A 241,229-nucleotide genomic window follows, 5' to 3' on the forward strand; every position below is an offset into this window, starting at 1 on the left:
GTTTGCCTTGGATTTGGACCTCTGGATATTAATGTTGCCATTAGAGATGGACATCTGTCTGTGCTTTTATGTACGTTGAGGGCTACTGCTCACATTGAGCGATGCTTGAAATAATTCACTTTCTTGGGTCATTGCATACTGCAATTGTATTCCTGTTTGTATCAAGAAGGCAGCACTTTTTCTTATAGCAGTGCTTGTTTCAATATAATGTGGTACCTGTTATCAATTTCTATAAAGGAGAAAGCATTTATTAAACTGCTGTGGGCCACTGAATAGTAACAACGCCCCCCTGCCCGTAATGTGCATTAATATTCCTCTTCATGCAAGTAATAATGCTGTTTTTCATAGCTAAGGGACTCTCTAGGGACACAGCTTATCAACAGGTTGTAAACAGCAGCATATGGGAATATTTAAGAGTTAGATTTTGGCAGAAGCAGCCATCAAATCACTAACCAAATACCAGGTTTACTGGGCTACAAGACACGTGTGTGTGTGTGTGGTCAAACCTACAATAACATCTGCTTTATGTTTCTTAGCTTTGTTGTATATCTCTTTACAGCAGGTGCGGGGAAGCTGTGGGCCTATAGAGATTTGACTACATCACCTCTGATCATTTACTATGCTGACTGGGGTTGATGGAAAAGAAATCAGCCTACATAGGAGCAAACTCCTAGGGACTGAGGTCCCTTTGCCCCCCCCAAATATATTTGAGGGGGCCAGCCACCCCCCCCAGTTAATGGGCATTGCCATGCAAATGGTATCCGCCACGTCTTGTGATCAATTATGTGGGGCAAGGCTTACCTGCCCCATCCCCAGTATTTTATTCAAGTTGGCACCCGTGTCAGCCTATAACATTCTTCCATGCCAGTCCATGTGTTGGTTGGGTTTGCCAGAGTAGCATATTGGTTCAGCGTGTGACTTATGAACTGGAATGTTCCTGTTTTTCCACTTCCACTGCACCACACATTTGGTTGAGCTACTTCAGCATCTGTCGTCGTGGGAAACCAAGGACTTACTTTGTAGCCTTTCCTTAATGATTACTGGCCTAATTTAGATGAAACTCGCTTCGGAATAAAGGCAGGAGGAGAGCATCACATTAGTGGCACAGCTCTTAGGCAAAGGAGGCACATAGATCAGATTGGCTGCCCATCTCTTGCAAGTGAGTAGAAAGAATGAAGGGGGGTTCCTGAATTTAACTCTATTTCACTAAGAGAGTTGCTTGGGGCTGTAAAAACTTAGGTGTGCTGCAGCAGGAAAAAAATAATGCCCTAATCAGTTTTTATTGAGAATCTTGGACATTTTCCCCTCAATGAAAGAGCTTCCGTAAAGTTCATGGGAACAATAGGGGAAGGGCCTTAGCGTAGTGACAGAGCATCTGTTTTGTATGCAAAAGGCCCCATGTTCAATTCCTGGCATCCCCTGGTAGCACTTGGGAATGTCTTGGAGCTAACGCCCCCCCCCCATTGATCTTCCCTTCTACTACACCACTAATGGTGGTGCTGTGGGTTAAAACCACAGAGCCTAGGACTTACCGATCAGAAGGTCAGCGGTTCAAATCCCCATGACGGGGTGAACTCCCATTGCTCGGTCCCTGCTCCTGCCAACATAGCAGTTTGAAAGCACGTCAAAGTGCAAGTAGATAAATAGGTACCGCTCCAGCGGGAAGTTAAACGGCGTTTCCATGTGCTGCTCTGGTTCGCCAGAAGCGGCTTAGTCATGCTGGCCACATGACCCGGAAGCCGGCTCCCTTGGCCAATAAAGTGAGATGAGTGCCACAACCCCAGAGTCGGTCATGACTGGACCTAATGGTTAGGGGGCCCTTTACCTTTACTTTTTACACCACTAATGGAGCGAAGGACGAAAAGGACAGGGGAATTCTGGTCATATCTACTTCTGAGTGAATATGCTTAGGAAGAGGCACTATGTGGTTGCTTTTTGTTGTTGCAATTTCTTTGGTGTGTTTGCCTGCCGGCTTAAAATTGAGCTGTGGCTCATTTCAACTTCTTTTCGCTTGTTCTTTATTATTATTATTATGTAAGGATAGAAATAACATCACCTCTGTGAATTAGCTTGACCACTGAGTTGCTCCATGGTCCTCAGCTGCCAACACTGGCTGGTATGTTTAAGGTAAGCCAAATGATTCAACTGCTGCCAAAACTTTTTTTGCGGTTCTTTCTTCAAGCTAGCAGAACTGTCAGTAGAAATATCTTTCTTTGAACTGTAGAATTTGGAGAACCACCCCCACTATACATATATATATATATATTCAAGCTGTTTGCAAAGTCCTTTTTCTGGGAACTGGTTTATTTTAGGGCCTTAATATTGATTGGCATTGTGTGGCAGCCAGTGTATTTGGCCATAATTCTGTGAAAAGTACATACACAAGAACATATGTTGATCAGGTCTATTTGGCAGTGGTGATGATTTGGATTTTGTTGCAGGCAACATTACAGCACTAAGGCTATAATTTTGTTTTACTCTCTGACGTTACAGTGCTCAAAATCTATACCCATCTTTAAAACAGAAGGCCTATATTTAAGCAGCATTACCCAACACGGATGAAGTAGAGGTGGATGGGATCTGCCACCTTGAGAATTCGAAAACATTCAACTGATGAGTTGGAATCTGCATGCTCTTCTGAATAATTTTTCAGACCAGTGCTTTTTTCCTTAAAAAAAATACGTTTGGGGGGGATTCTAATTTTCCTACTCATATTGAAATACTGCCCCTCAATGAAGCCAAACCTAGATTCACAAAATGTTTAGGGATATGCATACCCCTGCCTCCCCCCAGAAAAAAAGCACTGGTTCAGACTGGTGAGTTTCCACCTTGGAGCCAGTTGCCAACCTCCCCCTCTTGAGCCAGGCTCTTAAGCAGGTAGTTGTGGACCAGATCCAGGCGCTCTTGGAGGAAACTTGCTTTCTAGAGCCACTGCAACTGGGGTTTAGGCTCACTTTTCCCACAGAAACTGCTTTGATTGCCCTGTATGTTGACCTCTGTCGGGGGGGGGATGTGACCTTGTTAATTCTCCTCAGCGTTTCTTGATACCATCAACAACGGTATCCTTCTAGAGTGGCTGTCTGAGTTAAGGGTGGGTGGCATCACTTTCCAGTGCTTCCATTCTTATGCGGATGGTCATTTCCAGAGGGTGGGGCAAGATGGTTTGAGCATATAATCCACTGCGCCACATATTCGGTCGAGCTACTTCAGTATGCCACTTCAAAGTGCTGGTTTTGACTTATAAAGCCTTAAAGGTTCAGGACCACAATACCTCAAGGACCACCTCACCCCATATGAACCAACCAGGGTCCTGCAATCATCATCGGAGGTCCTTCTTTGTGTGCCTCCTCCGCATGAGAAGGGGCCTTTTCTGTGGTGGCTCCCTGCTTGAGGAATGCTATCCCCAGGGAGCCTTCATTACGTATCTTTTTTGTGCCAGGCAAAAACATTCCTCTTCTCCCAGGCATTTGGCTAATTAAACAATTGATGGCCTTTTAAATTGTGTACGGGGGAACAGGGTCTATGTTAGGTATTTGTGTGTTTTTATATTGTAAATCCATGGATGAAGCATGGTATAGAAAATTAATTAATAATGATGATTTGCAGGACCTATGCTAGGCAACGTGTCGCGTGTACAGACATCAAAGCTGCCTTCTGCAGAGATCAGCTGCCCTACTGAACTGCTCACAGAGAATTCTGATGTACAGCTGGTCCAGCAGAGTGGAACTTGCCACTCATCAGCTGATGGGCAGTGATTTCAAAGCGGCTTTCTGGACAATTTGGCTGCTGATGGGGTTTGGCCAGCTCAGCAAAGTGCAAAGCACAGGGCTGGCAAAGCTGCTTTCTGCCAGGATCAACTGTGCAATTGAATTCAGCTGATGGCCAGTGACTTCAATCCTGCTTTTATGCAAGGATTAGTTGGATGATCTAGTTGCCCGTGGGAAACCTGGTCACACAGCTGATCCAGAAGTGTCTCTGCCTGTCCAACACCTGACACCTGGGGCTGGTTGGCCCTGGTTGAGGAAAATGGCCTTGTCCGCCCGTGCCCCTCCCACCTTATCCTTTAAAACAATTGCCGCAGGCTAACATGTTCAGAAATTGAAATTACTTCCCCTGGCCCTCTGACTTTGGCATTTGTGCTCAGTTAATCTGGCTCAATGAGCAACAGAATTGCTCAGAATTAAGTAGATGGCTCAAGCGGATTCAAATGCCTGGTGTGCATGTCCTCATTTCATCAGGGCTAATTTTTGCATTAGCTGCATCTTAAAGAAGCAAATTATCTGCATTATTATAACCATCTTCCTGAGCCCCAATGAATCACTGTCAGGGTTTGAATTGGGTTTTTTAAAAAGTCAGATGCTGTGCCAGCATGGAATCAACAGGATCAGCCGAAAGTCTGAAGGGAAAAGGGAAAAAGGGAAAAGGAACTCGGTTCATGGCTGCATCCAGGAGAGGCTGAAGGGCCTCCCATTGCAAGTGTTGTTCCAGACTCAGAAGACTTACACCTTCATCACCTCTGACTGGAACCAACACCAGGAAGGTACACCCCGGAACATTTTGGGCTGCCTTTTTGGAAAAGATTCATCTCTTTCAGGCAGGACCTGAAACATCTCATCACTTCCACAGATTTTCATTCTTTACTTCGTGTAAATCATGCCCATCTAAGTGCAGGTAAACAACAAGAAAAGCAGAAGTACTCTGAAAAGTGCAAAAGGGAAACACACACACACGAGCTTTAAGATAAATCCTTTTGAAAACGAAAAACAATAAACCCTAACTCTTTCAACAATAATTGAGGTGGGTATGATTGTAAGGTCATTTTCAGAATGGCATATGCAGTGTCTCCCTCTGCTCCTCTCGGAAAACCACAGCTCTGAATGATTATATGTGATTGAGAGAAGCTGTTCGTGCTGCGTCGTCAGATGAAAATGGCCAATTTGCTTTGGGCCACGTGGGGGGAGGTTTAAATTTTTGCCTTGCTATTACGTGTTCCAAGAGCAGGGTAACCTGAAGTCTGACAAATTTCTTTTATTTTGTTGCCTGAAAATGTACATCAGCTCATGGTCAGAGTAGGGGGGGGGGGAGATAGCATGTATTTTTCAGATGATGATGATGAAATTCACCTCTCTTCTTTCTTTCACTTCTAATTAATTTAGCAATAGCAAAATCAGGTTTTCAACCAGTCCAGAATTCAGTTTGGGTGCATCTTCCGTAGCAAATAATTAAAGATTATTTTAAACTGACACCCCACTTGGGACTCAGTAAAGCTTCTACCCCTCCTAAAGACTTTATTTATTTAAAACACACACACACCTGTGAGGCTAGAATGGGAGGAATACTTTTCCTCCAGTATTTTCTCTTTGCAACTTGCTTCTTTTCACCATTTTATGTCCAGGCTTAACAAACCCAGCTTCTTCAACCTTTCCTCACAGGTCTTGCTTTCCAGGCCCCTCCAAACCCTTTTCACCCTTCTCTTGGCATATTCCACTTTGCCAGTGAGTTGATTTTATTGTAACCCGGCAGCACCAAGTGCCAGTTCAGGAGGACCCTCAATGCCACCCCCACGCCGCTGAACACAATGAGATGCCCTTTGGAGTAAGGTATTTATTGGTGCTTCCAATCTCAGATTCCCCCCCCCCCCAGTGCTGGATCTACGATTTTTTTTGCCAAAGGAGGCAAAAGTCTGCACTGATGCCTCCCTCTCCTGCAAGTTCATATCTGCCCTGCCGCTACCCGCAGAAGAAGCAGGCAAAAGTTTCCTTCTCAGGGGCCAGCAGGGGACAAACAAAAGTTTTTCTCCGCTCCCAGTTTCCTTCTGATGGATAATGAAGGGAAGAAAATCACCACAGAGAGATGCAGGTTCGTGTCCCGTCACCATCACACACCGAGAGGAAGATGCCTTAAGGCAAATCCTCAAATGATTAACTTCCTTATATCTGAATTATAAGCCTTGCCATTACACCGTTCTGTGGCAGCCTCCTAAACCTGCTGCCCAGCAGACGTTTGGGACTATAACTCCCATCAGCCACACTAAGCTGAAGCTGTTGGGAGTTTTAGTCCTTCTTTGGGACACCTGGTTGGAGAAGGCTGTTCCACCCAGGGCAGTTTGGGGGGGGGGGACACACGCTGTGGAGTACCCTGCCTAAAGTAATGCATTGGGCTTGTTTTTCATTATAGACAAGGACCCTCTCTGTGGCAGCAGTGTGCCTGTGGAATGCCTTCCCTCTGAGAGGCAGCTGGGTGGCGCTTGGGTAACAGCTGCTGGGAATTGCAAGTGGAAAGAGCCTTGTTGTGCCCAGGTCCTGCTTGGGGGAGTTCCGTAGGTATCTGCATTGTGAGAACAGGGTGCTGGATTAGATAGGATTTTGGCCAGATCCAGCTGGACTCTTCTGTGCTTACATAGCTGACGCTGACCTTATTGACTTTTTGATACCAGATTAAAACACATCTCTTTTCCCAGGTTTATGTTTGGGCTTTGATGTAACACTGCCTTTTGCTGACTGAGGATCCGCCTGTACTAAAATTAAGACAAGTGCTTTTTGTCTGTGTGAGAATATTCATCACCTCTTTTTCTGCTGCCCATGTCAGCCATTTTCTACTGTCACCAATGGCACTTTTATCAAATAATGAGTACCGGCACCTCATTTTTTACCAGAAGAAAAAGAAAAGCACTGACTTAAAATGTTGATATCATGGTTTTCATTTTTTAAAAATTGATTTTGGCACATTTGATTGTTTTATTCCTGTTATGATGGAACTCACCCTGGTATTGATGATTGATTGAAGGACATGCTAGGAATCAGCCGAATGAATTTCTCCACACACTCACACATAGCTCGTTCCATTTTCCTGCAATTTTATCTTGTCACAGGGAGCCTTTCTTTTAAAAGGATGCTAAAATGCCACACTGTGAGATGGAATCCTTTGGAACACACCCTATGAATGTTAGCTGGAGACACGAATGCCTGGTGTCTGCCTAACAATGCCACAAACATTATATTCCCTCTCCAACTTTTCCTGCTTCTCTCTCTTTCTCACCATCTCATTTCATTTTGTTCTCTTGTTCTTTACCTCTTCTATCTATTCCCTTTTTCAATTATCCCAGTGATATAATGTGATATTGGTGTGTGTGTGTGTGTGTGTGTGTGTGTGTGTGCGCGCGCTCGCGCTCAATGCAGCACACCACTTTGGTTGAAATACAATACAGTCCTTGCACATCGTGGAGAGATCTGCTGGCTTCTGAGGCAGGTGAGACAGAGCACATTTTCACAGCCCAGCTATCCACAAAGTCTTTTTTCTATCAGCACTTGGAACAGCCTGGCTGGAAATAGTTCTAAGTCACTCCTGTTATTCCTCCTTTCCCGTCCCCTGCTTTGTCTCTTTCAAAAGTTTGTGCCGGCTGTGATTTTGGAAGGGTTGCTCTGAGGCTGGAAGACCAGGCTCTCTTTTCTCAGCAGCATTGCACACAGTGGGTAGTTTGAAGAAGATTATGCCATAAAGAGTAGAATAAAACGCTGCACTTAAAAGAGTTCAGGAGATGAACCACCTTGTACTCGCTTCAGGTGCTAAGCGTGCTTTGCTTTGATACCAGCATTTCAGCTGAATTTTCTTTCAGTGAGACTCACAACCAGAGGATTTACACTAGGCAATTCTTAAGACTACAGTTCCCACCCAGTAATGTGAAAAAGCAGCACAATGGGACCTGACTGGTACCCACAAATAATCTACTAAAGGGAAGACCTAGATGAGAAAATGTTGTGGTCTATAACTTCTGACTAAAGCCACTCAGATGTATCATTCACAATCTATGGGAGGGCTAGAGAACTGATACCCTTCCATGTGTCATTGGACTACAGCTTTCATCATCGCTGACCATTGGTCACACTGACGGAGTTGAAGTCCAACAGCAATTGGAAGGAATTTCTGATCTACAGCTCATATTGGACAATGACACTTGCCTCTCACAGGCCTTGAGTGGTAGGCCTCTTGGTGCTTACAGACAGTCCCCAAACTTAAAGCAGTCACTCAACCAGCAACAACAGGGCAGATAACAAAGACATAAACGCAGGGACCAGGCCCTGCAACAAACCCATGTGTCAACTTTCCCCATGTCTACTCAGGCTTATCTGTTGCAACCTAAACAATAGGCCTCTTCAGCTGTTCCTCTGACCTAGGAATACAATATCTGAGAGAAAGGAAGCAGGGATGAGTGTGCTAGCTCTGACCTCATCCCCACCACCTTTGGTGAGCAGAAGGATGACTGTGTAATATGAGGGATATACATGGAAAATTAGAGTTATGCATTGTGCACAGAGTCTAGATGAGTACATGCAATCTCTCTACTTCAGACAATCTGCCTTCAAGTCTTGGAAGAGTAACAGTAATGAAGGTGGGCAGAATTTGCACACCTGATGAGTGGAACATCTCATAATGTGATGGAAGTGCTCTCCAGGTGGTGGTATGCACTGAACACACCTGCTGGGCATGGTGTTCTGCAGTGCAGAAGCAGCATCTCTTGTGGATAAGGTAACACACAGGCAGCAGTCCCTTGGTTTCTTGTATCTCTTTCCACGCTACTCACCAAGAGACTATAAACATAGGCACACTGTCTCTATAATTCACTGTCTGAGAATTACAATCCTATGAGTACAAGAGGCTGAACAATCTGCCTTTCATTCTACACATGTATGCACATAGAGATCTGGCATCATCACTGTAAAGCCAATGGAAGATTTCCCAGGGAGTCTTCTAGTTATTGGAGTCTCCCAATAAGTTGATTCTGCCAGAGTAGCATATAATTGAAATTGCTAGAATTGTGCCAGTGGAAGCTTCTCATTCAAGGGCTGCTGAGATGGAGGATGTGAGCACTAGTTTCCGTTTAATGCTCTCCTAGTCCCTCTGCTCCCCAGACTCCCGCTATGGTACATGTCAAATTATTATCTACATATAAATGGACATATATCCATTAACACTAATTCTCTTCCCGCCCTATTTTTCCATATATTTATTTGGCTGTACTCTCAGTAAATAAACCACAGAACATTAAAACGTATTATTTCCTTCTAATCCTGGTCTGGTCCCAGATCTTGTTGGATCTCAAAAGATGGAAATGTGAAGGAAGACTCTAGTGGAACCGAGGGTGGCAAGGGAACCCCAATCAGAACAGAAGGTACGAGATTATTGGTCTAAGTGGTTGCTATAGTTCTTGAATGAAATAAGGACATCACACATAGTTAAGGTGCAGTTATATTTGGACTAGCTAAGACCGTCCTAACCCTGGGTCTCCAGATGTTGTTGGACTACAACTACCATCAGCCTCATGGCCAATGATCAAGAATGATGAGAATTATGGCTCACCAACAAATGGATGTCATACTATTTCCCTATGGTCTTTTCCCAGGTGGAAAAGGCATGGACCACCATTTTGTTTGGTTTCTGCTTAGCAATAACAGCTGATCACACTCCACATTTCCAGTTCAGCAGGTGCCCTTAACACCAACATATAGGGTAAACAGAGAGAGAGAGAGAGAGCTGTGCATTTCATCAGCATTTTGCAGACCAGATGTTTATAGCCAACCAGAAGAAAAGTCTAAATGAAATATGCACCACATAAACAACACACGTTACATGCTACGCACATTACTCATAATGCAAAGCCCAGTAAATGAAAAAATTAAGGTGCAGGAATCATGTAATGTCAGTGTTCTAAACATGAAATAAAGCACAGAGGCCACAAACGAAATTGAATTTGGAACACACTGAAAATGATTCCCTCTGTCTTACGACATTATTACTTTAGCACTGTCAATGTGCTGTTTGTGGTTTGAACCAAAAGGTATTTTTAGCAAAATATAGATATATCTGTCTTTTGCTATGTCCCCCCCTACTGCCCCCGCCAAAGTTTCCCTTCACAAATGAATCAATTCTTCCACTGTAGCAGAACAGAGAAAACCTTTGAGATGGCTCTGGAAAAAAATGCACTCGTTGGCAAGAGGATGCAGAAGCAAACAAAATGACCTGGGGGGGGGGGGGAAATCTGAGTAACTCATTATGCCAGCAATCCATTTTTCCAACCAAAGCCTCCTATTGGCTTTAATAAGGCTGCCCTGCGATGATTGTCACTTTCAGAAAGCTGAAATTCACAACCCAAACATCCAAATCGACCATTTCCCACATCTTGATGAAAATAAGTCTAGCACAAGCTTCACAATTTTCCATTTGAACTGTAAGCACATTATTTGGATTCTGCAAGTCTAATGAACTTACTTCCATACAAATGTGCAAACAGAAGTTTATATTGGTCCATATACCGTATTTTTCGCTCTATAAGATGCACTTTTCCCCTCCTAAAAAGTAAGGGGAAATGTGTGTGTGTCTTATGGAGCGAATGAAGGTGGGAGACTCTGCTCAGTGCTCTCTTTAAAGAGCCGTGTGGAGCCCTTCTCCTTCCTCGGGGAAAAGCCCTCAAGAGCCGCACACACGCTCCACATGCTCTTTAAAGGGAGCGCGGCTCTTGGGGGAGCCTTAGCCACACGCAGCCTCTCCCGGGCAACAGGAGCCTTCATCCCGCTGCCAGGGAGATGCTGCACAGGGCTATCCCAGAAGCCAGGGAGCTGAGCTGTGATCCCGCTTGCTGTCCTGGCTTCTGGGATTCAGAATATTTTTTTCCTTGTTTTTCTCCTCCAAAAACTAGGTGCGTCTTATGGTCTGGTGCGTCTTATGGAGCGAAAAATACGGGTAAACCTGTAGGGAAAGGTTGCACCATTTGGGATGTTTTAGTTTAGAGAAAAAGTTTAAATTTTAAAGTAAGTCCATTATGTAGCATATCATATTAAAGCCCATGAAGTTCTGAAGAGATTGGTGTTTTAAGTTTTGACGTATCTCAATGCTGGCCTGAGCCTTTAAGGTTTTTCTGTAGCCTGACAAAGCCAAAATGGTTGTGTGGTTTTTTGGGGGAAATTTCAAACCCTCAAAGCCAAAAATGTGATGAGATGAAAAACTAAAATTTTAGATTTAAACTTCTATTGGAAGGCAATTAACATAATTATTGACATAAATTATAAAACTTACATAATTTCACCACAATGGGTAGTGAGACAAATAATGTAGTTTTTGATGGCAGATGACCTGCAGCAGAACAGAACCAACACAACATCTGACAAATACAGAGTAGAAGAGAAAATGATGCCTTCACAGTAAGAGTCAAAGACCCACTTTTCAATATAGTAAGATTATATCTCCCCTGTGGGTGAAATCTAAATTACATCTTGTCCTCAAGGCAATCACCGTTTTTTTGTTATGTAAGTTTGTTAGTAGCCCACGATGGGTGCAGAGCTATTGCAATTAGATAAATAAGCTAATACAACTCATGAGTCATGAATTCTGACACTTAGAATTTCTAGGTTAAGGGATTACTGATAATTTGGCCAGGAATTTTTAATTGCACCAGCAGGTCCTCTGGTTGCCATAATTAAAAGCGTTCTCTCCCTGCTTTAGCCAAATAATTGCTGCAAGAACCACAGGTTGTGGTAATGTGCACTGCCCAGCTGATTCCTGGACGTGCTATCGTAGGACCAACATGAAGAACGGAACGGCTCCTGCCATTATTATATGCACACATGACTTTTTGGAGCAACTGTGTTTCACAGCAACTGCTTGAGAGATGAGGTCACGGAGTTGAAAGTAATGAATCGTGCAAAACAAATGCAGATGGCTGCAGTCATGGTTGCAACTTAATTTGAAGTGTTCACCAGTTGGGGAGCCTTTCGTTATTTGAAAAAGGTTTAACTGCAAATGATAAGACTGATAAATCTATGGAGATTGCGGGGGGAGGGGGGAATGTCTCAGTGCTAAGGGATGACTGGTTGAGTGAACAAAATGGAAGGCGATGAGTTTGTACATAGAGAGAAAACATTATCTAGAGCAGCCTTTCCCAACCTTGGCTTCCCAGGTGTGGTTGGATTATGATTCACTTCATTCCAGCCCCATGGCCATGCTGTTTGTACTTCAACCACATATGGGGACCTAAGGTTGGGAAAGGTTGATGTGGAACAAGAATAGGCCCCTTTGAGCCTGAGGGTCACATTTACCCTTGGGCACCCTTTGGAGATGGGCACATGATAGCAATGGGTGTGGCTAAAAGTGGGTGTGGCTACCCCTTATTCTCACCCTCAGAGGCACACAAGCCCTACCCTCCTCCTGAGTTGCACCCCCTGGATTGCTTTGGAGACAGACCCGGGGCAGGGGGCGTTGTTCTCAGGTTGGTACAAGCAGGACACATGGCCTGATCTGGGGCCCAGTGGCCACAAATAGAGGCCACGGGGTGGAATAATCCTGCTAATATTACTATACCAAACTGCCTCTCATTCCGATTTTTCTATACCTGGATCTCTCTAGTACTGTTAGTACATATCATGAAATTGTTTATGTATTGTTACTTTTTTCAGCCGCATATTATCTTCTCTTATCAATCTTTTATTGTATAGAAACCAAGTTGGGATTATTATGATAAAAGCAGTACATAAGAGAATCTAATAAGGAAACAATACACACTGTGTCCATTTTTTATTTTTTCCCCACTACTGCCAAAATTGGTGGGGTCCTGGGGCCTCCAAAAGCTCTGTTGGAGGGTCCAGATCAGGCCAGAGTTTAGCTACCTCTGCACAGATGATAAAAAGGTAAGGCATGATTCTGAACTCATCTATATTTTATATTCAAAGCAGTATCACACCACTTTAAACAGCCATGGCGTCATGAACTGGCAGGACACTGAGGAAGGTGAAGAGGATCTTAGCGAGGGGTGTAGTCAGGATTGGTACCCACTGGGACAAGCTGAAGATGGGGAAGGGGAGGCAGGGGGCTTAGGAGGTACTCAGTGGACATCAGAGAATGTCAATGGGGCAGTAGACGCATCACCAGAAGTGGAGGTGCAGGTGCTCCCTTCTCTGCCAACATGATAGGCTCTGAGGCATTGTGAACAGCGGGAAGTGCACTTTAAGAGACTGAGGCAAGCAGGAGAGCCCAGCCCAGCTTACTATCAGGTGAAGATCATGGGACTCGTTAGGTTCAGGAAGAGGCTTGTGGTCACTCAGCTGGATTGAGCTCAGGGCAGGTGAGGATCACATGCTTCGTTAAGGCGAGAGGCACAGCATCTCAGCTGGAGCAAGCTCAGGTGCCTCAAACAAGATTGGGAGGGAGAGGGGAAGCAAAGCAAGGCAAAGATTCTTTGTCTGCTCAACTTCTACACTTGATGGACTACGACTTCACTGTTTCGGGAGCTCCACCAGACTGTGACCCTGAGATTCCAACACTGGATCTTCTTCAGAGACAGGAACCCGGCCTTAAGGTTTGACTTTGAATCTTCCTCATTGCATTGCACCTGAATCTGTGTTTGACCATTGGACTGTATGACTCGTTGTTTTTTATTTTCCCTCCTCCCTGCTCTTTAATGAATTATTGTTTTTATCTGTAAGCTGCCTTGGGTCCCATCGGGGAAATATATATAAACTAAAACTAAAACTGACTTCAGGAGCTGTCATGTTGACGGTTTGGTTGCCAGATGGCTTTTGTGGCCTGTGAAAAGTACTAAGCTCTGTTCAAACTGTTATAGCACTCTTCCATTGGAGTGTTTGACATTTTGAGACAGCTTGGCAGAAAGATATTAACACTTATTGAGAAAGCTGTGAAGGTGGCAAGGAAAGGTTTTGCTTTGTGAATTTGTGGTGTTAGATCACACTCCTTGTGTGGCATAAAAAAGGCAGAGGCAGATAACATGGACAAATGATGTGTGTGTATGTGTATAAACACACACACACACACACACACACACACACACACACACACCTTTCAGCCTCCAATCCATGTTTCAGAAATGAAAGTGCTGGGAGGGAGGGAGGAGCAAAATGACTTGATCTGAGGACTTATCCGTAATTCCTCATGTCCTGCTGCTTCCCCCCACTCCCACCCTGAGGAATAGCACTCTTTAGCATTCAATCAGTTCAACCAGCAATTTGAGTTTTCTCCGGATTGATGTTTGTTCTGCTATAGCACTAAAGAGCAGGTTTGCCTAGGGAAAGGAATGGGGCAAGAAGGAAACTGCTAGGATCTGTGTTTTCTAGCCGCGGGACAAACGGATGTGTAGGAGAGCTGTGACTTGCACTTCTGTCTTCCTGGATCATGTGCCGGTCAGGATGCATTTGTGTGGCTCTAAACTGCCCGTTAGAGTTCTGTGAGGAGGTCTGAGGGCTGTAGCTTTCCTCCTAGCCACTAAGGGCGCTCAGAAAATGCAGCTGGAGCCATGCCACCCTCAGGGCTGAACATTCTCCTTCAATCTGGAAGTGGCAGGATGTGGTGGCACCCTCCATCTCTCTCAGATACTTAGTATAGACAAGAACATGGCTGCTCCTGTGATTCAGAAGATGGTTGGCTCTCCAACCACCCCCCCGATGCCCCCACTACTCCAAGTGTGTGCTTGTGGTGTTGCTCACCTGGCTTCTTAATGCTGTACATTGCTGCTGGTTCCCAAAAGGGGCAAGGGCAAAACAGCGGGGAGCGGCAGTGGCAGACCCAATTGGACTCTTCCAAGGCTGGATCCTGCACTGAACAATGAGTGGAAATAGATGACTACTGAAATCCCTTCCATTCTAAAATTCTATGAGGCTGCTCGCGGGAGGAGGGGACTGGGGTGAGAAAGAAGCGAAACAGCTCTTGTATTCTGGGCTTGTGTTTGTTCTTCTCACAACTCAGGTATTTATAGGAACCACTGCCCAGAAAGGAGAGCTGAAGGGAGAGAGCCAAAGGGTTCTTGACTGTGGCTCTCAGCCGTGGATCAGCCATCAGATGAGCAATCCTTCTTGTCCCTAAAGTTTAAAGAGCTCTGGTTCTGGTTGGGTGTGGCTGTTTTGGGTGTGGCCCTTCCAATTATAGAGTTGGGAAGGACCATGAGGACTGTCTAGTCCAGGGTTTCCCAACCTTGGGTCTCCAGCTGTTTTTGGACTACAACTCCCACCATCCCTGACCACTGGTCCTGCTAGCTAGGGATGATGGGAGTTGTAGTTCAACCACCTGCAATGCAGGAATCTTTTGCCCAATGTGGGGCTCAAACCCACAACCCTGAGATTAAGAGTCTCATGATCTACTGATTGAGCTCTTACGTGAATTCTGCATTTTAAACTGTTGACTTTGATTGTATATTTGTTTTTGGTTGTAGTGTATGCCCTTCAGGATTGAATTCTTATTTTGATTGTGCACAGTGCTGTGTTCACTGATGGTCCTACGTAAATAAATACTAATAGCAATAATAACAAATCAGTTGCTTGGTTTACATAAAATAAGTATGTGTCCCTTTCCCTTCAGCACATGTTGGAAGATTGTCTTGGCATCTAAATTTATAGAGGACATCATCTCGAACCACACATTAATGAATATCTATGAAAAAAGAATAAAGAGTGGTCTCTTATCCAATAATTCTCCATTCCTGTGAGGGTAGGAATCAATAGAAAAATAATGGAATATATATTGGATGCAGGGGATGTGTGGAGCTGCTCAGCATATTCTCAGAGGCGTAAGTGTCCGTGGCCTGGCTTTATCTACTGCCATGATAAGGTCCAGTGTTTGTATTCTGCTATCAATAAAGGGAAGGAACAGATGGGGAAGTCAGTAGTGGCACCAGGCTTTGCTTGCCATACACATATGTTTCAGGCAGAAGGAAAAGCTTGAAAGAGCAAAGTGGAGCCTTGTACAGCACCAGAGATAATGCTGGGCCAATGCCGTTGTGTCTGCCTAGTGCTCCAACAGGGAGGAGATGCACTGTGCCGAACTCTCAGACCTCAGAGCTATTGTGTTTGCCAGTGCTCAGTGTAGCAGCAGGGAGAATCCACCCCTACCCAGTGTGGTTTGACTTCCAATTTTAGCACAATTCCCAATTTGCATCTGCAGCCTGCATCAGATTAGACGACTTTGGCAATCAAACTTTGCAGGCAGCTACCAGGAGAAGCAGTAACAAAACCGGTCCCAGCTTTGACCCTTGTTTATTCATTGAAAACATTTGCGTCACTCAAGACATTTTGAGTCTTGCCTTTCGACCCAAAGGTCTCCAAAGTGATTTCCAAAATAAAACATGAAATAGAAACTGCAGTCAGGCGGCACAAGTCATTCACGATGGAACCATGCAATACGATGAAAAGAGGAGCCTGCTGGTTCAGACCAAAGGTCGATGGAGTCCAGGATCCTATTCTCACTGTGGTCATTTGGATGAATGCCTGTGGGAAGCAGAACTAGAGCGCAAGATCACTCTCCTCACCTGCGATTCCCAGTGACTGTTATCTGAAGGCGCACTGCCTGCAACCATGTAGGTAGAAGATGGCAATTAGCCATTGAAGAAGAGAAGAAGAAGAAGAGTTTGGATTTGATCTCCCGCTTTATCACTACCTGAAGGAGTCTCAAAGCAGCTAACATTCTCCTTTCCCTTCCTCCCCCACAACAAACACTCTGTGAGGTGAGTGGGGCTGAGAGACTTCAGAGAAGTGTGACTAGCCCAAGGTCACCCAGCAGCTGCGTGTGGAGGAGTGGGGAAGCGAACCCGGTTCACCAGATTACGAGGCTACCGCTCTTAACCACTACACCACACTGGCTCTCCTTTGACTGACATCCTCCATGCCATTAAATGACTGAATGGGCTGCATTGGTGTGAGCTTCCTTACCTGAGAGACCAGTATTTCAGTGTGGCTACTCTGAGCATGACAGAGCGCTATTTTAAAGGAAAGTGTTGTTCATAAATATTTAAATAATAAAAACAAGGATTTGTATATCCATATGTTCAGCTCCTACTCCAAGTTTCCCATGATTTATACCAGGGATGGGGAATCTGGGGCCTCTATATGTTGTGAGTCTCCAGTGATCAGCAATGGGAGCTTGTAGTCCGACAGTGTTTGAAAGGACACAAACTTTTAAGTTGTGTCTAAGAAACTCTTCGGGTGTCCTACAGACTGTAAGAATTTTGCAGGATGGATTCAAACCCATATTGCTGTAGGTTTGTGTAGTTAAAATGAATTAAAGGGTTCTGTCACCTTCATGCAACAAATCCACTTTAAGAAAGAATAGGACTTTCTGTGATTCTTTTGGAAAGTGACACAGGAAAATGTATTGAAAAGTATGTGGGTGATTAATGATTAACAGGAAGGCAAATCAGGATGAAGGCTCAGTATCATCTAAATGCCTGGCAAACAAATCAGAACAAATGGTCAATACAGACTGGATGTAACCTAGGCTTCCTCAACCTCGGCCCTCCAGATGTTTTGAGACTACAATTCCCAGTATCCCTGACCACTGGTCCTGCTAGCTAGGGATCATGGGAGTTGTAGGCCAAAAACATCTGGAGGGCTGAGGTTGAGGAAGCCTGAATAACCTAACATCCACGTAAGCTTTGTGTGAGCAGAGCAAGATGAATATTCAATAAATAAGTTTTCTGCAGGACCCTCAATAGCATATAATTTTACTCCCCAAGTTTTTCCTTATTTGTTCTGAGGAAGGGACTGAATAAATGGTGGGTGTTTGATTTCTCAGTGAGAGGACCTGCCATACCATTACCCTGAGCTGGAATTCCTACATGCCCCCATCCCATGGCTGCTTTTTCTGAAGAAAGAGTGGTCAGTTTCAAGCATGCTTTGAAAGAGAATATGTGTAAAGTAGTTTTTATAATGTGGGAGTGTGGGACACAATTTAAATAGCTCAATTTAAAAGTTTCTGGTTGGACACTTCTTCTGATTAGCCACTATGATACAGATGCAAAAAGAAAGAAACTTCTGAGCTAGATGATGCCCATTCCATCTTCTTCACTTCACTGGATTTCAGTCTGGAAAGTATTTAATATAGCTTGTGCAACCAGACAAAATCAGCTTTTTCAATCCACAAGGAAATTCTTTACCTTCCTCCCACAAAAGTGTCAATTTATGGCACAAAGGTTTTAGAACTTGATTGTGCTGTTACAAATTCCCTGACTTCTGAGTTTCAAATTAGATTCACCGTAAAAATAATTCACCGTAAGAGGTGGTCAACATTGTTGTTGATACAACATCCATATTTAGTACATTTGTTTCCTTTGTGAGCGGTCCTTACATTTCTAACATTATTATATTTAGGAGCACAATCCAGTTTGGCTATACATTATTCTATTTTTAGTTTTGCTGATGAAAAGCAAGGCAACTTTATGTCAGTTTCTGAATAGCATTTGAATAAGCAGCTGTTTAGGAAGCAGAAATGAAAATCAGCAAGGAGCACTTGTTTCCTTTTTTAGATATTAGGACTAGAATACTGAAGGCATGAAATCGATACCTTCCTTTTCTTACTTGATACCACAGGACAGGGTTGGAGAACCTCTGGGTCCTAATTTGGCCAACCAGGCTGTTTTCCCCAAACCACACCCACCTGACACCATATGTTGCCACTCTGCCCCTGTTGGGAAGGCAGTTCTGCCGTTCTGCCCTACTACATGGGTGCAACAGTTTGGTGGTATCAACTCCTAGAGCATCCATCATGTATCATAAGGTGGTTGGGGAGGTTGTAGGTCTGATTTTTATACCACATAATGGCTTGAATGACAGCTGTCAGCCAGGGTGGGGGTGGGGTCCACAGGTTCTGCATCACTGGTTCATGCAACAGGAAGTTTATGTTTAAAATGTATATATTTTTTCTTGTTCTGCCATTGGAAGCTACTTTACCAACAAAGCAGCCCCTCAATTTTTTTTGAATAAGTAAATATATATATATATATATATATATATGAGGCAGAACAATTGACAAAACTTCAATATTTGGTAGTTGGCATTCTGACTTTAAAAGTTGCAGAAGTATTCTCTTGATCAAAACCAACTGAGATTTGCTTCATCCCCTCTGAGCAGTTAAGTAAGTTAAAAGTTCTTGGTCCCTTCAAAATGCCGTGCAAAAATGAAATTAGTAATGATTTGTCTGTTATTGCCATTCCAACCTTGAGAAATTTATTTATTTAGGGAACGAATATTTGCTAGAGTATGCAGTTCTGCAATATTGCTTGCTTCTTTCCGGCTGATTATTACACAGAATTTCTCGCACAAACAATAGGCGGTATATGTTGCTTCTACTTCTCATTTCACTTAATAGATTTTGACGGTAAAAAGGTGGATGCATTTTAACATTGTGAAGCTTCATAAAAATTTCTGTGTGCTCTGAATTCAGCTCTTGTGGGGCAACTCAGAAAGGCAGGTTGCTTGCTGTATTTTGGTGAGACAGCCACCAATGTGTCGGCCGGAGTCAGGTGCAGGATTGATACTGGACTAGGAAGGCTGTCCATATTCTTCTCCACTACACCGTTTAAGACCTTGACCTGAGTCCAGGCCAAGTGCAAAGATGCAGATGCTGTTGACACAGGATGCTGGTAACACCATCCATTTCTGTTTGGTGCCCTAGCCTAGGAGAAGACTACTGAGACTGTAATGACATTGCCAGAGAGCCCAGTCTCCAGAGATGGAGTGCACTAGGACAGATGACTCCAGGCCACTTACAGCAATATTGAAATCATTATTGTTTCAGCACAGAGAATAAACTTTTTGGGTCATCTGCTGGAGGATTAGATATTGGACCTGGACCAGAGGATGAGCTGTGTTTTGCAATTTTAGAAGCTATGTGACTTGGCTGCTCAGCTTTTTTGCTTTTTTCCACATGGTCTGTGGTATTTTGTGTAGTGACTTTGCAGTTGTTTTTATTGATTAGTTTAGTGATGATCTATTGTAATTGCTGGGAGTGATTTTCTGTTAAATTCTGATCTGTTGATAGTTTGAGAATTAATTTTGTCATTTAATATTCTATTTGAATTGGATTACTGAATATTACTTTAATTGGCTTAAGTTGTTTATGTTGATTGTCACATTTTCCATTATGACTTGTTTTGTGTTGGATCAGATTGTTATAGGATGTGTGTTCTTTTGTTGTATATTTTGCCATTTCTGTGGCTTGTAGACAGCCTTCTGTTTACAATGCAAAAAGGCGGTATACAAATTATAAATGCAGATGAAAAGAAACATACTACAAAGGCGCAACGCAACTATTTCTATACCTTGTTCTGAGGTGTGGTTTTTTTTAACCATGGCTCTATTTTTCTCTACTATGTACCCGCAATCATTCTAAAAGCTATTCAAATAGATGCAGATTCAACAGCCTACAAAGCTTGTTATCAGTTATGTTTGTTTTGGTATTGCAAGCAGGTATATTTTGATGGAATCCCAGCAACCTGGTTTGTTGAGACATATCAAAAACATGTCAGCCTCCTCAAGATGGTGGGGTTAGAAGTGAGGATGAGTATGCTAGTTCCACCCCCTTGTTGCCATTCTGTTTACCCTCCCTGAGTTGGAGGCCAACCTTGCAAGGTGGGGATCTTGCTGTGCTTTGAGAGGCTCCCTGACCATTTAAAACCCTTGGTTCCAATAGGAGAAGATGGTGTGTTCACAGCTAGCAGAGGGCAGTAGTCCTCCTCTTTAAAGTGTTGGCTGTTTCTCCTGAAATGCATGTGTGTGTGTGTGTGTGTGTGTTTGTGTGTGTGTGTCGGTGGCATAAAACAAGATGGTTGTAACAGCGGGCTTCTTATAGCACAAAATGGAGGAGCAGCATGGTTGACTTTGTGACCTCATGACTTCATGATTATCAGAAGCACCTGACTAGTCAGAGTAGGGACTAGATGGAGCCTTGGCCTTATCTCTCTACAGGGCTTTTCTTACAGGACACTTCGTTTTGTTAGTGGGCTAGTGATGGAGGTTCTCTAGCCATCCAAGACATTTTGCTGAAAAACAAGATGGTGCCCTTCAAACTGGATGTCAGCACTGGTGATAGGAAGGAGTCCTTCACAACACTTGAAGGCTCGCTTAGGAGATGTAGGGCAGGCAGTGTGGCACAAAACTCTTCCTTCAAAATCTTGTTGCTACTCTCAGCTCTGGCACCTGTCACCTGAGGCACCTGCCTTAGTATGTCTGATGGATTAGTTCAATTACATAATTTGAATACACTGCTAATGCAATGGAGTAGCAAATTTAACTGTCAGCAATTAACATTTCCCATTGTACAAAGCCACCAACATTTTGACAGGATAAAAGTAGAGCAGTTAATTAATAAGAATTAAAAAACACCTGGTTGATATAAACAAAAGGAACATTATTATAATTAATTTTAACAGACTGAATGTCAGCTTATCAAGCTCAGTAACCTTGGAAATTTATTGTTTTATGCAGTGCAGATGTATTTTACCAGCAATACTACTCAATACTAAGGTTATAAAATCCTTTGCTCTTGCAATATTGACATGATGTACAACTAACTCGGAGTCCAGAGACACCCAATTAACATCTATATCCATTTTGTGTGAATACATATTTCATTATGCTCTTGGTTTATGAATGACTGTAGAATATGCCCAATGTATCTTTTTTGCTTAACAGATGATCATTGCAGAAATGTTATACAGGGACTCAAAAAATGAAAGAAAAAAGGAATGCATTTTTTATTCTGTTTATTTGTCTCACCAACAATGCCCACCCTTTCCATTGCATTTTATGCATTAGACAACTTTGTATTTGGTAGCTATTTAAAAAAAAATACAATAAAAAGCCTGAAAAAGATGATTTTATAAACTTCTACCATGCCACCTCTTCCTCACCTTTTCTCAAAAATAGAAGTTCCAAATGTTGCAACCTTTCCTCACAGAAGAGTTGCAGTATAGGATACAGCTGTTCTTTCGATTTTCAGTCCCCATATTTCAGGCTCTTTGCCACACGATTGGCCAATAAAAGGAGGAACGAATATGGGAGATAGAATGTATTTATGGGATTCCCCTTTTCAGCAATATCCCCACATTGTACACAATGGCTTGGACTCTAAGATAAATAAACTTAAGGAAACATATGGAAGGAGTTGACCCCCATTTCCCCACACCTGCAAAAGTCTCACAACAGAATCAGGGGACATTCTTCCTGAACAACATAGGATGGGGTGGGGACAGGAAACTCTTCTATTGTGAACTTCGTCTTGGATCCTAAGTCTGATTTAAGGCAAATCTTCCATCCCACTGTTAGGGCTCCGAATAGTGTGTTGTTGAGGTAGGGGGATAAGGGAGACACCCAGCAGAGGGCACCAGTAATTTATAAGGTTGGGTGCTGCCCACAAGGCAGGAGTTGGAGAAGAGTCGGGGCAGTCTGAGAAGGAGGAAGGTGCACAGGATGTGGTGGAAGAAGCAGCTGTTCTGGTGACAGAAGGGTCAAGAGATTCCCCACCTTCCTCCACCATACAGGCAACTTCCATGCAGGAGATGTCTCAGGTTGTGAGTGTGCAACCCATTAGTACAGGCTTCCTCAGACTTGGCCCTCCAGATGTTTTTGGCCTACAAGCTCCCAGACCAGTGGACAGGGATGGTGGAAATTGTAGTCTCAAAACATCCCGAGGGCCGAGTTTGAGGAAGCCTGGATTATTATATAAGCAGGCAGAGGGGTGAGCTCTCTGTTGCTGCAATTGCTTTGCAGGGCACAGAAATGAGGGACAACTGCCTAGTGGCTGTAGTGTGTGTGTGTGTGTGTGTGTGTGTGTGCGCGCGCACACACACACACACACAAGGAATTGTTGTAAGTGCTTTTGTCAATAAAGACTTAACAATCAGGCAAATGCCTTTCTTAGCTGGGGTGTGCTAGGGCACCCACACATTGTCCAGAAGGGACTCTGATATGTGTGTATTTGTGTTTGCAGGTGACTGCAAAGAAAGGAAGGGACGAAATACTTTCATTTTCTAAACTTCCTTATGTTTGCTAATCTTACAATATAAGCCATTGTGTACTATGGTGCAAAGCTTAGTTCGACAGCATTTAAATGAGCACTCCAGTTATACAAGAGTTCAGATCCTACTGGTGTCCATGACTGAACTATTGAGATTTGGTGTTCCAACAGTGCAAACCTGACCAACCTCTTGGGTGTAGGTCTATTGTCCTTCCCAACTGAGTTTATTTTGCACATTCTCAGTGTTATTACCATTAACTTTATGACCTAGGGTCCCAGGGCACCCTAATGCAATATGATACATTGATAATGAAGAACATATTATGTAAGCATGAGGTATTTCATCTTACTGTATAGTCTACAAGACTGCCCCCAGCATTAAAGGTTTATAAGATGAAGAGTTTTGGCGATGGTAACCTTCAGAAGTAGCTTTTGATATAGAACAGATCTATTGTACAAAAAATAATAATAATCTTCAGAAGTATCTTTCGTAATATGAACGAAGTTCAATGAGTAGAATGAGCTGATGAATCACAAAGCTGAACATTGTTCCATACAAAAACATGGCAATATAATAAATTCTCAATGATATAATACACTGTGTGAATAATTCCGTACAGATAAGTATGTTACAGGTTTCAGGACTTTTATGCGTTATGTACATTTCTGTTTCAATAGCCCATTTTTTTGCACTAAGAAAAGTTATATAACTACTGTACCGATATGCTAAATCTCAGTAAGGATAAAAGGGATCAGAAGTATAACATTCCCAGTAAAGGTGATCTGATTTTTAAAACTGTTTCTCGGTTTTGTTCACTACATCCTAGCAAAGTTAGGAATAAAGTTTAAGAAGATGATCTTGTTGGTAAAAAAACAAAACAAAAAAACACTTCCTATTATTTGATGCAGCTCAAGCAAATCTGGTCCCATTCTGTGATGTATGATGTAATTATGCATTTAATGAATCTGACAGGCTATATTTTCTTCACCAAGCCAGCCACTAAATTGAATTTCAACCTCAGTGACTTGAATCTTTGTAGATCTGATGTATTCTGGTCACCAGTATCTCAATCTAACAATTCTAGTGCCAAGGCAAGAATGAATTTTAAAAATGCAAGCATATAGTTTATTATATACTTTGCATGTACGATTGGTTGATAATTTACTGAAGAGAAACTATGACATCAGATGGAACATACTTTATGGCCACAATCCAACCAAAGTTACACATTTTAAAATCTCACTGATTTCTATGGAAGGAGACTTAGACTGCAATCCTATACACATTTACCTAGGGGTAAGTCCCATTGAACATAGAGGAGTTGACATTACCAATCATATATAGATTGCATTGTTATGGATATACCTAAACGACTTCTGTTAAAATAAATGGGATATCAATAACATTGGTTGGATTATCTGGTTTCTTTTACCTCAAAACCTCTGCACAATCTCCCTTTTCTACTCTCTTCAAAGAAAAGGTGTAGTCTAACAAATTGCACACTTTCAGCTGTTCAGGACAGTCTGCATAGGGTCGTGACTACAAATTTACAATATGCAGAAATGTTTCTGTGAATTTTTGTTCAAGTCGGTTCATCATGGCCTGGTATTGTTCTGTTCACTGCAGTTCTATTCACTGCAGATCATAGAAATGAGACAACTTATAATACCCTCCTATCACTTGATTAACATTTGGCAATCTAATGCCTACCAGTACACTTTGTACTGCACACGTTAAATGAGATTATGTGGGAGGGCTGTGCAAAATGTTCCACATGGGCTGGAGGAGCATCAACTCCCATCCTGTGTGTAGAAGCTTATGGCCAATGGTCAGGGGTGATGGGAGTTGTAGTCCAAAACATCTAGAGGGCCTCAGGTTGTAGAGTCATAGAATTGTAGAGTTGGAAGGACTCCTAAGGGTCTTCTAGTCCAACCTCCTGCAGTGCAGAAGGAGAGGCTGACTTAGAGCCACCAAACAGTTTTAGAACCCTCAAAACACTTCCTTGTGAATAGAATTTACCTTTAAAGTTGCCTGAGAGATTTGGGCCATTTGCCGAATACTGAAAAATAATCAGTAATACTCTCTCATCAAACACTCGGGAGCAATACAACTACCTCGCGTTCTCTTTAGGACAATGAGTGTAACGTTAGGCTTAAGTAGATCAAACAATGCTAAAACGCCAAGGCTAATGGATGGGATTAGCCAGCCTTTCTAGCTGGTCCCTGGGACCCTTCCCAGAACATGCCTCTTCTCCAGGCCGGATCCCTGTTTTTTGCTCTCCTCATAAGAGAGTTGCTTCAAATTGTGAGGGGAAAGAGACTCTGATGTTGGCCATCATGGGGAACACATGTTCCCACCTACCTTGCCCAACCCTCCAAAGTCTGCATAATGGAATTGCTTCCTGAAGAACTCTGAGGGGGAGTTTTCTTGCTATTGGGTTTGAGTAATTTAATACAGTCATACCTCGGGTTGAATATGCTTCAGGTTGAGCACTTTCGGGTTGCGCTCCGCGGCGACCCGGAAGTAATGAAACGCGTTACTTCTGGGTTTTGCCACTTGCACATGCGCAGATGCTCAAAATGACGTCATGGGCGGAAGTGGTGAATCGTGACCCACGCATGCACAGACGCGCAGTCACGGATCCCGTTCGCATCCTGAAGTACCACTGTAATGTGTTTGGGGAGGGGAGCTGTTACTAGGTACTAAGGTCATCAGCTTCGGGACTACTTTTAGATGTGAAGGTGGGTATTCTTATCTGACCTTGATAATCACTTAAATGTTGGTATATGCTAAATCAAGTGTTAATATAATAATGATATTATTTATTTATGGATCCAGTTATCTCAATAATTCAGATTTTGGTTTTTTATGGGAAGTGCTTTGAACATGAATGTATGACTAAATTTACTGGGACTGAAATGCTTTTGACTGGCCTGAATGGGTCCTTTAACTGTAATAATGCCTCTTGCTTGTCTGATGCTGGAGGGAGAGATGGGGTGTGTGTGTAGAAACCTCTGACTTTTGCATGTGTTAGTCCACAGGAAAAGAAATGCAGAATTGGGCAACCCACTAAATTCTTCCCCCTCCAATATGGTTCTTTCATTTGAATGTGTGTGTGTGTTTAGAAGCCACATTGAACTGGCATGTGCAATGAGGTATGAATGGGGTCCAAAAGTTTAAGTACCTAGTGGACAACCCCCTCTATGTATTCCTTATCCTTAAGAGTTATGACTTCATTAGCAAAATAAATGATGAATATTTAGAAGCAACTGTAAAATTGTAAGTATTTAGAAGATCACAAGTATCAATTTTAAAAAGGAAAAAAAAACTAATTTTGAAGTACATTTCACAGTTTATTTGTAGAGAAAAATTGTTCCCTATATCTGCTGGACTGAAAAATATGGCTGACAATTTCCCAATAAATGATTAATATCAAGCAACCAGTATATGGAATGCTGAACAAAGTCTTTTGGGTCCGCTCATTTTACTCTGACAGAACCGTCTGTTTCTTAGGCAATCTAGTCTTTTTGAATGCTTGTGGCACAATAAATATTTTACCTTCATTTCTGACTGTGCTTGATGTCAGAATAATACTGCATGAAATCCTCTTGAGACAGTGAGGATTTAAATATAATGGAATGATTCCTATTGTTTTGCTCTAAATGCAAAAAATCTTTAAGATTTTTTTACTTAAATTCAAAGAACAAACTCTTTCCAGGATGCTGAGAAATAGTTCATGTTTATGGTTCCAAGGTTGAGTGTAAAAAGAAAGTATCTAATGTAATAGCTGTTAACCATCTCCTATACGGTTTTAGCTCAGCTTGGAGAACAAAGATCCATGTATAGAAACAATGGCATCTCCCAGGTTGTCATGGGACAGCTAATGGATGGTTGTTGTTTTTATGAGTGCATCCCTCATTTCATATGGTCAAGTTCTGAAACTAGTGAAATTCCATGCTTCTCACTGGCTAGCTCTAGCCTTGGACCTATTGGCCTTTAAGAGTACTGGAGCCATCTGCCACATCTGTTTCTTTCAGACTCGAGCTGTTGCCATCTGTTGCTTGTATGTATGCACCTGACTGTGCACACTTTTGCAGTCGCCTTGAAGTCTCCTCCTCCTTGTGCAAATAGGAAGTCCTTCATTCGTAAGCTAAGCAGACGTCTCTCCAGATTTTAATGCAACAAGTTCAGAGTCTTCTATATACTTTCCATTAAACTGTTCACTGTTGGAGTCGTGGTGGTATGGATAAATTGGAACCTCCGTGATGGAAGTGGCTGTGTAGGAGGTAGATCGCGTAGAACAATGTTCTCGCCGTCTTTGACCCCACTGGGTCTTATACTGCATCCATTGCCTCTTCAAAGCTCCTTGGACCTGCAGATATAAGACAATAGAGTTTAGGCTAGTGCAATAGAAGATAAGGGGATAATCTGAATTGATTCTAACACAGTGGCTGATAAATCTTGCCTTCCCTCTAAAAAACCAGCTGGCATGGTGGCTACTTTCTTTTTTTTTTTTTATGCATAATTTTTATTAGTTTCCAAAAATCAAAACACAAAATAAGCTATTTCAATATTCATATCAATTCACCAAAAGAAAGATAAAAGACTTCCTTCAGTCATTCCACGAATCGTCCAAAATAACAGTAAACAGTATATCCGCGTTTCCATATTTGTAATGCCTTAAGTCATTCTCATTCTTCCATTTTTTTGGCATTACCCTTTACCTCTTACAGAGCACCTCTGAAACCTACTAGTGTTGTCTGTTCATCAATTAGGCTTTCCAGATATTTCGTAAAACTTTCCCAATTTTTAACAAATCTCTGATCTTTTGTATATCTGATTTTACCTGTCATCCTGTCCATCTCCACATAATCTAATAGTTTGGATCTCCATTCCTCCGTTGTCGGTACACTCTCTTGTTTCCAGTTTTTAGCTATTAAGACCCTTGCTGCAGTTGTTGCGTATTGGAACAATTTGTAATCTTTCTTCTTTATCTCCTTTCCTACCAAACCTAGTAGAAACGCCTCGGGTCTTTTAGCAAAGGTGTATCTTAACATTTTCTTCAGTTCATTATATATGCTCTCCCAAAACTCTGTGACCTTTCGGCATTCCCAGGCATGGTGGCTACTTTCATTGGGTGTATAACTGCAAAAGGTGATGGTGAAATTAGGTGAGATCCAAAGAACTGGCATGCCAGTGCAGTCCTAACGCTCCTGTTAGTCCAGGGACCCTCCAGAATGCTGTGGGAAGGGGTACTGGGAACGGCAGAAGTTGACAACCCACTTTATGTGTGAGCAGAAATGCCTCCCATTCATGCATGGGGCTTTCTGGATCCAGTCCATTGTATATATTCTACGGTATTCCATATACTCACAGTGCATGCTTTAAAAAAAGGATTAAATGAGCGTGCTTAGCTTTTCATAAATGGGGATCTTGCTGCTGAAGATCAGGTCTGGCATCAGCTTTTGGCTTTCATGGGCAGAGGCCCTGCACTCTTGAGTTCTTTGGGTGTGCACTGAGGCTGCTACAGGTAGACTTGAGTGCTATGTTTTTATGGTCATCACCCCCCCCCCTTACAATGTACTGGCTGTTGGTCCAGTCAATTGTGGAGAACATAAAATGGCATTGACAAGAATGTGGTCTCATAAGAGGTTTGCTATTCCTTAGTTAAATAGGTTTTGACAGTATGAACCTTTTCTGAAGTTCCTTTTGCTCCCTCAAAAAAAGAATTTAATATTAATTTTCATGATGCAACCATGAAGCTAGAATCTTTCTTTTTCTTAAAAAGAAAACAATTTATTTTAAAATGAGATCCAGCAAAAGGTTTGAAGGCTGCAGTCCTATGCAGACCTGCCTGGATGTAAGCCCCACCAAACACAATGGGGCTTACTTCTGAGCAAAGAATTGCAATGTAAATAATGTGGATGCAGAGCAAATGGTTTTCCCAGATTAAGCTGCGAAAGTCCAGAAAAGAACAACAGGTAGCCAACCATGTTGCTGGTTATCAACAAAGGCCACAATGCAAAAGGAGACATATGCATAAGGATTGTTTTGGTCCAGTCAGGAAGTAAAAAAGTAAAAAGAAAGTTATGTTTTGAAAATTAAACTGAATAGAAATTTTAAAGCATTGAATCTAAAACTAGTAATGCAGCAAATCTGAAAGGCATTTGTTCAGCTGTTTATTCTTCATTTCTTGATCCTTAAAGACTGTGGATACAACAAGCATTACCAGCGCCACTTTGTTAGCATTGTTAATAGATTCCCCCCCTGCAATATTTGATAATATATTCTGAGTCTAACCATTTGCTATTCAAATACAAAATGAAGTATTTGAAGAATGTTAAAAGAGCAGAGACTGAGCAATATGAAAGAGATCCTAATTTCCATCTGTTCAAAGTGGTTCATATGTAGATTTCAAGACGGAGTTGCTGAATAATGGCTGCTTCCCCAAACACCTCACATTTTGTTTAAGATTCACAAATCATCTCTCTATTCATTCTGTCTCATTAATGCACAATTCTTGATTATGGAAGACATTAGCTTTCCCCCCCCCAAACAGACCATGAATACTGGAAAGCCAGTGTGGTGTATTCAGGACTTGGGAGACCCAAGGTTCATGCCTAAAGGTAAAGGGACCCCTGCCCATTAGGTCCAGTCGTGGCTGACTCTGGGGTTGTGGTGCTCATCTCGCTTTATTGGCCGAGGGAGCCGGCGTACACCTTCCAGGTCATGTGGCCAGCATGACTAAGCCGCTTCTGGCGAACCAGAGCAGTGCACGGAAACGCCATTTACCTTCCCGCCGGAGCGGTACCTATTTATCTACTTGCACTTTGACGTGCTTTCAAACTGCTAGGTTGGCAGGAGCAGGGACCGAGCCACGGGAGCTCACCCCGTCGCGGGGATTCGAACCGCCGACCTTCTGATCGGCAAGTCCTAGGCTCTGTGGTTTAACCCACAGCACCGCTTGGCTGCAAAACTCATTGGGCTAGTCTCTCAGCCTAACCTCCCTCACATGAGGATAAAATGAGGAATGGAAGAGACCACCTTGAGTTCCTTGGAGGAAAAGTGAGAGAGGAAAAATGTAAATGTACAGTGGTGCCTCGCAAGACGAAAAGAATTTGTTCCGCGAGTCTTTTCGTCTTGCGATGTTTTTCGTCTTGCGAAGCACGGTCCGTCGCAACTGCGCCTCTTCAAGCCGCTTTAAAAGAAAAGCGCAAGGCGTTTTCATCTTGCGAAGCAAGCCCATAGGGAAATTTGTCTAGCGAAGCAACGCAAAAACGGAAAACCCTTTCGTCTAGCGAGTTTTTCGTCTTGTGAGGCATTTGTCTTGCGGGGCACCACTGTAATGTAATTTGTTGGCCAGACTTTTCATGGTGGAAATTAATGCCAAAAAACATGAGTGATAGGCAAATGAGCAGTGCAGTGCATAAGGTTACCTACCCACCAGCGTTACTATTAGAAAGCCCTACCTAACACAACTGGAATCTGACTGCATGTTACTATAAACACTTTTAAAAAGTAAGCTTAGGCAACTGTATTTTGAAGAAAAAGTAGCTTCAGAATGTCCTCCTGATGGGGGATCACAGCCTCCCATTAGTTTCACCCTCCTCACCCCAGGAAGGCATTGTTTATAGTATACATCTGTTCTGAATGAACTGGCAGAGGGATAACAATATGATGCAATCCTACTCATGTCTATTGAAAAGTAAATGCCATAGAAGGGACTTATGTCCAGGTATATATGTATATAGGACTGTAGCTGTCAGGTTTTATCTGACATTAGTCCTACTCAGAGGAGACCCACTGAAATTGATTAACTTGACTAACCTATTAATTTCAGTGAATCTACTCTACATAGACACAACCCTACTGTTTATAATACTTCTGAATATTCAAAATGTTTCACACACATTATCTCTGGATTTCTTACAGTACACATGGAAAGAGAGTGTCATAATCCCTTGATTGTAGGGGAAGAGGTGAAGCAAAGGAATGGAGAATTTGCCTATGCGCCTAGGGGGCTTCTTATATCATGGCTTACTCTCTCAGCTACGACGCACTGCACCAGTTATTTATAAATATGCTGGCCTAATTGAATCTCCCTAAGGGACTGCGGTCTAATTGGGAAAGCTTTGTGCTAAAAGATCAGACTTAATATTAATAAACAAGAGTTTTTAAAACCCTGTGCATATAAGCCAGAGTTGGCTAGGAGATTAATATTTGCAACAGACCTGCAAAGATTTCTGGCTCACAACAGTAATAGCAAAAAGCCTCCAGCCTGCTCCAAAGTAGGGTGCTGAAAAGCTTGGGCGGACAACCAGGAAGACATCCAAATTTATATCTGAAGGGATTAGGATGTTGTAAAAATGAAATGCTTGTTTGAGCCATCTTGTTTCTTATTTCTAGATATGTTAATTTGTTAGAACCCAATCCACTATTTCGTACCACACTCCAGTTGGTGGAGCTTGAGGTTCTAGTAAAAAAATTCCAGTAAACTACTGAAATAAAATTTCAGTAATTTATTATCTCCTCCTCACAGTCTCTGTAAACACATATTATCTATGCAAAGCAGGCAGGCTGCATGAACACCATCAACATGGTAGCAGCAGGTGTACAGGCACCATTTTTGTATTATAAATGTCATTTTGCGTTCATTCACTTTTGCCTGGTCCTCTCAAACTGATCTCACAAAGAGGAGACGGCCAGCCAATAGACATTCCCCTTTCAGTAATGGTGAGACTGATGCTCTTAGAGGGCTGTGTGGATAGCGCCACCATACAGTTTAGACACTAGGTGGCACTGGACTTAGTTAGTTGGGTAGAATCATGAGTTTCCAGTTACTGTTCTGTTCTTGTTTAAGAGAGGCAATACAGTGCTCGCCTAGCTTCCTAACTGCTATGTCCTCAGACCTTCCAATGCAAGGGCTGAACACAAATGACATTATGTTTTCCCATTGATTAAAGCTCCAATCCTCATGTCACTTACCTGGGAGTAAGCCCTATTGAATTAAATCGGACTTACATCTGACACGGCTAGGCTTATAAGACATGAAATCAAGCTATTCTTTCAGTGTTCTAGACAAAGCTTTTCTGGTACTGAACATTTGTGAATAAATAAGGCTGAATCACTTGTTCCAAACGCAGATATGGAACATTGTTTTTGAAACCATTTATTTTGGATCAGTTTCACCTGATTCTGCCTTCATGCAAACCAGTCCAGTAATAAGCAATAAATCACTGAGAAACTGAGCTCCTCTTGCACTATTATTAATTCCTTTCCTGAGCCATACCAGAAAACAAAACTTTGATCTCTATGCACCTGGCAAGGGCTAGCTGGACAATTTCACTGGAAGGAATGGAGAGCTGCGGCTCCCAAGCTTTAAGCTAACTGGTTGCACTGAATCTAAGGCACAGCATGGAAATTTTGGTAGAGGAAACCAGAATTCTTCTAGGTTCTCTGAAAGTGTGCTGAAAAATCAACTGTGTTATCCTGCAACACAGAAACTATATTATCACTCAACCAGGGTTGGCCTTAGACTTTTCTTATGTGATGCTTCCCCAGGGACCTACAGACTAGTGGTAGAATCATATGACATCTTCCAGTTCAGGGGTCTGCAACCTGCGGCTCCGGAGCCGCATGTGGCTCTTTTACACCTTTGCTGCGGCTCCGGGGCGGATACTAGCGAGGGGAGGAGGCGCACTGTGCGCCCTGACACTCCCCACTGTGGCAGGCACTGTACTGGCTGTGATGTCGCATGGGGGTGGTGCGTGCGTTAGTCACGCACCGTCCCAACGTCACCTTCCCGCCTGCTGTCAGATCAGAGGGCAGCAGCGCGCATGCTTTAAATGTCACAATGGTTTTGCGGCTCCCAGGGTTTTTTTCCCTTCGGAAACGGGTCCAAGTGGCTCTTTTTGTCTTAAAGGTTGCAGACCCCTGCTCCAGTTCATGTGAGGGCAGCAGCCTAGCTGAGGAAGCAGAGGGCAGGAAGCACAATGAGGTGGCAGGTGGTCAGGAGTTCAGGTACGAAGGCAGTGTGGTGCAAATGCATGGGCAAAACGAATCCAGCACTCTTGCCAGTGTTTGCACCGTGCCAGCCTCCCCGCTGCCTCACCTCTTTCCCTCTCAGTAGGCAACAATCACCCACGTGCTGGAAAGTGAGGGTAGCAGCTCTGCCCCACTGCGTGAATTGCTTTGGGGGGAAAGTGACTAAGCTAAATAGCCGGTTCATGCTAGCAACAAGCAAGCACTACTGGCACTAAGATGTCAGCTCACGGGGACAAGAATAGCTGGCGGGAATTAACTTATGGAGTTTTCTGCTGCTACAAGATGTGGGGATTGCCACTAGCTTAGGTAGACTAAAGAGAATTCATGCAGGTCTATCAAATGACTAATAGCTGTGGTAGCAAAATAGGACTTCCATGTCACTGAAAACCAGTTGTTGGGATGGGGGGCAACATCAGGCAATTGCCTTTAATGCCCTGTTTGGGAGTTTTTTAGTGGCATCTAATTGGATACAGGATAAGATGAACTTTATGCCTGATCCATCAGGGCTCTTATATTCTTATTGGGGAAGGACCATAGCTCTGTGGTACAGCCTATACTCTGCATACAGAAGGTCCCAGGTCTAATCCTGAGCATCTCCTGGTAGAGCTGACAGTGACCCCATTCTGAAGACAGAGAGAGCTTCTGCCAATCAGTGTAGACAATACTGAGCTAGATGGGTCAGTGGGGTGACACTATGTAAAACAACTTCTTGTGTAACTAAAAAATGGGGAAGGTGGGGAAGTTGACATATCTCTTTCTGGTTTATACTTTTTGCTCTCAAACTCAGTTTGCTTTAGGCCAATTTGATAGCTGAAAGCTCCCTGGAAAAAATACGGGATAGTTCTATTTGCTTAGGAAGTAGTAGCATGAAGCACAGTTTTCAGCAAAATTAGCAGTGCCTGTACCACTGGAGCCTATGTAGACAGGGCTTCCAAATGCCACACAGTGAGTTCTTAGTAAAACTGGGATGTGAAGTCTGTGGTTCCTGGATCCTGGCCTTGACCTCAGGTCATAAGACATGCAACATCTCAACTCTCAGCACTTCCAATAAGAGAAACCACAGATTATTATGAAACTATAGTGTAATGTTAAGTTCAGTACCTAGACTCAGAAAAATATCAGTAGGTTGATGCCACTGTTACGTCTGCACCACTGTTATGTGGCGCATTTGTAGCAGCACACCAGACACCTTTATTTGCCCCAGCTGCAACAAAACATGTCTCTCCCGCATCAGTCTCTACAGCCGCAGCAGGTGCTGCAACCTTGCAACAGCTTGACTTCATTGTCTCCTGAGACAGACAGATGCCTGCCAATATGTCTGCATATTGGGAAAACGTAATGTACATCTAAAGATGGCCTTAAGTGATGAAGTAATCAGTAGAAGAGACACATTTCAAGTAAGCAATTTGCTCAATAAGAACACACACATCACTTTTGTGCTTAAAACTGATCGGATCCAAATTTGGGGTGGGAGATAAAACCATGTGATTTCTAAGTCAGCAGGAAAAAGATTGCACATTGTTTTCCTCTTCCCTTAGAGGTGAGAAATTATGGGCAGACTTCATTGGGGTCAAATTTCTTTTTGGGTCAGAGAATATATTGGGTTTTTAGATTGGTCAGAGAATATATTGGGTTTTATAGAGATATATTGGCTTTTTTAATAATAATATAGGTGTTTTGTTTTTTTCCAGAGAACTGTATAATTAGAAGAGAACTTGTGCAGGTGTCGGATAAAACAATTCAGATTCAGATTATTCTGTTTTCCCAATTCCAGAGCCTCTGGAAATCCCTCATTCCAGAAGAGACAACCAGAGGGGCCAATTTATTTTCCTTCAACAACCAGGATCAGTTTTGCCCCGCCAAAATGAAGGAACATAAGGAGCTGGTTTATAGCAAGACAGACTCATTTATCCCTCTAGCTAAGTCCTGCAGTGGTTGAAGCAATGGCAGTACTTACCTGACCTCCCATCAGCAGCATTGCTGCAATTTGGCAGGAGGGAGAGGGGCTAGGCAGCAGTGCAGTGCCAACGCACTGGCCTGACTGCCAAATTGTCTCCGCTGATTCACTGGTTTTGCCACTGTCTTCTCCTCCCATCCTGTTTATGTTATAAACTGTAATCCTACCACATCTGGAGAGCACAGGTTTTCCCCTCTCCTTTTATACGAATTAATATTTTAGAAAAGAAGAAAAACCTATATATGCTAACACCTATGCCAAAAAATCGGTAAAGCTGGGATATCTGAGTTTAAAATAATTTACAGCCTAACCGGAAACACATTTGCTTAGATGTTAATTGCCTTAAAATTCCACTGCCTTTCCGACTGAAGGATTTCAGCCCAATTCTTGGAAGTCAGCTTAATATTAAAGCTTTAGTTTTAGGCTCTAAACAATAAATCAATAAAACACAGTTTTTAATATTCAGACTGAGGCCTGCGATCCCTCAAAAACTTTCCTGGGAATAAAGCCCAGTGAGCTCCATGGGCCTTACTTCTCAGCACACATGCACAGGTTTGCATTATAAACACCTGTATGGATTCCAACCAGTCAAAGGAAACACACAGATTGCAAACCCAAATGCTTTAGGCCTTGGGAAACACATTTTTGTATGGATATTTAATATTTTAAACCTGTCTATGGGAGATAATGTATTCATGCACAGCTCTGATCTGAAAACTAGGCCTTTGGGTTTCTGCGTAAGAACAGATAATGAAAAAGTTGACAGCTCCAACAGGAATTCCTATCTCGCAACTTGTATATCCTAATTAATACATTGGCAAAGCTTCAGAACGATGGCATACTGTATTTCCCCCTTCACTAAGAATGTGTCATTGGCTGCTTCTTCATTGTAGCTAGAAAACAACAACAAGCAATTTTAGGATTTCCTCCTTTCCTCTTAGCTTTCATTTCATTAAGCCGTCCTGTATAAATAAAAGATAAAATGCATCTCTTTATGTCAGGCAGCTGTTTGTGAGGATGTTGCGGCAGTTCTGCCTGGGTGGGTCCAAGGCACATAGCAGCCTGTAAAATGGCCGCAGGGCTTCCTCATGTCGCTACAGTGCTAGTGCAACAAAATGGAATGGTGGCTGTTGGCACTGGTGTGTTAGCAAAACCCCAATGTGGCAGTTTTGAGCAGCCTAATTATGCAGAAAATGATGCCAAGTTTGGGAGAGGGAGACCATGGCAGCTGGAGGAACCTTTGGTGATGCCTCACTTCCATGTTGGAGTCATTCTGTGAGAGCTGTCACACAAAGACAACAGGGGCAACTTGATGTTCAAAGGGACCCCCAGTTTATGCATGCCCTTCTTGAGACAAGAAAAAGAAGAAGAGGAGTTTGGATTTGATATCCCACTTTATCACTACCCGAAGGAGTCTCAAAGCGGCTAACATTCTCCTTTCCCTTCCTCCCCCACAACAAACACTCTGTGAGGTGAGTGAGGCTGAGAGACTTCAGAGAAGTGTGACTAGCCCAAGGTCACCCAGCAGCTGCATGTGGAGGAGCGGGGAATCGAACCCGGTTCACCAGATTATGAGTCCACCGCTCTTAACCACTACACCACACTGGCTCTCACAACAGCCACTGTGGCTTTGCTTGGATACTGATCTCCTCTGAGCCAGGAGTGGAGGACCTCTTTTAGTCCAAGGACCTTCCTGGGGCCACAGGCAAAAGCAGGTGGAGCGAAAGTGTAAATTTTACCTTGGTACAGCAAACTAGTTTCTACACCCCCCCCCCCCTGTCTTCCATCCAGACGAGCAAAGAGGCAGTTGCACAGTTCAACACATTCCAGTCAGGCAAAAACACTTGCGTGGCAAAATAGGGCCAGTGATATGAGCTTGGAGAGAGTAGGGAAGAGTTCCCAGGGCCTGATAAAGAGATCTGGAGGGCCACATTCCACCCCAGGCCTGAGTGAGGTTCCTCACTCCTGTCATGAGCCACCAACATCTATTCTTATAGTTCAGCTTGCAGACTTTAGGATTATAAAAGGGCTGATGAGAGTTTAATGGGCAGTGCCAGAGTTCCCAACCACTCATACAGACTCTATGTCTGTTGTCACATTCTGCCCAGGGTCTGGGGTTAAAGGTAGTGGTTGCAATTTTGCTCTTCTCGAGATACTGAATGAACACATCGATAAGGGGAGTGTGAGTTTTTGCTTTCCAGCAGGCAGCATCATTAAGTTTCTTTCTCCCCTTTTCTTACATGGCCTTTCAAGAATTACTTCTAATAGATATCGAAGAGATGTTTGACATTCTTCCCCCAATGTTTTTTTAATCATTATAGTAGAGGAGGAATCTAAACATAATGTCATATAAAATATTGATGCAACAAGATGAGAGTGTGAGAGAACACTGGTTCAATGATTTTTGGGGCGGCGGCGGGTGTGTGTGTGTGCTTTCCATGGACTTCTGGAAGGCCAGTGCTAGATATTAATGTGTGAACGAAAGGCTGGACAACATGAATGCTATGTAGCCAGCCTTTCAATGCTTCTCAAAATATTTAGCACAAGGAATTCGTATGTACGGGTTTCATCATACAAATGGACGTTTGCAGTCAATACTAAGACACATTAATGACATATACATACACTTTCTGTGTCACCATTTTATGATATTATATTTTACAGCCAGGATTCAAGCAGTCATGCAACTATTTCCAGATGTGGTAAGGGATGTTGGGCTTGTGTTTCTCAAAGTGTGTCTTTACAGTGCCTGCCACAAATCAAGTTTTTTTAAAAAAAGAGCTTTCAAAAATGTCATGATTTATTCAAAAAACGAAGAGTCTATGACATTGGATCCTAAGATAAATCAGCTTAAGACAGTGCAAGGGATGAAGTCCCTCCCCTCACAACCATCCCCTGAGCCCTGTTGGAAAGGTGGGGAGGAAGAATAACCATTGGACTTGGCTCCTAAGATACGTTAACAAAGTTTATGGGAGAAAAGTTCCCCCTATATCTGCAGCACTCCATTCTGCATTGACACACCAAAATGGCTTTTTCCCCTTTAAAGAGCACATACCTGGCTGGGCAGCAGTAATGGTGTTTTTCCAGCCCCAAGAAGGAAGAAAGGAGAGAGATCTCTCCCTTCTCTTGACCAGTGTGCTGCCAGGAAGAAATGCCCCAGTGACCCTTGGGAAATGTAGTTTTCCCAGCAGCAATTTCTTAACATGCACTTCCATGGAACAGAAACCGTGTTTTTTCTGTTATTTTCAAAGAAGCAGCTTGGATGATTTTCCAAGCCAAACTGACATGAGCTGGGAGAAAGTCACCCATGTCTCCTTATTATACTAAGAGTGAACAACAGTCTTGTAAATTGCCATAACATAAAGTCCCACTGTTTCATATGCTTACCTCTCCATTGAAGAAACAGAAAATAGTTGCCACAAGTAAACCCTAAGAAGAAGAAAAGAGAGAAAATTATTCAGACTCTTTCTTTATCTATGCCTTGGCTGCTTAGGGTGCAAAGTAATGATACAAAATTTAATGCCGCCTTCATTTCATGCTGTATAGTTGGACTCTAATGTAGCTAAAGAAAACTGTCCTACAATTATAGCTTCTCATTGTTGAAAGACAAAACAGTGATATCTGCTAGGTTATCTCCCCCTCACCCCCATATCAAAGCCAGCAATGGCATATCCTCAACTAAGAGAATCAAGAAAGTGGGCGTCTTTGTGTGAGAAACATACCCACTAAATGAGAGATGGAAATCCGTGGTACACTGGTTTTAAAAGCTGCTATGCATTCTCAAAAAGAAAAGAAAAAAGGACCAGAAGCACATCACGTATGTTCTTCTATGTGATTATCCAAGAACCCCTCCCCAAAAAGAACCATCGCATAACTGACCTAAGTGGGACGATTAAAAACTGTGTGGAAATGAATTATCAACCAAAAGTTTGGCGTATGGAGATCCGGAAAAGAATAAGGGCTTTTGGAATGGTGCAGCAATAAAAAGGGAGTCGCCATGTTGGCGGGTTCTGTCGAAAGACTGATGACTGAGGAGGAGGAAGCTATGGATTTGTTTTTATATGGGATTTCTGGCAGAACCTCCTCAGAAGACTGAGAAAGGGAGTGACAGACCTGTGAAGATTAACGAGTAGACGGCAAGAGTGTGTTTATTTATGGAAGTGATGAAAAGCAGCAGCCGTCTGAATATGACCCTTGGATGAATGGAAAAACCCACACAGGACTACAATTGGTTTCAATTCGCTTGTGGAGACTATCAGAGGTCACAAAGAAAAAGGAAAAATATATGAAAACATCAAGAGATGTGGAAAACAACAAGGAAGGATTGGATAGAATTGTGAACATCATTTGGGCAGATTTGTGGACATCAAAGCAGCAGCAACAAGATGATTGGATCCCTTTCGGAACTTGAAATATGGGCACCCCCAACAAAAATTTAAAATTTGGCTTTGTAATTTGGAATTAATGTGATTTGATTGGTCTGTTAATAAAAATTATTTTTTTTAAAAAAAGAAATACATCATGTATGACCCCTAAAAGACAAGCAGATCTATTGTGGCGTAAGCTTCCGTTTGTGCCAGTAGCAGCTTCACTCCTGATTTGGAGAGTATTTTTGTCATGAACACATTTGCATGAGGAATGGGTTAACCTCTCTCCCCAACCATCCTTAAGGACAGTAGGGTAGGGGCTGTAGTTCAGTGGTAGAGCACCTGCTTTGCATGCAGAAGGTCTCGGGTCCAATCCCGAGCAGCCCTGTGAGAAATCTTGGAGAGCTGCTGCCAAGCCAGTGTAGACAGTACTGAGCTAGATGGACCAGTAGTCTGACTCAGTATCAGGCAGCTTCCTATGTGTTCCTATGATCCTCATCCCCCTTGAAGCTCATATTTGAAAAGGACACCTCACAAGGCACACACAATAGTAAACTATGTTGTACTACCAAAATGTGTAGTACAAGGCAATTCAATCCATGTGGCCTTGGGAAGTAAATCTTATTGTGTTCAATTGAGTATTTACAGGTGTTCATCAGACTGCAGACAGATATACTTTTCCAACACCAAAACGCAGGTTTTTCTCATTTGTGCCCCTATCCTCTCTAACGAAAGACACTTTGGGTCACACAATTTCTTCCTTTCCTGCTCTTATCCCTCTAAATTCTCTTCTCATTTGCAGTTATATAGCCATATTGTCTTTCACAAGAGGATAACGGGGATCATGGCTTAAAGACAACGAGTTTGCTCAGATGGCCTTGAAATTAGATTTTAGTTAACAGTTCTGTAGAGGAGTTTGTCTGAGGTGAGAAAAGGAGCCTGATGTGGAGGGCAAAATGTGTCCAAAAGTGATGTTATTTCTACAAGACAGAAGGGAACAGCAGTAAATGGGTTATAAATATGCATGCACAGTAAAGAACCTTGCCATTGTACATTGTACAAAAAGGTGAAGAGAGGCCTCTGTTTATGAATTGTTTAAAAAGGGTGAAATGGCATGGAATTTAGATCTGTAAATGCTTGACAGTTTGACCTTGACACTACTGTCCTCCTTGCTTAATTGGTAATTATATTGCAGATATTTGGTGGCTATATTATATTAAGATATTAAGAAAGATGGTGCAAAAATGCCAGACCACCCACAGAGAGAAATACAGGGTGAGTCCTTTAAAAGAGGCCCCGTGGATATGGACTACACATGTTTAACGGGGCCTCTTTTAAAAGACTCACCCTGTGGCTAAACAGTTCCCATGATCTGACCGCTGAACACATTTCAACTTCATTTACCCCACGACAAAGCAGTGCTTTTCAACAGTAAGTTGTTGTCAGACTCCCACATTATGTTACAGCTATGTTGCAGTAAATCTGCAGTCGGGACTCACACATATCTAGGGAATGACTTGTCACCATTTTCATTAGCGAAAAACCACATTCAGATGCTAATATGCCCCTAGGGGGCAGCGGTAGAGGAAGCCTCTCAGGCACCTGGGGCAAACTGCCCATAGGGGCGGGGCAAGCGGCACCCATAGAGAAGGGCCATCTCTATGGGCGCCGCGCCACATTGTGCCCCCGTCCCGTCCACGCTCTCCACCCACTGCCTCCCCCCCAGCTGTAGGGCAGCTGAGGCCCTGGGGCGCACCATGCCCTTACGGAGGGACGAGGCGCAGCGCAGGGCCTCAGCTGCTCTACAGCTGGGGGGAGGCAGTGGGCAGCCAGCACAGAGCCTGCGGGTGCCTGAGATGCGTGGCTCAGGCGCACTGCAGGCCCTGCGGTGAGTACTGCCCGCCATTTTGTCACTCCCATCAAGGTGACACCCGGGGTGAGCCACCCCCCCGCACCCTTCCTACGCCCCTGCCTAGGGCAGAATTGGGATTGTGAGCACCCAACTTCCATGCATGCACTAACATCCACATTATAATGGAATTATTGCAGCACATGCAATCCCTTTTCCGCCAAGGTTTGTTGCTCATTCAGTGATAAACTATGGTGTGTCATTACATTTGGCTTGGACTAAAATATATGAAATGTTCTGAATGTTCTAAACCACCATATAAAGACTGTGCCTTATTACTTAGTTTAAGTTGCCCAGCTTGTATTGCATTTCACTTATTTAAGTCAATAAATTGCTAATAAATCCTAATTAACAAGGATTTAATTCATTAATATATAAATTTGTTTGGGAATGGGCCATGGCTCAGTAGTAGTGTACATGCTTTGCAGGTGGAAAGTTCCAGGATCAATCCCTGGCATCTCAGGTAGCAAGCAGAAGCGGCTTGCCAGCCAGGCAGATCTTTCTCATCTCCTCCTCTCAGAGGTAGCTTGCCAGGTGAGACCAAGCTGCTTATGTTGGCTTCGCAGCAGGTAGATCACTGTTGCTCATCTGAAGGGGGAGGAATGAGCTGGTGTAGAGTTTGCAGCAGTACAAACACCTGCATAGCCAATCTGGCACTCCTGCTGGTGCGTTTGCACCATGCTGACTTCCCTGTTGCCCCTCCCAATAACCAGTAGTGACCCACCTGCTGTGAAGCTAGCATAAGCAGCTCGGTCTCACCTGATGAGCTGCTTCTGACAGTAGCTGAGGAGAAAGATGTCTAATTAAGCAATAGTAGGCTAGACGGACAAATAGTCTGGCCTGTTACAAAGGCAGCTTCCTGTGCCTTAATTAATATATACTATTATTTATCTGTAATGTAATCTAAATGAAGAAACAGGGTTGGGCGAATCTGTTAATTTTGATTTCTCTCAAGTGTCCTGTTTTTCCAAACTTGAGTTCAGTCTCCCACATTTCTATATCTGTATCTAATTAAATACCTGTCTCTGAATAATGTAGCACTTCACTTACTTTGTTTTTGCTTATTCTTGTTAAGTACCACCTGTGTAACTGCAAATAGATGGAGCAATCTATTTCCAACCCACACCAATTTCACATGTTTGTTCATTTGTATGTTCTATTCAGTTTCTACAGTAATCATGTTTTTTAAAAAAAAATATCCTGCACAAATAAATTCTATTTTATCACAAAATACTAATGAAGTGCATATTTTATCTCAATAGATGTGTTTCTAAATGTGTTTTATCTTAAAATATGCATTTTTCAAAAACCACATTATGGGGACCATTTTTCAAGGAAGAATTTTGTATCACAAAATACAGAGAAGGGCAGAATCCGAAGGAGAATTATGTTCCCATCTGCACACACATCAGGGAGGTAGAGATCTGGTCAGTTTGCATCAAGATTAACAAAAACAGAACTCCTCAAGCCTCCTAATGCGGAGCTATAGGATTTGAACTGGGTAAAGAGAGGTGGATCTCAGACCACTTTGTTTTTACCACTTATTTTTAAGCTGCCCACTTTCTTCATATGGCAATTTTGCCCCATTTGTTGCAACAAAACTAGTTCATGCTACTAAAGCATTTATGAGCTTACTGAACAGTGAGACAGGATCCTCATCAAATGCTCTGACTGAAACTGCTATGTGATAAGGACAATCTCATAAAGAGGGCAAATGATGTAAAGAGCTAGAGATGAATTGACTCTCATAGTTCAGAGCCACTTCTAGTATGGGAAACCTGGTAGGGGATACTTCATGGTGTTATTTTCCAGATGAGGATGTTATTCTGCAGAGCAAACGCTATTACATTTCTAAATGGCAACAGGCAGTCTCTATTTCAGCCCCTTGTAGCTTCTTTGTTAACTCGGGAGACCATCAGGATAGCAAGTTACAAGCGATTCCCTTTAATTCAATGGGTTGTTTTTTTTGGGGGGGGTATGTTGTTTTCATTAAGATAGGTATTTTTGCGTGCGCTTTGACTTAATACTTGGTGTGCATTGCTTGGTTGATGAACTGCACCACAAAATTCAGAGAAGTACACATTGAAAAGGGATGCTTATGATTCAGTTCACATGACGGTTCAAGCAAATGCAAATTGGGTAGATATCCGAACAAATTTCTCCCCCATTTTTACATACCTAACTAAAAAAATAACAACCACAACATAAAAACCATAGTGTTACCAGACCCATACCTGGTAATGCATTAATATATGCATGATGTAATCATATACTTCGCCCGCAAGCTTGTTTTCTGGCCTCCATGGAATAATGACAAACTGAATTCCTAATAAGGGCACCAGGATTAAAGTGGCTCTGACAGCTTTCATGTACATGTTGGACTCGGCACGATGAGTGTCTCTTAGCTTGGTTACTAGAACTCGCACAATGTTAAGCAAAAAGAAAAAATTGACCTGTAAGAACAAATGCTTTATTAATCAACCATCATTTTAGATTTATTTTATGTACAAAAAACCAGAACTTGTAAAACATTAAAATATCACGCACACACATATTTTGTTTCCACAGACATTTTGGAACGAGATCAATTGAAATTGCATTACATGAAAACGGTGCATAACTCATATCACTGATATGTAAAATTAAATGGATTCAAACATGAAGATGACCCTCTGGAACTTTGTAAAAATAAATAGTATGACTAGAGCTGGGAGCAAGGGAAAATAACATGGACCAATGGTCCAGTTTCCTAGGTCACATATTTTAGGACTCGGCAAATTGTATTCTCAGGACCAGACTGAGTTTATGGCCTGTAAGATATTATCTGCATCCCTAAACTGGATGCTCCCTAATCCCTGTCGACTGATCCCTGGGGAATAGCCAACAGGAGCAGTAGAACATCTGGTTCAGTATGAATCCTCCTTGGTTGGATGAAGGTGGAAAACTTTGCCGACTGTCCAAATGCAGGTAATGTAGAAATAACGACTGAGTGTATTTAGCAGGGGATAGTCCCCAGTCAAAGAGGCCAAAGGCCTTCTGGTGCCTTCCAGAAGACGGACTACAAATCCCATAACACCTGTCCACTGGCTATGGTGGCTGGGTTGACTGAAATTGTAGTTCTAGGTATCTGGGGAGCACAAGGCTGAGGAAGGCTGCAGTAGAGACATCTGGAGAAGAAAACCATGTAGAGGCAGGTGCTTTGCCACCCGCTGTCTGTTCCTCTATTACACCATCTCCAATATTCAGGAGGAATAAATTGTTCTCGTTTTTCCTGTATTTTTTTTTTAAAATAACACTGTTTAAAAATGTTCCTTTCCCTGCTCCACACCATGTTATCTGAAGTGTCTTTCTGAAGCTTAGCTTTCTGCTAAAAGTGCCACACTTAATCACAGCTACATTAGAAACTAAAACACATATATAGAAACCAGAGAACAAATGTACACCTTTTCCCCTTTCAGCATTGAAACAATGCTTAGGCATGTGCGCGCGCTGTGGGGGTGATTATAATTTTATAGTCTTTAAGTTGCTGAGGAATGCTCGTAATTGGTGCTCATTCAAAAAAACCTGCCACCTTAGGGCCAAACTACTTCTGACTCTAGAAATGTCATTTGCAGTTGAGTAACTTCATTTTCTAACATTAATTAGCGGGGTGTGTGGTGCAATTGGGGGGAATCAGGACAACAGTTCATGGGAAAGAAGGCGCAAGCTTTCTGGTGTAATTGTTCCAACTAAAATTACTCTCTGCTATTTGACATGGGATGGTTGCTCCCCCAGCACCAAAAATTCCTTTTCAAACAGCTACACATTTAGTCCCTAAGCGCCTTACAGGGGAAGGGCTATAGCTCAGTGACAGAGGACCTGTTTTGCATGCAGAAGGCCCAGGTTCAATCCTCAGCATCGGCTGGGAGAGACTCCCTGTTTGAAATCCTGGAAAAACCCACTGTTGGTTAACGTAGATCAGGCATCTTCAGTTTTTTTCAGGACTCACTCATAATCCAAATATGTACTTGAGGACTCATTTCTTAATCTTTTACCATATACTGGTGGTAGTGCTCCTGCTGTGACCCACCTTGGATCAGGCTGTGATCCACTGGGTCCAACCCATCAGCTGAAGACCAGTGGTGTGGAGAGAACTGAGCAAGAAGGACAAAAAGGTCTGTGCCCCTATATAAAGGCAGAATTATTGGTTTGCTTTTGTTTTAAAAACAGGTGCTTAAACTGTCTATTTTGATGACAAAGCACGTGAGCTTTGTCATCAAGGTAATGGTAAAGGACCCCTGGACGGTGAAGTCCAGTCAAAGGCAGCTATGGGGTTGTGGTGCTCATCTCGCTTTCAGGCCGAGGGAGCCGGCGTTTGTCCACAGACAGCTTTCCGGGTCATGTGGCCAGCATGACTAAACGGCTACTGGCGCAACAGAACACCGTGACAGAAGCCAGAGCATATGGAAACACCATTTACCTTCCCGCCAGAGCAGTACCTATTTATCTACTGGTAGGCTTTCAAACTGCTAGGTTGGCAGAAGCTGGGACAGAGCAACAGGAGCTCACTTCATCACAGAGATTCGAACCGCCGACCTTCCGATCAGCAAGCCCAAGAGGCTCAGTGGTTTAGACCACAGATCCACCCTGACCCAGAATGCACTCCTTTTCTGGACAGGGGCTCTGTACTGGTTTCCTGCTTAAAATCCCCTTGCCCCATTTGTTCCAAGTATGCAGTTTTACAGCAAATGGTTCATACAGGGGGCAAACAGCAGATACCCATTGGGATCACAACCTGAATCAGGGCCCTGTACTGGTTTTGTGAGCTCAGTTCCTCAGATTGCTTAAGCCGAAATCATATGATTCTGGAAGCAACACAGACACTGCACCAATTAAGAAAAGACATGTCTGCTTTGAGCCCAAGTACCATTATCTCTCCTTCAGTGGCTTCTGAGCTCATAGCCAATGTATTTTTGGAAAGGCAGCGCTGTAATGAGCAAGCCAGATAGTAAAGGAGAGGATTTGAAGCCAGCAATCATCACACCTGTTTTTTTCCTTTCTTTCGTTTCTTTTCTGAGAGTGATTAGAGATCCTTTTAAAAAAGATGATGGGCTTTACTTTGCAGAGTAACCAAAGCATAAAGCTTGGGCGTAGTGGTGGTGGAGTTCAGAAATAGGAAAAGGTTTGCACATCATCAGCCAACCTTGGCCTTTAGGATCCCAGAGCGGAGGGGGAAAAAACCAGACTGCTGCAATAAATCTTGAGCTGGTTGTGGTTCTCGAGAGGCCAGAGGGCATGCAAAGTATTCCCATCCAGATGATAAAATTTAGTATGGCATTAAGCACAGCAGCCCTCTTTCACAGACCGTTACACAGAAAACGATCATGTGTCGTTTCCATTCTGGGTAAATGAATTGAGTCATTGAAGCCTGACTACCATAAGCAACCTACTATTTCTCCAAATATTTTTTGTTTTTGTTTTATTGTTTTAAAAGGGCATCAAAACTCTGTCGGAAAACTGAAAACTAAATTAACTTTGTGAAGACAGACTGAGGCTACTTCCATTGCCATTTCCGCCTTACTCATCGCCAGAGTATTTCTGCTTATGATGCACATGTCTGCAGGCAAAAGCTAAATACCAGGTCATCCCGTTTTGAACCTTCTGGGGTGTCAACATGCTGATTTTACACAGGTTATGTATATAAAGCTGTGGGGAAGGTGCTTTGCATGTAGAAGGTCCCAGGTTCAATCCTCAGCAGGAGAGATTCCCTGCCTGAAAATCTGGAGAGCTCTTGCCAGTTTGTGTAGACTGTGCTAAGAGAGATGGTCTGACTTGGCCAGTCTTGCCAGTTGCAATCCTATTAGAAACAGCTATCAAAATCTAGGCAGGAAACAATACACAGGCATGGAACAGCTTCAGGATTCGTGGTAGCCCGTTCAAGAGCTTTGCTTGGCGGTAGCAGCTACGATCCATATTAAGGCCGGCCATTCCTGCCTTATGCTTGGGTGGTGAGCTTTCGTGGAAGGTCCTATGGGAATAGTGCACCCCCCCAATTTTGTATACCACCATTTTATTTCTGTGTTGGACGCCATTCTTTCTCTTTTTCAGTTGAATTAGCTGTTGAATTAGGTTACCTTTTTTGTATTGTTTTTAGATAATACGGTATAGATTTCTTTTCTCCATTGACTTTGGGCAGTATTCAACTTACTAATGCTTTGCATTAGTGCACATCTTAGCACTAGTGCAAGGGGATTTCCTCCCTCTCCTCGCTCCTGTGTGCCCCACACCACCCCCAAATCCTCTTCGGAACAGATTTAGTGGGTGTGTTGGGGGAGGAGATGGGGGAGAAGATTGTGTTGCTCAAGGAGAAATCTTTTCAATGATGGAACCTCAGTCTTAGCGGCACACTGAGTACAACTCAGTCTGGTTATTTTTAGGGAGTATGTTTTCTGAATGGGTGGCACTGTGGGTTAAACCACAGAGCTTAGGACTTGCTGATCAGAAGGTCTGCGGTTCGAATCCCTGCAACGGGGTGAGCTCCCATTGCTCAGTCCCTGCTCCTGCCAACCTAGCAGTTCGAAAGCACGTCAAAGTGCAAGTAGATAAATAGGTACCGCTCCAGTGGGAAGGTAAACGGCGTTTCTGTGTGCTGCTCATGACCCGGAAGCTGTACGCTGGCTCCCTCGGCCAATAAAACGAGATGAGCGCCGCAACCCCAGAGTTGGCCACGACTGGACCTAATGGTCAGGGGTCCCTTTACCTTTATGTTTTCTGAACTCTTATATTTATTATTGTTCATTTGGTTGTGAGACACTTTGGGCACATTTTTTTTTAATATTAAATTTATTTTCTATCACTTTTGGAGACTTGGGTTAGATGGTTTTGAACCTTGAGTCTGTCTTGTATTATAGTGCTGGTTTTATGTCTGTGTTCTGTTATTGACATCATACTATTACTTCTATTTTGTTATGTGATTTTTAATTATGTGGTTTATTTATTCTTATGTTAAATTTCTTTAAGATTATTTTGAAGTGATGAAAAATGGCATATAAACACATTAAATAGAGTTGTTCACACAGGGCCTAATTCCCCAAATTTCAAAAGGAAAGCTTCTGGGTTCCTGAGGGCAGCCAATATGCTACTTGAAGCAGCAACAAAGCTTTCTCCCTCTGCTAGTTAGGGGGTGGGGAAGGGTGGGGGAGGAAATAACAATTTCATTTTTAAACGTAAGAGACCCACTCCCAGCTGGAAGTTCCTTAGTTCCTTCCCTGTCTCCTGAATATTAATCCAGTCTCTGAGATGACTTTTGCATCATTTGAAAGGACCAAAAACCACTGGGGTTAAAATATGTTGGCCTAATGTTATAGCTATATAACCACATAATCAATACAATCATGTTCCTGAAACCATGTCTGGCATATTGAGAAGCTCCCTGCTGCCATCCGTGCTTTCCAGGTATCTGGAGTCAACCAGGAACTAAAAATATCCCAAAATAATGAGTCAGCTCCTTCAAAAGATCACATGGGGCCAATTAAGAAGAAGACAAAGACGTATCAAACTGCAAGGATAATAAAAGGAGCTGAAGGAAGAACACATAAGAAAAAGCTGAGAAAGGCATGTAAATTCAGCCAAGGAGGAAGGAGGAAGGTGGTGGGGTGAAGAGGAGACAAAGCATGATTATACAGAAAGGAAGGAAAGGAAACACTTGCTCATATTATGCTCAAGACAACGTGCAGAGAGTTGAGGCCTGCCACAAAAACTGTTTCTTTACACAGTTCCATTTCCATCTTTGCATGGATTGCGTTAGGAACACAGGAAGTGGCCTTATATTAGAAAACCTAGCTCAAATCTAGCTGTACATCAGGGGCAGCCAAGGTGTTGTTGCACTACAACTCCCATCAGCCCCTGCCAGCAGAGGCAACAGCCAGGAATGATGGGAGCTGTAGTCCAATACAGTCATACCTCAGGTTACAGACGCTTCAGGTTGTGTGATTTCGGGTTGCGCACCGCACCGAACCCGGAAGTACCAGAACAGGTTACTTCTGGGTTTCGGCACTCACGCATGTGCAGAAGCGCCAAATTGCAACCCGTGCGTGCTGCAGGTTGCGAACATGCCTCCCACACGGATCACGTTTGCAACCCAAGCATCCACTGTATCTGGAGCACACCATGTTGGCTATCTCTGCTTTAAAATGACTAGCTGTGGCTCTCCAGGACTTCAGACAGGTGTCCTACCTGGCCCTACCCAGACATTTAACTAAGTGAGCAGTGGTGGGAACAAGTTTGCACATGCCTGACCTCTACATGTTTTTTTGAAGGTCTTAAAAGACATCCCCCACATGAAAACAGCTGCACGTACATAGGGTAGCCCCCACTGTTTTCAATGGGGGCTTACACTCAGCTAAGTGTGCGCAGGCTTATAGTCTCAGAATGCAACCCTATGCACTTACTTCCAAGTAAGCATCCATAGGGTTGCAATGCATCTTCTGATTCTAACCAGGTTTGCTCAGAAATAGTTTTACATTACTGTGTTACTTTAAAATTTAAATAATCTTAAATTATTGCTATTAGCGGTGTTGGGTGCCATGCAGAAAAGGGGGATAAAAATACTAAGTCATAACTGTAATCATTAATAAGATCATTAATAAAATAAAAATAAGAAAAAAATAACAGGTTGTATTCAATGTTAGTCTGATTCAGAGCAGACCAACTGAAATTAATGGCCATGGCTAATTTAGGCCTATTAATTTCAGTGGGTCCACTCTGAGTACCATTTACTTGGATTTAGATACTGTATTGGCCCGAATATAAGCCACACTTTTTCCCAATTTCCAATCATGAAAAGTTAAAGTGTGGCTTATATTTGTGACCTTACGCTGCCGGCAAAGCAGCCCCACCCCCCAGGAAGCAGCCTGGAAGTGTGGGGCCGAAGGGGCCACCAAATTTTAAAGATGCAACTTATTTGTGGGTGCAGCTTATATCCGGGCCAATATGGTAATAATAATAATAATAATAATAATAATAATAATAATAATACAGTGCTCTTAATGCAATAGGAAATGATTTTCTCACCAATAAAGCTGCCATCACAGGCCCATGAACAACATACAACAAGTGAGTGTCCACACTAATCCAGCAACTGGAAGGAGAGAGAAATTTTTTTACTAAAAGAGCAAAATTGCTTTGTTTTTATAAAGAAATGCTAAGTAAACTATAAAGAACAAACATGATACTTACTTATCGTTGAAGTATTTGGTTCTTGCCACAGCATGAATTGATGCCGGCACTAAAGGAAACCCTAGAATAGATAATTATATGCATCACATTTCAGTTTTTGTAATGCAATCTATGTTAGGCTGAAAAAACCGTATGAAAATCATAAAGAAATGTGAATTAGAGAGTAACAAGCCTATCTCTGTCCGTAAAGTGCAGAAAGAATGTTCCCACAAGACAGTTACTACATATGAAGGCCTTAAAGCGTGAGGAACCTGCAGCTTTCCAGATCTTGTTGGTTCTTACTAAAGGGAGAGAAGCACAGCAAGAGACTTCCCCCAAAGAATCCTGGGAAATATGGTTTACCCCACCACATGCTACAATTCCCAGCACATTATAGTTCCCAGCATTGTTTGTGCTTTAAATGTATGTTGCGCATGCAGTCAGGGTAACTTGACCACTGACTGTAAATACAGTGGTGCCCTGCAAGACGAATGCCTCGCAAGACGAAAAACCCGCTAGACGAAAGGGCTTTCCATTTTTCGATGCGCTTCACAAGACGAATTTCCCTATGGGCTTGCTTCGCAAAACGAAAAAGTCTTGCGAGTCTTGCGATTTTTTCCGCTCCCCCCCTTTTCTAAGCTGCTAAGATGCTAATAGCCTTTTAGCTGCTAAGCCACTAAGCCTTTAATAGCCGCTAAACCGCTAATAGCGCTAATCCGCTAATAGGGTTGCTTCGCAAGACGAAAAAACCGCTAGACGAAGAGACTCGCGGAACGGATTAATTTCGTCTTGCAAGGCACCACTGTATATTCCTTACTCTGGCTGTACAAAAGAACCTTTACAAGCGAGTCTTGTAATGAATATGCCTTGTCAGTGCAAGAGATGTTAGCGCTGCTGGCTGAGGCAAGCCATGGAGTTAAGGCTGACAAGCACATACATACAGTTATTTTTCCAAAGCATTTTCTTTTAACACTGCCCTGACAAGCTTGCCCCTGTCAAATTAAGTACAGGCTCAGGGTGTCTGAAGGAGTGAAAAGTTTTTGCACTCAAACCATTGCTCTGGTTGAGGTAAGCCTCCAAAAATGCTGAAATAACTAAAAATAAATAAATGTCAGGGAATTCAGTTGGAGGGCCTGCTTACAGATATTGATTATGCTAACATTCGGGGGGTGAGGTGTAGTGGAGCATGGAATACTTTCTTTGGTTATTGATTTCCTTCTGTTTTTTTAAAAAAATAAAACACTGCCATTTTAAAGCAAACTGCTGTCACTCATTTTAAGAGCTATTCTTTTCTATAATAATGTTCAGAGCCATATGCCTCTAAATACCGTATTGGCCTGAATATAAGCCTCACATTCCCCCCCTCCAAATTCTGACCATGAAAAGTTAAAGTGTGGCTTATATTCGCGACCTTATGATATGCAGCCAGGAGCATGGGGAAAACAGCGCCAGGAGTGCAGCAAAGCGGCGCCTGTCCTCTCCCCCAAGGCCAGGAAGGGAGAGAGCGAGGAAGGGGAAACACAGCGCAGCTCCCCCTCCCCATGCCCAGTGTGCAGCCAGGAGCAGCAAGGAATGGAGTGGCTTAAATTCAGGTATTTTCTCTCCCCCCCCCATCAATTTTAAAGGTGTGGCTTATATTCAGGTGTGGCTTACCGGTATATTCAGGCCAATACGGTAGATTGGCAAAGTCTTCTACACTTTGAAAGCATGCTCCCTGCCTCAAATGGTTTCCAAGGCAAAAGGCTAGTGCTGCAAGTATACATGTGCTTCATAGGACTTTAGTCCTTTGAAGAAAGTGTTGCTGTTTAGGTTTTCTGACATTCAACATAGAGCACAAAGCCGACTATGGAATTCGCTACTGCAAGACGTAGTGATGATGACCACCAACTGAGATGCCTTTAAAAGGAGATTTGACAAATTAGGAAGGACAGGGCTACCAGTAGCTACTAATTATGATGGCTTCAGTTCTGAGGGTGGTTTACCTCTGTAAAGCAGCCACTGGGGCGTAGGAGAGAGGAGATTGCTGTTGGACTAATAGTTCGACCTTTGGTTTGATTCAACAGGGTTCTTTTGCTTTTATTTACATGAATACAGTTGACTTGGTCCCGCTTTGTTTTAACTAACAAGTCAGAACAAACCACCGTCCCTGGGTTTGCATGACTCGAGAAACTGGTTCCTTCGAAATCGAAGGCCAAAGCTTCTAATCACCTCCTGTCATTTGTAAAGGAGGAGGAGCTGGAAGCGTGTGAATCCAAGGCTGCTGTGTGCTTGTCTCCATAACGCTAAACCATGGTTTGGCATAACTTCTCAGCCGAATCTATGCCTTCTCGTATTCTTCAGGTTTAAGCAATAAGCACTGCTCTATTTTTGCTGTAACTGAAAATAAATTCATCGGTATTGGCAACAGTAACTGGGCTGATTGGAGGATAAAGACAGAAAATGATTCTGAGAGTGCAATTTTATACACGTCTACTCTGAGATGAGTTGGACTTACTCCTAGGTAAGCATATAAAGGACTGGAGTCTAATTTCACATTTCAAAAAACCACGGGCGGAGTAACTTTTTTACACTTCGTTTTTGTTAGCATATAAACATTTCAAAACTAGAATGTGCTTTCGATAAAAAACCAATACGTAGTTGAGTTATGTGGATTTTGGGTGAAGGCTTGCAAATGATTTCAAAACTTATCCAAACATCAGCATTCTGGTGTGTTAATGTCTGTGATATGTCATTACTGCTGATGATGTTGGAGCGACTTTTGAAAGTTTTATGGAAACAATCTGTATTCAGATTGCTTGAATAAAAACAAGATCATTCTTCTTGCAAGCAGTTCTAATTTCAGCCTCAGATAACACTGATAACTCTTGCTTTCTTGCTCCACCTGAGTGGTTTTACATCTACTGAAGTGAAATTGTAATGTGCAAAGCTGTCAGTATGACAAAGGCAAAACAGGCAATGGTTTGTCTTCCATGGAAGTATGGCAGGAATCAGTTTTGCATTTTTTAACAGCTCTCCTTAATAAAATTCAGATAGTTCATTTAGTCATCTCCCGATTAGCATTCTCATGGATATTGATTCATGTTAAAATACATGCAGGGTTGGCATATTACCACAATGCACCAAATATAAGATTAAGCCAGCTACTGTCTCAAGGTTTTTAGTCAAATATATCTGACCCAATGTCAAAATAAATATTTTGGGCATACTATGCAATTTGGCCCACTTACTGAGATGCACAATCCATTTGCTCTAACATTTTTGCTAAGCTGATTCCAGTTGGTTCACATGGGGCATAACATGCTATGGGAGGGAGTTACTATAGCTGGAAGCTGTGGTAGCCTCTAGGAGATAATTCTTCTGACAATCTGTCTAACAAGCAATTCATCTAATGCAAAGGCTTTCCTTGAACACCACTGTTCCCACCTCAAGCCATCCTAGGCACCATTTCTGGGAATAGCATGCAGGGGTCATTTAAAAAGGCCAAGGGAATCATTGCTCCTCATGCTTCAAAACCAGGCGTGATTATTTCTCAGGGGCCCCTATATTTCTGGCCAGCTCACTGGTTCTGCACACTGAGTGATCACGGTTATAAAGTATGCAGATTGCAAGAAGAAAACCCTTCTGGAGTAAGGAAAAGAAGATAAGTTAGCAACTGCTTTATTGAGAAATGGGATTTATTTGTTGGTGCAATAAAACGCAATGTATTGTTGAACTATAATCACCGCTAGGAACACTGCGATTAACAAAACACAAGACCTGGCTTTAGCATTTCCCTTCCTTTTTCTATGTGTTTATCTGTAGGTGTGTGTATTTGTAAATATATTGTAAAATATTATTATTATTATATAAATAAATTAATGATTTTATGCAAGCACAAATTTTCAAACTGTGGTGTGTGTAAAGGTCCTGCTTAAAGGACACATACTTTTAAGCCCAGGTGCCTTAACTTCCAATTTCTGTGGGAGGCTTTTGTACCAGTAAATTTGGAAGTGTCTTATGTCTTCTCTTAAATCAAATATTTTTCAAAGTAGAATATCAGTACTATGTTTTGTGATTCATCAGGAGCACTGCCTAAGACTTAACAGAAAAAACCCAAAACCTTGCTCCCTCTGCAAGGCCGTCACCAGCTGGCCTAGGGGCCCTCACACTTCCAGCCACTAGAAACCAGAAGAAAGAAGAACAGAAGAAAGTAAAGAACAGGAAGGGGAGGAAATGCCACATACCCCAACCCAAGAGGTAATACCAGTGCAGACGCTGCTCTTCAGCAAATACTGCCACCACAATGAGAGTATGAAGATAAATGCCTTCACAAAGCATCCAGAAGTAGTTACAGCCCATCATGTATTGGTGGAAAAACTGAAGCACTTTGCAGCTTACCTGTCAGACAAACAGAAAAGCATTAAACTGTAGACAGACAACCATATGAATGCCATAGGTAAGCAAGCAAACAAAATTATCGGTGCTAAGATCCAAAAGGATTTTCCATGCCTGGTGTTTGTTGGAATCTTTCAACAACTGCCACGGACTGTGAGCTACAAATAAATCAGATATATTGAGTACATGGACCTCCTAAATCATCAGGCACAACGAGCCAAAATTCCAAAAGCTACTACCAACAACTCACACTTTAGAATTTTTTCCCTTCACTCTGAAGTTCTGCAGAGCTAACAAATAAGTAGACCTTGAGGCCAGCTAAAGTGCTGGAGAGATGCTAGCTGGATCCTTCAAAGGTCACGTTGACCTGCCTTTCCTGACCCTTCCTCTTGTAATTATAAACATTAAGTGGTGCTCTGCTTCTAAAAGCTAGAATTGATTTCCAAAGTTAGGTATGACTGTTTTGGAGAAATGGACTAGTTATCAAAAGGAAACTCTCACGAGACCTCAGGATCCTGTTTAAAATATGAAGTAGGGGAAACTGAGTATGGGGAAAAGTGCATCAATAATCAGGCTCTATACATTTTGGAATAAGGCTGGATGGGCATTCTCAGCCTGAAACTTCCAAGCTGATATGAGCCATGAAAACCTACTTTTCACAAATGAAGCACTGAGACAAAAGAATTGCATGTAAGAAGAAAGCAAATATCTGCATGTTCCTTATGTACCAGCCAAAATGTAAGGTCCCTAAATCTTCCACAGACTGTTTTCCTAAAGCATTGGTCAATATGTTCTATGACTTGTCCTTTGTATACTGAATGTGTCTCTCAGCTGGTGTTCAAGACACCCTCTTCATGTTCTTATTGATCATAGCCTGTTGAGCACTGCGGTGACTGACAGACACACAGAGCTCTGTACATACTGCTCTTCAGTCATGATGGGACTTTATCAAACCAAAACATATCTGTCTCTAAAAACTGCCAATAAACAGCTTCTGTGAATTCGACAGTGCCTTTCAGTAGATAACTTTAGTTTCTTCTATTTGACTGACAGCCAGCTGCTCCAAAAATCATTACAAGAGAAAAGTTGGATCTAAGGAGACATGCATTATCTAAAAATGTGTTTGTTCGTTCCATGGACCTATTTAGGGTGGCCACTTATACATCATCAAAAGGGAGGGGGGAGCAAAAGAGGGCACAGATTTGTATACAATTTACATATGTTGGTTTATATATATATAGAAGCAAGTTTATAAAGAATGACTATCATTTAAACACAAATGCACATTACCATGATGAGGAAGACCAGGTAACCTATGTGCCTTCTCAGAATGTTCACCACGGTGATATCGATTGTCAGTTTCAATGCCCCTGTTCTCTCTTCTTTATATTTTAACCAGACGGCTCTTCAACTAGAAGACATCTTCAAATAGAGGACTGTTCTTAGACAGCCCTCCATATAGAGGAATGTCCTCTGTAAAGAAGGACACATGGCCACCATACACAGATGCGAAGAACCACCTGTCAAATGATTTAGGCCCCATCTCTCTCTTAATCTCTCTTTGCGATGTAAGGCATGGGATATAGCAACATCACCTAGTGCTACTACGAAACTTCTGGTTCTGAAAACTGTACCATGGGACAGGCCAAATGGATGCCAGCTGAGATATGGCAAGTGGTCAAAAAGAAACAACGTAAAGTGTATATACCATATGAAGTACCCCATGCAGGTGATCTGATCTTATCAAAATGTCTGCATCTTTCTTTCTTAAAGGTAATGCTTTTAGAGACACACACATCCATCCGGACACTGCATATGTAGTAAATAGAGCACTTTCATCCAAAAAGTGGCATTGAGACTCAGCAATCAACAACAGGTCGGTTCTCAAATTATGGGACTCTGGGCCCTTGACTTCCTCAGGTTTTATCCAAAACCATGCCACTTGGTATCCTTCTAAGAACAGTAGCTAAGAGGACCACTGCAAAAGGTACTGAGAGCAGGTGCCCCCAGTAATTCAAGAACTGCAAAAGGCCACTTCTGATATACGCCTTTGACGCCTTTGTCAACTTGTCCTTTGCTCTTGATAAAACAAGATTGCAAAAGAAAGCTAGCTACTGAAGCCCCAGTGTTACTTTTTCCGCATGGATAAAGCCTTTTGCAGCAATAGTTGAATGCAGCCATGAGAGCAGAGTTGAATGAAGCAGGGGAAATAGAGAAAGAGGGAGTTATCTGGAGGAGTCCATTTTGTCTGAGAGGTACACCATGTGAGTTACTGTTATTTGTATTTCGTCTCATTCTTCTGCCAATGGGCACAGAGTGGCATTGGTGGGCTACTGCCCTTTGCCCTCACAATTACCTGGTGAGGTGGGCTGCACCGAGGCAGACTGACTAAACCAGTAATGCAGTGAGACTGAATCTGAACCCAGATCTCTATATTCCCAGTCTGATTAACTACTGTACAACACTGGCTTTCTCTGTGGAGTTGGGTTGTATTGCTTATTCAAAAGCATTTCCTCTGCATCTCCTGAAGCGGGTCGTCAGAACAATGCGGTGAAGTGGATTGGGCTGAGGTATATTAAGCCGTCATGCAGTGAGGCCAAATGGGGATTTGAACCCAGATCTCTACTAGATTTCTAGCCGAACACCTTAACCACTATACCAGACTGGGTCTTTCTGTAGAGTTGGGTCACATATGACTATCCTAAAGTGTCTCTTAAAGGAGATCCTATTAAATTTCTGCCAACTGGCCTGCAGCTCCATTATAATCTGAGCCAAATCAGTAAAAAAAAAAATGGGTGGAAAAAGAAGAAAATTTTCCTAAAATCTGAATGATTTCTAATCCTGGGGTTCTTTGCTTGTGGCTTAATTTACTGTTTTATGTCATTCAGAAGGACTTAATCCGAATGTCCTTTAGGAAGATAAGCTCTCTGCTTGTGATACAGAGTTGTTTAGATTCCATGGTGTGATTTGTTGGAGGCTGATGTATTTATTGCTGATCAGAGCTCAATGTGACGGCCTTTTCCAGTCATACGGTTCAGTGTGTGTCCAGACACTGTGAGCTTTTAGGACACTTAATTTCATTATGTTGCCCCATGTTCCTACATGTCTTCTGTATTTCCATACTCTCGGTCACATGCAGCGATTGCAGTTTGTTTTCTGTTTTAAATTCTGCATCCATCTTCTGAGTTATTTATGGCTTTCTGAGAAGCTTAGTCTCTTGATGTGTAATAGGTTTGGGAAAGCTATTAGACAGGGCATGAGGGATGCATCTGGCTAGCGCTTAGAGTCGCGTCTCATCAATTTGAAAATATATTAGAAAATATTAGAATGAAGAGTTCAGACCTAGCAATACATCAAGATGAACTGTGTTGAAAGAAATCGTGTTGAGGACATGGTAAACATCAGTCTTCACTTGCAAATATTTACGGAATTTTTCATTCATGCTGAAGTGGTTTAAAAGGAATTTCATTTTAATTAATTAGCCTCTCTCAGTCAGCCACTATATACTAATAAGCTTCCAAGTGACTGTAGAGGCAGCCCTCCAGATCAGGCTTCCTCAACCTCGGCCCTCCAGATGTTTTGAGACTACAATTTCCATCATCCCTGACCACTGGTCCTGCTAGCTAGGTATCATGGGAGTTGTAGGCCAAAAACATCTGGAGGGCCGAGTTTGAGGAAGATCAATAGCTAAAGGAACCCATTTCCAGTCTTCTCAGTGTCAGAGCCTGCTGCTGCTATGACTCACTCATTCACCCACTGACCCACCTATATTTCAGCAGAAGATGTCTTCTTCTAACAGCCCAGAGGAACAAGAAAGTTGCAATGAAGATATGCTGCAATTATACAGGGTGAGTCTTTTAAAAGAGGCCCCGTGGAACATGTGTACTCTGTATCCACGGGGCCTCTTTTAAAGGACTCACCCTGTACATCCTATATAAACCCTGTGAGTTGTTGAATTACATATAAGCATTTAGGGTGAGATGTAGTAGCTGCTGCATCATTGCTATTCAGCAAAAGGGAGTAATGTGAGCAGAGCCAGGACTTCATGGTGGGCTAGGCAATATAGCTTAGTGGTGCTCCTAGATCAGGGGTGGCCCACCCATGAAGCAAGGTGGGGCAGCAGCCTCAGGAGGCAGGAGCCACAGGGGCAGCAAATCCCAAGGTAGATATTTATTCCTCCCTTGTTACTGATGTAGATCTTCACTTACCCTTCTTCCCTAGCAGGAAGGGAGGTACCATTTTGTGGCTCGCCACAAGTGCCAAAATGTCTTGGGCCAGCCCTGTCCTAGATGCCTTCTGACCACCACCACTGGATGCAGTATAATGTTATTATGCGGCTCTAGGTATGTGTCTAGGTAGTTAATTTATTGGAATTAAGAGTAGGAAAAGCAGTATCCTGAATGAATTTTGCTTGGCACAGAGCCAATCCAGCACTACTTATGTATCTAGTTTGCTGAAAAACAACATGACAAGATGCACTGGTTCACTGCAAATCCACTTAAGTCTATAAACATTGTAAGGATCTTCTGTGTTCCAATGGGACTTGTCTGCACATGCAGCAAAGTGAGGTAGAAATGCAGTGGAAAAATTTTAAGGTGGTATAATGGACTGTATTTATTTCAATTTATGGATGGAGAATCACTTTTTAAAAAAGGGGAAAAAAGAATGCTCCATTACTCTAACAAGACACTCTACAATCAGAAAACTAATGCAGCAGGAAATGAGCTGGGACAGAACCTTTTCCCTTGTCATGCTAGTTCTTAACTGGATGAAGCTTGTTATATGGGAGAGCAATAACAAACAAAGAAAGGCAATCCCCCACAGACAGACTGTTCTACTATGCCAGAAATCTCACTTCGTTCTACTGCATATGTAGGCCAGGCTAGAAATCACAGGTTAGCTGCAAAGAGCTGTCACATGAGACATCTGTTTAAGCCCTCAACAGTCACATGCCCCTGGTGACCTGTCTCAAAAATCAACTGTGCTGAAGTTCTAGTAAATTATAGAATCATAGAGCTGTGGAGTTGGAAGGGGCCAGGAGGGTCATCTTAGTCCAACACCCTGCAATGTAGGAATATTTTGCCCAATGTGGGGCTCAAACCCACAACCCTGAGATTAAGAGCCCCATGCTCTAGCAACTGAGCTATGTTGATGGACAACTGCTGAAAAATTTGCTCCGCTGTCTGTTAGTATTGAAAATGGCTCATCATTTTATTACATTTGTCATTTGATTTCAGATCATAAGACATCAGGAGATTTTCCGCAGACAATATAACTCAGTCTTAAATGAGTTTGTGTTGGGTTTGGATCGCTAAGCCCCCTCTGCTTATTAGATCAGCGCTCTATGACAGCATGCTTAAATTCCAAGTGTCCATAGATTCTAATAAATAAGCAACAGACCTTTTCCAAAATAACAAGGCTCAACAGTGCAGCTTTAAATCAGTTTTCTGTCAGAACGTATTATACCCGTTCATATGTCATTACCTGTTTTCAGATGTTGAGATGTTCACTAAAACCTATTTCAGTTAGCAAAGTGAAAGTTGAGGACTCCTCCCAAGAGTGATGATTTCATTTACTTTTTATCCATGTTAAACACCTCCCACCCCCGCAGTGGTCGCATCCACACCATACATTTAAAGCATATGGTTTCACCCAAAGAATCCTGGGATCTGTAGTTTACCCACCACAGAGCTGTAATTTCCAGCAGCACCAACAAACTACAGTTCCCAGGATTCTTGGAGGCAAGTCATATGCTTTAAATATATGGTATGGTAGTGGCGCCCTCCCTGTGGAACGCCCTCCCACCAGATGTCAAAGAGAACAACAACTACCAGACTTTTAGAAGACATCTGAAGGCAGCCCTGTTTAGGGAAGCTTTTAATGTTTGATGTATCACAGTATTTTAATATTCTTTTGGAAGCCGCCCAGAGTGGCTGGGGAAACCCAGCCAGATGGGCGGGGTATAAATAATAAATTATTATTATTGTTATTATTATTATTATGGTATGGATGTGACCAGTGTGTCACGGATCTTTACAGCCATTCGCAACATTATCCAAAACGCTACAGGCCGAATTAGAATAGTACATGCCTATGCAATCTACATCATAAGAACACGAAGAGCCCTGTCATGGAAAGATTCCTCTCATCCCTACTTAAAAGTTCTGCACCTCCTACATAGTCAGGGTTCTGTAATGCCTGAAGAGGGCAAAATAATTTGTCTATAAAAGGGCATTTTGAATGATGATTCCTGAGACCAAAGAGGTTTTCCTCTATGTTTGGGTACAAATGGACACCATTTTGAATCAAGAGGGCAGGCTAAACCTTTCAAAACTGCTTGATCTTTAACCATTTATTTTAAAAATGTGCTGATTTTTTGGTTTCTTAGAATTCCCAAGCAACATTGTGTGCGGGGCTACTAGTTTTTAACATTATCAACTGGATCCTCTTGCTATAGATGACCAATACTTCTTATTCTAACAACAAGAAGCAGAAATCATATCCAACAGTTATCAGCACCTGAGGCTGATGAAAAGCACAGTTAAGTATGTCAACACAGTATAGAAAAGGTGGATCAGTGTCAAAATCTATTTTAACAGTTACTACACTCCAAACAACACCTCTTTTCTTCCAAGAGACTCAGTCTCCACAAAACATTAATGGTAATCACTATATTTTTTGGTGACTGTTCAAAACTGGATGAGATTCCAGAAGGCTACTTTGAACTATGTTCCCTTAGCATACAAGCCTAATGGAAGGGGGAAATTAAGTCCGACGCAAATGGAAAGCCTAATGATGATAAATTGGAAGAAAATACCGTCTCCATCAAGATGCCAGAAGAAACACAATGGCAAACACTACAGAAGCCAGGTCAGTCTGCCCTTGCCTTATTAAGCGTGCTGATCTTTAAAACACTGATCGCATATTGTGTTTACTGATAGAGCTTAAATGTAGATTTACAGATTCAAGAAATCCACTTAAGCTTCTAGGTTTCTGCCTGCCAGATTGTTTCCTAAATTCTATGACTCATCTAGTGACAGCAGATGAACATCAAAGATCTTATCGCCATGCAGAGCTGCTGGTAATATGGAGGAAATAAGAGAGATTCCTATAACAGAAGGAGGACAGGCCCGTGGCAAGGTGAGTTACTCAATCGGTTTTCTGCTGGTCATTGTCTTCTCTACTACCATGGCTACTAGCCATTACAACTATGTTCTGCCTCCATGGTTGGAGACAGCTTGGTTGGAGATGCTTCTGAACACCAGCTGCTGGAAGCCACTGAAAGGACCAGTGGTCTTGTGCTCAGGTTCTGCTTGGGCATTACCCACAGACTTCTGGTTGGCCACTGTTAGAAAAAGGATGCTGGACTACATGGGCCATTGGCCTGATCCAGCAAGTTCTTCTTATTTTCTCACAATAACCCTCCTCAAGTAAAGATATGGGGTTCTGTATCTTTCTTCCTGGAGGGTAGTAGTGGAAGGAAACAGCTTGGGTGATTCTGAGGGTGGGGGAAGAGTTGGCAGGCAAAAGTAAGTAATGTTCTTTTCAGACACCCATCCTGTGCTCCTGACTGCAATCTCCACTAGCTGCTTTTCATTTAAAAAGCAGAGGAAATCTATATGGCAGGGCATGTAAGGTGTAATTTGACCTTTGAGTTTCACCACTGTGTTGTAGTAGGTAGACTCCCGGCGGTAACTTAATGGTAAGTCGCTTTCTCCAGTTTACCCCACAGAGTTATTGTGAGGTTAGAATGGGATAACTTCACGCGTGCCACCCTGAGCGACTTGAATGAATGGGATAAATTTTTATAAATCGATGCTGCTATTATTCATTCATTCATTAGTTACACAAAAAACACCTAATACAGCCCAGTAACAAACAGTTAAATGTGTGTATGTGTGTGTGTGAAAGAGAGACTCAGCCAAACCTCTAAAAATAATTATCACGAGTATCAGAACCACTCCCCACTCCAAGCAGCGTAAACACAATCACCACTAAAACTGATCAGCCTACTTCTACCTGTGGGTGAACTTGGAGGAAGGCCTCTGAAGATGACATTGGAACCATACAGGCTCATACAGGAAGAGAGGTATTGGGGTCTTGAGCCATGTAAGGCCTATCAGTTAAAACCAGCACTTTGACTTGGGCCCAGAAACTGATCAGAAGCCAATGCAGGTGGATGCTCAGACTCTCTCACCCCTCTTAGCCTTCTGACCACAGTATTCTGCCACAGCTGCAGTTGCTGAACCGTTCTAAAGGCAGTTCCATGTAAAATGCATTGTAACAATTTGTGGGTTTACTGGAACACAAGACCACCAAAGACTTGTTATCCACACCCAAGTAGAGGCATAGCCAGGTGCCAACCTAAGCTGGAGCAATGAATCTAAGAGCTCCTCACTACCACAAGCTATGGCAATATGAAGATTGAACCAAGAGGAAGAGAAAACAAAGTGAAGAGGAATGAGGGGAAAGTAGGAGTAGAAAATCTAACAACTGTTTGCAGTTTTGTCAGTCTGATTCTTTGCCCAGTGGAGAAGTTAAGTCCCCAACCGCTGGATTCCTTTATGGCCAGGCAGATGTCATCCACAAGAGGTGAGGGTTGCAACCAGCTATTCACTGGCAGAAACCTTATGGCAATTTTCTATACTTTAACTTCTATGTGAACACTAAATCTTAAAAGTTTTGCATTCAAATACAAGTGGATTGTATGAAGGCTAATGAATGCTAACTGGGATATAAAAGGGACTATCTTTTAAACTTTGCCTTGCAAAGGATTCACTAAAACAGATCAAAAGTAACTGTAACTGGAGAACATCAAATTCCTGCTGAGTCATGCCTCATTACCAACCTGGTTTCAAATATTTTATATATATATATATATATATCCTATATGGATTCAAATAATGGCCTGTCGTGCTAAAAGACTCAGTGTGGCACTTTTCAAAAGAATATAAAAATATTACACTTTTTCTAATTTCACTCTGAGGGATTGTTTAATATTTCCTTTTTAATGCCACTCAGGAGATTTGCTTATTATTATTACCATCATTGTTCATTATATCACACTTTTTAGTTGCTTTTCTTTGCAAACTGTAACCCAAAACAACCCTACTATATGCTTAACCCTTGCATTGAAAAAAAAGGGCAAATAGATCAATGAGAAAAAGCGAACTGAAATTTATTTCAATTTCAGCAGTCTTCTAGACAGTTTTAGGTTGGTTCTAGTATAGCTCAAGTTATTCTGAGCTAGGGTGTAGTGTGTATTAAATCTGCAAGTAATATCAAAAAGAGCTGGAAGTTGAACCAGCAACATAGTTTCCAAGACTGGGGTAATATTATTAGCAATGTTCTAAAAAGCCTAGTAAAGTCTCATATGGACAGCATTGCAGTAGAACAGGGGTGGAGAACCTATGGCTTTTCATTTGTTACAGGACTACAACTCCTATCATCCCTGACCACTGGCCATGGCGGCTGGAACTAGCACCCAACAACATTTGGAAGGCTACAGGGTCACCCACCCATGCCAAAGACTCAGAATAGAACTGCCAAGGTGACAAACGTTTTAGAAGATATATTTTTTTTATGTGATAGAAGTCTAAAGTGATCTGGTATGTTTTATCTAATTAAAAAAATATGGAAGGGGCAACTTTTTTATATTTAGCAGAAATATTACAACAAGGATGGAAGAGTGTTCATTCTGTCCACCGGCAAACTCAGAATTACAAAATAAAAAGGATGGCGTGTCAGATTAGATAAAGAAGTTGAAAAACTTCCCTCCAGTTAAGAGCGATAAGAGCAGTTAATTAATGCAATTCCCTTTGTAGAGAGGATGTGACAACAGAGAAGGGTATGTATAATTAGCAGAAAGTCTTGTGGGAATCCCCCCCCCAATTCCTGCTCTCTGGCTGAACCTAAATTCTCAGCTGGAGTCACTTTACTGCAAATGGGGACGGATCAAAATAGCTCACAGAAGCAGTGGGAGAGTGATAAGGGTCTGCTCAGCTTATCTGACCTGCCGCAGAGACAAGAGAATGCTTTTGCTGAGAAGAGCATGGCTGGAGATCTTTTCTGACTTGGGGGACTTTGAAGAGCAGGATGGAAACATATCTGTATGAAGCTCATCAAACAAATGAATGTGAGCAGAAGGAAAAATAATAGTACGGAAAAGGCTCTGATCCAGGCAACGTCAATTGTGTCCAATGGAAAACAACGTTCCTTAAACTAGTCAGGACTAACTTTATTTTCTTATGGCATTTCTTACCCATCCTTCACCCTAAGGCTGCTGGGCAGGTTACATAAACTAAGATCCCATAAAAAAAGAATAGTCAACAAACCATTCAACTATTTTAATAAAGGAACTAAAAACACCATTTGCAAGGTGGACAACTAAAAATGTGTTATGAATTTGGGGGTGCAAGACCGTCTAACTTTCAGATCACGCTAGTGCCTGTGATAGTTAGATTCATGCATGTAATTAAGTGTCAAAAGTCAATTAAGTCAAGACTAGCCTCCTGCATGAGGTGTTTAATTACGCTTGCTTTAAAATCTACGTGTCAGACTACCTAGAGGTTAGAATCGAAGGAACCGTAGTATTCTAGGCATAGTGCATTTTACATTGTAGTCCTAGCCAAATTAACAAGCGTTAATGAAGTCAGGCAAACTTCAAAGCCCCTATTTTTGAGAGCAGGAGAGCAGGTACTGTCTTAGAGCTCTCCACACCTAGTCGCTTAAAAGAGATGCATGGATCCAGGCGCTCTAAGAGGAAACTGGTTTTCTAGATCCATTTCAATCGGAGTTTAGGTCCACTTTTGGCACAGAAACTGCTGGCACAGAAACACCCAGTACGACAGCCTCAGTTGGGAGAGAGTTGGGGGGGGGGGGAGAATGTGTCCCTGTTAATACTCCTCAACCTCTCAGTGGCTTTCAATACCATTGGCTATGGGCCCGTCTGGAGTGACTGTCTGAGTTGGGGGCAGGTGGCACTGTTTTGTGGTGGCTCCGGTCCCACTTGGAGGGTGGTGCTTGGGGAGTGCTCTTCAGCCCCATGGAGCCTTCAATGTGTGGTTCCTCTGTGTTCTATTTTATCCCCTATGCTGTTTAACATCTACATGAAGCCGGTAAGTGGGTTTATCCAGAGTTTTGGAGTATGTGGTCAGCAATATGCTGGTGACACACAGACCTACTTCTCCTTTTCATCTACAGGTGAGGCAGTGGATGTGCTGGACCCTTGTCTTGTTTCGGTAATGAACTAGACAAGAGTCAACAAACTGAAGCTCAATTCAGATAAGACTCAGGCCCTGTTAGTGGGTGGTTCCCTACACCAGATAGATGGGAGGTGGTCTCCTTTTGATGGAGTTACCCACACCCCCTAAAGGAGTGAGTATGAAACTTGAGGGCATTCCTGGATCCTCTGCTGTTGCTTGGCTCAGGTTACCAAGTGCTTTCCATCAGCTTTGGCTGGTGGCCCAGTTGCACCCCTCTCTGGACAGAGATAGCCACATGCACCTCTATGGGGAAGGAGTTCACTGCTTTGGGACTGCCACAGAGAGAAAGCTTTTTTACTGCCTCCCCTGCAGATGAGGGCTGCAGCACTCCCCACAGATCTCTGAGGGCTGCGGCACTACCAATAAGACCTCTTCCGCTGATCAGGATATCCAAACTGGTACCTATTCGTTCCACTGGTCATGGTAGGACTTAGCTGTGGCTAGCTTGGTCTGAAAACCTTCAACAAATGCTATCAATTTCAATTACCTTTAACTTCTTTTTATCTTCCTCTGAGGAAAATCTAGGTACACCATGATCTATTATAGATGCCTGTCTATTTCTCAAGATAGAGTAAGGTCACATCTCAGCCCTGTCTGCTGAAGGTTTCTGCCAATAGACTGCAGGTCAGCACTATGTCAGAAATTCACACCTGAATTATTCAGGTATTTGAGGTGGCCCTGGCTGCCCTTTAGGAATTGCAACAAGCTCCTGGCAAGATGTTTGGCTTCAGCTACATCCAGTGTTGGGTCGGTGGTGGGGAGGGAGAACACCACAGTGTTTTTAAATCACTGAAGTAAAAACGAAGTTCAGACTGAGATCGCCAGTTTATTTTCAAAGGCCTAGAATTCAGCCTTGCTATGAGGAAAGGGTTTTTTTAAAAAAAACAACACCGTTCTCGAAGGCATTGTGAGGCAGTGTAACAAATGTTTCCTGCTGAATTTCAATTGGAAAAAGTGAACATTTACCTAGTAAAAACAAACAAAAACGGAAGTACATATTTCTGTCTGTACAGCACTGTCTTTTCCCTTTCTCGTCTGTGTACTCATTTCAGCTGCACCCTCAGGTAATAGAGAAAAATCAATTTTTGTCTTTTGTTCCATAAATTACACAGGAATTTCTCTTTGCACTTTAACAGAACAAACTGCAGACAGAGAAACTCTGTCCTCTCATTTTCACCTCTTTGTACAAAAAACTCCATTAGAATTGAGCTACAGTGACATACTAATTGTAATGATTAGCTCATTTGTTATCAATGTCTACCTGCCATTCCTATCGTTGTTTTATTTAATTTCTTACATTTCCATTTCTTTCCTCTAAGGAGCTCAAAGTGACGTACATGGTTCTCCCGCTACCTATTTTATCCTCACGACAACCCTGTGAGGCAGGTTGGGCTGAAAGACTGTCCAAAGCTCACTCAAGGTAATGTATATCAATTGACCAATGTATTACTGCTCTTCTTTGGCAGGGGTGGGAACAGAGAAATGACGCAATCCATCATATTTGCCTGAAATTTATAACACGCTCTGAGCTATGTCTTAAAATTTAAATTGATGATTAAATTTTATTTGGAGGGCATGATTTAAAATTTGGATGGCCTATGGTATGGAAAGGCAATTATATATATATATACCGTATTTTTCGCCCTATAGGACACACCGGCCCATAGGACGCACCTAGTTTTCAGGGGGGGGGAATCAAGGGGGGGGGGAATGATCCCCCCCCCGCAGCTCTGGGAGCAGTGGACAGGCTGCACGCAGCCTGTGCGCTACTCCAAGACCTTCTCCCTGCTTTTGCGGGAGGTGGCAGAATTCCCCCACCTCCCGCAAAAGCCCACAGGAGACCCGCGTGACTCCTGCGGGCTTTTCGACCAGGAGGGAGAAGGGACTGAAACGGCCAGTCAGTCCCTTCTCCCTCCTCGGGGAAAAGCACCTAAGAGCGGATCGCTCTTTAAAGGGTGCGCGGCTCCTGCGGGCCCCCTTTCTCACCGGACTCATAAGACGGGGATCTCTCTCCATAGCAGAAGAGCCTAGGCTTCCTCGATGGGGGCGGGGGTCCTGGAGGGCTGTGTTGGGTTTCGGAATGCCGGCTCCCCAGCCAAGCCCGCCAGCACCGAGGCCACCTCCTAGAAAAGCCCGCAGAAGCCGCGGAGCCCCTTTAAAGAGCGCACGGCTTTTGCCTGCCTTTGCGGGAGGTGGGGGAATTCCCCCATCTCCCGCAAAAGCCCGCAGGAGGGAGAAGGGACTGACTCTGCCAGTCAGTCCCTTCTCCCTCCTTGGGGAAAAGCCCCCAAGAGCCGCTCACTCTTTAAAGGGTGTGCGGCTCCTGCGGGCTTTTCTAGGAGGTGGGGGAATCCCCCCCCCTCGTAGAAAAGCCAGCAGAAGCCGCGGAGCCCCTTTAAAGAGCGCACGGCTTTTGCCTGCTTTTGTGGGAGGTGGGTGAATTCCCCCATCTCCCGCAAAAGCCCAAAGGAGGGTTGGAGAGTAGCAGGAAGGCGTCACGCGCCTTCCGGCTACCCCCCATCCTCTGGGGCTGGCGATGGGGGAAGCGCTGCTTTCCCCACCGCCAGCCTCAAACCCGGGTTGGAGAGTAGCGGCAAGGCGTCACGCGCCTTCTCGCTGCCCCCCATCCTCTGGGGCTGGCGATAGGGGAAGCGCTGCTTTCCCCCACCGCCAGTCTCAAAGAGCAGACTCTCCTGGCTTCAGCGAAAGCAACGCGAAGCCTCCAGAGCGCAGGCTTTGGAGGCTTCGCATTGCTATCGCTGAAGCCAAGGAGTCTGCATTCGCCCCATAAGACGCACACACATTTCCCCTTCATTTTTGGAGGGGAAAAGGTGCGTCTTATAGGGCGAAAAATACGGTGTGTGTGTGTGTGTGTGTGTGTGTGTGTGTATGTGTGTGTGTGTGTATATATATATATATATATATATATATATATAAGCTTCTCAACCCCTTCATGGATCGCCTTGCCGTGGCGAAGGGGCTTGAATAACTCAGAGAAGCTATGAACTATGCCGAGCAGGGCACCCAAGATGAACAGGTCATAGTGGAGAGTTTTGACCAAATGTGATCCACCTGGAGGAAGAACCGGCAAGCCACTCCAGTATCCCTGCCAAGAAAACTCCATGGACAAAGACAACCAGGCTGATCGCCAAAGAATTGATGCTTTTGAATTATGGTGCTGGAGGAGACTCTTGAGAGTCCCATGGACTGCAAGAAGATCAAACGTATCCATTCTTAAGGAAATCAGCCCTGAGTGCTCACTGGAAGGAGAGATCGTGAAGCTGAGGCTCCAATACTTTGGCCACCTCATGAGAAGAGAAAACTCCCTGGACAAGACCCTGATGTTGGGAAAGATGGAGGGCACAAGGAGAAGGGGACGACAGAGGACGAGATTGTTGGATAGCATTCTCGAAGCTACCAGCATGAGTTTGACCAAATTGCGGGAGGCAGTGGAAGACAGAAGTGCCTGGCGTGCTCTGGTCCATGGGGTCACGAAGAGTCAGACATGACTAAACGACTAACAACAACAACAAGCTTCTCAGACCATATACCGTATTTTTCGCCCCATAGGACGCACCGGCCCATAGGACGCATCAAGTTTTTTTGGGGGGAAATAAAGAAAGAAAAAAAATATCCCCCCCCAGGCGCCTTGAGATCAGGTCCGGGGACAGCGGGGAGACGCGCTGCGTCTCCCTGCTGTCCCCGGTGCTTGTGGGGCAGGCAGCGGGGAGAAGCGCTCTTCTCCCCGCCGCCCGCCTTGAGATCAGGTCCGGGGATAGTGGGGAGACGCAGCGCGTCTCCCCGCTGTCCCCGGAGCTTGTGGCCTCCAAACCACTTCGGGAGACAGTGGGATGGCGGCGTTCCGCCTCCCTCTGTCCCCCAACCTTGTGGGGCTGGCGCTGGGGCTCTCCTGAAGCCTGGAGAGTGAGAGGGGTCGGTGCGCACCGACCCCTCTCGCTCTCCAGGCTTCAGTGAAAGCCTGCATCCACCCCATAGGACGCACATACATTTCCCCTTCATTTTTGGAGGGGAAAAAGTGCGTCCTATAGGGCGAAAAATACGGTAATCAGAAAAAACCTCCGTACCTTTTGGGGGAAAATAGAAAAACCTATTAGAAAGAAAAACACTGCTGTGGTTATCACTGACAGAAGTCCTCTCAAGGAAAAAAACTAACACAGAAACAAACTGGAGTACATATAGAGATCTTCTGAATCTCATTGGGGAGGAATACAAACTGAAAGAATATGAAGAGATAAAAGACCAAATGACAGATTGGTTAAGTTATTAGCAGTTAAGGGCAACATCTAATTTAGACAAAATATACAGTTTTGCTGGAAAGACCTCGCAGTTTGAAGATATTAAGACCCAAGGCCTAAATATTATCAAAAATGTATAATTTATTACTTGAGTGGGAGACTATGGAGGAAATAGTAAAATCTACAATGATAAGTTGGGCTAGGGACGTTGGACACAATATAGATTTTATACTATGGGAGCAACTGTGGAAAGTAAATATAAGATTTACAGCATGCTATACGTTAAGAGAAAAGTTTATGAAGATGCAGCATAGGTGGTATCTGACACCCAACAGATTAGCAGTGTAAAAGTGTAAAACAATAGAAGGCAGCTTCTACCACATGTAGTGGTCATGTAGCATAATTTAAAATTATTGGGAAATGATTTATACTGAACTTAAAATATGTTTTAAAAAATCTTTTGTTAAAAACCCAGTAGCACTGCTGTTGGGGTTAATAACTACAGAAGTTTCCAAAAGAGAAAGAAATTTGTTTCTATATGCTACAACGGCCGGCTACGTATTATTAGCACAAAAATGCAAAACAGATAAAGTGCCAAGAAAAGAAGACTGGCATATTAAACTGTTAGAATGTGCAGAGTTAGCAGGGATGACCACTAGAATAAGAAATCAAAATGATGTAAGATATAAAGAAGACTGGATACCATTTACACAATATATGGAAAAGTACTATAAGCAAACAATTTAACTAGCAGGATGGTAACTTTTTCAGCAGTGTAAGACATAAAGTATATAAAAGTGGTCGCTACAGACAGACGAGGTGAACTAAGAAAACATGAGGAAAAGAGGGGCTAAAAGGAACCATAGAAGGAGAGGAGAAGAAGTCAATGAATGTTTTCTGATTTTTTTGTCGATTATTTAAAATCTTTGGAAGGAAAGATTTCTCTTTGTTGTATCTTTTTTGTAGATGCTTTGTTGATGTGGAATGTTATCAGAAAATCAAATAAATAAAATATGGAAAAAGAACAACCCAGGAAGCTACATGATATACCTAGTCAGACTCCATCTAGCCCAGTATTGTCTACTCTGACTGCAGTTGCTCTCTAGGGCAGTGGTGAAGAACCTCTAGCATGTGGGTCTCAGGAGGCCTGCTAGGCCTCCATCTACCCTACGTGATATCAAATGTGGGATCATAAAGGGTCTGGAAACCCAGCCTTATGAGGAATGCTTGAGGGAATTGGGTATGTTTAGCCTAGTAAAGGGGAGACTTCGACGAGACACGATAGCCATCTTCAAATATCTAGAGGGCTGTCACATGGAGGATGGAGCAAGCTTGTTTTCGCCTGCTCCAGAGGGCAGAACCCAAACCAATGGATTCAAGTTACAAGAAAGCAGATTCTGACTAAACATCAATAACTTTCTGACAATAAGAGCTGTCTGACAGTGGAATTGACTCCCAAAAGAGGTGGTGGACTTTCCTTCCTTGACAGTTTTTAAGCAGAGGTTGGATGACCACCTGTCATGGATGCTTTAGTAGAGACTGATGAATTGCAAGGGGTTGCAGGAGACCTTGGGGTCCCTTCCAACTCTACAATTGTATGATTCTATGAGGTGCTGATTGGCGGCAGCTGCAAAGCCCTGTGCCAGGTCCTTTGTACAGCACTTTGCAAGCCTCAACAACCATGTCATAATGGCATCAGCTAATTGGCAGGAGGATGGCCTCACCAACCTGTCAAACTTCACTCACAAGAGGGTGGGAGAGTTAAAGATCTGGCCCACTGGCTGGCTCTCAGGGCAAAGTGATCCACTTCACCGCACTACCTGATCTTTTTAACTGGAGATGCCAGGGATTGATAGGAAGATGTATAAACACCTCAAAAGTAACTGAAGGTGAATGCTCAATAAATACTGGAAGCATTTGCTGTGTAAATACTGGAAGCAAACTGCTGTGTAAACTCTATGCAAGTAAATCAGGATGAATGCTAATAAATAGGTCATCTGGAGAAGGTCTTTTAGATTTCTTTTTTTTACATATATCCAGAAATAATTGCCTTCCTAAAGTGCCATTTACTGCCAGAAGCCTGACATTATTCTCTTTATTTAGAATATTTACACCCCACCTTGCAGCCCCAATAGGCTCCTCAAGCAATTTACAAAAGGTTCTCACAATGAAACCAACAATTCACCTTGAATATCTTCAATTTTACCTTGCATATTTATCTTCAGATATCAAAAGTACTTTGATCCAACTATTTGCATAAAAGTGGAAACATGGTACTAGGAACAAATGCAAGCTACTTTTAGAGAATTCTCAATGGAGGAAAATGTCTCCCAAAACATAACATTTTCTGTAGCTTAATACACGCAGAGATACAAATGGACCTCTAGTAAATGTAATATGAATCACTGGCCTGTGCATTAACAAAGATGTACAAACATTTGTTGGCTTAAACTAAAGGCTTAGGAAAAATGAGACACCTAACAGCTTTATCCTATAAGGGAATGTGTCAAGAGGCAAAGGGAACTGACTGCGTAGAGCACTAAGTAGCAAACTGCCATATGTGGCATAGATAGCGGTACCACATATCTACTCAGAAGTCCAATGGACAGAGGATTGTAGCCTAAGGATGCAATCCTACGCACAGTTACCTAGAAGTAAGCTGCGTTGAACTGAGTGGGACTTAAGTGGAAGTAGATAGGCATTGGAGCGGGTTGTATTGAAGGTGTTCTTTCTCCTTTCTGAACCACTAAAATTCCTGCAGATGATCATGACCTTATGTGGCTCTTTTTGCCAGACAATTAAGAATATGGGCCAGCACCACAGCAATCAGTCTCTCACCCATGTCCTATACATTTCACCACCAATCAACAACATGGGGCACATCCTAAGGAAAATGTACTCCATAAGGGGTGTTACAGTGACATTAGGGGTCTGTGAGGAGTTATGGAATTGGATAAATTTGATACAAGGCTGTTTTGTGGATCAGTCCAACGTTCTTTGCAACATGAAATTTCCCCCTGAACAATAAACTAGGATCTTACTTTAAAGGAAGATTTTGTGATGGCAAGACATTTGTCCTCTTAGCTTTCAGACCCAAGAGTTCAAAACCCTCCTGTTTGTAACAGATTCTCCACCTAGCAATGTAAAGGAAAGAATACTTACTGGGTCCTTTTTTACCAGGTTTCGATCAGACACTACTGCAATGAGGTGGGCGAGTGTAAACACAGAGTTAAGAACGTAAGAAAGAAACAAATTCTTGTGCAGTGTTATCCTTTGACAGCTGAGGCTCCTGAAAGATACGCACCACAAATTGTAAATTAGTGTTTTGATTCTTATGTCACTTTTTAACAAGCACATGCTGGCAAGTTTTTTTTTCTCTGAAGAATGCAATCTGGCAACAGGCAGTTGGAAACCCATGGCTGGCAATGAACCCATGGGAGCCAAACATTTTGCTTAAAGATGCATGCTTTCCAAATCACACTTAAAAGGACCTCTCAAACCTGCTTTCTGTCTGAGCCCTATAGGCTCAAACTGTACACTACAGGCAGAAAGGTGCCCTGATACCAAGTGACATTTTTGTGTACATACAAATCGCAAACAGCAAATGAGGTATTCTATAAGGAGATGTTCTTCAGAACACTTAGATGGCAATTACATAATGCCGTAGGAATGGGTAATCAACTAAGCAAGGAATTTTAACCTGGAATTTCCCTGGATGTCAGGGAGATTTGTATTCATATTCTGCATGGTTTTTATTCCTTCTTGGATCCCACAAGAATGAGAGACTTATTTCCTGCTTGATTGTGGCCAACATAATCAAGGAAGTGACCTATTTTTCAAGATTTCCACACTCCAAAGCCAAAATTTTACTTGAACTAATCACAAATTATTGTGTCATTAAATCACTAGACTCATTGACACAGAGAACAGCAGTGCTATTGTATGTTTGAACTGGCCATCAGTAGTTGGGATAGTAGAACAACCCAAAAAATGCTCCTACATGTAGACTAGAACGTGGACAAAGTGATAGAATTGCTTACATTGAATTTCATCTGCTATTTTGTTGCCCATTCATCCCAGCATGAAGAGTTCCTTCTGAAGTTCTTTACAACCTGCATTGGAAGTTGCTAGCCTAAATAATTTAGGGTACCCACCCTGTCCCACCCAACTTGGCAACTCACTGCTCAATCCTGATTGCAGATCCTTCAGTACACTAAATGGAAGCTGCTGACTTCCTTCCATTATGACCATTTAATTCTATCCCCTGCTTCCTATTTCTGTAAATAGACTATTGGGGCAGATACCCATGTCCTTTCTTATTCATGCTCAGGCCATTCATTTCTGTTTCTGTAATGACTGCAGAAAGCATGAACAGGAATATACCAGAAGTGGCTCACTGGGTGGGAGGAAATGTAACACTAGCTTCTGAGCAAGTGAACTGCAGTTGCTTACCAGAAGGTGGAGGGACAGAGGCAAGTCTGGAACGTACAAATATCCAGACTATTATTCTCACAAACTATGAAGCAATTTTCATCAGAGGAGCAAACTCAGCAGACAAGCAGTGAACCACCTTTTAGCCCAATGATCAAAATAAGTCCCATGTTTAGGACTGCATGCTGTTTGTGGAGGCAGTAAAAGAATGTTGTTGTTGTTGTTGAAGAAGAAAACATTAAGAAGAAAACACCATGCCTGCAACCATGGGTGAGTAGCCCCTGAACACTGCAGTGAATTTTTCCCTCCTCAAATCACTGAAATGCTCCACGCAAATTAGATGGCTGCAAATAGGCTAGTGAATTTGGAGGAGACATTTTTATTTAGTCCTCATTTGGAGCAGGAGAGAATTATTTAAGAATAATAAACTGAAGCACTATAACTGCATTCCATGTTGTGCATGAATGGAATGGCCAGTTGCATCTGTACGTCACACAAAACCATGGTTTAGTGAAACAGAACTGAGACTTTTGGGCTCATGTACTCTCCCCCTCTTTTGCAGCTGGGAGGAGGATTTTGGCAGCGTTTAATTTCAGTTTCCTTGAATCTTGGCTTGTTGTGTCTGTTGGAACAAGGAATCGCAATTCATTCCAAACCAGTAAGCTTCATAACAAATTATTTCAGAATGGATTATTTTGAAACTAATCATTGTTAGGAATAAAACACGATTCCTCATCTAGGCAGCATGGCAAGCTGAGATTCAGAGAAACTGAAAAGAAACACTGTCAAAGTCCTCCTACCAGACTTGCAGGAGAAGGAGGTGTGGGGAGAGGGGAGAATGCAAGTTCTAGGTTCACTGTGTCTCCATTCTGCTTGTGCAATTTACAACAGGTAAGATAATTTATTTGAGCTAGACATATGTAACCTGGAAGGAAGTCCTACAGCGTACAGTGGGATTTACTTCCAAGTAAACATGCACAGGGTGGCGCTGTAGATCTACTTTGGTAAGGAAAGCAGTAGGCAATCTTCAGTTACACAGAATAGCACATCAGAATTTGTTTTGATTTTTTTGGCATAATTTCAGGTAGGCATGGTGCTGTACCTTCAGTGAGATGGAACAAAATGGAATTTGAATAAGGTTATTTCTAGTCACTGTAGGCTGATGAGCGAATTGTTGCATTGCATGGAACTGAGGATGACTGGTTGCTGTCATTGAAGAAAAGAAAGAAAAGAATACTTACTTGAAATGGAAGAATATTCCCAAGGAAATCAACAGGGAGGTTATAGACAAAGCGTGTCCTACTATAGTCATATAGTAAAGGATGAATACCATCTGAAATTTAAAGAGAAGCAACAAATGGCAATATTTTTGTTTGCTTAGACATCCTTTTGAGACATAGATATTAGATATATATATTCTCATTTGAAAAATGCTAAAGTTGACATCCCTCCATGTGTTGAAGATTTAAATGTACATAGATTTAGTTAAAGAGCTATAAGACCATATGTAGTCATGGGTCAGGAAGAACACGCCCCTTCATAATCATTTCTGAGCCTTATCCCATCATGAATTGTTATAGAATTCTATAACATTTTGGAAGGAAATGGGTCAAAACATACAAACTTTATATTACTAAAATAAACCCCTATAGTATGGTACTGATAGCTATAAGCACGGTACACTTTTGAAGGATTATGTGGCTCATCATGAAGCCAAGTGAACCGAGGAAAATACTTCCTGCTTCACTCAAGGTACTTGGGGGGCGGGGGAGGGGGAAGAGATGCCTGACAACTGCTAGGACTCTAGTCATTCTTCATATAACCACGTTGAAGCTGGAAGAATTTGTTTCAGCCACTCTCATTGAAACAAAATAATCAATCAATATCTTTATTCGACCGATAGTCAGAATTAAAACATTACACAATAATTATAAACTATAACATCATGGGAGGTACATAAGTAAGGTAGGGCCACAGTACTAGACCTCTCACAGATAACCCACATCAAGGCATTCAGTTATACGTTTCCGACACTTGAGTGCCAGGAAAAGAAATTTAGCCACTGACAAGGTTGTTTTCCCAGAAGACTTATTTAGCAGATATGCTGTCTGCTTTCCTCTTTGTTGGGAACTGAGCTGGGTTAAGTATGGAGTTATAAGATACTGTCTTAAATCGTTGTAGAAGGGACAGCTCAATAAAATGTGCTCTGTGGATTCTACCTCACCCAATGCACAGTGGCATAATCTCTGGTCATATGGGACTCCTCCATATCTTCCCTTCAGGACCGCCGAGTCAAGAACATTCAGCCTAGCCGCAGTAAATAGTCTGCGGTATTCCACGTAGTGGATATCCGCCAGGTAGCGAGCTGGAGCAGCCCGATACAACTGCTCCCCCAGAAACAACCCAGGTTTCACATGGGCTATGTCCTCCTGTCTGGCAATATCCCTTAATCTTTGCGCGATCACCGCCTTTGCGTGGCTGTACGTCATGGACTCTATATAAAGGGAGGACAACCCGCACTTCTGCACTTCCTCCACTATCTCCCCTTCCCATGGAGATTTAAAGTTATCCCTCAGAATCAAGGGGGCCAAACCCACCGGTCTGAAACAGAGCTTGAGCCATAGCCATAGCTTCGCTTTCAGGGCCACATACCTAAAGGCTTGGCAACCGGTTTCCAATCTCATGATCGCGCCTGCCACCGAGGGGGGGATCCTGAGTATGGCCCTGAGGAATTGGGTTTGGATAGATTCCAATTTTTCAAAATCCCTACGTGAGCCCAAGGCAATGCCCACCAGCAGAAGAGGGAGGACTTTCATTTTAAAGAGACGTAAGGCAGCATTGACAGTTTGTGCCTGTTTCTTGGAGTACAGGGTTCTAATCATCAGGGCTGCTTTGGATGCGTTCGAGGCTATGTATTAAAATTAAATAATTAAATAATTAAAAACCACAGCGGAAACAGAAATTCTTTTTCTACAAAGGGATCGCTCTCTTTCTTTCTCTCCCCCCCCCCCCGATAAATTGCAGTTGGTTTCAGATGCCTGGACTATTTTGATGCTCTACTGCACATCATTTCTATTTTATTTGTCTCTGCATTTAGGATAAATGATTGCCAGGGTTCTCGCCGAGAATAGAATATCATTACTTCTTACAAAGGGAAACAGATTTCATTAGAATATTAAAAGCCATATTTATCAATCTAATTAGACTTTTCCACAGAATTATGTGCTGAGTATTAGGCCACAGCTGGGTCTAAATGTCACAAACAAAATGGAAAAGTCTTCTAACCAACAGCAGCCTACAAGTTTACAGAATGGGAAAAAGGGGGCGTGGGAAGGATTATTCCCTATCCAGTGATGGGCAACAAACTTCAACTGCTGAGTGCCATTCTGGAGGCTGGCACTAGGTGGTGGCAGAGATCCTGGAGCTGCTACCCTAACACACAGTGCCATGTAGATACATGGCTACTGAGCAGGTAGACTTGTCTAGCACATGCTGATTGCCTTAGTGCTTCCTCCCACATGAAGTGGTGCTCAATGGTAGAAGTTTGTAGTCCTTTGGCAAAATTCTGCTCTATCTACTGCCATTGTCAACTTTTTCATACCTTATAATAACTACAATGATGTTATCAGCAGGGTTGGATTAATCAGCAGGTGATCCAGGGAGCTGCCAATGGCAAGAGGCACAGTGGGCCCCTGTTATGGGTTACCTGCTCAACTGGTCTACTCAGCCGCTGAAATACACCAGATGAGCAATTTGATCTTCAGTTGCAAAATGGCAGCATGGACCTGTATGGCCATGTTGCAGGAAAATTTGCAGGAAAATGTGCGGCATCAGTGCCAATGTGACAAGAGATTATTTTGATCAGGTGTGTAAATTTACCATCTCTTATCGTATGGATGGCAAAGTTGAGAAATGGGCTACATTACAAAACAACCCCCTTCCCCACACCCGGGATATTCCAAAGCTGAGAAAAATAGTGGGCTTGCTCAAGACTCTCTTTGCCTAGATGCTACAGGGATTTGCCATTGGCATCCACAATTAAGTACCCACTTTAATTTTAAACAATAGTTACCTAGTGCGTAGAATGCGTCCCTGAGGCCTATGTCATCTGAAACATAGGGAAGGGGCTCGCACTATTTTATATTGCATCCTAAATTGTAGGCAGCAAATGTGTAGGAGTCAAATTTGGATAGTGGCAGCCGTTGCACCAAACTTTAGAAGCCTACCTTACGCTTTTCATTTGTGAAAGAATTGCACCGTGTGTAGTTGGACCAGGTACGATTACTTTCAGGATGCCGGAACCAGGTTCCAGTCTTGTCACAGTATTTTGTTGCTGTTTCTGTGAATTAAAAAGGCAAGAGTTTGTAATTCATACCAGAACCCTACGCCCAGATACCAAACCATGCTAGATCTGGCATGAAATCTCTTAGTTTCTCAGATAAAGCAATTGTCCATACGTTCTGTTTCCATCTTGTGATATATAGGCGATCAAATCCTTTCTAAAGGTAATTGTGTAGCTACCAAAAGAAAAACGACAAGTTCCTTGTCTAATAATTTGGGAATCTTTGAAGATTGTTAATAAACCTAGGCATAGATTACATCTTGGTTCCTGATTTTGCTTATTTCTGTAAAGAACCTCTCCCAAAATGGTTGCACTAATTCACATGTCCATCACATATGAAAAGTTGTGCCAATTACCTTGCACCCTATCTAGCATGCCGAAGAGGATACTTTATCTATATAACTGAGTCTTGCCAGTGCTAAATGCCATCTATATATTAATTTAAAAGAATTAAGAGGAGGTGGGTGAGGAAATATGGCGCTGGAAGGGGGTGGAATTATTCTCACAATACCAGCTGTTGAAAGCTATTGAAGCAGTTAAGGGCTGTTTCTGCATAAAGGACCTAGTATAATATAACCTTAGAAATAAGTATTTAATAACCGTAGTAACAAGCACCGTATGAAATTGTAAGGTAGATGGGTCCTGATTTCCCTCAGAAATCATAATATGCAATTGACATTTGAGTTTAATACATATAATGAATGCATCCTGAATACTAAGCCACTCCATTTGATTCCCCAGGACTATTTATTAAAATAGTTGGAACTATTTATTAAAATACTCCCAGAACATAAATTCATCTGCAGAACAGGAATATAAATTCGTCTAGTATTTTTTTGTTCCGCAGGCACACAGAACAAGGCCTAGAGCTCTGGTGGGCTAGTGTTCTTGGAAAAGTTTTTGGTATTTAATATTTAATATTTTTAAATTTGCTTTTTTGGTTGATAATCTGCGTTAACTGCTGGCGGTTTTATAGCGCCGAGATCTGTGTTATGACTATGTGTCCTGTCTTGTATACCTAACCAGGCAGAAAATATAAGACGTATGGATTAACGATTCTAGTGCTAGACTAGAATTGGGAAGACCTAGGTTCAAGCTGCCACTGGCACATGAAGCTTACTCAGTGACCATGAGCCAGCCAGTCTCTCTTAGCTTAACCAATCTTAATAGGAAAGGAAAACCATCAACACCACTTGGAGCTCCTTGGAGTTGAGGGAGGACACAAGCATAATAAACGAATAAATAAAATAAATAAATGAAACACATTGGGTTATTTTCTAGGAAATTTATGAGTGCGGGTGGAGTGGGAGTGTGTAACTTTAATAGCTTTTTTAAAAATGCCTTTGGGTTCTTTACACTCTCATAATTTCATGAGTCTAAGTATTTACGTAGCTTTGCTCATCTTTACAGATCACATCGATTTCAACGGGAATTGTTAGAGCCGCACATTGCCGCACACCACACATAACACTATCCAGCAGTCACACCAACTAACTAACCTATTATTTATTTTATTTACCAACCAACCTATTAAGAGCAGTTCAAGTTTTGGCAGAATTGTTTGATTCTATCATTCCCCCCCCCCCCTTTGACTATATCCATCTAAAAATCGGGTTGGTTTCATTTCATTTTCATGACGGTATCCTCCGCTTTTAACGAAAGAAGCGAGCCAAAAACTGAGGGAGACGTGTTCTCTTCCTATGACCAGGAACACAACTTTATATAGAAACACTTGGAATAAGCACACTCCAAGCAGTCCAAAGGAAAAGTCTTTTGGATTAACTACAGCTTCAGCACAACAGCTCCGCGGATCCAGTGTTCAAATGCGAATACGTGCCCAAGCAAAACACAAGAAATGAAAAGAACATTGTCTTTCGGCTGCCTATCAATTTAACTTGCAGATCATCCTAGACTTGCTTTCCTCCTATCTCCTCCATCGCATCTGTTGCCAGATACTATCTAGGGCTGGAAAGCATCTGAAGTCTTAAACAGAGATTAAAGGTGACTATGTGATAGAACAGAATGTACCAACATTTCACCTAAATGTCCTTGCGCTGTTATCCAAGGGATCATTACATTAACAACATATATTTTTTCTCTTCCAATGGCTGGAGAGGTATATTGCTCCAGCCACTTTGAAAATGCCTGTGACTCCAGGGGGTGGGTGGAGGAGGGAGGGAGAAAATCTTTGGTCTAGTAATTATGAAGCCTAAGCAGTATATCTCTTTTCCCCAGGCCCTATTCAACAAGCCTGTCTCACTGGCAATGAGCAAGGATAATCAATCAGACGAAATTTTTCCTGACAACCTTCTGCTCTGTAGCACTATAATAAGGAGCTATATGATAACTTTAACTGCCTCAGTATGGAAGATTTGTCCCAATACACTGTGTAGAAAGGAAGTCTGGTGGGGGCAGTATGTGCATTTGTATTAAACTGTCTACTTCTAATATTGTTGTTGTTTCTTCTTTGGGAAAGGAGGTCGTGGGTCTATACCAGGACTAGGCAATAAAGGGCATGATGTTGCAGCCTTGAACTATGACTGCTTTGGGTCCTGTTGTGGCCGACTCTGGGGTTGCGGCACTCGTCTCGCTTTACTGGCCGAGGGAGCCGGCGTGCAGCTTACAGGTCATGTGGCCAGCATGACTAAGCCGCTTCTGGTGAACCAGAGCAGCGCACAGAAATGCCGTGTACCTTCCCGTCGGAGCGGTGCCTATTTATCTACTTGCACTTCGATGTGCTTTTGAACTGCTAGGTTGGCAGGAGCAGGGACCGAGCAACGGGAGATCACGCCGTCGTGGGGATTCGAACCGCCAACCTTCTGATCGGCAAGTCCTAGGCTCTGTGGTTTAACCCACAGCGCCACCCGCGTCACTGAAAATGCCCAGATCTCACTAATTTAACACATAGCACATCCAAGCTATGATGGAGAATGCCCTGAAAAGTTTTTAGTTATGAAAAGCAGGAAACCATAGAAACACACGTCCTGAAATCTATGACTTTTTTTCCAGAGCACAAATTGGAGTTGAAGACCTGTGCATCCGTACCTAACACATTTCTTTGTTACAGTGAAACCTGCACCATCAAGCGATGACCACCTCCATCAGCAAGGACTGGCTTGCTGTCAACTTCAAGTTTCCCCAATTCACCCACTTTTGATTAAATCTTCCAGTGAAGATCAGCCACCTGTGAAGTCCATTTCTAGCCATACGCTAACTTGCCCAACAACTGTGATCTGTGCCTGTGAAACCTGATAAACTGACCTGCAGAGAAGCCTCTCCATTTGAAACAAAAGTTAATGAGCAGGCCAGGGAGGGAAGGGAAGAGTGTCAAATGGAGAAAATGCAGGGGAACAGAGAACACATGTGTGCACATGGGCATGGAAAAGTGTAAGGCGTTGAAAAATGCTTTGTAATTGATAAATGCATAATACATGTAGACCCCAGAATCTAAACAAGTGTTACTAAACTAAAAAGAAGGACAATGCTGACAATTATCTAAAACAAATATCTATCTATCTATCTATCTATCTATCTATCTATCTATCTATCTATCATCTATCGTGTATCTATCATCTATTCATCCACAAGTGTGTATGGGGAGTTAGGGATGGGAATCTTATGTTCAATTCTCTACATTTCTACACGTTTCCTTTTTTTAAGTCCTGATGAAAACTTATCAATATTTTAGTGCTAATTTCTTCTAATATATACATTTTTATATGCAGTTTTGCCTAATATTCTTATATTTGCAAAACCATTTCCCCATACATAATACATTATTGAATGTTATTTTCACTAATATACACATTCCTGTATGCATACCTTACCACAGTACATGCATTTTTGTATACAGTGGACCCTCAGGTTACGTTACTTTCAGGGAACGAAACTTTCGGGTTGCGAATGCAGCAAACCCGGAAGTATATTCTTCCGGGTTTCGCCGCGCGTGTATGAGCAGAAGCGCTCTATCGCACCACACATGTGGACAGAAGCAGCGCCTCTGCTTACGGATTTTTCAGGGTGCATACAGACCCCTGGAATGAATTACATTCGTATCCAGACGGTCCACTGTACTTTTACGCCCCTGTAAGATTTGGATGAGTGAGAATTTCAAAGAATAGCTGTGTTTTGGTTTGCTCAATGTTTTGTTTTTTTAAAAAAATGCAAATTTGGTAAGTTCAGCTTGAAATGCAAAACTGAACAAATTTCTCATCCATCTCTCTCTCTCTCCTCCTCCCCCCCTCTCTCTCACAAACACACGAGAAAATTTTGGTTGGATCTGCAATGCTTGTCTTTTGGGGGGGGTTGGGGGTTGGTTCAGTTTCTGAATAACAAGTTGAAACTGTTACAAATTCCCTACTTTAGGGGTAGCCACTGTGGTGCCGTCCAGATGTTTTAGGACTCCAACTCCCATCAACCCCAGCCAACATAGCCAATTGTCTAGAGGGCACCATATTTGCTGTCCAGCTCTACAGAACTGCTAATAATCAAAATCCTTGATTTCATGTGTTTTTTGGTCATAGTATTCCTGCTCTCCCCCAGCTTGCGTTTCAGGCTACGTCAGTGGAGGTATAGACGTTCCCACGCAAGTATGCTGGTGTATCACCCACTGAATGTGAGGCCCCAGACAGAACAACCCAGTAGCAACAGTGAAAAACCATACAGACTTTTCCCTTAAAATGCTACTTTCAGATTGGCACATCTGGCTGACCACTATGTATTTATTTATTACTTTTGTAGTCCATCTTTTGTTCAAGGAGCGCAGGGTGGCATACATGTTTCTCTTCCCATTTTATCCCCAGAACAACCCAGTGAGGTAGGTTAGGGCTAAGAGACTGTGACTAGCCCAAAGTTGCCCAGTTAATCTGATGGCTCAGCAGGGATTTTAACCCTGGTCTCCCAGGTCCTAGCCTAACACTCTAACCACTACTCCATACTCTCACTCTTTCTTTCCTTTTTACACATCTATCTGTCCACACCCACATGTTTGTCAAAGGCTCCAGAATCTATGTAATTGGTTATATGTATCTCAATGAATGACTCATGCAGCAATATGGGGAAATAGGCATCAGTGACTTAATAAAGTGGTTTTCTTTTTCTTTTTTGCTTCTGTTCTTCCAAGAACTTTTTGAAAATCTGTCTTGGACTGTAAAATATAGGAGAGAGACCCTGGGAATAACGACATGCATTTTACCAAAATGAACCAGCTCTTTAGCAGCTGCTGTTCAGATCACTACACCTAAAAATGGAATGATTATAAAAAGCAGACCAGCATATAAAAACAAACAGTGCCACTTCCATTATGCTGGTTTCAAGGGAAGGCATGGATAAGTCAGACAATATACTATAAAGCAAAGGAATTTGCCCAGGCACTGCGTTGGTAGGCAGGAAAGCTATGAATATATGTTAATTACAGTCATACCTTGGAAGTCGAACGGAAGCCATTCCGGAAGTCCATTTGATTTCCAAAACATTCAAAAACTGAAGCGTGCATTCTGATTGGCTGCAGGAAGCTCCTGCAGCCAACCGGAAGCCGCAAAAGCCCCGCCAGACATTCAGCTTTCAAAAGAACGTTCGGAAACCGGAACACTCACTTCCAGGTTTGCAATGTTTGGGAGCCGATTGGTTCGGGAGCCAAGGCATTCGAGATCCAAGGTAAGACTGTATTATAGTCCATTTTTAAAAGTTACAACACCACCGTTATTTTGGATAGCATTCACCTTTCACTTTCAAACACTAAACACATTCTGCATTCAATGAAGATAAAAGTAAACACTCTACCAGTTGGATCAAAGTCTGGGAAATAATCAGGGCAATTTTGATCAGCAAATTCTCCAGCAGGTGTGTCATCCCAGCAAAGCCATCCATCCCATGTCCGGTTGCAGAATAGTCCTAGAAATTCAGAAAGAATCAAGCTGTATTATTTAAAGGTGGTGGTGGTGGGGAAACCACTGGCCTTCTCTTTTTTCTTTCTTTTGTTAAATGTTTGTAAGACTCACAGAAACATCTTGTGCTGCTAGTGTTTTTAAACTTAGAAGCACCATATTACTCAATGGTACTTCTCACGTTGTATCCTGCCTTTTCTCCAAAAAGGTTAGGATAGCACCCGTGGGGATTACCTGTTTTTTTATCCTCTTTACAACCCTGTGAGGTAGTTAGACTGCAAAAATATGACTTGGGCACACCTAATTCCATCCTTAGAACAATCTCACGAGGTGGTTAGGCTGAAAGACAAGTTCACACTGGAACCTTTGGGGCTGAGTCCACTTCATCAGATGCATGAAAGCTTAGAGGTGTAGATACACAAGTTGTATCTATGCCTGTAACTTCAAAGGTGTTGGGATTAAAGCTGCAACACTTGCAATAAGTTACATGACCCAGTTGGGGGTGACAGAGAGAAAGGCAATCTATTCTTCCCTCTCGGATTCCTCCTTAGTAATGGCTTATTCAGAGGCATAGGAAGGTCAAGTGGTACCCGGTGCGGAAAATTTCTTGTCACCCCCCCACTGATTTTTTTTTTTTGCCTGCAAAAATGGTTTTACGTTATTTCATATTTTCTTACAAAGGAATAATAATAATAAACAACTTTTATTTATGTCCCGCCCTCCCCAGCCGAAGTCGGGCTCAGGGCAGCTAACATCAGATACATAACATTGGTATAAAATCAAACTAGAATTAAATTACCTCCTAAAAACATGTCAAAATCAAATTAAAGTCTCATTAGATGGCTTTCAGCAGGGTTAGGGTTGGGAACAGTAAGTGCTCCACTGAATTGAAATTTCAGCCTTCACAACATAGGAAAACGGCCAAGTAAACAGCTATTTTTGTGGAGGGTCAAGATATTAACTGATATGTATGAAATTTCATATATAGCTATATAATCCCTAGTGTAGTAAGATAAGACCTTTGGAGCAGGCATTTTTTTATAAAAAAGTTTTTTTTTATGAACTGCCCTAGTAGGGCAGTAATTGTTCCTTGATAATTTGTCACCCCCCCTCCATGATGGAACCTGGGGTAGACCACCCCCCGCCCCCCTTCCTACGCCCCTGGGCTCATTGACATTTAAATTGCTTTTGGGGGGCTTTCCTTCTTTCTGCTCCACGTTGAGATAGTTCATAGCATGTGTTAGTGGTAACCTCTGGACTCCATGCTGGCTTCATGTGAGCTTACTATGATTAATATGCCTTAGGTTTCTTTATCTTTTCAACTAGCTGCCTTATCAGACTACCGTATTTACACAAAGGTAATGCACACCTTTTTTGGACAAATTATGTCACAAAAATTAGGGTGCGCATTAGATTTGATGGCACATTTACATTCACCAGCAAATCCTTTTTTGGTTCCAAGGTTTTGAAAATCGAGGTGTGCATTAGATTCGATGGCACATTAGATTCACATAGATAGGGTATTTATTTCTGCATTCTGCTGTGATATATACAAACTCCAACAAAATGGAGACTAACATGAAACCAAATTCATCAAGAAGCTCAGTGCTATCACCTGTGGCTTGAACTGTGACAAAGGTTTTTTTTTAATTATTACATTATATGTGTCAAGAAGCTTACCAATGTCAGGATTGCCATGTTATCATCAGCATCTGCTTTTGTGAATGACCACTGTGAATAATGTAAATAATGTGGTCTTTCAATGAAGGGTGGTATATAAATAAATTAAATAAAATCAATGCCACTGCCTGTATTTTCTGCATATAATTTCCTTCACACAGTTTTACAAACAGCTTCTCCAAACCATGTTACATAATTATTCTGTAACTTGGGGTAATACTTCATGCATCTGATGAAGTTGACCCTACTTCTTTAAAGCTTATTCCATAATAAAATCTATTAGTTTCCAAGGTGCCACAAAGCTCTTTGTTGTTTTTATTGCCGCAAACTCAGCCTCCTCTCTGAAAGTTCATAAAGAAACATAACAGTCAGAATAACGGCTGCTTGTAGATTTTAGGCGATGACAAAAGGTACAGAAACTTGGCAATGATTACGGAAGAAAATTGAACTTCTCTGCTTGTAGACAAGCAAACATTCCGAGGCAGATACTGTTGTACTTGAAAACAACAATATTTTTTTAAAAAACTTTGTAGCTGTGTTAAGTTTTCCCTTTTCCAAGTGCATTTTTCTCATTATGTGTAATCATATGATTTCCCCTTAGAAATACAGAGGTTCTAAAATACTTGTTCAGATTATTAATAAATCCTAACAGCATTTCAATAACAGCACTGTGGTTTCGAATCTAACAACACCCTTCCCCAGAAAATAATCTTTCTTTCCAACAAATACTCAGTTTTCACTCCACTTTGGGATGTGTTTTCTATGAGATGAAATCAGTGGGAAAGATCAGCAGGAGAACCCACGTGCAATGAAAACACGGCAGGGTGGGAGATACATTAGAGGTCTTGTTTTTAATTTTGCAAACATTTGCCATTCTGTAAAATGAGAAACAGTTGCATTTTTCAATACACTATACCAAGTTTCTCACCCAGGGGAAATAAGTATTTGTCCCTCCCCTCCCCTGGATATTATTCTTGTTTTATGAAAAAGAGTAAACCAAGGTTGATTTCCGTATAATGTTATTTGGGGAAGGAATTACCTTCTTATTTGTTATCCCCAGTTATTTGTCTCATTAAAATAATCACTGTTTTTCTGACGCTTTCCCCCCTATCCGGCAAAGTCTCTTCAGTTTAGTTTTATGCAATGCAGTCTTGACTGTGGCATTTGAAATTGACAGCGATGTAATAAAACTAAATGGTCACTTCTAGTTACACAGAATTCATTCTCTGGCTCAAAATGCACTGAGCATTTAAAACAGTATCAAACCCAGCCAGATGGGTGGGGTATAAATAATAAATTATTATTATTATAAATTATTATAAAGGCCTTCTCCCAAAACACCCAAGGGCCTGTAGTTTGTCGAGGATGCTGAGAGTTTTTGAGGGACCCCTATTCCCCTCCCATAGCTAAAATTCTCAGAGTTGCTTTGAAAGAGGGATTGGTTGTTCAACAATAGTGCGAACTCTAGCTCTGTGAGGGGAATGTGAAGTTAGTATCTCTATTCTACACACACCAAATGGAAACAAGTCCCTTATATTCAGTGGTATTTACTTCTAAGAAACTGACTTGCTGTCAAGCCCTTAGTGTGAGAGCAGGGATATGACTGACACGGTCAAGCTCAAAGGCCTTCTTTTGGCATATGTGCACAATTAAACTGCCTAAAGACAGCACACTTTTTGTGGTTCCTTTTTTTCACATGCCTCAGAATAATCAGAAATGCAGTTTTCCCTGAGGCAGTCTGATGTTGCCTGAAGCAGTTCGGCTGCATCCTTTAAAGATGCCAGACATTTTATTTTATTGCTGCAATCTGCTGAGCGGGGTTAAAACTTGCTAAGAGGAAGCTTTTAATTAAAGGCACAGTAGTCCTTTCATTCCTGCCCACATTCAACAAACTTTGCATGTCCACCCTCAGCAAGGTAAGCGCTGCAGTTGCATTTTCTTTCTTTTTTTGAAAAAAGACCCTGCCACAACTCAGGTCTGAGGGGGGAAACCCACAGAAAACACAGGAATGTAATGATCTGGCAAGTTTGCCACCCACGTTCTCTGTAAAGCATGGTGAACTAATGACGTCAACTCCTTAAAAGGCTAGTGGAGAAGCAAGAGCCAGCAGATAACATGGTTTTGTCAACAAGCCTGTTTTGAAGACATCTTGCTTCACTGGATGTATCCAGCTCAGTTCCAAAATTAAGTTCTCGGAGGTGTTGTAGGAAAGCTATTGCAAATCTCCCCCCCCCCCCATTTTGGAAGCTGATATATCCATTTGCTTTTGTGGGTATTCACACAGGTTATTTTTCTGTTTTTTCATAGTAGTATTTCAGAAATGCATTAAAGTAATTTTAAAGCACCTGTCTTTTCCTTACCTTTTTTCTTGTAAGGAGGCTGCCTGTTCATCCTCTCATAGCATTTGAACTGGGAATCTACTATCTTCTGGCGTATTGCTGAATGTTCAGTTTCTATAGGCTCTAATGTGGGATCAGTATAACTTACAGTAGAAGAGAGACTTGGAGCCATTCTCTGTGCAAAGAGGAAAAACTGTTAATGGATGCGAGTAAAACCAGGAGAGCAACATCAAAAACACGAGGTGCCCATCATTCTTACTTTTATCTCATTGTATACTTAAATGTTGCTATGGAGATTTTGATGTTTTGCTTGCAAAAACATGTTGTACCTTCTCTCCAGGACATACAAAACACAGGATTAAATATGGCTGTGCAAAGGACTGCTTGCTTTGATTATGAGAGTTTTTATTGCTTCTCCCTATGGGGAAGCCATCTGCGTGGCAACTGCAGCTGAATGGAATGGAGGCTGAACAGTGGTAAGGCATAGTGAATTTCACACACACAATTCCATACTGCGAATACATTTCGGGGGGAAACGGAAGCCCACTGTGACTCTCCAAATCTTCCCATTGGCAAAAATTGAGTTCACACATTTAAATGTTGTCATTAGGTATTTCCCTAACACCAATGACTGAACTATCTAAATTACCAGTTTTCATATTCTCCAAGACAGTGCTCGTCAACCTTGGGTCCCCAACCTTGGGTCCCCAGCTACAGCCAGGCTAGTCAGTGGTTAGGGATGATGGGAGCAGCAGTCTAGCAACATTTGGGGACCCAAGGCTAAAGAACACAGCTCCAAGACATACAGCATGCTACACACTGAAGGGGTTACTACTCTGAGGTTTTGTGAGAGGACAACCTCCTGTGAGTAATTCAGCTTTCACTTTCTGTCCATACAATGAATTTGCATCATGTGTGTTACATTTAATGAAAACTGCTGTGATTTAAAGCTCACTTGTACACATTTAAATTGTTGGCAAGCACACTATTGGATTCGACAACTTAAGGGACCCTAGCCTTCGTGGAATGAGTAATCTGCTGTTCAGAAGCGGCTGGAAGTGAAATAGCAGGGACCATTCCGTATGTGACTTAAGGGATTAATTCTGTTATTGGGCAAGGCAGACTCGGATTGACTGGAGGTTCTAGACAATTGGGAGTTAGCTGTCAGCGAGGATGGCAGTTGAGATTTGACAGCTGGAGGAGTTGGAGGGAAGAGTGGTTCTGAAGGTATTTCCCCCCTGTGTAAGCCTGAATTCCTGCCTTTTTTCCTCTGCCTTATATCTCCTCATATTAAGTACAGTACTGTTTTGTTCAGTTTACCTCCGTAAAGTTTATTATCACTTTCTTTTCTCTCTGGACTCCATCACCTTTATACCAACCATTCTGCTAACACCCCAAACCTAAGCCCTCCCTCTTTTCTTCTGATACAGTGGTACCTCGGGTTAAGTACTTAATTCGTTCCGGAGCTCTGTTCTTAACCTGAAACTGTTCTTAACCTGAAGCACCACTTTAGCTAATGGGGCCTCCTGCAGCTGCCGTGCCGCCGGAGCACGATTTCTGTTCTCATTCTGAAGCAAAGCTCTTAACCTGAAGCACTATTTCTGGGTTAGTGGAGTCTGTAACCTGAAGCGTGTGTAACCTGAGGTACCACTGTACTGTGTAGGCTCAAATGTACCGCTAACAAACACTGAGAACAGAGAAAGGGGAGCAGATAGAGAAGAGGCAAAGACTCTTGCCATTTGATTGCAAGAGGACCTGATATGGTTCATCAGTTTACAATGATAAAGAGCTCAAACAGAAATGACTGCAAGCCTTTATGAGTTTCCACAAAGTGTACCGTAATTAGCTAAATGCTGGCATAAAGTAGGAGGTTTTTTCTCTCCACTCCGTTGGCTGTGCTTAATATAATTTGTGCTGGGCAGTAATAGAATGGTAAATTGAAATTACACGAGGCAGACCTGACCATAGATCTCCAGATGTTGTTGGACTCCAACTCCCATCAGCCCCAGCCAGCATGCCCCATGAACAGGGTGATGGTAGTTGCAGCCCAGCAACATCTGAAAGGCCACAGGTTCCCTGTTCCTGAATAAGGAGGATACTTTCAGACCTGCAGGCAGTCATATTTCAGCCACACTGGCCACCCATTGCCTTGGTTTTCAAGGCCGATGATCAAGGGAAAATGAGAGAGGTTGGCAGCGGTACTAGCTAAAGAGGGCTTGACTGGAAATGGTCTTCCGCTGTCAGGACCAAGAAAGTATAGCAAGCACCATGACCTACAACCAGTGAAGAGTTAGGCACCAGGAATTGATAAGTATATATTTTCATAATGTTCCATTTCAATTCACAGATCCCATTAAATTCAGTGGAAGAAGTAGATTCATGTGTGCAACACTCTGCACATGAGAATTATCTTACTCTCCTGAAATACACAGGACTCATTTGTTTTAAATGAAATATTTTTACTGAATGCATCAGGGTATTTCATGCTCTCAGGCTGCAATACTAGGCGAACTTACCAGAGAAGGAGTCCCATTCAAATCAGCGGGACTTACTTCCAACCGAGTAAACATACCTAGGATTGGTCTGTTGAAGTGCCAAGTTATTCCTGTTATTCCCTTTCTTTCCCTCATATTAGGACATCTTGTCCACACAAGAGTTTTGCGTGCACATCTGAGCACATCTTAACTCAGTGGACATAATCATTCACCGCTGACTTGTCTGTTTCAGCCATCTTCTTCTGTTTTGAGCAAAGCATGTTTAGGGTTTAAAAATATTGTCAAATTTATGTGCTTTCCTCAGTGGCAGTGGTTCAAGGACTGAATGGCAAATGCACATTGAAAACAACCTATGAAAGATCAGGTGATTTTAATGTTTACTTTTATATTTTGGGCACTTGCCTTTTTTGAAACAAAAGTGAGCAGGTGAATCTACCGCCAGTGTTAAAATATTTCTCTTTGATTATATTAGTCTTGGCTTAAACTAGAGTAGAGCTCTCCTATGAGGAGTCTTGGAAATATGGTTATCTGTCTCTTTCATAAGCCATTCACTTCACCTCTGCGGTTTTATAAAATTTAATGATTTAAACAGAGGTTTGCAGTTGTGCAAGGAGGAAGCATTAACACTTATAGAATTAAATACCAGCTTTTTTCAAAAAGAAGAAGCATTCTATGTCATCATCCTACTTGCTAACTCTGTATTCAGTTTGACTAAATACTTTTAGATGACCACAAAAATATCCTGGGGATTGAAACATGATATGGAATCGCATTAACTGTTGTATTTCCAGTCTTACATTCAGCACTCATAATATTTATTCAAAGCCTAGAGAAACCTATGTAGGTAATGAGTGTTTCAGCTTTCTTTTATTAAGGATTTTGAATAAATGTTATTCATTCATTTGGCAAATCAGTCAACAGTTAAACACCACCATAAATCATAAAACACCACAACACTTTATGAAAATGCAAGCATAAAACAGACTCGCCAGTGCAGAGTAAAACCTAGGCAAATTCAACATCAAAAAGGCCAGGATAAATAATGTTTTTACCTGTCACTAAAACATATCAAAGTTATGCCAGGCAGACTTTGCTTTTCAAAGTTGGGGGAGCCAAAACAGAATAGACCCTGTCACTGGTCACCATCCATCTAACTTTTGAGTGACTAGGGACCAAAAAACCAGTATCTGAGATTGGTTTTAATAGAGTGTATTGATGGAATAAGTTGAAGTATATGGCATTCTTGTTTTCCCACTCTAAGTTCATAATTTGAGATGGCATACATGCAGTAGGAGGAACATTCCTTGCATTACTTTGGGTTTTGAGAAGAAAGTAGTGTTACAGTCTCTTGCCCAAAGTAAAGTGCATAGCTTCAACATACATATTCACACCTTCTGTATCTTGTAGTGTTCCCCGCCCCCCCCCCCCATCCCAAGAAAACTATACCCATTTTAAGGTCAGGTTGGATAAAATACTGTATCATCACTGAGATCCAAAGAGCTGCCTGAAGCATAGAATGCCCAGTTGATTTTGTTTCTTTGTTTACATTTTCTCTGAGTAGCAGATACCCATGCCATAGCATAAATTACCCTTGAGTATTTCTTCAGTTTCGAGTGCTAGTATTTGAGAAAGACAAATACCACTTCGGGTGTACAGTTCTTTGAATGCCAGTCACTGCATATAATATCGAACAAGAACAGATTAATTACTCCCTGAAATAATGACCACCCAGGGCAATATTTTCAATAGAGGAATGAATGGTGTTACCGCATATAAGAAAGTGGAAGAATACCTTGAGCATATAGACAATTATTATTTATTAAAAATAAATGATTCACAGCTTCATAACTGTAATGGGTTTTTTTAATGTGATGAAAAGGGTCAGCAATAATCTTCCTGAAGAGAACAGATTAAATGATGTCCCATGTGGCAGTTTAGCAGCCGTACATATGATGTCACTCCTAAAAGTACAAGTAAATGACGTCATACATACGACCACCAAGCCACCACGCATTAAATGATTGTTATAAAAGGTGCATTACTATGGAGTAAAAAAAACAACAGATTTCTTTGAATGCTGGCAACCACTTTATACCTAAAAGATGATAGTCGTGTCTTTTAGATTGAAGCAACTGCCCCCACCGCGAATTAATATTAAGACTTGCTATATTGTATGCTCTCAGAATAATTCATAACTAACAATCAACAGCAAAAGGTAGAATTGGAAGGGACCATGAGGGTCAGCCAGTCCAAACCCCTACAGTGCAGGAATCTTTTGCCCAACATGGGGGCATGGTCTTTATGACCAATTCTTTGGATGATGAAAATATCACACACAAATCCTGGGAAAAGAAAATCCTCCCCCCCAAATACTTCAGACGATGGGCAAGCATCCGAAAAGGCGCCTCCATCAATAATGCAAGCATAATATGGAATATCATTTTTTTGTGACCTTTAAAGCAGATGCCACATATCAGGTGAGTTTTCCTTCCAACCCTTTTAAAAAAACAGAGCAAGGCAGAAAATCTCTTAATGTCAAACAGAAGGCAAATCTCAAATACAAATTGTAGCTTGGTACGTTTTGTGCATCTTGTCACTACTCCCTCTTCCTCCCCATAATATTTAGCAGGAATGAATAGTCAATGAATCCTGAATGTCAAGTCAAGAGTTTCTGTGCCACAGGCGTGGGGAATTTCACTCCACAATGCCTGGGATTCAGGCAGTGAGAGCAGCACATCTGGAAGTATATAGAAAACTCCACAAGGAGCCCAGTCCCCGCCTAAAAGCAAAGTGGAGTCCAGCTCTGACTGGGGCAGAGGAAGGGGGGTCACCACTGAGGGGGTGACAAAATGCCGGGCGGCACTCACCGCAGGGCCTGCAGCGCGCCTGAGCCACTCGTCTGTCCTAGGAGTGACCCAATGGCTTGGGCGCTCGCAGGCTCTGCACTGCCCCAAACAGTCTGTCCGCCGCTGTCCCCCAAGCTGTAGGGCAGCTGAGAGGGCGGAGGTAGGCAGAGTCTGGAGGCCCCGCGGATCATCCTGCCCCAGCTGGCCCTGCCCCTGGACACAGGGCATGCACGCCACCCCAGGTGCCGGATCAGCTTGCTCCGCTGCTGGCTCTGACAAACTGGTTACAAGCTAACCTTCCGTTCTTCTATGTGTCTCCATAAAAAGTAAAGGTAAAGGACCCTTGACAGTTAAGTCTAGCTGCGGACAACTCTGGGGTTGCGGCGGTCATCGCGCTTTACAGGCCAAGGGAGCCAGCGTTTGTCCACAGACAGATTTTCCGGATCATGTGGCCAGCATGATTAAGCTGCTTCTGGCACAATGGGACACTGAAACCAGAGAAGTGCATGGAAATGCTGTTTACCTTCCCACCGGAGCGGTACCTATTTATCTACTTGCACTTGTGTCTCCATACAGTTTAATAAATAAAAATAAGTATTTTCTCCACACAAAAGAAACTTATTTCAGCTGAAAGGTACTGAACATGTGTGAATATATTAAGTGTATGGCAGTCATATTAGAGAAGCCTACACCTCACTGTCAATTTTTAAAAGAAGGATAAAGATATTAAAACTACTCAACAGACATATTAAAATGAAACACTATTAAAAATCCTGTACCACAGGGAATCCTCACATTTACTAGGAAGTAAGCCTCACTGAGCTCAATGGAGCTTGTTACCATTCGGCAGAGATTGGGGCTGGTGCACAAACTTCGTAACAATACTATCATTCTTTTAAAAAAATCAAGATTACTTAGTTTTAACACTGTGCAGCTGATTTTTGATTTTTTTAAAAAATACAGTTTAGGTAATTTTACTGCAGTGAAAACAGATCACATGTGGGTCCAACAAGCGCTACCTGACAAATGTGAATTATATTTTGCAAGTAATTCTAACCAATTATTGCTAGCTATAATTTAAAATTACACTGCACATTATCTAGTTCTCTACCACCAGCCTCAAGCATAATTATATTACTTTATCTTGTAATTTGTCCATGGAAAAAAACAGGCTAAGAATGAACGAGGCTGTTGCACTACTGAATAACTGCGTTTAATCAGGTCTGCTAAAACCAACCAACCAACTACCCTTTCAGACTCATTTTATGTCCTGTCATTCATATGATTAAGCAACTGAGTCTAAATTTTAGCTAGGGGTTCTTTTCCTGCCCTATCTGAAAATATAAGGGATTGGACCCAAGACTTTCCACAAGTAATGTACGCTCTTGCCTTTCCTTAACGAAGAGGGGTTCGTGAACTTAAGGTTGTAATCCTAACCTCACTTACTTGGGAGTAAAACCCACTGAATTTCAACAGCACTTACCTCTGAGTAGACATGGTTAGGCTTACACAATCACTCAGCCGTCACTCATGCCACCATTGCTGTATTCAAACACAGATATGGGGGGCTAACTCATGGGGGCCGAGCCTTTTTGGGCCCCCCATGTCCCCAAAATAAGGGGGTGGATGAGGTTGAGTGCAGAGCCAAGCACGGTGTGGCTTCAGTGGCTGACTCCTCCTGCCACGGAGAAGAAGCAGGGAAGCAGCCCTTAGCTGGTGGCAGGAGGACAAGAACCTGCTGGCCACTGAGTGCTGCTGCCACATTCAGCTCTGACACCGACTCCTCCAACATCCTGACAACATGTGCACATCTTAGAGACATCGGGACTTCAGGACCCAACACCACTCCCTGCATTTCTCCTTTGGAAGCTGGTGCCTCTGCATCGATAACTGGCTGAACCTGGGACCTTTTGCTTGCAAGGCAGAAGCTCTGCACTGAGCCACGGTTATTCCCCAAGTGAACCAGACCATTGCCTTACAAGTATTTCCCAAGAAAGGTAAAAAACAACAACCCAGGAGACCCCCGATCACTTCTGTTCATAGTCATTTGAATTGGTGAGCCTGATTTTAGAACAAAGTGAACTAGCACAATGCAAACAGTATCAATCCATTTCACAACAATACACATGCAGTTCTAAAAGCCTTCTGTTAGTTTTTAGTATGCAACTAGAAGTAATTTTGTTACGCAGTTTGCTTTTACTTACATTTAGTAGAATAATCAGTAAGAAGCAACCCTTGCTGTTTTTATCCATTGCAGATCCTTTCTGGAGCAATGTATCTCCCAGGCCCTACTGGGAATTAGAAAAACAACAACCGCTATCATCAGATTTTATTTATCAACACAATATCCTCATTAAAATGCATACAAGTTTCTTTCTTAAACACAGTGTGCATATTCAGGTGTTACCAGGAATGGCTAACACTTTTCATCCCTTCCAGTAGCACCTTAAAGACCAACTAAGTTAGTTCTTGAACTAACTTAGTTGGTATTTAAGGTGCTACTGGAAGGAATTTTTTTATTTTGACTATGGCAGACCAACACGGCTACCTATCTGTAACTTTTCATCCCAACTGCCACATTGAGGATTAGGCAACATGATGACCATATACATACATAATAGACAATCTTTATAGAATTCCTTCAAACAATAACAAGTTCGAAATGAAATCTTAGACTCAGAGTCTCTGAAAGTCTTTGAATGAAGCGAGGTGCCAAACTTTGCAACACTGGCGTTTGTTTGGATACACTGAGGATTAGCCAGCATGCAACACACTCACAAAACATAACCCACACATGCATATACAAACAAGGAGGCCATAGCTGTCCTTCCAGCCCAGCACTGCAATAGGGAGCAAAGTCTCAGCTTTTGCTTTTTTTTTGCAAAATTTTTATTAGTTTTTACAATATCAATGACAAACAAAAACATAAAACAAACAAAACATAACAAACATAAATCATAACCTTATTGAAAATAACAGTTATTTACTTTGTAAAATGACTTCCTCGTTTGCCCTTAGTTGAATTTCATTGCATATCCTTATTACGGTTTCCCAAATCCCAATTTTAATACCCTTTGAATTAAACATTAACATCTTTAAAGCTTCTTCTTGTATTAAACATATTATTTTATCAGTTAACATAGATACAATCCTAAGCCCTTTAAGTATCTGGACGCTATTTCCAGTTATTTTAGCTTAACAAATTTAACTAAATAATAATTAAATTTCTTCCATTCTTCGTGATGTTCCTCCTCCTTCTGGTCGCGGACTCTTCCGGTTAGATCGGCTAGCTCCATACAATCCATCATCTTCATCTGCCATTCTTCTACTGTTGGTAATTCTTGAGTTTTACACTTTTTAGCTAACAAAATACGAGCCGCAGTTGTGGCATACAAAAATAGATTAACATCTTTCTTGGGCAATTCTGAACCTGTTATTCCAAGAAAAAAGGCCTCTGGTTTCTTTATAAATGTATATTTCAACTTTTTTTTCAATTCATTATAAATCTTTTCCCAGAAGTCTTTCACCTTGGAGCAGGTCCACCACATATGAAAGAATGTTCCTTCCTTTTCTTTACATTTCCAACATGTATTATCACAATTATGATACATCTTTGCTAATTTTACAGGTGTCAAGTACCATCTATACATCATTTTCATAATATTTTCCTTTAACAAAGTACATGCGGTGAACTTCACCCCTTTCTTCCACAATCTTTCCCAGTCCTCAAACATTATGTTATGTCCTAAATCTCTTGCCCAATCTATCATCACCGATTTAACTTGTTCATCTTTCATATGCCAGTCCAGCAAAAGCTCGTACAATAAGTTTTTACCTTCAGTATCTAACAACTCCATCTCCAACTTAGATTTTTCCAAGGCAAAACCATTTTTCTTATCCAGTTTATACAATTCGTTAATCTGGTGGTAATGTGGCCAATTTAGCTTATCTGTAATTTGCTCAAATGGTCTTAATTTATAGCCTTCCTCTTCCTCTATTAATAAGTCACAATATCTCAACCATTTGGTATCCATATTTAATTTTTTCTGGGCCTTTGCCTCCATTGGTGAAAGCCATCTGGGCAACTTTCTTTCTAAAAGGTCTTTGTATTTTATCCAAACATTATACAACGATTTCCTAATTATATGATTTTTAAATGCTTTATGGGCTTTTACTTTATCACACCACAAATATGCATGCCAACCAAACACATTATCAAATCCCTCCAAATCTAGTAAATCTGTATCTTCTAATTTCATCCATTCTTTAATCCAACAAAGTGCGGCAGCTTCAAAATAGAGAGAATCCCCCTCTTTCTTTAGAATCCGTAAGTAATTTGTATTTAATTCTGGGTTTCCTCCCCTGCCAGATAAATCTATAAAGAGCTTTTTGCCATTCTTTAAAACATTTCACATTGTCTATAATTGGGAGGGCTCGAAACAAAAAAAGCATCTTTGGCAGCATATTCATCTTAATCACAGAAATCCGGCCCATTAATGACAATTTTAAGTTAGACCACACCTCTAAATCTCTTTTAATTTCATTCCATATTTTCTCATACTTATCCTTATACAAGGAGGGAAGTCTCAGCTTACGCTCAAAGTTGCCTCTTTTACTTCCAGTGCGGCATCACAGCTAGGAGGTATTAGTGCTGAGGAAGTAGGAAACCTACAGATTCACCAGAGGGAGAAGAGGTATCTGTGCAAGCCCAGGGCATGAGGAGGACGCATCCAGTTTTGGGTGTTCTGTTGCAAGTGGCATGCCCATGAGTCATGGCTTTTCTACCCCTGCACTAAACTATAACTGAGTGTGATGAAAATGTGCTGAAGAAAACTTCAGACCTGCAGGCTCCCTCCTGTTGTCCTCCTTCACCACAGCTGTGAGTGGGAGAACAGAAGCCTTTGCTTCTGCCTAATATTGCATGCTAAACAGTGGTTAATTTGAACTCTAAAGTGTGCTAATAATGGCTTGTTTAAATATGCCGACTTCATAACCTACGGTCTGAAGTTGATTAATTTCAAAGAAACCTTAGTGATTAACCACAGTTTGTTGTTGCTTTCAGGTGACACAACCATCCACCATTAATCTAAACTGGAAGCAATAGATTCTAAACTCCCCTCACAGCAGCGCCAGAAGTACTGTCACACTAAACTATGGTTTAGCATAATGTCAACAGGTAGCCTGAACGTGTGTGCACATTTTAAAAAATGACAATTGTCCCAATATGGCACCTTAAAAGTTTTCTCATTAATTTTTCTTCATAATATGTAATTTGCTAAATATGTCAGTGAAGCACAGAATGTGAAATGCCATTTAAGCTAGCGTTGAGCTGAATTATCATGGCTTTCTATTTTCAGCATGAGATTTGCATGTTCAATGAGGGAGAGCCTTTAGTCAAGCGACTAAGCAAATTGCACACTAATAATAAAAATCCTCTTTATCCTAGTTCTAAACATCATAGTGCAGGCACAGCAATGAAAATGCTCCGAAAGGGGATCCTTAAAACTGAACTATTGGCCCACAGGGCTGATTCCAAAACAGGGAAAGCCACAGTACCCAGGGAACTTATCTGACTCCACCATACCAAAGTTTTGGTATGCCTTTTTATATACTCTCTGTGAACCCGCCTCAACCACCAAAGTGACCAGAAACAGTCCCAATCCCAACTGCTTTCTGCAGACTTACGGCTATAGGAGAGGAAGGGCTTAGAGAGAGTATAAAAAAGGTCTGTACAACTTTTGCTTAAGGATTTTTCCAAGTTTAATCAGAGAAGCTCAAAGACTGCATAGCTCCCAAAGACATGAATATTCTGCGGGTTGCACCCTATGGGATAACTTGGGTACCATACAGTTCCCAGTAGCCACGAAACCCAGTATTAGTGGAGGTATTATGCAGATCTCTCTGCTGCCCTAATATACAATTCTGAGTTTGTATTGTACATTGCTTTGTTGTTGTTTAGTCGTTTAGTCGTGTCTGACTCTTCGTGACCCCATGGACCAGAGCACGCCAGGCACTCCTGTCTTCCACTGCCTCCCGCAGTTTGGTCAGACTCATGTTTGTAGCTTCGAGAACACCATCCAACCATCTCGTCCTCTGTTGTCCCCTTCTCCTTGTGCCCTCCATCTTTCCCAACATCAGGGTCTTTTCCAGGGAGTCTTCTCTTCTCATGAGGTGGCCAAAGTATTGGAGCCTCAGCTTCAAGTATTGGAGCCTCAGCTTCACAATTGCTTTAAGTGTGGCTTTTAATTTATTGTACCACCAAACACCTGACTTCAAAGTGAGAGGAAAATATGCAAGTTACAATGTTATCCTAAATGCGTAACTTGCAACTACATTTGGGGATTTCAAAAAATAATAATGTAACACCAGGTGTGCGAGAGGCAGGGTTAGTATTCATCATGGCATGCGGAGAGGGGCATTTAACCCTTCACACCCCAACTGCAATCATCATAAAATCCATCCCACCACAAGCCTAGGGAGCTGGGGACCCACTGGGCTGGTTTTTGTCACAACAGTGACTAGAGCGTTGATGTAGTTTGTAGGTGTGCATGACGGCATAGTCCCATCCATTTCTTTGGCTGGATGCACTGCAGACCACTCCTTAGTAACTGTGGTTAGGATTGAAACCTGAATAATCTTGAAACCAAATAATACGTTTTTATTGGCTCACAAGTAAGGTAAGCTGCTCCTCACCCCCACCCCCGCTTTGTTCTTAAAAATAAATAAGTAAATTTGTGCTACATGCTCTTTAAGATCACTGGTGCAATAAAATAGTCTAGTAATGTACGTTTTTATGTCTTTAAAGCAGTATGTTCCACATACTTAATTTTTATAACAGTTAATGTTCAGTTATTAAGCCTTTAAGGATACTATTAAATTAAATCACAGTAATATTTCATAACACTTTTTATAACCTGTTCTGGGGGAATGGTCCAGCCAAAGTGAAGCACTTCTAAGCCGCCATGATTTGTGAGACAGCTTAAAGCACATGCATAACACATCCAGAGAAATCAATGGGGTTTTTCTTTTTTTTAAGTGCTTAACTTTGAACAGATGTGTCCCTAGCTACTACTTGTCAAATACTTATATATATATTTGCAGCAGTGAGGCAGGTGTATTCAGTCAAGTGTATTCAGCGATGTGCACATGGAGTTCCTGCATGTTTTGGATCTCTTGTTTACTTCAGAAGAAGATGTAGAGCAGGCATAGGCAAACTATGGCCCCCCAGATGTTTGGAACTACAATTCCCATCATCCCTAGCTAACAGGACCAGTGGTCAGGGATGATGGGAATGGGAATTGTAGTCCCAAACATCTGGAGGGCCAGAGTTTGCCTATGCCTGATGTAGAGCAAGGAGGGGGAACCTGTTACTCTCCAGATGTTGTTGGACTTCAGTTCCCATCAGCCCCAGCCAGCATGGTCCATGATCAGGGATGATGGGAGTTGGAGTCTACCAACATCTGGAAGGCTGCAGATTCCCCATCCCTGAAGTTGAGAGAAGCATGCAAAGACAGCTGATGACATGGAATGCTGAGAAATAAATATCACCCACCCCACCTCTGAGCAGGAACTGAGGTCTATGGGACCTGGTGCTTTTTAGTGGGAGACATGATGAAGCAGTTGCAGAAGCATGAAAGCTCATGGGTCATGAGATACATGGCTGCTGACTGGCCAGCAGCACTTCGCGCATCAGATCACCCTACTATTCCTCCAGCCACCAGTACTTTCTCCATGGAAGTGAACAGGGCAGGGGCAGGAATGAAACATTTGTATTCACATCGGGCTATCCAAACAGGGATTGATACTAGCATCACAGTCCTAAAATCACTCTTCACCAAACTGGCCTTTAGCTGCTTCAGACTACAATAGTAATCAGCCTTAGGCAGCAGGTCATGGTGGCTGAGGATAATGGGAGTTGTAGTTCAAGACTTCCGGAGGGCACCATGTTGGCAAAGATTCTGGCAATTTACAAATCCTAAAAGAAAGTTGGAAGAAGTGGCATGGGGGTGCCATAGGTGACTGAAAGGGGCAAAATTTGGGCTAAATCTACAATGAAAATAATCTCAGGGTAGTCAAAAGAAGGCACGCTCAAAATAGTAATTCAGTGTCATTACCCCTGTAAGATTAGCTCCTATATTAAAAATTTTGCTACAGATTTGGGGTAAGGGCACCCATAACTGAGTTAATGAATGTTAGAAACTGATAAACGGTATAATTTAAATAATATTTGGGAATTGAAGGGAAAAATACACGCTGCAGCAGTTCTCTTGAACTGTGCCAAACATGGAAATTTCTAGGTTTAGCCTATGCAAACTAGCCTGGCAGGGCTGGTTGAATGCAAGCCATGAAACAATGGCTAGTTATCGACTTTTCAAAGAATAAGGATCCTTGGGTCTGTGCAAAACAAAGTTGCCGTGGTTATTTTGGGTGGCTAAAAGTTTAGGATTTAAAACCTGGGGGGGGGGGGGGAGAGGCTGTGCCCACAGGAACAAAAGTGTCCTTTTACAGAGGCTTTGAGCAAGGTGTTCTGGGAACAAGGAGGAGGAAATAGGCAGAGTTGATGCGAGGCAGAGACCATGCATGGCAGAAACACCTTGGCGGGCTGGGACAGAGGCACGGGAATGCTGTGCTGCTGTAGGGAACGAAGCCCTCTCGAGAAGTAATGCTGTGAACTCTCTTCTTCTCTCTAGACCCAGGAGTATACAGTGGTACCTCAGGTTACAAACGCTCCAGGTTACAGGCTCCACTAACCCAGAAATAGTACCTCGGGTTAAGAACTTTGCTTCAGGATGAGAACAGAAATCGTGCGGTGGCAGCGGGAGGCCCCATTAGCTAAAGTGGTACCTCAGGTTAAGAACAATTTCAGGTTAAGAACGGACCTCCAGAACGAATTAAGTTCTTAACCAGAGGTACCACGGTATAGGTGTAAAATAAACCATATACCTTAAAACACTACAGTCTCTACTGTGCCTGAATTCCCAACAGAAACATAACCCTGATTATGCACCTATAACCCCCTAGAATTCTGCTACCGCTTGGGGGTGTCCAGAGTTTTGGTGGTTTCGCAGAAGTTGTCCAGTTAAGTGGGGATATTTAGGGGACCAAAAAAAAAAAAGGATGGACATGATGTCAAGAAGCTTGTTTCAAAGGTCAATACAAAATAAAGATGACAATCTCAAATTTAGTAATAGCATCCTTCCAGTATATTTTGAAATATAATTGCATTCATTTAGAGCACTTCCTGACATTTAATTTACAACAAATTAGCAAAAGTCAATCTATGCTTGGAAGGTTCTATATAAATGTTTGTTTGTTTTTGTTTTTAAATTAAATGGTGAATTTTATCCTCAGTGCGGCATATATTTTTCTGCGTGTACAATTTAAAAATTAATAGAGCGATCCATGTCAGGAGCTGTAAAAAATGTTTAATGGGCTGTTTAGCAAAGTGATGATTTTGTCCTAATTGAAACTGGGAATTGTTTCTGTCATGTTAGATCAAAGCTCTGAGAATAAGCAGGTCTTAATTCCTAGTGGCTGGGCCTGCATGGGCGGAAATAACTAGATCTGTGATGTGTTGCTCCAATTAGAGTTCTTGCTTTCATCTCTGCTAAATGATAGGGATATAAGGTTGAGTGTTTTGCCAGATATCAAAAGATTTCCTTAACTCAGCTAAATTTCCCAGGAGCAGAATGGGAAAGCTAATTTTAAATTATATAGAGAAGTGGCAATATTAAAGCCATGTCTTTTTCTGGCTTGGTCTTTTTTTTTTAATCTATACGAGTTGGGGAAGGACATAGATTGGCTTTTACTTTCATTTAAAAATGACTGATTAAGTGAGTAAAGTCTGCTTATGTACCCTACACAATCAGAGTTCTACCACCTGCCTGAGAGCTACCTGTTACCTGTTACCTGTATGGTTCTCATCTGCCTGATTCCTGCTATCTGCCTGTTGGCCCTAAGGTCTATCTTCCTGCCTCTTGGGCCTGAGCACCTGACAACTAAGCTGTTTGAAACCAAGGTATGAATGTATTTCATTTTGTTGTTATGTATGCCTAATGAACTGAACAATACCATCAGCAGCTATGTGGACTGCTGAGACCATTTATGTTGGCCTTTTGGTAAATAATTTTTTTGCTCACTTTTAAGGTTTTCCCCGGGCCTTTCATAATCCGTGGACTCAGAAATTAGCACCATACATCTTACAAAATATATAAAGGCAGACTAATATTATCCATTCTGGTTGTTTTGCTTTGCTTTGGTTCTTACGTGATTGGTAGCTTTGAAATACATGCTAAAGAAAACCATTAACTTTTCCAGCAATGCTGTATCAAAATGGAGAGCAAAACAGTGGTTTGTTCTCGAATGTTTTGGTTCCCGGATGCCGCAAACCCGTAAGTGGCTGTTCCGGTTTGCAAACTATTTTTGGAAGCTGAACATCTGACGGGGCTTCCGTGGCTTCCGATTGGCTGCAGGAGCTTCCTGCAGCCAATCAAAAGCTGTGCTTTGGTTTCTGAATGTTTTGGAAGTTGAATGGACTTCCGGAACGGATTCCCTTCAACTTCCAAGGTACGATTGTAAAAGACAAAACATAACCCATCATGAGAAAATGATAAACAGCTAAAAATCATTTTTAAAAACCACAGACAAAATGTAACCCCTTTAACAATCCTGGGTAAAATAAAAGGAAAGATTTAACCTGGCACTGAAAGATTGTAAAGTTGAAGGCCACCAAGTCTCTCTCTAGGGAGTGTATTGCAATATACAGAAACAGACCCTCACCTTCATGCATCAATGATGTCATCATGTGATTAACAGTTGGATGGCCATGCTCACCTATCAAATTTGGCCCATGATGCTGATCCTGATCAGGACTGGGCCTGAGAAGCCATTTCTGTAATACCAGCCCCCTGCCTACTGAAGCAGCAGCAGCAAGCACACAAGAAATGCACTTCACAAGGAATTTACCTTGCTCAGAAACCCAACTAGCTAAAGATGCTGAGCTACAATTAAAGGTAAAGGTAAAGGTAAAGGGACTCCTGACCATTAGGTCCAGTCGTGACCGACTCTGGGGTTGCGGCGCTCATCTCGCTTTACTGGCCGAGGGAGCCGGCGTTTGTCTGCAGACAGCCTCCGGGTCATGTGGCCAGCGTGACTAAGCCACTTCTGGTGAACCAGAGCAGCACACGGAAACGCCGTTTACCTTCCCACCGGAGCGGTACCTATTTATCTACTTGCACTTTGATGTGCTTTCAAACTGCTAGGTTGGCAGGAGCAGGGACTGAGCAACGGGAGCTCACCCCATTGTGGGGATTTGAACCGCCGACCTTCTGATGACAAGTCCTAGGCTCTGTGGTTTAACCCACAGCGCCACCCGCGTCCCTTACTGAGCTATAATTACTGGGCATCCATAAGGTGCTGTGCAATAGCTGATCAGCTGCAGAAACTCTTGGGATCTAGATAAGCTTCTCCAGTAGTGTAAGAGCTCTGGCCAAGTCCATGAATGGCTTGCCTGCCATTTCAGAAACGTGCAATGCCCAGGTTGCCAAAATAGGCCTGGGCACATTGAACAAGTGTGCCAACAAGCCAAAGTGAAATTGGCCTTCCTCAGAAGTAGCACAGTGGAAAGGAAAGCAGATCAAGGGCACAAAGCAGCAGTACATGCACTGCACAGATGTCTTCTACATCTGGCAACACAGAGGAGGCAATTAACTATATCCAGCCAGGAGGACAAAGACATTGCAGTGGATCAACATTACCAGAACCCCCCTATCCTAGCACTGCTTTACCAAAGGGAAAGACTAGGTGGAGGAGCATGTTTGATCTTCTTAACAATTACATGTGCTTCATGGAGAAACAAGGCTGCTTTTGACAATAAAAAGAAACAAACAAAAACAGAGCGAGGAGGGAAGGGGTTGACTGCCGTTCACTATGCCAGGAGCTTTTTCTCACATGCTGGGAAAATGTACCAAAGGATAATTTATCAGTCCCTTTGGCTTTTTGCTGCTCCTGCCTGCAGATCTAATTCACATTCTCTCACTTACCTTGGCTTCATCCTATCATGCCGCAGCCATTCATACATGATAAATATAGAAGTGGCTAATCTAAGATCTGCTTTGCCCAGCCCATACATTAAGTCCTAGCATGCTGTTTGCCCTTTTATAAATGTTCAAATGTCGTAATAGTAGTAATCAAGGTTGTCCCACTCCTAGGGATTTCAAAAGACAACAATTTGTATTTCCATATGGTAATTTGTATGCAGCAATTTGCCACCGGCAGTCTGATGTTCGGCAAAGGCAGTAATCAGGCTAATCAGCATCGCACACACCTGTCAAGCAATACCTAACCTTGAAAGGTGGCAGGGGCCAGCCCCAGATGGCTTGCTGCCTGAGGCAGTTTTCTCACTTTGCCTAATGGTAGGGCAGGTTTCAAAGGATGGCAACCAAAGGTATGCCAAGGCAGGCAGGCAAACAGGAGGAATAGGTACAGGAAAAATATGTCTTCAGCTGGCTGCTGAACAGAAAAGTCAGCAAGGTGAAATGTCTTTGACATATGGAGCTCCATCTCTGAAGATGCACATAGTGCCACCCCTTGCCTTTCCTTCAAATTCCTACCTTTCCTGGACAGCTTTTGCCTTAGCCTCACCTGGGAATGAGGACTGAGAGGGTGTGTGTGTGTGTGTGTGTGTGTGTGTGTGTGTTGTTTTTCTGTTGTCCTTAAGTGTCAAACAGTTCCAAAAAAAAAACAAAAAACAATGCAGAGGAGTACACCGTTAAACTATACAAACTGTACAATTTAAAGGGCAAATAATGATAACTATAAATGGCTGCTGTTACTATTATTTACTTAGCTAAACAGGGATTCTAGCTTTTTGCTAATCTCTTTTCCATATCCTCAAAACATTTAAGTTTTGCATTGGCTCTCCCATGACAGAGTGTGGCGTGGCTTCTGGCATCAGGATTATTAGAGCCCCCTTCCATGTAGTATCTGTCTGAACAGAAGGGGAATTTCAAATTAATTTGGCATTTGAAACAAAGAAAGGCCTCAAGTAATAAATCATTAGCATGTCTTTATATAACGCTTTTAGCACAATACATAGGTTGATGTTGCATTTATTATTTCCACTGCTTTGCACCATACCACATTTGGCAAGGCTCGATCTTCAAATTTTATTTTTAAAGACAGCAGCTGAAGGAGACACACACTTCAGTGCATTTAAGGATCTTCATAAATTATTTCAGATTTCAGGAACCAGAAATGTGAAAATGAGGCTCATATCCTACTAACACTTGGACATATGTCTCAGTGTAATCAGTGTGACCTTCTTCTGACTAAACACAGTTCAGTCTGGGGAACTCCAGATATTAGTGACTTTATATTGTTATCTTAAAAAACACATCCATATGAAATGTATCAAAGCTGTGAATGAAACTAATTGCAGACATGGTCTCTGATTGCAAGCCAGCAGGACAGTAATCAAAAAAGTTCTTTTCAACTGGTAATGTTCAGTTAGACTATAATTTTCTGCAACAGCCATAAGGGAACTCCCCCACCCCTTCTATTTCTGCCGCTCACAAAAGAAGATGGATCGTAAAATAAAATTAAAGGTAAAATCAAATAAAGGCTTTGGCTGCAATCATGCTAAACCAGGCATAGGCAAACTCAGTCCGCCAGATGTTTTGAGACTACAGTTCCCATCATCCCTGACCACTGGTCCTGTTAGCTAGGGATGATGGGAGTTGTAGTCCCAAAACATCTGGAGGGCCGAGTTTGCCTAGGCCTGCGCTAAACCATAGTTTAGTGCAGCATGCAAGAGCAGATGAACCACAGAGAGCCTCAGGCAAGCACACTCCTCCACCCAGATGCTGCTGAACTACAACTCCCAGCAGCCCCAGCCACAATGGCCAATGGTTAGGGATGATGGGAGTTGTTGCCCAACAACACCTGGAGGGCACCATTTTGACTACCCCTATTTTATGAAATATTGTAGGGTGGAGCTTTCTGCCACAAAGCTTCTTCCTTTCCTTCATCAGGGCCCCTGTTTTTTCCTGAGGTTCATAATCCTGTAGAGAGAGCTATTGTAATACAGACATTCAACTAAATGCATGCAAGGAGAGGCTAGTTCTGCCAGACCCAGACACACAGCTTCACTCCCCCTAGTTATGCTATGAAAATTTGGCTGCCCTCTTTTCTGTTTATTGCTGGGTTAAAACTGAGCACCATTTCATGCTCTAGCCTTCCTTAGCCATTTGTCTGGGCCATAGGGTGAACCTCTGCTGTTGCGACTAGGAATCTCTGATCCCTTGAATTTGGGGCACTAAAAGGGCATTCAGAATCAATTCTACTTTGTAGTTCAGAAGAGGTATTCAATACCTGATATTCCATACACAATACAGAAGGGCAGGAAAAGCAAGAACAATGGACTATGTCTGCACATTTGAAAAGGCCTGGAGTTTATGCCTTGCCTGATAAAACACTATTTTGTAGATACTGTGGTCTGCTGTGAATTAGCACCACAGTGTTTGAGTGCTAATTTTTAAGCAGTGGGAAAGTAATGTCTTGACTGTGCAGAATTAGAAAATGCACACGCTCCATCAAAGCACATGGCGGCCTTTTGCTGAGTATTTTAAGTTGGCATCTGGTTTTATTAACCTGTTTGTTTTATTTTAAATTTGCTCTGTTGTTTCTGTTATTATGTTGCTTTTTAATTTATTGTGATAACCCCTCTTGTGAGGACTCCACCCTGAAAGACAGATTAAAATGTTTTGACTAAACTAGAACATAACTAAAACACAGGAAACTAGAGTTATACATTGTTACAGTGGAACCTTGGGTTGCAAACGTGATCTGTGCGGGAGGCACGTTCGCAACCCACAGCGTTCGCAACCCACAGCGCTGCGTCTGCGCATGCGCAGGTTGCAATTTGGCACTTCTGCGCATGCACCGAAACCCGTTCTGGTACTTCTGGGTTCGGTGCAGTGCGCAACCCAAAAATGCATAACCTGAAGAGTCTGTAACTCGAGGTACCACTGTACTTGCATAGCACATTACTACAACAAACACTCTCTGGTTTGGGAAAGGAAGGAACAAAATGAAAGTCTTACTCACACATTACACAGAACGCAGGTACAAGTTGCCTCTGCACATGTGTGTGTTTTTGTGAAAGACTGTTGATCAGCTCAACTACTGTGTACACAGTACACAAGCTGTACACTCTTTGAACATTGCAAGTGAATGACTGTACGGTTGTTCAGTTCAATTATTCATCTCACAGGTACAGAGATGACCTGTCTTGAATGCACCATGGGGAACATCCCCAAAGAGCTCTGCCATGAAGAAATATATGCATGCCAACTGTGATGACTACCATGACTACACGGCCTCTGTGCGGCCACAACCTTGAGTCTGATTTTGTCACTCTTTTCCGTGGCTGGCACAAATGCCTAGACGTGTCCCCAATGGACAAGAAAGAGCGGGTGGTAGACAGCCTCATGGGAAGCGACACCAGGAAGCGAGTTTTCTACACACCCTTTCTGTGCATTTTCCTCTCCCAGGCCTCCTTTGCTAGCATCCCTGGGCAAATCAAGATGGCTTGTTTCTTGAACATTCATCCTGATTTGCTAGCAAAAAGCTTAAGGAGATGCTATTTGAAGTCCTCTCTTAACTGCGAATCCACAGTGATTTATTTGTTGGGACGTTGTGGAATGCTCAACATTCATGGGCATTTGCTTGTGCTGAGGTTATATACCTTTCCATCAAACAGTCATTTATTATTATTTCCTTGTCACTTTCCTATCTGCAATAACACACACACACACACACACACACACACACACACACACACAATTTTTGTGCCACAGCACTTTAATTGTACAAATCTAAATTTTCGTTATGCATTTGACTCCTGCCTGAAAAATACTGACCATCTAGAGGCAACCTGTGTCCATATACCCCTGTTCCCGGTTTGTGTCTTTCTCCCTGTGCCCCTCTGTGTTCATATTACCGCAGAGAAAATGTGGGCAATTTCCTCAATAGACAAAAGGGGGAAAAAAGGTTCTGCTTCAGAAGCACTCCTACTTCTGCAGCTGCTAGCTTGCAAGGCCCCAGAGAGTTGAGAACTGTACTCATTTTGAGAGGCCTCCTCATCAAAATACAACACGGAGCTCTGCTCACTCCAGAGGATTTTAAATCAATCAACAGTACACGCCTGATGACTATACGTCACTTCAAATGCAGGAACGGCTTATGTCTACACCAATGCTCACACTATCGCTTCCTTGAAATGTGATTCCAGGAGGCAATCTCTGACATAGTTACCAGGCTGCTTTCCAGGGTTTGGTATTGGAGATAACAATATTCTTCTTCCTGAGAAGGTGAGATGAACTATGAGAACCCAATAACAGCACACCAGATATGACTCCCAGCTGCAGGGCAGAGTGCGAGATAAACAGCTGCTTTCTGATCTGCATGTAAATTTGTAACTCCCTTCATTTTGGTATCTCAGAGGGGTAGAGAGCTTAAATCCTTTTGAAATGCAGGCATTAGTTGAGAGCCACTGTAGTATGTCGGACTAGGCCCTTGGAGACAAGGCCTTGGATCCCCACTTGGCCCTGAAGCTCACTGGGTGACCTTGGGCCAGTCACTCACTCTCAGATTAATCTACCTCACAAAGTTATTGTGGGGATTAAATGAGGAAGGGGAGAATCTCCATGGAGCAAAAGGTGCACACTTTGTCCAGATACAGTGGTGCCTCGCAAGACGAAATTAATTCGTTCCGCAAGTTTTTTCTTCTTGCGAGTTTTTCGTCTTGCGAAGCACGGTTTCCCATAGGAATGCATTGAAAATCAATTAATGCGTTCCTAGGGAAACCGCCTTCAGACCAGGTCCGGGGATAGTCTGTCCCCCAACCTCTTCTGAAGGCTGGGGGGGGAACAAGGGCTTTTCTTCCCACCCCCAGCCTTCAGAAAGCTGTTCTGAAGGCTGGGGGTGGGAAGAAAGGCCCTTCTTCCCACCTCCCGCCCCACAAGCTCCGGGGACAGGAGGGCTTTGCTGCCGACCGCCAGCATTTTAAAAGCCCCTGCTGTCCCGGGGCGATTTTAAAATGCTGGCGGGCGGGAGCGAAGTCTCTGCTGTCCCGGGGAGATTTTAAAATGCTGGCGGGCGGGAGCGAACACTTCGCTCCCGCCCGTCAGCATTTTAAGATCGCCCGGGGCAGCGGAGACTTCTCTGCTGTCCCGGGGAGATTTTAAAATGCTGGGGGTCGGCAGCGAACGCTTCGCTCCCGCCCGCCAGCATTTTAAGATTGCCCAGGGCAGTGGAGAAGTCTCCGCTGTCCCGGGAAGGCAGGCGGGGGGGAGCAAAGACTTTTGCCCCCCGCCGGCCTTCAGAAGAGGTCCAGGACCTCTTCTGAAGGCCGGCTGTGGGCAAAAGTCTTTGCTCCCGACCGCCAGCAATTTAAAACAGGTCCCCGGAGATTTCCCTATGGGCTTTCGTCTTGCGAAGCAAGCCCATAGGGAAATTCGTCTTGTGAAGCGCCTCCAAAACAGAAAACCCTTTCGTCTTGCGGGTTTTCCGTCTTGCGAGGCATTCGTCTTGCGGGGCACCACTGTATATGCATTTTTGAACATGTCATTCAATGAGATAACTTCAGAGAAGACTGAATTTTGAAGGAAGATTGTGTTTTGGTTTACACACTGCTCCAAGAATGTAAATTAAGTAGTTTCTCATTAAAATTCAAATAAAATCAGATTTCCCATCCATTCCCAACCCTCACTATTTGATTCCTCATAATTTCCCAGAACTTTTTCTCCTTCTTTTCCTTCCTACCACATGCAGTAAAAATCCTCGCCTTTTTACTGGCATTCTAACGTAGCTGGATAGTTTTTATTTTATTACCGCTGGGGTAATTGTGCCATCTGCACATTATTGTACAGCAAATCAAATATGTACCGCCATATTCAAAGAGAATCTAAGCGCACTATTCCAAAGCTTTCCCCATGCATTCATTGGGGTGCTTTTGCCTACATCTTGAGCCCATTTAATCATGGAGTCATTTGCCTGTTCTCATTCCACACTGTACTTCCAATAATTTAAAGTTCTTCTGCAGTTTGAAATTTCTATAGCATATTGCCTACGTTATTTTCAAAGAAAATATTATGCATGTAAAACACTTTCTTACACCGTCATTCTGGCAGATCCATAATAGTCAGATGTTTTACTATTATGACATATCTATGAAGTGGGCAAAAGATCGGCAATACACAACGGAGCGCAGTAAGAATCCCGTTTAATTTCTAGACTCCACTCAGCAGGTGCTGTTAAGAATTTATGGCTGAGTTCCAGTTTTACTATGGATTTAAATCCCATTTATACTAGGCTCATGTCCATTTATATGCTAATATTTATGATATAATCATTTCTTTATGGATGCTGAAACTACCCTTTATAAACTATGCCTGGTGTAGGGGAGTGGGGGGGGGGCAACAGGGCACGGCAAAGGGAGTAAGAAGGCAGTACAAATTAAGGGAAATGTTGCCAACTGGAGCAGCCTGTCAGTATATAATTAAAAGCAAATGCAAATTAGCACCGAAAGTTAGACATTAATGCTTCACTGCAGAAACCATTAGTATTGTATTTAGTCCTGTGAGACGGCTGAATGATAGAATGGAAGCAACAGATTTAATAGCCTTTCCTTTTTAAAATGATTTTGGGCCTGATTTTGTCAAAGTTAAGTGCTTGCAAGTCCTGCTGGTTTTACTGGAAGTTAAGAACTCTCAGCTATTATAAGATTGCAGTCCTCTATCCATCTACCTGGAAGCAAGCGCCATCAATGGGTTTTATCCAATGCTCATCAAACTCAAAGGAGACCTCTTGAAATTAATGAGCATTGCTAAATTAGGTCCATTAATTGCATGAGTAAACATGAATGGGACAGACACCAATTCCAAAAGGCATCCAACTGCAGACAAAAAATGTAAGGGAAACCATTATTTTATGGTATTGATTATGGTGCCTATGTTTTACTGACCACTGTTTGGGGAATTGAAAAATATAAATGATATGGGGAAAGTAGTGTTAACATTCCCATTGCCATGCTGTGGTCCCAGATTTGTTTAGCTCCCCATGGTTGCTTTCTGTAAAAGACAGACAGCAGGCAGTTGTAACCATGCACACACTTTCAAGTGCATGTTTAATATAGCATGCAGTATAACCCAAATGCAGAAACAAATGACAGGTAGGTCAACTGCTGCTTCCACTGGTATTCAGATTTAAAAGAGATGGATATGCAGTATGCATATCACTACAGTTTTAGCAAGCAAATAACATTTTTTTTTAATTAAAAAAAGGAAAAGGAAATCATCAAACTTTTATGGATGCCACATGAAATATACCCAATTTACACTCACTTAATCTGCTAAGAGTTTTCTTTTCTTTTCTTGCAAGCACACACAATTAATTAGCAATTCATCTTTAGGCTTTTTTAGTTCTGTGGTCTGTCTGTGATCCAGCTAAACTATTCCCTGTATTACACAGCAAAAGGAAAGCAGCATGCTTCCTTATTCTGCCTTCCAACGCTTCAGATGGTCAGCATGGGCAATGGGCAGCGTCAAGTCATCATGTGCCTTACATGAGAGAGAGAAAAATTACACAAGTTGTGTTCAACTAAGTCCTAACTCAGGACCTAGTTGAACTGACCCATTGAAATAAGGAACCTAAGTTAGTCATGTCTGCTCTGAGTAGAGCTACTGTTGAACACTACCCTAATTTTAAGCTGCATTTGCTGCAGATCAAAGTGGTCAAGGAACATACTATGCAAGTAACACTTCATTATGGATGGATGCTTGCAGCTTTCAGGTGTGACATTTCATCTCATGTTTAATGAATTGGAAACGAAGGGCTTAATCTGGTCTTTCAAGCACACCTGTCAAGGGCACGCCTGTCTTTCCAGGTATCTGAACTTTGTAATACCCATTTTAAGCACTTCAACCTACTTTCTGCTTGCTTTTGTTACTGCTGGGAGAAAAGTATGGAAACAGTGGCTGTATTTGCATGTAATGCAAGTCAGTATCATTATTTATTGAAGTAGTTATTTACCATATCTTGCACAGGGCAGCCCAGGATGACTAGCAATCAAACAACCAACCAACCCCTCCTGTAATAGATACATTAAAACCAAGAGGAAAATCAATACATTAAAAAACATCCCAACCACTTCTAAAAGGCCACAAATAGGTAAAGGGCAAAGGCCTGGTTATAGAGACTAAAGATATATAATGCCCAGAGCCTAAAGATATATAGTGATTGTGCCAGCTGATCCTCCCTAGGAAGACCACTTCACAAACAGTGAGCCACTGCAGAAAAGGTCCACTTTCATGTTGCCACCCTCCCAACCGCTTGTGAAGGAGGCCTCTGATGATGACCACAGGTCTGGGTCGGTTCATATGTGGAGAGGTGGTCCTTGAGGTTTATTACAATGCGAAGAGCTGCAGCAAGCTCAGCTTGGAGCCTGCACTCTTCCCCTTTCCCCTGTGTGCACTGGAGGAAGACTTCCGCAGAGATCTGTTTCAGTTTCAAATAATGCTTACCCGTTGTGTCCTGTGAAATAGGACTCCTGAATTAAAACAGACTCGGTTAGTTAAACTACCCAGCTTCATAACCCATGGTGTGAAGTTGGCTTGTTATGAAACTGACCAGATTTTCTAGCAAGGCAGGGATCCTGGCCCCTGTAACAGGAAAAGCTGACATTCTTTGAGATGGAAGCTAATTTCCAAGGAAGTCTGCACGTAAGCAGAATATGGACAGAGGAGCAATTTCCCCATAATTTTATGTTTTAAAATGCACTGTTTTACACAAAGTCACTGACTATGCATCCATAAATGTGTGGAAATTTGTTTCTGGTGTTCAGTAACATATTGTGCAAGAAGAAGGTCTCTAATCAAGTTCCTTCCCTGATTTTGCATTTATAGGCAGCTCAATCATACAGTTGAAAAAGGCTTGGTAGAGACCTAATCTAGCTCCTGTTCTGATGGATAAGTACAGTGGTACCTCGGTTTAAGAACAGCCCTGTTTACAAACTATTCGGTTTACGAACTCTGCAAAACCGAAAGTAGCGTCCCAGTTTGTGAACTTTACCTTGGTATAATAACGGAATCTGAACGGTGGAAGGGCGGCGGCGGCAGCAGGCCTCATTAGGGAAAGCACACCTTGGTTTAAGAACGGTTTCGGTTTAAGAACAGACTTCCGGAACGGATTAAGTTCGTAAACCGAGGTACCACTGTACTAGGAATTGCCAGTCTCTTCAAGCAAAGCAAATGAAGCCAAATCAGGACCCTGGATAGCTCCCACTGGGGCCTACTGGCTGAACTTTGGAAGATCTTGTCTTCGCAAAGAACTAGAGTCATCTGAAGGTTTAAGTAGGCATTCAAAGCCTTGCCTTCCAATGACTCAGCCCCCTTGGATCTGCAATCCTTAAAGGGTCTGTAACCCATTCTGCAGTCACATAGTCCTGCATGGTTGTGCAGTAGGAGAAGTTGCAGGGGAGTCAACCTCAAAATCTGAGGATTATGGAAGAACCACATCTTCAGGCTGGGATAGCATAGAAGTGGGTGTTGATGGCTCCCTCCTAAGTGGAGCGACTTGAATCTGAGTCCTCGTCAGGGCAACCCTGGGACCCGGATGCAGGGTCATGACATCATTTATGTCCTGATGCAGGAAGCCCACTAATACAGCACCCCAAATAGGCAGCCACCCTAAAAGAAGAAGACCCCACCATTTTGTGAGGCAGTCGGTTCCTACTTTCAGACAACTCACACCATCAGGAAGTTCTTCCTAAAGTTTAGCCTGAATTCTTTTTCTGGCAATTTAAACCCACTGGATCTGGCCTTAGCCTCTGAAGCCCTTCAGATACTTGAAGATGGCTGGAAAATATCTATGTCTTGAGATCAGAGTTCATGGGAATGTGCTAGATCAGGGGTCTGCAACCTTTAAGACAAAAAGAGCCCCTTGGACCCGTTTCCGAAGAAAAAAAAACCTGGGAGCCGCAAAACCATTGCGACATTTAAAACAAATTAAAAAATGTGCTATGCCCAATAATCAATGCCCCAAAATGCCATAGAAAATTAATCAGGGCCCCAGTGTACCATAAATCATAATCAGTGCCTGATGTAAATACAGTGGTGCCCCGCAAGACGAATGCCTCGCAAGACGGAAAACCCGCTAGACGAAAGGGTTTTCCGTTTTTGAGCTGCTTCGCAAGACGAATTTCCCTATGGGCTTGCTTTGCAAGACGAAAACGTCTTGCGAGTGTTCCGATTTTTTTCCGCTCCCCCCCCTTTTTCTAAGCCGCTAAGCCGCTAATAGCCTTTTAGCCGCTAATCCGCTAAGCCTTTAATAGCCGCTAAGCTGCTAATAGCGCTAATCGGGTTGCTTCGCAAGACGAAAAAACCGCTAGACGAAGAGACTCGTGGAACGGATTAATTTCGTCTTGCGAGGCACCACTGTAATAATTAATAATGAGGGCCCAATGTCATCCTCGTCATTATAAAAGTAACTTTTTTGTCACTTTTTTATTATTTCTTTGCCTGACCCCTCAGAATTACTCCTCCTCATAGAAATAAACGTTAAATTAACAAGTTACCTTTTTGTGTGTTCTTCACTCCCCTTCAAAACAGTGACCAGCTTACATGCCCCCTTACAATGTAGTGACCAGCATACATGCCCCTTACAATGTAGCAGGCGGGCGGGAAGGTGACGTCGGGACGGTGCGTGACTAACGCACGCACCGCCCCCATGCGACGTCACAGCCAATACAGTGCCCACCACAGTGGGGAGTGTCGGGGTGCACGATGCGCCTCCTCCCCTCGCTAGTATCCGCCCCGGAGCCGCGGCAAAGGTGTAAAAGAGCCACATGTGGCTCCGGAGCCGCGGGTTGCCGACCCCTGTGCTAGATGTTCCAATGCCCTGACTTGGTATCATGTACCGTATTTTTCGCCCCATAAGACGCACTTTTTCCCCTCCAAAAATGAAGGGGAAATCGGGGTGCGTCTTATGGGGCGAATGCCTGCAAGCCTCGCGCGCCCGGCAGGAGGTCCCACCGGGTGCGCGAGGCTTGGGGCGGCAGCCTGTCGCCCGAAGCACGGGGAGCCCTCTGGAGGGCTCCCCCTGCTTCGGGCGAGTGTCTGCAAGCCTCGCGCACCCAGCAGGAGGTCCCACCGGGTGCGCGAGGCTTGGGGCGGCAGCGGACTGCTTGCGTGCACCTAGAAGCTTGGGGCCAGCTGAGCTCAGCCCGCCCCAAGCTTCTAGGTGCGCGCAAGCAGTCCGCTGCCGCCCCAAGCCTTGCGCACCCGGCGGGACCTCCTGCCGGGTGCGCGAGGCTTGGGGCGGCAGCGGACTGCTTGCCGGCATGCAGAAGCTTGGGGCATGCTGAGCTCAGCACGCCCCAAGCTTCTAGGTGCGCGCAAGCAGTCCGCTGCCGCCCCAAGCCTTGCGCACCCAGCGGGACCTCCTGCCGGGTGCGGGAGGCTTGGGGCGGCAGCGGACTGCTTGCCGGCACGCAGAAGCTTGGGGCGCGCTGACCTCAGCTTGCCCCAAGCTTCTGGATTAGCGCAGCGCACCTGGGGGGGAAATAAATTTTTTTTCCTTTATTTCCCCCCCTAAAATCTAGGTGCGTCTTATGGGCCGGTGCGTCTTATGGGGCGAAAAATACGGTATCTCTAAAAGCTTGCCATTCTTTATACTACTATGAACTAGTAGCTCCTGGCGACATGTATGTCAAATATATCTCATCAAAGAAGAGAAGATTCTTCAAACCTTCCATCATTATTACATCTCAAGGCTGTTAATGCCATTGAATAACTTGTGCTTTTTGTAAAGCTTCTGTGCTCTTGCCTTCCCAAGGAAGCATGGATTTTCCCCTCCCCCACCCTCCCCCCATTTTCAAAAAATTACAGCTATGGTATACAGACAAAATATGACTCAAGAAAACAATTTTAATTCCCTAGCAAAAATCAAATTTAGAAAAGGAATTTCTATTCTTCTCAGAGACTGTCCTTTTTGATTGCTATATTATGAGTAAAATAGCTTTCCTGTGTCTGGCAGATTTCACAATGTGGGTTTTTATTTATTTTGATACACAATAAACCAGCTAAGATTTTTAAATAACACAGCTTGATGAAAGCTTATCTTACCCATACAATACATCTATTTTCCATTTTTTGCTACCTTGTCCTGCTTCTGTATTGTCAAACTCTGTTTTCCAATGATTCCAATGACTAAATCTGATCATATAATACTGAGGGAGACAATATCAAAAGAAAAAAGGAAGTTGCTTTATCACGTTTGCCTACGCTATGCAAAAGGTATGTGTCCGATGCTGACTTACTGTTTACCTTTCTAGCAAGAGAAGTGCTAAAGAGCCAAATCTCTTCCCAGCATCAGGGCATTCTTAGAGTATTACATATAAACCAACCTCTTAGCTATCATAACAGCTTCTTGAAAGTGTGTGGCAATGTATAATTGACCTCAGAAGCATTCTTAGAATTTCCATGCCAAATTTTCAAGATACAGATTTTGGCTAAACACCAGGAGAAAAATTCTAATGGTAAGAGCTGTTCAACAGTGGAACAGACTTGCTGCAGGAGGTTGTGAGCTTTCCTTCACTGGATGTGTTGAAGCTGAGGCTGGGTGGTCATCTGTTAGGCACGCTGTAGCTGTAAGACTGAGCAGCTAAATTTCGCACCCACTGAAATTTATGAATATGAATAAGTTAGCTCTATTAATTTCATTGGGTCTTTTACCCTTAGATGCTTACAAATGTTTACAGGGAGAAAGAGAACCACACAAAAACACACACAACAACAATATCTGCTTCATCCTTATAGACCAGGGGTCAGCAAACTTTTTCAGCAGGGGGCCGGGTCCACTGTCCCTCAGACCTTGTGGGGCGCCAGACTATATTTTGAGGGGGGGGGGAGAATGAATTCCTATGCCCCATAAATAACTCAGAGATGCATTTTAAATAAAAGGACACATTCTACTCGTGTAAAAACACGCTGATTCCCGGACCGTCCGCAGGCTGGATTTAGAAAGCGATTGGGCCGGATCCGGCCCCCGGGCCTTGGTTTGCCTACCCGTGTTATAGAAAATTTCTACGATCCAACTTTGCTTTCTAGTGGTATTAAAGTCAGCAGCCCAGGGGATGCTGGGTTGTTTCTGCAGCTTAGAAATCATAAACCTGTGGAAGAAGAAGAAAATCCAAGCCAAATAAAAATGTTCCTGTGTCAGATCATGTGTAGAAGGTCTTTTCTAAGCATGGCAGAATGGATGTCTGAAATGAACAGAAAAATGAAAGAAAACAAAATACCTTTCAGGCCATGATCAGCTATATCAGTGCACCCATATTAAAGCTATCTCCTGTCCTGTCAAGGAGACGCAATACAAAGCAGCCCAAGTGGTTTCTGTAGTGTTAAGTTTTGCTTCAAGCATCTGTATGAACTCCAGTTTCTAATGTAATGAACATTCTCCTTTAAAAAAAAAAGTAGTTCAATGCTTGGAAGTATTTTGAGGTACTCAAAGCTGCTGGGTTGCTAAGACCCATGTGCAACAGTTTTGCTGTCCTCTCCATTACTGAGTCGAGTAAAGAAGCGATCAATACACTAGGCTAAATGTGGCAAAAGTTTACACCCACTTATGTGTGAAAAACACTCCACCAAAGAACATTGACTTGCAGCATCAAACGCACTCAGTTCACGAACCCATTGGTCACACTTAAAGGATCCAGTCACACAACTACATAAAATGCAGGACAGACTTGTCTATCAAATGGGAATTGCTGGTTTTTCCTCAACTATTCTTCTCCTGTGATGCACAATTCTGATTTTCTTGCGACCTCTTTAAAGAATGCAATCGTTACACTCATATGCTCCCTTATTACAATTTAATGTTACTTCTGTAGCAGGGTAAGGGACACGGGTGGCGCTGTCGGTTAAACCACAGAGTCTAGGACTTGCCGATCAGAAGGTCGGCAGTTTGAATTCCCGCGATGGGGTGAGCTCCCGTTGATCAGTCCCTGCTCCTGCCAACCTAGCAGTTCGAAAGCACATCAAAGTGCAAGTAGATAAATAGGTACCGCTCTGGCGGGAAGGTAAACGGCGTTTCCGTGCGCTGCTCTGGTTCACCAGAAGCGGCTTAGTCATGCTGGCCACAAAACCTGGAAGCTGTATGCCGGCTCCCTCGGCCAATAAAGCGAGATGAGCGCCACAACCCCAGAGCCGGTCACGACTGGACCTAATGGTCAGGGGTCCCTTTACCTTTACCTGTAGCAGGGTGCAGGTAGCACAGATAATCTGTCTTATTTAATAGTGCTTGAACAGCCCGAACTTATACTTTTGCTGTGCTGATAAGCATACAGGTAGGGATTCTGTGGTTTGACCAGCAGTAACGTCATGATCTGAAGCTGGGACCTACCCTATCTACTCATCATTCCCTCTAACAGTCTATCCAGTCTTCAAATGATAGATTTGGAAACAACTGTTAACTGGTAATACAGGAAATCCACTGAAACCTTCTTTGAACACAGCCTGTAAAGGCACTCTATCATTAATAATAATAATAATAATAATAATAATAATAATAATAATAATATAATTCAACTTATACACCACCCTATGCCCAGAGGTCTCAGGGTGGTTCACAAGAATACCACAACATATAAAATCAAACCAAAAGCAGTAACCCAATACCCGCCCCCAAAAGCCACATTCTAAAATTCAGCACCATGTTTATGTCTTGTCCTACTCAAGGGAAGGGGGAATGTCATGCTCATCATAACTAATAGTGAGTAACTAGACAGGTGAGAAATGTTGGCTTGACAATTTCTCCCCAACCCAAGCTGTTTATTCTAGAATTTCCTTCCAGAACTTTCCCCCTACATTTTAGAAAAAAAACAAAAACCTTTCTTTTCCAATAATATTTTCTGGATGCAAATATCAGTCCTGCAATGTATAAAATGGCCAGGGGACAATCACTCCATTTCTCCTACAAGCCTGAGCAAAAACAGATATGTAGCCAAGTGTATTTTTTCACCACAGAAAGAGAACAATCTCTGGGTGTCTCGAGTGATTGTATGAAGTTGGATAAAAAATGATGCTTAGCTTGATAGCAGAAGCACAGTTAAGAGAGACGTTTACTGATGGATGATGGCCGGTGGCAAACAAACTGCCTCTTGCAAAATGTGAATTACAATGCCTTTGTAATAGTGAAGCAAATTTATCAGATATGAAATAGACATATCAAGAGGGGGAGTGTGAGGGAGAATGGGGAGCATCCCATTTTCTTTCCAAGCTGCAGCAGCTAAAAATAGAATAGCTGATCTTTTGCAACTATCTGCAATTGATCCAAAGCATCTCGTATAATCCGTGAATGTACACCCTCCATTTTAGACATGCATTCCCTGGAAATCAACAACATATTTGGCTGTCACTTTTGGATTTCTTTAGTTGAAACATTTACAGCCCACCCTGTCACTGCACTTGCAGCTCTCAAGGCGGCTGCTAAAATATCGAAAAACAATAAAATCCAGAAAAAATTAATCAAATATGAACAGAGGGAGGGGGCATTCTTTGTCTCTCACACACCAAAATCAGACACAAAAGAATTCTCAACCAAGCCTACTGGAACAGAAAAATCATGCCCAGACAGCTAAAAGGGAATGGAAGGGCAGAGGAAGGAGAAAGGGACCACCTAACAGTGAGGTGGGGCGTTTAGTCAGAGTCACAGACAAATCCATCAGAGGCAGTTTTAGACTAGCATGACTGGTTTGGCCGCACTTGGTGCTATCACCACTGGAGGCACCACAACAATAATAGAACACAAGGAGGGAAGGAGGCGCCAAATTTTAGCATCATACAGGGTGCCACTGATATTTGGGAGCCAAAGTCCACCACTAAATCCATCTTCTGCATCCAAATCAGCTATGTCTTGGCCACATATACAAAGAAGAGAGAGAGAGGTTCGCCATGAGTTCTTGGGGAGTGGGCAGGCTGGTTATCAGAGAAATCTCCTGCAACCAAGTCATTTAGGTAATCACTGACACACTGAATTGTGTCCAGAAATGAATTGACAACCCATGGAGCTGCTGTAAAATAAATGTAATCTAATACGTTCTGGGGTGTGTGGGTAAACCACTAGCACCCATACTGTCACATTCTGAATGAACTGAAGTCTTCAAAGCCTCTTCAAAAGGTAGCTCCATGTAGAGTCCATTGAAATAATCCAATCTGGGTTACTGTCAGAATCGTAATTGAAAACATTTTCTTCTACAATAAAGAGGTTGGGGGGGGGAGAGAGAAGTTGATTTTATATATATATATATATATATATATATATATATGCAGGTTTTGGTGTCCTCGGGTGTCTTCCCGTGTAAAAGTTGGGGTGTCTAGGCGACGTTTCGACGAGGTCTCACTCGTCATCTTCAGGCTGGTGCTTTCGGCTTCTTGTTACTGGAACAGAGCGGGATCTCAGTGTTTGAGTTCCTATAAATACTGTAGAGGGGTGTGGTGTATTGCCTCAAAAGTTCTGGGCAGAGGGGAAGTTCCCAGGCTAGTGTTCTTTTCTTCTTTTGTTCCTTAATTACTTGAGGGATATCTTGAGTGATTTCTTGAGTGATATTCTGAGTACCACTTAGGTGGGTCATTAGGTGTGGATTAGTTGCTAAAGCCTTCGTGTCTTGACCTCTTGAATTTGTGAAGAGTTTTTCTGGGAAGATGGCTGTACTGCACTTAGTTGTGCTTTGGCTTGGCTTCGTGTATAGGGGCGAGCTGTGGTTTTGTGCCCTGTGCCAGCCAGATCTGTGTAGGGATTGCAGGGGGGTGCAGCATCCGGAGTTGCCACCATGGTTTGGTTACTGGATGGTGTCTGTAATTTATCTGTGGAGAGGGTCTGGGTTTGGGTCTGGTGTGGTTGATTGGTGGTGGCGTTCTGTGTGCCTCTGGATCTGGTGTCGGTTTTTGTGGGGAGGGCTAATTTCCAGATGTCTGGCAGGCGGGACGTGTCGTCACGCTTGTTCATGTTGTGAGGGTGTTTCTCTATCTCGATGGCTTCCATGATTATTCTCTTGTGGTGATGTTCCATGTTAAAGAGCAATTTGGAATCTGCAAAATTAATTTCGTGTCCTGTTTCTTTCATGTGTTGGAAAAGAGAGGAAGATTTTTCTTCTTTTTTGACGGCATTCTTGTGTTCTGCGATACGTGCATTTATTCGTCTGTTTGTTTGTCCAATGTACGTGGCTGGGCAGACTTTGCAGGGTATTTCATAGACCCCTTGGTTTTCCAACTGGATTTTATCTTTGGGGTTTCTGAGGATATTGGCTATTTTTTGGTTGGTGCAAAAGGCTGTTTTGATATTGTGTTTATGGAGGATTTTGCTAATTTTATCTGTAGTGCCCTTGATATAAGGAAGGAGGGCCATGCCATTGTTTTCTTCCGTGTCTTGGTTTTTGGGGGGTGTTTCTTTTTGGATTAGCTTCTTAACCCTGTTTTGCTGGTATCCATTGGCGATTAACACATTTGAGAGATTCTGTAACTCAGTTGTCAAGTGGTCTTTGTCAGCCAGGCGTTTGGTTCTGGAGATGAGGGTCTTGGCTACGGAGTTTATTTGTGCAGGGTGGTGGTGTGATTGAGCATGTAAGTAGCGGTTGGTGTGTGTTTTTTTCCGGTAGATAGTGTGTCCTAGGGAGCCATCAGGTTTTTTGTAGATTAGGACGTCAAGGAAGGGAAGCTGAAAAGGACGTCAAGATTAGGACGTCAAGGAAGGGAAAAAAACACACACCAACCGCTACTTACATGCTCAATCACACCACCACCCTGCACAAATAAACTCCGTAGCCAAGACCCTCATCTCCAGAACCAAACGCCTGGCTGACAAAGACCACTTGACAACTGAGTTACAGAATCTCTCAAATGTGTTAATCGCCAATGGATACCAGCAAAACAGGGTTAAGAAGCTAATCCAAAAAGAAACACCCCCCAAAAACCAAGACACGGAAGAAAACAATGGCATGGCCCTCCTTCCTTATATCAAGGGCACTACAGATAAAATTAGCAAAATCCTCCATAAACACAATATCAAAACAGCCTTTTGCACCAACCAAAAAATAGCCAATATCCTCAGAAACCCCAAAGATAAAATCCAGTTGGAAAACCAAGGGGTCTATGAAATACCCTGCAAAGTCTGCCCAGCCACGTACATTGGACAAACAAACAGACGAATAAATGCACGTATCGCAGAACACAAGAATGCCGTCAAAAAAGAAGAAAAATCTTCCTCTCTTTTCCAACACATGAAAGAAACAGGACACGAAATTAATTTTGCAGATTCCAAATTGCTCTTTAACATGGAACATCACCACAAGAGAATAATCATGGAAGCCATCGAGATAGAGAAACACCCTCACAACATGAACAAGCGTGACGACACGTCCCGCCTGCCAGACATCTGGAAATTAGCCCTCCCCACAAAAACCGACACCAGATCCAGAGGCACACAGAACGCCACCACCAATCAACCACACCAGACCCAAACCCAGACCCTCTCCACAGATAAATTACAGACACCATCCAGTAACCAAACCATGGTGGCAACTCCGGATGCTGCACCCCCCTGCAATCCCTACACAGATCTGGCTGGCACAGGGCACAAAACCACAGCTCGCCCCTATACACGAAGCCAAGCCAAAGCACAACTAAGTGCAGTACAGCCATCTTCCCAGAAAAACTCTTCACAAATTCAAGAGGTCAAGACACGAAGGCTTTAGCAACTAATCCACACCTAATGACCCACCTAAGTGGTACTCAGAATATCACTCAAGAAATCACTCAAGATATCCCTCAAGTAATTAAGGAACAAAAGAAGAAAAGAACACTAGCCTGGGAACTTCCCCTCTGCCCAGAACTTTTGAGGCAATACACCACACCCCTCTACAGTATTTATAGGAACTCAAACACTGAGATCCCGCTCTGTTCCAGTAACAAGAAGCCGAAAGCACCAGCCTGAAGATGACGAGTGAGACCTCGTCGAAACGTCGCCTAGACACCCCAACTTTTACACGGGAAGACACCCGAGGACACCAAAACCTGCATTCCTGTACCCGTGAAAATCTACGAAAACATATATATATATATATATATATATATATATATATATATATATATATATTACAGACTGACTACATCTAAGTTGCTGACAAGCTAAATCCAAGCACACAGCTTCCTATTGGAACTTGATCTCCCATAAATAACACCTGTACCCAGCAGTTTCAATAAACTTCACTGGGAAATAATACTTGAACGCAGCATAAAACATTTACTAATTTTACACTTGGTACATCAGCTTCAACTTGTTTATTCTAATTCACCGCTATTAGAAATGTTTTGCATTCCTTCACTTCATTTTAAGACCTACAGCTGCTAAGTCCCGTGTGTGTTTGGTAAAGTATTTTTGAATTTTCTCCTCCATAGAGGCATTTGATGTTTCTCCCATGATACAAATATATGTCTTTTGTCACCACAGTTCTTATTAAAAACTGACTTAAGTGGTTTGGTGGTTATGACTCTATGAGATTATAAAGCTGAAAGGGACACATTGTTCAGCCTGAGGGAACAAACCTCTCTTGTAAAAAGTGTGATAGCAGATAAACACAAAAATAATCTGGCTTATCTGTGTGAGAACCTAGAAATGGGCCTTCTCCAGAAGCTTCCACGCTTTAAATAGGAATTTCCGCTCTGCATGACATATCATCGCTGGCCCAAAACACAACTCAGAACGGGAGAATAGTTTGTTCAAGTGATATAACATCCTCCAGCCTAAACACTGGAAATCATCCTAGCAGCATTCTTGAAGTGCTCAAGCAGCCTGTAACAGCTGGACACATAGTTGTTACTGGCCAAACATTACAGTGTGCCCAGCACTGCCCACATGCCTGGAATTGTGTTTTTGTGAAGAAAGGAGTATCCAACTGATAGTAATGCCTAAAACCCAGAGCTGTCAATGAGGGCTCCAGAAAAACCCATAGCAGTGAGTCTTCTGACTAGGCATTCTGCACAGGCACACATGGCAGATTCTGTATTTTGAAGAGAGGAAGTGACCCTGTAAATCAGAAGAGATGGCCACCCTAGCAAATAGGGGTAGCATAGGGGCAGAGAAGTAACTTACAGGTTAAGGCAAAGCAACATTGCTAGTTTCCTAGCAGGTGGGTCACTGTTTTCCAGGAGGAAGAAGAGTGCTGGGCAACAAGGAGATCAGTGTGGTGCAAACACAGTGGAACGAGTGCTGGATTGGTTCTGCTGGTGCATATGCACTGCGCTATCCTCCTGATAAGCAACAGTGACCAACTTGTGGGTAAGCTCGCATAGCAGCTCTGCCCCACCTGATAAGTTGCTTCTGCACAAAGCAAGGCTTTCTCTTTTAGCCATTATTAGGCCCTAAACTTACACAAACAGGAAACTGCTAGTACAAAGATTCCGTGAGTTTGTAATTTGTTAACTTCTCTGGGCCATTAAGTCAGTGTGAGGTTATTTCCCAGAAAATTCTATTTAAAAAAACTCTTTGAAAGAATATTGTTCCTGCTAGGTAGCAAAATCCACAGGTAGTTCGTGTTTTGCCTGTTATGAATAGAGTTGCACTAATGGCTACCCCTTAAGTGCATTTTACTGGCATAGGTTGGCTCATAGCTGCATTCCTGGGAGACCTTGTCTCTGTCATACATACCTGAGAAACTCCAGATTAGGAAAGTGCAATATGCACTATATGGAATAAGACACTCCGAAACTTCAACTATTAAAAATCTAAATCACTAACAGGCATAAATAATAAAAACCGTATTAATTCATGGTTGAGAGAACTTCGCCCTTTGTCAATTAGTTTCTGGGTAAGATTCAAACTGTTGGTGCTACTCACTGTGATGAATCAGGAAGGAAAAGTAAAATTCAGATTTTGCTAAGTGGCATCTTGAGACAATATGTAAAATGGGCTTCCGATCCATCAAAGAGTGATTAAAAATATCTCTATAAAAAGTTAGCAGAAGAATAAACGGAAGAAAGCCAACATTTATTTTTAAACCACTTTTCCTCCCGAATTCCCCCCACCAAGCCATGGAGAAAAATGGAGGGGGGGGGAATGCAAGATGCAATCAATTATGTTAAAGAAGAGGAGAAAATACAAACACTTCAAGGAGAACAGGTAATGGATAAATAGGAACGGGTGCAGAGAGTTTATCTGAGAGATAAGAAACCTGTAGGTGGCATTCAATCCTAGTCCTGCTCAGAGCATAATTGCAGTTTTTGGCAAAGGGGGGAGTGAAGGGGCAAGCAAAAGGCTTGATCATATCTGGGCTTAATAAACTAAAATGAAGTTGTCTGAACATACCGTAGTCTGTAAAGCACTAGATACCATGTGGTACAATCAGGGCCAGTAGCAGATTCCAGGGGGCCATTGGAATGAGGCTTTCATCCATTCCAACATCTACAATTGTGCAGAATTTTTTATTTTTTTTACAGCTGCCACCACTGCAACAACATAACTCATCGCCTTTTCCCTTGGATGCCTTCCATGTGCCATTTCAGTGCTGGGTGGGTGGCAGAGCCACTTTTAAATGGGTGCCAAGCTCGACTCCCACTTGTGGTGGCTGCTCACCAGTTTAATTTTCCTAAAATACAATGCCCTGGTCTATAGTTCCATGAAATGTTTATAGATCTATAGACTGGGTTATCTGGAGAGGGCAGTGAGTGAGGACACAGGCAGTGAGGAACCTTTCTGAGCTTTCCGCCACTGCCTCACTGGGTCAACTGGTGTGACTAGCCCTGGGTGCAATAATATGACTCACGAAACAGGCTTACACTACTGGGTCGCTATTGGGCCAGTGTTAATAAAGAACTGTGTTTAGCATTGCTTTCATCTTACTCTGCCAGATGGGGTGGATATTACAAAATAAAATTTAAGCTTCTGGATAACTGCATGCTACTTACAAGTGAAAGCTATGTTTAGTCATTTGATTTTCTTTCAGCGTCCCTGCTGTAGTAATGGAATTATGATCCATTTGTCATTTCAATATTCCATTGTTTGCATTTGTCATAGATAAATTGGGGTGAGTGACTGTCACAACTGTGTGGGCTTTGCCATGTGGCTCTCCATGAGATGTTTTGCAGACAGATGGGCGGGGTAGAAATAATAACAATGACAACAATTTATCATCATCATCATCAATGCATGATATCAAACTACACTCCCTTGGGTTTATGGGGTGGGGTGGGTCTTGCAGCAATAGCACCTTTAGATTATATTTGATCAATCCCTGCAGCATTTCCTAAAGTACTCTGACATAAGTTCTTTTAATGAGTAAAGGGGAAGGCTAAACCGCTGGCCGGAAGTGATTTGCACTTCAGCTATAATGACAGATCTCTAGTGGGGACCAATTAAGCTGGTATTTTGGGAATGAATGCAGTAGGAACAGGTGGAAGATTGCTCATTTCATTCCTGTAGACCTACTGATCAACGTTTTATGGCTTAAATTAAATCATTTGTGGAAATTAACCGTGGTAAAGAATACCATATAACCCCCCAAAACTATGAACTTTTAGTAAAAGGTCACAATGTGAAATTCAAACATCTGGAGGTCTATGGTGAAATTAAATATTATCCTCACTGCAACTAATATGTTTAGGCAGCTGGTGGAAGACATTTAATCTCTTCCCTCCTTCCCCACTGCCTGGAGTATACATGGACTGCAAAAATACTGTATTTTTAAAAAGATTACCTTTATATAACAGCGTTCAAACAGAAATAGAATGAAGACACAACACTTCTTGTTTTGTATGCACCATGCATCCGCTGAACCAACATTTTCCAGCAGAAAGGTCATTGTACAAGCAAACAGCTATATGGGGAAAAGAGATGAGCATGTAACTGTGCAGCTAGAGTGCAGTGTTGCAAATCATAATGTAATATTGAAATTGCAAGAGGATGTACGAGAATAGAGTCTGAAAGCTGGGGAGGCATGCAAGCTGGGCTAATGGGCAGAGTGCAAACAAGACATCCTTCTGTTGCTGGATGGGTTAGTTTGGATGGCCACGAATCTTATTGGGCACATCTTGGTCATTGGGGAGAATTTGATGTCGCAATTTATGAGGGGCTATTTATTCCCTGCGCACAGTGTTGAGCTGCCTCTTTTCACTACACGCATCGGATCACCCACCCACCCTCCCTATATTTAGGGCTGTTTGCGTTGACCTTGCTATGCCTGTCATGGGGTCGTCTGCTTTGGGGCAGGGGCCTGGTAGGAATTTTTCCATTTGGCTGATTGGCCAGTGCCATTTGGTTTTTTGCCTACTGCGTAGCAAAATCGTCACAACTTGTAAGGCTGTGGTTAGGCATTGGTTAAATTTGGTTGGTGGAGGGGTAAGGATTGGCTGTGCCTGCCCCTTCAATGCTGCTGCTGCTGCAAGGGTATTCCATTAAAGGAATCCAGGGACTCGCCATGCTCTTGTCCAAACCCCTGTCAAGGGGCTAGGGCCACGCAAGAGCCCCTGGGAGCATCTGCTCCCAAGGTTAGGACCCAAACCAATGGATTCGAGTTATAAGAAAAGAGACTCCAACTCAACATCTGTAATAACTTCCTGACAATAAGAGCTGCTCAACAGTTGAAAGAGCTCCCTCAAAGAGTGGTAGACTCTCCTTCTTTTAAGCAGTGGTTAGATGGCTATCTGTCATGGATGCTTTAGTTGAGATTCCTGCACCGGACTAGATGATTACTGGATGGGTCCCTTCCAATTCTATGATCCTACTTCTCCTTTTAATTTATATTTTAATGTATTATATTTATATACTGTACTATCCATATAACTAAGTCCTCTGGGTGATTTACAAACTCAGAAAACCGTCTATTCAGCTCAATACGACTTACTCCCAGGTAAGTGGGCTTGTGCCTGAGTCTCTTTCATACCATTTGTGTAATGTGTGAACGTTGTTAAAGGGGGGGGAGGAAATATTTTATGCATTCTCTTTTTTTTAATATGATATTTATTAAAGTTTCAAAGAAAAGATTACATGAATAAAAAGAGAAAAAGAGAAAAGAAAGAAAGAAAAATAATAAAAATACAAAATACAGAAAAAAGATAATAAACATTTTAAAAAAACAACACATCAATCTATCCGTACCTTACATTTCAATTTCTTACTTCCCTGACCTCCTCACACCTCCCTTTTTTGTATTCCAGTTCTATTAATTAATTCAGCAATTCCTTTCCCTCTTTGTTTTTATCTTAATCCTTTAACTTAATAAATTATAACTTTAAATTTTCATCCGTTAACAATCCATTTTTACATACACCTTAATAACATTGCTGCTAAAACCACTTAACTTCATTCAGACATCATTCTAACATTCAATATTTTATGCATTCTCACCCAGTGTAGATTCACACTACAGAAGGAGGACTGAACTAAGACTTGCTTAGGCCATCACCTATATGAAGTTTAAGATGCTCCACAGCCTGAACCAGACCTCACCTGCCACCAGTGCTGTTTGGTAGCATATAGATACCTGGCTTAATGAATTTTTTAAATATAAATTACAGTTATTTCTACAAAGAATGATCAGTACAAAATGGCCAATAATTGTGTGGCCTCTAAGTATATTTTTTATCACATCAGAATGATGTCTTTTTTAACCTGTTTAGATTTTTTACCCAATTCTGTAAAAGCTGAAATTAAGGGACATTCATTCATTCATTCATTCATTCAGGGGCTCCTAATAATCTGAGACCCTAAACCAGGCATCCCCAAACTCGGCCCTCCAGATGTTTTGGGACTACAACTCCCATCATGCCTGACCACTGGTCCTATTAGCTAGGGATGGTGGGATCTGTAGTCCCAAAACATCTGGAGGGCCGAGTTTGGGGATGCCTGCCCTAAACTGTAGCTCACTTAGTTTGTGTGTCAATATACATGCAAAAAATGTCCACACACCTGGTTAATATTTTCTATTTTTAAAACAACAACAACAACAACACAACAACAACAGCATTACTATGGTGAGCTTAATTGCCTTTTAAATAATCCTGCAGCCTGTTTACACTGAAGGGTGCTCAAGATAAATCTCCTTCTAATGATGCTATTAAAAATAGCTTTCCCTGGATGCTTCAGTTGGCGCTTGCTCCAAGGGTAAGACACAGCTCACTGACAATACATTGCAATATTTCCAGCTATGCTGCTGTGCAAAGGCCTGTCAGATATGTAAGTACGATATATGGAAGAATATAAACTGAAGATGTATTGGCTGAATTTCAGGTCCTGCTGCCTCAGCAGATGTTTGCTGGTGCTTTCTGGTCAATGGTGGAAGGGAAAGAAATCTCCTTCGAGCATTTGCAAAAGGTCAGTCAGAGGGAGAAACAATCCAAAGAGCTCTTTTTTTCCTCCTCTCCTTTTTAAACTAGAAGACTAAGGTTGCTTCGGCTGAAAGTTTGACATGATTCATGGCTCAAAGGGTCTAGCAAGATAAATAATGTGCTTAAAAGACTGCAGGAGGTTGCAAGAAGAACCAGAAAGTAACAGAGTGTTCATGCACAAACCACTATTTCATCATACGCAATAATGAATACAAGCTGAGCATTGCTACACAACCAGTTGAAAATCAGCTCCGTATGCCCAAAATGGTGCTCTATGGTGAGTCATTACAGATCATTACCTCTAAGAGGCACTCTACGGGTTGAATTAACAGAGCCAAGTGTTTCTGCATGATGGTTTTTTGCCTCTTTACTTTGCAATTCTATGCATGTTTACTCAAAATTAAGTCCCACTAAGTTCAGTATGGCAAGCCTGGCCTATCTAGTTATTTTAAAGGATGAGTCCAGTCTATCTGGCTATTATTATCTTGGTGTCTCGGTATTTTAGCTCTGTTTGTGTTAGGTTAACAGAAATAGAAATATTTAGAAAATTTAAGAAAATTTTAAATTGTAAACAATGTGTGTATACACACACACATGGTCAAATAGACAACAATAGGCTCAAGAACCTCAGGCTTTTGTTGTTGTATGTCTGACTCACCTCTTGGCCTGGGTGCTTAACAATGGATGACAAAGAGGGAACCCATTTTTTTCCCAAATTGTCTGTGGGTCCTGTCATATTTTTGAGGTCAGCCCCTGAATGGAACAGGTAAGTGAGTATAGGATTGCAGCCTCAGTCAATGAACTGTCTAGCACCAGGTCGCATGTGGCTCTTCCTCAACCTATGAAGCTTCCTTGCAACTTAGGGTCTAGAGTTTTCCAGCGCTATATCCTGAAACCCTGGCCTACCTGGCAGCAAGTCAGTATGCCAGGTCCAAAGTTCAAAGTCCGAAGGTCAATCCACACAAGCAAAGTCCAGAAGTCAGGAAATGCAATCTACGGTCAATCCAAGTGACCCTTGATGACTTGGAATGTTTGTGCGTCTGATATTTTATATAATATTTATCCTGTGCATCAATTGGTATTGATAACACACAGCTGGTCACTTTGGGCTTGTGTGAAGGGAACTTATAGCATTTATGACAAATTCCTAGAACTTCACACCATTGGGTAGTGGTCCTCTTTGGAAATCTTTGCCATTGGCAATTTTTTTACAACCTGTCATGGCTTTATAGAGTAGGGAGACACTAGATCAAGGGTGTGGAAACTGTCGCCTGCAGATGTTGTTGGACTATGTGCCCTAAAAGCATGGTCAATGGGCAGGAAAGATGAGAGTTGAAGTTCAACCTCATCATCAGGAGGGTGGCATAAAGATTGCTCATCCCTGAGAAAGATCCTGAGAAAGATAAGGGAAGGATGAACCCACATGCACCAGTCACTAGGGTGGCCCAGTCCACAGAACAGAGCTGGGCAACCTCAGGCCCAAGGTCCAAATGTGGTCCTTAAAGCCTTACTATCTGACCCCTCTCCACTACTGCCCTCTATTCCCAAGCCACAACCCTCACAGCCCTTGTTTCACACCTTCCTTGAATATTTTTGCCTGGCTGGAAATGTGTCCGTGGTTATGACTCCTGCTTGCCTGAATGGAGAACAGAGGTAGGTGTGTGTGTGTGTGTGTGTGTGTGTGTGTGTGTGTGTGGAAACTAACCTGCTGCATAAAGGTAAAATTTACATTCTTTGCTCCACCCACTTCTGCCCCTGGCCCTGCCCACCACTGGCATGTGGGGGACAGGGAGAAAGAAGCTTGCCCCCAAACCAAATTATATCCAGTTCTGACTATAGCTGGAGCAAGTTCAGCCTTGGTGTTATCTGGAGTCTTGCAGCTCACGAACAGCAAACTTGCAACGCCTGCCGGCCAGCCCACACCATCTGTGAAATCACATATGGCTACCTGGCTGCTCCTGCAAGAACTTTAAACTCCCTCTCCCATTGAATCATAATTGAATACCACCCTTCTCCCCATCATAGGTTCACCAGAAAGCTAGAAGGCTTGGCTGTAATTTTCAAAATGGTCAAATAAGGCTCAGACATCATTCCTAAATAAAACAAGAATATTTTTAAAAAACAATTTAACTCCCATAGAATTAGGGGGCGAGGGAGCTACAGCCACCCCTTTTGGTTTTACGGGAAAGCTTGTCATCATTATTATTTTGTTAGAGAAATCCATTTTATCAATTAATGAATGCATGATGCATACAGGAACAGAGAGTATGGGGGAGGAATTTTTGATTTTTCTGGAATACTAATGTGATATCAGATTTATTAATATTGCCGAGACTTAATTGTGAAGAAACATCTTTCCTTTGAGAAGCTTTAAAATGCCATTAGAAATTTGATTGGACTGATTTGATGAAAGGTCAGAAAGTTATTTTGGCTGCTCTGTGATAAGTATTTTACTGGGGTAAAGGGAAAAAATTAGAAGTCTCCAGATTTATTCTTAGCCAAATGTGACATTTATTAGGGACAGCAGTATAAAAAAAAATACAGTAGTTAATCAGAATCGTGCTTATCTTTTGCTTATTACTTGGGTGGCTGTGCTGTGCTGTGCCTCCCTTCCCTTTCAACATACTTCCACACCACTAGTCCTTGAAACCAGAAGTCCAAAACTAGTGCAGTGAAGTGGCTTTAAAAAATGGCAGACCAATCGAGCGTTACTTTAAGGGACACAAAAAAGGTCATAGGATGAGGTGAGGGGTTTCGCCCTACTCTGCTCTTTGCATAAGCCTTAATTCTACATGAGGGGGTCTCCTTGAAACAAAATATTAAATACAGTTATAATATTCTCTGTGAAAACAAGAGCCAATTTATTTATTTTTTTGCTTCTTTTTTGGAGAAAGGAAATGTCTCCGAATTTTTGAAGTATTCGCCACAACGGCTATGTTTACCCTCCACTTCAGAGGCTCTGTGTGGGAAATGGCAGCCCATGAAAAATTTATCTCTGTGGCAGCCCTTAAATTGTGGAGCTCCCTCCCCACAAAGTGAGTCTAGCACTTTGATTGTATAGCTTTTGCCAAATGGGTTTTGTTAAATAATTATAACAATTTATCTGTTTTGCTGAATTGATGTTGCTCTGCCCATTGTGAAAGGCGGGTAATAAATGTTATAGATTAATAATAGTAATAATAAGCAGGAAGCCCCTCCCAAAATTTTTCCTCTCCCTCCTCCGTTACTTTTTCAAGCAGGTTTCATTTTGCACCAAAACAATGGTAAAAAAGAATAAATGTTTAAAGTTTTCAACAGAATTCTAGTAAATCAAGGAAGAATATTCATAGCTTCCAGCTGTTAGAAATACCCAAAAGGGAAACGGTTGCTTCTTCAGCATTCTTTGTTTAACAGCTTTCTCTATAAAAATGTTCTGCATAACTTATTTTCTAAGTAAGCCATAGGGACTAACACATCATCACAGACATCTTGATAAAGGTTGTAAGTATCTCTTGAAACTGAGGTCAACTTGATTGTTAAGTACTATGATGTCTTGATTACTGGGGTTATTCACCCATTTTCTATAAGGGTTTTTTTTAACAAGCAACAACAACAACAACACCCTTTTTCCATCTTCTTCAGTAAGCTTTACATTAAGCACCTGTACAACAATAAACCTTTATGCCAGAAACTTCTTATTGGTTTCTGCAGATAACCAATGTTTGAAGATGCTTCATATGCCGTGTTGGGTAAATGTTCCATCTGGACCCAGGTGTGGGGAACCTCTGGTCCTCCAGATGTTGCTGAATGACAACTCCCATCAGCTCCAGCCATCATGGCCAATGACTATGAACGATGGGAGTTGTAGTTCAACAACATCAAGAGGGCCAAAGGTTCCCCACTCTGGATCTAGCCCAATGCTGCCGAGTCTGACTAGCAGTTGCTCTTCAAGGACTCAAGGAGCAGAAGTCCTTCCTAATCCTGCCTCCCAAGACCCTTTAACCTGTAAAACAAATCTGTCCTTACCTTACTACAGTGGTACCCTGGGTTACTAACACCTCGGGTTACAAACACTCTGTGTTACAGACTCCGCTAACCTGGAAGTAGTACCTCGGGTTGAGGTACTACTTTACCTCAGGATGAGAACAGAAATCGTGCGCCGGCGGTGCAGCAGCAGCGGGAGATCCCCATTAGCTAAAGTGGTACCTCAGGTTAAGAATGGTTTCAGGTTAAGAACAGACCTCCAGAACAAATTAAGTTCTTAACCAGAGGTACCACTGTATCTCTTACAGATCAACACATCTCTCATAATAAAGGTAGGTGGAATATCCAGGTACCACCATTGAACATCTAACTTTGTCTTCTCTTCCAATACCTTACTTTAATAGTAGGCAAGTATTAACTGAGCCAGTTACGATTATATGAATGTAGTGGGACATTTTGGGTTAGTGACTGGCAGGTGTGTCACACTGCCGTGGATGCCCGGGGCAGCGTGCATGGCCCTGGCACCGAAATTTGTGGGTGCACAGTCCCTTCATGGGGAATTTTGTGGGTGCTTGGGCACCCGGGGCCCCAGGGAGTTGGCACCTATGGACCAACTAGCCATAGCAGCATGCAGAGTACGAGTGTCCAGCTACATAACAGGCAACAGCTTTAGAAAAGGGTTCAAGCATTAGACTTAAACTTCTGTCTGTTTACATAAGTCTAATTCAAGCTCCTAAAAATTGCACATTTTATAATAATGTTTGCATGTTGATTCTTGCTGTCATTTAGATGCTGATATTCTTCTACATTGTTGCCAATCAGAAGGTCAGCGGTTTGAATCCCCGCAACGGGGTGAGCTCCCATTGCTCGGTCCCAGCTCCTACCAACCTAGCAGTTAGAAAGCACGTCAAAGTACAAGTAGATAAATAGGTACCGCTCTGGCGGGAAGGTGAACTGTGTTTCCGTGTGCTGCTCTGGTTCGCCAGAAGTGGCTTAGTCATGCTGGCCACATGACTGTACACCGGCTCCCTCGGCCAATAAAGCGAGATGAGCACCGCAACCCCAGAGTCGGCCATGAATGGACTTAATGGTCAGGGGTCCCTTTAGCTATTCATCTACATAATTTTCAGAAAATAGAATTTGACTTGTATAAACAAACAAGCAGACAAAATCTGAATTAGTCTTACCTGTATACAGGTAATTATCAAGTTCTCTAAAACAAGTACCTGCCATTCAGATATGTATATCTTATATCCATATCCATATCTTCAAGGTTCTCATTGCTGGCTATGCAACATGTGTTTCTCAGCCGTTGCCAACAGTGGGGGAATCTTGCTTTGCACAAACAGGGCAGAATTACAGGAGCACAACCAAGAGAAAGTTAATTTTCTAACAAATCAATAGTCCTTATTCTGTATAATAAGTTACCACTCTATGTACATCCAATTTATTCAATAGTTTTTAAATAAATCTATTCCCAATGCTTAAACTGTCTAATCAGTCAGTTGAGAGACTTGTTTTGCAGACTCAGTTGCAGCCTGAAATTTCATATTGAATTGCCTCAATGCTCAGACTTTTTGAATGTAATCCTGTAAGATTACTGTGGGGAAACACAATTCTACTAGCATGTCACAGAAGCCTGAATCAAAACCGTCCTAACACCCTTATATTCTAAACTGCTCCTTAAAAAAAAGAATTAGAAATGTTAATTAAGGAGATACTTTCTGGGCTGTCATTTTGCATATTTCAGCAAAGTTTTGTGTGAATAAATTATGTGTACTGTTCTAGGGTGAATATCACACTCCCAGTTTAATAGTCAATGCAAGTCCCCATAGAAAATAATTCATTTTCTCATTTCCATAATAAAAGTAACTATATTCCCATACCACAGTGCATTCAATTCAGAAAGTTATCCACATTTATTCATCATTTAACATATAAGGTTAGTTTGAAGGAAAAAGTATTATACTGAGAAGGTGGAGCCAAATCCTTATCTGGCATGCATCGTTGCGGCTTTGTACAAAGCCCTGGCACTAAAGAAATTTGCATCAACAATGCAAAATAGCAATTAGGAAAACAACTTTTACATGATTTAAACGGCGAGCGCCTTATGCAGTATTCAAAAGTACCTATACTGGTACATTAAGCGTCAAGAATCCCGTCTTAGGATCCATGGAAAGCATATGCTAAGACCCAAAGAACTAATTTAGGTGGGATTTTAATGTCTTCGCTTCTGAAACTTTAAACAGCAGAAACCTCACGGGACCAACACAAACTAATTCTGAAAGCGGTTTGTCAAAAACCATCTTGTGCCTGGGCACAGGGAGGCTGCTCTCTTAAGAAAAACAAATCAATGTCCCTGCAGCATACATAGCCAAATGGGTCCCGGCTAAAAACAACAAAACTCAACACAGTCATCTTATATTCAGGGTAATAATGTCGCTTATATAACTAGTCAAGATATGACATTATAAACTTTTAATTCATTTATTCAATACTGGCAGCCAGTGCCGGATTGACGTATAAGCTGAACAAGCTATAGCTTAGGGCCCCACTCTTTTGGGGGGCGGCCAAAAAAATTTAAAGGAAAAAAACGTGGATGTACACTTCCAAAATATATGATAAAAACAAATAAAATAAAACCTACATACAGCAACGGTTTATATACATATCCCTCCCTTGTTTTAGTGGCCCATAAATAATATTTATTCCATCAATTTTTGCCATCCATAATTTAGCTTAACAAAGTAACCCTAGGATTTGGGGACTGCAGTGATGTATGCTATTAATTCTATTTTAATTACCTTCATGATTAGATAGCTAATGATTTATAATTAGATTGTGGGAGATATGAACTGAATCAGAGTTTGTGGCACATCTCTGATGAATTCATTAAAATTGATTTATTGAGTAGCATTCCCGGAGGCTTGATGCGGCAGACTTTATTTGAGCAAAGTTCTCACTAAGGTCAATGGGAGGCCCGCCCTCCTCCAGATAAGCAGTCCTAGTAAGGAGAATTGCTAGCACTAAATTGTACCAACGGATCTCTGGTGTAGGGACGAGAATTGGCAGCCATTTAACAAACAGGATCCTAGAATATGCTTGGCTACAAAGCCCAGTTGGATTTCTGAACCATTTATATGCTTAACTGCCCAACCATTTTGGGAGAGCTAGCGTAATAAATTTAAGAACAACAAAGAAGACTAGGAAGGAGGTTGAAAGCAGATTCACAGAGCCAGATTTTAAACCACTGGGCAGATCAATTGTATGCATGGGCTTGTTTACTGGGGATATTAACAGCTGTCCACAGTGATAGTTGCCAGGGATGTACATTAGATTCGGACAAATCCCATAGAAAAGCAGAGAGCATTGGAAGGATCTGGGGATTGTCAAAGGTGAAGTGGTATGATATGGGAACTGTTTTCATGAAAAAGGTTATTGAATAACGAATTGATTGAAGCATATAGCTGTGTATTTAGTCTCTGGCATTCTGCTCTATAAGAGCCTCCTATTTTAAATAGTTAATGGGGCTGATCTCTTCTTTTAAAAAAATTATTTAATTTTATTAACATATAAAACACAATACACATATACAACACATTACCTTATTTTCATAACATAAAACATACCTACATTACTCTACCTACCTATACTATACATATCAACATACCTACACACCTACCCCACACGGACACCCACCAAGTGACTTGACCTCCAGCCGTTCTTGTTACACTACTTTATTTTTCCAACTAGCTTAAACACATTTCATTATTTCTTCAATCTCTTCTTCTATCTTGACTTTACTCTCCTTTCACTCTAATCATTTTCTGGATTCTCTCAATATCTGTCAGAAATTCTACTTTTTCCACATAAATTTTGATGTATTCCTTAAAGATAGCCCACTCCTTATTCACTTTTTGGACCATATCTCCTTTTATCCCCCCCTGTTAGTTTGGCAATATGGAAGTATGCCATCATTTTGGATGACCAGTCTGTTTTAGTTGGGACGCTGCTGCTTTTCCAGTTTTTGGCTTGCCGCCATAGTTGTTTACATAAATATTGGTCTGACCATTCTTTTTATTTCCTCTGACATGATACCTAGAAGAGAGGATTCTGGTTTTTCCCCCAAATGAAAATCTAAACATCTTTTTCAATTCATTATAGATATTTCCCCAGAATCCCACTTTAATGGGGCTGATCTCATCCAACAGTTAACTGGTTTAAGGCAGAAATTGTGCACAGCAGAGGTTGCCTGATGCTGAATTAGAACACCAGTCCATCTAGCTCAGTGCTGAGTGGCAGTGACTCCCCAAAGTTTTAGACTGGTGCCTCTCTCAGTCCTTTTTGGAGATGCTTAGAATTGAACCTGGGACCTTCTGCATGCAAAACATATGTCTCTGAACACCAGCTGCTGGAAATCAGAGGTGGTGTGTATGCCATTGTGCTTAGGGTCTGCTTGTGGGCTCCCCATGGACATATGTGGCTGGCCATGGTGAAAATGGCATAATAGACTACTAGATGGGCCTTTTGCATGATTCATCAAAAGGCTGAATCATATGGTTCTTACAATCTTAAAATGGGTCCTCTACCACTGACCTAATGCCCTTCTCCTATAGCTTAAGCCTTAAGGGGCAAGGACCAGACCACTTGGTGTTATGTACTGAAGTTCTCAACCTGGGCCAGCAGGCGGATACTGTAGATAGTTAGGCAAATAAGGGATCAAAAGTGATGTTCAGTGATTGGATAGTTTTAGAAAATTGTTACAGTTACATTGTACTGGAGCTCTATATAAGCAGGCTGACTGAAACCTTCAGTTCAGTTCTGTCCTGGCCTGTGAATAAACAAGAGCTGTTTGAAGAATCGCTGTGTCGTCTGATATGTTCACCCACAACCTAACACTTGGCACACACAGCTCTGCCCTCCAATGACTCACAGCTACTCCCACCAGCATCTACCGCCTGAAGCAACTACTTCATCCTAGTAATAGTAGAGCTGGCCCTGCCATCACGGAAGGCAAGGTGCTGTTTCAACTTGCAACATTACTGGTGCCAATGCTGAGGATGTTTGTATTCTCCCTGTCAAGGGCGAAAGGATCAGTTTCTGAAAGAACAGTCTATGGAAATCTGTGCATCACACCATCACTCTACATATTGAGGTGCACTTTATGCGACCACCGAGTTATTTCCCATCTGGCAGAAAGCTAGTTTCAGCAAGCAGTAGCCTTTTTTTATTGAAGAAATATTCTCTATCCATGGAGATCGAGTGTGCAAAGCTGCAGAATCACTTGACAACTTTGCAGAACGCTGTTACATTCCTGTCTCAGTAATTTACACCTATTTAAATAATCACAGCTTTGGCTAGCTAGAGAGGAGAAATGTTACACTTCGGGAAAATTCTTGAGCATGTTTTGTTCTGGCAAAAGGAACTCTACATTCACTAAAACATGTCATAATTAAGATATCCTGTTACCTGTTCCCATGGGGAAAATTATTGTTAAACCCTACCTTTTCCATTTTTGTGCAGGAATGAGGCTTGGCTTCAGACCCCAATTGAAGCTCCCCCAATTGAAAAGCTGACAGACCAACAATCTGTTGGGCAGGCAGGTGCTTGTGGATGCTCACAGTAACACTACATATATGCATTTCTGTATCCAGGATCCTTCCCTACTACCCAATATGGAATCAATTGAAAACTGCAATATGTAAATTGCACGGAGCTAGCTATTCTGGTTTTAAGAGCTTGATCTTTTCCATTTGTATTCCTTTCTCATTCTTATCCCAGGGGCTTTGAGCGGCTCACACATTGTACAATTACAATTTCCATTTGGAGGAGAGAAAAAAGAATGCAAAGCAGAGAAGCTGCCAGCTGGGATGGATCTCTTGCTATCATGGAAGGATAGACTCTCTAACAGCCACTGGTCATCTGGTTAGTGGGTGACATTTAGTAACACCCATTAGCTTTTTAATTAATATTCAGCGTTGATGACAAATAACACAAATGGGTTAAAAACAAATGGCGCCTTTTTAGAAACATTTTTAATAAACATTTTGAAATAAAAGGTCAAATTTGGGGAGAATTTTTGGTAGGCAGGCATCTAATAAAATTAGGGGTTTTAATTCAGGGGGGCTGCAAGCAAGAGAAAAGGTGTTATTTCTGCCTGTACTATATAAAGCTTCTGCCAGATTCTTGTGCTCTTCTCTCTTCCTTCCCATAATGCACCCTCTCCAACCGTAATACAGTGGGGAGAGCACATGCTTGGCATGCAGAAGGTCTCGGGTTCAGCTGCTAGTCCTTCCAGGTAGGAAGGATCAGGTGAAAGGTGATGGGAAAGACTTTTGCCTAAAATACTGGAGATCCCCTGATAGATAACTGCCAAAGTTGTTGAGCTTTCTTAAGGATGAGAGCCGTGTCAGATTGAAAGGGACAACAAGAGATTCTTATTGCAAGGTATTGGTGAAGGAAATACGAAAGGAGAAAAGGCCAACAGACCTGTGGGGGCTATAAGAAAAAGCAAAAGCGGACTTGGATTCCTGGGCAAGGGAAGGCAAAGCGACTTCTGGAAGAGTGGGTGGGGTCAACAAATCTATTCTGTCCAGGAGTGACAGACACCATAAATACACGTCAAAGATTTGTTGAGTATTTTCTTCTGCTTTAAAGGCAAACCACTGTTCGGTTTAAATTGGGGTTTACCTCTGGCTATCTGACCTGCTGTACCCCCCAAAAATTAAGCGAATGTAAAGTTGCCTTATTCTGTGTCAGAGCATAGGCCTCTCAAACTCAGCATTCTCTACACTGACTGGCAGCAGTCTCCAAAGTTTCAGACCAGTGCCTTTCCCTGTCCTGCCTGGGATCATCTGCACACAAAGCAGATACTCTCCCACAGAGGTACAGTCTTTACCCGGGGTGCAATGGGTGTGGGGCATCCGGGTGCTGAATTATGGGGGGCGCCCGGCGCCTGCCACTGAAGCCACCTAAGCTCTTTGTTGTGGGGGAGGAAGGGAAAGGAGAGTATTAGCCGCTTTGAGACTCCTGAAGGGGAGTGAAAGGCAGGATATCAAATCCAAACTACTACTACTACTACTACTACTACTCCTCTTCTTCTTCTTCTTCTTCTTCTTCTTCTTCTTCTTCTTCTTCTTCTTCTTCTTCTCCTCCTCCTCCTCCTCCTCCTCCTCCTCCTCCTCCTCCTCCTCCTCCTCCTCCTCCTCTTAACTATCTACCTGTTATGAAATAATAAACACTTTTTGATCAAGCTGACATTCCAAGCCGTCTGCTGCTGCCGTCTCCACCCTGGCTGCTTTCTCCTCCCCAGAGTCCCACCTTGCATGGAGAAGCATTGCTCTCTCTCTCTCTCTCGCCCGCCGTTGGCACGGCTACTGCGTCCCTCTTCTACTCCTTCCTCTTCCTGGGGATATTTTAAAAGCACCTGGATGTGAAGCTATGTGCCTTTGTGGAGCTCGGGTGCTCAGTTCTTGAGGGGTGACGGCAGCGAGTCTCAGAAGAGCAGGTCACTGCCATCGCCATGGCCTCACCTGCAACCGCGGAGAAGTATATCCTGGCTATAGACGTGGGCAGCACTAAATTTGGGGGCGCTGGGCGGGTCCTTGCACACCGGCGGTGCATATGTTAAAGATGGCCCTGGCTACAGTCTTTCCTATTGAAGCTCTAGGCTTAAAGGATCAACTGCAAGAGCAGCAGTAGGCATGGCCAGTCACTCATGTGCACAGCCTTCCCTGTAATATGAAGCTGGGAACCAAGGAGAGCAATCTTTTTTCCCCCCCTCAATGTACTGTATACTACTTATCTCAGGTCGCACTTGTTATTCAGTAGTCACAGAGCATGTCGAATCCGTAGGCCAACGTTGATAACATTTCATTTAGCCTTGCACTTATTCAGATAACGACACCGTAGTTGATAACATTTCATTTAGCTTCACACTTATTCAGATAACGACACCATATACTAAAGGGTTAAACATTATGGGCTTTATTCACAGTTGGGCTCAGCTATACAAGCTGAGGAAATGGCTTTGCTTTTCTGAGTGAAACTGAAATGATATTGCACGCCACTCACATATATTCAGAGCTGCTGTAAGATCCAAATGCCCCGAAAATTGTATTTCTCAGGGTCCCTGGCACTCAGTCAAGGTTGAAGCAGCATAGCAAGTATCAGCTCGATAATGGAGGAACTCTTCTCTGGCTGCAGTCACTATGTGCTCCTGACTTCTGAATGGTGAGACATTCCAGGGGCAACAGGTCCTGATTTCCTTACGAGGAGATAAGATCTGGAGACTTATGGCTTGCTTGCACTCTTTGATTTAGTCAAAGGTGAGCACAGGTGGAGGACAGCAACAGGGCACTTCTATCAGCAGATCCTCTACCCTACATCAGATTTCCAGAGGGGACACCCAGGATGCTTCCAGACTTCAGCAACTCCCTGCTTCTCTCTGCGTATTTATGTGTCCCTTCCTCAGCATGGTTTCCTTCCTCCCACCTCCTTCACTGACACAAGCAAAAACACAATAATATTAACAATAATAATGCAAAATCACAGCGGCACACTTAAAAAACATTTTAAGAGCCTGGGATCCCTTCCCGCACCAGCCTCCTTCTTATCAAGGTACATCACAATAATACAATACTTTCCACAGTTTCCCACTTACTGATCGCATTCCCCTGGAACATCTCCATCAGTCGCTGGCATAAGAAAGGGAACACTATGGGAGGTGATGATATATTTTTAGCTGCATCACAACTGAGCAGCTGGAAGTAAGGAGGAGATTTTGCTCCATGGGAACACCAACATGTTAAGTTTGGGAAACTCTAGTCCTGATTTCACAGAGGCTTCCTAAGCCAAACATGCTCCAGAGGAGCTATCAGCATCTGCAGACATTTATTGTTCCTGCACATTCCTCATATTTCAGGTCCTAACACTTGTGAGCATATTCTTCTCTCTCTCTCTCTCTCTCTCTCTCTCTCTCTCTCTCAGCTGTCAGGAGGCAAGTGCTCCCAAATGAGGCATTAATTTGTGTGTACCCAAACAGACAGTATAGTCAGTGGAAATAAAATGAATCATTGCAGCGCAGAACCACAAAAGAACATTTTGTCGGCTGCTCTTGTTTTGCTTTACCTTATCAAGTTTTTATAAAGAACGGGGGGGGGGGGGACAACTCTCATCTTTCCTAAGCCGAGCATCTTTGTTGTTGTTGTTGTTGTTGTTGTTGTTGTTAAGATAGCAAGAAAATAGGCTATCGGGACTTCCTTTTTGTTACGTTGTGGGTGAACATATCAGACGACACAGCGATTCTTCAAACAGCTCTTGTTTATTCACAGGCCAGAACAGAACTGAGCTGAAGGGTTCAGCCAGCCTGCTTATATAGAGCTCCACTAGAACGCAACAGTAACCACTTTCTATAACTATCCAATCACTGAACATCACTTTCAATCCCTTATTTGCCTATGTGGACCTGAGTGAAAACTATCTACCGTATCCCCCTGCTGGCCCAGGGTGAGAACTTCAGTACATAACACTTTTCTAACCATTCTCCACCCACCCATAAAGCAACAGCTATAGGCTAACAGGGTTCATATTCCAGATATTTTCCTCAAAGCCCCACAAATGTTGCAATTGTGATTTTGGGAGACCTGTGCATTGTGCCTTTTCCTCCCAGTGGGGCAGCTGGATGCTGTGCTTTTATTGGTGGCTGTGCACTATCAGGTCAGTCTGGGTGGGGAGGTGGACCGGAAGAGGAAGAGGAGGAACAAGCAATGGATGGCAATTGCACACGAGTAATAATCATCATGCCCTCAAGAGTTGATGTTTCATGCCTTTGTTGGTCAAATTCTGAGGTGTAGGGGTGTGTGTGTGTGTGTGTGTGTGTGTGTGTGTGTACCTCTCCACTGGCCACCTGCAGAAGGAGCAATTTGTGCTTCTACTTGTTACAGACCAGCAGTCGCTAGCAAATCTCACCCCCTTGCAGCAGGCAAGGCAACAGCAGACTGAGCTAAGTGTGACTGAACCTGCATCCCAGAAACCCAGTGAGTTTGATGAAACACCCTCACATACCTAGAACAAGCAGTGGATCAAAGAGGTGAGGTGAGCTGCACAACTGATTTGCATGTCTCCTCTAAGTATAGTGGGATAAGTAAAAAACGTCAACAAAACCAAACATTTAACTCGTGGAGCTCTTTGATTTCGGAAAGAAAGCAGGAAGGGGGTGAGGTGAGAGAAGTCCTTTTTGACCCCCAATAAGCACGGCTTGCTTAGGCATCCGTTTGGAATTCCTCCTATAGCAGCAGTTATAAATTAAACCCACCCTGCTATAAATTCACCCTGCAGAATGAGAGGCCACAGACAAAATACACTGTAAAAACCTCTGAAATACAATAAATCAATTTTTACAAGGGTGCAGCCACATCAGAAAACTAATTTTAATGTGGAATATCCAAGTCAGGCCAGACAACACAGCTTGCCAATGAATAACATGCTCTCCAGTTTGTCCCATTTATTTACAGGCAACTTCATTGTGTATCATCCTTGAGAAACACATTCAGCTGTGGTCTGAATTATGTATGGTCTAAGTCCTTTGGGTACTTGATGTGACAGTGTCATGCTGCGGCACATAAATGAAAACCCCTGGACTTTACCTTAAGGCCCTATTTTTTTAGGTAAGCCTCAGTATAAAAACTGCAGTGCTGGTGGCACACCAAGAAACATTTTCCAGAATCTTTCTGTTCCAATATGTGTTCACAGCTGGAAATTCACCAGCACCTGTGGCCATCAGTCACATTCTGTTCCTTGTTGACATCTGCACCACAGAAGGCTGAAGGCCAATGAACTGAACCCTTATAAGGAATAGATAGCCTGACTTTTAAATAGGGTTTCTTGACCATGTACTTTTGAATACCCCTCCTTGAATATTTGTGAGCAGGATTGGGGTAAGCCATTATCTGACAGGAAAAGGTGATCCAGAGAATTAGTCAAAATAAAAAAATTCCTTCCAGTAGCACCTTAAAGACCAACTAAGTTAGTTCTTGGTATGAGCTTTCGTGTGCATGCACACTTCTTCAGATACGTATCTGAAGAAGTGTGCATGCACACGAAAGCTCATACCAAGAACTACCTTAGTTGGTCTTTAAGGTGCTACTGGAAGGAATTTTTTTTATTTTGACTATGGCAGACCAACACGGCTACCTATCTGTAACCAGAGAATTAGGTAAGTGCCCATTGTCTTTGGCGTCCCGTCCCCCCCCCCCCGCACCTGGGTTAAGTTTCTTTGTCTTGGAGGGAGCAGAAGACACTTCTGAAGGGTCCCTTTGAGGCTTGGTAAGCATTTGCTTGGAAGACATGCAAAGCACTGACTCATTTAGGTGTGAACAGGAGGACAATTGCCCATCCCAACTACAAAGCACCATATGCAAAAAGTAAATTTAAAAACTGCAGTAACAATATGCTGTTCATCCCTTTCACATAAACCAAGAGAGAGGTTAGAGACAAATGCATTTTCGTGGAAAAGTTGGCATTGATATTTCTTGCCATGAATGCCTTAGGATTTGAAATGAATAATATGCACTTCCCTCTTTCCCCAGAGTAAACTGGTTTGAGATGGATGCACCAACGAAGGGCTCATTCAAATACAACAGTAAACTATTTAAAAAGCCTTAAACTCTCTTCCCTCTCCCATGTTCCAGTTCTCTTGATCCTGCTGTTAAATTACACTGAAAGAAAACAGGCTATTAACTGGGTAACATGAAGTCCATAGCAGCTGCATGGCAGTCAGAAACACTTCATTTTTTAACCCGAATGCTATTAAATTAAGAGTTATTCAAATTTCTGCAAAACGTTCCACAAAGCAGTAGTTAGGGAATATAATAGTGCTGAATGGATTTCCATAGAAACCGACTCTTTTACCTTACGCCTAGTGGAAACCCTACATCAGTTTTATTGAAATCCAGTAAAGATCAAAACAGAGAAGCTGTGGCAGGCAGTTGCTTTTGAAGGGCTTGAAGGGTTAGGGTTCCACACTAGGCTTTCTTGCATGGCAAGAAGGTCACTCCAAATTAAATGCTCAGCACAGATACATTTCCCAAAGAAAAGGAGTGGTTTTCAAAGGCCACCATGCAGCGGTTGCCATGCAGAGTTGCTTTGCAAGGAATCGGAAATAATACACAACTAAGGGTGTGATAAAAATAATCTCTGATTTATTCCTATGGACGACTTTTCTAAACAACAGGCTGTCACATCCTGTGCAACAACTGAACAGAAAGCAGTGTTGTAACCCTGTGCTTCTCAAAAGGTAAGAAAGCCAGTAATAATAATAATAACAATTTTATTATTTATACCCCGCCCACCTGGCTGGGTTTCCCCAGGCACTCTGGGCTGCTTACGGTACATATAAAAATGCCAAACATTAAAAACTTCCCAATACAGGGCTGCTTTCAGATGCCTTCTAAACGTTGTGTACCAATTAGCACATCAATAGCAATTACCACATCAGCAGTGGGCACAATCAGCATCACCGCAATGTTTGTGACAGAGCCATTCATTGATCCAAACCTGTACTTCAGAGTCAGAAGCTAGCTACCGTAGTCTGTGCTAGAGGTGGGAAGGATAATTCTAGAAGGAAGTACGGGAGTCTTTTTGTGGGCTATATATGAGGGAGGAATCGAAACAATAAACTCTATTAAGCATATTCTGCACCCAGGTTCTAATTTCTAAAAATCCCAGGCCCTCTGGCCATAACAAATGCACCTCAAATTTCTCCTCTGAATACCCCCTTGAAACAGATAGGTGTCCCAGAGGGATATAAGAGATTAACTGTCTTGCACTAGCTCCCTTCAATCCAAATGGGATTTCCTAGTTGCTAGGTCCTAGTGGACTGTTGCAGCAGTTGGAACTTGAGCCAAGTTACATAAACATTCAGTCCTCAAAACCTTCTGTCCATGCAGCAACACAGCTCTCCGGAGATTAGCCCAACCTGATGTTATCTACAGCCCACCTGCCTGCTTCCAAGCACTTTGGGGGTCAACAGATATCAGCAAGTTCCAGGAGAGCAGCAAGTGTTGATCTGTAGCATCAAAAAAGATGAGCAGCGACATAACACCTTCAGCAGCCAACTTGCACCTAAAGGCCTTTCCGGATAATAGGTTTTTCAATTTTGAAAAACAAAAGTCTTTTCTCCAGGCAGCATTTTTTGATAACAGGGAAAACAGCATATTCCCAACACTTGAACTGCAATGTTTTGCCAATGGGAAAATGTGATTTGCTCCTATCCATTCTAGAGCATCTGTTATAATTGTGACTGTATGGGATGCGGCTTGCCTGAATCTCATGGGCCCATGGTGGTTATGATATCACTGGTGCCCCACCTGCCCATTTTGAGCCACTGAAGAGTAATTGGGGGGGGGGGTATATTTACAGGCTTAGTGCTCATCTATCCCTCTAAAATGACACTTATGGAAGATAATGCTACCAATTGCTACTCGCTGTGATGGCTATGTACAATCAGCAGGCAAAACCAGTATGCCTCTAAATACCACTTGCTGGGCAGCACAAGTAGGGAGGGTGTTGTTGTGGACTTTGGGCTTTCAAATTCCAGCAGTGCCCTGTGCGATGCCAAAATTCAGCAGACCACGATCACCTCTCAACTTCCATTGTTTGTCATTGTAATGGTGTACCTCGCAGTGTCCTCTTGACTCAGTGCCCAGTGAGAACTGGTTGCGCTCCCCTAAATCTCCCTCCAGTGTCCTGCTTGCCTGCTTTCGCACAGGGATCTGGCTGGCCACTGTGAGAACAGGATCCTGGACTGTGGTGGGCCTTTGGTCTGTTCCAGGAGGCCTTGTCGTATGTCCTTATGTTCACTCCATAAAGCAGCTTTCCACAACACGGTAGCCTAACAAGCTCAGTGTAGCACTTTAAACTCTGCAATAGTTAAAACATCTTACCTTGGGATAGGTCATATCGCCATAGGAACAAAGCACAAGTCCTTCACTTGATCCTCTAACACTTAGCCCTTGCTTGCCTTTCAAGCTTTTGTTCCATTTTGCATTGAAGTACAACTTTAGAAATTAGCACACTTGGCCCCTTGCTTCCCCAGGTTCGTTCTGGAGTTCAACCTTGAACCAATTTATATTTGCTTAGAACCTTTTCTCTCTGTCCTCCCAAGACTTTGTTCTGTTTTTCATATGAAGACAGCATAAAAGGATGCTTACTTGCATAGTGGCACGGCTAGAAAATATATACACGCAGCTAAGAGACAATACTTTCAGTTTTCAGTCAGGATCAATTATCTTACATTCATGTTTCACCCTCCCTTCTTCATATATTTATGTCAGCCTGTCAGTCAGATTTTTATTGTTTGTAGTCAATGTATATATTTATACTGTCATCAGAAGGAATGAAGTTTCAGTATTACAGTGGCCTCATGTTTTAAAGAATCATCCTTATGAGAACTCATTATTTATATTATGTATAAATGTGCATACCACTCATATCAATAAAATGGTAGGAATGATGGGAGAGTAGTTTAAAAAACATATGGAGGACCCCATGTGTGCTACCCCTGCTGGAGGGTCTGTAGTTCCACACATGGTGCAACCACTGACTCGATTTGTATGCCCACAGATCACTTGAGTCTATTATGATTTTCTCCTCACAAAACAGAGGCAACAAAATGGTATTGAAAATATTGATGGCTTGTATATTATCATATCCTAAGCATGCCTTTTCACAAATAAATATTTACTGCTATATATTCAAGTATCTTGCCTCATATGTCTTTATCTTCATATCTATATCTTCACTGGAGAGCCAGTGTGGTGTGGAGAGCCAGTGTGGTGTAGTGGTTAAGAGCGATAGACTCGCAATCTGGGGAACTGGGTTCGCGTCTCCACTCCTCCACATGCAGTTGCTGGGTGACCTTGGGCCAGTCACACTTCTTTAAAGTCTCTCAGCCCCACTCACCTCACAGAGTGTTTGTTGTTGTGGGGGAGGAAGGGAAAGGAGAATGTTAGCCACTTTGAGACTCCTTCGGGTAGTGATAAAGCTGGATATCAAATCCAAACTCTCTCTCTTCATTACCTTCCTTGTGGTCAATCCACTTGCCTTGGGCATCCATGGGGAAAGGGCAGTCTGCCCTCGGCCAATGAACCATAATACTCAAGATTTCCAGTTTTCATTTAAAATGTTGAACTTTGATATAAGAAAGTCTGATTACTCCTTTCACCCCCCATATCTGCTTCTCTTTCCAATTTCATGTTGTTAGGGAAGGAAAAACTTGAATCTGCAATTTTCTAGCTTGTGCTGCAGCATATTCACAGTCAATTAATCCATTCCCCATATTATATACTCCTAATACTTTGGGATAGATCTGAATTTCACTTGTGAGTAGTCCAGTGGAGTTATTAACTGAAAAGACAGCAGGCTACCTGACCTTACCACTTGCGCTGAGCATTTCATTTTTTCACGAAGAAGAATAAGCAAAGTCTCAGAACTTTAAGCAAGGGTTTTAACATTTTTCAATACTATTTTGAGACTTTACTTCTTTTGCTTCCTATCAGTTCCCCCTGCCAAGTGCACCAGCAGCATTAAACACCTGGCTAGACAGTCAATAAGACTCCCAAACAATCTGATACATCACTTTTGCAAGGTTGAGAATAATTCAGATGCAGCAGAGAATGTCTAGAGAGGCAGCATCCATGCTCATTGTTATCAATGTCAAGCCACAGTGGAAACGAAGTCACAAATATGTCAGAAGTGATTTAGGGGATTAGCAAAAGAATACCGAGCTAGGTGACTGATACATATTGGGTTTAGTCACCCAATTTTAATTTCCACATATTTGACAATACTTCCCAAAGAACTTGATAGTTATATTTTATATGTAAAAGAAATGCCATAAATTTACTATGTGGCATCTGAAAATATGCAGTATCCAAAGTCTAGTCCAAACAAATTTGAAGTGAAATAAAGAACACAGTATGAATGCCAGTCCTTTTTTGTCCAGTCCTTTATAGCCCACTTCAAAAACCAGAACATGGAATTTTAAAGTCAATTATAGTTTACTTAGACTAAATCTACTTAAATCCAAGTACAGTGGTACCTTGGTTCTCAAACTTAATGTGTTCCAAGAGCCCGTTCGACTCCCAAAACCGTTTGAAAACCAAGGCACGGATTCCGATTGGCTGCAGGAGCTTCCTGCATTCAAGCGGAAGCCACATTGGACGTTCGGCTTCTGAAAAATGTTCGCAAACCGGAACACTTACTTCCGGGTTTGCGGTGTTCAGGAGCCGATTTGTTCAGCAACTAAGCTGTTCAGGAACCAAGGTACCGCTGTACAAGCACTAGTTTCAAGCTGCGAGTTAAATTGCTCTAAAACACTTTGGTAATAAAGTTTATTTTTAAAAATCTGATACAAAATAATCAACATCCTTTTGCATCAATAAGCCTAATTTTTTTAAGTCTGATCCTGAATATTCTTCAACCAAAGTTCTGAAATAATACAAAAAACACAGTGTGTTAATATATTGCCACCTGCTGGATATTTTCATCCCCCTCCTATAAGAGGTTAGGAATAAACTTGAGAGGGTTGGAGGGTTTTTTAAATAAGTCTGGCAGAGAAACGCATTGCATTTATATATATATTTTCTAAGGAAGCTCTCAGTATTCCTTGGAGTCTGGAGTTAGCTATTATTTTCACAGCAGCTTTTCTCACACATATCTCTTTTCTCAATCTTGCAGTAGTTATTTATGGGAACGTATTCATGGTTGAATTTATTCATTTAACATCTTCCTTCCTGTTCTGTGAGGAGGGTTTTGACTTAGTTAAAATGAAGGGGGAGAAATGAAGGGAGAGAAACTTTTCCAGGGTTCAGCATGTGGGTAAATGAGAAGTCAAAATGTTGTGGAGGGAGCATAAATAAAGGCATCACAAACAAAACACTGATAGGTCTGCCAAAATAGATAAATGCATAAGCGCTTTGCCAAAGGCCCAGGACTGAAACTTAGATTCAAATTCCTTCTCAGCCTGGTACTTTCTTGTTGGCCGACCTTGGCGAAATTGCTGTTCACCTCAGTGTCCCCATCTGCTAAGCTGAAATAATGAGCCATTGGAGTGAATTCTTGGGAGAATAAAAAGAAGAAAAAAGAATGTTGGTTGTCCTCCTGAACCTCTAAGGCAGGGATACTTTCAAAAATTTTACTCCAAAACAGTAACTGCTTTCTATCTATCATTCATTCATATATATATATACAGTGGTGCCTCGCAGGACGAAATTAATTCATTCCGCGAGTTTTTTCGTCTTGCGAAGCACGGTGTCGGAAAAGTTTTGGAAAAGCTTCAAAAATCACCAAAGTCTTCAAAAACCTCAAAAAAGCTACCACACCGCGTGCTATGAGTTGCTCCTCGAAGTCAAGTCGCAACTGTATTAACGGTTTTAAGAAAAAGGAAACAAACTTGCAAGACGTTTCCGTCTTGCGAAGCAAGCCCATAGGGAAAATCGTCTTGCGAAGCAACTCAAAAAACCAAAAACCCTTTCGTTTTGCGAGTTTTCCATCTTGCGAGGCATTCGTCTTGCGAGGTACCACTGTTTGTGTGTGTGTGTGTGTGTGTGTGTGTGTGTGTGTATGTATGTGTGTGTGTGTGTGTGTGTATGTATGTGTATATATATATATATATATATATATATATATATATATATAATAGAATTTTATATAGGACCTAACCAATATAAAATTCAACAAGGGAAGTAACAGAGGAAGAAGTGAGGGCGGCGGCGGGGGGGGGGGAGTAAACAAGGAAGCAATATGGCAAGAATTCAAGGACACCTTCCAGCCAGGTAAAAACACTAGAGGGCCAAAAGGCTGTGGCTTGGGAAGAGCTCAGAGGGCCAGACAGAAAGGCCGTATTTGACCCCCAGGTCTGAGGCTCCTCACCCCTGTAATATATGGTTGCTTCATGTGCACATGCTTAGGATGAGTTATAGGGAGGTGTGGGAAGGAAGGGGCTGCACCAAAGGCTTCATGGGAAAAGGCGGGATGTGGGGAGGGGTGGGGCTTCCTCCCAACAAGGATAGTATTGCTTAAGAGTCAACCTAAGCAGAATAAGAGGGTTCTTTTGAGGGCAATATGGAGCTTGATGTAACCTTGACTCTGTTGAAATTCAGTTTGTGGATCAATGTAGATAGTTATAATTAATATCCAGTTCCAAAGCCCCGTTTCTTTCCTTTTAAAAATTCCTTTGATGCAAATATTAAAACCACACAGAAGTTTTTTTAAAAAATACACTAAATACAAAAATCAACTTTGTGTATAAGATAAACCACACTCACAGTAGGCAGAATGTTATCCTCTATCAAAAATACACACACACACCTGGGCTTGGTATTTCATTGACAAGTTTGAATGCGTCCATCCCATCTCCTGTAGAACACAGTCACATACAGGATGGTAGCAGCCCTGATGCATCCAAACCAAGACTAGACTGAGCTTAGCTGGAATCAGGGCTGGCTCTGTCATACAGCAGGGTGAAGAGACCTGCTTCAGACAGCATTATGCAGAGAGATAGAGGAAGGGATTTGGACTTGAATGGCGCAGCAAGACTTTTAAAAGGAAATCCGCTCTACTCTATATGGGAGGGCGGCGTTGCACACAGGCAGCCGAGCCTCAAAGTCTTCTTCCGTGGGGGGGGGTATGCTACCTCACCCCTACGTCATCGCCAGCTGCGTTAGCGGCGTTTTGAGGCAGCCCCAGCCTATCAGCCGGCAGAGTGAGTATGGCAGCGGGCCATTTAAACTCGGCCCGGCCAGCTGGCTCTCTCCTCCTTGCCTCTTCATCAGATCACCCAACCCACCCACCCTCTTTTTCATGCTTTGCTCTGATACATAGCTGTCAACGTTTTCCGTTTTTTAAGGGAAATTCCCTTATTCCGAATAGGATTCCTAGCAAGAAAAGGGAAAAGTTGACAGCTATGCTCTGATATGACCTTTCTATGGCAGTTGTCGGTCACCATGTTGTTGCAGCCGGGTAGGAATTTTTCCTACTTGGCAAACTGGCAATGGCCATTTGGGTTTTCGCCTACCTAGTAGAAATTTTTGTGAGGTTAGGCATTGGTTAAGCCTTCGTTTGGTTGGAGGGGGGTTGTTGCCTCACCTGCCCCTCCTCAGTCCAGGGATCCAGGGAGTGAATCCTGACCCATGGCCTGGGTGTGGGCTGGGGCCATGTCACAGCCCCTAAGGGGACCCCTCGGGGCGTCACTATCTGACATAAGTTATAGGGCACCCCCATTGGTGGTTTACCCTTACGTGGACTCCCTACAGATGGGCAGGATTCAAGATATAGCCTGGCTTCACCACAGTGCCTAAGCCAAACCACTCACATCTGTAACCAATCAAGTTGTGGCCTATTTGAACCCATAAACCAAATATTCTGTGTCAGTGTGATTTATTGTTCTCCTGGGAACTTTGGGGCTCAGGTGCCTTGGGGCACAATGGCCCTGATTGCAGTAAAGGGGGGAGCAGCACCTCAGCTCCATGCAAGTCCCCCCCCAAAAAAATCTGGAACTTACTGGAATTCAGTTCTGGCACCTTTCAGCTGCTGGGCTCCTTTGCCACAATAAAAGAACAAGGTAGGTGTTTGTTGTGAGTTCTGGCACCCCTTTTCCAAGAAAAATAGCACTGTGGCTACAGATGTATTACCAACATATTTTATGGGTGGCGAAGGGACCAGGGCCCCATCGAGTTGGCACTACTTTCCTGAGACTTTGGGATACAGACATACGCCCACCCTCCCACTGACCCTAGAGCAACACATTTGAATACTTTCTCGTATCAAGAAACCTCATGAACTTCAAAGCCCTTCAGAGGTAGAGTCACATTTCATGACAACTTTTTTTTTTTTTTTTTTGAGATTTTAACCTGAATAAGGTCAAACACGATCCTGCATGTGAATTATCAAGGGGTACAGTCAGGGACATCTTGAGTGTATATTACTAGTTTCCACAGCAACAAAAAATCAAGATAACGTCTTCCATAAATCCATACACTGAGGTTTAGACTCCAAACAGAAAGCACTGAAGTACATTGAGTGATGTACTGATCGCAGCATGCTCAGAATACTACATAATATTTATAAACCTAACTCAGAATGTGTGTGTGAGATTTTTTTTTATTTGCAATAATAAGCATCACAGTTCTTATTTCTAGTGGAAAAATAATGTTTTTGTGATAAATGGACTCTTTTCCATGCCCCCCAAACTGTTAAAGAGCAGGTTGCCCACAAGTTTAATCTCACCTGTGCTCTCCCAACAACTGCCTCCTGTGAGGGAGCCTATGCTGTTCACCTTGAGTTATATTGCTTTTCGCCAGTGCCACAGGATCACAACAGGCAACCATCAGATATTTTTTAAAAATTTGCTTTTTTATTGATTTTTTAAGTTCAAAAAATATAAATCCATTTGCATAGACTTACAGATTTGGCTGCGTATGAGCATATAAATTATAACAAATAAAATGAAACTGCCAAAATAATATCATTTTTAACTTGTAGACAGGAGTTACGAGAGAGAATGAATGCCAGAGTAATTACAATTACATTATGATGTACAATAACATATGATGTTTAAGACTGGTGAACACGGGCAAATAATAGCTTACATTCAAAATTACTATCAGACCTTTTTCCTACACCAGAAGATAAACTCATGATCTGGCTCCTAGAGCCTGACTGTTGCTTATCCCAGAACTCTTTCATTATATGAAGCTAAGTAACAAGCTTCCACACACTCACTAGGCTGCTGGGAAATGAACAGTGTGTGTTATTTTTTGTGTGCCACCAGCAACCATAGTAACTTAGACAACATCTAGGATAAGGCTTGGGAATCAAGCCAGCATAGAATAGCCAACACAATATTAATTCCAATGAAAAGGCCACCTCTGCAACCCTTTCCTGCTATGCTGTATGAAACTAAGCATCTAATTCCAAACCAGTATATGATGTGATATATTATCAGGAGATGTGAAATTAGGATGATCTTGCAGCAGACAAATAGAGCTGGTTAAACAGGCTGGACTGAAGCTTTGACATCCATACCTTTTCTATTCTCACCCCTCCCTGAATGGACAAGAAAGTCACTATAAGTAGGCCTATATTTTGTTCTGTAAGCAGCTTAAAAATTGTGCCGCTGTGAACTTCCAAGGATCAAGGCAAATCAATAAAACTAAACCAATGAAACAGTACATTATTCACAAACCCACATTCTTTCATTCATGAGAACATTACAGTACTAGACTTCTACCCAGTTTAAACCAAGGGTGCCTATGCATTGCAAGGGGGTAGATTGAATGTCCCTTTCAACACTCAATTCTAAGATTCTATTCTTATAAACATAGAACTTTATGTTTTAGTTATACGTGTGATAATTTGGCAGAAACTAGAAAAAAGGGGGAGATTGGGATTCTGAGAGGTTGGCAGACGAATCGTAAAATTTGGCTAAGTTGACAGTCACTATACCAGGATGTTAGTGAAGCATAGTTACAATCCTAAATACAGCAAGAAATAAAATAGAAAGCACAAGACCAGTTATGTCATCTCTCACTTCTTAAAGCAACTCTCTGACAGTATCCCAGGCAACTTGGCTGCTACCCGTCAATCAAAACAGTGCACACCGATGTCACCACCTGCATGGAAGGCACCCATCAACACACAACAATGGCTCAAATGCCTCAATAAAACCTCCCTATACAGACTGTAAGGGACGCGGGTGGCGCTGTGGGTAAAACCTCAGTGCCTAGGACTTGCCGATCATATGGTCGGCGGTTTGAATCCCCTCGACGGGATGAGCTCCCGTTGCTTGGTCCCAGCTCCTGCCCACCTAGCAGTTCGAAAGCACCCCTAAGTGCAAGTAGATAAATAGGTACCACTTTATAGCGGGAAGGTAAACGGCGTTTCTGTGCGCTGCGCTGGTGCTGGCTCGCCAGAGCAGCTTCGTCACGCTGGCCACGTGACCCGGAAGTGCCTTCGGACAGCGCTGGCTCCCAGCCTCTTAAGTGAGATGGGCGCACAACCCTAGAGTCGGACACAACTGGCCCGTACGGGCAGGGGTACCTTTACCTTTACCTTTACCCAGACTGTAGTTCCATCCACAAATCAGGCATATAGCCAGAATTAGACCACACAATCCGTAAGACTCCACAGCCTAGTAGTGAAGAGGACAGCAATGGATGTTTGCAGTCACAAGCTCTCATGGCTTTCCCTCAAACAGGGGCTTAAATCCCAAACACCATCAGCAGCAAGACAATGGGAGAGGACAAAAGCACCCCTTTTACCAAGGAAAGAGTCAGGATCAGACAAAGGAAGGATAGTCATCCAGTTGCAACCATCAGCCAAACTCCATAGCCCAGCGGATGAAAACAGAAGCCATAGAAGTCTTACGGTGGAATTTACGATCCCATACAGACAATAGCTTAGATCTCAGGCTCTTGCTCCAACTTGATTTCATGGAAGGGATCCTTTTGTGAGGGGAAGGACCTCTTCCATGAATGCCACTCTCTTTCTGTGAATGGAGCAAAAGGTAATTTAACTGGGGTATGACAGGGATAATTCACACAGAGATTTATTTTTAAATGTTTGTTAGGAAATGAACATCACATAAAATGGAGGTGCTCCTCTCACCTGTCCTACTCTTATGAGACATTAAACATTCATTTATGGTGATCAAAAGAAGAGAAGAGGAACACTTCTCTGTTCAGCTGCGTTTATTAATTGAGAAAATGAGAATGAAACGTGCATCTCTTATGACGGACTAAATGTTTCATGGAGAAACAAGCTATTCAAGGACTCTCCCCCTTAGACATATGAAAAACAATAGGACACAGTATTAGATTTAGGGCTTTTAACCATTCTCTATTATTTGACCCACTTTAATGTATCTTCAGAATACTGCTACCCATCCCAGCTGTAGACGCCACCTGTAATTTCTATTTGCTTAAGTGCAGCTTTTATAGCTTTCTGTATCTACTGCATCCATTTTCTAATTGCCATCAATTTGAGCAGCAAGGGACATTCTTTAAAAACCTCAAAGCCAACTAAATCAGAAGTTCTCTCTTTCTATAATGTCAGGATCCATGTTGTCATACACACCTTTTACAGCAGCTGAATGCCTAGTTCCAAATGGCACTGCTTGGAAGCAAAGCAATATACCAAGCACTGTATTGTTTTCTATGGGGCCAGCCTATTTTCTTTCTTTAAGCTGTAACAATTGGCAGGAAAGCAGCTGACCAACTAAGGTCAACTAAATTAGAAGCATTTAAGATTCTGCTTATTTGTGGCATCGTAGCACTTAAGGGCTCTGCGTCATTATGAATTTACCAATAGAACTCCACTGCAGCCTTAAATGCTTTTGATGCAGCTGGCCAAGTTGCCTTCAATTAACCAGTGGAGCTGGGCCAACAGCATCTGCCCTAAGAAAAATAATAATCTTGGAATTATTCTAGGTACCACTGAATATTGCAGTTTAAAACAGATCAAATTGCATTGCTCTGGAGCAAACGATAAGGACCAAGTGGTCAGGTCTCATTTTTCTTTTTCTTTTTTTCAATCAAAGCAGCTTTGACTGAAGCAGCAGTATACAGGAAGGTGATGTATTTAACACTCCCCTACAATACCATTTCCTTGTGCAAAATAATCCCTCCCCTCCAAAAAAAAAAAAAGTGGTATTTTCCCTGGAGGAGAAAAAGAAAAGCACAACGTAGGCGAATAAGCAAATTGTCTACCAGTGGGATGAAATAAGGCAATTACTCTGGCAAAGCCTTGGCCCAGCTTTAGTAACAGATTTAAAAAGAAGTGGGGAACTGGTGTGCCCTTCAGTAGATGCCAGGCTATAATTTCAATAATCCCTGATCATTGGCCACGCTGGCTGTTGCTGATGGGAGTTGTGGTGCCAAGACACCTGGAAGGCCACAAGTTTCACTTCCCTGCTGTAAAGAATAAAAAGAAGTACAATACAGGTCAGCCAATACTATACAAGTTGGAAGTTGGAAGATGCAGCGCAGCAGGCATCTACTGTGCCTAAGAACGCCATTTAATGTAAAGGTTACCTAAGTTGTTTATCTTATGGTGCCTAGACTCAGTTAACCACTGGTTATTGTTGTTAATAATGCAGTCAGACCTTGGATCCTGAACGCCTTGCGAGTTGAATGTTTTGGCTCCCGAACGCTGCAAACCCAGAAGTGAGTGTTCCGCTTTGCAAACTGTTTTTGGAATCCAAACGTCCAATGGGGCTTCCGCAGCTTCCAATTGGCTGCAAGAAGCTCCTGCAGCCAATTGGAAGACGCACCTTGGCTTCTGAACATTTTGGAATTCAAATGGACTTCCGGAACGGATTCTGTTCGACTTCAAAGTACCACTATAACGTTGTTGCTGTTTATTAGATTTCTCACCCTCTCTTCACCATAAGATCTCAGGGCTGGTTATAGCAATGTGAAAAATACAATACAGTGGTACCTTGGGTTAAGTACTTAATTCATTCCGGAGGTCCGTTCTTAACCTGAAACTGTTCTTAACCTGAAGCACCACTTTAGCTAATGGGGCCTCCTGCTGCCGCCGTGCCGCTGGAGCACGATTTCTGTTCTCATCCTGAAGCAAAGTTCTTAACCTGAAGCACTATTTCTGGGTTAGAGGAGTCTGTAATCTGAAGCGTATATAACCTGAAGTGTATGTAACCTGAGGTACCACTGTACGGAAGTCGAAAGAATAGAGTGGGTCCTAAAAACACACATTTCGGGTGTTCGTGACCAGGTTAAAGAGGTGAGTCTTCAGCATATGAGGAAAACCACAGAATGAACGTGCCAGTGAGGAAGGAATTAAGTCCTTCACAAGACTTAAACTTCAAGAAAAGAGAGCCCCAGCATTAAACTGCAGGACAGAATGTTCTGTTCAACTCAGAAAATGCCATACAATTATTATAGCTTGACTGCCCAGAGGGGAAGATATGTGGGATATAGGCATCACAATTCTAGCCCACCTATTAATGAAGGGTATTTTTTAAACTTTCCTGACACTCTTTTAAAAGCCTATATGTAAAGCTAACGCTGTCAAGACAGAACCTGAAATGCGGATATGACTCCAAAAGAAAAGGTGGGGCCAATCTTTCCTTCTGCAACAAGTGCCGTATGTGTGATGATTATCCGTCTGGTGGACAGAGATTACTGGTCCACACACTCAATGCAAAGAGCTTCTGCTGACTCTTAAAGATCAAAAGTTATTGGAGAGCAGCACTGACAAGACAGAGAAGCTCAAGAGGAACATAGGAAGTTGTTTTTTACCAGGTCACCTATTTGTCCATTTGTCTTGTCTACTAGGGATTTCTAATAGTACAGGTATCATCTTCAATTCTGTCCTGTATTTGCCAAACGGAGCCCTGTTTTCATTCTACTGCAGTTTTTCTCACTGTCTGCTAGAGCAAAATTATGTGGCTTGTATAATTAATCGTGTAAACTATGGTTACCATTATGTTATTCCACCCCATTCATTTCAGTGCAAAGCCAAGCCAATGAGCTGGGTATAATTAATTACATATCATTTGCAAATTAAAAGCAACCATAGCAGCAAATGTCAATTGTATCCCTGGATTGATTTCCATTGCAGACATAGAAAGAATAAGCAAACATTGTCGATTTCTGCTTCTGTTTCTATTTTCGTAGGAATTCTCTCAAAACCTTATTGTCTATTCTGACTGGTAGTAGCTCTCAGCAGCTCTCTCAGGCAGAAGTCTTTCTCACCACTTGCTATCTAATCCTTCTAACAGGAGATATCATAAATGGAATATGGAGCTTTCTGGAGGAAAAGCATGTCCTCTGTCACTGAACTATGGCCCCTCTGCATGTTATAACTGTTGTTGAGTCCGCTCCATCCTAAACTTTGTGGGCAAATTTTAGGATAAGGCTAGAAGAGTTCTAATTATGCACTCTGTGTTTTATCCATTTTTAAATTAAAAGCAAGTAGGCAGGCAGATTCCACCTCAGTTTCTTTCTCTTCTCAACCCCACCTTACTTAATCATTTTCTCCCATTTATCCAAATACAGTGGTACCTCAGGTTAAGAACTTAATTCGTTCTGGAGGTCCGTTCTTAACCTGAAACTGTTCTTAACCTGAAGCACCACTTTAGCTAATGGGGCCTCCCGCTGCCACTGCGCCACAGCTGCACGATTTCTGTTCTCATTCTGAAGCAAAGTTCTTAACCCGAGATACTATTTCTGGGTTAGCAGAGTCTGTAACCTGAAGGGTCTGTAACCCGAGGTACCACTGTACAACATTTACTTCAGCTCAAGGCATTGCCTAACAAAAAGGAAACACAAGTATCGCACTAGAAACTACAAATGAATCAAGTACAATGCACCAAGCACTGCTCACTCTCTATAGCTTTCAAGACAGCTTGTGCTGAAGGACACTTCAGAAAAGAGCACTTTGCATAAATAAATAGAAGTAGGAAAGCAGAAATATTGAAATCCAGCCCGTTTGTTAAATTATTGTTAGAACATGTTTCCTGCGCTCAAGATGATGGTCAGTAAGTATAATGCATGCCACAAATACATATTCAATCACTGTTTAAATGATACGTTAGAAAAGCATAAGCCACCAGAACCAACAAACAAACATGAACACAACAAATTCTAGAGTCAGTAGCCACATGCCTTCTGAAACAGATACCTTTTACAACTTTTATGGAAGTCCATGGGGAAGGAGCAACCTCACATCTCTTTGGGGAGAATGCTCCAGGACTTTGAGGCAACTATGATCAAGATCCTGGTCCTCACGGAAGACAATGTTGTTACCTCCAAACCTGAAATTACTTGGTCCAAAAAACCCCCACCACAACCCAGAATAGCTACCAAGGGGGCTCATGCATGCAAAAGCAGTCTCAACTATTTTAACAATGGCTTCAATTTGCTTTTACATGTTTTTACGTTGTTACACGGTGCCCTGGCGTTTTGCGAGAGAATGGTATAGAGGTACTTTTATAATCAAACTATAAATAGACCCAGGCTGTGAAAGGAAGCATGAGTCCTCTGAATTCATCCTGGAATGCTTGCTGCAAAAGTATGCTTGCTGCAAAGTAATAATAATAATAATAATAATAATAATAATAATAATAATAATAATAATAATGCTTTTGCCCTCAGTACCCAGATTCATATTGAACCAACTGTAGATCCAAGTTGTCTTTATGAGCAGGAGCCCTACATGGGGCACCCAACAGCAGTCAATCTTAGAAGTTATGAAAGGATATGTTCACATGGTGAGACCCCTCCTTTGCAAGAATTATGCTTGCTTATGGTACTTATTGTTGCTTGAAAAGAATGTCAGTTATAGAAGCCTGTAGACAACTCATCACTCATTATGTTCCAGCCATCACTACATACTTCTTTTGGCCCAGCATGCCATTTTGTATTTTGAAATATGCCAGATTTATATTTATCCTTATCATAATCACCATCTGCTATGGAATGCTTACCAAAACAATGCATGCCACTCAATCCTTGAAGGGAGAAATATCTTGTCACCAGACAAGACTTGCTTTAATGTAAATTGTGGGCCACCTTCTTTTAATCTAACAGTTAGGAGACTCTAAGAGAGCTGCATGACTAAACATGATATGGCAAACAATTTAATGCACATGGCCTCCCTCCAAAGAGTCCAGGGAACTGTAGCTTGATACGGGTACTGATATTTGTAGCTTTGTAAGGGGTACAGTTTCCAGGATTTGGGGGGGGGAGCCATATGTCATGGTCCGGTTCACAGGCGATCGAAGTCCCGGCTGGGGACGTCAGGACCGGGGGCAAGATGGTGGGGTGGGAGCAGGAATGGGGGTCCAGAAGCCAGGAGTCAGGAAGCCAAGAGTCGGAGGGTCAGAGAGCCGGGAGTCAAGAAGCCAAGGGTCCGAGGGTCAGGAAGCAAGGAGTCTCGAAGTCAGGGGTCCAAGGATCAAGAAGCTAGAAGTCAAGAAGCCAAGGTTCAACGATCAGGAAGCAAGAAGCCAAACGCAGCAAGGCAGGAAGCGTGTTGCTGTGGCAAAGAGCCGAAGGGAAATGCTGCCCTTATATCCCTTCCCAGCTCTTGCCACCAAGTGCTGTGAGTTACCAATCGGCCTCACCTGTGAGGCTGTGCCTTGCCTCTTCAGAACAAACTTAGGAAGGCCCCAGTCCTGCAAAGTCCTATTGGTCACAGGGCCTGGCTCCTGCACGCACACCTGATACCATATGCTTTCAAAGTGACCAAAGATGCTCTGAAATGTTTGTGGTAGTAACTGTATCAGGTTTAATATGAGAAGATAAGAAGAGTCTGCTGGATCAGGTCAACAACCCATCTGGACCAGCATCTTGTTCTCACAGTGGCCTCCCAGATCCCTTTGGGAAACTCCCAAACACGTCCTGAGCACAAGAGCACTCTCCCCTCTTCTGGTTGCCAGCAACTTGTATTCAGAACAGAGGCAAAGCGTATAGTATTCATGTTTATATTCTCAAAGGCCCCCGCAGCGCACTGCCCACTTCATTCCAGCATGCCTCTGCTAAACCATCTTCAACAGCTGCAACCACCATACCTATCGCCTGTGTCAACTTCAAGGTTCCTGCTCTTCTAATCCTCTTTTTTAATGCTCTCCTTCATCTCTGACAGCATCTCTTCACTCCTATCTTCACAAACGCCTTCCTTCTCTTAAACCTCAAGCTTACCCTTTGTTGCTCTTGCTCACTTTTGTGTCTTTGCCTTTCTCTGTCGCCAGTTCTTCCTCTAGAATCCTGTTGAAGACCCAGCACAACCTTCTCAACACAGTGCTCCTTAATTCGCTGCCACCTTGATGATAGCCTTCTAGCAAAGGTCTGTGTGACTTCTGCCTTACACAGCACTGAGAAATCAGCTGTTGTTGTTTAGTCGTGTCTGACTCTTCGTGACTCCATGGACCAGAGCACGCCAGGCACTCCTGTCTTCCACTGCCTCCCGCAGTTTGGTCAAACTCATGTTAGTAGCTTCGAGAACACTGTCCAACCATCTCGTCCTCTCTCGTCCCCTTCTCCTTGTGCCCTCAATCTTTCCAAACATCAGGGTCTTTTCCGGGGAGTCTTCTCTTCTCATGAGGTGGCCAAAGTACTGGAGCCTCAGCTTCACGATCTGTCCTTCCAGTGAGCACTCAGGACTGATTTCCTGAAGAATGGATAGGTTTGATCTTCTTGCAGTCCATGGGACTCTCAAGAGTCTCCTCCAGCACCATAATTCAAAAGCATCAATTCTTCAGCGATCAGCCTTCTTTATGGTCCAGCTCTCACTTCCATACATCACTACTGGGAAAACCACTGAGAAATCAGCTAGATCTAAATAAACACCTAATAGTCGCATGTTCTCAGTATTGCTACACTATTGAGGTGTTTCAGGTGGGGAGGCAAAAATCTCAGCCTACTCTCTTAACATCTGTTTTATTTATCATTTGAAATAAACCAAAAACTCCAATAAACTCCCTGAAACATAATTAAACATATTCAGCATCAGTGACTAACCAAGCGATGCAGAGAATTACCCAGGTATTCAGCCCCATCTTTTCACCTGTAAAAGTGAAGTCTGCTGTGTTCTCAGCTCTTATTGTAGATGATTAGCTGGGGAGCTAGATTCAGCAGTACTATATTCATTATGGATGGCTGGAAGATACAGAGAATCTAACCTTCCTTTATTCCCAATAAAATTTACTTGGATGGGAACTGTTGCTAATGTAGATGTTCTTGCTAGTATTATCCCTACAATGGGATGCAGGTGGCGCTGTGGTCTAAACCACCAAGCCTCTTATCGGGAGGTTGGCGGTTCGAATCCCTGCAACGGGGTGAGCTCCTGTTGCTCAGTCCCAGCTCCTGCCAACCTAGCAGTTCGAAAGCACACCAATGCAAGTAGGTAAATAGGGACCGCTCCGGTGGGAAGGTAAACGGCATTTCCGTGCACTCTGGCTTCTGTCACGGTGTTTTGTTGTGCCAGAAGTCATGCTGGCCACATGACCCGGAAAGCTGTCTGTGGACAAAGGCTGGCTGAAAGTGAGATGAGCGCCACAACCCCATAGTCGCCTTTGACTGGACTTAACTGTCCAGGGGTCCTTTACCTTTTACCTTTATCCCTACAATATTGTTAACCTTTAAATTATGTCCTTAGTGACATCTGGCTGTGATCACATGCATTTTTTTTACTGGAAATCATATTCCATGAAAATCTACAGTACTTATGTTTAAGAAAGTCCGTTTTAATCTGGAGTGCATAATTCAGTTTCTTAAACCATCATAAATAAAAGGTTGTTTCTGACAAGGAAGCACTCATCTTTGTCCTGACTACTACCCACACCCAAAAGAAACAATTCATCCATGAACTATGGGTTCACTTACCCTATGATGAAAGATAATAAAGTTAATATTATCAATTCAGCATCTCATTCTTGCTTTGAAAATACGGAGGTTTAAGTAAGTTCAGAGGTAATTATCCCAGGATAGCCAGCTGTGCAAACTGGCTGAATGAAAGGTTGGTAATCAGGGTATTTAATATAGAGTATCGTTAACCATTATTGAGTTGTTTTATCACTTTCAGAGGCATGAAACTGGGTGATTGGCTAACCTCTATAAAGCTGTTGCCATATGTTCTTGTTCATGCCAACCACTGCCTTTTATGACTGCGGATACTGTGTTGGAGAAAGATCAAGGAGACAATTTCAAATCTCTGCTTAGCTATGAAACTCAACCATGTGTCAGTTACTTTCCCTCACTTTAGCATATCTTACATGGTTGTTTTGAGGATAACTTTTTTTTTTTGCCAGGCGCAGGAATTTCCCTGAACTACTTATAGAATGGAAGAATAGGAGCATAAATATAACCAACGTTATAACCTCTGTGGCATGGCAGTGAGTAGAAAATATAATTCATAAGTGGCCAAATGTGTCTTAAGGCTGCAATCCTGTATCTACTTTCATGAGAAGAAGTTCCATTGAACTCAATGGGCGATCTTTTGAGTAGTGTTGATTAGGGTGGTGCTGCAAAACCTAATTTCTTTGCAATACCTGGTAGAATCTGACTCATGTCACCCTCACAAACAAATGAGATCAAATATCACCGAAGAATTGCTCTGAAAACCCTGCTTGAAAAAGGGAACATGTTTCATTTTTTTTCCACAGTGACAACCAGCAAGGTTAGGACTGGTAATTGTAGTTTACTGCTCTAGAAAACTTAACATCCTCCATTACTATAATTTTAATAACTACTGAATAGCCGCTACTATAATTTCAATAGCTACTGAATAGAGGGTGATAGACCAGTCTAAGCATCAGCTCTGCCTAGCCCTCACCCATCACTGTGCCACAGCCCTGGAAATAAATTTTTTGCTCAGCCTCCTCCCCACAGCTGATCTTAACAGATGAAAAAGACACCTGGATACCTGATCATGGCTTTCCCACTAATTAGGCCCTATAATTCAGCATGATTCTTCCACAAGTGTTTTTCCATATTTAACCTGAAATTCCTGCAAGCTACACAACGGTGTAGCTTTAATATGGCACAATGTGGCTCTTAATTTTGTGGGTCAGCCCTTTGGCTCTGCTGCTGTTTATGGAGAGTGGAGGTAGAGTCTAATTTCTTGTATCTAAAAAAAGGAAGAATTTGCAGTGATGAACAGAGTCGGGCAGTTCACAGGCCACACAGCCAAAATTTCAAGCATCACAGAGAGATAGCTGTTATCACCAAAATGCACTTCTCTTCATTTCCTCCATGGGCCTCAAAGATATAGGAAAAAACCCCAAGGCTCATCCAAGAGAATTAATACATATGTGTATTTTATACGTGTGTGTGTCATTATTATTAATCTAAAACAGGGGGTGCTAGACCCCAGCCCAGGGGTTTGATGCACCCTTCCAAGAATTTTTTATCTGGAACGCCAAGACCCTACCAATTTTGGCAGCAGTGGTAAAAAGAAAAATGAATAAAGTAAACACAGCACTGGGAGGCCCAGAGAAGTTAACACACCCACCCCACCTAATATTGGGTAGCCTCATTTCTGCTGATAAGGTTGATCATTTGATTATTCGAAGATAGGGCAGTGGGTGGGGGTCCTGTGGAGGGGAATGCCTGCAAGTGTGTTGGGTGGCAACACCCAATGCTAGACCCTGGAAAGTTGACTCATAGTTTTTGGCTTGAGGGCCACATTCAGCCTTAGTCACTTCTACTTTAAATGGCACCACTTTCTCTACCACTGGTATCTCCTAGTGAGAAAAGCTACAGTGTTTCACTTCTAGATAATATAAAGGTGTTTTTGTTTTTTTGTTTTTAAAAAGGCGTAAGATTCCTACAAGGAAACCAAAATGGCAGCCCTACTTGCTCTGTTCACAAACTGTTGCTATTTGAGCAGAGCCAGCTCACCCATGAGGTAAAGTGAGGCAACTCCCCCCCCCCACCCATGGCCTTTGATTCAAAGGTTGATTTGATTCTCTCTCCTTGTTCCCTGGCAGGTGGCAGGAGAGGAGCCATTTTCTGGTTCGCCTCAGGTACCGAAATGTCTTTAGGCTGGCCCTGTAATTGAGGAATACTGGAGGCTAAATCCACAGAGAACAGAAGCTTTAAAGCAGCACCCCTCTGAGTTAATGGTATTGTTCTTTCTCTCCTGCCTTCCTCCTGCCAGGTCTTTTTGGCGGGAAAATTTATCTTTGAATGTTCAGGAGTAAATCATTTCCTTAGAAATACCCTCTCCTCCAAATTAGTCCATATTGTTTAATTGTACCTACTGCTATTGGCAAATTAAGTCTATTATTTAACTGTCCCAATAGCTATAGGCAAACAAGAGCATTTAAATCAAAGAATGTGCCATTCTACATATTTTTAAATGTTCTTTTTATGATCTTGCTGCACGTGCTTCCAAATGATTGCTTGGGGCTGCTAATGGGGCCCAAGCAGTTATTGGGTAGAATGTGTGGCAAGATTATAAAAAGAACCTTTTTGAACACAAAAAACCAGAATGGTCTTTGCTTTAAATATACTTGGAACGTGCTTCTAAGTAATTGCTTGGGCCCATTAGCAGCCCTGTTATGAGGCAACAGGAGATGGCTGCCTGACAGCCAAACTACACATTACGTTAAATGAGTCTTTGCACTTGCATCTCTGTGTTGTTACCTTTTTAAAGCAGTCACTGGAGGTGGTGGCCGCAGTGCTGTGGTTGGGACTGTGATGCAAGTGGGAGATCCATACTCCAACTTTTCTCTGGTGAAAATAGGGACGTCCTAAGGGAAAGCGGGACATCCCAGGATCAAATCAGAAACCGGGATGGCATTTGTAAATCTGGGACTGTCCCTGGAAAATAGGGACACTTGAAAGGTCTGGGAGGATGGGGACAAAAGTAAACTCTGTTGGCTTCACCTGACTCTTCCTACCCTGCCTTTCACACCATAAAACTGCATACATTCTCAAATGCGGAATATCAAGATGCTTCTAAAGAAAGCCACAAAGATCTGGGCTTTCTTGGATGGGAGAGGAAGTGTGTAACCTCAAAATTTCAGGGGGAATCCCAAGAGTGTGGGGAACACCAGAAGGTGTTGCAGCAGGCAAGGTTTTCCTATAGTCAGTGTCAGTGTGGTATCTGTGGATCTGGGAAGCGTACTCACTGTGTGAGGAAGCCTTGCAGTGAGCCTTCCCCAATACCAGAAAGCAGCAGGAGCCAGGAAGCAGTCAGTAGCCAGGAGGCAGTCAAGTAGCTGTATTTATTAGTAAACTACAGATCAGCTACTCAGCACAGCAGCTAGGAATTGCTACACAGGCAAGACTAAGACTCCAGCCCATTTCCACTCAGCTTTAGAAGGAACTATACCTAGGAAGGGGAGTTTCTACTACAGACTAGGCATGTCTCTTAAGGAGAGAGGCCACAATCAAGCGGCAGATATGAAACAAAGGCACATCTTATTCCCATAGTATATTCTTCTGAACATAGCTGTCTACCTCTTTTTCCCCTCCAGATATGAAAACTTCTTCTCAGTCTGGGCTCTTCCTGCAGCACCAACACTCACACACAAACAAAGTTTGAAGTCTGAATAAAAGTCCCAAAGCCAATCAATATCCAGTCACAGAGCAAAAGGTCTCCATTTGAAGAAGGCTGGTTTTCTATCCTGAGTTTAGACATTTTACTTTGAAATTATCCCAGGCAGCCTCACCAAGAGACCTCATGATTAGCATCTTAGTGCAAAGCAAATCACTTCAGAGATCCCTGTCCCTTTATGCTGTCACATTTTATTCTTAACACTGTTTTGTTATGAGGTTCTTTTTTTAAAAAGACACAAATTATGTCTGTTGCCTTGAGTTCCTTTTAATAGAAATGCAATTAGCAAATTTAAGAAACAAATAGCATTCTAGACCAGAGACACATCTTGACATAGACAAATGGAACACACTGTGCTCATTAGCCTGCATCACATTTACAGTACTTAAATTTGTAGAAAATTTGAAGGCTCAATTCGGATAAGCTCAGTTTGGATAAGTGTTAGTCTTGTAACACCTTAAAGACTAACAAATGAATGATGTCATAAGCTTTCATGGACATGAGTCCACTTCAGCAGATATAGAAAGTGTAGAATCTGTATCCTGAGATACAGATTTATGGGAACATGGCTGGAGTAAGGTTGTAAACAGTGAGATCAGAAGGAAAGGAAATGCAGAAAGCACAATCATTAACAGTGATAATTGAATCATAAACAGTGATCATAGTCAACAATAGTTTTGTGAATAACAAAGGCATCCTAGCATTGGAAAGCTAGTTAACAGAGACTGTGATAAAACAAAAACAAAGCACCTTTGTCCCAGTTCAAGCCACAGGTAACAGCGCTGAACCTCTTGATGGATTATAATTCAATACTGTGATTTAGAGATGTCAGGTTGCAGTGAGTGTTTAGTCCCCTAGATGAAATGCCACTCCAAGCCCCATGTAACTTTATAAAGAGAGACTGGTATTCTCAAGAAGAGGTTTCTCATCTAGGTGTTTTTTCTTGAGTACGTATCCTGTCTGTCTGCTTCTCTGTCCCATCTAGTTAATCTAATAAATTCTTGCAGGCAGGGATAATCTCTTTCCCACTATTTTTTCAGAAAGATAGTAACAAACGGTCATCCCACAGCTGGATCTCCCAGAAATACAATTACGGTTGTAGCAAGTAGCATAATTTCTGAGGATCAACCTTTGCTGTTTCTGCAGCTAGTGTAAATTTCAGAACTTATTTTCTTAGCAACAAGAAGAAACCAAAGTGGGGAAAAAATTATTGAGCGGGACTCTTAAAAAAAGAAGAAGAAATTGTAGAACTTTATGAATAAGTTTGTATACCATCTACTGACATTATAGTAGTTTTGGAATAGAAATAAGTATTAAGTGCCTTTTCGCAGAGGAGAGATAACTTTATTAAAATAGCTATGTTATTTAAGAATTAATTCTGGACATAAAATACTGGGTTTATTCAGTGTCACCATCTAGAAAACTATTTTTTCCCAGTAAGTGGAAAAACCAAGACAATGCAAGAAAGATCAGCTATGCTGAAGTTATCAACAGCCGCATAAAAACATCAAATGCAGAGAGCTCCAGAAGAATGGATTTCTACAAATGAGTCAGTTTTTGACAGATTGGAACAGTCCTCCACACCATATCCTAGCCACAGGAAAAGAAGACTCTGTGCCATTTCTGCAGGTGTTAGGGAGGAATAAGTATGGTTAAATTCAATTGTTAAACCCACTCTGTCCTCATTTCACTCAAGTCATTTTGCAAACAACTACAAAGAGAACAAATATTTTTGGTAACAGTAGCAGGGACTCTACTAATGTTAATTGACATGAATGCCAACAAGCATATTCAGAGTGTAAACACAAAGAGCAGTAATCAGACCCAGAAAAATGTGATAAGCTGACTACTGAGCACTGACATAAGGAGTCTATGCAATGGAGCAAGTCCTTCATATGTTATTTTCACGGTAAGCAGCCAAGTGGGTCTGGTCCAGATGGAAAGGCAGAAAACAAATCAAGTAACTAAAAATCTGGTGGTCTGTGGTTGAACCAGGTTTTTGTATCCGATATAAGAGCAAAACTCACAACTGCTTGCACAATTCTTGCTCCTTCTAAAGCAATACTGTATATATACAGACACCCTTGCTTAGAAATCTGCTCAAATGCCATTTAGGAAGAAGGTGGGAATGGAGAAGCCTAACAACAGGAAGCCAGGATCACAAAAGGGGCTTTCCTTGTAATTTGAACACGCAACAAAACACACATGTGGAATCTATTTGCCATTCAGAGAAATACCCAGATGCTAAACGCAGAATGAGCCGAACAATAAAATGATACTATTTTTAAAAGGTAACATACTGACGCTTGCTAAGTGGCTGGAATAAATGTACGGTAATAATACAATAATAATCTGAGATGTGAAATATCAAGTCATTGTGCATTAACCTGGTGCCACTTAAATGTCCTATGATTGGAGATTGCTTCCACCTGTAGTTTGCTCTGCATCTGTGTCAGAAAAGCAAGATTAAAACTGCAAGGTTCAACTGGGTCTCCCCGTCACCTAAGTTAGGATGTCCTTCCTGCAACCTGCCAATGCAGCCACTGCTTTCCTTGCTACTGCCTCTGAAGTCTTCGTCACTGAGCAGTTCTAACTCCTTTTCATGAGCTACATTTAATACAACTCCAACCATACCAAGCAGTTGCTTGCTAATATTTCCATCTACATTCTACAAACAGTGCGACATTGGTGACTGCCTCGCAAGACTGTGGCTGCCATCCCTTGATTAAGCATTGCAGAAAGATCAAGCTGTTTTCAACATGATTGGCACATGCCTCCACAGATCATCTCCCCAGATGGATCAGAGTTAACATCAACACTGGGAAATCCTCACCCAAGTTAGACTCAAGGGAGCGGCACCAAAGATCAGCATCAAGGTCTGGGCATCAAGGCATAAGTTTCCTCAACAAAATCCACCCACCCCACTTCCAGGAGGAAAAGGTCAGCCGGGATCTGCAACAGAAGACTGCCTATGGATCTGCAACTGTGGCTAACCAAGAACTCCCCCCTCTAGGAACTGACCTTAGAAGAGTCCCCCCCCCAAATTGGTGCCCTCCAGATGTTTAGGACTACAACTCCCATCAGCCTTGACCACTGACCATGCTGATGGGAACTGTACTCCCAAATCGTCAGGCTGGGAAAGGCTGGCTTAGAGAATCCACCAGGCATCTTGATATCGTCCACATCTCCTTTATAGCTGCAGATCCAGCTTCCTAAAAGGGAAACACGCTCCCTACTAAAGAGCCCTCGTGCGACCAGGTAAGCTGAGGCAGAACGGTCTTCAGCTTTGGGGATACCTGAAGACTACCATTTGCTCCACTGCCTCTTTCCTGCGCGACCGCTTGCGGCTCCCATCGCCGGCGTTTCCCAACATTAGTTCCGCCCCAAATAAACGAAAACTTGCGAGGACTCACCGCTCTCATGGATCCGCCAGGAGGGAGTCGGTGTTCTCCGGTTCCCCGCCGAAGCAGCTGGTTGCAATCCCGCCTAGGAAGCCGAGAGTCGAGTGGTCGTGGCGCGAGTTGGTTCCTTAAATCCCATACAAAGAGAGCGCACGGGGGAAATCGCCGCTGCCAGCAGTAGCAGCAGCAGCAGCTTTCCAGCAACCCTTGCTCCGGAACCTCCAGCCCCAAAGACCGACCAGGGGCAGAGATCAAGCCCAGCGGGTCTTCCTGCAGACTGGGCAGCCCCTTGCAGGCTCAGCACGCCCAGCCACCAAGCGGCCAGCGCGCAGCCAAGGAGGAGCAGCGCCTCCTCGCCCCGGCCCCAGCCAAAGAAGCCAGGCGCCGCTTGCGCTTTAAAGGAGCCGCACGCTCGGCGACGGGAGAGCGCCGCTGAATGGCGCAGGAGCTCGGCGAGCGGCCGTCACGGGGGCGAGAGGGGCGGGGGCTCCCTCGGGAAGAGGAGGGGGCCGAGAGCCGGAGCGCGGTTATTCCCAGCAATGAGGGACCCCCCCTTTCCAAAAGTCCAAAACCAAAGGAGAAAGACAAAAGGAGAGCCTCTGAGCGCGTGTGAAGCGCCTCCCCACCCCCTCTCCCCGAGTCAGAAACCACCTTGGCTCTCTGCAGAGCTTCCTTTCCAACCCGATCAGAATGAAAGGATCTTGATCACCCTGGAGGAAGAAACCAGCCATCTTTCATGGGGAGATGGAGCCAATGGCACCCCCCGCCCGTACCCGCCCCAGAAAACAAAAAAACATTGAGCCCAAACTTACCTAGCAGATCCTTCACAAAGACAAATGGAGGGTGCATTTGCAACCCTCTTGTTGCAGCCTTGTTGCAAGCCCTTTCTGCTCTTGCCTTGACACCTATCAATCAGTTGTTCCTCTTGGCAGGAATATGGTGCCTGATGCCACCTGAATGTTTTGTATGAGTGTAGCCACATTCTTAAGGAAATCTCCATTCTGAAGGAAATCAGCCCTGAGTGCTCACTGGAAGGACAGATCGTGAAGCTGAGGCTCCAATACTTTGGCCACCTCATGAGAAGAGAAGACTCCCTGGAAAAGACCCTGATGTTGGGAAAGATGGAGGGCACAAGGAGAAGGGAACGACAGAGGACGAGATGGTTGGATGGTGTTCTCGAAGCTACAAACATGAGTTTGACCAAACTGTGGGAAACAGTGGAAGACAGGAGTGCCTGGTGTGCTCTGGTCCATGGGGTCACGAAGAGTCCTAAATGACTACACAACAACAAGCTACAATTCCTTTCACACACACACAAAAGACTACCCAAGGCAAGGTTTGTGGAAGGGCAAAACCATCATCATCATCATCATATGAGAAAATCATCACCGCAACACCACAGAGCGCCTCTAAATAAGCAGGCAGACCTGTGTGAGGAGAAACAGCAGCATGCTGGGGCCTTGGAATACAGTGAAGTAATTTTATACCCTGGACTTGAACAGTCTGAGGGTGTCCCTCAATGCCACGCCTTTAAATGACCATGCTATTATCATCCTTAACGATTTATTAATTGCCTTCTAAACAACCGTATCAGGACAATGTACACTGGGTGGTCATTTGGTCAGCAGCAGTGGGGGAACCCCAGACTGGGAGTCCTGCATTTCAGCCCCAAGAAGCTGCACTGCTGTTGGAGCCTTGCATCTGCCTTGGTAGAGAGTGCAGGGGTGCCTTTTTGTGAACTGGGAGAGATGCTGGAAACTTGCACACCTCCACAAAATTACAAGAAGATGACAGGTTCAGAAAATTCTGTTCTTGCCCTAGAAAATATTTGCTATTATGCATAGAGAACACCCCCCCCAAAGAGTTCTGCAACTGTGCAGTGAAATCATTTGCAAGTTTACTTAGAACTAAATCCACTGTGTTCAACAGAGCTTACTCCCTAGTAAGTGTGTGTAGGTTGCAGTCCTCAGAAAAAGAGGTGGAATCTGCACACATATAAAAAAACGCTGTGAAAATGCTTTTAAAAAAACGTTTTGAAAAATACATTGAATTTCGCATAGCTCGCTGTCACCATCTAGTGCCACATTTGTATATTGCACTTTAGAACACATTTAAAACGTTTTGTGAAACAAGACTGCCTGTTTTTAGAACTAGCTGCCCAAACAGCAATTGTAAGATGTCGCAAAGCTTTGATATTGCTGGAGGTGGGTGGGTGGGGTAGAATTGCCTCTTTTCATGCCTCTCTGCTCAGCTACTATATTTGTAAATTACAAAATACTACAAAAACACAAGTCTCCAGCCTTTTCTCTTTAAAACAAACAAACAAACAAACAAACCAGAAACCCATGCCCCACAAAAAGCCACTGTGAAACTTCCTAACACTTGAGGAAATTGAGTGCATAAAATAATAATTATGAGCGACAGATTTAAAAACAAACAAACAAACAAAAAACAACTTGCAGCATCTCAAGGATCACCTACTTGCTTCCTTAGGAACGAGGACATCCTCGGGAAGGGATAGAGCGGTGATACAGAAATGACCCTTTAAAAAATATAAATGTGCTTGGCTCATACATATTCATGTTCACTGTATTTGCTGGCACAGAATCCAGAGGACTCAAGCTGTTCCAATGTAATTTATATTAAGATGCACTGAACGAAAAATACTATGGTAAGCATTATGTAATTCAGAAATGTACACCTTATTTCAAAATTTGGGGATGTCACAAACAGACAATTAGGTGTTGGACTGAATGGAGGATAGGAATAATGAGTATCTTTTTTAAAAAAAAAAGTGGTGAGAATTTCCCAAGAGATCTATTTCTGATTGCCTCAGCATCAGCAGGTATTTTCCAGCTGTGCTTAACCCGAGGTACTATTTCCGGGTTAGCGGAGCCTCTTAAATCAAAGTGTTTGTAACCTGAGGTGTTTGTAACCCGAGGTACCGCTGTATTCCAATATTAACAGAAGGACTGGTGGCTATGATTCCAAACATATTTCATCATTTGACTTATTGGTTATTGTATTTTACATGGCTGGAACTCACCCTCAGTTCATACACCCTCAGATGGACAGGATATAAATTCTGTAAAGAAGGGAAAAAGGAAACCAAAGTGATTTTTGCATTGTGTCAGAATTACATTAAAGAAGGTGCCTGGTGGACTTCTCTGGAGAGGGCAGCTGAGGGGCCGCTGCTAAAAATAGACCCTCTCAAGTGGGACTGTGCACCAAACCTCATTTGGTGGGCATACTTGTTGAGGGACTGTGATGCTTATTTCAAGGCAGGGGTAGCTAGGTGATGCAGGAATATGCAGCTGTCCCATACAAGGATTGAACCTGCAAGCTTGGTGTTATCAGCACCATGCTCTAACCAGTTGAGCTAGCCAGGCTGGTCCCAAGGTCCAAAAGCATGAATAATAATATTAATTAATTAATTAATTGTACCCCGCCCATCTGGCTGGGTTTCCCCAGCCACTCTGGGTGGCTTCCATAGAAACCAAAAATACAGTAAAATATCACAGATTAAAAACTTCCCTGAACAGGGCTGCCTTAAGATGTCTTCTAAATGTCAGGTAGTTATTTATCACTTTGACATCTGATGGGAGGGCGTTCCACAGGGAGGGCGCCACTACCGAAAAGGCCCTCTGCCTGGTTCCCTGTAGCTTTGCTTCTCGCAATGAGGGAACCGCCAGAAGGCTCTTGGCACTGGACATCAGTGTCCGGGCAGAACGATGGGGGTGGAGACGCTCCTTCAGGTATACTGGGCTTTCAAAAGCCAAAGTCTCATTTGGAATTGAGATTGTGAATATGATAAAGAACTGGCACACTCTGACCTCCACCAGCCAGGAGACCTGAGGCCATGGAAAGACTAGACCTTCTGCCTCTCAGCAAAGAAGGTTATGGCAAGGGAGAGACCACCTTGGTCCTGGCCCACTGGCCAGTGAAGGAGCAGCTGCTGTTGTACTTGCTTTCCTCCTTCCTGTGCAGTGCTTAGAAAGTATTTGTCACTTCATTAGGGAAAGCACCGGGCCCGGATGGGTTTACCTCAAGTTATTACAAAGAACTGAGAGACACGTTGATGGCCCCGCTGATCAAAGTAATGAACAACATCTTAAAAGAAAAGGACATCCCAGGAACATGGAAAGAGGCATTTATTACAATAATACCAAAACAGGATTCGGACTTGACCCAAATTAAGAACTATAGACCCATATCGCTATTAAACACAGACTACAAAATTTTCACAGGAATTCTAGCAAAGAGATTAAAAAAAATATTAGTAAAAATCATACATAGAGATCAAGAAGGTTTCCTACCGGGCAGGCAACTAAGAAATAATATAAGAAATATAGTTAATGTTATAGAATACCTGTCCGATAGGTGTGACAAACCAGCAAGTTTAATATTCGTTGATGCGGAGAAAGCCTTCGATAATGTGATCTGGGAATTTATGTTGAGAAATTTGGAGGCTATGGAGGTGGGTCAAGAATTTTATAATGGCATTGAGGCAATATATACGGAACAGAAGGCAAGGTTGATTATAAATAACATCATCACGGAAGATATAAAAATATCTAAAGGAACAAGGCAGGGTTGCCCGCTTTCGCCATTACTATTCATAGTGGTCTTGGAAGTTCTATTAAATGCAATAAGACAAAATAAGCAAATTAAAGGGGTGACATTAGGTGTTAATGAATATAAGGTAAAGGCCTTTGCGGATGATGTGGTTGTAACTGTGGAAGAACCGATAGAAAGTACAAAAGAAATATTGGAAGAGATGGAACAATTTGGGAAACTATCAGGATTTAGATTGAATAAGAGGAAGACTAAAATGATAGTGAAAAATTTGGACCAAGACAAAATTGAAGTTTTAAAACAACAAACGGAAATCGAGGTAGTCAAGAAGATCAAATACTTGGGAATTTGGCTTTCGGATAAGAATATAGATTTATACCAATACAATTACATCCCTACGTGGAAAGATATAAAGAAGGATTTGGAGGTCTGGAATAGACTGAAACTATCACTATGGGGAAGAATATCAATGGTAAAAATGATGGTGCTCCCTAAGTTGTTATTTTTATTCCAAGCTTTACCCATACTAAAAGGCACAAAAATCTTTGGGGAATGGCAAAAGATAATATCAAGATATGTCTGGGAAGGAAAGAAACCCAGAATTAGATTCAAGTTATTGACAGAAGCAAAGGAGAGAGGAGGCTTCGGCCTCCCAGACATGAGATTGTACTATGAGGCAGCGTGCCTGTGTTGGGTGAAAGACTGGGTGAAATTGGAAGACAAAGAACTATTGGATTTGGAAGGGTTTAATAATAAATTTGGGTGGCACGCATACTTATGGTGTGATAAAAAGAGGTTACACAAGGGATTTGGAAATCATATTTTTAAGGGAGCATTAATAGAGGTTTGGGACAGATACAAGAACATATTAGAACCCAAAGTCCCACATTGGATATCGCCGTTAGAAATAATGTCTGTTAAGAAAATTAATATGAGAGGAAAGTGGGGAACATATGGAGAAATGGTCACCAACGAAGGAGGGAAGTGGAAAATGAAATCATATGACCAAGTTAAAGCATTAACATATGACTGGTTACACTACTTCCAAGTAAACGAAATGTTTAAAAAAGAGTTGAAGGAAAGGGGATATGTAGAAAAGGAATCAATTTTTCAGAAAGAGATAATAAATAGTGAATCTAAAAACCTATCAAAAATGTATAAAATAATGTTAGAGTGGTACACGAAGGATGAGGAGGTGAAGTCAGTGATGGTGCAATGGGCAAAGGATCTGGGATACAATATTCAACTGGAGGACTGGGAAAGGTTGTGGAAAGAGAATATAAAATTTACAGCTTGTATGACATTGAAGGAAAACATGATGAAAATGTTTTACAGATGGTACCTGTCACCTGTGAGACTGGCAAAGATGTACAAAATAGATAACAAATGCTGGAAATGTAAACTCAAAGAAGGTACATTCTTCCACCAGTGGTGGGAGTGTAAGAAAGTTAAAAGCTTCTGGGAAGAGATTTATAATGAGATGAAAAAGATATTGAGGTATACTTTTGTGAAAAGGCCAGAGGCTTTTTTATTAGGTATTGTAAGAAAGGACATCAGAAGGGAAGACCGTAAATTTTTCCAGTATGCCGTAACAGCTGCCAGAATAGTACTGGCTCAGAGGTGGAAGCAGGAGGATATTCCAAGGGTAGAAGAATGGAGAGCAAAGTTAATAGAATATGCAGAATTGGACAAATTAACAGGGAAGATCAGATATACAAAAGATCAAAAATTTATAAAAGACTGGGAGAAATTTGTGTGTTATCTGGAAAATAATTATGGTGTAAATACAACGCTGGTGGGGTTTAAAGAGGCTTTGTAAAGAACTAATGAATATTGTTTAATAGAAATATAGGAGGAAAGGAGGTGTAAATGGCAATATGGAAGAATGGAATGTGTACTAAAATAATAGCTATGAAAGAATGTCAGCGACGTTGAAGGAAGTCGAAAATGCATATGATTTGTTGTAAAATGGTTAATGTATAATGAGTTGGATTTAATAAAAGCATTTAAAAAAAACAAAAAAAAAAAAAACAAAAAAAAGAAAGTGAAGGCTCTCTGGACCCATCTAAGCTCATGGTAGAAGGTGGTATATGAAAGCCTGGCAAAAATCATTCATTGAAAGGCAGGGAAAGCATTCTACAAAAGAATACAACTCAGGAGCCAGAGGTAGGGTTGCCATATTTCAAACAGTATTTCAAAATCCAGACAGAAATGTTGTTGGCAAAGTTGTTGACTTTTGCTGTTTTTGAGCTATTTTTAAAAATGGGAAATCAACAAAAATGGCACTGCCAACATGGGCTGCCATATGTCCGGATTTTCCCAGCCATTTCTCTGATTTTTGTCCAGACACTGGTGCCAACAGCAGGATTCCAGATATGTCCGGAAAATTCCGGTCGTATGGCAACCCCGCCAGAGATTTAGTTGAAGGTGACATACAATTAGCAAACTATGACATATTTTAAACACTACTTATTGGGATACTTTTTAGTTTGGAAGCACTAAACACAGAAAATAGATGAGCACATCTCAAATCAATTAAAAGCACAAGGCAATATAACCCCCCCCCTTTTTTTCTAAAGTTGAAAGCAGGGAGCCAAGGCCTCTGCCAACATGCTTTCTGAACTGGTTGTGTATATATATCCATAATGTGCCGGGGGTTGGGGGGTTGGGGCATCTTGTGGATACAGTGGTACCTCTGGTTATGAACTTAATTCGTTCCGGAGGTCCGTTCTTAACCTGAAACCATTCTTAACCTGAGGTACCACTTTAGCTAATGGGGCCTCCTGCTGCCGCCGCTGTGCAATTTCTGTTCCCATCCTGAGGTAAAGTTCTTAACCCGAGGTACTATTTCCGGGTTAGCGGAGCCTCTTAAATCAAAGTGTTTGTAACCTGAGGTGTTTGTAACCCGAGGTACCGCTGTATTCCAATATTAACAGAAGGACTGGTGGCTATGATTCCAAACATATTTCATCATTTGACTTATTGGTTATTGTATTTTACATGGCTGGAACTCACCCTCAGTTCATACACCCTCAGATGGACAGGATATAAATTCTGTAAAGAAGGGAAAAAGGAAACCAAAGTGATTTTTGCATTGTGTCAGAATTACATTAAAGAAGGTGCCTGGTGGACTTCTCTGGAGAGGGCAGCTGAGGGGCCGCTGCTAAAAATAGACCCTCTCAAGTGGGACTGTGCACCAAACCTCATTTGGTGGGCATACTTGTTGAGGGACTGTGATGCTTATTTCAAGGCAGGGGTAGCTAGGTGATGCAGGAATATGCAGCTGTCCCATACAAGGATTGAACCTGCAAGCTTGGTGTTATCAGCACCATGCTCTAACCAGTTGAGCTAGCCAGGCTGGTCCCAAGGTCCAAAAGCATGAATAATAATATTAATTAATTAATTAATTGTACCCCGCCCATCTGGCTGGGTTTCCCCAGCCACTCTGGGTGGCTTCCATAGAAACCAAAAATACAGTAAAATATCACAGATTAAAAACTTCCCTGAACAGGGCTGCCTTAAGATGTCTTCTAAATGTCAGGTAGTTATTTATCGCTTTGACATCTGATGGGAGGGCGTTCCACAGGGAGGGCGCCACTACCGAAAAGGCCCTCTGCCTGGTTCCCTGTAGCTTTGCTTCTCGCAATGAGGGAACCGCCAGAAGGCCCTTGGCACTGGACATCAGTGTCCGGGCAGAACGATGGGGGTGGAGACGCTCCTTCAGGTATACTGGGCTTTCAAAAGCCAAAGTCTCATTTGGAATTGAGATTGTGAATATGATAAAGAACTGGCACACTCTGACCTCCACCAGCCAGGAGACCTGAGGCCATGGAAAGACTAGACCTTCTGCCTCTCAGCAAAGAAGGTTATGGCAAGGGAGAGACCACCTTGGTCCTGGCCCACTGGCCAGTGAAGGAGCAGCTGCTGTTGTACTTGCTTTCCTCCTTCCTGTGCAGTGCTTAGAAAGTATTTGTCACTTCATTAGGGCAGCTGCTGGAACAAATGCATTGTAGTGGGGGATGCCTTGTTCACTGGAACATATTGTTGATGAGAAAACAGTCTATATGATGAGGAGTCACGTGATAACGAAGGACTTTTACATGTTGCAGCAGAATGGTAGAAAACCGTAATCAAAGGCAGAAGAAAATTAATGTCAGAGAATAACTTAAACCCTGTGAAAAATGAAAATTAAATTAGGGCCTCTGAGCATCTGCAGAGAGCTTTCACCACAGCAGTGGTTACTCGGGTTACAGACGCTTCAGGTTACAGACGCTTCAGGTTACAGACTCTGCTAACCCAGAAATAGTACCTCGGGTTAAGAACTTTGCTTCAGGATGAGAACAGAAATCGTGCAGCGGTGGCGCGGTGGCAGCGGGAGGCCCCATTAGCTAAAGTGATGCTTCAGGTTAAGAACAGTTTCAGGTTAAGAACGGACCTCCGGAACGAATTAAGTTCTTAACCCGAGGTACCACTGTACTAGGTTAGGAACAGGTAGCCACTACAATCTTGAGCTTTAGCGCTTCTTTTTTTCAGAAAATGAACAATGAATGCCATGATCAAGGCCAGCCCCACCAGTAGGTAGAAAAAGGAAATGTTGGGGGCAGCGGGGGCAGCTTCCCAGCTGTTCCTCCTGAGCCACCAGTCATTTTCTTCCGTTGAAGGACAGAGCTGTGTGTGACATACTGCAGTTCCTGCAGCTCCTAAACCAGTCTGGTTTTTCTCAGATGTGGCAGTGGCTTTATCACCAGGAAGATTCAGCTGCCACTCCAATTAGCTTCTGTACATGGAGAACTTTGCCTCAGGTGACAAAATGTCTTGGGCTTACTAAGAGGTGATATGAATAAGATTGTGAGCCAGAAACTGCTCGTTCACATCTGGCAAGTCATGAAATTCACTAGGTGATTCTGCCTTACCAAGGGTGGGGAGGAAAGCTTAGTAAAATATTTTTTTTAAAACTACAACTATCTTAATGCTAATGCTAATCGAGAGTCCCATCCTGTTGGAGAATTTCTGTTACCCAAAGGGAAATTTGGTGAAATGTTACCCCCCCCCCCGACACTCAATTTATCTGCTTACAAATAGAGTGGATAATTTTGAGAGGCCATCTGCATGCGTACTTCTAGTTTAAAGCTCTACTTGCTCAGAGATGTCAATAAGAAGAGTGGAAGTCAGCCTGTGTCTAGACTGGAGGTTTTCAGAGTTATGTAGCATCTGTTATGTAAGTTTTTGAAGGTTTCTCATAAATTTTGTTGGAACTTTTCTTTCTTGGTTAGTTGATGGATGCAACACGTTTGCTGAACGGCCTGACCTCTTCCCGTCGTGCTCAAGTGTTGTAGGTCCTTTCTGTTCCAAACATGTGAAAATATATCGATGCTCCTGGTTTTAATCATATCGTACAGAATTGTCAGCACTTTCTCCCACGGACATTTCTTCCTCCCAAAAAGCAAGCTGTTGGCAAAGAGGAAATGGAATTATAGTTCTGAGAAATGAAGTCTCTTTATTTTAAGTACAAGCAGCATTTGAAGCAGTGAGAAGGCTGGAAGCTTCCACACATCGCTCTGCCAATGCACTTCAGTCCCAGGCTAAAATATCTTTTCTATTCAAGAGCTGGGCCTTCTTGGAGAAGACGGTGCCAAGTATGTTAAATTCTTCCAGATACCATTTGATTAACTTGACATTTATACTCACTGTCAGAAAAAAAAACCCCTCATCTTGTGTAGAATACAATTTCGAAATGAGTAAATAACAAAAGCAGCAGAATAATAATTAGACCACAATCTTCTTATGGCTAGATGATGTTGCTCCATTGGTGAAGAGTGAGGTCTGTGGGCAGGATGCTGCTGCCAGAGGCCTCTCCTGTGGTATACCTGCTGAAAGCTCTGCTGGTGTCAATGGGAGGCTGGAAGAGCATTCCAGTGACATGTCAAGGGCACCTATAGTCACCAGAATGCAAAGCCCACTTGTTTCCCTGGGACCAGTGGCGTAGCGTGGGGGGTGCAGGGGAGGCCGGCCGCACCGGGCGCAACATCTGGGGGTTAGGGTTAGGGGGCGCAAATCCACGGGTTAGGGGGTGCAAATCCATGGGTTAGGGGGCACAAATTACTTGCCTTGCCCCGGGTGTTGACAACCCACGCTACGCCACTGCCTGGGACACCCAACAAACTGACCCAAACCTATGCCAGCCCTGGATCGAGGATTATTCCCCTTCCATTGGAGTCAACACAAGGGAGGGGGGAATATGTGCCTCTCCATTTCCATCCCAGGCTGTGGTGGATGTAGTGGGCAATCCATCATGGAATCTCATTCACAAACCATAGACAGGATTACTCCACCACAGCAACCTCAGCTTTCCAAGTTCTGGCCCTTATGTATTCAAAATGGCAGCACCCCGGCACAAAAGGAGGGGCTTGGGGAAACCCCAAGATTTTACAAAAACATATTTAGGTGGGAGAAAAACACAAACAGCAGGGAGAGGCAGGCCAGTGAGGACTGAGTGGGCTTAGTGGCTAAAGAATGCTGACTGACTGTTGGGGGTGACCAAAATTAGAGGGTAGTGGAACGGAATGGAATGGAACAGACTATCCAGGAAGAGTTGGCTGGCTGATGAGTTGGAAATGTTGTACTCCGGCATTTTGTTGCAGATTCCACTAATAATAGTAGTAGTAGTTATAGCAGAAGTGATAATAGGAATAATAATAGTTTTTATGTTAAAAATAGTAGTTAAGGTTTATTTTAAAAGCTGAAAATAAAACTTCTCTCTGCCTGTTGCTGAGAACTGCCATTCTACACTTTTTAGACATTGATAGACATCAGAGTGTGTTTTACCTGTAAATGTCTTGACCCTCCCCGGCCAAGGAAGGCACTCTTCTGATAGTTAACATCTTTATTGACCGCGGGTGGCACTGTGGGTTAAACCACTGAGCCTAGGGCTTGCCGATCAGAAGGTCGGCGGTTCAAATCCCCGTGACGGGGTGCGCTCCCATTGCTCGGTCCCTGCTCCTGCCAACCTAGCAGTTCGAAAGCACGTCAAAGTGCAAGTAAATCAATAGGTACCGCTCTGGCGGAAAGGTAAACGGTGTTTCCATGTGCTGCTTTGGTTTGCCGGAAGTGGCTTAGTCATGCTGGCCACATGACCCGGAAGCTGTACGCCGGCTCCCTCGGCCAAAAAAGCCAGATGAGCACCGCAACCCTGGAGTCGGTCACGAGTGGACCTAATGGTCAGGGGTCCCTTTACTCTTTACCTTTAAAGCCCTTACAGCAGCTTCCACAGTGCTCCAGATACACACGCATGCACACTTCTAGATTTTTGGCAGCTGTCCATAGGTCTAGGCCCTGCAGAGCAGTTGCCCCCTGCCACCTTACATACCCTCCTCTGACGGGTTGTGCTTCTGCAACCTGACACTTCTCCTGTACAGTAGTTGCCACTGCTCTTCCCACTTCAGGCCCCTCCTGGTTCTAGGAGACAGCAGAGCAGGGGAAGGTGGGGAGCCTACTGCCCCATCTGTCGGCTGAACAGCCTCTTCTTCTTCCACCACATCTGGCACACCTTCCTCCATCTCAGAGTGTCCTAACTCGCCTGCTCCACTGGCTCCTGCTTTGTGGGCAGTGTCAAACCCCATGAATCATTGGTCCCCTCTTCTGGGTCACTTTCCTGGTCCCCTGGCTCCACCCCACACTCTTCAGAGTCCTCCAGCTCCTGACACTAAATAATTGCTAGGTCAGACCCTTGGTTCATCCAGCCCAAAGTGACATGTTCTCACTGACAACAGCTCTCCAGGTTCTTCACAGGGGACCATTGGCGGCTTCCAAATCTGGAGACTGAGGCAGCAGGCCAGATAAGGGCCTCCAGGAGAAGTTGTGTGACAGCAAAGGGGAATGGCTGGGAGAAGGGGATAGGGGTGGGTTTCAGGAACAAATGCCAAGGTCTGCTGCTGCCCTCACCATCTCCTGCCTGAGGCAGTTGCTTTATGCTGCCTAGTAAAAGGGTAAACTCTGCTGTTATGTATTCAGTGGTCTGTGTTTGCCTGAGCTTGAGTCTGGACTAAGGATTCTGAACCCCTGTGTTCTGATTCAATACATTATATCCACAGTACATTTCAAGATTTGGGCCTCTGCCATTGGCCCTTAAACTCTGAGTTATGATTCGGAGCTTGGACGTTTAGACCAGTGTTTCCCAAACGTTTTTGGGCAACGGCACACCTGTTAGCCGGAAAAAAATCTCGCGGCACACCACCATTAAAGCCCCGCCCCGTGACGTCAGCGCGCAGCGTCACGCCGGGAGGGACGCACAAAAGCGAAAGTTTTTTCCCTCCCCCTTGCCGGGGTGGGAGGAGGCAGCAGAGCGAGGGCAGCTGAGGCGGCGGCGGCGATAGCGGGCGGAGGAGGGGGCGGCGGCGGGAGTTGCTGCTGCTGTTGTTGCTGCTGCTGCCCGGACATGCCGGCCTCCTCCTCCTCCGCTGTCTCGCGCTCCTCCCTTTTGCGCGCGCTGCCCCGCCGCTCGGCACCACCACCGCGGAGCCGCCCCCGGCTCGACGCGGATCCTCGCCGCCGCCGCCGCCGCCTCTCACCGCCCGACTCGCCCGCCTTCCTCCCACGGCACACCAGCCGGTGTCTCACGGCACACTAGTGTGCCGCGGAACACCGGTTGGGAAACACTGGTTTAGACAGCCAATCACGTTGGGAGTGGGAGTGGCCCAGGCCTTCAGAAATGTATATAAGCATTTGCTTTGCCCCTGCTGTCGAGTTCTGCTAATTCAATAATGGTTCTTGCTGTTATCACTGTGTCTTGCCTCATGGGAACCCACCTACACTTCATCTGCGCTCCTTGTGAATCAAGGATACAGGCCAAGTTAGAATCAGATTGTGGTTAAATGTCTGTGCAAAGAAATGGAGCCTCGTCTTTAGCACATCCTCCCTATTCATTTCCTTAGCAGGGGAAGCCCCACACATAAACATAAGGAGGTCCCCCGTCTCTTGGCAGGAGTGACTGTGAAAACCTTTCCCCACGGGGGACCTTTCCAATATATTTCACACATCCCTGATGGAGAGTTCTTAACATTAATTGTATTCTAAAAACATATTCTAAAATGTGCAGCTCCAGCTGATTTCTTGCCCCCTTTCAGATTCTCCGAAACGTGAGATTTTAAAAAAGGAACCGTTTGGGAGCCTAGATAAATGGACGCAATGTGCTTTATCTGATTTATCTGTTGCTTTTGTAGTGGCGGTGATCAAGCTGTGTGAGCCTAATAGCATACTCGGCCCTGGAGGGATAGCTGTGCATGGAGAAGTGACTGAATCTTATAATCCTATTGTAGGGAAAGCATTCAATTTCCAAAGATGCTCGGAGAACCACCAGCATATTCACAGTTCTAAATCTCTGTGGGGTTGTTTCACCTCACTCAGCACTGATCATCCTAGGAAAATGCAGAGTACAGCAGACCATGCTCAAGAAAGCGAATGCATTTGATGGTGTTTGAATAATTATCCTAGCTTTATCAAATTGTCAGATAATCACAACAACAATCTGCTTTTATAATGCTGTTTCGTTGTTTTTATGTCGTATATTTGCATACCGCTTAGGAATTTAATTTTTTTTTCCAGTGGTTTAGAAATGTGTTGAAATAAATAATATTAATATGGAGAAAATAAGTATTAATTTCCAAAACACAAAAAATCAGTGAAGATATATTTCTGATGATCCTTTGGAGAATTTCAGGACCTCATAAACAATAGCTATGGGTAAGGGCATCTAACCAAAGTTCCAAAAAAAGTATGAGCAAGACCAAAGCCCTCTCAACATTATAGAAGAGCAAGCACTTGGAACATCAGGTGTGGCAGCCAGGTGAGCAGAACAGGTGAGCTATTGGCTTCATCTTGGACCCTGTTCTAGGTTATTTCCATGCAGACCTGCTCTTACCTGTAGCCTGACTTGTACAGGAGCGAGCTTTGACTAAAGCCTTCTTTCTTATACCTAACAGCCTTTGTTGCAGTGTTTGGGACGGGAGCCCTGATAGTATTAGATTCTTGAGGTGAGCATCCCTACATATTACAGAGGAGATGAGGAGAACTCAGCTTGAACTCAGTTGGAAGAGGTTAGTGATTAAGATGAATAAAAATTTGCTGGGTTACCCCCCCCCCCAAAAAAACCCCTCACTGTAGTCAACTGAAGGCAACCAACCATGCCCTGGGCCTCCCAACCTCTCTCAATGCCAATGAAAATTAATTAATGAAAAGAAAGAGAACCCACCCACGTGATGCTGACACAAAAACCTTGCATGTACACTATGTAAAAGAATACATAGCGTATTCTTCTCCATAGAGGCATGCCAGTAATTGATCGTGTTTGTATTAGGAGATGCTCTGAATTAGAGGACCTTATACATTATATCTTGCGCTGCCCCTTATATACTGAAGCATGAGAACGGTTTTTGACACCTATAATAATAAGATCCCCAGGCCAGAATCCTTCTGACATGATTCTATATCTCCTTGCTGACATAGATAAGTATGTGACCTGGCTTGTAGCACTTTTTGCATCTGCCGCCAAGAAAATTAGAAAACATTATATAGCCGAGATCGCTATCAACTGTAAAGGAGATGAATTTATTTGACCCCATCTACACCAAGTTGTATCTTTCTCACTAAAATTTGCGCGTAATTGTCTATTGTATTATTTAATATTACTTTTAATATATTAGTGGCCCTGCAGTGATTTTAGCTAATAAATGTTTATTGTCTAATGTTTCAATTTGTATATTAAGGAGTTTCTATAGCTTTGTGCAGATTAGGTCATGTTTTGACAATGTAAATGTTTCAAGCTTTTGTATCAAACTAGTATAGATTTTATTGAATGACATTGTATGCATTGCAGCAGCCTTTGGCTATAAGCAATAAACTTGACTGACTATATTCTTCTCTCCCTTCTTCCTCCCCCAGCCTTATACTGTATACAACATTAAAGTCTCACATCGAATATAACTGATCTGTAACAAGGACTTTATGAACTGAAAATAGAGACAATATATGTACTTTTATGTGACCCACGAAAATCTTTAATAATTTTTTAATATATATATATATGTTGGGTCATACAAAAATGAATCTTTTAAACTAAATAAATGTTTTTTTTAAAAAAATTAATATCATTCTGAAAATAACTGGGTATACTACACACAGAATCTATTTGACCCTGTAAAGAAGTCTGGTACTCATTGCCAAATACAGATCACACACACACATTATAATGAAGTTATAATAGGAACAGGAGGCCAGCCAGCATGACACTAGTTTCGATCTAATAGCTGGAAAAGAAGGGGCACAGGGGGGCATTATCATCTGTTTCATGGCTGCGCAGAGCAGCAAACTTTTGAAGTCACATCTGCAAGGACATTCCTTCTAAATATGTACAAGGCAGAGAATTCAGGAAAGAGTGAATTCCCAAGATCCTAGGGAAAATAAATGAAAACGTGTTCATTCGAGGTTGAAGGCCGGGAAGCTCAACCAACAGATTAAATATCAGTGATAATGGAACAAACAGCTCACAAATTAGTAAACCTGGAGCTGGGAGACACAAGGTCAGGAGAAGCATGTGGTGTGCACAGTTTTAAACTGCAGGTGGAAGAAGATATGTTGCAATGCTACTCCATTAAAAATAAAATCAAACACATTAAAACAAAACCTAGCAGGTCAGAAAAGGTGGGTTCTTGCCTAGTTGTCCATGTATTTTTCATACACGATTCCACCACCACCCTCTCCCTACAAGCTAAAACTGGCTGCTGCTGCTGCTGCTGCTGCTGCTGCTGCTGCTTCTTCTTCTTCTTCTTCTTCTTCTTCTTCTTCTCCTCCTCCTCCTCCTCCTCCTCCTCCTCCTCCTCCTCCTCCTCTGCTGCTGAATCATGGACCTTACATGGGAACTAGCTCAAAACCAGCAAGCTCCGAATTCCCATATCCTAGAAATCCCTGTAACCCTGTCTACAGGCCAAATTAGACAAAATGCTGGAGAGCCACCACCTTGTGATGTCTCCTCCTCCTCCTCCTTCAAGGGATGTACTTTAAAAGGGATTATGGTTTTTGGGTTGAGGGTTTCCTCTGCCATTTTGCAAAAAAAACACTGCCCCCCCCACTTCCGCCAAAGAATCCCAAAAATTGTAATTTGTTAAGGATGCTGAGGCCTGTAGCTCTGTGAAGGGTCTCCTAACCACTCTAGTCACAGCCATTGCTTTCAGTGGGTCTACTCTCAGTATGCCTCACATCCAGTCCAGCAGCCCAGAGTACTGGAGAAAAGACCATTACTTTCAATGTGATTTGCTATGGCTGAGCAAGGGGCTTTTCAGTGCAATTCAGTGGGGGGGACGGACTCGGCAGGCCCACGCTCAAGTACCTGTCCTCCATAGGACTGAATGAGGAAACTCACATACACACGAGCTTATTTATATATTTATTGCATTTATATCCTACTTATTGCATTTATATCCTACATAGTTCTCTCCCCCCCCCCCATTTAATCCCTACAACAAACCTGTGAAGTGGGTTAGGGATTGGCCCAAGGTCACCAGTGAGCTTCATGGCCAAGTGTGGATTTGAACCCAGGTCTCCTGGGTCCTAGCCTGACACTTTAACCACTACGCCACACTGGCTGTCATGCGTAGCTCTGGATTTGGGGTAGGTGAATCTTATCCACACAATTCATATTCCATGTCTAGGAATAGGAAAATGATTTCCTCCACCTTAGGGACTTACATCAGATCATCTGGTGTTCAAGATACGCCTCTAGGAAAAGAAAACACCTTGGTAGCAGCAAAAGGAAATCTCCCCGAAACATCACAGCCATGTCGTCCCCTCCCTGTCACTTTTTAAAAAGGTGCTCTTAGCACATTGCTAACGATTAGATTATTGTACAGCAAATTGAAGAAGAAAAGCAAAAGCAGTCCTAGCTGTCAGCATAATTTAGAAAAATGGATGGCTCTCAAGCCCTTCAGCATAAGGAGAGGATTGCTACTGTTAACAACCCCACAGTGACTCAGCTGCAGCTTGCATGAGTGTAAGTCATTTTGCCACTTAAAGTTGTTTATTGAATTTGAAACCCTCCCAGCTCTTCTGGTAGTAATAGGTACTGTTTAAAAACTCAGGTGTGAAAGAAGGGATCTCTTTTGAAAGGAAAGAAGAATAATTAAAGAAGTTCAAGCTAAGTGTGAAAAGAGGCTGTGTCAGGTTAGGATTACTATTTTTAACCAGCCAACCTTATTTTGAACTTTTATTCTAGCTTTCTTTAAATGAATAGGTCTGCACATTGATGGTTCCTGTTCCTGAGAATTTCTGTGTAACACAAGAGGGCCAGCTCTACCATTAGGCAAGGTGAAGCATCCACCTGAGGCAGCTAATTTTTGTGTGTTAGGACAGGGCAACAAATGATTGGCTGCCATAGAAGGGGACAGGCATCCCCCCCTTTTTTAACCTCACATGCCAAAATAACATGACTGGTCCTCCTGCATCCTGTGCACCTTGACTTGGGTGGGGCAGACAATTGCGGCTCTACATCAAAATGTTTTGGGCTGGTACTGGAAGCCCAGAAGAAGACATTATAATATTCTTTTTAACATTAATACAAACTGACTATCTGAAGTAATAGGCTGATATGAGACTAAAGTCACATGAACATTCTAGAGTTGCTAAACATAATTTGCAGAAGCCCTTACGACGAGTATTTTGGGATTGCCTAACATCAAATTAGGTTGTCAGATCTGTCAGACCAGGTGTTAGTTGAATGCATTTTTTCCCCAGAAGGGGAAGAGGTAGTGAAATAGATTTGAGTAGGGATTGATGTTGGGATTTAAAATAACATTCATGCCCTCCTGAGGCCCCTGCATTAAGGACTCAACAGAGTAGGAGAAAAGTATCCCACATTATTAAAGGTCTGGAAGAAATGTTGATATGAACAAGCTGTATTTCCTTATGCTGCTAATTTTCTTCATCAAAATAGACCCAGGATCAAAATCAAAGAGGGGTCTTCACAGTTTGGTAGAGTGTGGCATTGGTGAGATTTTTGAGGGAATTGTGGGAGCACCCTTTGCAAGGCATAGTTCCTTTGCTCTACTGTAACTCAGTCTATTCTGTGGCGCTGTGGTCTAAACCACTGAGCCTTGAGCTTGCCAATCAGAAGATCGGCGGTTTGAATCCCCGCGACGGGATGAGCTCCCGTTGCTCAGTCCCTGCTCCTGCCAACCTAGCAGTTCAAAAGCACATCAAAGTGCAAGTAGATAAATAGGTACCACTCCTGCGGAAAGGTAAACGGCGTTTCCGTGCACTGTTATGGTTTGCCAGAAGCAGCTTAGTCATGCTGCCCACATGACCTGGAAGTTGTCTGCGGACAAACGCCAGCTCCCTTGGCCTATAGAGCGAGATGAGTGCCGCAACCCCAGAGTCGTCCACAACTGGACCTAACGGTCAGGGGTACCTTTACCTTTACCTTTAACTCAGTCTATAGTTGGTTGTGACTAGAAGGGCACAAGGCAGGGAAACCAGCATTTGGGAAAATGATGTTTTGATTTGTACATTGCATATAAGTTTGTACTAGTACAGTGGTACCTCTGGTTACGTACTTAATTCGTTCCGGAGGTCTGTACTTAACCTGAAACTGTTCTTAACCTGAAGCACCACTTTGGCTAATGGGGCCTCCCGCTGCCGCTGCGCTGCCGCTGCGTGATTTCTGTTCTCATCCTGAAGCAAAGTTATTAACCCAAGGTACTATTTCTGGGTTAGCGGAGTCTGTAACCTGAAGCGTATGTAACCTGAAGTGTATGTAACCCGAGGTACCACTGTATGTTCTTTAGCATGGGATTGTGATTATTAACCTCATACCCACTGTACTATGTGGGGAATTGGGGAGAGATTTATGCAAGAATGATTTTAAATATGCAGCCTCCCTCTTTCTGGCATGAGCCCCCCAAGAAACCATTCAAAGACCAGCGACTTTGCTGAAGCAGCACCCGCCCCCATGAAGTTTAAGAGGCTGAGCCCACCTCTGTGTGGGAAAACTGCCCCCTTTTGCATTCCTTTTCCCTTGAGTTTCCATACACTCAAGGAGAGGGTTAATCCAACCCAAGATGTCATTGTAATTCTGCCCGGCATGAAAGTTGTTTTATTTTTTTAAGCAACTTTCAAAATTATTTATCAGGAAAGTCTTTTAACTGATTCTGCAATATAATTACTTGCATTCATCTAAGTTGTCTTCCAGTACACCAATTATCTAATTTTATCCTGGGCTTCTTTGGCGTCCTACCCAAACCCCTTGAGTAACCTTCACTAAAGTTGTTTCATCATCCATCAGCAGTTGCTGTAACCTTGAAGTTTTACTGCAGCTTGACCCTTTGCTCTTTCATATTTTGAACACGGATCGGCCTTTTATTCAAGCATACATTCTAGAAGGACGGCTTCCCAGTTTCCTTTCCAGGGCTTATGGTTTCCTTTAACAGTGCTTTTGTTAGCAAACTCACTTAAATAATGCAAATGCAGAGAGCGAAGTCCTGATAAGACTTTACTGGGCACGTGGAACAGTGTATACAGTAATTTGAGAAGAAATAAACAGAACTCTCTTTGTTCAGGCCTTGTACATAGCAGGAAGACATTCTACCAAACATACAGAGGACAACTCCCTCAGAACTACACAGCTTATCAGAGCATGTGCTACCTCAGTGAAGCTCATTCCACTCTGCTTGGTCAACAAGCAACACCTCCACCCACCCCTCTTGGCTGTTTGACTTTAACACTAACAGAAGTTATCCTTAAGTTACAAACTGAATGATCTTTTCTGCTACACTTCCAATAGATATACTGTTAATTGGGACAGACCATCACTAGCACATAACTCTGTTGCATTGTGCAACAGTTGCTACACAGTTAAAAGGACTGTTGTGTTGATTTTTCCTGGAACCACTTCCCTCTGTGCATCCACTTACAGAATGCTTCCCTGTCTGTGGTGCTTAGTTTCTTCCCAGCTATCTGCTCCAGAGCCACACAGGTATATCACTCTTCTATAATTTGATCTGGGTGACCATAACCTTGTCCATGGGGCTTCCTTTAGATGAAGATTAATCTTATCATCGGACTTTTTATGGGAAACAATGTAACAGAAGTATACAGAAGCCACTTTATCAGTCAAATTTACTACATTAGGGTCAGGCGGGGAGAAATCTTTCATGTATATTATTAACTTCAGTGTTCCCAATTTGCTTAACTCTGAAGAGATCATAAATCAAGTTCCAGGCGGCTGCCAGGTATATCTAGCCTACAGACTAGCTTTTAGTCTATACATAAATATGTGTCGTGTGTGTGTACATAGAATTTTAGGGCAAAATTAACGGTATTAATCCCAATATTTTCTCCACAACAATTATGATTAATCAATTGTTCCTTTATTTCCCGTGGCTGTTCTTAAAGAAGCATGTTCAAGAGACTCCTTCAGTTTTCAAAACAGCACTTCCTATAAAGACACACAAGAGATATTGGTTGCATGGAGGGTTATGGTTGGACCATTTGTGCTCCTTCTGTCTCCCTCCTCTACCTTTCTGGCACCTGGCAGCTGCAGTGCAGAGATCCTGCAGTGCGTTAAAGCCAAAGTTCTCTGCTGTGTCCAAACTGGTGAACTCTGCCTTAATGTTCCTTAAGAACCCAGGGCAATAAGTCAGGATCAGGTGTTATGGTGAACTCTGGCTTGATGCAAACCAGGATCCTGCACTGGTGTGCAATGGGAGGAAGGAAGTGGGCCAGGGCATCACATGTTGTCTCGGGGGTTTGTTCACATTCACAGACTATGGTTTATGAAGCTGTGGATGAATCTCTGAATATGACCTGTGTCAGAAGAGACCCACAGCTTGCTTAGGTCCACTTGATTTGCTTAGCTGCAATTGCTAGGCAATGTAATTAATAATGTGGCTGAATGTGTCCAATTACTATTGGTGTCACAGTTGACTACAGCCCACTGTAGAGAAGAAAGTTAGTTCCTAGGCACTACTTACATTTTGTTCAAGCTTTGCAAACAAATGACTCAGACCATATCTCTTGCAGTTCAGGTAAACTATTTTTATGATTTACGACTTAATTCTTTATACCCGCTGTAACTCCCCGCCTGCTCCCCTCTTCTTCCTCCCCCACTCTCTCTGATATAGATATATATCTGCCAGCTCAGGATAACACATTCAATTGCAATAAGCTCTAATTCACCAATGTTCATGCCACAATCATTGTGTTCTGCATTTACTTTCCAGGCTCTGTTTCTGAAGGAGCTATTTGACCAGTATGCAAAACATAAAGGGGAAACTGCCATTTGGAAAGCTCCATACTTGAGCAGAACAGCAAGAGGCTTAGTATTCTCAGGACCACTTGCGCCTCTTTGTACAGACTCTAGGATAATACATTATCCCAGACTGCATAACTACCATCACTTCAAGAAGGTATTTGTCATTTGGAGGTGGTCAGTTACAGGCAGTTTGTACTGCTCCTATCTTTTAGAGCATATGGACATCTGAACAGCAGAGAAGATATCTATTGACACTATCAAGATGTAAAAACACATTTAAAGAATTCGGGTTCTTTTGGTTTATGAGAGAGAAAAACTGTTACTGTACTAAAGGACATTGCAGTGCAAGTCATGTAATACATTATTTCCTTTTATAGTTTCATTGGTCTGTACACACATGAATGTTCACTGAATGACTGTTAACTTGCTCTCTAGTGTTGTGTTTATCATTTCCCATTGAGTTTATTGCTGCAGCAATTTTCAAACACACTGAGGTGGAGCCATTATTTTGCTGCAAGAACTGAGCTGACGGTGGCCTTCTGGGCTGCCCCGGGGGTCATGCTGATGTTTGTGTCTGCTACCAGGGTTGACGGGTTGTTTGTTGGAGTCGCTGGGACACATCCTCATTATCTCTCCGCTTGTGATCTGCTTGGTGAAATTGCATTCCTCTCCAGCAGGTGTCACTGCAGCCAATTGGAATGGAAGGTGTATAGTGTAGATAAATGAAGTGATGTTAAATCTTGCTCACTTAATAAGAAAAAAATAATAGCAAGCACTTTTTCATTGATGAGAAGGGAATCCTGGTTACATTTGTTGGCAGGCAATTTTGTTTAGGGATTGAGCCACGATGAGCCACACCCTTGTTCTTTGTTTTCCAAAAGCAGGATTATTCAGTATATTTCAAAAGTCTCTAGTAAACAGTTCCCTTTCCTCACAGTTCACCTGGTGGGTCCCTAGTTCCTGAAGGAGCTCAGAACCTAGTTCACCAGCTGACTTCTTCTGCCAGCAGGCTTCTTTACATTTACAGACACTTCTCTGTCTCACTAACGGAGCATATTGTTCAGACTCCTGCCTTGCCAAGCAACTTCTATTTCCTTCCATCCTCCTTCCACTCTCCAGAAAGAGTCTTCTAGTCTGATTCTCCTAGTTCCTCCATAACCATGCATTATTGGCAACCCCAACACACCTTGTGTCTAAGTTTGCTCTCTCTCCCTCACATAACCTCAATCTCCTCTTCACACAAGGCTCTCAATTTCCCTATTCCTCTCATGTTTGCTTGATCTGTTCTTGACGCATCACTCTAGCATTCCAAGCTAACCCACATCTTGAGACTCCTGCTAGCTTTAAGTCTCAGGTGTTGTGTTGCTTCTCCTTCCCAGCCCAGAGGAAACACAAGGAGGATACCACAATAGTTGTCACACTTGTTCCCCCACATCTACCCAGTAACAAGGTGGACATGGGGGACTGCAACTCCAGGGCTTCCCTGACACCTCTCCAGCTAAGCCCTTCTCCTCATATATGTTAAATTCAGTTTCTTAGATCTTGGCTTCTGGCTGGATATTCTAGACATAACACACTTGTACCCTTTTTCATCATCCTTGCAGCAGTTAAGTTCACAGAATACATGATGCGCAATTAACTTTCAGTAACTTAAGCATAATCTTTGGCACAGCAAGAACTCAACTGAAAATGAATGGAATTTCTGTACTAAAGCATTGCCCTCCAGAAGTTGTATAGTACAGTTTTCACCATACCTGTCCATTAGCCACGCTAGTTGGGCCTGATGTAAGCTGTAGTCCACAACATCTGGCAAGAACCATATTGGATACCCCTGTTCTGTGCAATTGCGTGCAGACATTTAACTGGGGGCAGACATCTATTCAGTTCCTTACTTAGGAAGCGGACATTGAATAAAATCCTGTTTTCTGTCTGGCGAACAGCTAAGAAAACTAACTTCACTTAAATGTAATCAAAACACTTATATCCAGGCAAATTCATCCTTTAGCTGCATTGCACTGCTTGCTTTAAGTTCAAGTAATTGATTACGATGTGGTATATTAAATGTGGGCTCTCCAGCATGAAGTAATTTTCTCCTTACAGTATCTGCAGAATAAATAATAACCTCTGCAACCAATTGATGCCCATGGCTTGAGATTTCTTTGTGTAGGTAGAGATGGATTGCCCTGCGTGATGGTGTGCCTCCGAGAAGCAACATACATTTCAATCAGTTATTTAACTCCTTGCACTGTAAGGATGGCTCACAGCAATGATTCATCGAGTTGCATCGGGATATGTTATGATTTCTCCTGTTCCTATCCTGTAGGGGTGTATGGAGTGTTAGGGGAGGGGCAGTGCCCTGGGCTGCTGCTGCTGCTAATGTAGCGGTTTCACTTCATTCCTGGAGGTGCACTCCATTTTCTCTAGAGATGGATGAATGCCAACAATGATACTGTAGGATCCCATTGAAGATCCACTGGCTGAGTTTAGAACAGGGGTTGTCAACCTGGTCCCTACTGCCCACTAGTGGGCATTTCAGGAGTCTAGGTGGGCGGTAGGGGGTTCTACGGCACAAGCTGAATCCTCCTTCCATTGAGCGCTGGTGGGCGGTAAGGAAATTTTACCATCAAGAAAGATGCATTAGTGGGCGGTAGGTGTAGAAAGGTTGACCAGCCCTGGTTTTATGGGATGTGAGTGGTGCTGTGGTCTAAACCACTGAGCCTAGGGCTTGCCAATCAGAAGGTCGGCGGTTCGAATCCCCGCGACAGGGTGCGCTCCAATTGCTCAGTTCCAGCTCTTGCCCACCTAGCAGTTCGAAAGCACGTCAAAGTACAAGTAGATAAATAGGTACCCCTCTGGCGGGAAGGTAAACGGCATTTCCGTGTGCTGCTCTGGTTCGCCAGAAGCGGCTTAGTCATGCTGGCCACATGACCCGGAAGCTGTACGCCGGCTCCCTCGGCCAATAAAGCGAGATGAGCGCCGCAACCCCAGAGTCGTCCACGACTGGACCTAATGGGCAGGGGTCCCTTTACTTTTACCTTTTGCCCCTGGTTTAGAAGAATGTTTCATTCAGGTCTTACCAATTTCCCATAAGCATCCCACTGGCTACTGCAAGAACAGAATGCTGGGCTATATGGGCCATTGCCATGATCCATGATCTTATGCTCCTAATGCAAAGTTTGCCTCTCTACCAGGAAAACCTTTTGATCAATAAAACAAACCAACCAGGTTTTTATGGGGCAGAGCCCCATAAATTGAATGGGACTTACTCCCATGAAAGTGTATATAGGATTCCATGCCCACTCTGTGATTCTTAAAGATACCAAAAGAATCTCTTTTGTTTTGTTTTTGTCTTTGCTGCAGCTACCCTTCTGGTATGAATATTTCTGGTAACATTATTTTTCATAACGTTTATAATTATGTTGGTTCTTGACTTTTGCCTCCCCAGCTATATTTGTATCTGTGTCTTTAAACAAGATAAGCTGCATTCTGGTTCTATTGCTTTGACAAGTCCTTTGTGATATATGATACGTATATATATTTTCTGTTTGTTTAAAGTACATTTTAAATAACACGTCATGATTTATACAGCTCCACCAGGATCCCTAGTCTAGGGTCTTTACTAGATAGGAAAAAATGTATATTATTTATAGCTGCCCGACAAACGTGGCTCCGGTAGCAATTAGAGCATATCTGAGGAATTTGCAGTATGTTTCTCATGGCTATCCCAAAGACTTATGCTTGCGATGAGACATTTTCCTTCCTGTGTTGGCCCTTTTGCATACATGGTAGATCTGAGGACAGGGTTTTTAAGTTACTCCCCCTACGTTATTGCTAATGTAACGGTGTGTTTTTTCAGGATCAAAATGTATCTGCTTTGTTTTGTCCGGGGCCATGTCAGAGATCACATCTTCCTGATACTGGTCCTTATGTCAACTTTAGTAACCTCAGCAGGCTCTGTGTCATTTTTCGAACTCCACATGAACAGAGCAAGCTGCCTGGCTATTTGTCCAGGCTATTTGTCCATCTATCTGATCATGGTCAACTCAGACTGCCAGCAGCTCTCTTGGGCCTCAAGGAGAGGTCCTCTTTTTAAAAATATTTTTTATTGAAGATTTTCCTAGTTTACAAAAGTACATGCATTGTCTCTTTTTTCAGGTTGTGTTTTCTACAGATTAGTTTCAGCTCAGTTGTTGTGAGACATCAGTGTTGTATACAGTATAAGTATAAGAGGTCTTTGTGATCATCAAGAAAGGGGGGGATGGACACTAGTCTCGGAGTATCACAAGGCCATACTTTTATTTATTTACAGTCATGATTGACTCAACAGAACATGCGGTGGTGGGCAGAAGGTATCATTCTCATCACTCATGTTCACGTAAGGAACTAAGTCAGAAAAATGGCAACATAGCCATAAAATATAGGAGCAGTTGTTGTTTTTTCTAAAAATTGACAAATTTGGAGGGGGGCATAACACTCTGTCTCTGGATGTAGCCTGCCACCAACACATGAGCCACCGCTGCAGTAAAGTAAGAGACAACCCTCCTACAAAGCAAAATTGGAGCAGAAAAATGGCTACTGTTTTCCCTGGGTGAGAATATTTTGGGGGAATTGGGGAAGATCTTAGCCCAGTCTTAGAAGCACAGCCTTTCCGTCAATTTCTCCAAAACTATGGACAAGCAAATTCTTCATTCCCCCTCCTTACTGGTTTTTAGAAGACCTAAAACGGTCATACCTTTTCCATCTTGCCTTTGGTCTTGGTGAATTTTGCAGAGCAAAACATCTGGGGTTCCCTGAATGAGACTGATGCTGCAATCCAATGCTCATCCACCTGGGGAAAGGCCTCAACTGAACATGTGGGCCATACTTCCAAGTAAACACGTAGAAGATCTGGGTTGTAAATGATCAGTCCAATCTTAGTAGTTTCAGACTTTTAAATCATGAGCTGTAACAAGGAATTACTTTGTGGTCTTTTAAAATGTTAAAACCAAATCGCTGCCATGCACTCATACCCTGCATGGGAGAGATTTACTGATTTCAAGGAGATCACTTGAGCAATTTGCAAGCTGGGCCAGCAGCGTGAATAGATATAAGTCTATCTCTGAGCTAATTAGTAATCCAGGAGATGCAAATAGGAGTTGAATAATTGTTTTGGTGCCTCACATTCATCTGCTAGAAGCTGATCAGGAGAGTGATTGCCATTCAGCTCAATGAGGCTGCTTCAGCAGCCTGAATAATTGATATTCAAGAAGCAAAATTATGACATTTCTGCTTATTGTGCTATTCATGCATTGCCATCACGGTAAAAACATGGTGCCCGTCTTGATGTAACATTCTGCACCATAGGAGTGTTGGCCTGGACTCTGCTGACATCTGCAGACTGTTACTTTTGCCATCACCATCTGAATAATTAATTCCTAATCACTCCCATGCCTGAAGAGAGGTTCTAGCTAACATAAAAATCAGAACTGGGATACACAAGCTATGCTTGGAGGCCTGTGAATAGTAATGGGCAGATCCAACCAAATCTATTTCATAATTCATCTAGAGTACTGAGGTTAAATTCCTGGATGTCTGCTAGATGCCCTCACAATTAACCTGAATTCAGGATCCAGTTGATTGAAATGCTATGTCCTGTTGGGACATTCCTTGGAGTTCTCCCCTCCCCCATCCTTAATTCACCAAAAGTAAATGACCACATTCAGGGGCGACATCAGAGGATCCCTCTTCAGGCATTCAAGCAGTTATGGGTCCATTTCTGATGGGGCTGGACTCAATAAATAAAGAAGTTGTTCTACCTCCAGTAGAATGTACAGTAATATATTAGCTGGAAATCTTTCCACATTGCTTGGATTGACAGGAATAGAATATTACTGGAGGTCTAAGGTCCAGAATTAAATATTAATATGAGCAAAAAATAATGAGGGAAAGGATGTGGAAAAGTAGTACAAAAGGTCCCTCTTAAATTAAAAATTGTAAGTCCTCACCTGGTCGCTCTCTAAATTTGTATCTCACCTTTCTTCCCAAAGGACATCAGGGCAGCAAAAACATCTATCTATATATTTTCTGCAGCAGATTCAGATGAATCCGGAACTGAAGCAGGACATTTTGCAGGGTATTCTGGGTTTGTCCAAGGTCATTTTAAAAGGGAATTGAAATTATTGGGCATGTCTATCTTTGGCCCATTAATTTCAATATAACTTAGTTGGTTACAAGCCATTAAAACATCATAACATTCAGAAATATTTATAAGATTTTATATTTTCATTTTATTGATGTATTGCATCTTTTTTTTATTGGAATCAAAAAGCACAACCAGCCAAAAGACCTACCCCCACTCTGAAATGAATGGGGTTTTGCAAGAAGATAGAACCATTCATTGTTGGTTGCATCCCTGGACTTTGTTAAGCTCTGAAGGATTTCTTACCATCTGTGCTGATTTCATCTAATTTCATCAGGATTGCCAGCTGTCTTGCCTGGACCCTGTTCCAGAATGTAGGATTAATGTTAGCATACAAAATTATAGAGGACGATGGTCCAGTTTTGCAGTTTCATGCCAGCAACCGAACTCACAAGCCACTGTATTTCAACTTTAACTCCCCTCCTTCTATCTATAAAATCAGCTGCAAACCAAGGTTTAGTCCAAGCTTGTTTCATCAGCTACTGTTGAAATAACTTTTGCTGCTGGTCCTGTGCAACACTTAACCACAGGAACAATGAAAGGTAGGGTTGCCATATTTTGAAGAGCAATAAAGAGGACACATTTGCCAACTTCCACTTTTAACTATGGATCTTTATGGCGACTCTCATTTTACAGACCCATGAAAAAGAGGACATGTCCTGGAAAAAGAGGACATATGGCAGCCCTAACACAACACCCTGAACTCATCAACAGCTTTTGATCATCTTTACCATTTCCAGGCCAGCAAAAAAATTGGCTTATATTGTTACCTGTGTATGTGCTACAGTGTATGTGCAAAGGCCATACTCTTAAGTAGAAGTGGATTTAGGGCAGCGCGACTGGTTCTGCCGCAAGGTGTGCCATGCCTTGGGGTGCCACAGGGCACAGCAACTATAATGTAGTGAACTGAGTGGAAGGCTAGAAGCAGGCGGGTGATTAGACATGTACATGTGATCAGAATTCCTATACCATATAAGTAAGCCTTGTATTGGGAAGTTTTTTAACGTTTGACGTTTTATTATGATTTTATATATGCTGGAAGCCACCTGGAGTGGCTGGGGGATCCCAACCAGATGGGTGGGGTATTTATTATTACATGTATTATTATTATTATTAACCAACATCAATGGTTTGGGAACAGGTAAAGGTAAAAGACCCCTGGACAGTTAAGTCCAGCAAAGGCAACTATGGGGTGTGGCGCTCATCTTGAATACACCACCAAACAATATCATAGCTCTTGATGTGGCAGCTACATATGCAAACCTGCCTTATTTTTGCAGAGGTAATACTTGGTGCTATTTTTCTAGAAAAAGAAGTGCGAGAACTCCCCATGAACACCTCCCTCGTTCTCTTAGGATGGCAATGGCGCCCACCTGAGAGGTGCTGATCTTAGTTCCCGTGAGTTCCTGCTGAAAAAAAACCTGGTGCAGTGGTACCCCGGGTTACATACACTTCAGGTCACAGACTCCGCTAACCCAGAAATAGTACCTCGGGTTAAGAACTTTGCTTCAGGATGGGAACAGAAATCGTGCTCCGGTGGTGCGGTGGAAGCGGGAGGCCCCATTAACTAAAGTGGTGCTTCAGGTTAAGAATGGTTTCAGGTTAAGAACGGACCTCTGGAACGAATTAAGTACAGTGGTGCCTCGCAAGACGAAATTAATTTGTTCCGCAAGTTTTTTCTTCTTGCGAGATTTTCGTCTTGCGATGCATGGTTTCCCATAGGAATGCATTGAAAATCAATTAATGTGTTCCTAGGGAAACCGCCTTCAGACCAGGTCCGGGGACAGTCTGTCCCCGGACCTCTTCTGAAGGCTGGGGGGGGGGACAAGGGCTTTTCTTCCCACCCCCAGCATTTTAAAAAACCCCGGGATCGCCCCGGGACAGCGGAGGACTTCTCCGCTGTCCAGGGCGATTTAAAAGCCCCTGGGAAGGCAGGCAGGGGGGACAAAGACTTTCGCCCCCCGCCCGCCTTCAGAAGGTGTTCCCGCCCCCCCGCCCCGCTTCGGAGCAGCGTTCCGAAGCCGGGCGGTGGGGGCAGGTGTTCCCTCCCCCCCGCCCGGCTTCGGAGCACCGGGAGAAGCGATCTCCCCGCAGCCCCTTGCTTCAAAAGAGGTCCGGGGGCAGCGGGAAGCGCTTCCCGCTGTCCCCGGACCTGGGGCTGCGGGGAGAAGATCGCTTCTCCCCGCCGCCCCTTGCTTCAAAAGAGAAGACCCGCTGTCCCCGGGGCAAGCTTCGTTTTGCGAAGCAAGCCCATAGGGCAATTCGTCTTGCGAGGCAACTCGAAAACGGAAAAACCTTTCGTTTTGCGAGTTTTTCGTCTCGCGAGGCGTTCGTCTTGCGGGGTACCACTGTACTTAATCCGAGGCACTACTGTAATACTGATGGGGAAAGACAAGGATGGCTAACATGTCAAGAGGGCACCATTTAGAACTGCAATAAATTTCAATTTCTAAAATGGCAAACTTGCATTGGGCGAGTTTGTGGAATACCTAAATCGATCAGATAAGATCTGCAATAAATTTTAACTACGGAAAAGTTTTCATTTCCTAACGAATGCAGCCGCTGCATGCAACTTCCCTCATGGACGTTCTTAACCCCACGTGCCCCCTCTGTCAAAAGCAATATTACAAATGTTAAAAAACCACTTGTAATATGTTTTAATGAAGCTGTCCTTCTTGGTGAAAGTTGACATTTTTTTATATTAATTGGTGTCGCACCCACTTTGCTGAAGAACAAACATACGTTACAAAATGGTTTATACAAATATGTCTCATTAGATGGCTTATTTCTTCCAGAACCCACCACATAATAGAGAATGACATGGATCGAGTTTTTCATTGTTTCATTTTCTTTCATAGGGCAATGGCTCCCCCCCTTCAATGCAACAGTTTGAAGCCTTACAACAGGCTGCATCAACAACTGCTAGCATCCTCAGGATAACTGTGGGGCACACTTACTTATTGCTAAGCTTGTACAGGATTGCAACCTAAAATATATAGTGTAGTGGAGCTGGACCCTCAAAGTACTTTCTGACTCCAGTTCTGATAGGACTAGGAATGGAGAAGACATTTGAATCATTTTGTACTTAGAATCATAGACTCATAGAAGTGTAAAGTTGGAAGGGACCCCGAGGGTCATCTAGTCCAACCCCCTGAGCTCTTGGGCCACAGGCTTCTAAAAGTGAACCTACCTAAGCTCACACTTTCCAAAAACAAACCAACCAACCATTGAAATTAGACCTTCTCTTAATTTTGTAATGCAGTTCTTCAGTCAACTAAGCCAGGTAATGTGCACCAAAGTACACATACTAGGATAAATTATGCATACAAATGCATATATTAGTGAAACCGACATACAAAAATGCATTATAGTATGGGAAATTGCTTTGCAAAGCTATATTAGGCAAGACTGCATATGGATATGTGCCTGTTAAGAGAAATTTGTGCTAAAATGCTGCTGAATTTTCACGATGACTTTTAAAAAGAAAATTGACGTGGGAGTGTGGAGAACTTAAGATTGGGAAAAAGAGAAAAGGAGAGAAACTGAAAACGACAGGTTTGCCCACTGCCAGCCATGACCTAACTTAGTTTTACATCTGGTACAGCCCTATGCATATTTATTCAGAAGTAATTCCCACACCGCTTGAAACTGTTGAATCCATCTAGCTATAACTAAGTTGAGTGTTACCTACTGACTAAAGTTTAACATATGGTGCTATCCACACAAGGACCATGTCATTTGGAAAAAATGGTGAGAGAGAAATTATAGTCACTTCGCATTGTTGCAAGTGGATTGATTCTTTGGGTACCAAAGGGGTTCAAGTTATTCTGGTAAACTTCCCTAATTCTGGAGCAGTAAGAGCTGTTTGGCAGTGGAGCAGACTTCCACGAGAGATGGTAGACCCTCCTTCTTTGGAGGTTTTTAAGCAGAGGTTGGACGGCTATCTGCCATGGATGCTTTAGCTGAGATTCCTGCATTACAGGGGCTGGACCTTAGATGACCCTTTGGGTCCCTTTCAACTCTGATTCCCTAATTATGTCTAGCAATGCAATTGGATCCCCAGTAGTAGCTTTTACACACAATTAATGTTTGGGGAATTGAGAAAGCAATTAACATGATATGAAGACACATATATTATTTTGCAGATTAATTACACAAAGCGAGAAGCAGCATAAATTATCCAAAGCCCTTTTCTTATTGCACAATTATACATTAGTGTATGTACTGTTTTATAGCTGTTCATTTAGCAGCCACAGCCAATTAATCTACTAACAAGCCTTGATGATGACAAAGGAATGCACCTTCCAATAGTTAAGGTAAGCAACTGATTTTGCATCATTGCTATGATGGAAATACCTCTTCCCTTTTTTATTATGAATAAATCTGTGTGTGTATTCTACCACTGAGAATGGGTGACGGTGGAATCTCGCAGATTCAGAGGCATTCAAAAATAATGGCCAATTTTGGTTAAAGTCCATTTGGAAGCACAGCTTCATCCAGATGTGAAGTGTCTCAACCCATCTTCCCCCCCAGAAGTATATAAAATTAACTTTTAAAGAAATTTCATTTAGGCTCATGGACCTGAACTCTTTGGAGTTAGAGCTCTCTGGAGACTGCAGTTCTGAGGAGGAGATAGATCTAGGTCCACCCCATGTTGGACTGCAGGCACCGAGGCCCACTCTCCTATTACCCTGAAGATACACCTCTGTTGACAAGCTCTGAGGGCTGGTCGACAGGCTTCTTAGGAGGATCAAGAGAGTCCTGAAGAGAGAGCTTCATAGCTGGAAACCCCTTTACTACAAAGAACCAAGATGAAGGTGCTGGCTCTTTAACTGACCAGGAGGTAGCACTCAATGGGCGTGGCTTCCAGTCAATGACCACCTAGCTCTGGTATAAAACTCAGCCAGTTGTTCCTTCTGAGACAACCTGGATGTTTGGTTCTGATCTCTGCACCACAATTGCCCACCAGGCACCTTGACTTGCTACCTGAGGAATCAGGACCTACTGACCTGCCCTTCCTTAAGCCCACCTCCACCTCTCTCCCTTTCCTACACTGTCTATCCTATGTCAAATTTTAGACTGTCAGAACAGGGACCTAGTTCTCTTATACTTCACGAAGCACCGTGTACACTGAAGGTGTAATAATAATAACAACCAACATTCTGCCCCTCCTTCTCTGTAAGTGAAAACCAGCTATTCTGATGCATTCTCTCTCTCCTTGTATATGTATCATCCTGTTGTATCATACAGTTTCTGGAAGCACTCCTCTCCCAGCAGCTCAATTATAATAATTTAGGGAACCCTCTGTCCTTCGCAGTCTCCCACAGTACCAGGACATCTCATGCCTGCCTTGTTTCATGTTATTAACTTTTAAAAAAACATGTTGTGCCCTGTGAAATCTGGATGTATAAAACTCATACTGTGATGGCGACAGATGTTCTGGAAACAATTAGTTCATACATTCCTTCTCATCAAATACCTCGTCGTGCTCAGTTTAACAAGGCAAATTATAGCTTTAATATACTCCATCCTACACTCTTATTTGCGATAAAGAATAAGAGCACTCTGTGCACATAATGATGAACTTTACAAAGAAGGGAGGGAGGGAAAGGTGGCAAGAGATGGGAAGCCACTCTATGGAAGGCACAGAGGGCACTGTCAGAACATCTGCCTTACATGCCAAAGGTCCCAGGTTCAATCCCCAGTACAGTGGTACCTTGGGTTACATATGCTTCAGGTTACATACGCTTCAGGTTACACACTCAGCTAACCCAGAAATAGTGCTTCAGGTTAAGAACTTTGCTTCAGGATAAGAACAGAAATCGGGCTCCGGTGGCACAGTGGCAGCAGAAGGCCCCATTAGCTAAAGTGGTGCTTCAGGTTAAGAACAGTTTCATGTTAAGAACGGACCTCCGGAACGAATTAAGTACTTAACCCGAGGTACCACTGTATTTGGGAATGCCCCGTGCCTGAATTTCTAGGGAGCCACTGCCAGTTCGTGTTAGTGCTGTGCTAGGTAGACCATTATAAGGCAGCTTCCTGCATTCCTTCTCTATCACAGCTGAGGTTTCTATGTCAGCACCCAACTGCTCAGAGACCCGTTTAGCATCTATAACCATGTAGTCCGACATCCATACTGTGCCACCCATACCTAGTCATTTCATAATGAATTGACCTCCAAGGGGCTTTGTATTAAGATTCAGGGCAGGAAATATTGCCACTCAGTTCCCTGTACCCCTGACTGTGTTGTTTAGTGGTTAGAGTGTCAGACTAGGGCCAGGACCCAGATCTCTACTTTGCCACGAAGCTGATGGGTGTTTTGGGCCTATCCTCTTAGCCTATCCTATGTCACAAGGTTTCTGTGAGGATAAAATGAGGAGAACCATGTGCTCCACCTTGAGCTCCGTGGAAGAAAGGTGGGCTATTAATATAGCCATCAATAAAATAATCATGAACTAATAAATATCCATTTTATATTTTTTTATTTGGTCACAGCCTACAGCCTGAGGGCTGCATGTGGTCTTCAGTCTAATTTCAATCGGCCTTCCGCAAAAAAATACATGAGTAGTGAAGTGGGAAAAATGGGGGAAAGGTGGTGGCAGACAGAAAGCATGAGAAAAGAGGGTGATGGAGTGAAAAGCAGGTAGCAGAGAGATGGGGGAACATCTGCACTATATATTTAAAGCAGTATCATACCACTTTACACAGCCATGGCTTCCCCCAAAGAATTATGGGAAGTGTAGTTTGTTAAAAGGTAAAGGACCCCTGACAGTCCAGTCGCAGATGACTCTGGGGTTGCGGCACTCATCTCGCTTTACAGGCTGAGGGAGCCAACATTTGTCTGCAGACAGTTTTTCTGGGTCATGTGGCCAGCATGACTAAGCCGCTTCTGGCAAAACCAGAGCAGGACATGGAAACGTCGTTTACCTTCCCGCTGGAGCGGTACCTATTTATCTACTTTCACTTTTTTTATTATTGTTTAATTAATTTTCTTTTCTCTCATTACAAATATACTTATACCATACAACTTACCTAATATCTCTCCCTCCCCCCTTTTGGACTTTCCTCAACTTCCATTTCTGATTTATTAACCTCATTAGTATATTCTGCTATTTTTTACAAATATCATCATCTTTTTATTACATTATTTGTTCCTTATCCATAAAGCTGTGAATGTTTATTTAAATCCTACTGCCAGGGAATTGGAGGCAGAGAAGGGGGAGAGAATGGGGACTTACAGAGATCAGGCACCGTTAATTAGCAGCTGTTCTTCCTCGGACGAGGAAGGTGAGGAAGGGCTGTCAGGAGGCAATGAATCTGAGAGGGGGGAGCCACTTCTGGGGCCCAGCCACTCTCATAACAGAGGAAGGAAGGGGGTTGGGCTCAGGAAATGGATATGCTAGGGGAAACGGGAAGCCCCTTCAGTCGAGGCAACTGACTCACCATGATGGAGACGGGCTTTTGAGCTCTTGTACCTAGCGAGAAGAAACCAATAAATCTTTGTAATTCCCGGACTCTTATCTCTACTAGCACCCACCAATCATTCCTGACACTACCATCAGGTCAATATTCTTTGTTTCTGCAAATATAATATAAAAGGTTCCCACTCTTTTTCAAAATCCCTATTGTCCTCTACTTGCACCTTTTGGGGCATGCTTTTGGAATGCTAAGTTGGCAGGAGCTGGGACCAAGCAACAGTAGCTCACCCTGTCGCAGGGATTCGAACCACCAACCTTCTGATTGGTAAGCCCAAGAGGCTTAGTGGTTTAGACCACAGCGCCACTCGTGAAGAGCTGTTAGGAGACCCCTATTACCCTCAAAGAGCAACAATTCCCACCGTAGTTTAACAGTCCATCTTTCTTCCTGGGATAATGGATATACTAGTGGGGGGGAATGTTTTGGGAGGGATGGGAAACACTCTTTTACCCAATGTGCCCCCACCCAAAAATCCCCTTCTGAGAGTTGGGTGGGGTGTTAAAAAAGCCAAGAAGCCTTGACCACAATCACTCAGCATCTTCTGATCAAAGCCTGTGCTGGAGAACAACGCCAACATTCTTCTCCTTCATAATTAAGGTTTTCAACATAATGCACTTAATTTTAAAATGACTGCAGTGATATTAAAGATGGTATCTTGGTATGAAATTATTGCCTCGCTTCAGGTCCATCTAATTCATATGCTGGGATTTGTCCTTCTGTTCTCAGTTGGAATTATGGAACATGTCATCTTCCACAGGTCCATTATTTGGTTACTGCCAGCGCTGCCAGTATAATTTCTTTTGAGAGCCAAAACTTTACCCTGTACACTCTGAGGGGAGCACCCACCCCGCAGAAGTAATTAGACATTAGGCACCCTTAGGAGTATGACAGATGTTAATGTGCAACATCTATTCTACACTTTATGTGAAATGCATTATCTATTTTGTACTATACCTTTAAAAATATTGTTTAACGTAAATAGTTAACTGCCTTCGTGTTTATATCTTTATTCTTCAGTATACTAGAATAAAACATATTTCAGCTATTTAATGGACTGAAGCTAAACTTTGATGGCTCATTGACTGCCAATTTGTCGCTACCAGGGCTTCTAATGGCCATATCGCCATATTGTCTGCTGTCAGCAATTTGTGGGGGCCCTTTCCCCCATATGCTGCATGAAAACTTCATCTGCTCTGCTTTATGAAATTGGGATAGCTCTGCTACACACAGACATCCTAATATAGAGTGCTGCTTGCAACCAATGTGTTTCCATTGCGTGCACTTTGAAAGTGTGTAAAGAGCTGCGAAATGTTCACTTAATTTAAAATAATGGTGCAGACCTCATATTATTCAATATATTTTTGTCTCTCTGGTGCAGAGTGAATCAGGGTTTAGCAATACCCCTCTACAGGTGAGGAATCATGCAGGTGTTGAAAACTGTAGCAAACAGACAGAAGTTGCAAACAGACACACCTTTGAATGTCTGAAAGCGGCAACTGAGAACACCGACAAGAATAGGGCACTTATGGAAAAAAAGCTTTATTTTTAAAAATGTTCTTTTTAAAGCATTTAATAATGTGAGCTTACTAGATAACATAGGGATGCGGGTGGCACTGTGGGTTAAACCACAGAGCCTAGGACTTGTCGATCAGAAGGTCGGCAGTTTGAATCCCCGCGACGGGGTGAGCTCCCGTTGCTTGGTCCCTGCTCCTGCCAACCTAGCAGTTCAAAAGCACGTCAAAGTGCAAGTAGATAAATAGGTACAGCTCTGGCGGGAAGGTAAATGGAGTTTCCGTGCGCTGCTCTGGTGAACCAAAAGCGGCTTAGTCATGCTGGCCACATGACCCGGAAGCTGTACGCCGGCTCCCTCGGCCAGTAAAGCGAGATGAGCATCGCAACCCCAGAGTCGGCTACGACTGGACCTAATGGTCAGGGGTCCCTTTACCTTTTTACTAGATAACATAAGAACCCTCCTGGCTCAGGTCAAAGGCCCATCTAGACCACTGTTCTTGCAGTGGCCAACAAGATGCTCATGGGAAGACCAGATGCTCAGTTAGAGTGCAACACTGCTCTGTCCACCTGTGATTCCCAGAAACTGTCTCCAGCAGTAGAGGGAGAACATAGCAGTCATGACTAGTAGCCACTGATAGCATTATCCTCCACGAATTGCAAAATGTACACACTTCTGTTTACTCTGGTTTGGGAAGCGGTCTACAACGTGTCAACCACAAACCATATCTATCAGGTATCTATCCTGTCATATCTTATGAAATGCTGCATTCCCCCCAGAACCAACTTCAATCCAAACTGGGGGTGGGGGGGGGTGGGGAAGAGAGAATGACCTAGCTGCATTTTAAATTGGTAATGTGTACAAAGTCTTTGTCTAATCTTCTCTTAAGCCACTCAAGCTGGCGGCCATGACTGTCCTCTTGACTGCCTTATAGTACCTCCCCAGCCTCTCCTTGCCAGTCTACTCTAACTTCACTATCCCCAAAATATTTACAAGCAAACCACTAGGTTCCCTGGCTGAATCTGCTATAGTTCTTTAAAGTTTCAAAGTATTAAAAAATTGTAATATGCACAAGTAAACCTTTTCTCTTTGCACGTATCTTTATAAAGCTCACAGAGAAATTAGAATAAAGTCCAGTTTCCTGCTTCCTCTACTCATTGTTGAAAGCTAGATCCTCTCTCAAACTCTTTCATCTGTAGCATTTATTACTAACCTGACCTCTTTAGCTTTCCTGACCTAAAATAAATTAGCCACATCTTGCAGACTGCCCAGGTGTGGGAGATCTAGCTCCTGTGATTGAGGTACTGGTCATGTGTACATGTGTGTCTACTCAGAAGTAAGCCTCATTGAGGATTACTGAATTACTGAGGATTACTGAAGCTTCCATTTTTTCTTTCTTTTTTAGCATTGCTTACATGGATATTTTTCAAAGTTTCTAGCTAATGTCTGTTCTAAAAGCATTCAATGTGGGTATCAGTCCAAGACATGTTGCCACCTGAAGTGGAACCCAAATCCTCCCATTGCCAGATGCAAAAAGGCCCCTGCACTTTTAATATTTGTGTAGGTGAGGGGATTTCAGCTAAAATCCCCTCTTTTGCACTGTTAAAGGTGCAGGAAAGGCTGTGTCCCTTTCTCACACTGAGCTACCCTGACTGAAAGCCAATCAAATGGAAGCTTTGAAATTACCTTTTGCTGGGTTGTTACCACGGCCTTTACGTCTTGGACTCTCTGGTTCATTCACAGCAGGCTATTAAAGTGCTGAAAGAAACATGAAGCAATGAATTCTATGCATGAAACAGGCATGAAACCACATCCAAACCTTGCATATCACCCAACTGAAAATGAAGTGTTTTTCCCCCAATGGAGGCAATTTCACAGCTGTTGAATAACTGACTGATGCTACAGAGTGGTGTACACTCTAGAGAATTACATGTGAATCAGCCCTTGGAAATGAAAAGTGGCTTCTGGAGCCCTGTGTTAGTGCCTCTCTGGTCTTTCCTGTGCATTCCCTAGTCTCTTAGTGGAGGGGGCAATGCAAACAATGCAAAACAAACACATTTTGTAATCCCTGCAAAGAATACTAAACTATGTAAATGCACGTATCTTTGTCTTAATTTGCATGCATTATCCTAACAGCAGCATTTACAGTTTGCAACAAGAACACCCCACTGGAGGAAACTGGACATAAACACACCTCATTTTCACAAACAGCATTTCCAATAATGTCATCTGGTCTGGAGCTGAGAACTTTAAAACTCTGCCCACGTAAACCTTGATCCATAACCATCTCTGTATGACAGGCGATGTCAACGGGCTGTTGGGAAACAATGCTTGAGGATTTCTCAGCTTTCAGAAATGCTCTCTCTGCCAGAGGCGAATGATTGGATGTATGTAATGTCAGAGATTCATAGCAGGGGAAGAGGTTTTTCATCAGTGTATTGGCATTTGGCACAACGTTGTCAGTGTTTAAGTGAGTTCCTTGACCTGATTGCTGGAAAGCAGGGAAGTGTTTTCCCGTGAAGGACAAAAGCCACACTGGACCAGCTATTCACGAGAATTCCTACTAAAGTGCTAAAACACACTTTTTTTTCATCAGTGCAGTTGTCAAGTAGAATCCAGGCTCAATAGCAAAAAGTATGATGATGTCAGGAGGAGCGGCTGGTGCAGCAGCTCCCATCCATGTTGTCAGCCTGATGGCCAGATGTAGAGGTTGAGTCAAATAGACCAGAAAATGCTGGGGGGGGGGTGTTTCTGTAGAAGGAGAGATGCTCAACCAGCTGGAGGATAAAGGCATGGCAGGCAGCACATTTAGAGCAGGTTACAAGCAGGGATGGAGCAAGGATTCAGAATAAGTAACAGCAAAAGAGGAAAGAGATAAACTATGGGCTAGCTTTACCACAGCAACTTAGGAAAGAAGGGGAAAGAGAGCGTTTCTGGGGCTAGCTAGCACCGTGGTGAGTTGAGGAGGGAAAGGGTTCGCTGAAGGAAAAAAGGGGCTCCCTGCACACCTGATGACAGAGGGGTGAGTGGAGAAGCAAGGCTGCTCAAATGAATACATTTCAGAAGAGTTCTGAGGATGAGAAGGGCTCTAAACCATCGGAGTGACGATCTCGACTGCTCTTTTCTAATAGGCAATCTGGGAATCTTATCCCAAGGATCCCTTGGGATCCTTAACGACTTAGAGGTAAAGCACAATCAAGCAGTATCTAAATGTTGTTAAATAAAAATAGTAGAAAAGTGGAAGTTCATCATCATTATTATCAGCCACTAAAATGAATGGAAGATGTATAGGAGGATATGTGAATTGTTGCTCATACGTCTACACCTCAAAATATGCAAGACAGTGGGATGTGTCAAACTTAAATTATACTCAGAGTAAGAGCATAAGAAGAGGCTGCGGGATCAGGAAAATGCCCCATCTAGTCCAGCATTCTGTTATCATAGTGGCCACCAGTTGCCTGTGGGAAACCCACATGGAGGACCTGAGCGCAAGAGCATTATGCCCTCTTGTGGTTTCCAACAAGTGGAGCAGTATTGCCTCCCATACTGTGCAGCCATTGAAATGATTAAGTCATGTCCATTAATTTCACTTGCCTCCCCCTATTTATTTCTATTATTGAAGCATTTCTGTCCAAGGCCACATCACCTCCTCCCTACAGAGGGCTTGCTGCCAGTCCCAGGCACTGCCATCATGGATTTGGCCAGGCATGGTCCGGTCTATGTCACCTTCTTCCTTGATCTGAGTGACTCATAGAAGCTCTCAATGGACCCAGATTCTCTCAAAGCACCTCATAATTCAAGCAGGCACACTGACCTTAGCCAAGGTTAGCACTCCTAAAGGCTGCAGAAATAAATAGGACACACGTGCAAGTCATGTGCTGGAAAAGCCTTTTTGTTCCAGGCCTGTGAAGACTCTCTCATTAAAGATGAGCAAATGCACCCCTTCAGTAAGTAACTTGGTATACTGGCATACTATTTATAACTTTATATGGAATGTAGATCCATTTCTGAATTAAAAGCGCCGAGTGTCTTGTAAATCGTCATTCTACAGCCAGCTCCTCATTCTAGCAAACGCTCGAGTTAAAATGCTTGAGTGCTAAAACATACACCATCAGTCTTCCAAAAGTTAGTTTCCCTTTTCTTTTGTCTAAAATGATTCAAATCATTGCATACGGAATGAGATGGAATGGCCTCCGTGCTGATGGCATATCAGTTTTGTTTACCTGATTCCAAACCCATTTGGAGCTCATCAAGGCAACATCAAAGAGTGTTGTTCTAGCCAGTGTCGGGAAATTGCATTGATGGAAGTGGCGGGAGGGAGGAAGGGGAGAGAACTCTTTTAGGAACAGATCCAGTGCCCCCCCCCTTCATCTTCATGTTTGAAGGGATTACTGTATTAAGAAGCAAATTGGGGAAGCCTTTTTTGTTAGCATTAAACAAATGGAGCGCCTTCAAGGGAAAGAGGCATCTTCCAAGACTTCAAATGAATTTTTTTGTTCTTTCCAAACAAATAATTGATAGATACACACTTGCTGTCAGTAATGCTATTCTGCAAGGACTCATTAAAATGATGCCTCATTTAGCTGTCAAGCCAGTAGGACGAGCAGTTCCTGGAATACAACCACAAGCATGGTGAATTTCAGGGTATTTTTGGAACTGAACAAATCACTTGTTACAATAAATGTGATAATTCAATCTTTTGCCCTTAAAAGTAATAGAAACTGCAGCTAAGTAATTTGTATGTTGTATTCCGGCCCCAAAGCCTAAGCTATTGCAGTGATAGGGTGATAGCCAACTAAGTTATACTCAGAGTAGACCCAAGGAAATTTATATACATTCCCTTACTTGGGACACTACTAGTCAATCTTTCCTTAAAAGTTGATAACTTGCGTGGACATGTCCTAAGATTGATGGAACAGTGGAAGGTCTGAAATTTCTATATAAACGGCTGATTGTCTCTACAACCTGTGACCATCCAGAGGTGAATTTTGGACCTCAAGTCCCATCTGCCTCAGTCAGCATGGCCAATGGTTGAGGATAATGGGAGCCTTGGTTCACCAACAGCTTGGGGGGGGGGGTTACAGGTTCCACGCTCCTGCTCTCCAGATGAAAGTTGTGTTTTATGCCAGTCTCCATTCTGTGATTTCCTGGACCCCAAATAATTTCAGTTCTGGACTTTGAACTTTCTTTCTAAGCAGAGAGTTCAAAACAAACTATAATGGAAGGTTGCTCTTCCAGAAACTGTGGTCATATCTCATTGCCTTGTTCATTAGACATACAGTATACTGTAACTAACTTTCTTTAAACACACGCATACACAGTGTCAGTCACTTTGGGCTCTACCAAAATATCCTGAACAACAAACCTAAGCAATGAAGACTACTTAAGAAAAGGACCCTTTTGGATCATGTCAATGGCCCATCAAGTCCAGCATCCTGTTCTCACAGTGGCCAACCAGATTTTTTTTTTGCTTGTTTTAGAAATATATAGTATGTACAGTGGTACCTCAGGTTAAGTACTTAATTTGTTCCGGAGGTCCATTCTTAATCTGAAACTGTTCTTAATCTGAAGCACCACTTTAGCTAATGGGGCCTCCTGCTGCTGCTGCGCCGCCAGAGCACAATTTCTGTTCTTATCCTGAAGCAAAGTTCTTAACCTGAAGCACTATTTCTGGGTTAGCAGAGTGTGTAACCTGAAGCGTATGTAACCTGAAGCATATGTAACCCGAGGTACCACTGTGTGTGTGTGTATATATATATATATATATATATATATATATATATATATATGCAGGTTTTGGTGTCTTCGGGTGTCTTCCCGTGTAAGAGTTGGGGTGTCTAGGCGACGTTTCGATGAGGTCTCACTCGTCATCTTCAGGCTGGTGCTTTCGGCTTCTTGTTACTGGAACAGCTCTGTTCCAGTAACAAGAAGCCGAAAGCACCAGCCTGAAGATGACGAGTGAGACCTCGTCGAAACGTCGCCTAGACACCCCAACTCTTACACGGGAAGACACCCGAAGACACCAAAACCTGCATTCCTATACCCGTGAAAATCTACGAAAGCATATATATATATATATATATATATATATATATATATATATATATATATATATATAGCATATATCCTGTCCTTGATCACCTTGAGTTCAATAGGACTCACTCCCAGGTAAATGTTTATAGTGGGGGAGGGGGAGCTCCAGCACATAGGCAAAACTTGGTCCACCAAAGGTTCAAATTTAGCCCACCTGGCTATTTTACACAAACCATACCCATCATACTGACATCAGATGTGGGGCAGGTAGCATCATAGCTGTGATTGCAGAAAGGGGAGCCTCACATTGTGCTTTCAATTGTGCATTGGTGAGGGAAAGCAGGCTTCAGCTCAGCAGTAAAGCCAAATCCTGCAGCACTTCAAAACACCACACAGGGATCTTTGCAAGCACCCTGCAGGGTGCTTTGAAATCCTAACTTCAGGACTTCAAAGTGTTCAACGACCTGACATCATTGTGTTGTCTGGGGGCTGGCAAATGGACATCCATGCCCACTCATAAAGCCCTTGTTTATAGAATTTTAGCCGTAATGTTTTATCAAGTCCGGACAAATAATTACTGCAAATGGTTTTTCTTTTTACACAACAAGAAGTTTATATATATATATGGCAAGGGAGAAAGAAAAGGGGAAGAGATTTGTGGAGGAGAAAATTGCTTGGTGCAACATTGTCTAGGCATTTCCATGGGCATAAGAGTGGTTGGTGGTTGTTGTGGGGGGTTTTTTTGCCAGCGTGAATTACCTTTGCAAAATTGAAATATGCAGCATCTTTCCTTAAAGAGTACAGTGTTAACCTTTGGTTCCTGATACTGGCTCTCTCTGTTTCATTTGCAAGGGAATTAGACACTCACTGACAATTGGTCCATGCACTCTCTTTACATGACAGTGGCCCAGCTATTACAAATTAATAAACACAAATGGGTATCATAGTGTCATTCATTTAAATATAGACTATATAGCTGAGTCCCAAGATTTCCGAAACCAGCTATCACATCATGATGAATGTAATCATGCCCATCATATCCCATGCAATTGAACAGAAGTCTCCAAGATCATCTCCCAGATCGTTAGCAGGAGGTTAGCTGGAGTCAAGGTGTATTTTCAGCTCCTTCTACACTTGCTGAATTCCAATCAATTTGACTCGTCTCTCTCATTTTTAAAATAATATGTCTTGTTATTGGGGAGGAGGAGGTGTGAATACCAATTTGTATACTGTCATAACCTTCTCTGCACCTACACACCTGAGAGGCGGACTCGTTACAGATTTGTTTTTTCATAATTATTATCGTCATTACAGTTGGGTTCAGTGCTACAAAGGAGCATGGTAATAATTCTGCAATGCAATGCTCTAACCTAGGGAAGCTATATAAAATGTGCCACCCAGTAGATTGTTGTGATGGACTTTGCAGAGTCTTTTCACAGAAGCATGCCTTTAAAACAACAACTAACTTGTCAATATGACAAAAATATCCCCTCCCCAGTTGAAATACAGAAGAGAATGACTGTGGCATGCCAAGGCCTCTTGTCTAGAAAAATGCAACCTGTGCGGCTGATAGAAGTAGTATGACTCATGCAACATGTTGGCGACTAATATACACACAATAATTATACATTCTTTATCAATCTTCTGAGAAAAATACAAAACCTTGTGCAAAGCCACAGAGACTTACGAACTACCCAACCTAAGAACTTATACGGTCTGGTTTCAATGGATTTTTCAAATGCTTAACTCAGTCTTTTGTTGTCTTTATCTTTTTAGGTAAGTTCACGAAGATACCAACAAAGGGTAAGTTCGGTGTTGTTCACAATACTGAGAGATGCTAGTGACGTTGTAAAGGTAAAGGGTAAAGGGTAAAGGGACCCCTGACCATTAGGTCCAGTCGTGACCGACTCTGGGGTTGCGGCGCTCATCTCGCTTTATTGGCCAAGGGAGCCGGCGTACAGCTTCCGAGTCATGTGGCCAGCATGACTAACCCGCTTCTGGTGAACCAGAGCAGCACACGGAAACACCGTTTACCTTCCCGCCGGAGCGGTACCTATTTATCTACTTGCACTTTGACGTGCTTTTGAACTGCTAGGTTGGCAGGAGCAGGGACGGAGCAACGGGAGCTCACCCCGTCGTGGGGATTCAAACCGCCAACCTTCTGATCAGCAAGTCCTAGGCTCAGTGGATTAACCCACAGCGCCACCCGCGTCCCTTAGTGAAGTTGTAGATGGATGTTAATGAAGTTGTAGACAGGGTGTTGGCATTTTGCACCTGTTTCGCCCTGGCAGTCCAAGTAAGGCCGCTGTTCACCCCCAATGGGGCCCTTTTACTGGGGCTTGCAGATAGCACACTCCCAAGGTAGTTTTCTGGGCTTCTTCAGTGGTCTAATCTCAAAGCCTTGATACGTATATTGATATTCAATTTCATAAAGAATACTATTTCTTGGCTTAAGCTTAAGAGACTAATTTGCTTAGCCTCTTGTCTGGCTGTTTCAGGCTTAGCTTCCCTCACCCTCCAGCTCCTCATCATAGAATCATAGAATCATAGAGTTGGAATAGACCACAAGGGCCATCGAGTCCAACCCCCTGCCAAGCAGGAAACACCATCAGAGCACTCCTGACATATGGTTGTCAAGCCTCTGCTTAAAGACCTCCAAAGTAGGAGACTCCACCACACTCCTTGGCAGCAAATTCCACTGTCGAACAGCTCTTACTGTCAGGAAGTTTTTCCTAATGTTTAGGTGGAATCTTCTTTCTTGTAGGTTGGATCCATTGCTCCATGTCCGCTTCTCTGGAGCAGCAGCAAACAACCTTTCTCCCTCCTCTATGTGACATTCTTTTATATATTTGAACCTGGCTATCATATCACCCCTTAACCTCCTCTTCTCCAGGCTAAACATGCCCAGCTCCCTTAGCCGTTCCTCATAAGGCATCGTTTCCAGGCCCTTGACTATTTTGGTTGCCCTTCTCTGGACACGTTCCAGTTTGTCAGTGTCCTTCTTGAACTGTGGTGCCCAGAACTGGACACAGTACTCCAGGTGAGGTCTGACCAGAGCAGAATACAGTGGCACTATTACTTCCCTTGATCTAGATGCTATACTCCTATTGATTCAGCCCAGAATTGCATTGGCTTTTTTAGCTGCCTTTCACACTGTTGGCTCATGTCAAGTTTGTGGTCAACCAAGACTCCTAGATCCTTTTCACATGTACTGCTCTCAAGCCAGGTGTCACCCATCTTGTATTTGTGCCTCTCATTTTTTTTTGCCCAAGTGCAATACTTTACATTTCTCCCTGTTAAAGTTCATCTTGTTTGTTTTGGCCCAGTTCTCTAATCTGTCAAGGTCGTTTTGAAGTGTGATCCTGTCCTCTGGGGTGTTAGCCACCCCTCCCAGTTTGGTGTCATCTGCAAATTTGATCAGGATGCCCTTGAGTCCATCATCCAAGTCATTGATAAAGATGTTGAATAAGACCGGGCCCAAGACAGAACCCTGTGGCACCCCACTAGTCACTCTTCTCCAGGATGAAGAGGAACCATTGATGAGCACCCTTTGGGTTCGGTCAGTCAGCCAGTTACAAATCCACTGAGTGGTAGCATAGTCAAGACCGCATTTTACCAGCTTCTTTACAAGAATATCATGGGGCACCTTGTCAAATGCCTTGCTGAAATCAAGGTAGGCTACATCCACTGCATTCCCTTCATATAACAGGCTTCTAATTCTGTCAAAAAACGAGATCAGGTTAGTCTGACATTTTTCAGAAATCCATGCTGACTATTGGTGATCACAGCATTCCTTTCTAGGTGCTCACAGACTGTTTGCTTAATGATCTGCTCCAGAATCTTCCCTGGTATTGATGTCAGACTGACTGGGCGATAATTATTTGGGTCCTCTCTTTTCCCCTTTTTGAAAATAGGGACAACATTTGCCCTCCTCCAGTCTGCCTGGACTTCGCCTGTTCTCCAGGAATTCTCAAAGATGACTGCCAGTGGTTCTGAGATCACGTCTGCCAGTTCTTTTAATACTCTTGGATGCAGTTCATCTGGCCCTGGAGACTTGAATACATCTAAACTAGCCAAGTATCCTTGTACTATCTCTTTAGTTATTCTGGGCTGTGTTTCCTTTGCTGAATCATTTGCTCCAAATTCTTCAGGTCGGGCATTGTTTTCTTTATCGGAGAAGACTGAGGCAAAGAAGGCATTGAGGAGTTCAGCCCTTTCTGTGTCCCCTGTTTGCATTTCACCATCTTCTCCTCTGAGTGACCCCACTGTTTCTTTGTTCTTCCTTTTGCTACGAACATACCCATAAAAGCCTTTTTTGTTGCTTTTAACCTCTCTAGCAAGCCTGAGTTCATTCTGTGCTTTAGCTTTTCTGACTTTGTGTCTACACGTGCTGGCTATTTGTTTGAATTCCTCTTTGGTGGTTTCCCCCCTTTTCCAGTTTTTGTACACATCCTTTTTTAATCTTAACTCAGTTAAAAGTTCTTTAGATAGCCATCCTGGCTTATTTAGGCTCCTTCCATGTTTCCGTCTCATTGGTATTGCCTGACGTTGTGCTTTTACTATCTCCCTCTTAACAAACTCCCAGCCATCATGAACTCCCTTTCCTTTTAGTATTACTGTCCATGGGATCTCACCCAGCACTTCCCTAAGTTTTATGAAGTCGGCTTCCTTAAAGTCAAGAAATTGAGTCCTAGTATGCTTGGCTGCTCCTTTCCGCTGTATAGTAAACTTCAGAAGAGCATGATCACTCGCGCCTAATGATCCTTCCACTTCTACCCCACTAACCAGGTCATCAACATTGGTTAGGACCAGATCTAAAATGGCTGTGCCTCTTGTTGCTTCTCCCACTTTCTGGACAATGAAGTTGTCTGCAAGGCCAGTGAGGAATCTGTTTGACCTTATGCTCTTGGCTGAGTTTGACATCCAACTAATATCCAGGTAATTGAAGTCCCCCATTACTATCTCCCTTCCTTTTGCATGCTTGGCCATCTGTTCCAGGAAGGCATCATCTATGTCCTCCGTTTGGCTTGGGGATCTATAGTAAACTCCCACAATGAGGTCTCTGTTATTCTTCTCTCCCTTAATTTTGACCCAAATGCTCTCACTTTGGCTTTGAGGTTCTAAATCTTGGATCTCTTCACAGGTATACACATCCCTGACATATAACGCCACTCCTCCTCCTTTCCTGTCTGGTCTGTTTCTCTGAAATAGATTGTATCCCTCCATTATTACATTCCAATCGTGGGACTTATCCCACCAGGTTTCAGTGATGCCTATTATGTCATATTTAGTTTGCTGTACCAAGAGCTCAAGTTCATCTTGTTTATTTCCCATGCTTTGTGCATTAGTGTACAGACATTGAAGTCCATTCATCATTCCCCCGTGTCTCTTATTTAAGGATTTTTTTCCTCCCACCACTAGGTCTGCGTGCTGTTTGCTCCATGTGGTCTATGACATTTGGATGATCATCTTCATCAATTGATAGACACCTACCTTCAGGAGCACTGTCTCCCTCCCCCCATATTAGTCAGTTTAAAGCCCTCCTGATGAGGTTTCTGAGATTTTTGGCAAAAACATTCCTCCCAACCGTTGTGAGGTACAGCCCATCGCTTGCCAGAAGTCCATCTTCAAGAAACTGCAGTCCGTGATCTAAGAATCCAAACCGTTCCTGTTTACACCATTTGGGAAGCCAGCTGTTCACTTCCACTATTTTTCCCTGTCTCCCTGGGCCATGTTGTTCAACTGGGAGGACAGATGAGATGACAATTTGTGCATTTAATTGCTTCAATTTCCTGCCCAGAGCCTCGTAGTCTCTTTTGATCTTCTGGAGGCTATTGCTTGCAGTGTCATTGGTTCCCACATGAACCAAGAGGAAGGGGTATTTGTCAGTGGGTTTTATGATTCCTTGCAGTCGTTCAGTTACATCTTGGATCTTAGCCCCGGGGAGACAGCACACCTCCCGAGACATCTTTTCAGGCCCACAGATCACTGCTTCTGTTCCCCTCCCTGAGGACTGACTTTGCTGCTCGTCTTCATATACCTGATCGACTGTAATGAGGGAGAGATCCTCAAATGGAGTCTGTTCTTCTTCCATGCTAGGGGAGAGGACTTCAAAGCGATTGTGTATTTCTAAACAATCAGAGCGAACCCTGGGCCTCCTACTACTTTGAGTCATGTTTCTCCATATATCTGGCACCTGTGTTGGTGAACTAGCCTCCTTCTCAGAGGTGTCCCCTGTCTCCTCCTTGGTGGAGACGGTGTTCTCTGTTGCTTCCAAGAAGAGCTACAGCTCTCTAATTCTTTGGAGTGTAGCTACACGTTCCTCCAGTTGCTGGACTTTGTCTTCTAAGAGGGCAATCAACATACAATTGCTGCAGGTAAAGCTGCCTGCAACCTTTGGCAAGATGGCAAACATTGCGCAGGAACCACAGGCGACTGCAGCTGTTCCCTCACCCTCCATCTTGAAAACGTGTCATTGGGGGTGGCTACAGTGGTCCTCCATCTTAAAAAGCGTAAAGACAGGACAAATAACTCCCCCCACAAAAAAACCTAGGTCTCCCCCAACAAACGTTTGAGACTAGCTCCCCTAAATCTAAAAGATGGATCAAACTGCGCACGCCGCTGCCCTGCAAGCTCTGATAAGCTCCTCCCACAGCTAATCACCTGACTCAAGAGAAACCCTGCCCCCTCTGACCTTTGCACAGGGAGAGCAGCTAATCAGCCACAAGAAACACACACACAAGAAAACTCTTTTGCTCCTCCTTCAGCTGCTGCCCTGCAAGCTCTGAGGTAAAAACTTCAGGAGACAACAAATCACTGGGATAAACAAGTGAGGAACTGAATCTTCCGTCCTGTACATGCAGTACTTAGAGTGGGTTGCTAAGGAATAGAAAACGTATTGTTACAAAAGAGGGCACAGAACTTCCAAAAAGATTGCCTGCGCAAATATAAATATAAATATAAATATAAATATAAATATAAATATAAATATAAATATAAATATAAATATAAATATAAATATAAATATAAATATAAATATAAATATAAATATAAATATAAATATAAATATAAATATAAATATAAATATAAATGTATATAATATGCATAATATATGTGTACAATATAATATATACATTGTATATAATATTGCACAGTATCTCTCTCATACGTACAGATCCACATTTTGGGGAGAAATACTACAAATTAAACAGAAAGATCTGACCTGGTGACCTGCATCCCTGCTTAGTCTACTGTCCAGAAGCCAGCTATTGATGGGCAAGTTCAAGGCCCCTGTTTCCCCTTCTTAGGGTTATCTTTAAACTGAACTTGTACCAGACAGCCCTTCGTGTACGGGGGGTGCATTCAAGTAGAGGACTGTCCTCTGTAATGCAAGGAACATGGGCAACTTGTATAACGTATAAGTGGATATGCATGCACAGAATTGCGATCACCAGCTCTTATCCTTTTCATCTGTGCATCCAGGAGGAAGTCTGAACAGAACTGAATACACTGCATACAAGTAACAGTGGCAGACCTCCGGTCTCAAATTTCAGTGGCGTACTGTGTGGTGCCAAAATTCAGCCCCCCCCCCCACCTCTCGGCTTCCGTTCAACATCACAGTTGCAGCACCCCTGAGGCCCAGTGCAACCGAACTGGCGGCGCTCCCCTAAACCAACCTCTGCAAGTAAGTTGTATGCCCTGAGTGCAAATCTGTACAGTTCCAGCTACTTTATTCCAATAGTTTTAATTTTTGAGGCTGCTTCTTGTACTGTTTCATCGTTGGCTTGCGTGTATGACTTTCTGTGTTACGATCTGTTTGTTTTATTGCAAGTTTCCCTGAGTACACTTGGTTTTAAATATTTAAATATTGCAATTGCATGCATACAGGCTCTCTCTGTGGAGTCAGGAACCCTGAAAATGGGGCTGCTGTTAGGAGAGTCAACAATCGTTTTGTGATACATGGTTTCTCTCCGCCCACCCACCTTCCCAAATACATGAAGTCTCTTGAAGAAAAAGAAAATACACTGTGGTGCTGTAAATGCATGTCTTTATTTACGAGTCAAATTTGTGTAGCTTGGCTCATAAACCGGGGGGGCTGCTGGGGGGGGCTGCCTTGAGAGAGTTTAAAGCAGTGGCGTAGCGTGGGTTGTCAGCACCCGGGGCAAGGCAAGTAATTTGCGCCCCCTAACCCGTGGATTTGCGCCCCCTAACCCGTGGATTTGCGCCCCCTAACCTGTGGATTTGTGCCCCCTAACCCTAACCCCCAGATGTTGCGCCCGGTGCGGCCGGCCCCCCCTGCACCCCCCACGCTACGCCACTGGTTTAAAGCAGTGTGATCTGCTGTACACGATCTTGCTGACTGGAGGAGGTTTCACCACTAATATCATTATCTACCCCAGTTTTCTTGCAGCTACATATCTCTGCCCCGTGTAATAATAATAATAATTTATTTATACCCTGCCTATCTGACTGGGCTCCCCCAACAACCCTGGGTGGCTCTCAACAGAACACCACTACCAACAATAAAAAACAACAATAAAACATCAAACATTTAAAACTTCCCTAAACAGGGTTATCTTCTAAAAGTCAGGTAGTTGTTTATTTCCTTGACATCTGATGGGACGGTGTTCCATAGGGTGGGCACCACTACCAAGAAGGCCCTCTGCTTGGCTTCCTGCAGCCTGACTTCCCGCAATGAGGGAACTACCAGAAGGCCCTTGGAGCTGGACCTCAGTGTCCGGGTAGAACAATGGGGGTGGAGATGCTCCTTCAGGTACAGTGGTACCTTGGGTTACATACGCTTCAGGTTACATATGCTTCAGGTTACAGACTTCGCTAACCCAGAAATAGTATCTCGGGTTAAGAACTTTACTTCAGGATGAGAACAGAAATCATGGCGGTGCAGCAGCAGCAGCAGGAGGCCCCATTAGCTAACGTCATGCTTCAGGTTAAGAACAGTTTCAGGTTAAGAACGGACCTCCGGAACGAATTAAGTACTTAACCCGAGGTACCACTGTACAGTGGGCCGAGGCCATTTAGGGCTTTTGTTTTGTCGGCAGCAACACTTTGAATTGTGCTCAGAAACGTACTGGGAGCCAATGCAGGTCTTTCAGGACCAGTGTGATATGGTCTTGGTGGCCACTCCCAGTCACCAGTCTAGCTGTCTGAGTTGTTTGTGTTTTAGTATTGACTTATTTGATCCATTGTTCTCCCCCTAAATTGACATGCCATATTTAATAAAAAAAACACCCCAAATATAATGTTAAAGGAAGGATAAAATAAGGATCCCCAGTCATGCAGAAAGATCCTGCATATGTCATACCCTCTAACAAGTTGAGTCCCAAAACCGGGACATGCTGCCATGTGAGATCACGGAGCCCAAATACAGTACATGCTTTTTTCAGGGTGCCACACAAAATTGCATAAAGATAGACTGCAGAATGGTAAATAACAGTTACCTTTTCGAATAAATGAACAGTTTTATAAGGAAGAATGAGCTAGACAGCATTTGGGCTATTTTCTCCTGTTATTAAATAATTGTTTATATGACATATATTTATACACTATTTTGTAATCAGTGCAATATCATTCATATATATATATATATATATATATATATATATATATATATGGGGGATGTTTGATACTCATGTGCTACTTGTATGAAATAAATGAACTATTTAATAAAATAAAATAAAATGGCTAGGGCACTCTCACCGACTCTGACTAGAGAAATGTGTGGTTTATCAAGACATGGGTTTTATCTGGATGGAAATGTATTGCACATATGTATGGCATTCTGTGGTCAGACGCAAAAATGAATACTGTTAATTCTTCACCGCTTAGGGACAGGTTGTTTTTGGTGCATGAAATAACTACCCAGAAAGAACACACAGCAACTAGATCTAGTTCGAGTCCCAAATGCAAAGAATGCAAACATTATCACTGCCATAAGTGAGGAAAGAGCCGTGCAGAGTTTCAGGATTTAAACAAGCCTGCATTTATCAAATGCAAAAAAAAAGGTGAGTTGTAGCCTGCACTGTGGAATTTCCAGATTGGGATTGAGAGAATAAGCAAAAAAATATTTCCAAGTGAACATAACATCTGACAAAGTGAAGTAAGATATTCCCCAGAGATACTTCCAAGAGTTTATCGGGGTCATTTCAAGGCTCTCTTCAAGATTTAATCTTCAGTGGCATTTGTTCTACATTGTAAGTCATTTTGGGATCTGCTATTTGAGGCCATTCTACTGTCAGATGTTGTCAGTTTCATTCTGACATTTTCAGAGGTCCCCCCTCCAGAAAGGTGCTGGTAGTGAAGCAAAGTAACAGGGGCTGGCATGCCTCAGCTGCGGTGAAAACAGTTATTTCCCAAATAGATTTCATCTCAGTTCTATATAAATAGAGCAGTCTTTGCCCGGGGCTGATGGGAATTGTAGTCCGAAACAGCTAGAGGCCACCAGGTTAGACTCATAGAGTTGGAAGAGAGTCATCTAGTCCAGGCATGGCCAAACTTGGCCCTCCAGATGCTTTGGGACTACAATTCCCATCATCCCTGACCACTGGTCCTGTTAGCTAGGGATGATGGGAGTTGTAGTCCCAAAACAGCTGGAGGGCCAATTTTGGCCATGCCTGATTCTAGTCCAATCCCCCATGATGCAAGAATCTCAACTAAATCATACATGGCAGGTGGCCATCCAACCTCCAGTAAATCTTGCCAAAGGCTGAGCTATAGTTTCACACAAAGATGACAGCTACTTGAACCAGTCTCATCACTGATGGAGATCTTCTCCTAAAGCTGAGTACCACCCATCGAAATCCACTGGAGGGTTGATTCCATGTTCTCACTGAATGAATGCAAATAAATGGCCTTTGCGTGATTGCTGTCCATTACAGAAGGGTCCATTCTTAGTGTATATTGTAAACTGTTGATAAGCTGGTTACCAACTGGGTGGGGAGTAGTAGCAGTCCATAACTCAGCATGACAAGCGTTAAGGAATGGCTGTCATGCAGTGCTTGTGTGGTAGGAAGACTGGGGGTCTACTCACATACTGTGGCACTGATAGGCCATTAGTAATCTAAGTAATTCATAGTGCTTTAGCCTTCAAAGAGCTTCACATACATTATCTTATAGACCAACATGTTATCACAGAGGCAAAGGAGAGGCTGAGAGAGAGGATTATCTAAGGACACATACTCAACTCGGCTGTGGAGAAAAGATCTGAAATGGGGATTTCCCAATACATTAACCTTCGTTACTTGAAGTGTTATCCTGAGCATGTTCTCTCAGTAGAAAACCCCACTGAGCTTCACGGGAGTTACTCTCTCAAGCATATTTGCATAGGATTGCATCCTTAGCCATTCCTCTGCATGAGGTGACCAAGGAACTGAGAAAGACCTAGTGGTGGCTGCGAAATGTTGTGGAGAAATCGCAGCCAGGAGATTGCACCTAAATCTGTGGATGGCACTAGTAATGTTTTCTGTGGTCCCTGCAAACGTGTTTCGGGAACAATCAGGGTGCATCATGTACTGAATAGTTTAATGTCTGAGCTACTGGCATTTTCTTGGCAGCCTCTGAATTGTGGACCTCCCTCCTCACAAAGGTGTATCTGACATCCTTATTATACAGCTTCTGGCAAACGCTGAAGATGTATCTCCTGGCCCTGGCTTTTGACACTCCAAGGAGATCACAGTGGCATCCTTGGCCCTTCCCCTCTTCATTTAATCACCACAGTAACCCTGTGAGGGTGGTTAAGTGACTAGCTCAAGGTCACTAGTGAGCTTTGTGTGAGTGAGACTTTGAGTCCTAGTTTCCCAGGTCCTAGTCTAACACTTGCCACTGCCTCCGCAAGTACTGCGCATCCGTATGAAGACGAAGAAAAAGGTTTTCCATGGGCATTGCATAGAAAGTTTCCTGGGGCTTGGAAGGGGAGATAAGACAGGCAGGCAGGCAGATAGATACATATGCACGTCAGCCCAAGCGGTGCGAGACTCCAGGTATTCTAGGCCTAGGGTTCATGTTTCCTTCAAAACAAGGCACAGGGCAGACTGTGGTGTCTTTATTATATATGGTTTATTTACACATATATAATACCTGAGCCTTAGGATGGAGGGGTTCACATCATTAGCGCCTCAAGAGGGCCTTGCTTCCAACATTGCTCGCTTGCTGCTTTGCTTCCATCTCACATTGCTCCACTCCCTGCTCTCAACTCTACCTTTCTCCTTCTAGCTACCCAAGAGTTGAAGGAGGGGCCCCCACCCATTTCCCATCTCACACAGAACCCTTTCCTTTGTTCCCCTTAAAGGCTCCATCACCCTAGGCTATCACCTCACCAGAAAGCTAGCCTGGCTATTCCAGACATTAGAAGAGGACCCAGGCAATCAGTCTAACCCCCCCCCCCAAAAAAAACCCTTCATAGCACTTCATAGCACTGTTCAGCTTTCTTTCAAATCTGGGACAGCTAGATGTATGTTACGTGTGTGTGTGTGTGTGTGTGTGTGTGTGTGTGTGTGTGTGTAGAGCAGTAGCAAAGGCTGCAGTATTTTACCTGAGGCAGCCTGTGCCTTGCCTGCACTACAGTACTTTTTGTCTACTTTTCCATATATAGAAGATTAATCTTTCCAACATAGTTCTGGCTTTGCTCACTGTCTGATTTTAACTATTCATTACGTGACTCCCATGCTAGCATGGGATCCAGGGACACCGAAGCCCTCCTGTCCGTGAACAAGAACACCACAAGCAGCGATGGCGGCAGGCTTACCGGAAAACACCCAAGGCAGATGCTGACTCAGCCTTCCATCTTGACTGAAACAATTTAGCTGCGTAATCCCTGTAGAGCTGCTCTCTTTTTTTGTTTGTTTTCTGTTAGATGAAAAAGCCAACTCTGCTACCGTTGACTCTGTGTTGCCTTCTGTTCAGATCTCCCCATCCCTCTGTTGGCTTCTTTTTATATTGCCTTCTATGGCATAGGCAACATCACCCAGGGATGAGTGTCAAGTGCCTCCATGTGGACTAGAAACTTATCCCCCCCCATACCTCTTTATCTATCCCAGTGCTTTTTTGGGGGAGTACGCAGACCCCTAAACATTTTGTGAATCTAACGGGAGAAGAAACTAAAAGATTTAAAAATTTTCTCTAGCACGGTGAATTGTCAGTTCCATTGCTACCCCCGATGGCGGCCTCATTTTCTGTCACGGTGTTTCCTGAGACGGAAGCGGGCGTTTAATGTGTGAAGTAGGAGTTGGAATCTGGCACGGTGTTTGGTCACTTTCATTGTTACCACCTCTGATGGGGGCTTCATTTCCTTTCCAGGTGATTTCTTGAGTCAAAATGAGAATACCCTTAAACATTTTTTTAGGGGGGGGGAGCACTGATCTATCCCATTACTAGGCTCTTATGATTATCTGATGGAAAGGCCAGAAAATAAAAGTGAATTATAACTCACTTTAAAAGTGAATTTTAAACTGGAGGCTGGAATCACAAACATACATTTAAAAATAAATAAATGTTGTAATTCCAGTTTTATAACAACATTCAATCGCTCCCCCATGTTCTGCCCTGCCCACACATGAGTCTACCTAATGTGGGTGGGGATGGGGCTACATCCACATGGGAATGGGGATACGGCAATGGCTATGTCACTGTATCAAACCCCATGGTTGCCAGCCATGGGTATGAACGGCAGACTATTTCTTAAAAATAGACAGATTTGATAGGGATTATAACTCACTGTCCAATTCTGTGGGCACTTGAGGCCTGCAGAGGAAACAGGCAATGTTCAACAACGGCCAGGTCAGGCCGCAAACAAGGATAGGATCTTAGACAGCTCCAAGATGATTCCTGCTGGCGAAAACTCTTCTCTGCTACGGGAAAATGTTGTCTCTGCAAACAGCTAGTGCCAACTGATGCCTTATGTAGGCTATCAAGACCTGGTCAGTGCCACCTGCCTGGCACAGTGTTTAAAGAGCCTTTGCCTTATTTTTCCAATATTTGCCTATGTAGGGGTTTGGAAGATAGCTCTGCTGTAGGGGAGTCACCCTGAGTCATGGGTCATGACGCTCACTTTGCTCAGGATGACAATAGAAGTACAGTGTTCCCATTTATGCCCAACGAGAACAATCATTTTCCCCAGGCAAAGTCCTCATTTTGGGACTGAACAACAACAGCCTAAACACTCTTAAGAGTATGGGGTAGAATAATTTCCCAGAAATCTTATATTGTATTGTTATCCTACTGCAGCTTGATATCCTTGGGGCAATCTAACTTTTTAGAGTTTATTGCGACATTAAACTCCAAGATCTAATAATGTAAAAATAACAAGTCTCCTGATTTATTTATTTTTAAAGTACTGTAGTTAATTGTACAGGGATCTCATTCAACAGGCCTTTAAAACTATCTGTCTCTTGGGCTAATATTATGTAGCGTTGTCTCTGCAGACATGTCCTTTCATTGCAGTCAAACTGATTTGTCATTTCTGTACACACTACAAACCTTTTAAGAAGCCTAATTAAAAAAAGATGTTTTCATACCAAGACATCAATAGAAATGAAGACATGACACTTAATTCCTAGGGACTCAATTAAACTATCCCTTTGGTGTCACTCCCCTATGGATTAACATGTTAAACACATTTACTGAGGAGCACAGCTGAAGAACAGATAATCTTTTTATCATTATGTATTAGAAGCTTCTTTGTCAAATGACATTCTATTATTTCTTGGAGGTGAAACGAGCTCTTGATTATTTGATATCTTCTCTTTTTTTGCAGGAACAGAACTCTCCTGCTAACTGTTTATATAACACATGCAAACACAGAGTCCTTATCCAGCTTCTACTACAAACAATTCATAAAACTTTACCAAGAGATTGCTTATCTTTTGCAGAAAAATTGAATGTGCACTTAAAAAAACAACAACGTGAAATAGATATATGAAAACATATGAGGGGCAACTTGCATAAGAGGACTTTCCCTTTCTCCTCTCTCTCCTCCTGCTCCCGGCACACATACCCAAACCTGCTCCATAGGGTCCCCTAACCTTCCAAAGTGATTTAGGGACATGCAGTGGCTTGGGGGGGGGGCATTATCAAGAAAGGAGAAGCCCCCACTGTGCAAGCAGATACCCACCCCCAATACATTGCATCTCACCTTTGTGTTGTCCTGTTTTATTTATCAATTTTATTTCAAAAAAATTATACACTGTCTGATTGCCAGGGGTGGGGGGTGGAATACAACTGTCAAATAAGTTTTATATCTCTTCTCCTCCTCCATTCTCGAGGTGCTATTACAAAGTATGCAGTAAAACACGGCATAAAACCAACAATAAAATCCTGAAGTTATCCGACTTGGAAGTTCAGTTACTGTTCAGAACAGCAGAGACACAGAAGACACCAGGAGCAGGTAAGATGGTGGGGGAAGCGCTGCATTGCTTCTGTCCCAGTGGTGGCTTCATCACTCTTTACCAGGACAGTGGTCTGGAGCAGGAGTAGGCAACCTAAGGCCCGGGGAACGAATGCGGCCCATTCGCCTTCTAAATCCAACCCGAGGATGGTCCAGGAATCAGCGTGTTTTTACATGAGTAGAATGTGTGCTTTTATGTAAAATACATCTCTGGGTTATTTGTGGGGCATAGGAATTCGTTCATTTCCCACCTCCCAAAAAAATATACTCCGGCCTACCACATGGTCTGAGGGACGGTGGACCAGCCCATGGCTGAAAAAGGTTGCTGACCCCTGGTCTGGAGCAAGGCCAGCCCTGCTGCCACCGCCACAGAGTCAACAACAGCTGAGGCACATTCCTTGGAGGCTGGATCTGCTGCTGCCTCAACAATGACCTCTTGGCTAATGGGAGGCGCTGCTGGTCTCCTCCCCCCCTTGTTCTCAATGTAGATCTTCACTCACCCGTTCTTCCTTGGTGGTGGTGAGCTGTGCTTTTCATTATTATTATTATTTTAAAGGTGGCGGCACTCACCATGAAGTTGTTACAGTAAGTGCCACGCTTTTTAACTACAACAGAAAGAGGTGCTGGTAATGCATACCCTTGAGTACCCTCTTTTTAAAAAAGTGGTGAGGAGCATTTTGTGATTTGCCTCAGGTGCCAAAATGTATTGGGCCAGCCCTGAGTATCAGCAAGGTCAGGGCACCAAAGGTAGACTCAGCCAGTGCACCCAAAGAACCCCCGTCTTGCTGCCTCACTGCCCATTCCCTGCTATTAATGTCTGCACATTCATTTAATGTCTGAACCAAACATATCTGCAAATGCGCGTGCACACACACACAACACGGGCAGAGCTTGCCACCATGATGTGGTTATTCTACCCACTTTGAACATCTAAAATAGGTTCCCACCAGTTCTCAATAGAGAAACTGCCCATCACAGGCCATAGCTCAGTGGGAGAGCATCTCTTGTTCGTTTTGTGAATTGAAGGTTTGACCCCTGGCATCTCCAGGCAGTGCTGGAAGAGAACCTTTTCTGAAAGCCGGGAGCGCCACTGCCAGTCAGTGCAGACAATACTAAACTAGATGGACCAACAGTCTGACCTGGGATAAGACAGCTTCCTATGTTCCTATGAACCTGGGAGTTTTTTTCATAAAAGTCCACCACTTTGCTACTGCAGTCCCTTGCCTAGTTTTTTGTGCTGCAGATTGGTGATATTCTACAGCTTTCCCTCCAAGTCTCAGAAAGCAGAATCTCATCCCCCCTAAAGCATTCACAGATTCTGTTTCCCCATCACCTCTTTGCAGCTCTATCCATCCTCCATTTAGAAATGAAGAACAGAATGTGGAAATCGGCAACAAGCATAACTGACCAATAAACTGCCATTCTGCTGGGTGTCTCCAGGACTGATGAAATGAGTGCTGGCGTCATCTGGGAAGACAGCAAGCAACATTCACCAGCATGCCAGCATGGCTCACTGATTCCTCATTTCAAAGACTGCTATATACAGGCCATAATCTATGGAGGCTTCCTTCTGGAATCTTTGATGCTACTTAGCTGCATCAGTGGCCTTGCAACCCATAAATCCCAGCTGAGTCATGCCTCCTGTTTAGACAACAACAAGCACACCACCACACCACCTGACGACGCATGAAAAAGGTTCTGAAGTTCTTCTCTGTACTCAGTCACCCTTCATATTCAAGCTTTCTTTTGCACTGCCACCTAGTGGTCCGTTGGCGAATTTCATTATCTACCTGTGTTTACAGTTTGGATTTGGGGGAAGTCCCAGGAACCAAAGGACCTGAGCACAGAAAAATGTCACCCTGTTTTGATTCCCATAGGAAAGCAATGGAGATTTATCACTCTAGATGCATAAGTGGTTAAAAAATGTTGACAGTTCTAAGAAGATTGGGTTGTCAACAGGGATAGAATGCAAATTAGCAGAGAGGAACTTCAAGGAGTAGGATGAGATGACATTATGACCCTGGTTGGTTGGTTGGTAGGCTGGATGCCCCAGCGCTGTCTGGCTTTTCAATTGCCAGCCAATATCCTTCCGCTCCTCTTCCACTTGTCAGAAACAGGCTTTTCAGGTAGTGAAGAGGAGAAGGGAGATAGAACGGCACATGTAATTGGTATATATGAGAGAAGTAGCGGAAGTCAGGTGCAAGATTACACAACTACAGCCCAGTTTAAATGGAAGCACAAACCACAATTTCACATTTTGTACAGTTTCATGGCCCACCATTTTCCTGCTCAACTCACTCCTGCAGGCTATTTTTTGCTCCACTGGAGAAAATATACTTGTCCTATTATGTTCCAATTGGCTATCATATTATTTCCTTCCACTATGGACTTACAGGCCTATTCTGCGAAGGCTACAATGCAGGAGAAAAACATGTTAAATTGATTGCCTGGAAACTCCCTTAGGGAAGGTAAGATTGGGTGTCTGAAGCTATGAAGTCCCTCACATATATGTAACAAATGGTATTTATTTTCTCAACCTCTAAATGCACTGCTGTCCATAACTTGTTTCTCACCTTAGAAACTCTGAGGGAAGCTTTGAACAGGATGTACTGTTACAGACTAATCATACACTTAAAGAGCTTCACCTAAAGTTACTTTCCTTCACATTGCAACTGCAAAAATGTCTTCTCTTGCACACCAGGGGGAGAGAGAACCTTGGAGAGGAGATGAGGGATGCCGACAATCAGAGGCTTGAAATGGAAAGCCACTAGGTGTGTGAAATGGGTGAATCTGCCCATTGCAATTTCTCATTTCCCCAGTCTTAAGCTTGGTTCACCACATTTCCATTTGTGCATTATTATTATTTTAAAGTCCTTTTGAAAATACACCAACATTTTACTGCAAATTTCACCTAATATTCTGTAGGCAAATTTGCCTCATATCTACATCGAGGCATGTTTTCTCTAATACAGTGGTACCTCGGGTTACATATGCTTCAGGTTACAGACGCTTCTGGTTATAGACTCCGCTAACTTGGAGGTAGTACCTCGGGTTAAGAACTTTGCTTCAGGATGAGAACAGAAATCGTGCTGCGGCAGCAGCAGGATGCCCCATTAGCTAAAGTGGTAGCTCAGTTTCAGGTTAAGAACAGACCTCTGGAACAAATTAAGTACTTAACCCGAGGTATCACTGTATTTATATTTTCCCTAACAGGATGTATTTTTGTAGGTTATGCGCATTTTCGTATGCATTACTTGGTTGAGAACTGCATTGCAAAATTCAGAGAAGTGTGAATTTTGAAGGATGGGTGTGTTTTCGTTTGCATATTGTTGCATGAGGTAGATTTGTTTTTAAATGTGAACGGAATCAAAGCCAATGTCCATTTAATTTATATACCGCCTTCCTAAATATTCTCCAAGTGGTTTACACTGAACTGACCCTAATACATTAATACAAACAAAGCATAAAAATCAGGCTGCACTATCTCAAGAGTCAAATTCGTAATAAGACAACACATAAATATCAAATTATTAGGTAAAAACAATCCCTTGAGCAATTACAACATAGAGTTCATAAATTGTAGATCATTGCATTTCAAAGCAACTCGGAAGCATAAACAAAAAAACAAACTTCTTCTAACAGGCACAAAATATTCAATTAGTGCAGATCACAGGAAAATCAACAAACATGAACAAATCCAGAAGTCAAAATTACATGAGCCAATAAGGTAAAAAATAATATAAAAGACAGTTTTATTAACTTCAGTATCTTGTTCCCAAACTCCATTTATACTCAGCAGGTTATTATGCCATCATAGTATCATCTCTCCTCTCACCAGGGAAATGCTAAAAGACAAACCTTCCGTTCCCTATCATAGGAAGTAACAGATACTGTAACCTATACCGACTTAGTACATGCAAGCCAACCCTCACAAGGACCCAGAGCCCCTTTGCATATCCATGGATAGGGCCAATACTAAATCCACCAAGAGTGAGCAAGAATTATTCACTCATTCCAGTGAATAAGCTGACATTTACCGAGAGACACATCAGCACAGGAAAGGGTTGTTCTTAAGGGAAGATTCTCACATGTCTTAATTGCCTGATCAACACACAACATACATTTTCTTCAGCGATCAATTTAAAAATTACTGCTTCATTTAGAAACTATTGCTGCAATTTAAATAGTACCAAAATATGTCTCACTGTAGTGGGAAAGACTGGGACTAAGTGGCCACTGTGTCTGCTTAGTCTCCTGCTGAGGTGTTCAAGGTCCTTATTCTGCCTTCTTAGGGTGTTTGTTTGTTCGTTTAAATGGGAATTGGACCAGACCAGTGGCGTAGCGTGGGTTGTCAGCACCCGGGGCAAGGCAAGTAATTTGCGCCCCCTAACCCCTAACCTGCCGCCGCTGCCAGCTTCTTCTTGCTGCTGCCTGGTCTGGTCTGGTGTGGTTCTCTCCCGCGCTCAGCGCTGCGCTGGGCGGCCGCTGCACTGTCCCTCCCCCAGATAGTCCCTCGCTCTCTCTCCGCACCGCACGCCTGGCACCCACCCCCCTCCACAGTGGGCGGCGACCTGGCGGCTCGGATCGGATTCGCACAGCCAGCACTGTAGTGAGAGAGAGTGAGTGAGCCAGGTAGGGGCAGAGAGCTGAGAGTGCGAGCGCCCCCCCAGATGTTGCGCCCGGTGCGGCCAGCCCCCCCGCACCCCCCACGCTACGCCACTGGACCAGACAGCCCTCCAAACAGAGGAGGCCTTCAAATAAAAGAATGTATTTTGTATACTACATGTCACAAACTGGTAGGGCAATGGGGAGGAGGAAGAGGATCCCGGCCAGGGGTGTAGCCAGGACTGGGACTCACTGGCACAAGCTGGGGATGGGGAAGGAAGTACTTACATGGTGATGGAAGATGGAGATGGAATGGAGGTCTGTGCACAGGAATCAGAGCAGGACCCAGAGCCAGAGAGACCCGTCTCCACGAACACAGTGTGCTTGAGGCACAGGGAGCAGTGGGAGAGGTGTTCCAGGAGGCTGAGACAGGCAAGGGCCCACAGCCCAGCTCCCTTGCTGGCCAGGTGGGGCTCGCAAGCTCTGGGAGGTGTGTGATTTGTCAGCTGGAGTAGGCTCAGAAGAGGTGAGGGTCACATGCCTCGCCAAGCCCAGATGCTGCAATCAGCAGGCAAAGTGATTGACAGCTCGGCAGCCCCAAACTTCTGTCAGATTTGACCCACATGGGGTGGGGAAGATAAGGGCCAAATCCATTGGCCAAATTCAGTTTCCCGCATTTGGTATAGTCACCTTATTCACAGGACACAAATTTGTGGGCCTTTTCTTAAACAACTTTCCTATGTGTGGTCCTCCAGGCCTACCTGATTCCATATTTGAAGCATTACCAGCGCAGCATGGGAACTAATCACATAGCACAGGTATGCATGAACCCAGTCAGAGCAGAACTGGTTTCTGTCTCTAGAAGTCCCCAGTAGCAGTCACACACAGTTCCTAAAACAGCTTATGTTGTGGCAGAAACAAAGAAAAGGTGTCTCCTGAGGTACTATATCTATTTGATCTCTCCTCAGGTGTTGTCAAGTTGTTGTTAATTGCCATTTACAGATAAGAGGCGAATTCTAATGAGCTGCGTGTTAAAGGCAGTCAGTGACACTGATAACAGACAGCTTCACATCACAACCAGGAAGTGAAACCTAGAGCAGGACAGGTTCTCTTCAGTTACTAGGCAACCAGACCACAAAGCTTTCATTGAACTGAAAAGGTGGCTTCTGAAAACATCATAAATCAATGCTGTGCTTCCCAGATAGCTTACCACAAGGGACTCCTAGAACCTAATGTTATGTCTGCTACGTGGTGGTACATGTTATTTCTGCTACATTGTTCCCGGCTCAAATGCTTCTCTGTGGTTGTGCACCCAAGCCACGATGGAAAGGTGCTGCAGGTAAAGTATCAACTTCGTAAGTTCCCAAACAATGTGGCTACCAATGGCCGAGACCCCTGTGAAGCTGCTATGCTCATGTGGGATATTAGGTGACCCATCTGATCAGTGCTTTAGGCATTATAAAATGGATCCAGGATCCTGACTATAAGGAGTTCTCTTTGTGGTGGCGAACCTATTGTGCTATAGTCAAGGGATGAGGAAACTGACTCTCCAGATGATGTTGATCTACAGCTCCCATCATCCCTAACTATTGGGTGTGCTGGCTGGGGTTGGGGTTCAGCAACATCCAGAGGGCCACAGCTTCCCCATCACTGCTATTGAGCAATAAAATAGTTCTTCCCTTACAGCTCCCGAGCCTCTTGGACTCTAAAAGGCCCATTTTAAATGAGACCGTCTTGGCTGTGAGCCCTGGAAGACCTGCACCCTGCCTTACTGGCCCTTTCCCATCTGGCCTGGGAAAGTGGAGTGCTGACTGACTCCAGCTACAAAAGCTGAGGCTGTTGAACAGATTCTCTGGTTGGAGTATTGTTTATGAGGGGTTGAGAGAGAGCTGTTGCTGTTATTGATATCATGGTTGTATCTTTAGTTTTCGATCTTATGATTTATGTGGAAATTGTTTCCATTAGGTTGTGTACTTTATGTGTTTCATTTATTGTTTATGACTTCTGTTATGTTTGTAATTATGTAAATCTTGTCATGTTGTAAGCCGCCTTGAGCTTAGTTTCAACTATGGAAAGGCAGCATACGAATAAAATGATGATGATGATGATTTGCATCCTATTACATACGGTGGGATTTTGCACTTGGAAGCATTGCTGCAGCTGCCAAGAAACATAATCCAACCTACTCGTTACCTTTTATAAAATATAATATAGGGGGGGGGGATTGCCTGTTTTCCTCTGCTGTTGGCTTCAGTTCATGGTTGCATAACTGCTGACAGTGTCCCTGGAAATGATGGCTGGAACGGTGCAGCGAGTCTGCCCTAAAGGAAGGACCCCGTGGCCTTTTGATGCTTATGAGCTTTGTGCTGTCAAGGAGGCATTTGAAATGCCTCTTTGGAGACTGCAGGGCTACATCGCCTCAGAGCAAAGAAAACGTCTTGCCAAACTGGAATTTAAAGAGGATGCGAACTCTCTAGATCCCAAGCCGCAAGCTGCAAATGTGATGAGTCAGATGAGATCTCAGGCAAGAAAGCCTCAAAGGATGACAAATACATCGCTGATTTGCATGAGGAAGGAGAGGCTTCCCACAAAATGCAACAGTTCTGAAAACCCTTATAATGAGATAATGCTTAAAAACTTTGTTTCTGGGTCTGCACATACAGAATACACAGGAGCTGGATGATCCAGGTTTCATTATAGCTGTTTCCCTGACATTGCCAATTCTTACTAGGCACATAATAGGAAACTCCCCTTTCACATTTTATTTGCAATTCTAGACCTCATGATGACAGACAGACAGACAAGCACACACATGTGCAGGTAGCTGAAAACATGTCTTTGCCCATCACCAGAAAATATTATTTGGAATCTTGATGCCAAATGCATGTGTGGTTATTTCGACAATTGCATTGTTTGTGCATTGTCATACACCATCAGTTAGCCAGGGAAACTGGTTTCATTTCTCCTTTGGCTTCTAATTCTTAAACTATTTGTCATTTGATGTTAGTTGCATTTTAATGTTACCTGTGATTATTTTAGCCTTGTGAGCTATTCAGATAACAGTGTACTGAGCAGCCTAAGTAAATTTCATAAACAAAACAAAAGCTGAAGACTTAGAGGTGATGTGGTCTGGTATAAGATTTGTTGTTTTAGCTAGGCAGTAGCGATATGATCCAAACCTATGGGCCACGAAAGATCCAGCACCAAGGGCCAAGCTATGTGTTATGCTAAATGTGCAACATGCAGCAATGCCTTGGTTTTCGCTTTAATTAATTACAGGTGTGGGTGGCGGTTTTTATTAGGACAGTATAAGGGGCTAGTGAGAGCTTTATAATATTTATTCCTTCCCCAGTTGTAACTGGGATGAATCCCCCTCTCACTGCACCTCCTTGGCCTTAAAATAATAGTTCCCATTACAACCACCAGAATTATTTTCTAAGTATCATAGCCACAAAGGGTGAGGGGAATAAATTTTTATCCCAGTAATGGCTCAGGAGGAGAGGTATAAACTCTCTCTACCTAAGTGCTGTGGTCCTAATAACAGTCTCATACCCTGCATCTGCAGTTAATTAAAAGAAAAGTATTAAAAGTGTGTAGTATGGCCTTCAAATAGAGGACACGTATTTAAAAAATATTTTTATTCACCGAACCTTAAGAACACCGTGTCAGTTTATTTGCTTAGCTCCAGAGACATAACAGCGTGAGGAATTTGCAGCTAGGCTTTCCATTTCCATTTCAAAAATGAAAAATAGCGTGACACGGGAGCTTATTTTGACTCTGTCTATAAAAACAACCGTTACTGTTAAGAGGTGGCATTCATAAAACCCAGCGGTGCTTTTGGATTGACAAATTTATGTGTATTCTTTAAGTGATTTAATGCAGCATTTCTTAGATCTCAGTCATTCTTCCTCTCTCTCTCTTCGAGATCTGAAAAGAGGCACTGAGACAATTTCATTATAAACCAAAGGGCTTGGGAAAGGTATTTATTAATATGCGATGCAGCCCCTGAGGATCCTGTCAACGCTGAAAAGAAAACTCCCCAAAGTAAAACTGGGGAAAAACACAACATGGCCAAGCTTTAAAAGAATACGCTTCCTTACAGCCAAACTAGATACAAACCCACACACCCTTACGCATGCTCTACTTGCGACTGTATATATGCATGGCGCCAGGGAAAAAAATATTTTTATTCCTATCTGGAAATGGCAGGAGAGAGCTGGTGAGTCCTCATGGTTCATGAGGAGACCCTCTCTGGAATCCGAAGAGTATGTCAGTGAGGGCAGAGGGAGCCCCGAAGAGACTGGGAGGCTCAGGGGGGCTTTGTTTAGGCTGCTCAGCCTACCTGCCTAACAGCTGGCACACAGGATCACACAGCCTCTGCCACTGCTCTCCCGTGCATCCTCCAGCTTTCAGGCAGCCCCAGAGCATCAACTCTAGATATTTTGGCCTGGATTGGAGAAAGAGAACAGGAGAGAGCGAGCTGAAGAGCAGGAGAAAAATTGGCATTTAGAGGATTTGAAGATGTTTAGAGGGCGCTCTCCATTTTGCACAATTTCACTTATGTGTGGGGCCCGTGTAAGTGGAGGGATGGCTTATAATCAAAGAACAGTGGTCAACTGTTATTTCCTTAAATACCTTATTTAAGTGGAGACAAGGGGCATGCCAATTATGATTGGGACCACAATATTGATGTTGCCGATGTTGCTCTTGTGGTATTTCCCTGGTGCGAGTTGCTCTGTCTCAGCTGCCTAGGGCAGAAATCCTTGCACCTATTACTTTTCCCTAGCTGCTTCCAAAGGATTGGTCAGTTTACGTTCGGAAAAATTGTCCAGTATAACCCTTTCTACCATGCTGCCCCTCTGAACCAGTTGTCTCCACTAGCCAGAACTTGTGTGGAAGTGAATGGTGATTTCGCCTGAGGACATGGAGAGTGAATGGTGAAACGATAACTCATTTGATTTGAAGTTCAACTCAAAAAGCATCCTTAACTACATTATTCCACAAAATGCAGGTCATTTTGTGCAGCCACAACAGCATCTCCAATCAGCTGCTCTGCTAGCGACTAGCGTTCCTATACAGTATCACTGTTGCTGACTGGGACCCTCCAGATTTGGG

General features: G+C 42.9%; 1 protein-coding gene and 1 long non-coding RNA gene across 7 annotated transcripts; one reads left to right on the top strand and one right to left on the bottom strand.

Moving 5' to 3' along the window:
• The first annotated feature begins 8,172 nt into the window (after positions 1-8,172).
• Positions 8,173-11,195, top strand: LOC310689761. Of its 2 annotated transcripts, XR_014517644.1 has the most exons (4): positions 8,173-8,244; positions 8,349-8,526; positions 9,084-9,169; positions 11,123-11,195. It is a non-coding gene; the product is annotated as an uncharacterized lncRNA (long non-coding RNA). The 2 variants fall into 2 exon arrangements; XR_014517645.1 differs by having other exon boundaries at positions 8,181-8,526.
• A 10,317-nt stretch (positions 11,196-21,512) lies between these two features.
• CALCR (calcitonin receptor) lies at positions 21,513-173,485 on the bottom strand. 5 transcript variants are annotated; one of them, XM_083467684.1, is made up of 14 exons: positions 144,226-144,271; positions 143,637-143,829; positions 96,372-96,458; positions 88,848-89,001; positions 84,704-84,814; positions 78,807-78,919; positions 75,822-75,913; positions 73,312-73,438; positions 54,479-54,632; positions 50,277-50,337; positions 50,112-50,178; positions 43,295-43,513; positions 38,172-38,213; positions 21,513-27,155 (listed from the first exon to the last, which is right to left on the bottom strand). In XM_083467684.1, the coding sequence occupies exons 3-14, from the start codon at positions 96,417-96,419 to the stop codon at positions 26,934-26,936; spliced, it is 1,410 nt and encodes a 469-aa protein (XP_083323810.1). In that variant the 5' UTR covers positions 96,420-96,458; positions 143,637-143,829; positions 144,226-144,271; the 3' UTR covers positions 21,513-26,933. The 5 variants fall into 5 exon arrangements, with proteins under 5 accessions (XP_083323810.1, XP_083323809.1, XP_083323808.1 ...); XM_083467683.1 differs by lacking the exons at positions 143,637-143,829; positions 144,226-144,271 and adding an exon at positions 173,060-173,485; XM_083467682.1 differs by lacking the exons at positions 143,637-143,829; positions 144,226-144,271 and adding an exon at positions 173,060-173,481 and having other exon boundaries at positions 96,372-96,455.
• Between the last annotated feature and the right edge of the window lie 67,744 nt (positions 173,486-241,229).

The sequence above is a fragment of the Podarcis liolepis genome (genome assembly GCF_965112155.1).
Source record: "Podarcis liolepis genome assembly, chromosome: 12".
NCBI lineage: Eukaryota > Metazoa > Chordata > Lepidosauria > Squamata > Lacertidae > Podarcis > Podarcis liolepis.

What these genes read in the sequence shown, in the direction of transcription:
- CALCR (XM_083467682.1), bottom strand. An exon ending in TCACAAATGAAAAGCGTAAG is followed by an intron (nt 75,914 to 78,806) that starts GTAGGCTTCTAA and finishes TTTAAATTTCAG; the next exon opens with ATGGTATTCATCCTTTACTA. An exon ending in ACCAAATACTTCAACGATAA is followed by an intron (nt 50,179 to 50,276) that starts GTAAGTATCATG and finishes CTCTCCTTCCAG; the next exon opens with TTGCTGGATTAGTGTGGACA.